General features: G+C 36.5%; 3 protein-coding genes across 7 annotated transcripts; all 3 read right to left on the reverse strand.

Annotated features, from left to right (window-relative positions):
• Positions 1-4,051: 4,051 nt before the first annotated feature.
• LOC149805930 (bone morphogenetic protein 10-like) lies at positions 4,052-30,510 on the reverse strand. The gene is made up of 3 exons (XM_089950714.1): positions 29,579-30,510; positions 17,707-18,389; positions 4,052-8,808 (listed from the first exon to the last, which is right to left on the reverse strand). The coding sequence occupies exons 1-3, from the start codon at positions 30,042-30,044 to the stop codon at positions 8,575-8,577; spliced, it is 1,383 nt and encodes a 460-aa protein (XP_089806840.1). The 5' UTR covers positions 30,045-30,510; the 3' UTR covers positions 4,052-8,574.
• Positions 30,511-58,316: 27,806 nt separating this feature from the next.
• LOC149805931 (methionine aminopeptidase 1-like) lies at positions 58,317-112,796 on the reverse strand. Its single transcript, XM_089950715.1, has 13 exons — positions 112,638-112,796; positions 106,704-106,755; positions 105,821-105,909; positions 104,325-104,385; positions 98,773-98,864; positions 92,562-92,645; positions 88,768-88,835; positions 86,134-86,204; positions 82,366-82,497; positions 81,278-81,383; positions 75,672-75,709; positions 71,820-71,885; positions 58,317-60,769 (listed from the first exon to the last, which is right to left on the reverse strand). Exons 1-13 carry the CDS (start codon positions 112,755-112,757, stop codon positions 60,609-60,611), a joined length of 1,140 nt encoding a protein of 379 aa, XP_089806841.1. The 5' UTR covers positions 112,758-112,796; the 3' UTR covers positions 58,317-60,608.
• A 2,818-nt stretch (positions 112,797-115,614) lies between these two features.
• Positions 115,615-216,376, reverse strand: LOC149805932 (FAD-dependent oxidoreductase domain-containing protein 2-like). 5 transcript variants are annotated; one of them, XM_089950719.1, is made up of 11 exons: positions 216,267-216,328; positions 174,843-175,066; positions 163,524-163,746; positions 159,760-160,090; positions 154,681-154,811; positions 142,636-142,756; positions 137,165-137,404; positions 135,168-135,334; positions 134,399-134,564; positions 132,304-132,542; positions 115,615-126,908 (listed from the first exon to the last, which is right to left on the reverse strand). In XM_089950719.1, exons 3-11 carry the CDS (start codon positions 163,711-163,713, stop codon positions 126,640-126,642), a joined length of 1,854 nt encoding a protein of 617 aa, XP_089806845.1. In that variant the 5' UTR covers positions 163,714-163,746; positions 174,843-175,066; positions 216,267-216,328; the 3' UTR covers positions 115,615-126,639. The 5 variants fall into 5 exon arrangements, with proteins under 5 accessions (XP_089806845.1, XP_089806842.1, XP_089806843.1 ...); XM_089950716.1 differs by lacking the exon at positions 174,843-175,066 and having other exon boundaries at positions 216,267-216,376; XM_089950717.1 differs by lacking the exon at positions 216,267-216,328 and having other exon boundaries at positions 174,843-175,074.
• Between the last annotated feature and the right edge of the window lie 2,343 nt (positions 216,377-218,719).

Genomic DNA, 218,719 nt, shown 5'->3' on the forward strand with positions numbered 1-218,719 from the left:
TTCATTGTGGACAAGGACATAATGAAAAAAAAATTGCAATTGGCACATTTTGAATTTTATACAGCACAAATTAAATAAGGATATTATTTTTATATTTTTGTGAACTGAAAAAATGTACTGCTTCAAAAAGGGCTGCGCGTTTCCAAATGTAGTAAATGAATTTAAGAGTGTCGTTAGATCATTATATCGCTATAAGCTGTGATAAAAAGCAGATGTCCTGCCTTTTGATGAAATTTATCGCGGATTAAGTGCCAGCTAATTACTAAATTTGTGACGAATGACGCGATAAATCACTAGACGTAAATTCATTTTAATCAGAACAAATTAATAACTAAGATCTATCATGAAACGAAATGTAAAAGTTCAGATTTTTATTGAATTTCTTTCACGTGTCTTTCATGTCTACAACTCGTGATATAATAAGTGTATCGCTATATTTGCACCCACAGGAACTAAAGAATCAAAGCAATTTGATTACGTAAATATTTCTCTCGCAGAACACTCCTACAGTATGATGAAGACAACTCTATAATTATTATTTAAAAAAACGCACAACTCTTCTGATAATAACGTGATTATAAGGACTTGTCAGCAAAATTATGTTTGGAGGATGACCATATTGTATACTAATTTTCACTCAAATCTATTCAGCTGACAAAATTCTGTCATACATTGCATCAAGCTTTCAGTCAAAGAGTGCAATAACTCTTGCCAAAATCACGGATAACTCGTGCCAAAATCACGGGAACACAAAGATTTGTCAATATGTGCAGCTTTAAAGATGACCATAGTATGTACCATATTTGACAGCGAAACCACACACACTAGCTACGATGTCGTAGCCTCAACTTGATTTGTTGTGGTTGAGGCTATGAACTGATCCCATATCATGTAATGGAGCAAAAAAAAAAAAATCATCACTGAAGTCAGAAAAACAAACAGTGTAGAGAAATCTACTACATAAGTAGAATTATGCTGTGAAAGAAGTTTGGCTTATTTTGAATTTATTAAGCCCTAACACGATAAAATAAATTGACATGGTTACACTAACCTCACCATGTCCGCCATGACAGATAACGCGAGACTCTCGCCGTGACCCCAATTCTATGTAATGCTTGCCAGATCATATTTGGATATTCTACGCTATGTTATTATCAATCAAGTGGTGAATAATGGCTTCTTGGTGGCATTTCAAAGTTGCCGATAAACCGTATTTACTTTTAATGCGCAGAATTTCTGACTCAAACCACGCCATATTTTTACTACGATTTGTTTACGTTTCCAAATAAGGCCTCAGTGTCCTTATATGGCACACAAACAAACGAGGCTGAGAACGGAAGTAATCATTATTTGAACTAATATGGCGGACGATCTAAACGAAAATATCGGATAAAAAAGGTAAACGAGATTTTACATCTATTTCTACAATGATTTTCGATACTTCCGGTATTAAATAAGAAGACTACTCAATTTATTGGATTATATGCAAGGAATGTGTTCAAATTGTTGATATTAGGCTAAAAGAGCGCCGGGTGTGAATCACACCCGGCTTGCTCCATTGACACGTATATGCTCATGTTAGTACCCTGTCCACGAGGTAGGAGTAAGGGTACTAATATTAGTAGTACATACACACACACACACACACACACACACACACACACACACACAACAGGAACTGCGGACTAGCTGCGCTAATGAGATTGTGTTATTGCCTGAGGTACAAGATACGAAATGGAATAACTTTAGCAAAAAAATTCATAGCTACAAGACACAAAATGCAATAATTATATCAACAGTTTGTCAATCTGTGCATCTTAGATGATAATGTTAACAAAGTTTAACGCGAAACCAAAACTGTTGTACTAGTTGCCATAACAAGACTGGGTCAAACTTACCATCTTGTTACCAAACAAAAAGGGCAATAATTCTAACGTATTTTGGCATATTTCAGACGATGACCATACTATTCACCAAATTTCACGGCAATCAATCAAAATCTGCGGAACAAGTGCTAGGCGGTAGGACAGGCGGATGGACGGACAATAAACACCCAAAGCACAATGTGTTAAAAGTAATTATCGTCATTTCATATATTATACACCGAAAAGGAAAAGGCTTGGTTATTAATCATTCATATTTTAATGAATCTTTGCCTTAGATGAATACTCGCATTGGACAATCGAAAATTGGTACTTATTAGAAAGCAAAACAAGATACTAGGTGTATGTCGATGTTAGCCAACGTTTGCATGCTGGTTACAAGAGTACAGTCATTTACCGTAATATCACACACATGCGTTTCATATTTCTTTCATTTTGATGAAATGTCGTTAGCCAGATTTAACAACATTAATTTATCCTGCATAACGTTACCAATCTCACCAGATATGAAACTATTTTAAATAGATTGTTTAAGACCACGTATATAATTTTATGAACTGCATTTTGTGCCTTATCCATTGAGTATATCGCAATGCTCCAGTTCCATGCGTTAACATTCGAGTTACATGTTTATCAGACATGTCTAATAAATAATTAACCTCAAGATCTGCATATATATAAAGGTATATACTTATAAAACATCATTGTGAGCTTAGCCTGAGAGTCTCTTTGAACTCCAGTAAATGAGTCAATCGATGTAAAATATTTATAATCATGAATGTTTGTTTAGCTCCTTAAAATCAAATAACAACTTACAATTTCGACATATTTTACCACCTTTCCTAAATATCACGGCATGTTTCTTGTAGAGACTTACTAATAGTTTCAATCTCTTACAAGTCAACTTTCAGTACCAAACCCTATTTTCAAAATATTCGCAGTTACATACATCAATAAAAACAAAATTATCATAGCTGCATTCTAATTAAGTTTTACATAATGAAGAAAAAGTTCATCTTCTATATCACTGTAGTATATTGCAAATAAAAAAGGTGAAAGACATGCACCTTGACGTACACTTAATAAGCATGAAAACTCCGCACTAAGTGCATTTTGATGCTTCATCCTAGTTCACTCACTCACATACATACATACATACATACATACATACGCACACGTTCCTTTTTACTGTTTTATCTCGCCAACTGCATGACTACTTTTATACGTGTCTTGCACGTGACTATAACTGGTTCGTAGAATATGAAATCGGACTACCGCAGGAGGAACTTTCAAGCATTTGTTATTATACAAGTTGATGTGGCAAGAATCTGTAAAGGTAAGTCGACTAATTATTGGCTGATAAACGCCACTATACTCATCAGTGCCAATGATTTTTCATTTTTGATGGGAGAAGATGGATCCAAACTGCAGTGGTTTGGATTATTTACAATTTTTTCTTGCTTCATTTGTCTCTGTTTATTATATAGATTACTTCTGTTTCGCACATATATCGTTTATTTGAGGTTTATAAGGCTGGAACTTCCTTTTGAGGCTGGTGGAGACTACCATTCGCATATCACTTTTCACTATAGGGCTTAGTATGTACATTTATATACGGGTACTTTAATTTAGGGATCCCCAAAAAATCTCTTCACCAGTATCGTTCTAGTGTGAATGAACTGTAAATATTCAATTGTATAAACTGAGAGAAACAAATATCCGCATCATGCTGATCTACCGCGTTTTGCTTTCATGATCTGTCAAAAATGAAAACGTCAGCAGCAACATACACAATTAATTACGTTATCTACAATTACCTTTTTGGACAGCTTGCACAAATGTATATATAATCACGTTAACATACAATTACCTTTTTGGACAGCTTGCACAAATATACATGTAACCATGTTACATAAAATAACCTTTTTGGAAAGCTTACATAAATATATATGTAATCACGTTACATACAATTACCTATTTCGACTTCTCGCACACGTATAGATGCAATCACGTTATTTTCAATTACCGTTCTGGACCGTAATCATGTTATTTACAATTACCTTTATGGACTGCTCGCACACATATACATGTAATCGCACAGATATGTAGTCACATTTACAATCACCTTTTATGACAGCTCGCATACATATACATACAAGCAAGAAAAGTTCGAGTAACTATACTTTACTGTTTAGCATATCAATAACAATACAATGTATATACCACAGCATTCAAACAACATTATATTATATTCACGGAGTCAATTTGGGTAGGTGAAAATTAAAATGCACAGCAAAAAATTCACACACACACACACACACACACACACACACACACACGATAGAGAGAGAGAGAGAGAGAGAGAGAGAGAGAGAGAGAGAGAGAGAGAGAGATTAATTTTAATGAAAGGGGTGGATTAATGCGCATTGGGAAGTTTCGAAACCTATCTGGAAAGGCGAGAAACGGCGTACCGTGGAACCCTTGTTTCTTTATGGATTTGAAGTACATGATCAAAACACAGGGATGCGACGGGAAAAAAACTAGTCTAATTTTTATCCTATACTTGACGATACAGTTCACACAGTGCTAACAATTTAGATGCAGTGAGGAAGAAAGTTTACAAGACTGGCATTCGAAATCAAAATTTCTGCATCAAAAACATCGGAATCTGTAAGATAAAAAGAGAAGTGTCTGCAGGCAATGACCTCTCCTATCTAAAATTGGCCAGGAATTCAAATCGTCCAGTATGATTCATTTTTATCCAGGCAAATGTCCAAATTTCCTTCTCCTCACTGATATTAAGAGCGAAACATTTTATTCTATCCCAGACTCTGGTTGTCTCCGATTTCAATAAATTTCGTTCTATCTCAGACTGTATTTGTCCCAGGTTTAACTGAATTTCATTCTATCCCAAGCTGTATTTGATCTCGTTTTTGCTAAATTTTATTCCATTCCAGACGGTATTTGTCCCAGGTCTCACGAAATTTCATTCTATCCCAAGCTGTATTAATCTCCTTTTTGCTAAATTTCATTCCATTTCAGACTGGATTTGTCCTAGGTTTCAATGAATTTTATTCTATCCCATGCTGTATTTGATCTTCTTTTTGCTAAATTTCATTCCATTTCAGACTGGATTTGTCCTAGGTTTCAATGAATTTCATTCTATCCCAAGCTGTATTTGATCTCCTTTTTGCTAAATTTAATTCCCACTCCAGACTGTATTTGATCTCCTTTTTGCTAAATTTCGTTCTATCCCAAGCTGTATTTGATCTCCTTTTTGCTAAATTTCATTCCACTCCAGACTGTATTTAATCTCCTTTTTGCTAAATTTCATTCCATTCCAGACTATTTGTCCTCAGTTTCACCAGATTTCGTAACATTTCTGATCAAATTCAGATATTACATTATCTTGCTTAATAAAACTACTGAAAATACTGTGATTTTTATCTCAGATAGGAATGTTACAAGAATAAAAAATATCTCTACAGTTTTTTAATTTACAGCCAGGTATATTTTGATTATTGAAAATGAGATAAGTAACTTAGTAAAGTTGAAGAAAATCTTCGGTCTGTCCTCAGAATTAAAAGACCAATTTACAATAATTCATGATAGTATGACAATATTTATATCTTCTCGCTCACTGCTAATTCATATTGTAAATGAGACCTTTCTATTCAGTGTAATATTATAAATTATCTCGTTTTCTTATGCTGATTTAGGTGACCTAGTAATCAAAAGAGTTTTCTTATAAGCTAGCTGTTTGTAAATCCCTTTTTTCCGTCATATGTTTCGTATATAGAGTCTATTAATATCCACTTTTCATACATACACATACATACATACATAATACGTACATACGTACATACATACATACATACATACATACATACATACATACATACATGATGCTGTAGTGTTTTACGCCATTTTTCAGCACACGATACATGGCGGCCAGTAATAATGGTGCAGGAAGAACCCAAGAAAACCCCCGGAAAGAACCACCGACCCACGAGAAGTTACTGGCAAGCTTTCTCGCGTATCCACATTGGCCGAACCCGAGACTCGAACCCACGCAGACAGAAGTGAGATGATAGTGATCCGTGACGGAGAGCGCTTTAGACCACTCGGCCACCCGGGGTCCCCCATATACATACATACATACATACATACATACATACATACATACATACACACATACATGTTCAAGTTCAGTTATCATGGTTAAGGTTTTGTGAGGACAATGACTGAATACACTGTTCTTATTTTTCAAGACCAGTTTTTAAGTTGTTGCTGTTTCAATGAAACTGGTCGAATTACTACATAGTTTAAAATTGTGCACGACTGAACTCGTCTCCCATTTTCATTACAAACGTTAGGTATATCGAAGAAAGTTATCAACTTTAAGTCCCCCCCCCCATTCAAACAAAAAGAAAGCAAACAAATAACAAACAAAAACCGTATTTTAAGTATGCCATTCAAATTAAAAACACAAATAAATAACAAAAAGCAAACGAGTCCAGAGTCAACAGATTTAGTATGCTACAATTCAATCAATTCGTAATTTACAGTAAACCTGGTTTTATTATAAAGTAATTATGTGTCTAGACATACATTAGTAAACTTGCCTTAAAACGTTGTTAAAATGGGAACAAGCCACTAATTAATTTATATAAATTTGTTTTGAAGGTATCCTACAACCCAACCCACCCGGACAAACCTCCAACCCCCAACTCAATATAAATTGAATATCGGTATCAGTAAATACGACAAGGCGCCATTAGAGGTTAAGGAAAGTAGAAACTACAGTACCACGCAAAATGATATATACACACACGTCAGTATCCATATATATTTGCATGCTATCACAATTCCACCTTTGCTTTGTCACAAGCAGTACAAAACATGAGCACAGGACTTTGGATGAAGGTACATGATTCATTAGTAGAATTTATGAAAGAGTGGGCAACTTCACGCAAAGTCACTCATATCTGTTGAACATAAAGTAGTTTTGAACTAAAATTATCACTTACAAATCACAAAATGTACACGAAAAGTTATGGCTTCATTCATTATATTACAAGTTAAGTAAATACTACCATAATCTTAAAGGCGAAGTCGTTCACATTGTTATACCCAATCGTGGATATATTTGTTGGGTTTTAGGCTCATTTGTCTAAAATAATTAATATATATATATATATATATATATATATATATATATATATATATATATATATATATATATATATATATATATATATATATATATATATATATACATATAAAGAATGCGCCTCATTTTCCAGTGGGTGTGATATAATTGAATATTCCAACCCAAGCTCAGGCTAGACTTGGAAAGACAGGGTCACTGAAGCACAATGTTTGCCAATATAGTGTGTAGCACCAGCTTTGCGGTGTACGCGTGTACAAAGAAAAATGCTTTGCGGTTGAGTGGTTTGAACAAATTTTTCTCTCCCTCCATGATATGGGAAAGGACCATGAAAGTTCGACAGCAGAGTTAAAATCCACAAGGACTCTCTCTCTCTCTCTCTCACACACACACACACAGAGTGTATTGTAATTGGAAAAGGAGTGCGTTTCGAATGACAAACCACCCCCATCCCCGCCTGAATCCCTGTCTAAATTCGCTATTGCTGGGTGTCAAGAAGTAGTTATGTTCCAGTTTGTACTGTATCTCTCAAATTTTTCATACAATATCGATCCATAGATTACAAGTCTTGTTTTTCCAATAATGTTTTATGCATGGTTCTTTTTTATGATTTAAATTTTGCAAATTAGTGTGCAAAATAAAACGATAGCTTTTTGTACTAAATTTCTTTGCTTATTTGAAAAATAGTTATAATAAAAAGTGTATGAAATTTTTTAGACAATACAGTGTATGTGATTTGACTTCTCTGTAAATACATGTGTAAATATGAATTCTGACAACCATATGCGTTTCAAACAGGAAGCCCTTATACTCGATGCATGGTATTAAAAAAAATCTAGTTACAGCTGTTTTTTTTAGAAATTATATGCTAGTAGAATGAAGAGGAGATTAAATAAATGTACACGTGTCTGATATTGGCTATCGCTACTTTTTGGCTTAACTTTTAAAAGCAGTGCTTAGTCCTCTGTACTTATCGTCCTTTGATAAGAACGCTCGTGGCCACATAACTCTCTTTGGCAAATTTCAGATATATATTATCTTCCATGAGAAAAATAAATAAAAAAATAAATAAACAAATGAACAAATAATAATAATAATAATAATACATAAATAAATAAATAGAACTGTGTGGGAGTGGCAACTGAGTTTTAGCAAGTATTTTTTCCCCAGTGGACCACGATTTAAAGTAGTTTTCCTTTCTTTTATGGCCAATGACCTTCACATCTGTTGAGCGCATAATTGTTCTTATGTATTCCCGCGCATATCAATCTGGTAGCACCTTTGCATCCCTCATCAAAATAAATAAAAAAATAATCTCTTGAAGAATTTCACTGTTTCTGAATCATTAACTTAGATTAGTAATACCATATCAATTTGCCCAGGTGTTGTTTCTGGTCTTGCATCTCTGTTGGCCCTGGGTGATAACCAGTGCTACGTACAGATCTGGGAACGATGCCTTCGAACACCTGGCGAGAAATTACTCCACCCTAAAATATAATTCCTATCTGTTATCAGTTCCGGTCACCGGCAACCACACTCCGCCACTACCATTCCGTCGTATTTGTACTTGTACGTAATAACGCCCTGCTCATCTATATACAGTATGGAAATTGGGTCAAGTTTCGTAGGAACGCAACACGCCCGTGACGTACGTTTAGGAAAAGACGTATGCAGCCTCGTCTGGATTGTAGCGTGTTTTGTGGGCGTCAGGTGGTCATCTAGCGGAAAGTAACACTTTCCTGAGCACTCGTAGGCCTGCAAATAAAAAGTTTTACAAAGTAATAAATTTATTGAAATCATTAGTGAGTATACATGACGTCAGGGGTCATAACAGGAGTTATAATATACAATCTTTGAATATATCATTTCTAAGGATCGATATTCACATCGAAGAATCTTCTACTGGAAACTTTCTATAAACGCAAAACAAATAGGTCTTATTAAAAAAAAAAAAAAAAACGTATCACAAATCACCTACAGTGTGTGCTTTCGGAGTCGCGAATCAGTTGCAGTGTGTGCTTTCGGACTCAAGAATCACCTACAGTCTGTGCTTTTAGGGTGCAAAAAATGCTGTTTACATTTATATTCGTTTTCTCTTTGATAATATTATTTCTGTAAATGATAATTTCATCATTACCGCGACTTTCGTATACAAAGAACATTTCTGGAAATTTATCTTTCTCCCAGAAAACCACTTTGTTTTATTTGCTGGCATTGATGGTCTGATGTATTATACACGATACAGATTATTAGTAAATACCACGTGTGTAGTAGTCAACCTGTGTAATGAAACTATATGACTATAATTACAGGCGGTGCTATATAGAGGGCCATCTAACCGAACGGCCGTAGAAATGACGGATGGGTGGAGGTCAAAGGTTAACAAGACAAACCTGAGTCTGTAGTAAGTATGGTGAATATAGAAAAATAGACCATTATTTTAATCAAGACACATGATTCTGTAGTAAGTATGGCGAATATAGAAAATTAGACCATTATTTTAATCAAGACAAATGAGTCTGTAGTGAGTATGGTGAATATAGAAAATTAGACCATTATTTTAATCAAGACAAATGAGTCTGTAGTGAGTATGGTGAATATAGAAAAATAGACCATTATTTTAATCAAGACACATGATCCTGAATTCTCAACTTTCAGGACTTAAAATATGCATTGGATATCTGCTAAACTGATCCATATATGCATATATATGCTAATTAAGTCACCTACTACGTATGCAGAACAATCAAATGACAAAGAAACAGGACTAAATTAATTCGACCATTACATGCTGGTGGTCTTGACTAGAAGGTGTCACTAATAAAGGCTTGGCCATGAATTAACAGGTGGGACATTTCAGGCGCATTTTCGAATGTTGATATGCATTAGAAGATATAATATTTTGATCTATGGTTTTGTAGTTATACCAAACTGCTTCGAATCAGTAGTTCTGTTCAGATTTGTTTCGCGATTAAAATGCTGATTGTTATAACATAACATTGTGTGTTTATAAACTTCTAACAACATGTACGAGGTAGGTCATTAGAAATATCAACCACATAACCATCTATTTCAGACTACAATATTCGCGTCCATGAATAAAATAAAAATTAAGAAATATAACAAAATGTGGGATGCCTTAAAGGTAAAAGATTACGCAAAAGTAGAGTTATTTATCACATATAACCTCCATTTTCAACTTATTATGGGATAGCCAATACAAATAACTCATAATTTCAATTACACAAATAAATGACCCTTGAATTTGTCTTCATATTCCTATCGATGGAAACTTCTCTCTGATTCCGCGAAGGGGTGACTGGGAAGTGGCTTGAGCGTTTTAACCCGTTTTTATGTTTTGTGGTATATCTTTTTTCTGCTTCGGTCGGATATTAGCTGTCTGGTTTATATCAACAGGCTATGATTGTTATTTATAGCGAGGACTGTTCCGAAAACCCTACAAAATATCGCTTGAAATGAAACAGGAACCGTTTAGAGGAAAAATTTCATTAGATGGGATACACAAAATTGTTTCATGTAATCTTGTGGATGAAAATGATAAATATCTTCAAAGACGTTTTAAGTATCAGATTAATCATTATATTGGGGCTGATGGTCATCTAGTTCGCCTGCATTCTCAGCAAAATAAGGTACATTATAAACACATTAGCAAGCTTAGGTTGTAGGTTAAATAAATGATCGTTTACCATAGGCGACTACAATTTTTTTTTTCTTTTTGAGAGAGAGAGAGAGAGAGAGAGGCATAGTTTTAATTCTTGACTCGTGTATTTATTGGATCGCTATATTGATTGTAGCTGTCGCCTGCATCGGATTTATCTTTATACTGATTGTGGATATCGTACGCATCGGATTTATCCTTATACTTATTGTGGATGTCATCCGCATCGGATTTATCGTTATATTGATTGTGGATGTGGTCCGCATAGAAATTAACGTTATATTGATGGTGGATGTCATCCGCATCGGAATTATCGTTATATTGTATATGGATGTCGTCTGCGTGGATTTATCACTCTACCAATTATGTCTGTCGACCGCAGTTATAGCAAAAAGAAGTAATACAACGACATTTTAAAACAAAGCTTAAGCATAAAATAAATTTTGATTTCTATACCAGACAACATTTACTTACGACATTATTTAAAAAAAATCTTAATTTTATCTTTTCCTTATGAAACACTGAGCAGAGTTAAGATATGTTTTTGCATAACGTAAAATTGACAACGTTTAACGGAGCACTGCCGTTGTCAGATCTTTAGATTCGGAGGCAGGTAGTTTTGCACGTTACTAAGCTCTTCAATTTCGGGGTAATTAAATCTTGCATATAGTCCTCAATCCCACAATTCCCAAATAAAAGAGACGGGGTTTGAAATAACGCCGGAAATTGTTAAGTTCGAACAGATAAATATACCCCTTCCAAGCAATATACATGAAGCATAAATTAATTCATTGTTTAACATGTACCATGGTTTTATTCCAAATTACTTGCAAGATATAATTCATCCTCTTGTTGTTAACAGTGATACCGACACCATTCGATCATCCAGTACAATTCGACTACCTTTGTGCCGAACGACACTTCATACAATATCATTCTGCCTTCCACAATTCAATTGTGGAACACGTTGCCTATTGAAATAATTAGTAACCCGTCCGCTCAAAATTTTAAAACTTACCCGAATCGGAACAAACATAAAATTCCTTCGTATTATTTGTTGGTGATCGGATGGATCAGGTTGAGCATACGCGACTGAGGACCAAATGCAGTAGCTTAAATAATGATGTATTCCTAAATCATGTTTCTAATAACATGCGGACAAGTAGAAACAGCTGAACATTTCCTGTTAGAATGTCAAAAATACACAATTCTGAGACATTGTGTTCCCCTAACATTACCGGCCCGATTTAACAGAAGACATTATTATTCGCAATCTGATATATTCCGATGAAATTAATATGCAAATATTTATGGCAGTGCAGACCTTCATAAATTGTTAAAACGAGTTTAAGTTAACACACAGGTCACAACCACACAAGTGAATTCCATCATTTTTTTAATACCATTTAATGATCTTTTAAACAATTACTTGTGCTAGAACTAATCATGTATACTTTTATATTGATATTTGATTTATCTACTTTAAATTGGTAGACAATTATTGATCGTTACAATTTCTCTGTAATAGTGGAGACAGCTTTCAACAAGGTTCTAGTTTTCTATTGAATCGATATATATATATATATATATATATATATATTGTTATAAACGATACATAAAAATGTTTTCTTGAATAAATGGTGTTCAAACAAACAAAAAGACAGGATGATCTTCTGAATGAATAGAGCCAGTATAATCACAATCATTTGAAATCATTCGGAATCAGTGTTAGTCGGAACCAGTGGAACCAGTGTTAGTCGGAACCAGTGTGAAAAGATATTGCTCTTTAAGGCTGCAACGTGAGCAGAGGGAACTGGAAATACAGAAAATCAACTGTCAGCATCATGTTGTTGCAGTAATGGTGAAATGAGTGTCAACTCTTAGTCTATGTGGCATACAGCTCTGAGATAAAGCCACGTGTGTGTGTGTGTGTGTGTGTGTGTGTGTGTGTGTGTGTGTGAATGTTGGCTTGGCCGCTCGTTACACACATTTGCGATTCTTGGTTCCTTCCACCGGACTGATGCGTGATCCATATTGTGATAAATTTTGTTGCTGTAGGGTTTAACGCCATTTTTCAGCACACGATAGGCTATACATGGGGGCCAGTATTAATGGTGGAGGAAGAACCCGGGAAAACCCCAGAAAGAACAACAGACCCACGAGAAGCTACTGGCAAGCTTTCTCACATATCCACATTGGCTGAATCCGAGACTCGAACCCACGCAGACAGAGGTGAGATGGCAGTGATCCGTAACGGACAGCGCTTTAGACCACTCGGCCAGATAAATTTTGTTTCACTTAAGATAAATGTAGTTAACCCATTCTTGTATTTTGTTCGTATCTAATACATAGATCTTTAAACCAGCTTTTTGTACAGGAATTGTTAATATATTAGTCCTCGAGAGATTTGATTGAAAGTTGAATCACCTCTCTCGCCATAGACGATAGCACATGGGGCAACGGGGGTGGGGTGGGGGTGGGGGATGGAAATCAAGTGCACCTTTCCTTCCAGGATTTTACCTTTTGTTTTACCTACATCCGTAAAAAAAAAACAATAGCTGAACACTACATGTTCCCCCCCCCCCTACAATTTTTTTATTTTTTATTCTGCTGGCGCCCCTGCTACCCGCCCCAAGTGGAAAAAGCATGACCAATATAAAAACGAACAAAACATTCTTTCATTATCAGGGTACTTAAAACCAAGCTATTCAAAGCTTTCTTTGCAGACAAAATGCTTGGTTTCTTGAACGGAAATTTAATACCTATTAAGATACAAAAGAAGTATAGCATGTGCAGAACTTGCATTAAGAAAGAACAGGCACTCGTTTAGGCTTCAGACTTTCGCTTTATCCAAACTGGATTCCGGAAGACGCTGAACTCGGAGCACCAGAGACACTATACAGCTTACTATTAATGGTGGCAAGTAAGGTGAATGAATGATTATTAAATATTGTGCATTTTAACAAACCAAATACATACCGAACAAGTAAACATCGTTATAGGGCAATGATTTCTTATTTCCATGTACATTCTATAATTTGGGGCCTACGATTACGACTATATAAAACATTGCTGATGGGATTGTCTTGTTTTATCTTGGCGTTCAATGTACATAATTGTAAGAGCTATATATTGCTAAACTAGCCTCGAGAAATGTGCAAACAACAAAGTTCCCCACTCCTAGATTTTACGAAAATGCCCATTTTTCTAGTCAGGGGCCCTAGTGACTAGCCACTTAAACATTATGGGGCAAGAAAGCACTAGAATACGAAGTAGGTAACACAGGGATTTCATTTCTTCTCATCTGACAGACTTGTCTTTGTTAAAGGAACAAAGAGATTCTGGACTGTATGTAAAACTAATAACAAAAATATGATCGACAGATAAAAATAAAACAAAACAATAAAAAATCAACAACAAAAACACCCTTTGGAGACAGGCAAACTGTATTCTCTTTTTTTAAAACTAAAATGGCTACTTGTTTAGTAAAAATTTGATTGTTAAAAGCCTAAAATGACAGATTCACTCATTCACCGTACTAGTCGACATAAGCATGGCGCAGTTGATGTGCGACATCACTAATAATGGATTATTATGATAATAAGATTTGAGTATTGAAACTGTGATAAGATCTGAGTACTGTAATTGTCATAACAAGATTTGAGTTCTGTAATTATCATAACAAGATTTGAGTACTGTATTTATGATAAGATCTTAGTACTGTAATTATCATACGATTTAAGTATTGTACTTATGATAAAATCTGGGTACTCTAATTATCATAATAAGATCTGAGCACTGCAATTATGATAAGATATGAATTCTGTAATTGTCATAATAAGATTTGAGTACTATACTTGTCATAAGATTGTCCCAAAAATGTCAAAGTGAAAAAGTTGAGCGAAATAAAAGTTAGATTTTTAAAATTACAAAAATCGCTTCTCTGAAAGCGTACGTTGGACGCCATGGAAAATTTGACATTTCACTACGCCACGTGGTTGTATGACCATGCTAACGAGCTACCTAGAGGGGACATATATGACCAAATCCAAATGGTCCTACTGCATATGCAATCAGGGCATTCAAAATTGTAAATTTTTGTTTTTCTTCCTTGAAAATTCCATAATATCGAAAACCAATCCTTTAAACTCCTTTCCGCCCATAAGGAAATAGCTGTGTAGTTTCATGCCTTGGAATTGTATATCAGGTTAATCGGTGGACGAAGTAATAGTGAGAGAAAAAAATGAGATGAAATATACTTTGCTATTTTAAGTTACAACTCCTTCCTTCAATTCAACTTTCCCGTGACTTACAAAAACTGATGAATGACACATTTTGGGATAAAATTTAAAGTTTCTATTTATCAATCACGCAATCTCGTACATGCACTTCGAGAGAGCTGATAACCCGGACCAGAAAGTAGATAATTCCGCCTTTTGCGGCTAGGTGGAGTTACCGGATTAGAACCTTCATTGAGTCAGCACTGCCTTAGCCTTTGTACCAAAGGATATGATAACTGAGAACAAGTCGACAATAGGAGAAAAATCATCACCATCCTAAACTTATCCACTTAATTCCAAAATTGTCATATCCTGTTTTTAAAAATAGAATAAGATTTTAAGAAGAAAAGAAAAAAAAAAAGAGATCAGATCCTTACATATTATTACAACATGAATTTTAAAGACTAAATATACAAAGTCGAGCACGATAAAGAATCAAGAATCCCAACTTTTTAAACGTGATAATACATGTTATAATATTGCAGAGGTGGAAGTCGTCACCGTAAGAAATAAGCTGATAAAACACGTATAAGTAATCAACATTTTCACACTATACACACTCAGTACAGTTACACACAACGTATGCTACTTGGAAATCTATGCAAGTATTATATGTTGCGAGTTACACAAATTTGTTCTCCTAGCAGCAAATAAATGAATACCGTTTTCTAATCTTACATGTAGGTCACTGGACTAGTTATCTAATATTCAACACTGAATCGTTTATACCGAAATACATAATTATCGGGTGACCCATTCAAATTTATGGTGGCATTTGTGACAAGCAGAGACGATCCTAGAATAATAATGTCATTTTTGTTAAGATGCTATACCCCAGAAAAAACGAAAATAAATTGAACAATATCAAAGTTATATCCACCCAGAATGATATATCATGTGCCTTTTCTAGTTTAGCTAATTTTCTATAATCAGAACTTAATAAAACGGTTACGTCAATCTACAAAACTCAGAGAATTTGTACCAATTTATTTTGGGAAAATCTTACATTTTAATCATACTTCTATGCGAGTTATGCGAATTATTTCTTCAAGTATTTAAGGTAATACAACACTTATTTAATCTGATCGAACTATCAAATCGCACATGAATACACGAGATTTATTACTCATTTCTGACACATATAACCGCTTAACAGATAATACCATTCACACGTTTGAACGATAAACCAATCCTTAATAAATCTTTAAGCTTCTCAGGGAAAAGTAGGTGCGTGAAAAAACTTCTATATATACGGTATTTAATCTCTTAAATTCATAATTTTTACAAACAGGTTTGCGACATGTTTAGGGTAGGTAAACAAATTTGAGTTATTCAGTTTTACACCTAGCTTTGTGTCTGGTTGTATAGCTAAGCATGTTCTCAGTCATTCAAAAAAAAAAAAAAAAAAAAAAAAAAAAAAGAAAGAGTAGAAAATCATGTAAATAAATAAAGTCAAACTTGTTTTCCAAATAATAAGTGTATCCGTATCAATATCTAGCGCTCTTTCTTAATTATATTTGTTACCGAAGCTAACTAAAATTACAATGTTTAACCTTTCCAAAAAGGTGGACGGTTGGGTGCCGCGCCGTTGCCCTCCCACTCCCGAAACAACCCGAACGTATCCTAGAGAAAGTTTTCTTTACAGTTAAATGGTTCAAATCATGCTCTGGAGATGCTTGGGGCTCCGTCCCACAGATTCCTGGCCTACCTTTTGCGGTCCCCCTCCCCAAACGATATTTCTGGTTCTGCCACTGAAGAATGCATACTACTGCATCTATTTCAGTGGGTTGCTGGTGATAAAATGTAAAGTATGCATTCGCGTATGTAAAGCAACAATTAAGCGATCACTGAGTAAGTATTGGTCCTACTTACACCACCCTATAGTATACCATTGAAAGACCTGTGCAACAAACTAGAGTGCTCCTTTTTAAACGCTACTTGTCGACAATAAATGGAACTGGTAATCATCTGAAAATGAGTGGTTTATTATTCTAATTTACCATCTTCTCTGGGAACTGATCTTCTGTAGCGTTCTACAAGTAGGCTGCTGTTCCCGAGCCGAAAGCTATACCCGTCACTAAACACTTTAGCAGGAAAGTTATCAAGGGAAAATGCACAGTTCATCACTTAACGTCATAAAACGTTTTATAACGTTGGTGTGTGGGAGCGATTTTCCCTTGAACATGTATACAGTGGCGGATTAAGAAATTTCGTAAAGGTGGTGGTTGGGGTGTAAGCAAGTAGGCGAAAGATCCTTGAGAATGAACCTCAGTGGGGAGCCACATGAACGAAGTCCCTGGAAGAGCGCGAGAGTTTATCATGCGCTGTACTAAATGCGAGCAAAGCGACACAAAGAACTGATAAAGGGGTATTCTTGCTCCAAAATGTGTTCATAACCTATGCTATTCAAATGCAAATGTCACCAGTACTCATAAAAGCTATGCTAGTCAAGTACATACATCATCGTTACTCAAAGGCTATGCTATTCAAGTGCAAACTCATCGTTGATCATTTCCTTTGCCACCAATAAGCTCTTCGAAAGTAAACAAGAATTTCCCAGACAAGTTACGCATCCAATGCCAAGAGAGGAAGGGCGTATGCGAAAAGAAGAAAACATAAATAAATTACTTAAAATGAAATAACGTGGGCTACAAAGATGACGTCAATGATAAAATTATGGATAACTCTGGTTACCTGATATCCCCTTGGCGCAATAATCCAGGTGTGCCAATCGATATCTTCAAAATTTACGTACAGAGGTTTCCGTCCGCAGGCCTTCTTTGCACCTCTCTTGACCCTTGACCTTTGAACATCAGACCCGTGATAGGAGTTGCTAGAGGAATTAGTACGTACTGCTGTTTTTGAGATTATAGTATTATATTCATGTGTGAGTATTTCATGTCTTTCTCTAGCATGTAAGCTGTCTTTAGATTTATCATCGGAGAAGACCACTAAAAGTGGATCTTTCGCCCTATCTGTTGATACATTGATGTCCATGTCACCTGAATTGTCCCCAGAGAAAATACTATCGATCCTCACTTCTAGTATCTGAACGGATATTGCATTATTTATCCAGCGACGCACAGCAGAAGTGACGTCAAATGTCTCCCATTCACTATTTCTACCATATATATGTTTGGAAGAAATGATCCGTTTAATTATCCTCTTTTCGGTTGGAATTATTTCAAAAACAGACACTTTTCTGTCCACTCCTACATAAGTGTTCCGATCTCGCTCAACGAGAGTAAAAAGTCGAAGTTCTGCGAGAATTATGTCCTCTTCAGGTGCAATGCTAGTGATATTAAAAACTAGACTATGAACTCGTGTTTTGTCTCCAGGTGCTTGTCTTCCCGACGTGTCTGGGAGTAAATGTACATCTGTTGATAGAAAATGTTAGGTAAAAACAAAATAAGCAATACGTTTTCTACAGAAATGCATACAAACGATTCACTTAAAAACTATTGTATCTGTAATTGGTTTTACACTAATTATACACTTTTAAGGTTACACATTCGTAGATGATGTAGATATTATTCTCAATCTTCTGTGCAAATATGTCAAACATACAAAGGACAAAGATATGGAAACAGTTTCGACTAATCCTAAACTTTAACATGCTGGTTTAATATTTTTTCATATGTAATTAATAACCTATGATATGAGAGAACCGGTCGTCATTGAGAATCAATATGGCCCCTTAAGATTCCAGACAATTGTAATAAATACACAATATAGGATAAAGCTCAATCAAAATACATTTGGTGAGGTTGCTTTTTAGTGTGTCTTACTCATTTTTGTATATTTTACGTGAGTACAAATTAAAGAAACGAAAATGAGGAGAAAAGAGCAGGAAAAAAACCCGAAGAATTATGACATCGCATGTAAGACTGATACACAGAAATTTGCATTTATTGCGCGTTTAAACTTAAAAACGAATAGAGCTGAGCTTCCCATTCTGACGTACAATAAACCATTTTCCATCGATTACTGGGAGGGTATTTTATTTCTTCGGTAGAGATGCTATCGCATTAAATAAATAGCAGTTAGCTAAGGACATGTTTCAATATTTTAATATATGAAGTGACGATGACACCAAGCCTTCTTCTCTTCAGATTTCTTTTTACTGTGATTCACATAATGTGAATAAATGTAGAGAATAAAAATTAAAAAAAAACAGTGCTGATTGGTTGAATTTCAAAGTTAAAAATAGGAAAGTTTCTTGTAAATACGATATACGTAGTTGGAAACATAAGACAGCGTGCCGACTGCAGGTGGAAAAAAAAAAGAAAACAGTAGGAACTTCCAGATATAATGGGCAATTTTGCATAATATCACATTAATCACTGAATGAAAAGTAAAATTTATTGCCGATTAACGTCTCATTTGTATGTGTCTGAATGTTTCTTGTGTGCAGTGGCCGATTATCTGCACTAATCGGACAATATGTCGACAATAGATATGCCAGTCATATCAAGAAGGCGAGAATTATGAAAGGCGTTACCAGCAGAACAGCACTTTTTTTTTACAAGATAACTTTCTGTTGAAACTATTAATTTTCAAAAAATACAGACAGAACAGTATTTACAATGCGGTAAGCATAAATTTAATACGTTGCAAATTTTTAAGACATCAATACAAAATTTTCAATTTTCATAAAGCAGCAATGTTCTTAAATGAGATATTCGCTAGCTTAAAATTACGCTTTCTTGGGGTTTGGGGTAAAGAACGTGAAATATATTGTGACTCCAGTTACAAATCATTGTTTTATTCAGTCAAACTTATAAATAACCTTGTTTGCACCTACAACTGACACACTCCTATCACCTCCCGAGGAAGATATGTTAGCCTTTCTGCAAGAGCTTTATGTTTCAAATTAGAGGTTAAATATCCTGCCATATCTTTATTGTACCATATACATATCAAAGCACTACTAACATGCAAGAATTATTGAGCTTAATCAGTAAATTTGACAGATTTAAGAGGACGATATCGGTTCGTTTGATAGGCATCGCATGTAAATTTTACCACACCTTGAGATTGCATAAATTCATTAGGCGAGGTTGTATGGGATTTGCACAATCCATAATAAATCATTATGCCACAACTTGGCTAAAAGAGACTTGTCGACCTGTTTAAGTTTCCATGATAAGGCTATCAGTATCTCATTGAAGTTGTTTGTAATGGGGGGAAAAAGCGTCCTTTAGTGAAAAACAATCTTCACGTATGTCCGCTCATACCGTCCTTTCGTCTACATTTTATTATTGCAAAATGCCCGGATCAGAGTAAACAAAATCCTGCTATCGCTTGTTATGTAGACAACTTGTACAGATAGAGGATCTTATACGCGAGTTCATTTGACGTTAAATTTATAAAACAAGTTGAATAAACGTAAATGCCACGAGTCACTTACTGTACTCGGCCTATTTGTTGTTTTATTTTTAAACTGTACACAATGCAATTGCTATATGACGCTGAAATCGGTTAAGCGATGAGGTCAAGACGCTAATAGACCTGTGGATTATGTGGAGAATAGTTTGCCTCTCTTCAAACTAATGCGTTCTAACCATTAGCCTCATTGACATTATTATATCGGCTATGAGTCAGTCTATGTTAATATTAATTCGCATGTTAACTATATAAATGTGTTTCTTTGGATGGTTATCACATGAAGCGACCGTGGTTGAGTTATCATGAGAGAGTTATATTTTGTACATATACATTGTATTACTAATTTTAATTCTATTGAAGACGACATGTACGATTGGTTTATTGGTTCAGAACCAAATGTCTTATCCTCCGAAAATATAGATAGCAGTAGTAGTAGTAGCGTGAACATCGTATTAATTTCAGTATTTCAAAATATTTCTGCTAGGTAGCTGAAGATGGTACTGTTCTTTCAACAGACATGGAAGTGAGATGATTTAAATCAGGGGTCTCAAACTCAAACCACCCTGAGGGCCGCATGAGGAGATTTTCAATGGCCCAAGGGCCGCACCACCCTTGTTATCTCTCATGACACCTTGTTACGCCAATCGTTTTGCGGGCCACGGGATACGGCTTGGCGGGCCGCGTGTTTGAGATCCCTCCTCTACAGTCTTATAGCGAAACATGCTCTTACCGAATCTTCGTTGCACTGACTAACATTGGTAAAGAAACATCTTTGTTTGCATAATGCCGATTTAAGTTGCATAACTTTATCCTCTCTAATTTTGCCCGCGTAAGCGTCATATTTCTCACGGTGCATTGTTTCATAGTGCCGACGCACGTTATACTTCTTCGGAACAGCTATCGTTTGCTGACAAACGAGACATTGAATTTTATCGCTAACCTCAGTGACAAAATATAAATCCTCCCATTTGACTTGAAAAACTATCTTTTCGTCCGCGAGTTTTCTTTTTTTCGAAACAGAAGACATTTATACGGGCTTTTATGTTTATAAAAATGCAGCAAAATCAACTTTATAATCAACATCCACTCGATCACTTTACTAAAAAACCGGAACCGGAAGTCCACATTAAGGGCGACAATTAATAGAAAGACTACGAATAAATAAGTAAGTCAGAGTTTCTTATGGTTAAAATGGCGCTAACGTTAAAGTTCAAAAGGCGGCGAGAGAAAAAGAAATAAATGAATAGTCAATTTTTTGAAAATCCCAAAATGCGTCGCGGGCCGCACAATATGCCCTTGCGGGCCGCATGCGGCCCGCGGGGCCGCGTGTTTGAGACCCCTTTTTTAAATGGATTGAAGTCGACATTTAAAAGAAATAATTGAATGAGAATTAAGCGTGACTCTGAGGGACTATGTCCTCCTATGGTATCTATAGTTTAACCTTCTGGTTAATCCTTAAATACTTGGCAAATAGTTTCTTGAACGATAGTTAGTCTGTATTCATGTTGCTTTTGACGATGTGAAGGGGACTCCTTCTATTATGATAATATGGCTTTTGATGTTGTTGTAGGGTTGTTGTAGGGTTTAACGCCATTTTTCAGCACATGGCGGCCAGTATTAATGGTGGAGGAAGAACCCAGGAAAACCCCAGAAAGAACCACCGACCTACGAGAAGCTACTGGCAAGCTTTCTCACATACCTACATTAGCCGAATCTGAGACTAGAACCCACGCAGACAGAGGTGAGATGGCAATGATCCGTAACGGAATGCGCTTTAGACCACTCGGCCACTCGGGATCCCAATATGGCTTTTGAAGAACTGGGGAAAATCTATTCATAAATTGAATACGGCCAAGAGTGTAAATTGGCTGTCGTAAAAAGAATGCAAACTTGAAACCCGGTAATACTTTTAATATAAAATTCCGTTGTAAATCGGGTAGATAAACATATTTCGTTGGAAACAATAGCGAAAGTGAAACAATTATTTCGCCCAGATTGCAGTCAGAAATCACCTCAGAACAAATATCGCGGGCGCCACGCGGCTCTTCCTTAGAGACTGCATTTACGCTATTTTTACAAGTTTGGTTTTTAATGAAGAGACTGTAGCTCACAAAACATTACATTCAAAATACTGTCAAGTGAGTCAGCAAGTTTAAATGATTTAAGCCACTCGTTTGTTTCAGCTTGGGCATCGACCATTCGACAACTCCGCCCATAAACACGAAGTTAATCAATCAAATCCATCTCTGCAGTGGAACGTTCCCCTTAACAACCAGGTGACAGTGGACAGGAAGTGGATAGATATTTCTACACACCATTAATGTTGATGAAATAACACGGTTTCATCTCATTTTACATAACCTGTCAGATCGGTCGAGAGATTTTTGGGGTGGGGGTCAGTCATTGTCAGGGAAATGCTTCATTCAATTGGTTAGAACTTAAGCCACTCATATTGGTAAAAATGTGTATCGATTGTATTGATAATACAAACAGTACGCGAAACAAGACGTTTTCTTCATTCGGTTCCAGAACAAAAAGTTCCTTAAAAATAAAGCTGATAACGTCTTGTTGCCGAGTACAATGTCAACGCAACTAAATATAAAAATGTTACAAATGAAATAAATAAATAAATAAATGAATAAATAAATAAATAAAATACACGCATTTCTTCAAAATAAAGCCATGACGATTCTTATAAATTTTGGAGAATATATATAACCTCTTTTTCAATCAGTGGAACTTGTGACAACTACGGTTTTTAGATGCCTGAAAAAGTAACGATTATTTTTTTTAAAATTAAAAATACTGACATTATAGCATGAATTATAGTTACTCTTTTAACCGTACATTTTTTTTCTGGATTAATGAATCTATGAACCGATGGGTGGATAGATAGATGGAAGGATTGTTATAAATGTTAATGGCTTTAAGGAAGAAAATATGCACCCTTACGGTGAATTATTATTCGGTGAACTGAAGTCTTATAGTGTATCCTTTCTTAGGATCCTCTAAACATTATTAAAACCGATTTGTCCAAAATTTATATGGAATAAATGTTAGTCAAACTACGTTTTCTTGTCTTGAGTCAATCGACTCTTCAAATATGCAATTGAATTCAAATAGTGGATCCTGACTGGGTGAAAGCTGGTGATGACGTAATGATGAATGTATTGATTTTTAAACTAATTATCGTATCCGCAACTTCATAATTTACACCAATGCCCCACTTCGTGTCATAGCATTGAGTCAAGGCATTCGTTCCTTAATGTAAATGACTCTAATCAAAGTTTCCGAAATTGAAATAATGAAAAAACCCAAAGAACAATACATCATTATCAATCTCAAAGTCTAAAATTTTTAATATTATGAAAATCCCCCCCACCCCAAAGAATACCTCAAAATAATAAAAATTACTTTTGTTTCTTTCACTGCTTTTTCAGTTGTGTTGACCATGTTGTACCGTTAGTATCGTTGTCATCTGATTTTGATGACCATGATGTACCATTTGTATCGTTGTCATCTGATTTTGATGACCATGATGTACCATTAGTATCGTTGTCATCTGATTTTGATGACCATGATGTACCATTAGTATCGTTGTCATCTGATTTTATTGACTATGATATACCATTTGTATCGCTGTGATCTCATTTTGATGAACATGATGTACCATTAGTATCGCTGTCATCTGATTTTGATGACCATGATGTACCATTAGTATCGTTGTCATCTGATTTTGATGACCATGATGTACCATTAGTATCGTTGTGATCTGATTTTATTGACTATGATATACCATTTGTATCGCTGTGATCTCATTTTGACGGCCATTATGTACCATTGTATCGTTGTTATTTGATGCTGATGACTGGTATGTACCATTTTTATCGTTGTTATCTGATTTTGATGACTAGGATGAATCATTTGTATCGTTTGTTGTCTGATTTTGATGATCGGATGAAACATTAGTATTGTTGTTATCTGATTTTTGATAATCAGAATGTTCCATTAGAATCGCTGCTGTCTGATTTTGTTGTTCTGATTTTCGAGTTCATGCGCACTAAGTTCCAAATTATACATAAAGTACGTATAACTTTTGGATTAGCACGTATTTCCGTTTTTCAGGTCACGAATTTATACTGCAATGGGCAAAGTAGAGAGATTTCTATCGATTTTTGCCTTAACACATGTTTGATATCTCTTATAGCACATATTCCATATGGCGAATATGACACAGGATCTGTCTAATAACAGTTTCATCCACATTGAAAAACATGAGCCAGATATAGACCACCAGAAATAATCTACTGTAACCAGGTTCTTTGTATTGATATAGAATTTCAGCGCTTTTAATAACTTTTCTTTGTGAATCTTTGCTAATATTAATGCTGACTTAATGAAGTCTATAATCGTGTTGGCGATCCTCTTCTAGCGCATGACTTCCTTCCATTCATTTTTTTATATTTAAAAAAAAGAAGCTAACATATAATTTCCTTGTCCATGGACAAGGAAACGTAATAATCTGGGCCTTTTAGTAACAACTGGAATATAATGACATCATTTGTCCCTCTGAAGGCGAGAGAAAAATGGGCGTCTCGTGTTCTTGAAGAAGATTGAGATGGTCCTGGTGAGAAATTGCGGACTAATAGAAAGTCGGTGAAATGTACAAGAGTATTCTGACATTCTGGTGGAAAGTATCGTGTCGATGATTGTGGGATCAACAATTTAAATTGTTCATTAAGTTTTAGATCGTAACAAGGATAATGAGGTTGCTGGGATAAAGAGGTCTGACTAATTGGCCCGTAGAAAACATTATTGATAGATTCATCGATAAATACATGACTAAATAACGGATGGACAACAGGCAACGGAAAGACCTACAGGCATACAGAAAGTGAGATAAATAGATAGACGTAAAAAAATAAATATAAATGCAATAATGCAGAATAGTACACATTCATGTATAGGTAACAAAAATAACAAATCTACATATATGAGATTATGTTGAAGGAGCAGAAGGCAAAGACAATGAAGACGGGATAGTTTCATTCTTTGAAATTTCTTTTTAATATAAATATACTTTATGTTATGTGATCATTGGAAATTTTCAATAGTAATACATGATTCGTTGTGAAGATATCGAAAGCGCACAATGTTCCATCTACGAATTTGCATTATGCGTTTTAAAATAACGATGTATTTTTTTCTTCATTTTAACCATATTCGTTTTCTCTCAGCATCATAGATAAATCAACAATTCTGAGTACAAAATAAACACATTTACAACAATCGAGAATCGTCATATAACGGAAGCTCGTTCTCGAAACTGTCTGATCCACAGGGCGGACAAACGCGGAAATAGAAAGTTGATGTGCGAAGGTGGGAACTGATAGAGATCAGTTTTAGACAACACTTGGCAATAAGCAATGACCGGGAAATAAATGGGAGCAAAATAATGAGTACAGACGGTATTACTTAAAAGAAATAAATCAACATTTTCAAAGACACGAGGAAGAATCTTTATAATAATCATCATGTTATTGCTGTTAAGTCCTAAAGAACAGCACGACGGTTGCTGTTTTGTTTTGTTTTTATTTTTGTTTTTCTTCAAAGGAGTTGGGGCAAGGGATGGATTGAGGCTACATGCGTGATGAAGTTCGAATTGTTGTTACAAGATGGATCAGTAAGCACCATGTCAGTGGCTTACACTCAGGTACACCAAAAGGTACTGTTTCTTTATATACAAGTGTTCAAAATTTGAATTAATTAAAGATGACTGAAGAAGTTTACTGACTTTTACTATCAGTTACCTTGCTTTCTATATTTTCTTATAACGTGTTTAAACAACCATACAATTGAAAGTTACAGTAAGACAATCTTTCAATAAAGAGAAACTACAACCAGAGTTCTAGTCAGTGCTATACCACTGGACATTTTTAAGTCAGCATTTCATAAGGTGAAGAAGAAGAAGAGTCTTTATTCATTTTAGTAGCCTAAACAGAATGTGCGGATACATTTTTTTCCCCAACTAACTGAATTTAATTGAACTGAACGGCGGATAATGCAAAGAAAAAAAAGGTATCATCATCTATAGTGTAAAATATAAAAAGAAACGTGTTAAGAAACGTCTTTATATACGAATGTAGATGCAGATTAATGAAAATGAAATAAGCAGGTTAATTCACAAAAAATATCTCTATTGGGAGAAAGAAATATCTACATTATTAAGGTGAATAATAGGAAGAAAAAATTAGAAGTGGTATATTTTGAATGAATTATTATGCAATGGCAAATCAAACTATTTACACGATATCTGAACGCTATTTTGATGATTAAAAGCTTCATATATTTAAGTGGCGATACTACTCAAAGTTCCAGTATTCTAGGCATTCATAAATTCAATAAATTTAAATACTGTTAGACTTGTTCTAAAATATTGCTGTATATATTTAGCTCTTAGATCTGTATACCCTAAACATTCAAGTACAAAATCATATTCATCTTCAAGGAAGTTATAAATTGAACAAAGTCTACCAAGATTTGGTTTATACAGTCTCGCCCATTAGCATGCTTCAACTTCGTGTCTGTGAGAGAATACTCCAAATTTAGCAACTGCACTTCTACATTTCTAAGAATAAATGCTGTACAATTTGGATTCGAATTTGCAATATTTACATAAACAAATGAGCGACTACAGTTGTTGAGACGATCCATCCAGTTGTGGATAAAACTGCCGATGTCCTTGATTTAAAAACCTGTACAGCAGCGTTACAGACTCCTTGATTAACCCAGTCTGCACAGACTCCTTGATTAACCCAGTCTGCACAGAATAATTGATTAACCCAGTCTGCACAGACTAATTGATTAACCCATTCTGCACAGACTCATTGATTAACCCAGTCTGCACAGACTCCTTGATTATCCCAGTCTGTACATACTCCTTGATTAACCCAGTCTGCACAGACTCATTGATTAACTCAGTCTGCCCAGACTCCTTGATTAACCCAGTCTGCACAGACTCATTGATTAACACAGTCTGTACATACTCATTGATTAACCCAGTCTGCACAGACTCATTGATTAACCCAGTCTACACAGACTCCTAATCCTGACGATAAATCTTAAACTAAATATTCACATTTTACAGTACTAGGCAGAGACTCAACATCTTTCAACATGATTTCGTAAAAGATATATTTTATTCTTTGCGTCGAATATCTTAAACCATCATTTCACAATCTAATAAATCTAGTCGATGTCATTTTTGTACGCACCAACTCTCCATAAATAAAATAATGTCGTGTTGTCTACCTCACTCCTATTATCTTTTTGCAAACATGTAAGTGCACTCTTTCGATGCATTCAGTACGAGTAATATCTTCTAGATTGAAGACACACTGTTTGCATAACTACAGAATAGTAGGAAATATAAATAAAAATTATCTATTCGGTAATACTACACTTTGCTTGTTTACGGTCAATACTATACTTCTGTGTTGCGGTCAATACTATACTTTTGTGTTTACGGTCAATACGATATTTTTGTGTTTACGGTAAATTCTATACTTTTCTTGTTTACGGTAAATACCGCATACTTAAGTTGTTTATGGTAAATATTGTACGTTTGTTGTTTCCTGTAATATGTGTATATATATTACATGTGGCAAAATTGGAACCTGAAATTGGGTTGCGTATATTTATTGCTGCTGTTCCAATTAATCGATTTGGTGGAGTATCTGACACTTTCAGTGTTAGCAAGTAATCAACAACAATTTCTTGATTTATTTTGGTCAAAATATAAATATGTATCGTTCCTGAACATCGGTTCCGCAAAGACATTATATTAAGAGATTAATCGATCTCTAGGCAAACATAGATTGGTATATAGAAAGTGATAATCGATCGCGATATTGTATCCGATTTCCAACATCAATGTTTATTTCATGTGTTGATTCTTTAGAAGAGTTTTTCATGACTCACGTTACTAATTCAGCTCCCATAGCAAACAACATGATATTAAAAATACAATAATTTTAAATTTCTGAATGCTTATGATCAAACCTATATTTATCAGTATAGACACGTCATTGATGACAGCTTCTGCGTAGAAAAAAATGTAAAAGCCGCAGAATTTTCTGGATCTACATGTGTCTGAAACTTGTGTTTTCAAATCCGCAGGAAAGGATCAGGTGATAATTTAGTAATGTGTTTTTCAACTCAAGTCTGTAAATAGATAGAAGTTCCATTCATAAAACAGTGTCTATTTTTTCAGTTATAACTGAAAAATGATATAAGCACTCAAAATATTCCTTTTTTTACTTTCATTATCAACCACCCACGGCAAACCAACCTTATATATATATATATATATATATATATATCCCCTGTTTTATATTCAGCATTTCTATACTGGGTCCAGTTCTTTCATATCATTAGTGCCATGAGTCCTTCACTATCTTAGTGGAACTAGAACTTAACTTGCACAAAGAAAGGTTTAGAACGGTAGGTGATATAAAACAAAGGGAAAAATTTCTTTGCCGCAGTAAAAGGACCTGCTGCAAGTTAGTAGATATACAGAGGCGGCGTTAGGAGTACGCTGGGCCTAGGGCCGACCATGACCGCGCTGGGCCAGAGTATCGGTGTCTCGATTGGTATGCTACTGCAAACACTGATTATGTGAAAATGGCTGCATCTGTGCTGCCACCTGTTAATTGCGTTACAAAGTTGACTAAGTTGTCTTCGCAACTTTGCGTGCATTACGTGCGGCCTGTATCAGCGTTTCCAATTTATCGGAGAATATAGCTTGCCGAACTCATAAGGACGACCTTAGGCCTGAAGCGCAGGGCCCCCTCAAGAGCGGGGCGCTGGTTTTACCTTGAAGGTTAACACCATAACGTTATGCTAGTACATAGATGCAAAAAAAATTGTTATTGTCAATTCCATTCCGCGGTCAGACTGTAAACATCAACTTCTAAATGTTTCCGTCTAGAATGAATATATTAAAATATATATCACCTAACCCCATCACAAAGAAAATACAAATATTAGATTGGGATCTAAATTATAGAGCAATTATAATACCTACCTACCGCCATTAAATATGTTACTTGTTGATGCATATATTTCTTGAAGGCAGATTTTCTTATATTGTATATTAATGGACTTCCCATGAACTTACCTTCTTTATTGATATTCATAAAGCTGCGCACTATACTAGAGGCGGGTGACGATAAATGGTCCTTTGAAAACCGGTTGTACAGCTCTAACATGTATTCTGGAGCTACACTTTCCTCTGGAAGACCAATTAATTTGGCCGCAGTTAAATTTGAATTTAACGATAATCCTGGCGGAAGGAAGATCGTGTCTGCCTTCAAAAGTTTGGATTGGCCCAAATTTACAGTTTGTTGCCCTTTGGGGTCGAAACTGTCCAGATATTCATAATAGTCTTCGTCATTCTCATCTGAACTCGATCCGTAGTCCAAACTGAATGGTCGAGATAAAAGATTCCCCAAGATATCTGAGGAGACAGTCTGTCTGTTGTTTTTAAAAGAGCCATTGTTACGTGGTCGTCCTCTCGCGACCTTAACGCTCACGTCTTGCAGAAGTAAAAGATAAATTAACAGCATAGCCCTAACTTCTGTCATACCCACTCTTTTAAAACATTAGCTGCTTCTGGGTCTCGTTTTCCAACAGTAGATGACAAATGTTCGTTTGGCTCGAGTCTTGCAATGTCTTTTCTATGTAAAATAGATGTCCCAATTGACTGCGACGAAGACACGAAAGGAGCATTGTTGCATCTGTGCAGAGTTATGTGGGTTTGTAAACAGAAAAAGGAGAATAAAATGCCAGACACTACTACGTCACACATACTAGAGTATACGTGAAAGAGAATTCCAACAGATATCAGAAGTTGACCTTTTTATCACGAGCCGGATTAGAAATGCCAGTGATTTGTCAATTTCTTTCAGGAGCCAAGAGTGTATCAGTGGAAGTGCTTCGCTACATCACCACAGCCCATTGGATGTTGCGTGTTCAGCTTATATATAACATTTCTTTGTATTTGCAAACTTGTTTGACCAAACGTATCTTGGGATGCGTTTTATAGTACACGTAGCTCAGTCGTAAGGAGAACAGTAGAAACGAGGGAGCCACGTGTTACATTGCATTTGTCTGTAGAAAACGCGGAGCACCTGTCGTAGCGCTATCTCTAGGTTGATTTATCATAGCTTTCCCGCTCGCACGTTTAGTCATGCTTGACGTATCAGAAACAAATAGCGGAATTAACTTAAAGATAACTCTGTTTTGCAGTTCAGGAAAGCAGACATAAATCTCGCATAAAAAATCAAGCTTTAAAATGCTGTTTTACAACAGCGCAGCATGATATGTGTGAATTTCTGCTCAGTATACTGTTAGGAATGCCGCAATACGGTAGTGTCAGAAAGTACTACGAAACACATTTACAGTAATTATATAAACGCATAACTTAATTGTTATTTGTTTTACTATCGCCTGCAAGACGAAGAATACAAAGATTTCATCTTAATTCTGAGACGAATAAAAATGGCTCTTCAGTATATCTTTAGATTATCATCTAATCCATTAATCCATTTAATCCTGTACATAACTTTGTCAATAGGTCCAGCGACCAAACCTTTTAGGTTCAGAACACTCCCCCCACCCCCACCAACATTCCACCTTTTGGGATACGAACTCAGTAGCTATAAAAATGTCTTGCAAATACTCCAAACTCCTTTATTCCCAAAATATCAGCATGGTTAAAAAACAACACTCGTTTAAAATATGTTATATTTGCCTGTTCAAATAGGCTTTAATTAATCTTCACATTTATATGAGTAAAAGCAATAAAATTCAGAGCCTCCCATTGTGACGACACTTCCCTATATATTTATTCGAAGATGGAGGCAAGATTCGAACTGTTGTTGCAACACGCCATGTCACCATCTCTAACTGATTACTGGATGAAGGCTCCATGTTCATCGCAAAAGCTACAGCCAAGTTAAAATCATTGGATTATATTGAAACCTCTCAAAGAATCAAATTTCATGTTTTTGGTTTCCTTTCTACATTGAAAGATTTGCATAATTTTAAATTTGAATACCCGTCGCATAATGCACCGGCAGATCTGGATCTTTGCAGTTTGATAGGAGTAGAATGAACAACACAGATCGTGATCTGCATGAGCATTATGCTAAGGGAGATCAGGATCTTTGTTGTTTGCAGTTTGACTTGACTTATAAACGAGTATATTAGGTAACTCAAATTGACCTGCTGTCACTGGTTTCCAAAGATTTCATATACTGATCTCAAATACTAAATCGGCATGTTCTATTTACTTGTCAAAACACGTACAATGAAAACATCAAGAACAAGCTTTGGAACATCCATTCGATCACTGGAGAGTGGCATCAGTTAGATAGAACAAATAGCAGGGATCACGGTAGCAATTGTTTTTTAATTATTTTCCATAGACCTTAATGTTAACGTTTGGTGAAATAAATATGTGCCTTGTGTCCTACCTTAGCGTGCATGTCACGCATCTCAAAGAGAGCAATGTTAGATTGTCAGCTTGACAAGGAGAAAATCATTACCATGTGCTCTATTGCACTTAAGAGAGATAACTCTGTTGGAACTAGACAAGGGGTAAAAGTTATCCAGCCACAGATTTTCAGTGATGTGTATCACATTTTAAAAGTATCTCCCCCCCCCCATTCTCTCTCTCCCTCTCTGTATCTCTGTCTCTCCCCCCCCCCCAAAAAAAAAAGGGCTTGCACAAGTGTTCATATTATACCTATCGCGTACAGGAAACCAATACCTGACTCATACATATCACCAGAACTGTGAACTTTGACTAGCGTGAATGCAGCAGGGATGCCACAAATTTGCGCTCGACGAATTGGTGTCCCCTCCCCCAAACAAAAATACCGCAACCACCGCTTAATGGCTGCCAGGCCGTGACCCGTATCGCCAGCTCCGCACGACAGCCCTGCCTGCCAGTGTCCACCATTGACAATCGAACACGTTCTTGCTGAGTGTATGGACTTCCACCGTGCAAGACAGATGTTTTTCTTTAGTTATTTTATTTCATGTGAACTAAATTAATACATTTATGACTAGTAACATCAGATTAAAACTATTTCATTTCAGGGAATCGCTTTATATAACAAATTTATACATCTATTTTAAGGATCTGGTATTTGCTATCTTCATCTGTTGAGCTATATACCACTTACATAATTGTAACATATTTGACTTTTATCTTGTAGAATTTCAAACTGAATTTTATTTGGAAGGGTTTATCTTCCTTTTGTTTATTTTTATGTCGGTTTTTACATTGCTTACCAAATAACGTCATATGCATATCATACAACACCATAGTGTTCATTACGGGAGACTCGACTGAAAAAAATATTTTCCTCATCCAAGAATCTCCACGTTTCTGTTTTTAAGGCATCAACTCACTTTCGAACTGAACTTGTGCAAATACGTCAATAAATGTATGATACTGTTTTCCCACATCATTCCATTGTGCCTAGAGCATTTTACCATCAGTCGGAACGAACTCTGCATTCTCATTTCATGCTAGGAAGAAAGAAAAAAACAATAATCCAAAGAAACCATTTTGTACTGCCCTCAAGACCGTGGTTGCATTGCGTCATAATAATTTCATTGCCATCACGATGTCTATGTCATCACTATCAGCAAACGCAACTAATAACTTCAAACTACTGAAACAAAATTTCTATAATTTATTCATTATAAAGTTGAAGAAATCGAATGCTTATAAATTAAAAGTACTTGCCTTTCAGCGGTTGTTAGAACGCCGTCAAGTACTATTTTCACCACCTATAATTTTTATAAAAATCTGTCTTAGGGAAGAATCTCTAAGATTACCATCTAGTCTCTTTTACAGATCGACGTTATTCGAAAAGAGACATGATATTCCTAATGACTTTAGTATGGTGGTGCTCTATAGTCTGGGATTTTGCGTGGGTAAGATTTTGAAAGAAAACGAATTGCCGCGGATTTCCTCTATAGTTATACTGCTATTTATAAGGAATGTGTATATCTTAGGTATTGTAAAAAGAACGTTTTGTTTCCTTTAATTTGGTGTATGGTTGATGGGTATAATTAGAGATACTAGGCGCACAGCTTAGCATTACTTCAAATATGCATCTATTAAAAAAAACTGCTAGTTCTGCTTGGTTATTTTCACTTCCTGAGCTTCAGAGGCAAACTGTAAAAAAGAGCCAATAACTTTGTGTTTACATTTTATATATGTAATAATTCATTCATTGCATTTTCAGAAGCTGGCATCGTCTAGTCTTGCAAAATTCGCTTTCCCTATTTTAATAAATGCTAAAGATAGTGTACTAAGACTAATTCAGGCTGGTGTTTTAAGCACATGGGATCAGCCATTTTGGTTAGCTGTATGCTCAGATGATGAATCAATATCCACAAGTACAATATCCAAAGAAATTTCAGCTTCAATACATAAAGGTAACACAGAGGTATGCCAACATTCTCTCCACTGTGCAGATTGCAAATCTAAACAACTTTTCTTTACACCTGTCACTCTCTCAGAAGTTCACAATATCTGCAAAGCTCACCTATATGACTGAGTTCTTCGCCATTTTTGTGGTTTCTCTCTTTCTACGCGGTATAACTCCATCAAACTATTTTCTGATATGGAATTTTGTAGAAAAGTCACGAGTTATTCCTACTGTTGGCTGTGATGTAAATAGGTGATTTGTTGAAAACTGAGTCAACCGTTTGGGCCCGTGACAACCGCAGATGACTTCCATGCTCCATTTTTATGAAAGTACAGAACAACTATATTTTGTTTTCAATGTGGTGTCGCTCTACAGTTTCGAATTTTGCAGAGAATTACATTTTTAAAGAAAAGGAGTTTCCCTGCTTTTCCTCACTGGTTATACTAGCTATTTAACAAATACTTTGTATTTCTTAGATCTCGTTGAATTACTTTAAATGTCCTTTTTTTTTTCGGTGTATGACTGATGGGTGTAATATGGGTTATAGAGTATACAGCTTGGCCTTACTTAGATGTGCACTTATACAAAAAAAGTTGCTAGCTCCACTTGGTTATTTTCACTTCCTGGACTTCAGAGGTAAAATGTAAAATTAAAGAGCTGATAACTTTTTTTTTTTTTTACATTTTATATATGTGGTAATTAATTCATTGAAATTTCAGAACCTAGTATTGTCTATTCTGTCAAAAATTCGTTTTCCCTATTTATAGCTCACAGTGGGACAGAATAATTATCAAAGAGGCCTGGTTATATCATAGTTACAGTTAGGCAATGCGAGTAGCCGAAAATACATAACTTCACGTTAAAAAGTCAGGAAAACACATAGCTTCAAGTTAATAGGCTGTTTGTGTATCAGACATGGTTACGAACTGATCATAGCTTAGTTCTGTTGAAATATCATAATACAATATCTGACATAAGAAGGAGTGGGGATAGTGTTTGATCCCAGAGGAAAACAAAACCCTGACACATATTTAGGTTAGATATAGTTTCTTTGAAGGAATAAATAGCTCAATACCTTTACAGCACAGTGGAAAAGAGCGCAGTCTACAACCAAGACGGTTTATGATCAGAAGAGACTAGATGAAGAGAGAAGACCGGAAACAACCAGGTCATGCTGACATGTGAGCAATTGGAGTTTCATGGGTCACTCGATTGCACGATGAATTTGTTTTATCAGTATAACAGAATGGCTAATTGAATTTAGCCTGAATTTTGTGACTGTTTCTAACAGGAAGTAAATCATTCAAATGTCATGTTTGCTCTTATTCAGATCTCTGTTATTCCATATATTAATTTGATATTTTATCTTATTAATTACTGGGCAACAAAACCGTTGTCGATCATCTCCTAGATAACGATAACCTCGAGTATTTATTAAAGAAGGATTAACCGAAGTTGGGTATGCAACGAACTATTTTTTAATTCGTAACTTCTCTGTCGTTTCTTCTGTAAATTAATACGCCCGAGGCTTATTTTTAGTAGGGTGGTACGAAAGTGCTTTCTGGAAACAATTCAGACCACCTCAGCTGTATCTGCCGGACAAAGATTGCTTCGAATGTTTGTTGGCACAGTAATTTGCAGAAAAATCATACATTTTGGTCGCAGGAAATTTCTTCGAAAATAAAAAAGAGAGCAATTCGGACAACATCGGCTATTTTGATAATTAGATTGATCTTAGTATTGGCAGAAAATTTGCGAATGATAAAAACAAACAAACAAATCTATAGTTCGATTCATTCGAACTTATTTGTTAATACATTTTTCGTATAAAAACCCCAAAACATTTTTAAAAAAAGGGAAAAAGAAAAGACTGTGGTCTGAAGAAGTAGCTAATGGCAGATTTCGGCATACATTTGAGGTATAATTCATTGAATTTACATTGCAGTTGCGAACGACTGTTCCACATGTGGCGCTCTCATTTCTTTGGAAACGCAGTCTCATACGATTCTGACCGTTGGTTTCAAACGGCATGTGTAGGCATTCAAAAAATCCTTGTCTTTTTCCGATGCGAGTCGAACTGCCAGAGACTAAGAGGTACTAGCAGTGATACTCGCAGATCGGAATGTAATTGGATGACGGACAACCAAGATTTGCGAAGGACAGATTCTTCTAAAATGATATGAGCTGAAAATAACTTTGGAGGAAGTTTCAATAATCAAAAAGCTACTTGCGCGTTGTATTTTAATGTTATTGCTGCTGGTTTGAAAAAAAATATCTAAGGAATCATTCTGTTTGGATAGCTACAAATAATTATTTACACTGCTGTTATGTCATGTCATGTGGTCATTTTGACGTAAATTGAGTTTTTATGATGAAATAACAACCACAGGCTTAAGGGTAGCTCAAAATTTTAATTACATGCATTTGCATCCGACGTCGTTTGGCCTTTCAAGCATGCGATGGAGAAAAAAAATGCTGATGATGTTCAGATTATGTGTGCAGGCTCTGGCGTGGTTAACAATACATCTGGAGAGCAGTTTGTGCTTACTCATGGAGATCATTCGAATGATCCTCGTCTATGTGCAATGTATGCCGATTTACATTTGGCTTTCCATGCATGCTTTCAGAAAAAGTCCGAAGATAATCCAAATGTCAAAGCATGAGATCCAAAGTTCACAATTTCCGGTGTTTTTCAAAACCGATTGCTTCTATTCAGGCATTATGGGATTGAAGACTACATTCATGTTTTACTTACCTACGAAAATTGGAAAGCTTAACAACGAACAATACTACGCAACTCCACCAATGAAGATTTGACAATGAAAGTGTTCCAATAAGCATGGGCAAATTTACCTTTAGACAACGAAACAACAACACACGTTAACACATTTTGTTCACAGGTGCTCGAAGCGAACTTGATGTTGAGAAGAAGAAAAAAAACAACAATAATCTGAAGGAAAAATAGCGCAGTGATGAAGTCGCAGTGATGAAAACATTCGCTTTGTGCCTCTGAGGTCCCAGATTCAGTTTTATATGTCGCACGTGACGGCCTTTCATCGCATGAAAGGCAGACTTTACCTTCGAGAATTAGTAGAAAACATTTATATTTTAGCCCTTGTGCCAAAACACACACGCATATATATATATATATATATATATATATATATATATATATATATATATATATATATATATATATATATATATATATATATATATATATGTGTGTGTGTGTGTGTGTGTGTGTGTGTGTGTGAGAGAGAGAGAGAGAGAGATCATGTTCCACTGAAATATTCTTTCAATTGACTCTTCACCTTCACCTTTTGGGCGAGGCTTATAATGAAGCATCCCAGTGAGATTTACGATATAACGGATAACCGAATTAAGATGTGCTAAGATTTTGAACTGTTTCAACGAAATACTGGTACACGTACTGCATTAAAAATTGTGTTTAAAGAAGCATAAAAATATTATATCAAAATTGCATCAGAAATGAAACACACGTCATATCTAATTTACCATATAAAATGTTATTTGTTTTTCCACTGATTCGTGTTTTAACATTCCTAAGAAATGATCAAAGCGTCTTTTAATGAGCAAATCAGCAGGTGCCTAAAACCCACTTTAACCTCGTATTTGGCATGCAAGGAAATCGATTCACGTGGCCCAACCAAATACATTTTAAAGAATGAGTTTTGTAAGTGAATTTTAAATTCAAACGATCAGCATGAATATTGTAAAGTTAAAAAAAACAACCTTATTCACCAGCTGGCTGTCGCATCAGACGTAAGGACAGCTTCGGTTGCTTCTGGTCGTAAATCTGCTCACTTTTTACTGCATATTGCCAAATCTGAAACAGTATAATTTCATATGATACTCATTACACCAAACACCTATCCCGGCTCGGACAGCGTCCAAGAGCTTTCAACCCCGACTCCTTTGCATATATGGCGTGTCTTACAGTGCTTGCATATGTAAAGTTTCTCAAAGAATATTTGACAAAGTTACTGCAATTTAAATTTGCATACATTTTATCATTGGCCCCCCACTGAAACCACAGGGGAGGGAGCCACAAATAATGCTCATCTTGAATATGGCTACCACATTGCATAAAAATTGCACACAAAAAATTGGTAACGGACAGGCAAACGGATTGACATACGAAAGGTGTCATGCAATATCCTAATCTTAAACGTGTGAATCAGAAATTCACACCCATCTTTGATTTACGATTTGCATCAGAAATCCCCATCCATCTTTGATTTACGATTTGCATCAGAAATCCCCATCCATCTTTGATTTACGATTTGCTCTGTGTTCAGAGTTTACTAAAATAAAAAATTGCATGAAACTATAAGTTTCTATCACTGGCAATATTCTATTAACTTTGTACAAGAAGATGTACAGTTCTTTTTATTGCTACTGTCATTTACTTCGATTGTGTATAATTCATTGGCTACTTACAATTACGAAGATTATACAGGAGGCATATGGTTTGCTATATCCCATTTACTCTGTACAAGATGGTGTACGGTTCTATCAGTTTCTACTTCCGTTCGCTTTGATTGCACAGTAACTATGTGATTTTATCATTGGCTACTGCCATTTACTTTGTACAGGAGATGTACGGTTCTATCATTTACTTGCTGTATGTTCTGGACTTTTATGCTTGTGGTTGTTTATTAACTGTCTGTTTGGTATAGATGGTTAATCCACTGATGTTGATTGTCCCTTCTACTTTTTCTTGTAATTACTGGCATTTTTGTGTGTGGTGAATGTCCCACTTTTCCACAGTTTTTGCAGTTCCTGTGGTAGTTGCAGCCTTTATTCCACGTCTTTATGAGAAATCAGTGTAAGAAAAAGACTTTCTTTACGGTCTTTATTTTTCTTTGTCAATCTCTAGGATTTTTACTCCGTTTATTGTTGGAAATCCAGGTTGGGTGTCCATTTTTGCCTTCTCATCCTAAGTTTAAAACTTCTTTACAAATTGTTCCACTGTAGCTTCTAGTGTGATTTCTAGGGTTATGTCTGTTATGTGTAGTTCTGCTGTTTCTTTTTAAATCTTTCGCAGGATAGGTGCTGGTTCTTTGATATTGACAGTCTGCCCTCCTATTTCTATCTTCCCATAGGGTATTATCGGTGAGTTTCCAAATGGTCTTAAGATTTATGCCTTGTCTCCCTTTCTGTTCAGCGCCCGGGCTTGTTTGATGAAATCTTTATTTATTATCCCCAAAGCGACCATATTGTCATAGCGGGTCTCTTTTCTACGGGTATTTCCTTCATTCGATTTCCTGTGTTCCTTTTTATAGGAACACTCTAAAAATGACACCTCACTTGTCTCAGTCCTTTTCATATCAAACTGTTTCTCTAGTTCCTAAAGTTATCTGTTTTGTATCATCCTGTTTATCTCGTGCAGCACGTGAGCACATTTCACTTGTTTTCCTGTTCTGGTTAATATATATATATATATATATATATATATATATATATATATATATATATATATATATATATATATATATATAATATTATATAGTGTGTGTATTTTTATCTGACGATAGTCCATGCATATTCGCACAAAGTTCACAAACTTGTATTTTCAGTCCTGTGTTAAAGTCATGTGGACTCTTGTGCCGTTTGTTTCGTTCGTGTCATGGCAAAGGTTTGGGTGAAAAGGCTTTACTTCTCAAGAATGAAGATTTCACCTTTATCAGACTACCATGTAGATAGCAGTTACACAGCAGTTCATATATGGGACAAAATGCTTTCTGAGCATGTGAACAATAGTCCTAACATACATTTATTTATTTTATTTATTTACTGTGCACTTAGAGCAAACCTGCGACAAATTTGCGTCCAGATGGAGTAGACAAATGGTTTATTCGTAAAATGAATTCGGCAAGGTTATCTGAGTTTAGAGCATTAGAAGTGGTTGGGTGTTTTTCGGTACCTTGCTTAAGGTTACGCGACAGTAGCTGTACCAGAATGATCCGATGGTAGGCTTCAGACCCATATTCTTTCAGTCGCGAGTCCTTTTACACTAATCTCGACGGTTTAGAACGACTCTTAATGACTAATCACATTTATTACTCGGCATCAAAACATTTATGCACTAGAACAGCCTGATCGAAGAGTTGTTACACATGGCAGAGTCGTATATTGTACGAACGCACGTGCTTGAAAAACAAATCCGCCTTACTCGTCTTAAAACTTACATTTGGCATTTCCTGTCCAAGCAGAGGTGTTTCTAAACCCTAACACCACCCACTTACTTTTTTCTGATCGTATTTTGTCTTGTTATGATTTCATTTGTAAGTATGATGATATTGGTTTAGTAGAAACATGGTCTGATAATACAACATAATTTGTACAAGATAGTTATAAGCATTTTACTTTGAGGATTAGTAACATTAATACAATACGAAACTAAGGGTGTTTGTGAAGTTTCACTGTGGCATAGGAATATAATAAGAAACCAATGGTATTTGCTGTAGCGAGACTTAGACATTCGAATACAATACGAAACTCAGCGGGTTTACTATAGTGTTTAGGTATTTGGTGCTGTGGGGCTTAACGCCATTTTTCAGCACACGATAGGTTATACATGGCGGCCAGTATTAATGGTGGAGGAAGAACCGGGAAAAGCCCGGAAAGAACCACCGACCCACGAGAAGCTACTGGCAAGCTTTCTCACATACCCACACTGGCTGAATCCGAGACTCGAACCCACGCAGACAAAGGTGAGATGGCAGTGATCCGTAACGGAGAGCGCTTTAGACCACTCGGCCACTCGGGGCCCCCGTGTTTAAGCATACTAAGACAACAGGAAACTCAGAAGTTTTTGCTGTCTTGAGGGATACAAATATTGTCTTGTATTGTATGCTAGTCGACTGGTCGCGTACTGGGTCATCTCCTGGGTCGCAGAATGAGTCGTCGACTGGGTCGCAGACCGAGTCGTGGTCGCGGTTCGGCATTTACTCAAAATCGACTGACACGAACAGGGCAAAATTATGAGAGAAGAGAGATCTTTCAGTTACTATCTGTATTCATGCAAGGTCGTGATAGCAAGATTTCTGTGCTTCTTGGAGGGCATCCATTCTGGTCGCCGAAAGACCCAGTCCATATACTTTTGAGATTCCTCAGGACAACGACGACCAAATGTGCTTGCTCCGGCTCTCTTGTTATACTGCTACATTTGAAAAGGACATCTCCACACCACATCGCATCATACCATACCACCATTGCGACCATAGTTGGTCATTATATATATATATATATATATATATATATATATATATATATATATATATATATATCCAACAGGCGGAATCAAGTGACCAAATACTAAGACGCTAAAAGGTTGATACAACGCCCGCTAGAAGCTAAATTTAAAACAAACTTTAACGAAACGATAATTACGGTTTATGCGTTTTTCTCATTACAATATTAATACAATACGGCACACAAGAGGGCTTGCTGTAATAAAGGATAAGTGTATTCATACAATACGGAACTAAGATGTTCTTTGCTATTGTGATGGATAGGCATATTAATGCAATAGGAGACTAAGGATTTTTGCTGTAGTGAGCGAGAAACGTATTAATGCAATGCGAACCTTAGTAGGTTATACTGTGGTAAGAGAAAAGCATATTAATACAATACGAAACAGAAGTTCTTGTTGTTGTGTTTTGTGTGTGGTGGGGGTGTTTGGCTTTTTTTGTGTTCCTGTAGTGAGGGATAATCATATTAGCATATTAGAAAACTCAAGGTGTTTGGCTGAAGTAAGGCATGATCATATTAATGCAATACGAAACTATAGGGGCTTTGCAATAGTGAGGGATAACCATATTAACATAATAGTAAACTCAAGAGGTTTTGCTGTAGTTATGGATAACCATATTAACATAATAGTAAACTCAAGAGGTTTTGCTGTAGTTATGGATAACCATATTAACATAATAGTAAACTCAATGGGTTTTGCTGTAGTTATGGATAACCATATTAACATAATAGTAAACTCAAGAGGTTTTGCAGTAGTGAGGGATAACCATATTAACATAATAGTAAACTCAAGAGGTTTTGCAGTAGTGAGGGATAACCATATTAACATAATAGTAAACTCAAGAGGTTTTGCAATAGTGAGGGATAACCATATTAACATAATAGTAAACTCAAGAGGTTTTGCAGTAGTGAGGGATAACCATATTAACATAATGGTAAACTCAATGGGTTTTGCTGTAGTTATGGATAACCATATTAACATAATAGTAAACTCAGTGGGTTTTGTTGTAGCCATGGATAAACATATTAACATAATGGTAAACTCAGTGGGTTTTGCTGTAGCTATGGATAAGCATATTAATACGATAAGAAACCTTTTTTTTCTTTCTTAGTGAAGTATATACTTGTAATTACAATACAAAACTCAGGGAGTTTACTTGTATTTGTAGTTAATTATTGGGATATTTATTCAATGTAGAAACTGCTGACATCGTGAGTAGTTCAAAATATAGTATAATTAAATTTTCATTATCAAACATTGGGCTTCAGTTTTATAGAATATTTGGCCTAATATATGTTACACCTGGGAATTTGCCTGTTCGTTAAGAAGAGGGAAACATTCTTGTTGCTGTAATTTAAATTGCCCTCTTGCAGTTACAATATTCAAAATTGTCAGTTTATCATAGGAGTTTATCTAAAGGCATGTACCAGTTCATAACCAGATTTCAGTGAGGTTGATGAATCAGTTGAATTGATAATGTGTATTGCATTCAAAATGTACATCTGCCCAACAGAAATAGCATGGATGAGGTACGTGCTAATGGTAATGTCCAAAAGTTATTGAATATTGGCAAACCTACGAGTTTGAGAATCGTGAATGGCCGTTTGGGTAACGATCAAGGAGTTGGCAACTCTAATATGTATGACGCATAATACGGCAAGCATGACTGACTGTCTTTTGTCAGACTGTCATATTATGAAATTTATATATGTTTTTGATATCACAAACAGATCTTAATCGAAACACCGTCCCAGTCACTAGGCGTGTCCTGGATTTTCACTATTTCTAATATTGATGCTAATGCACATACTCAGGGTAATGATTAATCTGAGTTCTTGGCATATAGATTCATGAGAGCAAAATGCCTATCAGGAATGTTTACATCAGAAATTAGATAAGTTTTTACGTTAGACTCTTTACCATATCACTGAAATACCTAGTTTTGATAATGACCTGAAAACACTAATTTAGAATATTTGAAATTCTGCTGAAAATATTGGCATGAAAAGAAAAAGTACAAGAATGTCTGTCAATAGTATTAAAAACAGCATAATACATCAGTAGGTAAAGGGGCCGGTGTGTGGCCTCTGGGGCTGGCATGGGGCCTACGAAAGTCCACTCTACCACCATCTTGGTTTAACATTGTGGGCTTCTATGGGGCAATGCGGAATTATGGAAATTTAATCCGTGTTGGTCGATATGGGGATCTAACACACTTAATGTTAACCCAACATACATCCTTACTAACAGAATGATATAATATCAGGATGGTGTCCTTTGATTTAGCATTGGGATGTCACGTGGCTTTTAAAATTTAGATGGCGACTGCAATTTTAAAGCTATGGGGGTTTTTGAGCTCACAAAAAATAATATAAAAATATAATTTTAAAAGAATGAATCCTTCCACTATTACTTTTTACAAAAAGTAAATGTAAAAGTCGTTATAAACGTTTTTTAATTTAAAAAGAAATTTAAAAAATGTTTAAAACAAAGCTATTTTTATATATATACATATATGCACACACACACACATATATATATATATATATATATATATATATATATATATATATATATATATATATATATATATATATATATATATATATATATACAAACAAAGATAAATATTGGGGCCCCGAGTGGCCGAGTGTTTTTTTTATATATATATACATATATGCACACACACACATATATATATATATATATATATATATATATATATATATATATATATATATATATATATATATATATATATATATATATATATATATATAAATATTGGGGCCCCGAGTGGCCGAGTGGTCTAAAGCGCTCACCGTTACGGATCACTGCCATCTCACCTCTGTCTGCATGGGTTCGAGTCTCGGATTCAGCCAATGTGGGTATGTGAGAAAGCTTGCCAGTAGCTTCTCGTGGGTCGGTGGTTCTTTCCGGGGTTTTCCCGGGTTCTTTCTCCACCATTAATACTGGCCGCCATGTATAGCCTATCGTGTGCTGAAAAATAGCGTTAAACCCTACAACAACAAAGATAAATATTACTGTTTGGTTGACAATATTGAGTAGTACTGAGTAGTATTCCTATTTCTCGAAACCTAGGTAACCCTGAAAATGGCGTTGGTTAGCCCTGGGAAGGGTAATTTGTTTCATGCCCGCACCTTTTATGCCGGGTTCCACTTCCATAAAATTATATTTCCTATTAGCCACGTGTTTTCAGAGATGGACAGGGTAAAATGACTCGGATTATTCTAACTCTCTGAGTCCTCGACCGTCGTGATTAACAATTCTGGTGGTGAATGCCGTTATTATGTCGCTTTAAGTTCCTCTGTTGGAACAGTTGTCACCATTCCTCGTCGAGTTGTTTTGCTCCCTAGACTGAAATTATTGTTGATGCTGTAATTGTAACTCTGGGATGGTCTCCCAATCACCTCCCTGTTTGATTTTTCTTTTCTTCGTTCATGACACTTTACTAGTTGATTTGATTTTCTAAAATGGATGCCGGTGGACTTCACTTGTCTCGTTTTTCACTTAAGAAGCCCCATTTCATTCACCCGGTTTAAGAAGTGCGTGTTGTGTCTGGTCAACTATGAATTACGAGATGGTGATGAAGATGCGCTTGAATTGCAGTCGTGTTCAGCCATTAAGCCGTGTACAGATATTTAAAATTACGAAAGGGCATATCCAGCAGCATCGGAATCATGAATTGAAAACCCAGTGACGAAGGGGTGGTGAGGGTAAGCAAGTGGCGGATGAGGTGGGGAAGGAGTTCATTTTTAAAACCGCACACATGGGACCCCAGCAGCAACATAAAAAGAGGCCTGTTTAAAAAATAACTCACCTTTTGGGGAATCTCTCAAAAACACACAAGGGCCGGACCATCTCCTTCGCTATCTTGCAGCCTCTTCGTCGTTCAGACAGACGAAAAGTTTATAATTTTCATTACGATTATCGTCCAGAAGAGGATGAGTGGATATGAGTAGACACGCATGATCCGGTGAAGATGATTGAGATTTATCGTGCTATTAATCTTGGATTCTTTACTGGTATTGACAAGCCTTACCATGAAAATAATCACATTTTGGTGGCGTTGGTGTACGATCTCTATTCCGTTCGAAGGCCTGGCCACGATAACCTGGTTTCATAAAAGGATTGTGATCCGACCTGCGTAGTTCAGCGCATGTATGCCAACTTAAGAATGTTTCCAGAAGAAAAGGCCTGACGGAGGCTCGCCGTCAGGAGTTAGCTCTGTCGGAAAGGCAAGTTCACAGTACAAGCGCAACCATGTGTGACGTGTAAGACTAGAAAAATTTCAAACGTGCACAACCTGCCGCTTTTCACTCGGGTCTTGCATCGTTGATACTAAGCAGATAATACAGTACGGGCGGACCGACCTTAGGAGCAACTCAGCCTAACACATATGAGGTAGACTATGGATTTCCGAGGGGAAAACCAACGTCCTCAATTCAAATCCAGTTAAACATATTTATAAAAACTATGTTAATGTTTAGTCTATGCTCATCAACAAAATTAATATGTGGTTTACAAAATGACCCTTATAATCTACAATCATAGACAAAAATTAAACACACAATATAAATATGCTTAACATAAAATAATAACCAATAAATCAATTTGTTTTTCTAAATTAACATTGTTACAATAAGCCCCGCTTAATCAATAATCAACACAGAATGAAGATAGAAGAGTATGGCCCCGCTTAATCAGTAATCAATACACAGTTTGAAAAACAGAAGATTATGGTAATCCATCTTCTTCACATGCACTTTTTTAATTCTCTAACTGAAACAAACTCAACTACAAACATTTAAATATGAACCGGGCTGAAAATGTTGGGAAGTGAGATACAAACACCAATGATATAGGTAAATTTAGTTTTGCCATCGATGGACACTGTGAGGTAATGAAACGAACTAATCATAATCACCACTAAACCATTTTTCTATTTTTTTCTTCATCGTATTTAGGGAAATGAGATTCAAAACAAGACAGCAAATGTTTTACAGGGAATCCAAGACTTCAGTGACGAACAAAATAGATATACACACACAGTATTGTCCACTCACTACTGCATCTGATCATAATAATCTCATATTATTGAACTGAGTTACAAAAAAAAGTATTTCTTCTCCTGAAATATGTGATATTGTCTTCAGTATAGAGTAATTCAGGTGAATCAAAATGTGGACAGCCATCCGATGGATGCCTGGTCGACGAGTTTCACTGACGTTGCTTCAGACTGATAAGGCCCTTGAAATTTATTTGATTCCTGGCTGGCCATCCACCAGGCTTTGTTTCATTTCAATCAAACTGAACATGCAGTTCAAAATTGATGTAACCTTGAAGAGTTTAACTTCAAGTGCTACATATTATCATAAATATAAGTTATGGCCCCTGACTGCCCATCCACCAGACTTTGCTTAAGGAGAACAACTTTATTAAAGAAAATTACATTTCAGACAAAGCAAATGTGTCTTTATATTATGAAACCTTGAATAAATTGGATTTCCAGCATTCCATACCATTTACAAGAATTATGGCCCCTGAATGTGCCAGCGTATCCAAACTTTGGTTTTCCAAAAGAATTGCATCTCTTTAAGGCTTTGCTGGGCAAACTGTATAAAGCACAACCATTTGTGATACATCTAATGCAATTATCTTCTTAAATATTTGCTAAAAGAAAAGAAAACATGCATTCACAATTGAGAGACAATTGCCAAAATAATAGCTTATAAAAACACCATGTAAATAAAAAGTTATTATACATGCAAATTGTGCCTTTGGACTTTTAGATTATATACAGGTAAGAGCAAAAGCCCAAAAAGACAGTTCATCCGACCTTGACCTTTGACCTTTTAGCCCCAAAATTATTGTCTTTCATTATCTTAAATTGAAGCTATCAACACAGTTTAGTCAAGGCATCATCTAGAGAACTTAAGTAGATTTTAAAAATATTGTTTTTCCATCTTTCAGTGCTGGTGATGGTGATGGTGACCTTCACCTTTGATCTTAGAATGAAAAGGTATTCTAATTTATTTTCATAAAGCCATCAACACTATCTGGTAAAAGTAGGTAATAAAGAACTTAAAAAATGTGTGTAAATAATTTCTCACCCAACATACTGTGATCTTTACCTTAAACTCCAAAATCAATAGTTACCCTTTGCTATCTCAGATGCAATCTATTTAAAATGTTTGGTTAAAATATCTGATATGCAAGTCAAGTTATTGTATGGAAACAGGGTTGTTCTTGATAAGTACCATTTGTTTATTGTGGTAATGGTAGTAAATGGAGTATGCAAGTTATTGTGCAGAACCAAAAACAGAAAATACACAGAAACACGATAAACTCTGCTTTAAGGCTGGCATATAAAAATGAATTCACAGTAAATCTCAGGTATGTATCAAACTGAAAAATGAGAAATAAAAATTAAAAATGTTATCAAAATGAATTTTACATGCAAGTCTTATGCAATCCTGCATAAAGATTTTAAATAAAGTAAATGTACTCATAAATGAAGACATTAAGTTTTTGTTGTTCTTTTCGTTCACATAAATAGGGCAATATAATAATTTGTAGTTCCACATAATGTATGGAATTTATAGCTTGCCAGTAGCTTCTCATGGGTCGGTGGTTCTTTCTGGGGTTTTCTGGGTTCTTCCTCCACCATTACTACTGGCCGCCATGTACATGTATAGCCTATTGTGTGCTGAAAAATGCTGTTAAACCCTACAACAACAACAACAACGGAATTTATATTTGTTAGGGATTGAGGAGGCAAGTTTAGCTCTATAAGAGAAAATGCAAAGAATGCCCAAATTAAACATTGCCAATAGTATAGTTATACCAACTACCCTCTTATGAAGGCATCCCATCTGTGATGAAAACATGTACATAGTTTTTTTTGTGCTTTTGTTAGTTTTAACAGAATTTTTAAACACTTTTTGGCTACATCATCCAGAAAAAAATGGGAGTTAAGTTCCTTTCCCATGGAGACACCAATGCAGCCAATCCAGGCTGCTATTGAAATACAGATCCATTGATTATGAGTCTGACACTCTGCCACCTGGGCTACGACTGCTCCACTACTGTCCAATCAGGTTGCCTCTGATGAGGGGGACAAAATAATTCAAATACTTTTGGTGCAGGATATGGTGACCTCTCACAACAGAGGTCCTTAATTAATTTCTGACAATGTGTCAATTTGAGAAACACAAACATTTTGCCCCAAATATTAAGTTATAGTATTTCTGCTGTATCAGCATAGGCAGCATTCATAATATTTAACATAAATACAAAACAAGATTTTTGTTTGTAACACACATATGCCCCCATTGCAAATCAGAAATGGATAAAAAAAAGTTTTTAAAAAGTATAAAAATGTGAAAAATTACTATTATGGCATGAAAATCAAATTTGGTAATCCACATATGCATTCAACAAGGCACACTAAAACAAATATGAATAGTTTTTTATTATTATTTAATCATGCTAACAAGTTTTTAAGGAAAACAAGTTGGACAATGTACTGTGCAAATCAACTGCTTTAATGGTCTGAACATAGAGTAATCTTCATATATGTGAATAACTCGTACAATTCTTTTGGCTAAAAAGTAAAAAAAATAATAACTGCTAATATAGACTGAAAATCTAACCAAGTTAAGTTCTCTACGACAATCAGATTTAATGTCTACCTCAAATGATATTTACTGAATCTAAAGAAAGTTTTTGCCAGGAAAGTTAAAGCCCCAAAAAGTTTTCAAAAATGCATAAAATTTAAAAATGCTGTAACAGCCTGAAAACCCAGCCAGGTCATCTGTTTAGAATCATGCTAAACCATCAGAATATTGTGGCTCTAAGTAATATATTCTGTGTGCTATTGTGCAATAACAGTTTTGTGGAAAACTTATGTTCAGACAGATATAAAACAACATTCCCCTTATTGCAGAGGGGCACAACTACACGAGAGTTGTCTCACAGAATATGAAGCATAGCCAGGTATAAAAGTCAAAAGCCAGTAATTTTCTTATGGATACTAATGGGCAGATTAAAAATCTAAATTCAGTCTATGATGGCAAGATGTGAAAAATACTATAAGATCAAACAAATAAGATTAGCAAGCTTGTATATAAGACAATAGTGAAAAAATTCCTTCAGTAATGAATACTGCATAACCTGGAAGACTATCAATTAGTGCAAGAGATGTAAATGGTATCAAGAAATCGAATAACTACACAGCATCACCCTGTGGCCTCTCTTTCTCAAATTTTTACCCATGGGCAGCTGTCAAACCGAATAACAGTCCCATTTGACCAGACTGTAACACTTATGCAAATATAAAATATACGCTAAAAAAGTACAGTAAAAAGTCTGTTCTTCAGCTGCTGATCATGTACAGTACTGACTCATCATTTCTTATTATTGCAATAGTATCCATGATTTTGTTAATCCATCCTTGTCATTTTTGTTTCTATTTGATCATTGTAATCCTGCTTAGAGATTAAGAAATGAAACTTGGTATATTGATATATAATCATTCCTTTGAAGGGTCTATCTTCATGGTTACTCTCTGTTAAATATTATATTTTCATCATGATTTCCATTTTATTCTACAACTGTACAGCCATTTGGGATAAAGGAATGAAACTTGGTATGCTTATATGGTACATCATCAACAGATGGAGTTAGTGGCGTCACATGGGGAGGTGCAGACCACACCAGGTGACACCGTCAGAGTGGGGGGGGGGACACCAAAATGACTGTCTATAAAATTTTTGAATTTGTGTGCAGGAAGGAGGTCCATGGCAGTGACACCCTGAGTTACTGCACATGACTGTCTATACAAGTTTTGAATTTTTGTGCAGAAAGGAAGTCCATGGGGGTGACACCATGATATACTGCACTGGGTGACACCAACCCTAGTTATGCCACTGGACAGCTTGTCATGTACCACATTTGGGGTCCTATCTTTGAAGTCGATTTCATGGCTCAATATTTTATGTTTCCATTAACCTTTCTCTTCTGCTCCACAACTTTCAGGGTGTTTCAAATTATGGGATTAAACTTGGCATACTTGTCTATCATCACTATGTGTGTTGTGTCAAAAACCGGAGATCTCATCTTCAAGGTCATGATCAAGGTTATTGTTCAATATTTTATATTTTCCTTCACAATTTCGCTTCCACTCGACGACTTTAAAACTGTCTGCAACCAAAGAATAAAACTGTGAGCATTGTAAATCACCACTAGGCGTGTCACGTTTGGAGTCTTATTTTCATGGTCAAGATCATGGTTCAATATTTTCATTTCTTTGTTGTCCTCTACATTTTAATCTGTAACTTGAAAGCCATTTGAAATGAATACATGAACCTTGGTATACTTATAGATCATCCCTAGAAGGTGTGTCATGTACCAATCAGGTTTTTTATCTTCAAGTTAAGACCTTTTTATAAAATCTTTCCTTTTGCTCCACAAGTTTTTAGGTGTTTTAGCATAAATGATCCATCATAGAATACTTAATTATCATCACTAGACGGAGCATCACAGAACACCCATTTTCTAGGAAAAGACCATGGTTCAGTATATTACATTTCCTATTACACTTCTGTTTCTGCTCTATAACTTTAAAGCCATATGTGTTGCCTGCTACACTGTCGTTTCTTTCTTCAAGGTCATGATCATGTGTCAATATTTTACATTTTCTATCCCTTTCCCTTCCACCCTTTTAAGTTGTTTGATATGAAGGTGAATACAACCTGATATAAATGTACATCATCAATACTAGAGATGCCACATACCCCATAGTTTCAAGGTCAAAATCATGGTTCGATAATTTTTGTTTTCTATTACACTTCTGCTTTATAGTTTGCGATCTGCCTGAGACTAAGGAGATGACACTCTGTATACTTGTAAATCAGCACTAGAAAGCATCACATATAGTACTGGAGATCCCATCTTAAGGTCATGGTCATCATTCAATATTAACATTTTCAGCACACTTTTCCTTCTGCTCCATAACTTTAAAGCCATTTAAGATTAATGAAACTTGGTAAACTAGTACATTACTATAATGTGTGTTGCATACAACAATGCGTTCCCTATCTTCAAGGTCAAATTTATAGCTCAACAGTTTTAGTTTTCCACCACCCTTTCCCTTCTGCTCTTCAATTTTATAGCTTTTTCTGAACATACTTGTACATCATCACTTGAAGGTGTTTTGTGTACCACATGGGGGTTGCTACCTTTAAGGTCAAGGCTACAGCTCAATATTTTTAGTTTTCCAGCTTTATCTTTTGCTCTGTATAATTTTACAGCCTTAACATAGCAAGGGGTGATGACCTCACCACTGTGGGCAGAGGAAAGTTTCTCCCCGTTTCCCTATGAAATCAATATTTTATCTGAATTCAGATTTAAGATTAATTCAGTACCTGTAGATAATAAAAACAGCCCTAAGAAAAGTCAGCAATATAGTATACAAATCATCCAATCAGTTCAGTTCACTAAAATAGTCATACTAAAATACTCAAAGGCATCTATATGTATAGTAAGCTCATTCTCCAGATCTTGTTTCGTAAACAATTTATTACTAGTGAATAGTTCAATTCATAAGCATATTTGGAGATGCTAATATTAAAACCACAAGTTAAAATATTCATGAAGTCAGTCTTTGTTAAAGGAACATCTGAAGTGCAACAGGCATCATATTTATTATTCTGTGATTAGTTTCATATGAAGGTTTCATCAGTGTAGATGAATATTATATGCTTACATACTCAAGTTTTAAGTACCATATATACTAGCCTTAAAGTCGAGTCAAACTGCAGACATCCAAGATTCTGATCAGCTGTAGCATGACACACATGCAGATCAGGGTCAATATTGTTTGTTTTACTGATTACTCCTAACAAACTTCACAGACCCATACCTTTTAGTACATTTTGTGATGGCAGATCTGGGTCTGTGCTGTTGGGCACATCGTATGAGCGTATATGGTGGGTCATTCAACTCCATTAATTCAATTAATTATTATGCAGGAATCAATATCTACATCATTGCTTTCTGAATTTCCATGTACTAATTTTTGAAATCTGAAAGTTTTGTTGCATGGTATTTCCAGGGAACACCCACTCGTACATGGCAAAGCCCTAACCGTCACACCTTAAATTTGCTGATATGTACAGATTAACACATGTTGATGATCTTCGAGTTATTTTTGGTGTGTTGATATTGTTGTATTTTCTTAATACAAGAAATTCAAACATGATACGAACTTCAGTTAAAGATCTAAATAAAAACAAATGATGAAATATATTCATAGTTTTTAAAGTGGAGGGGGGACACAGGGACTTTTAAATGTAATGTTTAAGGAGATCTCATCCAACTGTATGGTGACTGGCCATCTTTCATTTAATTAACATAATTTTTCTGTTTCTGAAAGAATGTGTGCTAAAATCAAAGACAACTTTTCTAACTGTCTGTATATGACTTTACGGAGTCAACGTGGTTTTGGCAACAATCCAGTTGGATTCTGTTGACAACAATGTTAAAAAAAATCAGGCACATTAATATGGAAGCCTTTCCTAGTATGACAGTATCCCATGTACCAAATAAAAGTATCCAGTCTAAATATAGTATTAAACATGTTGGCACTAATGGTCTTAATCCAGTCTAAATATAGTAAGATACATGTTGGCACTAATGGTCTTAATCCAGTCTAAGTATACTATCATACATGTCAGCACTAATGGTCTTAATCCAGTCTAAATATAGTAAGATACATGTCAGCACTAATGGTCTTAATCCAGTCTAAATATAGTAAGATACATGTCAGCACTAATGGTCTTAATCTTCAGTTGGGGAAATGTTAAACTCTTATAACAACTCTAATTCAATCAGGTGCTATCACAAATATTAACAGATCAGCCATAATTCCTCATATAGTTGTTGAACAAGTTACTGGTAATAAACTTTAATTGCTTATAAAATTCTGATTTTGCATACTTATTTTGTCTTTTTTATATCAAATAAAGCTATCATAATTAAATACAGTTAAAAAATGGAGGGGGTGTTTACATTTAACTATAGAAGGGACCTGAGTGATAGGCAGGTATAAAAAAAAAAGTAAATACTGTGGCAGAACGTGAACGAGTTTCTCATATTCATAATGAAAGACATTTTGTTCTTACAAATAGGCATGTGAAATCATGTTCAATCCAAGTTTACATCTTCTACACATTAAAAATATTTTGTTTACAGGGTTTAATTTTCCCATTTATTTGCAGCTCTGGATTTCAGTGTTCTTATAAAAATTTCAAAAGGTTACTTTATATTTCTGCTAATGGTATATCACAGAGAATGCATTCTACTCTGGTCTATTTATCATAGCAGGTAGCTGATGTGTTCCATGCTGAAAGACAGGATACAGCTGGAACCTGCATGAATGCCTCAAGTATTTTTACTCAAGGATAGATTTGAAATATGCTTTAAGATTTTATTGCTTAGCAGCAGCTGATGATCTGGATATAATTTTTCTGTTTAAATTTCACATGCATGTAAATGAACCAAAGTTCTGTCACATTCTTTGTGTGTTGACTTAAATATTGATCTCTTCAGTATTTTTTTTTTCTTTCTGCATTGTTGTATCATTGAGTGCTTTCACTTCTTAATTTTTCTTTCTTTATTTCTGGCTTGGGGAACCTTCAGTTTTTTGCCTATTTCTGGGGTCATATTTGGTAGTAACACAGTACAGGTATTGTGTTTTACAGAAAATCCATGTTTCCATGATAGACCTTAATCCTTTTCATGCTGTGTCCATCACAGACAGGACATAGTGGTCATTGTGGAATGTCCACATCATGGCTTGTAGTAGATGCATTAAATTGTATTGCCCCGGTTAGGAGTCACAATAATATAATGTTGTAAACATGGATGTCCACTACATCACATGGAACTTACCAGTCAGCTCAGCTGCAGTATACAGTGCAAAATGCACATTTTTTGTTGTACAGAATACAGTTGAATATTCAAAGACTCTCCAACTAAAACACAATCACATGTTTTGGGAAAGAAGAAAGATTTGGAAGCAAAGAAAGCTGAAATTATTTAGGTGTTTCACAAGATTTACAGTGTATTTATAGTAATTTTAATATGAGAGAGAGTGAGAGATTCTGCTTGGAAACAAACGAAAGGAGCAAAAAATGACTTGCAAGTATTAGCAGGTTTCATTCCAAGTCACTTTTAAACTGTTTGCTTAACATGTTTGCACACAATGAAATATACATATCGCTATCCAGTATGCAACTTTTACTAAAGTATTCACTCACCCACCCATATGTTTGTACCTCCTACTGATTTTAAAAATGAAAAGCATCAAGGATATAAAAAATACACAAAACTTAGTCATTTCATTCATTGATTTTTATAATATCTAACCTGATTGTTACCAAGGAGTCTCCAATTCTGTCAAATGATTGGCATTTCAATACAAATGGAAGCCCCTGTTGTAAACAAGCCAACAGAATGCTCACTGTCCATTTCTGGTTTTAAGAATAGTCTATTTCAGTAAAAACTGTGTTGTCTGCATCCAATATTTGCAATGTCTAATTTTAATATTTCTAACATAAAAAAGAACAAATAAATGGGAATAAATAGGAAGAATTCTTGAATACACGAATTTAAAGATATGTAAATCCATATTGTACAGAATTACTGAGGTATGCAAAGACAGTGAACTACATCACATTTCTTGCTTGAAAACAAAGATTGGCCAAAGCAAATACGGTGTCTCTGTTGCTACAGAATTTCCTATTTCATCTGAAACAGCAACAAGCTGATAGTGTTTGGGACCCAATGGCAACAATCAAGTGAGAACTTATTAATCAATCAATAAAATGACTAAGTTTAGTGCATTTTTTTATATCCTTGATGCCTTCTGTTTTTAAAATTGGTAGGGGTCTACAGACAAACGGGATGGTGTGAGAATACTATGGTCCAGCCTGTTTAGTACTTGCAACCAAAATATACATGTCCATGCAACCCAAATATACATGTCTATGCAACTCATTTTCTCAGGAACTAGACATGTGTTTACTTTTACCACTGACCTACTGTTTTTACAAGGCTCTACAAAACACATGATGCTGCATTCTATAACCAATGAATTGCTGGGTCGGTCATCTGATGAGCTTATGTCTATGTGGATAGATGAAAGTCATGAAAAAGAGTAATCACTTAAATATTTTTGGTAGGAGATAAGCTTGTATTATTTGCAGTAAATGCTGATGAAAATTTGGTACATTACATTTTACATGACAATCACTGCAGTAGCAGTAAATTTCTCGTGGACATCCATCATATCATCATCATTTGCAATTCGATGGAAATGCAACCATTATGCAAACTTAGTTGTGAAATGGGTATCCATGGTAGGTACGATGGTATTTAATGTACAATAAATAGCCTCCAGGTTTGTATGTCTGTTTTTCTAAATTTTATCCATGTGGTATTTCTTCTTGTTCTTACCTCTTTTTCTGCCTTGTTTACCTTTTATTATGCATAAGCCCAACACGATATAAATAATGCCTTGTATATTGCCTGATATGGCTAAAGCATGCGTTTGTCAAGGCTATAAATTCTTTCTCTAACTGCACTGAATTTTATTAATGTGTGTGTTTTTTTTAATGGCTTGTTTACTGTGTACTGGAAATGGAAAATGCTTTGGCTTTAAAGGTTGTAAATCCCTATTATTTCCTGTTTATCTTGAACCATTCCTATTAATTCTAGGGTCACTGTGAATATTACCACAGTAATGTGCTCTCATTTGACTTCATATCAATTAAATTTCTGAAGTATTCACTTTTTGATTGTTAATTATGACCAGATTCAACAATAAAAAATAAGGAAATAAGTAAAGTATACTACTAGTGGGTTAATAACGCAATTTATTATATAAATGTCTCCAGTACATCCATCCATCATATGATCTTTTGCAATTCAGCCAATTATGCAAAATTTTTCATGAAATGGGTATCTGCCATAGATATAATTCTTTTTGTTGCACATAAAAATAGCCTTCAGTTTTGTACATTGGTTTTATTTAACTTTATTTAAACGGAATTTTTTCTTGTTCATACCCCTCTCACCAGTTGTTTAACTTGTACAGTATTGTGCATCCAATGAACACATCATATATATCAATAATGCCTTGTAGATCACCTGAAACAGCTAAAACGCGTGTTTGCCTAGGCTATAAATTCGATCTCTAATTGTACTAATATGTGGCTTTATATCTTTCACAGCATTAGAACTTCATTTACTACTCTGAAGTGGAGGTGCATGAGATATTGGCTTCAAAGGTTGTAAATCCCTGTTATTTCCAGTTTATCCTGGACTGTTGTTATTAATTCTAAGGCTGTAAATCCCTGTTATTTCCAGTTTATCCTGGACTGTTGTTATTAATTCTAAGGTTGTAAATCCCTGTTATTTCCAGTTTATCCTGAACTGTTGCTATTAATTCTAAGGTTCTCATGAATATTGTCAGAGTGTTCACTTTGATTATTGTAGTAAAGTTCACTCATTCAACTGGCAATCTATTAAATTATGGCCAGATTCAATATCATAAGTAAATAAGAAAAGAACACTAATAACAGCTCAACAGCCCAATTATTTATATAAATTTGTGTTAACTACAAAATGAATTGCTCAGCAGCAATTTATACATTTACTTATTCTGAATAAAGAGTGGAATAAAAATTTATTTTTAAATTGTGTCTGAAGAAAAATTTCAAACTGATGATAAATGTAGCACATTAAAAAATGCATACTCTTTAAGTATCGATGCCTTTTTCCATGTTGGCAATACAAAAATATGTGCAACATCGATTTAAAGTTATGGTTCATAATATCTCTCGCGTGTTTACATGTAAAAAAACACATTTTATTTCAAAGAAAGATGCATTCTTTAATTTAAAAAATAAAGATTAATGTGTGTAACAACCTTCGTGTGTGCGTGAGATTTGGATTTTTAACGTAGTTTTAACAATTTTTCAGTCACATTGCTACAATGTCTGCAGTGTGACAGTTTATAGTGATGTCTGGCACTGGGGCATCATGCTGCAGACATGTAGCATGATGGACCACCCAGTCACATTATCCTGACACCAGGCTGACCAGTCCTAACACTAACCTCTTAATGCTGAGTGTTAAGTGAGGGAGCTGTTAGTACCATTTTTATAAGTCTTTGGTATGACTCAGCCAGGGATCGAACCCACGACCTTCCTCATCCGAGGCGGATGCTCTAACCACCAGGCCACCGGAGCGGTCGAAACAAACTTTGTAAACATTCATAGAATTGTGCTGCTGGGATTGACATCTATTGCATGATCTGCATTGAATGATTCAAATATCTCAACTTAACCAAACTATGTTTCTTCATCAATAATACAAGTCAAAAAATCTTTTTCCACAAAGAACAAAAAACATTTCCATTCAGCTTACTGCTTCTTTCTGAAACATCGATGCTAAAATACAACATTGAAGCTCAACACCATCCTGACTGGCCATCGTTAACAAGCATATCGGCTGACTTCAGTGTAAAAATGTCATTCCTGGCTGGTGGGTGAAGACAGATTCACGAAAAAAGTGACAACAAAAGTAACATTTTTCATACAGATCACTTGGTTTATGGCATGAACAGCCATCGACAGTGAAGCCTTGAATATCGTGTAGATGAATTTGGCATATTTAAAATGTATCTTCTATCTTCTTTGTATTAAAACGTCTGAATTTGTGACAATAAATATTTACATTCAACAGTGTTTATTTTGAAACATCAAAGCATGACACTGACCACTAGCTAATATTAACTGCCATATTTCATTTAACATTCTACTCTGCTCACTTATTGCCCAAAGGAGTGAGAAAGGGCTTCGAGACAAAGAGAGACACAGTGGACAGAATATAGTTTGAAACAAATACACTTGTTCCGATTTTAAGAAATGAAAGAACAAAGTCTAGATGTGGATCAAGGCCATTAGACATTTTCTAAACTGAAGTTAACTGCTAAAGATCAGTTGTACACAATACTATGAGAACTTAACATCAAATGCGTTTCTCCATCCAGATTTATTTTTCACAGACTAACATTATATTAGTTCTAAGGTGTGATGTGTTGTGACATTTTCATTCAACAGTTAATGTACATTCTGACACCTCAAAGCGCAACACTGAACAGTAGTTGGTATGTGTAGGAACTGTCCTGACTGGCTTTTGTTAACTCATGGCAGGAAGCTGCAATAAGTGTAACAACTGCCTTCAATGAATGATGCTTCTCAGCCAGTGCTTCTTGATGTATGTACATTCGTTTAAAAAAATGAGGAGAGAAAGAAACTTTTTTTAATTGAAACCACTATGTTCGTGATATGAAAGGCTACTGATAGAGTGCGACAGTAAATTCAGTGTATACAATTCAGTGCATTTAAAAAATTGTCATAGTCTCTCATAAACAATGTTATTTTCAAAGATTATGGATAAAAGTACTAAAACATCCCTTTCTAGCATAGCTCATGTATCTTTTTTAATTTTATGTGATGCCATGTTATTTTTGTAGAATAAATTTTAGAAAGAATTATGATGTGCATGTCATAATTTTCAAGCATTAATATAAACAGTACAATGTTCATCTGTAATCTCTTTTCGAGTTTTATAATATTTCTTTCAATAATTTCTTTAAAACCAGGTCTTGGAAATAGAAAGGAAATAAAAGAGAAACTATGACACATTAATTGATAAATATGGCAATAAATGTCAGTACAGGTAAAGGTATAAAACTGACCCCTTTTAGGGTTGGGTTTATGGTGTCGGGTATCCCCTCCTCGGTTTGTTTAGTGTGTCAACTTGCAGAGTAAATACAATGGAATTGATAAGGGATGTCAGAAAACCAATGATGGCTGCAATAAAATTAGTGGTGGACTTCCACTAAACTGAGTGGATTTCTACTAGTCGAGGGTAGGGGGAATTCGCCAGGCTGTGTGGACTTCCACTATAATGAGTGGATTTCCACTAGTCAAGGGCGGAGGGAATTCGCCAGGTTGTGTAGTCTTCCACTACTCATAGTGGGAACTTAATACCCTGCTTCTCTGTCAGCGTCCACTGGACTGAGTGGGTAATATGTAAAATATGATGTGTGTACTGTACAATGATGTTAGATGCTGTCTGCTGAAATATAACATCAGATAACATGAATAATTTAGTTTTAATAAATTACTGCATTATAATGCCCATACTATTCCACCAACATAATAACTTTAATGGTTCAATGAATGGATTCCTTCTTTTGGCAAGTTTTTATTTCACTGATAAAAGCTATTCATTACACAAAGGGAAAAATTAATTAGAGATTTTGGTCTCTCATGTAACAGTGTAGTGCTGATAGGTTATAACTCTCCAGGCTTATTCAGTTTCACGGGTCAATTTCAGTACACAGTTAACTTTTTCTAAATAATGACTGATGAATATTTATGAATAAAGTTTTACCAACTTCATGTGTTTAATGCTTTCGCCATGTCAGTTAAGATTCAGTGCTTGGTCAATGTTCCTGAGTAAGCTTATACGTGAACTACCCCCCCCCCTCAGAAATATTGATGGAAGCGGTTGCTTTTATATCTTTATGTTATGTGCTACTAAATGCATTATTTTAGCATTATAGAATAATTGGCACTTGTGTCATAGCAACCAATTTTGAGGGTTATATTTGGTATATTATGAAAGATCTATTTAAATTTGCATTTTTTAATACTACAATGTTAGAATCTGCTGAAATATTTTATCAGATGACAAGAATTAAGTTAGTTTATTGTATTGTAGTAAAACTTATATTCCAAAGAATACATTACGTTGAATAAATTTGTTCTTTTCCTTTTTGAACTAAAGTATATTAATATCAAATGTCATGATGGGGTCACTCCATCTCCTATCATACAATTTTCTAATCATTTTTGTTTACTGTTGTAACCATGGTAACATATGGGAGCAAAAACATTATGAATCAAGTCCACCTCTTTGTCAAAAATGTAGTCACTCTGGCTCTTGGTATATAGTCATCTAATCATTTTAGTTTACTTTACTAACCATGGTAACATATAGGAGAACAAGCATTATGAATTCAGTCCACATCGATATCAAATTTGGCAGCCATGTTGCCTCACTACAAAAATTTACTTGATCAAGCACTGAATTAAACTCAGCATTCATCTACCTCAAACATCAGATAGTCACCAAGCAACACCTGCTATCATCAAAGATAATGCTTGAGTTTTGCATTATTTTTCATAATTTATGAAAAATATGTACAAAAATAGACCAATGATAATAGAGCTAGTTAATACATAGAGCACAATCTATATTTTGTCCATGAAATGAGGCTGTCCTGTATTTCTCTGTGTCAGAATCTCACATCCTGTCTCTGTCACCAGCAGTGTATGTTCAAACTGAGCTGATCTCTTTCCATCCTCTGTCACAGCTGTCCAGTTGTCAGGCCAGATATCATCCCGCCATGACCCTATAAAGCACACATATTATTAAAAAAATCTCCAAACATTCATGAGCAAAAATAATCTTCAAGTTAGAGTCATAAGAAAACTGGTGACAATTATAGTGACATTTATAGAAACACAAATATTTACTGAATGACTGGAAATTACTTTAATTTACACAAAAAATTAATGTCACAAAGATGCTCAATTCTATGTATATATTTATGTTTATGTGGATCCAATTTTTATAGATTTCATGGATGTAGCACATCCAGACTTTAACAACACTGAAAATCATAAATACATTTGCATGTGGCACATCTACAAATACAGTACCATTTAAAATACAGAAGAATGTGATTTTGTTGCATAAACACAAAAATGGAAACAAAAATTAATCCACAATATAATGAATTCATAACAAAAATTCCTTGAAGGCAATGATGATCTACCACCATTGAAAAATTTCCAGGAATCCAGGAAGAACCTTTTCTTCTTTTAGCAAATTGAAACCATCTCTGCTATTCATGAACAATACCAAGATTTTCAAGCTGGCCACCACATTGGCATATTAGCTACAGTATGGTCATCATTTTCAATTAGGACTAACTAGGCATCACAAGAAATCTTTTTGGTTATCTTTTGGTGAAATCTCCATATAATATGACATACCATTCAGGAGGCGAAGTGATATGTTCTCAAGATGGCCATCAATGTGGGCATATTAAATGTAATATTGGCACCATTTTCATTCTGAGGCAACTATGTATCATAAAAAGTAATTTGGTGAAAACCTCATGTCAATATGACTTTCCATTCAGAAGGAATAGCGATGGCCTCATTTGATACTAGATAGTACTATTTTCATTTAGGGCCAGTTAGACATTATTAGAGGTCTGCAGGTGAAAATCCCATGTCAATATGACCATCCATCCAGATGGAGTAACAAAAACAAAATTTTCCAGATGGCCATCATGGCAGCCATAACACCAACTTTTGTTTATGAAAGACAGCTGCCATGATGGCCATATTGGATGTTGGATCAGCACCATTTTCACTTAGGTCCAACAAGATATCATCAAAAGTCTTATGGTGAAAGCCACAAGTCAATATGACTTTCCAGACCGGAGGTGTAGTGATAACAAAATTGTCAAGCTGGCTGCCATATTGACTGCAAAATTTGCACCCTAGTATTTTAAAAGGAATACTGATAACAGAATTGTGCTAACTAACTGGATGATGATGGATAATACCCCATTCTATCAGCTTTTCTGGTCTATGATAAGGTTTTCAAGATGCACCAATTTCATTACAACAAACTAGACATTATAAAAAGTCTTTTTGTGAAAACTCTATGTTGATGTGACCATTTATTAAAAAGTTGTGACAACAGGATTTCAAAAATGACAATTATAGTTGTCATACTGAATGTAAGATTGACATGATTTTCATTTAGGACAAACTAAACTTCATAAAAAGTCATTTGTTGTAAGTACCATGTTGATATGGTATCTATCCTAGATTGTTAGCTGTAAGATTTACAAGATGGCTACCATGGTGGCCATACAGATTGGCACCATTTCATTTGTGACCAACCAGGTTTGACAAGGAGTCTTTTGGTGAAAACACCATGACAATATGACCATCTATACAGAAGGTTCAGTGATAAGATTTTCAAGATGGCCCCCATGGTGGTCATATTGGAAATTAAGATGGGCACCATTTTCATTTAGGAACAACTTTTTTTTTTTACAAAGTCTTCTGGTGAAAATCCCATGTTGATATGACTTTACATTCTGAATTAGCAATGACAAGATTTTCAAGATGGCTGCTTGGTGGCCATGTTGGAGGTTAGATTAATTCCATGTTCATTCTGGGCCAACTAGACCTTGGGATAAATGTGTGAGTAAAGTTTAATGGCAATCCTCCATGTAGTGTTAGGAGAAATAGTGACAGCATCTTGTGCAAACAGAATAAATTAAAATATTATGGTCATCATCAGTCAATGTCATAATTAGTTGTTTTTTTTTTTAAATTCAAGAAGAGTCTGTTGCAGAATAAAGTTCAGTATCAATATTGGTCCTACTTACATCCACTTCCAAAAGAATAAATCAAACTCGATTCTGATATATCTTAACTGTTTTTTTTTAATTATATCTACTGCATCTCATATTTGTGAATTAATGAAAGAATAAATAACTTTTTGCCTTTTTTCTAGAATAAAATGATGCATAGGGCTGAAAAGATCCCTAGTATGTTTTTCTAGAACAAGCTGAAAATTTTGCAAGCGAAACAAATTAGTGTACTTTATGACTTGCCCAGCTGTTTCACATCAAATATAACAGAAAAGTCTTTGTTTCATATTTACCAAGGAAAACCTCAATTCCAGGCAAGTGATATTTTTTAAACACTTTTCAGTAAAACTTATTAATAACACAGTTTATCCCGAAATGCTAGTAGTTCTACAGTAGGCTAGTGTTTCATACTCTGTGCTCCATTTATAATTTTTATGTTTTTAAACATAATAACAAAAGACTTCATATTGTTGAAGACAAATATGAACTTTTCCAAAAATTATATTTGGAATGAATGTTTATGTTTACTTAGCTAAACAGTGTGTTAAAAATATGTCTGGGATTGCAAACAGTGGCTATTCTTGTCAAATAAAGTCAATGTTGGTAAAAAAAATTCTACTTTTAGTAATGGCAGTCATTATTTTGTTGCAGAATGGGATCTTTTGTATAATCTGACAGGTGTTCAAGATACAACACTTTCTTTCAAATTTAGACACATTCTGTTAAATAGTTATTTAGAAGAAGTTACTTAAGTTTTTTTTTTCTTTCCAACTTTTTTTGGTGGCAGCCATATTTGTCTCAATGTGTAAAGGATTTCATGCTTACTGTCAAGTTTGGTTAAATTCTATTCAGTAGTTTTGGAGAAGAGGTTTAATACTTTTCCTATTTTTAGTGTGTGTGTGTGCTTTGCAACTATGACATAGCTTTAAGAATCTTCGTCATATTGATACAATGTCTGCAGTAGGAAGTTTATAGTGATGTATAACCTGGAGCATCATGCTGCAGACATGTGGCACTATGTCTCGCCCAGTCACACTATCCTGACACAAGGCTGCCCAGTCCTAACCTCTTAATGCTGAGTACCAAGAAAGGCAGCTGCTTGTACCATTTTAATAAGTCTTTGGTATGACTCAGCCAGGGTTTGAACCCATGGCCTCCCGCATCTGAGGGGGATGCTCTAACCACTTAGGCCAATGGAGTGGTCTCCTATTTTTAGTAACAGTGGCAAATAACTTTGAGCAGTTTGGCATCTTCTGCACAAACTTCAATGGTCTTCATCCATGATTCTGTCATGTTTGGTCCAATTCTTTTTAGTGGTTTTGGAAATGAAGTCATTTAAAGCTTTTTCTATCTTTTAGTAACACTGGCTATATCTGACGGCAGATTTGCATCATTTGAAAAAGCTTGTGAGGTCATAATGCAAGGATGCTTTGTGTCAAGTTTGGTCCAATTCTATTTAATGGTTTTGAGAAGTTTTCTCAAGGTATGTCAATTTATTTTAGTAACGGTGACCATATTTAATGGCAGATCAGTATCATCTGTCCATGCCATGATGCCTTCTATTAAATTTGATTAAATTCTGTTTGGTGGTGTGTTAGAAGTTGTTATTCAAAGGGTTTTTCTATTTTTAGCAACTGTGGCCATATTTGATTGGTATCATCTGAATAAATTTGAAAGGTCTTCATGCCAGGATGATTTCTGCCATGTTTGGTTAAATTTTGTTTAGCAGTTTTGGGAGAAATAGTTTCAAGGTTTTTCTAATTGGTAACAGTGTCAATATTTTGATGGTGATCAGCACTTTTGTAAGGTCCACATGCCAGGATGCTTTCTTTCAAATTTAATCAAATTCTCTTGGGCAGTTTGGAGAAGAAATCATTGAAAAGTTTTCAATTTTTAGTATTGTAGCCACATCTGATAGCAGATCAGGCTGATCAGCATAATTTTGTACAAACTTTAAAGACTTTTATGCCAGGATGCCCTGTGCCAAATTTGGTTGGGAGGATTTATTTGCTTAAGCTGAACATAACTGTTGACAGGTAATGGACAGGTGTTTCTCTTCCTGATAATCATGGCCAAAATTGATGACTGATCAACAGCATTTACACAGACCTGAAAGGTCATCATGCCTGTATGCATCATCAAATTTGATCACATCTGATCTGTTGTTCTGGAGAGGTTGTTTAAGGGCTTTTCTATTTTTTCAACAGAGGCTATATCTGACTGATGTTGAGTGTAATTTATATGAACATACACCTCTATACCAGGATGCTCTAAATCAAATTTGGTTAAAATTGGTCTGGTGGATTTTGATGAGAAGTAGAAAGTTGCATTTGTTGACAGACACTGGTGAGATGCTAGAACCCAAATAAAGGTCACAAAAGTGGTATTTTTGCTTAAAGATTAATCTAAAATGCTTCATTTTTGAGACAAAAAATATAATTAAAAATTTTCATCAGCATTTTAGACTAAAACTAGGAAGCTTGGAATCTAGAGATGCTACTTACTTCACACCATACTGAAATGTCATCTTTTGTTCTTGACTGATGTGCCTATCAATGAAAACTCTGAACGTTCTAATTTTATAAAAATGTATTTTTTCCTGACCCTGACCTTTCTTTAATAGAAATATCTATTCCAAAAACCGCTTTGATATATTCTACAAAATCAAGTTAAACTTGTCTATCTGTAGACAATTAAAATCGCCGATGCAAAAAATAGATTTACAGTATATCTCCCATTTATGGATTCTTAAGCCCACTACCTCCTTAATCAAGCCCTATCAAAAAGACTAAAATTGTCTTTTCTGTCTACTTCATATAAAGGGCAATAACTCTTGACAATTACCTACCCTTCCCACCATAAGGTGTCACCAGTTTTTAAGCTGAGCAATATGGGAACATGGATGCTCGCATGGTTGGGTGGTTGGGAAGGTTTCTAAGTAATATGATTGAGTAAGTAAGATGATAATGAAATCTTGAGCAATGTAAGAACCCAGGACAGATTCTATTTAGGAAATAGAGTGAGTGATTTTGGTCAATGCAAATCAAAATTAACTAAGAAATCTGAGAGGTCTTTATCATGACTGATATCGATTCTGCCATGATGTTTGAATGTTTCAGAGATCATTGAGCAGTAGCCTTTTATAGTAATTGGAGCCAGCTTTTTCTCTTCAAAGAGCTGGATTAATAAATTTGGCTAATTGGGGAATTGGGAAATTGAGGCACTCAGAAGGATGATGTTACTGATATGGTGCCATTCCCAGAACACACACCACTTTCCCTCATAAGCCTTCAGAGTGAGGGCCTTCTTGGTCACAAGATTATCTTCACAACAGAAGGTCTTAATTATTCATTCCACAAGGCTTTCCAGACGAGAGCCATGTGGAGCTAGGGTGGAACACTTGCGACTGTGACTGTTTAAGTAGATTCAGCTATGCCAGAATCTTCCTGGGTATATCAATTGCTAGAATAAGTAGATCTGTGACCCAGGACTTGTCCCATCTGAGAGGGTCTATCATAATCATTTTGCACTTCTGACCCTGTAACATCTGGATTATTTTCAGTACTAAGACCGTCAGATGGTAGGTGAAGGACCAGAACATTTCTCAGCCTGATGACAGTGCATCAACAGCTCAAGTGTCCGGGTCTGGAACTGGAGAGTTGAAGATGGACAATTTGTGTTTCCGCCTTGTCACAAAGAAAGGGCTATCATTAGATACCTCAAAAGTGAGTTAATCGGAAGAAAGACTGACACGTGGCAAGACCATTCAATGTGAATGATCTGCCTGTTCCTGGATAGACAGTCTGTCACTAATATATCTGATTTTTTACATTGATGCTGAGTTCTTCCCACCAAAATAGACATTGCCAAATCAGAACAGACAGGTCAAGTGATTTGGTGCCTCCTTGTTTGAGGAGGTATGTCACTAATACAGAGTTGTCTGATATAATGGGGACCATTTTCTTGAGAGACTATCCTTCCAGAGTTGGAATGTATTGAAGACAGCCTTCATTTTAAGAAGACTGATGTACAGAGACTGATCCCCTGGCTCCCACATGTTGGTGACCATAACAAAGTCTGGCAACAGGTGATCACATCAACCATATGTACCTGGAACATACTGTAATTTCTGCCAGGGGCTTCTCCTGAGGGACCCATAACATCAACCAACCCTGTCTGTGCCACTGATTCAGAAATGATCAGACACCATGCATGGTAATGACTTATTGATCAATGGAACTGGAGAATGAGTGTCACTGAGTTAGTAATGCCATCTGAAAGGGACACATAAAGACAGCCAAGAGGAATCAAATCCGTTGCCACATTGAATAATTTGAGAAATTGCAAGAACTCTCTCACTGAATCTAAGTCCTGTTTGAAATGGAGAGCCATACCCAGTTGCAACTGGTGGGAAATTCCATTCCCAGGTTGCCAAAACAATGGGATTGATGATGACTGGATTCATCCAAGTTCACAAGAACGCCAGGGAATGCAAAAGTGAAAGGTCATTCCTGCTTTGGAGTAGAATCAAACTTACGATATGTTTTGGAGAATGTCTTCCAAGTACAATGCCACTGTTGTAGATGAGGTCAACTGGAACTGGGTAAAAGACTGATATTGAGGCCAAAGGTAGGACTTTGAACTGATAAACTGTGTTACAGTAAGCAAATCTAAGGAATTTTTGTGATGCAAGGTGGCAATGGACATGAAAATATACGTCTGTTAGATTGAGACTAATTGCATAATCATCCGTTCTGATGAAGAGACAAACTGATCTTGCTGTCTCAATCTTGAATATTAGTGGTAGAATGTATTGGTTGATAACTGGTCTCAACTTCCCCTTTGCCTTGTGGATGAGAAAAAGCCTTAAATAAAACCAGAGATTGTGGCTTTTGCACAAAACTCCATAGACTATTTGGCAATGAGCAAATGTATCTTGAGCTGAATAATTTTGTCTTCCTCCCAATCCGATAGCACAACTGTCAGAAGGAGAGAGGAAGAAAGAGGATAAAGTAGGATAAATGAAATCTGACCCCTTCTGAAATGACTTAGATCACCCATTTGTTTATGCCAGAAGGTTGATCCAATGTGATCATAATTTTATGAGTCTGGCTCACCCTCTTCCCCCACAAACAGTCTGTGGGCAGTGGGGCTGGTAAGTCAGTGGCAGGAGGCAGGAGACTTGAGATGGCAAAACTTTGTTTTTTACCGCCTCTGTAAGGGTGTTCTCTAGACTGGTTCAGCTGTTATCTGCTGACACAAGGCTGAGATATGAATAGCACTTTGGACTTAAAAAAGATCCCTTTTCTTTGCTTGTCTACCTTCCATAAGCTGTGGCTGTGTTCTAAAATGAGGACACGGGTGGATTGGCATGTTAGAGGGAAAGTTCTTGAGCTGCCTGCCTCCAAACTTTTTCAAATTTGCCTCCAAACAAGCAATGACAAATCAAAGGCATCCTCAAGGCCAGAGCATGAATCTTTTTGTTAAATAAAGCATCATGGAGTGCAAACACACATCTTAGTGTGTCAGGTTATAATTGGCAGTGGCAACCAATATATTTGACAATGAATGGTGAGCTGCAATTCAGGCAGTTGAGTCTCAGGCTTGTTGGTTAGCCAAGTTTTCTCGCCTGACAGAAAATCTCAGAGAAAGCCAAATCAATCATCGAAGACATGGCAACAATGTTCTGAACTCACTTCAATTTGGCTAGAAACTGCATGGAGTTCAATGTAATTGGTGATGGAATGTTTCAGGATAAACCATCCTTTTGGCAATGATGATGTAACACCATCTTCTCTATATCAATCACGGCCAATACTGTGGATAAGCAGTAAACGAGAAGCAAGTTCTTCTGGATGATTCTGTTGTGCTGGTATGGATGGATGGTTGCAGAGAGTATGTCCAGCACAGTTACTGGCCATGCCATGTGCATGGCTTGATGGATGGATCTATCACTAAAATCCCTATCATAATCTGTTGGATTAGTCTCATGCCAGGCAAGATGGACATATCTATCTATCTCCAAGATCTCAATAATTCTAACTGTATTGAAATTGTAAGCCTGCTTTGCCTGGAGTATGGCCAGCATGGTTACCAGATGTATTGAGGGTTGTCCAGCTGGAGAAGGTACCGACCATACTTTAGGCATGGCTGGAGGGATGGATCTATCATTAAGATCTCTGTAATTGTAGAGATATGAAGCTGTAAATCTAGCGAATTGGATGGATCTATCACTAAGATCCTTGTAATTGTAATGGCATGTAGCCTTAGGTACGTTAGAGCAGAAAAATCTATCAATAAGACCTCAGTAACTGACACGAGATGAAGCTATAGACTTGGTGACATGGATGGATTTTCAGTACGATCCTGATTCAGATGGTATACCAGCTGTTTGACTAGCTGGATGACTAGCTGGATGGCCAACTCAACTGGTTCAGTGATTGTGGCTGGCAGTTAAGGCTAGATCCAATGGACCCATTAAAAACCCATGCACCCAGAAACTAATAGATCCAATGGCCATGCTAAGATATGTGGGGGAAACTTATGCCATCTGGGATGCCTAATAAGGGGATACACTCCCTCACTGTATCATAATTACTTGCAGGAATTTTAAATTTTACATCATCATCATTAATCTATCTGTGCATCCTGCATCAAGCACGCGCAAAAAATGACATGGCCTCATTAGCTGGTCATGTGCATTCCTTTGGACACAAGAAATTTTCAACGAACAATAACATGCTTACTGTGAAATTTGCTTACCAGGGCTTTCTTTTCAATAGGCAAATAGTATCTTTGCAACAGTCAGGTGGTACTGCCTGTAACAGTATACTACTATGGAATGCAAGCAGTTCTCCTCATGCCGCCAGTTAAAATGCCACCAAAGAAGATAATAAAAATTGACTCTACATAAAGGACACATGATATTTTGTTTCATGATTCACATTCCAACAGCATTCAGTTTCTTCATCTGGTATTCAGAATGTAAACGTGTGCTCAGCCTCCAGTGTAATGCATAAAATACCAAAAGTTTGACAGTTTCAGCCAAAGTGGCTAAAAATATATGCATGGCTGCAATATGACAACTGCAGTGCAAATAAAAATGAGGACTTTATGTATTGTGAGATATGTACAGACAATAAAAAGGTAAATGGTATGAATAAGATTGCTCGGAACAGAAATTCAACATTAACCAGAAATGCAAATCTTGTTGACCACAAATTATGTGTAATGCACTGTGTACCTAACCAGGCTACAGGGAAATTAGAACCAATGAAATATCATCAGTAACTATTGATTGATCTTTTCTATTTTAAGGGAAGTAGTTAATGAGAAGCTTGACTGAATGTTATATAGGAGGTTTTAGAGGATCCATGTCTCACATATAAGGAGCTCCATTCAGCAAGGTGGTTGTCTGACTTTGGTGCCCTGACTGATGTATGAAGAACTTTTGATAGCTTACTTAGCAGAAGCCAGTTACAAAGATCACAAACCTGGAGGGATGAAGAAAAAGATGGCTACTGATGGCTACTGAAAGTTTTATTTCAACAAAATATATGATGAAGGATTCTTTATCTGGGAAGACCATCACTGTCCTTCAAAATGCGACACGAGTACTGTGACTGGCACATTTTATGCCTACTAAATGTTTACTGTAAATTAGTGAATATCACGTGTCCCACTCATGTACTGCCTGCACTTTTTCTGTTGTGTGTAAATAATATATTACCCACGGATGTATATAACCTGCAGGTTTTCATAAAGAATAACAAATGACCAAAATCTGTGTCGGCTTTTTTCATTATAAACATATAAAGTACTGGGGAATGGAGAATCATTCTTTTATTTTAACACTGAACCACAACAGAGCCATTTCAACCAGAATGGGTCAATTCATAATTAGTTCCCTCACCTTGAGCCATCTCAAACATTCCACAATGATGCCACATGCTCTCTTTGTTAAATGCATGACTAAAGCTGCGCCTATCCGTTACTGGTAATTTAAAATCAATACAATAGTCACACCCATCAACTACACATCTTCCAGTTTTACAATAAATGATAATTACATTGGCTATTATTTGCAATGGATTCTGGAAATGTGAAATTCTTCTGGAAGTTGACTCATCTATGCTAGCTCTGAAACCAACTACGACAGTGAATCAGACCCATCTGTGGCAGTTGAGAGACTTTAGCAAACAACAACACTACTGCTCTTCATAAATTAGTAACTTATTAAATTGAAGATGCCGATTTTATTATGTTGATCTTATCTTCTTATTATTATATTGCCTTTAGTTTTTTTATAGTTGAAATGTAAAACGTTACTATATAATAAACATTAGAATCATTTACTATTTCGAGCTTTGTGCATTGTTTGAAATAGGAAATGAGTCTTTTAAAATATTACTACAACATGGTAATATGAGTAAAAATCAAACTGTAAAATACACTAACATATATGCCTCACATGGGGGTGGGATGTAGGGAAAAACTTGGATAACCCGCGTACTGTATTTGCTAATTTACGGTAATACTTCTCTATGAAAATAACTGAATTTTTGTACAGAAACAACTTCTTTGTTTCTCAATTACAGTAACCTAGACCTCTGACCTTTTAACCCCAAATCAACTTCTTCACCCCAAGTGTATGTCTTGCATTAAGTTGACTCTGGCCTTTGACAATTTGATAGGAAAATTGACAGGCTTCTTTCTTACCTCATGTGCAAGCAAGTAGTTTGGTCCAGGTATGTAATGTAGTGTTATGGTGCAGGAAACATTTTTATTCCTTTCTGACCACTGACCACTGACCTTTTTACCACGACATCAACAGCACGCTTCCTTACCCAAAGTGCAAGCCATCCACAAAGTTTGGTAATCATATATAATGGAGAACTCAATTTATTCTATGGAAACAATTTTTCTTCTTCTTTTTGCAACCTTGATATCACCTAATATACACATGTTCTTTTTAGTGCAACAATTAGAAAATTTGGCTTACCTTCGTTGATCATAGGTTCTATGGTGAAACAGTGTCCTGGTTTCATAACACCAATAGCTTTATTTTCTGCAAGTAAAAGAAAATGTTTTGACCATTTGCACTGCTAGCAGACTGTCTATAAATCTGATTGAAAACCGCCATTTATATGTCCATTTTTTGGAAAATGTAACTATACAATTACTGAAATAAGCAATCATCCATTTAATAGTATAGCATTTCCCAAACTAATCTGACAGTGGAACACTTTTGTGCTTGAAATATACTGATAGAACCCATAAATGATAAATCCTGGTCCAAGGGTCTGGAATACTCCGGAATAATGGGAATGTCAGGGAAATTTTGGGTGCAAAATAGAGGAAATTAAGCCTACTTTCATACCTCAAAAATATACCCTATACCCGAACACACAATGCTCAAAAGTCTGATTTTGTATTTTGAGTTATAAAAGAAAAAATGAAGTACAAAACCATTCCAAAACATCAATGTAATAGTCGAAAAAAGGACAGTTAGTGTCCCTCCAGTGTAAGACCCTTCCTTAAAACTTTAAAATCATTCTTATAATAATCATAATAATAATAATGAGGACTTCGTATAGCACCTAATCTTTAGAAGCTCTAAGCGCTTTACAACATTAGACAACATCTATAAGATAAAAAACATATAAAGATATGATTACAAAAACAAACACCATGAAATTAGAAAACATTAAAAAAAAACATGCTGAGAATAGTTAAGGTAGGAAACATTATTAGGTCTTTAAGTTTGTTCTTGCAGTCAAAATAAGTGAGTTTTGAGAGCACTCTTGAATGTGATCACTGTGTCTTTGTGTCTAAGTTCAATGGGCAATTCATTCCACATTGCTGGGCCTTGGTATGTGAAAGAACGCTGTCCATATGACTTTGTTTTCATAGTGGGAATAATGAGTATACAATTGTCAGAAGAGGAGCGTAAGTACCTTGCTGGTGTGTACACATGGGTGAGGTCGAATAGGTATGTTGGACTAGAGTCCGACAGTGAAACGTAGCACAGAGAACAAATTTTGTGTTTGATTCTGGATTGAATGGATAACCAGTGTAGGGTACAGAGCAGCGGGGAGGTGTGCTCTGATCATGATACTCTAAGTATGATCCGAGCAGCTGTGTTTTGAACTTTTTGAAGTTTCTGGAGCAGATATTGAGATGAACCAGACAGAATTGAGTTACAATAGTCCAGTCTTGAAAGTACTAATGAACACACAAGTGTTTCAGTGGCATCAACTGAAAGATATCTGCGAATGGAGCTGATGCATCTCAGCTCAAGATATGCAGCCTTGCATATGTTCATGACATGTTGGTACAATGTGAGAATACTGTCCAGAGTAACACCTAGGTTTCATACTGATAGTGTGAATTTAATGTTGGTGTTGCTGATATTTATTGTTTGATGTAAAGGATGAGAATGAGAAAGTCTTTGTGTTGTAATCAGAATGGCCTCAGTTTTATCATCATTCATGTGCAACTTGTTACATGTCATCCACGATATCACATCAGAAATGCATCTCTCTACACCTTGGATGGTAGCATCAACTTCAGTTGGGTGGCTAGATTTGTATATTTGGGTGTCATCAGTGTACAATTGGTGAGACACTGGATGATGATCTATGACACTTGAGAGTGACTGAGTGTACATAATGAAGAGAACAGGTCCAAGAACAGACCCCCATGGAACACCACAACATATATCAACTGGGCTGGAGTGTATTCCATTTGCAGATACAATTTGTGTCCTGTTGACCAAGTAGGACTTGAACCACATTAAGGCTGTATCATGAATGCCAAATACATGCTGGAGATGGTGAAGTAATATATCATGGTCTATTGTGTCGAATGCTGCAGACAAATCAAGGAGGGTGAGGCCTGTAATCTTTCCGCTATCCAACGCAGAGAGAATGTCATTAACTACTTTTAGAAGTGTAGTTTCAGCACTGTGGCAAGGGCAATATGCAGATTGTACATTGCTAAAAAGACTGTTTGAATTTAGCTGAGATACAAGCTGGTATAGAACAACCTTTTCTAAGATTTTTGATATGAATGGGAGATTAGAAACTGAGCGGTAGTTCTTTAAATCATTATGGTCTAGTGTTGGTTTCTTCAGCAGAGGCTTTACAATGGCAGTTTTGAAAAATGATGGGAATTCCCCGGATGAGAGAGAGGTATTAATAACATCAGTTAGTGAAGACAATACTGGATCTAAGCACTCAAGCAGCAGTGATGTTGGAATTGGATCAAGTTCACATGACTTTGGTGCACTCTTCATCATGATTGTACGTACGAAATCCATAGAGACAGGTTCAAATGCTGCTAATGGTTGCCGCTCAAATTCTGTGTCCCAACTGTATGGTGACGATGAGTCAATTAAAATTGTGGTGTCAAGCTTATATAGAAAAATAAACGGAAACCAAGATATGGAAATATGTTTTAATTTTTTGGTTTTTATAAATTTGTTCTTATGACAGAAGCTACTGAAAACTAAAATAAGTAATATAAAAAAACTCAGCCAATTATGTTATTGGAAATACACATTTTGGCATTTTTTAAAATGGGAAGTGTGTTTTTGCATCTTTTGTTTAGAAATCTGCTTAATATGAAGAACGATGTGGGAGAGCTGTATGCTCATATAAGATACAGCATCAAATACGTTTGAAGTTTAGTAGAGACAAGAGAAATGACGGCTAGTATTTTGTTGCACACAACACACTGTACAGTAGAAGCATCTTTACTTCAAATGCATGTAAATCCAAAAGACAAATAATTTTCATCATCTTTTCGTTTCTTACTGCCTGCTGTTGATTTGGTGGATTTAGTCAGGCTTTGGTTCATCTTGGACAGCTCACTTCCTTTCCTGATTTTCTGGTAATGAAAGGCTGTGATTGTCCATCCTCTCTGAGGGGTCCTGATATTTTGCTTGTTTGTTTCAGCCACAGCTGGAGTACTAGAAGAACCCTGCTTTTGTTTAAAAGTTCCTTTTTCTGCCACAAATCCATGGGGATTTAGTCTAGTTATTAAGACAAGCAACTTAAGATAACTCAGTTGCATTATCTTAACACCACATGTGTTGGCCTGTCAGGTATTATAGAGCATCATGTGACCATGTTACATGGTTTCTCTGATAACGACTCGTGCTGAAACAATCTGGATCCATGTCATCTGTATATAACTACAATTATGCATGCATTATAACTAGTATTATACATCAAAATACTGTTCATAAGATTATTTTTTACATGTAAATAACTTCATATTTAATATTTTAAAATTTAGTGGAAAAATAGAGCAAGCATCAAAATTTTCTAACGGAAACCCTATTCACATCAAGCAGAACATCAAGATTTGGGAAATGCTGTATTAGTACATAACTGCATATTGAGGGCAAAGTAATGGTGTAACAGTGTCCACAATTGCTGGAAAATGTTGAAAAAATCTGATTTCAGCATGCAAATGATATAATTTTATGTACTGACTTTTATTTAATGTATTTTAAATTGGTCACCAGATTAAGTTAAATAAATCACATTTTTCAGTTATAAAATGGAAAGCATATTACTGATCAAAAAGAAAATGCTGAAAATGTATTAATTAGCACAACGATATCTTTATATGCTTTTGATATTTACCATTAGTGTTACTGATGGTTATTTACTGTAAATATCCAATAAAACATGTGCATTCAATACTTAAGGCAATTATAGCAAAATCTTCATTTTATTAAGATTTTATAGATAACAGGCACCTCTCCCCTTCCCAATTTCAAATATGTTTGAGCTGACACTGACATATTTTGTTGGAAAATTACTGTAGATCTCTAAATACTTACTAGAATAGTGTGGAATACTTGGTGCTGTGTGGAACAACCTGAAATAATCAAACACCTAATAATTTTCTGTGAACAAAAGTACATGTTACACATGATATGCCCATCTTCACAACAGTCTGAGAATGGATTGGGTGGGGAAATTATTAGATATGGGGTGTATGTATATATTTTTAAGAGGTGGTAAAACCTGTGACACCTGAATGTAATTAGGGGAAGTATACAGTTTAAAAACTCTTTTGCAAATTATGGAGTGTTGTTTGAAAGAGGAACAAAACTGGTCAACAATTAAAGCTTTTAAAGTAGCTCAAGTTTAATTACAGACCTTACAAGGATAAAAGTCATTTAGTTTACCTTCCTGTTAAATAACAATGACTTAGGTGTAGCTAACTCTGACCTTGAGGCAGGGTGCATTGTTGCATTACATGATGCTGCATGTAGTCATAAAATACAAGACTATAATTTTTAAAACATTTTCATAAGTTCAAAGTTTGTGTGTGTGTAATTTCGATTTTTAACGTAGCTTTAACAAATTTTTCAGTCATATCGTTATGATGTCTGCAGTGAGGCAGTTTATAGTGATGTCTAGCACTGGGGCATCATGCTGCAGGTATGCAGTATCATGTCCCACCCAGTCATATTATCCTGACACCAGGCCAACCAGTTCTAGCACTAACCTCTTAATGCTGTTGAGCCTAGCAAGGTGGCTGTAAATACCATTTTTATAAGTTTTTGGTATGACTTGGCCAGGGTTTGAACCTGTGACCTCCTGCATCCAAGGAGGACACTCTAACCACTTAGGCCACAGGAGAGGTGAGGAATGAGTGTAATATGCACCATCAAATCATGACATGTAAGTGGCCGCAATTTTACTTAAGTACTTTCAGGGGATAAACAGTTACACTAAACAAGGATACAAGAATCAAATTTACCTTTTCACTGAACATAACCTTGATCAAAATATTTACCTAGCTTAAGTTTTATTTATAGGTTAGTGCATTTGTATGGGAAAACATGAACAAGTTTTTGGGATGGAAATACTGCACGACCTTGAGAGTGCAGTATATCCATCCGACAAAACAAGTTCATATTTTCCCATACAAATGCAGTAACCTTTTTATTATATGCTAAAATTTTTTATTTACCTAATGCTTGATTATATTAACAAAATACACTACACAAAACAAAGTAACTGAATGTATGTCGCATTCCAAACTAAATACACACGTGCATATTCATCATTACACAACACCAACATTATTACTGCGCACATAACTCCGCCTAGATAAATTTGAACTTAGTCGCACGCTCAACATAACTTTTGAAAGAAAATGGCGTGTCTAGTTAAAACTGAAATTTGGAGTCATACTGTGAATGAAAGCGCATTGCAACAACTTTTCCATTTGATCTGGAATGAATAGATTTTGGAATTTGTTTCGATTCTACGAAATTTCGTGATTATGGACTGGATTTATATGTTGTTGTTGTTGTGGGGTTTAATGCCATTTTTCGGCACACGATAGGCTATATACATGGCGGCCAGTATTAATGGTGGAGAAAGAACCCGGGAAAACCCCAGAAGGAACCACTGACCCACAAGAAGCTACTGGCAGGCTTTCTCACATACCAACATTGGCTGAATCCAAGACTCGAACCCACGCAGACAGTGGTGAGATGGCAGTGATCTGTAACAGACAGCGTGTTAGACCACTTGGCCACTCGGGGCTCTGGATTTATATGTGACAATTCCACATGAAATACATGGGATTGAAGAAGCGAGGGAGAAATGTGTTTCTGTTTCTGTCATTGAATGTTTGAAATCATAATGTGGGAAAAATATTAAGTCTTTCAACTGCAAAAATGATCAAAAAGACGCTATGGAATTTAATGCTTATTTTGTTCTGAGTGCAGTAAGGAGGATGTCATTGTACTTATCATTGAAATTACAGTACAGTTTCGAAATGTGTAATCAAGATTAAGAACCTATGACATGGCTCATGTAATTTGGATTTGCAAAACTAAGAAAGTACATTTTGAGGAAATTCAGGATGTAAAACTGTAAATATATTTTTTTGCATTCTTATCACCAGCTAAAGAAGACAGTATATGACTTGTCACTTGTATGTTAGTTGTAAGGACCCTTCTCTTGTGTCTGTTGTATACTGTAGCCAGCCTAAATCCAAAACACTCTATCAACAAATCAACAAAATTTAACGCGGAATGTGCCAAAGCAGCTGGTATGTGGCAGTCCACAAAACATCTGTTTTAGTTCATTCATAAACAAATTTAAACAACCATAACATGTACATGATTTGTTTACAAATCAAAAGTGCTGGCGTCTGTGTCCAATGTTTGTTTACAACAGAAAGTAATTCCTTTATGCACATTAATGCTATATGTGTATTGGCGTGCGAGTTCAGTATTGGATAATACTGAACGATTCTAACAATGTTAAGTTAATGGAGAAAAAATAAGCATATAATAATAAAATATATTCCACATTTCAGAAGTTTCAGACTGGACAAGGATTTAGGCCACTACCTAGTTTTCTAAATTGCCATGACCTTGACCTTTGACACAAGAACTTGACCACTGTAAGTGACACACAATCCACATGGGCAACATTTCCTCACTATCTCTCCAAGACATGCAAAGGTATGGGCAAGACAAGAAAATATTAATTAACAGATGGACAATATCACACCTAACTTAAAATTGTCAAATAAAATAAAATTTTGATTTATCTCTGACATTTGTTGTATATATGATACTGGCATGATGAAAACGCTTAGATTCTGTGTAATAGTGTATCTATTAAAGGTATAGATCCTTGAACTATAATCAACATAAATTAATTCATTTTCTAAAATGATTTAAATTAAATATCAATAAAAAGTTATGTTTGTACTTGAAATATGAGCTATAAATCCATCTGAGTGCATTTGACCATGTTGTTGACCATATGAGTGCATTTGACCATGTTGTTGACCATATGAGTGCATTTGACCATGTTGTTGACCATATGAGTGCATTTGACCATGTTGTTGACCATCTGAGTGCATTTGACCATGTTGTTGACCATATGAGTGCATTTGACCATGTTGTTGACCATCTGAGTGCATTTGACCATGTTGCTGACCATCTGAGTGCATTTGACCATGTTGTTGACCATCTGAGTGCATTTGACCATGTTGTTGACCATCTGAGTGCATTTGACCATGTTGTTGACCATCTGAGTGCATTTGACCATGTTGTTGACCATCTGAGTGCATTTGACCATGTTGTTGACCATCTGAGTGCATTTGACCATGTTGTTGACCATATGAGTGCATTTGACCATGTTGTTGACCATATGAGTGTATTTGACCATGTTGTTGACCATCTGAGTGCATTTAACCACTGCTGTTTACCATTTTAATTACCATTTTAAAAAATCGGAATCAATCTTCAGCTGCTTTTGTTCAAGAAAATATGAAAAAATTCTTGAAAAGTAATTGGACAATGAAACATTTGAGGATTAGACTGTAACCTTTTCTTGACCAGTTTTAATTTGTTACTGGTAAACTGGGCAACATATCTCAACCTGACAAGCAACGAAGAAATATGACTGGATCATTAAATCTTAAAAATTGCCATCCAAGTTTAAATTATGCAAGTGTTTCTTGTACAATATAAGAAATGTTAACTGCAGAATCACAAACAATTCAACTGATTGATGTATACAGGAAAACATATCTTTTTTATTTAAAAACAACCAAGTGAGAATAGCTATTGTAACTACTGTATTGAAATCTCAGAGGATGGTAGTCACTATCTTAAAAGGCCACCCATTCTGCACTGAAAACATGGTCTTATAAAAGGGTTGTCATTTCAAGCAGGGAACAAAAGGTTAAACATGTACTATTTTTATGTCAAACAAGATGGCAATATTAGGTGGTTTTTCTTGTGAGGAGCCTTTCAGCTGTAGGGTCAACTATAATAGAAAATACAGATGTACAGTTATGCTTCCCTAAATTGGTCTAAACCATTATAATACTCAAATGTCTCTAAACTGGCCATCTCTATAAAATAGCCAAATATTTTATGTCTCAAAAGTAGCTGATTTTGGGCAGCTTAACTCTATTTATATCTTTTTTAACTGAAGTATGGTCACATATACAAAGACAGAAACTAATTTTTTTCTTGTAAAATGTTTCGTTGTGAATACTTATTCAATCATAATACCTTAGAAGCACTACTATTACCTCATAAATCCAGCCCTAATAGATAAAACATTTAGCTAAAAAGAGCTACAAGTTATCTGCCCACCAAGGTGGTACTTGGCAGAGTGATCCCCCTTGATATAAGGCTTGTGGGGAAAACCCATGAATATCTCGGTTACTAATGGAGTGAAAGGCATGCTCTCTATATGGATGTAATTACAGGATAGGCCAGGAGGGCGTATGTGTATTATGATTGGGTAAGTATTTGTGAAGAAACAATTTAATATAAAAAAATTAGTTTCTTCTTTAAATATGTTGCCAAATCATAATACCTTGGATGAGTGGGTAAGAGGTGGAGGGAGGTAGATCTCCTTACCCTGAAGATGTGATCTCTAGTCCCCTAAAGTATGTGAAACAGCTTACAAGACAAACTGACTGATGGAGTCCATGACCAGTCATATATAAAAACAAGACAAAAACTACTGATGGATACCACACACAAACAAGAGAGAAAATAACTGATGGATTCCATGACCTGTCACATATACAAAAAAGACAGAAACTGACATAATGATTGATTCCATTACACATCATACATACAAAAAAGAAGAAGAGAATTTAAGTGAATTACCAGTGGATTCCATGACCAGTCATATATAAAAACAAAACAGAAACTGACTTACTGATTGATTACATGACTAGCCACATATATAAAGAAGATGGAAACTGACTGATGGATTCCATGACCAGTCACATACACAAACAAGACAGAAACTGACTTACTGGTGGATTCCATGACCTGTCACATAGAAAAACTAGACTGAAACTGACTTACTGACAGAATCTATGACCTGTCACATAGAAAAACAAGACAGAAACTGACTTACTGACAGAATCTATGACCTGTCACATAGAAAAACAAGACAGAAACTGACTTACTGACAGAATCTATGACCTGTCACATAGAAAAACAAGACGGAAACTGACTTACTGACAGAATCTATGACCTGTCACATAGAAAAACAAGACAGAAACTGACTTACTGACAGAATCTATGACCTGTCACATAGAAAAACAAGACAGAAACTGACTTACTGACAGAATCTATGACCTGTCACATAGAAAAACAAGACGGAAACTGACTTACTGACAGAATCTATGACCTGTCACATAGAAAAACTAGACTGAAACTGACTTACTGACAGAATCTATGACCTGTCACATAGAAAAACAAGACAGAAACTGACTTACTGACAGAATCTATGACCTGTCACATAGAAAAACAAGACGGAAACTGACTTACTGACAGAATCTATGACCTGTCACATAGAAAAACAAGACGGAAACTGACTTACTGACAGAATCTATGACCTGTCACATAGAAAAACAAGACAGAAACTGACTTACTGGTGGATTCCATGACCACAGTAACTTCTTACAACAGAGAATCCATTTGACTGAGCATGCTTCTGTATAACAGTCCCAACATCTCTGTATCTTGTGCCAGGCTTGACTGCAAAAAGAATGAAAAAGTTAAATAGAAAACACAGCAAAATAAGAGTCCATAACCAGTCGCTGTAACATGTTCTGAACTTTTCCCCGACTTAAATTCAATACAGATGCTATATTCTCCATCAGGATGAATTTATTCCACCTTTCAGTCTTAAATGATACAAACTGACATTAATTTGCTTGATAAACAACACCTGAATAACCCCAATTACAGTACAGTATATATCTGCAAAGTGTGTTATAACAAGGAAGCAGAGTGTCCTGAACAGAACCAATGCAATTTCATCAGTAATGCATGTGAATTATCTTGAAAACATAAATACATGAGGCCCAAGTATGTCCAAGATTACACATCTGTTTAAGAAAACATAAATACATGAGGCCCAAGTATGTCCAAGATTACACATCTGTTTAAGAAAGGTCTACAAGTAAATGCAATCGTTGGCAAATAATCCAGTTTTGCAGTATGCTGTCATTAAAATGTGGTAAATTATATTAAGCAGTTGTGAGAAAGTCTTTAAAAGATTTTATTTTTATTTTTTAGTAGTGGTGGCCATATCTGACGGCAGATTGGCAAAATATGTACAAATATGAAAGGCCTCAATACTTGTTCATACATGCTATGTGGTTTTGGATTAAAAAAGCTCTTTATAAAGATTGTTTGTTCGAAGCAAAAATAGTTATATATGATGGCAGATGAACATCATTTGTCCTGAGCTGCAAAGCCTTCATGCTCAGATCTTTCTAACTAATTGGGTCAATTTTTTTTATGCAGTGTGAGAAAAAGTCTTCACTAATTTTTTTTTGTATTTAGCAGCAGCAGCCATATCTAATGGTCTCCATGCTAGAATAAAAAATCTGTCAAAACATTTGCAATAGTGCCAGTGTTTTTCTCTTCAACCATGATATGGCTAGGGGAGACAAATATATTACTTTTTATTTTATTGGTTACAGATGCCTTAAAATATTATTAACTGAGTTACCTTCTGCCACAGAATTCATAAGACATTCATAGGAAACTCTGACCAGCTTCTTGTATTTCTCATCCACATTGCCGACTAAAAATGTCTCATTTAAATCTCCATGGAAATCATTTTTGTATACTGTTATGTCAACTGTAAAATAAGATACAAAGTACATTAATATCTTTATTAACACATCACTAGAATGGACAAAGTTCCACCTTCGCATCAGTGTAACATTCTTATAAAATGAATGATTTGTCACATGGCTGTTTTCAACAGTTCTTTGTCAGAAGCCAGTAGGTAGCTAAAAAGCCTGCTTCAAAATTACAAGTTAGCTTGCCACAGTTTTTGTTACATTTTGGGCATTTAGAAAGTGTCTAAAACAAAGCGTGATGCAGGTTTTTATCTTTCTGATTTTAGAACTTTCGTGTTGACAATGTGTAGATCATGTATTATTACAACATGTGATACTTTACATGGATAATATTCCGAGGATCAATTCTCATTGGATTGGAAATTATTAAATGAGCTTAGTTACATAATATATGACATGAGGTGTTTCCAATGAGTGACATTTTATCATTCAATGAGTTTAATTACATAGTATATGCCATGAGGTGCTACCAGTGCATCACATTTTATTTTTCAATGAGTTTAATTACATAGTATATGCCATGAGGTGCTTCCAGTGAGTGACATTTTATAATTCAATGAGTTTAATTACATAGTATATGCCACGAGGTGCTTCCAGTGAGTGACATTTTATCATTAAGTTTAATTACATAGTATATGCCAAGAGGTGCTTCCAGTGAGTGACATTTTATCATTCAATGAGTTTAATTACATAGTATATGCCATGAGGTGCTTCCAGTGAGTGACATTTTATTATTCAATGAGTTTAATCACATAGTATATACCACGAGGTGCTTCCAGTGAGTGACATTTTATTGTTCAATGAGTTTAATTACACAGTATATGCCAAGAGGTGTTTCCAATGAGTGACATTTTATTATTCAGTGAGTTTAATTACATAGTATATGCCATGAGGTACTTCCAGTGAATGACATTTTATCATTCAATGAGTTTAATTACATAGTATATGCCACGAGGTGCTTCCAGTGAGTGACATTTTATCATTCAGTGAGTTTAATTACATAGTATATGCCATGAGGTGCTTCCAGTGAGTGACATTTTATTATTCAATGAGTTTAATCACATAGTATATGCCACGAGGTGCTTCCAGGGAGTGACATTTTATTGTTCAATGAGTTTAATTACATAATATATGCCAAGAGGTGTTTCCAATGAGTGACATTTTATTATTCAATGAGTTTAATTACATAGTATATGCCATGAGGTGTTTCCAATGAGTGACATTTTATTATTCAATGAGTTTAATTACATAGTATATGCCACGAGGTGCTTCCAATGAGTGACATTTTATCATTCAATGAATTTAATTACATAGTATATGCCACGAGGTGCTTCCAGTGAGTGACATTTTATTATTCAATGAGTTTAATTACATAGTATATGCCACGAGGTGCTTCCAGTGAGTGACATTTTATCATTCAATGAATTTAATTACATAGTATAGGCTACGAGGTGCTTCCAATGAGTGACATTTTATCATTCAATGAATTTAATTACATAGTATATGCCAAGAGGTGTTTCCAATGAGTCCCATTTTATCATTTAATGAGTTTAATTACATAGTATATGCCAAGAGGTGTTTCCAATGAGTCACATTTTATCATTCAATGAGTTTAATTACATAGTATATGCCACGAGGTGCTTCCTGTGAGTGACATTTTATCATTCAATGAGTTTAATTACATAGTATATGCCAAGAGGTGCTTCCAGTGAGTGACATTTTATCATTCAATGAGTTTAATTACATAGTATATGCCACGAGGTGCTTCCTGTGAGTCACATTTTATCATTCAATGAATTTAATTACATAGTATATGCCACGAGGTGCTTCCAATGAGTGACATTTTATCATTCAATGAGTTTAATTACATAGTATATGCCAAGAGGTGCTTCCAGTGAGTGACATTTTATTATTCAATGAATTTAATTACATAGTATATGCCACGAGGTGCTTCCAGTGAGTGACATTTTATTATTCAATGAGTTTAATTACATAGTATAGGCTACGAGGTGCTTCCAGTGAGTGACATTTTATCAATGAATTTAATTACATAGTACATGCCAAGAAGTGTTTCCAATGAGTCCCATTTTATCATTAAATGAGTTTAATTACATAGTATATGCCAAGAGGTGTTTCCAATGAGTCACATTTTATCATTCAATGAGTTTAATTACATAGTATATGCCACGAGGTGCTTCCTGTGAGTCACATTTTATTATTCAAAGAGTTTATTTACATACTCCATGAGCTGCTTGCAGTGAATCATGTTTTCATACATTGAGTTCAATTACATATTATGCACCAAGAGCTTATTTCAGCAAGTCACATATTTTAATATTTAACAAGATTAAAAAATTTCATGTCAAATTGAAATCAACTTAAGATTACCCAGTAATGTATCACCTTCATGATTTTGTATTATTCAATAAGGTATTACATTCAGGATTTATATTACTCTGTAATATATAACATTCAGGATTTTATATTACTCAATAATGTATAACAATAACAATTTAGTATTGCTCAATAATGTGTAACCTTCTTGATTTTATGTTATTCAATATGGTATAACAGTCAAGATTTAGCATTGCTCAATAATATGTAACATTCTGGATTTTGTATTACTTAATCATATATAACATTCAGGATTTTATATTACTCAATAATGTATAACAATAACAATTTAGTATTGCTCAATAATGTATAACCTTCTTGATTTTATGTTATTCAATATGGTATAACAGTCAAGATTTAGCATTGCTCAATAATATGTAACATTCTGGATTTTGTATTACTTAATCATATATAACATTCAGGATTTTGCATAACTCAGTAATATATAACCTTCAGGATTTTGTAATACTCAGTAGCAGATAACCTTCCTGATTTAACATCATTCAATAAGGTTTAACATTCAGGACTTTGTTTCTATGTGATACTGCCAAATGGTATGATACAGCAAGGCAAGCAATTTTTACAATATGACATTTTACACTCAAAAAGGTAAGAATTATGTCATCAAAATGACTTCTTATGCTAACAGCAAAGAATGCATATGTTTCATAGACTGAAAGAGTATGATGCAGGTCTCTTTTAAAAATTGATATAAAAATACTGCCAGTGTCATATAATTACACTGCCAGAGTGTTATATAAATACACTGCCAGTGTCATATAATTACACTGTCAGAGTGTTATATAAATACACTGTTAGAGTGCCATATAAATACACTGCCAGAGTGCCATGTAAATACAATGCCATAATGTCATATAAAGATACAGCCAGAGTGCCATAAAAAAAACAGCCAGCATGTTATATAAATACATTCTCAATGTGAACTTTAATTAACTTAACTACTGAAATTCTGTTTTACTAGTCAGTGGTGCTATATTCAAGAGTTTAAAATTATGACAACCAGTTTCTGGTTTTTATGTGTAAAAAATAGCTGAATAATCAAATGGGTCTTAAATTCAGGTTGCAAGATAAATCAAATTCTGATGAAACCAAGCTATTAAAAAAAGTGAATTACAATAAATGTTTTTGTTTCTTGTCTAAATGATGTCTTACCAATACAGAAATATTATCCTTTAGCAACTTAAAACAAGTCACCATGTGTAAAGTATGTTACTTACTATTTACAATATCACCATCTGCTAGAGGTCTGGAATCTGGGATTCCATGACAAATAACTTCATTTACAGACCTGAAAAGAAAATGACAACATTTATAATTAGAATAATGTGACAATGGATCAATATATTTATTGTCCTCTCCTTCTGGTCCTGCCAACATCACCTAAAGCAAAGTTCTTTGTGTGTAGATCAACAGTTAATGAAAACTGTTTACATTTACAAAATTGTGTGTGTGTGTGTGTGTGTGTAGAGTTAAATGGCACATCAATACAGTCCTGGCTATATAGTGTTGAGCAAGTTTAGGAAACCCCAAATATATATACAAAACAACAATAAAGTCAAGAAAGGGTAAGCTCGTTAAAACATAAAATCAAATCAAATCTGGTGGTATACTGTGCTTGTTCTGTGCCCTGATATGTGTCTGGTGGTATACTGTGCTTGTTCTATACCCTGATATGTGTCTGGTGGTATACTGTGCTTGTTCTATGCCCTGATATGTGTCTGGTGGTATAATGTGCTTGTTCCATGCCTTGATATGTGTCTGGTGGTATACTGTGCTTGTTCCATGCCCTGATATGTGTCTGGTGGTATACTGTGCTTGTTCTATGCCCTGATATGTGTCTGGTGGTATGCTGTGCTTGTTCTATGCCCTGATATGTGTCTGGTGGTATACTGTGCTTGTTCTATGCCCTGATATGTGTCTGGTGGTATACTGTGCTTGTTCTATGCCCTGATATGTGTCTGGTGGTATACTGCGCTTGTTCTATGCCCTGATATGTGTCTGGTGGTATACTGCGCTTGTGCTATGCCCTGATATGTGTCTGGTGGTATACTGCGCTTGTTCTATGCCCTGATATGTGTCTGGTGGTATACTGCGCTTGTTCTATGCCCTGATATGTGTCTGGTGGTACACTGTGCTTGTTCTATACCCTGATATGTGTCTGGTGGTATACTGTGCTTGTTCTATGCCCTGATATGTGTCTGGTGGTATACTGCGCTTGTACTATGCCCTGATATGTGTCTGGTGGTATACTGCACTTGTGCTATGCCCTGATATGTGTCTGGTGGTATACTGTGCTTGTTCTATGCCCTGATATGTGTCTGGTGGTATACTGTGCTTGTTCTATGCCCTGATATGTGTCTGGTGGTATACTGTGCTTGTTCTATACCCTGATATGTGTCTGGTGGTATACTGTGCTTGTTCTATGCCCTGATATGTGTCTGGTGGTATACTGTGCTTGTTCTATACCCTGATATGTGTCTGGTGGTATACTGTGCCTGATTTCATAATCTTGAGTACAGAACAAATGCTGATGGTTATGGTTACAACAGGTCACACAAGTAGCACTGTATGGGCAATGTTAATGTTTAGCACAGATGCCAGATGGTTATGGTTACAACAGGGCACACAAGTAGTGCAGTATGGGCAATGCAAATATTTAGCACAGTGGTCAGATGGTTATGGTTACAACAGGGCACACAGGTGGTGCAGTATGGGCAGTGTTAATGTTTAGCACAGATGCCAGATGGTTATGGTTACAATAGGGCACACAAGTAGTGCAATATGGGCAATGTAAATGTTTAGCACAGTGGTCAGATGGTTATGGTTACAACAGGGCACACAAGTAGTGCAGTATGGGCAATGCAAATGTTTAGCACAGATGCCAGATGGTTATGGTTACAATAGGGCACACAAGTAGTGCAATATGGGCAATGTAAATGTTTAGCACAGTGGTCAGATGGTTATGGTTACAACAGTGCACACAAGTAGCAGAGTATGGGCAATGCAAATAGTTCTTAGGATTGAGGCCAGATGGTTATGGTTAGAACAGGTCACACAAATAGTGCTGTATGGGCAATGCAAATGATTCCTAGGCGGGATAGTAATGGTTAAAACTGGGAATACAATTAGTGCTGTACAGGCACTGCAAACAGTTCTTAGCATCAAGGATAAACCTGACACAATACAAAGAAAATGAATTTATGCAAAATGAAAAATGAAAACAGATTACACAATGCCTATCCTGAATATAACAAATTGTCAAGTTAATTTCTGGTTTACCAGATAGACTGTACTTAAAGGGTTTGAAATCTATCATTTATTCAGCACTTCAGGAATTTTCTTTGTATTAATTAGATTATTCAATCAATTTGAGAAATGCACAGTTTTTTAATACTTTTAATAATGCTCTTGCATAAGCTGATGAGTCAACCAGTCACAGAAATGGACAGGACATATAACTGTGCACAAATATCAGATATTAATAATTGAAATAGGCCTGTGTATCATACATTAAATTCACCAAAAATCAAGGAAAATTGAGGAGCCATTGATAAATTAAAATTACAATGCTTAGTTAATGCAACAATGCAAATTTTTTCCCCAGTGTCACAAAAGTTGATGGCTGAAATGTTAACATATGTCAACCTGCTGTGTCAGCTAATGAGATGGCTGCACAAGCAGATATGACATATCCTTTCCAGGGTTGAAAAGTGTACTCAAGTGAACCACAAAAAGATAAAAAAAACGATACTTTATGAACCCAACATAACACATGCAGTCAACAGGTAACTGCTAAAAGACATGTATCATGCACATTAACAAGCAAATTAATGTTGACAAGATCCACTTACGTGCAACAGGATTTTGGAAATCCATAATAATTTAAAGGGGAGGGATAACATTCTCTCTCTATACAAGCCTAAAAAAAGATGAAAAACAACTGTTGATCATTATGCAAAAGTTGTCAGCAAGAAAGTGAATGAAATGTAAAAGAAAACCAAAACTGCTATATACAGTGAAATATGTCTTATGAGATCACCCCTTTGGCCAACAAAAAGTAAAATCTGTCTTATGAGATCACCCCTTTGACCAACAAAAGTGAAATCTGTCTTATGAAATCACCCCTTTGGCCAACAAAAAGTAAAATCTGTCTAATGAGATCACCCCTTTGGCCAACAAAAAGTAAAATCTGTCTAATGAGATCACCCCTTTGGCCAACAAAAAGTAAAATATGTCTTATGAGATCACCCCTTAGGCCAACAAAAAGTAAAATCTGTCTTATGACATCACCCCTTTGGCCATAAAAAAAGGGGTCTTTTTAGATAGGTGGTCTTGCATAACAGGTCTGTGCAAGATTAACAAGTTTTTAAGGTCAAATTGCAACAGATTTAAAAAGGAAAATATTCACAACCGATGTAAATGCGTTTTTTTTCATTATTCATAGTAATTGTTCAAAAATGGCAATATTGTAATCTTTAATTAATTCTGTATAACAAAAAGGAAATAATGTATCACAAAACATTTACAATCATATGTGAAAATTACAATTATATTTGAAAATCACAATATCTGATGATTATAATTATATTTAAAGATTAAAATATGAAGATTACAATTTCTATTCAAAGATTACATAATTTACAATCATATTTCACGATTATAATTATATTTGAAGATTACAATGGAAAGATAATTATATTTGAAGATTACAATTTACATTTGAATATTAAAATTATATTTGAAGATTATATCTGAAGAATCACATATACATGTAGGTTAGCACATGAATTACAAAAATTAACTAAGGTAATATTTATTTATCCTGTCCATAAGTTAAATTCACATGTCCACAAATATCAGACCAGCTTCAAAATTTAGCATAACAGCTGCACAGTTATGTATGATAACACTTCCTCATTGTGTGTATGAACTGCACTGTATCAGTTTTGATCAGGCTTTGAGTAAATGTGGAGGAATATTTATCAACAAATGAATGAAAAAAAAAGATAGAACTAGTCTATCCAGAAACAAAATTATCATACTGATAGATAAAAACAAAAACATTTTAATTCACTGATGACAAAGAGATTAACTTGATAAACAAGTGGTGTAACCAGCTGTGTGGGCTTTAATGAAAGTAACTTTTAAAAAAATCAACAAATGACACGAGCCGTTTACAGTACAACTGAACCTGGAAAAACGATAATCACTTATTAAGTCAAAACCTCATTTATTCCAGAGATTATGGATGAATTCCAAAGAATAACAACATACTTAAAACCCATTCAAACGAATTCTACATAATTGGGGCATAATTGGCAATTTCATGATTTTCCACAGAAAGATAAATAAACAATACAAACTTTTGAATTGACCAAGTACATCTGCGAATGCTCCTTTATGAAGAAGAAATGGTTAATATATGTACTTTAGTCTCGTTTATGGGATGTGGCATGAAACAGCTACCCGCATCACCTACATGTTACAGAAAGGAGGTGCCAGACTTAACTGTTGCATTTTTTAAAATAGCACAAACACGAACAGCCATAGTCTCAATGGATGAAATAAAGGTCAGTCATACTTATGTTTTTGCAATGCAGTCATGCATATCAGTGTTGTTTTAGAACAATTAGCACTCTGTCTGCAAATATTCCTTTGTGGTCATGGTTACAATGGAATAAATAAATGTCAGAGATATTCATTTGTTTTTTGTGAAACAGATGCTCAATGCAGTGACAAAATACATTTTGCCAGTTAATCAGGGTTGTTAGTTGCGTTCTGCAGGTGGTCACTCATAAATCGATCTGCACATGATGACTGGTCATAAATGATGGGTGGTTGGTCATTGCAGAGGATGCTCAAGGCAGGTTTTACTATATATCAATATTTCAATCTGACCAATTTGCAACAATTTTAAGCAATAAAACCCTTTAAACATATTATTATGAAACCAACTTTTAGAGTATAATATTTTGCATTGATAATACTAGCTTGATCGTAATACATTAGGAGTAGAACCTCTACCTTGCAAATCCAACCCCCCAAAACTGATTAGAAACAAAAGTGCTAAAAATCAACTGCCAACACAGGTGGCCATCACACAAAAGCAGTCTCTTCATGGGTGGAGGGACTGGTCCTAAGTCCTGTTCTTACATCAGTTACAACTGGAGTAGATGTGCTGTGCATAGTTTATCAGGTTTTAATGTAACTATGAGGAGTCTGGAAGGGTATGCACCTAAACATCACATATGTATTATAGAAGAAATACATTACCTGAAATACATTAGGAAAATAGGAAAGTGGTGGAGGGAGTTACATCCCTTTACTTTGGAGAGGGCTCAATCTCAACATCTCCTAACGTATATAAAGCAGCTTGGACCAAGATAACTTACTAAAAAATCTCCTTTTTCTGTAGAATATACAACCGAATCAGATTAATGTTAGGAGAACTGTTCATATGAGGAAATGCATGAATATATATATCTCTGTTAAATTCCAAACTTTGTGCTTGGAAATGCTTGCATTAAAAACATGGCCAGGGATTTGTCTTCCAAGGCGTGCATGGAGTCACACAGTCTAGCATCAAACACTAACAGGCTTTTTGACTCTTTACTTCTAATTATCCAAAAATGTTTATCATTACATTCTGTTTCATGAAACTTGTGCAAAGATTCTAATGCTTTAAAATACAGAACTTTAATTTGATGTGGAAACAAACATATGATGAAAAGGCACTTTATTCCAATAATGCATGTTAGTTACAAAAAGAATTATTACAATGATGGCTAAATTTATATTATGTTTGACGAATAAACAGAAGAAATTGATTCTCCTACCACTACAATTTAAAAATGAAATTTCTCAACAAAACAAGAACAGAATTATATAACTGCTATTAAATTTGGGTTAATTTTTGTATCTGATGTAAAGGGACATCTCAAATTATGTGATGAGGTTTAGGAGGTCAGAAACCATAAATCTACATCTTAAACCACCCCCCACCCAGGCTTCATGCTAAAAAATATTCCCTGTGTTAGGGATGGGGGCCTCCCAATTTTTTTGTTGAAATCATCCATGCATGTGACTTGACAAAACATGGGTTAGGCCTGCAAAGAGAGCTATGAGTAAGACTGTCAAGAATTTTATTTTCACATTATTGATGCTATTACATGTGGACTGGGCGCCCAGAGTGGCCGAGTGGTCTAAAGCGCTCTCAGTTATCAATCACTGCCATCTCACTTTTGTCTGCGTAGGTTTGAGTCTCAGATTCGGCTAATGTGGGTATGTGAGAAAGCTTGCCAGTAGCTTCTCGTGGGTCGGTGGTTCTTTCCGGGGTTTTCCCAGGTTCTTCCTCCACCTTTAATACTGGCCACCATGTATAGCCTATCGTGTGCTGAAAAATGGCGTTTAACCCTACAACAACAACAACAACAACATGTGGACTAGAGGGACCTACAGCATGTCTCCTGTTATTTAATGCTGGCAAAAATTACAATTTCAGCGAACAATTAGCACAAGCTTTATTATATATCATATGCACACCCATCCTGCTTCTGGCATTAGCAATATTGTATAAAAAAATATTACCCTATATTACAAACATTACGTATAAAATATTACCATATATTACTAATAGGTTTAATACCTCATGTACTATTCTATCAATCTCCTCAGTTGTGACACCAACATCAATGGCACTGGCTGCTATGTCAAGCACTTCTCTCCCTAACTGTTAGTCATGCAAGAGAGAAGAGTATTATATCACATATAAAAATCATTTAAGTGACAGAAAATTTCAAACAGGTCATGTCCACATGTACATAAACATACATTACAAACCATATTTGCCAAGGTTTAATGGTTTTTGTGTAACTGAGCTAACAAAGTTTCATAAACAAAATATAATACCCTGACCCCAATTTTTTTCAAGATCATTCGAATACCTAATAATCGGATCAGGTCATGTATATAAGGGTTGGCCATGCCTACCAAATTTACTTTGTATGGAACAATGCTTTTATTTGCATAGTTGTGTGAACAAGGTGTTGAACTAAAAAGTCAAAGTCCAAAAAGCAAACTAAATGGCACACGTGGGCATGAGATTGCTCAACTGGCTGACATCAACTTAAACACCAGATGCAGATTGCAGTCAGCAAGCAAATAAACGTTAGCTGGAGGCCTTATGAAAAATTTCTCGAAAGTCTTTTAAAAGGTTATGAAATTATTAAAAAAAAATATCTTAGTCATATCTGGTGACAGATCAAAATTGTTCAAACAAATGACAAGTTCTTCAAAAACCAAAATGCTTTCTGTAGAATTTGATCAAATTCTGCTTACCAGTTTTGGAAAACAAGTCATTTAAAAGTTGTTTAAGTTTTAGTAACAAGAATTCCTTCATACAAACATGCTTTTCATTATATTTGAGTAATATTCTTTTAAGAGCTTCTTTTTAATATAGAAAAAGTCATTTAAATGCAATTTTAATAATGGCAGCCAAATCTGATGGCAGCTTTGTATTCCTTGTACAAATTTAAAAGGACTTCATGTCAATATGCTTAGTCTGCTTTGTTTTAATTTTGTTGACCAGTTTTTGATAAAAAGTTGTTTGTTGGTTATTCTGTTTTGGCTACGAGTGTCCATATTTGAAGGCACATTGGCATTATTTGTATAAATCTGAAAGGACATCATAGCAGAATACTTACTGTGAAATAGTCAAATTCTTTCCTTGTTAAGACATTTAAAGAAATTTACAATTTTAGTCAGGATGGCCATACCCGATGGCTGATCAGCATCATTGTACAAACATCAAAGGCCTATATAATAGGATGTTTTTTGTACAAGTGTTTTAAACGTCATTGTACAAACATCAATGGCCTATATAGTAGGATGTTTTCTGTACAAGTGTTTTAAACATCATTGTACAAACATCAAAGGCCTATATAATAGGATGTTTTCTGTACAAGTGTTTTAAACGTCACTGTACAAACACCAAAGGCCTATATAATAGGATGTTTTCTGTACAAGTGTTTTAAACGTCACTGTACAAACATCAAAGGCCTATATTATAGGATGTTTTCTGTACAAGTGTTTTAAAAGTCATTTAAAGCTTTTTCTATTTTTAGTAACAGTGGTTTGTTTCATAACAGATCAGTATAGTTTGTATTAATTTTAAAGATTCTCATACCTAAATACTTTCTATCAAATTAGGTTAAATTCTGTTCAGTGGCTCCTAAAAACTAATTAAAAGGTTTCTATATTTGGTAATAGTGACTGTATCTGATGGTACAGTGGCATTATTTGCACAAGCTTGATTTTTTTTTTTTTTTACCAGCCTGCTTTCAGTAAAAATTGGGGGCCCCCGAGTGGTCGAGTGGTCTAAAGCGCTCTCCGTTACGGATCACTGCCATCTCACCTCTGTCTGTGTGGGTTCGAGTCCAGGATTCGGCCAATGTGGGTATGTGAGAAAGCTTGCCAGTAGCTTCTCGTGGGTCGGTGGTTCTTCTTGGGGTTTCCCCGGGTTCTTCCTCCACCATTAATACTGGCTGCCATGCATAGCCTATCGTGTGCTGAAAAATGGCGTTAAACCCCACAACAACAACTTCAGTAAAAATTGAATAAATTCTGTCAAGCAATTTGGGAAGATGTCATTGAAGGTTTTTCTATATTTAGCAATAGTGACCATATTTGATGGCACCAAGGCACCATTTACACAAGCTTGATGGCTGCTTTGTTTTTCTACCAGGCTGATTTCTGCAAAAAAAAACTGGTTCAATTCCGTCAAGCAATTTGTGCAGAAGTCATTTTAAGGTTTGCTACAGTTAGTAGCAACTGTGAAAATACTTAAATTTGTATTGGCACTGTTAGTACAAAATGGAGATGACTTTTAGGCAAAATGTGCTTTCTATCATTCAAATTCTGATTAGCTTTCTATTTTTTATTTTTAGTAATGGCAGCTATTGTCTAATAAATATAGGAATCATCTGTGAAAAAAATGAAAGGTCTTTATGCCAATATATTTTCTGTCAAATGTCCAATTATATTGAGAGATAATAATGATAATAATAATGAGGACTTTGTATAGAGTCTACTCTTTAGAAGCTCTAAGCGCTTTACAACATTAAACACTTGTAACATAAAAAAAATATAATGATATGATCACAAAAAAACGAACACCATTAAATTAGAAAACATAAAAACATGCTGAAAATATTTAAGGTAGGAAACATTATTAGGTCTTTAAGTTTGTTCTTGCAGTTGAAACAACTGATTTTTAAGAGCACTCTTGAATGGGATCACATTATCTTTGTGTCTAAGTTCAGTGGGCAATTCATTCCACGTTGCTGGGCCCTGGTATGCAAAAGAATGCTGTCCACATGACTTTGTTTTCATACTTGGAATAATGAGTATACGACTGTCAGAAGAGAGCGTAAGTATCTTGCTGGTGTGTACACATGGGTGAGGTCGGATAAGTATATTGGACTGGAGTCTGACACTGAAACGTAGCACAGAGAACAAATTTTGTGTTTTATTCTGGATGGAATGGATAGCCAGTGTAGGGTACAGAGCAGCAGGTAAGTGTGCTCTGATCGTGGTACTCTAAGTATGATCTGAGCAGCTGTGTTTTGAACTTTTTGAAGTTTCTGGAGTAGATATTGAGAAGAACCAGACAGAATTGAGTTACAATAGTCCAGTCTTGAAAGTACTAATGAACACACAAGTGTTTTAGTGGCATCAACTGAAAGATATTTGCGAATGGAACTGATGCATCGCAGCTCAAGATATGCAGCTTTGCACATGTTCATGACATGTTGGTGCAATGTGAGAGTACTGTCCAGAGTAACACCAAGGTTTTGTACTGACTGTGTGAATTTAATGTTGGTGTTGCTGATATTTATTGTTTGAGGTAAAGGATGTGAATGAGAAAGTCTTTGTGTAGTGATCAGAATGGCCTCAGTTTTATCATCATTCATCTGCAGCTTGTTCCATGTCATCCATGATTTCACATCAGAAATGCACCTCTCTACACCCTGGATGGTAGCATCAACTTCAGTTGGGTGGCTAGATTTGTATATTTGGGTGTCATCAGCGTACAATTGGTGAGACACTGGATGATGGTCTATGACACTTGAGAGTGGTTGAGTGTAGAGAATGAAGAGAACAGGTCCAAGAACAGACCCCTGTGGAACACCACAACATTGATTAACTGGGCTGGAGTGTATTCCATTTGCAGACACAATTTGTGTCCTGTTGACCAAGTAGGACTTGAACCACAGCAAGGCTGTATCATGAATGCCAAATACATGCTGGAGACGGTGAAGTAATATATCATGGTCTATTGTGTCAAATGCTGCAGATAAATCAATGAGGGTGAGGACTGAAATCTGTCCGCTATCCAAAGCAGAGAGAATGTCATTAACTACTTTTAGAAGAGTAGTTTCAGTACTGTGGCAAGGGCGATATGCAGATTGTACATTACTAAAAAGACTGTTTGAATTCAGATGAGATACAAGTTGGGATAGAACAACCTTTTCTAAGATTTTTTATATGAATGGGAGATTAGAAACTGGGCAGTAGTTCTTTAAATTGTTATGGTCGAGTGTTGATTTCTTCAGCAGAGGCTTTACGTTGGCAGTTTTAAAAAATGATGGGAATTTCCCGGATGAGAGAGGTATTAATAACATCAGTTAGTGAAGGCAATACTGGCTCTAAGCACTCAAGCAGGAATAATGTTCGAATTGGATTAAGTTTACATGACTTTGGTGCACTCTTCATCACGATTGTACATACAAAATCCATAGAGACAGGTTCAAATGCTGCTAATGGTTGCTGCTGAAATTCTGTATCCCAACTGTATGGTGACGACGAGTCAATTGAAATTGTAATCTGTTAGTAAAATTGCTTCATGTTTTACTTTCAGTAATGGCAGCCAAATCTGATGGCAGCACAGCACTATTTGCACAAAACCAAAACTGGAATGACTTTAGCCAAGAAAATAGAGAAAAAGCATAAAGTATTCAAGCAAAAGCAATACTGAAAATGAATGAAGAAAAAAAAAACAAAAAAAAAACAGTATATAAAAATTAAATATAATAGTTATTCAAATCGATCCTTCATTCAATACATACATGAGAATACATTTCATTTTATCCATGCATTTTTAATCTAAAAGAACAACAATCCTATAAAATACTACAACTATTTCTTAAAACACTATTATTAATGAAACACTATGTATATACACTAATTACAGCAGAACAATAAGCTCACCATTCACAGATTCTTGGATAAGGCCACTGTATCAACATTATGTCAATCAAGTCTCATGGTACTCACAAATGCTTCTTGGGTAAATAATCCATAAGTTGCTGAAATAAACAAGTCCAGTTTTCTCAAAACCACTTATAATTAGGTCCAATCTTTCACTCATTGTTGCGTGAGCTGCAATTATCCATTCAGCGTGAGCTGGCTTGATTAATGAGGTTGCAAGGTTTACTAATAATGTACAGTGATCGTCACCAGTAACATCTTTTTCCTTAATGGCGTCCATGACCTGTCTAGCATACCACTTGTGGAAGTGTGACTTTAATCCTTCTTTGTACTCTTTATTTACTGTAACGTAGCGGTTGTAGTCGATCTGTACAAGAGGCAGGCACAAACAAAGGAGTGATTCCACTGTCTTTCAATTTAGTTAGCAACTTCGCACTTTGGTGGGCTCTAAACACATCAAATATTGCCACTGCTTGCTGATTGCATTGCGCAAGGGGCAGCCGGTCACATGTTTTGTTCACATATGGAATGATGACATTATCCACATAATCACAGATTCTTTGTTACTCCAGTGTGAGTCGGTTTGAGTCACATTCCAGTGATCAGGGAAAACTATACCCTTAGGCAGGCATCTGTCAGTCTTCCCTGCATAAATGACTTGTCGGGGCAGGCGGTCCTGATTTTGCTATTGCGACTGAAATCATAATTTGCCTCTTGTCATCAAGTGTGGAAACTGACACTTGCTTAGATCCATGGGCTTCCATTGTCCAGTCACCACCTGGCACCCGGTCTGATCCGAATTTATTATATGACAGTCTGGAATATTGTGCTGTTTCACTAGAGTGTTAACTTTCTCCAAGAATGTTTTCTTAACGTCTTCAAAATCAAAGGGCAGCTGTTTTACACTTTTCGTTCCTTTCCGCTTAACAAATCCCATATGGTGAAGTAGCGACCTCACCCAATGATTGGTGTGCCAGCTGGCTGCAAGCATGCTTGGTGATCACAGCCTCTGCCCCAGCCATTACAATCCTAATACTGATCACTCCTCCATTAATTCTAACTTTCATGATCCTATCTTGTATCTCCACATCAAGCATGCTTCCTAGCATCAAAGGATTGGTCTGGGGTGATTTGGGTAAATTAAAAAGTTCTTGCCCATCTTGCTTTTTTAACTTTATGTACTGGTCCTGCATACTCCATAGAGTGGTCTCACTGATCGTACAACTCAAATCACTACTGAATTTGCAGGCTGCCTTGGCAACACCGTTATCAATGGAGTATCTGGCTATATTTGCCAGGATTTCCTCATTATAACTCTTATACTCTCCTTGTTTCTTTTCTGGGACAGTGCCTGAAGCAGCAGTTCTATTCAGTCATTAGCTGCCTGGTAAGCAAGTGCCTGCACTGTGTTTGCAGCTTCTGACAGATTAGGAAGTTCAGGAACCGTGTGTCTTGGTTATGAACAGCAGTAAGATGACAGACATAACTTTAGAAAAATTAACTTAAAAATGATTACTGATAGTGCCACTACAGGTAACGTGCTACCTATGTTTTGCTATCTACTGATGCAAGTAAAAGGAAATATATACCCGTCCTGCCACTCTGACCCCCTCCTGCTCCTCATCAGTTAAGGTTTTGATGTTGGTAGACCCACGTAGCTGTCTCTCTGAGGCTGGTTCACCTGTAGCAAATTAACAAAAGATTTTTTCCTCTCATTTTTTTCCCAATTTGTTAAAATATAAGATTTTTATATTTTATATGTAGTGCAGTAACTACTAAACATACGTCACCTTACCTTATAAAAAGTAATGACCAAAACACTGTGCAAATACATGGTACCTGGTTAACATTTTAGTAGATCTGTGAAAACCATGTAAACTTCATTGTCTTACTAATTTATTTATTACATATATTTTATAACTTAATTTAAAACTCACTAATACAGTATGTATAACCTTCTCATATTACTGATCACCATGACGCCAACAAGTATACTGTTAACATCATAATCAAAGAAACCAATTTTTTCAGTAAAATGTTTCTTTGATAATACTTACTCAATAATAATACCTCTGGAGAACTAATACCGGGCATATCTAGCCCTCCCAGAAAAAAATCCTTTTAGCCAAAAATGCTAAAAGTTATCTGCCCACTTAGGTGGCAGTCAGTAAGTGTGATCTCCCCAGGACACAGGGATTGGTGTAAAATCCCATGAATATCTCAGTTCCTATTGGAATGGAAGACACACTCTCTATATGGATGTAACTGTGGGGAGGCTAGGAGGGTGTATGTGTATTATGATTGGATATGTATTGTTGAAGAAACATGTTTTGCAAGAAAAGAAAAAAACATTTCCTTCCCACACACTTGAGGAAGTTGCAAATCTGCAACCTTGAGAAGCTGTCGAATGACCTGGTGACTGTTGTGTTACGACTTTAGGTGCCACCAGATCAAGCTGAACCCTTCAGGATGAAAGATCTCTTAGATAAAAGCTTTAGAATGTGGACTCTTACCTCCATCCCACAGCATGGATAATGTCAGAGAACAGATTCACTCAAATGGTATGCTTGTGGCAAATGTTCTAATTGTGTGAACAAAAAATGTGTAACCAATTCATTTGAATTGGAGTTTTTTCTTGATATGCTCAGTAAATAGCCCACTTTATCCAGAACACAAATGTCTATGCTGATATATTGTCCTGTTCTTTTTTGAGAGGACTGATCTCCCTTGATTCAATAACTCTGTCCTTTGCTGATACCAATTTGGAGCTCACACTGGGAACCTGTAGGTTGCCCTGAGCTGAAGTGTCCAGAGTAGACAGTGACTTCATTACAAGTCTTGGTACTCTTGGACCAGCACCTGTTCTTGGTGATGAAAGTTGGTATTGTCACAAGTGTAACTGATCTTGCCTTGTCAGAACTGTATGTAGTTCCACTAATAGGGCATGTATCTGGCTGATTCCGCCACCTTGTCACAAACAGGTCCAACAAAAACTAAGGTTGATCCCATAAGGCACATATCTGAGTGAAAACCAAGGGATGAAGAGACCATTCTATCTGTATTAGTTGATTGTTCAGGGACAATGAATCTGCTAGTATGTTTAATCAGATTGGAATATGATTAACTTGGACATGGATTTGTTGCTGAAGCTACCACTTTAGAAAATCCCACATCAGGAAACAAGTGCGGGGACTCGGTTCCACCTTGCCGTTTGAGATAAGTCACTATAGTGGAATTTACAGATATAATGAAAACTCCCTTTCTATTTAAGTATTCCTGCCACCAATGAAAGGTTTTCAAAATGGCTTTCATCTCTAGAATACTGATATGTTGATGCCATTCCTTAGGGAGACCACACTCCACTAGCTTGCCAGAAAGATGGGAGTAAGTGTGCTTCCCACACCTCTGTACTTGCATCTGTACAGGCTGTGATTTTTGGTTGTTGTACTTGCTGAGGTAATTCCAGTGTGAGCCAAGTGAGATTACTCCATTCCCAGATATGTGCAGATATTGAGATTTGTCGAGTGGGCAAACTTTCAGCCTCCACTGCCATAATGAATCATTTGTACTAGGTGCATAAAAAGGTGACCTAGTACCGGTAATATGAGGTCTGCTGCCTTCAAATTCTGCTAAATGGTTTTTTCATAATGATAGTGAAACATATCAGTGTCACAAATATTATATTGCCACAGTGGTGAAACCACTTTTATTGCCACAGTGGCAATACCAATTTTCAAAATATATGTACCCTTACGTATGTTATTCAAATCTATATTTCCATATTTAGGCCAATTCATTTTTCTTTCTCTGCTCCTCTCTCCCACACCCGCTTGCTGTCTCTCTTTATCAGGATGATCAGATCTGCATATCCTGTAGTATACATTTTTGTAGTCAATGAAGAGGTGCCATAAAAAAATGACTAAGAAAACCCCCCAAAACAACAAAAAAAACAGGCTTCAAGCATTAACTAGAATGTAAGCTTGAAAAGGTCACACAAAAATTGACGATGTAACGCACAAATAAACAAAACAAAAAAAACCCCCCAAAAAATCCTTACAAGTAAACTCGCAATCATTAAAATGTTTTGATTATAGATGTTTTGTTCTGAAATATGTCAGATATGATTGCTTTGTAACAGTTCGAAAGTACCTCTACCCCAGTAATGTTAATTTTTTTAGCATCATGAAGACATATTTTGTTCAAAGAATCTTATCCAGCATGAAAACTGCACAGTGCCTATATTGCTATAATGAGATCGTCTCACCAACTTTAACTGTAACACAATGGGAACTGCCTTAAATTGCCTGTCTGTGGAATTACTGTACATACTTACCTGTTTGAATGAGGTTTTTGTATTTTTCTCTTTTTAAGTTAATTGTTTCTAGATGACAAAATGTTTACTGAGTCATTGGTTTTTTTTAATAGTCAATTTCTGGAGAATCAGTCATTTTTCTTGTCAACATGCAGAAAATATTTTAAAGTGATCTTTTATTTCTGAATTATAAATGATTGGGATATTTAAGAAACATAAGTGTTTTTAATCTAGACACATATCTGACGTTGTTTTCTGGAAAGGACTAGTGAAATTTCAGCAGGACTAGTAAATTTCTAAATCAAAAATTCCTAATGGCTACAAGGAAACTGTTGTTAAATTCTAGGCCTGAATATTTCCTTATATCTACTCAAAACAATGTAGATATCTTCTACATTTTGTGAGATATTTGATGTCAAATCAGGTTGCTTCTGCACTCTTTGATCAAATTCTGTTCGGGAGTTTTTGAAAAGATGTGAAATAAAGATTTCTTTGTTTTAATAACAGTAGCCATATTAGAAAGCATCATTTGGACAAACTTAATATTGTTTTATACAGTGATGCAGTTTGCCAAATGTAGTCAGATTTTGGTGAGTGTATTTGAGAATTCATTTAAAAGGTTTTCTATTTGAAGTAATAATGGCCGTATTTGAAAGTACAGATCTGCATATTTTGTATAAAATAGAAAGTCCTTCATGCCAAAATCAATTCTTTCAAATTAGGTCAAATTCTGCTGCTCATTTTTAAAGTAGAAGTTGTTTCCAGCTTGTTCCTATTTTTTTTATAGCAATAATGGCCATCCAGCATCATTTGCAAAAATTGTCGAAGATCTTTATGCTAAGATTCATTCTGACAATATGTTAACAGACGACAGATAGATGATGCACTATGCATGCTATTCATAGGACCATATCATACCACTGACTCACTTGGCTTAAATTAAGGCCTGCATGCTACGATCACAATAAAAAAAATGCTGTCAAATAAGTGATTTTCACCCCAAGGTCAAAAGAGTAAACATGTCACAAAATGAACTGTCTAAGTCTCAGAATAATTTACTTGATGTATGAAAAAATCCATCAAGGGGTTTAGGAAATAAAAGCAAATGAAAAACTGTAACCAAACATTACCAAAACAATTTCTTTGGCCTTGAATTTTCCCTCAAGGAATGGGAGTGCATGTTGCAGAATCAACTGTTTCATAACTTATCCCAAAAACTGAGAAAATCCATCAAGGGATTTAGAAAATACAAGCCAAGGAACAAACTTTAACCAAAGCCCTAAGTGAATTTTCTATGACTGTGATCTTGACCTCAAAGTCAAAGTGGTACGCATATATGTCCTTAAATGAACTAAAAGAAAATCCATCAAAGGGTTAGGAAATATGAGCAAAAGAAAGAACTTCAACCAAAACCTTAATGCAACTTTTTTGCAACTGTGACTTTGACAAAGAAGCAAGCATGCATGAAAATGAATTGTCTCAGCTTCATAATGATTCATCCTGCATATGAAAAAAAGCCATCAATGAGTTTAGGAAACAAACAAATAAAAACTTTATTCAAACATTAATGTAAATCTCCTGTCATGACTGTAATCTTGACCCCAAGGTCCAAGGGCTGGCATGTATGTGATTGAATGAACTACCTTGTCTTCAAAATGATCCAACAAAAAGCACGAAAAAATCTATCGAAAGAGTTTGGAAATATAAGCAAATGAAAAACTTGAAAACCTTCATGTAAATGTTAAGATCAAAGAACAATTGTGCATTTCACCAAATGAATTGTTTTAGTTTCATAACGATTCATCCCAAATATGAAGAAAATATATCCAGAAGTTTAGGAAATATTAGCAAATGAACACCTTTAATCAAATTTTCTGACTGTTAACTTGACCAAAAGCTCCAAGAAGCAACCTGCAAGTCATCAAATGGATTGTTTTGGTTTTATAATGATTCATCCCAAGTATGAAAAAATGTTTATGAAATACAAGCAAATAGAAAAACAACCCTAACACAAGTATTCTATGAATGTTACCTGAACCATAGGTCAAAGGGGCAAGCATGTGCATCATCAAATGGATTGTTTTGGTTTCATAATTGTTCAAATTAATCAACTGGTTTAAGAAATTTGAACAAATGAAACAACCATATAGACATTTTCTGACTGACATTGACCCCAAGGTAAAAGAAGCAAGGAACATGTAGAATAAACTGCCTTTTTTCGAAATGATTCATGTCAAGTATGATGAGAATTTATCAAGAACATTAGTAAATTTATGCAAATTAAAAACCTGAACCAAAACCATAACGAAATGTTGATAACATCAGTGGAAAAGTGAGTGCAGTGTCCAGCTTTCCACTATGATGCCAGTTTCAAAAATGATCTACATGACTGTGTACAATCCTTTCCATGAACTAAAGTACTATATAAGATTATTTTGTATCCTAAAACAGAGTCAGAACACTAATAATTCATCCAATAAATAACCAAAGAAACTGAGAGAGAGAGAGAGAGAGAGAGAGAGTTGTTGTTGTGGGGTTTAACGCCATTTTGCAGCACACAATAGGCTATACATGGCAGCCAGTATTAACGGTGGAGGAAGAACCCGGGAAATCCCCGGAAAGAACCACCGACCCACAAGAAGCTACTGGCAAGCTTTCTCACATACCAACATTGGCCAAATCCAAGACTCTAACCCATGCAGACAGAGGTGAGACGGCAGTGATCCGTAACAGAGCGCGCTTTAGACCACTCGGCCACTCGGGGCCCCAGAGAGAGAGGGAGAGAGAGAAATCATCCCTGAATAGATTTAAAGTTAAGGCAGCCTTTACCTTCTGGATGGGTGGCATAGTCTGGTCTAGGTATGTGATCTGGCACTGTTCTTTTAGGACTCTGAAATTAATGTTATAAAATCATCATTAAACTGTGCCTGACAAATAAATTGCAGATATGCTGTTTGCACAAATTTCATACCTTTCCAAAATTCAATTTAAGCCTATTTGCTGACTTGCTTTAGTTGAAAGAAGGGAAGTTTTTAACTGAGTAAAATCTAGGTAATATATCTGATGTGGGTTATTTCAGATCAAAGTTATAACATTTTCAACTATACCAAAGAACAGAAAGTAATATCAAGTTGTAACAGACTGTCTAGAAATAGTAAGTTGTAATACTAACTGAATCAATGGATATTCAAAGTCTGAATGAGAGTTGGAACACAGCAATAATGCACGTGGATTGTATGTGTGTGGGTGTAAAAAGTCGTACTGCATAATTACATCAATGATGTAAACAGAAGGTGGGAAGGCTGACAGAAATGATGATACACTACAGTGGCCCCCCACTGTGTTATTGGATGTAATTAAGTCTTACATTCACCCCAAAAAAACAATATTACTCACTTGTTGGACACCTTATATTAAGTATCTTTATCACAATGTGCCCTTGTATCCGATTAAAATCTAAATATATATACTCCATTTTAAGTTGAGTCCAACTGCAAAACTGCACAGACCCAGATCTGCCACCACATAATGGGCCAGCAGATCTGGGTCTTTGCTGTTTGTAAAGAGTAATCAGTATTATTGGGCAGCAGAATGGGGACTATGTTGTTTGCAGTTGCATCTGACTTGTAAGCAAGAATATCTGTCACTGAAAAACAGCTTTAACTACACAAGCATTTTTCCAATAGTTTTTCCTCTTAGCATTAGTATTTTTTAAATATATTATTATATCAGTATAATTTTCAGATTTTTTCCCTTAAGAAACCATGTTAACATGATAAACTGATAAAATTTTGTATCATTACAGAATATTTGTTCAGCAAGGAAATATCTAACAGCTTCGCCACAGACTATCAAGTCAAAGATTGAGTTAAATTTTTATGAATTTATATGATAGCGGTATAATACAATCTTGCAGTGCAATTTTTCTATCCATTTGTTTAACACTACTGTAAAGTCATACATGAGTCATTTAAATTCAGTTTGAATGCCTCTAATTTATATGTATTATCATTTAAAATTGCTTGTCTGACTCACAATGGCACTGATTAACCACATTCAATCCCATCAGGCAATGCACCAAATAGAATTTGGTTACACATATGACACCATTAGGATATAAGGTAATTAGAATCTTACAGAGAAAAGGTGTGTACATGACTGCAAAAGATAATTAAGTGGTGCCAGGTGTTATGGTTAACTGATGATCAAAGAACCTAATTAGTGCTTTGGTTTTGTTGACATCAATTTCAGTCCATCTTTCTTTAAATGCTTAAATATACATAGACTTAAAGTATTACATATTCAGCATGACTGCCATTTCTTACAACTTTGCCTGGTCTTAAATCCCCTGTAAATCGGAATCCTGCAAAAAGATTCTGAAGTTCCCTGATTTCATCCTGTACTTTTTCTGCTTCTGAAAACAAAAATACCAAACATTACACCATAATGGAACGGTCTCATAATTATTAGCTATCACTTGATAGCATTTCTTATTCAATGAAGAAAGTTTATCAACATGTAAGTACTGTAACATTTGTAATGGTACATACTTGCTAATGTTTTGTACACCGTTAATCCATACAAAAAAAAAAACCGTTTTCATCCTCTAATTTTTTTGTATGCCATTAACCCATGCAAACAATCAGTTTTTGTCCTGAAATGTTTAGTGCACCATAAATATGCACATGACAATTAAGTTTTTTCCTCTGATATATTTTACACCATTATTCCATAAACATTAGTTTGTTTTTTTCGTCTAATTTTTCAACAAAGAACCATTTTCCAATATTTTCAAGATGGCTGCTATGCCATATTGGATGTCCAGGTGGAGCCGTTTTTATTTAGGACCAACTAGATATGCAAATTAGTCTTCTGCTGAAATCCCATGTTGATATGTCATTCACAATAATACAATATCCTCTATAAAAGAAGATGGAACCCAAACAAATATCTGTATAGGCAGGAAGACTGGTTCTGTCAATCCCCAATTTTCTCAAGTTTCACTATATAATAACAAACTTCAACTTTCAAATTAATATTTTCTTTTCTGAAATTTATAAACTTACAGAAATGTAAGCAATTTATATCTTTTTTATTTGTTTCAGAAAAGCAGATGGCATTGTCTCTGAAACCATATTTAACACTATGAACTTAACTGAAGGTTTTGACTAGGAAGCATACTGATTAAATGAAGAAAAAAAAACTTACTTGCTTTCTTGTGAATTTTTTTATGCTCCTCCCAAAAGCCTTTGAAGCAGGCCTGAAATTTAAAGAAATGAATATTATTGTAATTTTTAAATGTGATCGCTTGACAAACTACGATACATAAAGTCAGGCCTAAACTAAAACACCATGCTGTGTTAGCTTATGAGGCAGAGCATCTGATTTGTAACTCAAAAGATGTGTTTCAAGCAGGTTGCCTTGGTGTGTTTTGGGGAAAGGCACTGTTTCTAGCAAACAATGTGTTAAAACTGCCATCAAATCAACAAAACTAAACCTAGCTAAAATATGAAAAACTAAATGTGTGTTTCTAAAACATGAATGCCCAGACTATAAACCACAAAAGTCCCCAACAATTCAAAACTGTAAAACAATTTGAAACTTCTATAATGACATAAAAAATTACTTACTTAGATCATCCACTGATGCACATGCATATCATATTTCAGTTTGTCTACCTCACATGACTTTTACTAAATTGTGCTCACAATGGTTTTGCTTAAAACAAAGTTTATAATAATGTGAACATCACATTATATATCTGCCCCATATTTAATAGTTCTCTTTGTGGGAACTAGTAGAGTGAGTCTGATTAATGATTCATGGGTCTCAACATGGATGTTTGGTCAAGGTATGTGCTCCTGAACTAAAGTTCTTGTGCAGAAACTGTTAGACTTACCAAGACCTCTGACCTCAAGAATCTATTGGTTGCTTTATTATCCTTAGTGCAAGCCATTAACAAAGTTTGGTCAAGGAATACGAAAAAAAGTGTATATATATATATATATATATATATATATATATATATATATATATATATATATATATATATATATATATATTGCAAGGTAGCTCATCCAGGCTGGCATGTGTTGTTACTGAAACTGGGACCTCTTGCTTAGGAGTCTGTTGTTCAACCAACCAAGCTAGTACAACTCTCCATGAATGTACAAAAATGTAAAGGAACTAGTTCTCGGGACTATTACAATTTCATGGAGCTTGCCTGGGTAATGATTTTCTGAACATGCACTAGTCCCTTGGGCTAATGAACAAATTGGGCAGACAATGATCCCTGACTTAACAATGTGATAAATTAAATCAGTGCATCAACCAGAGCACCCTTATACTGCCTTGAATTGCAAAATCAGCAGCTTCATACAAACATCAGTTTTGATATACCTTTTAATTAAACTGGTTGTTTAATTGTTTTTCAACCTCAAATAACTTGGTCAATTGATTGCAAAAAATACTATACTAGAATTTAACACCAAGTGGCATTGAACTGTTGCAAGTAATCCTGCTTAGAAGAACCTTTCTCATTTTAATTCACAAACCCAAAGATGACTTGAATTGTTCTATCTGCCACATTAAGGAATAAGACACAATGCATAACTATTCCTAGTGTAGGCCATTTTTTTTAAATTTTAGAAACACTCCAATGCAGTTTTAACCTTACAATGTCATAACAGTTTTTCCTGGTATTACACCTAAGATCCTGGCTTGAAAATTACAAAAGTTTGAAATTACTGCCATTCAAAATGTCCCAGAAAGAATAATTTTTTCACTTAATTTCTTTGCTAATCATCAATGCCTGCCATATACCTGATACAGGACCCATGGTAAGCCATGTTTTGGAGTGGAATGAATAATTAATGATGGTCTGTGAATGTACTGGTGAGCACAACAGAAAATAATGCATCAAAACTATAAAAAGTGACAGAACCACAGCCATTGATATTACATCAGCTACTGTGAACATGGAGTTAAAATATATGCATCATGAAGTAGAATGGCATGTCACTTGCACCACCAAACTGAACTTTCTGTGTAATGCTAATGTATGTTATAATATTGTACAACTTTTCAGAGTCTGTTATTAATAAAAATGGTGCTGCAAAAACATACTTTTTATGTCAAGAAACAGCCATACTAATCTATTTCATTTTTGCAGTGAAGTACTGAGGTAGACCTTGTGCTATTAAATCCTCCACTTGTACATTTCATACATTAACAAGTGTTACAAGAACATAGTAAGAACAGTGCCTAGAGTACATTCAGGACGGTCACTAGGTTGACACTTTCTTTATCTGGCTTGGGTCTGTTACCTCATCTGCTATGTACAAGCACTATTTGATCTAGCCAGCTTTTCTAAATTTATCATATACATAATATATAAAGAGATGTACTGAGAGCAATATCTGAAGAATTCTACAAACAAATTGTATAATTCACAAAGATATCTTAATTGCAAATAAATCATTTAAGAAGAAAAAAAGTTCAATACACCCTACCCAGAGCTCAAAGAAACATTTTTTTAGACACAGGCCCAGGGCTGGGTGACTTAAAAAATATCACAAGCCCCGACTCCAATTTCCATATGTCCAAAATTATAAACAAAATCTTATTAAACTGACTTGTGTGATTATTTGGATCACAAGAAATTTCATGCAATATTTTTCTCCAGATCCCAAGGTTAACATTAATCTTCTTTCCTCTAAAAATGCCCTTTTTACTCAGTAGATCTTCATTAGCAAAGGAAGCATGTCTTGATTTATACAGATTCTGTTTATACTTTTAGCGTTCATACGTTCCGCATAATTTGTTTAACCAATATTTCATTACTCAAGAGTAAGCGTGCGCATGGAGCAGATGAATTATTATTCAATCAACTTAACTTCAAACACCTAGAACAACAGAACAGCAACTAAACAAGAACATTTAAAAAAAAAAAATACTCAGTCAATGCAAGCATTTTTGCTGATCTCAACAATGCCAAAAGTTGGCCGATTTTTTATAATCAAAGACAAGAGCCAACACGACCACAACTGCTCCATTTATTACTTATAATACCTCATAATGGCTGCTCTCTAGAATACAATAAGAGATCTTGGAAACGCTTAATTATGTGTATTTGGATGCCAATTTTTGATCTGGGTAGCAGAAAATGACTGAGGCGGGAGTCCTCCGTACGCATGTAATAGGTGTGCCGCAAAATTTAAAGACTTGCCAGTCCTGCTTCAGCCACCTGCTTTGTGGGAAAATGTGTCGATCAATTAGCTGTACTGATATTTACAATGACAGAATTCAGTGACTGAATGACCCCTTGATGTACATACATGTAGCCATTATAATGTACATCAAAAAGAACATGATGCAATAGCTGGCTGGCAAGTTCAAAGGCTTTGAATTGCAGCGAGGTGGGAAAATGTACTGATATTTACAGTGATGGAATTCAGAGTCAGAAAGACCCAGAGATGTACATGTGGTCATTTATAAAAGTACATCAAATAAACAACTTTAGCTTTCGTTATTGTGTTACTGTGTTCATTTCCGAATGTATTGGAATAAGTAGTGCACGAGAATCAAGACATGTTGAAACTTAGACAAAATGCCATTCGTAAATTTGGATAAGTATTTTGGGGTCAAATAGCAAACTCACGAAGATTGTAACGAGATTCAGAAGAGTCCTAAAGCTGCTAGAATTGATAGTTTGGATAGGACAGTACCTAAGTGTAAGAAAGTGTGTGATGCCTAGCTTAGTGTTTGGAATATGTTCTTACTTGGATTGACAAAATTCTGTATCACTCTAAATGGACGAACAAGAGCTATTTAAGAGGTACATCGACTGACCATACTTTTTTTTAAATGCCCCTCGCCCTAGCCCGGTTAGTTCTAGTGTTGTAGTTAAATGTATTCATCAATATATCAGTAGCTAGGCCTAGTTTTGATATCAATTGCGTTAACAAACAAGCTGTTGCCCATTCACAAGCATATGTTTTGAAAGCTGACTGACCATTAACCCTTTCCGAGTAAGGTATCAACTATCAATTTCCTGCATGATATCCTTTTATGATAAAATATACAAACATGTGTTTTAAGATCAGAATCAGTGATGTGGATATATATTAACTGCCTCTTGTACACTGTTTCGCCATAAAATTAGTTTGAAACTATAAGTGAACCAGTAGGCCTAACGGGAAATAATGGCAGACTTCACTAAGTCTGGGATGTACCAGTTTATTCGATTGTCTGTTTTCTTAAATCATCAGGCAAATATTTTCAGAAAAATACACAAATCATTGAAAGCAAAGCAAAGGTATTATTTTATTAAAGATTTAACTTTAAAATGCAAATTATGTAGGTCAGAAACGTATGGGACAATGCTATGTTGTGGAATTCGAGAGATGTGCTTTAAGGTCTAAGCTGTTTTTCGACTTGACACGTATTTGTGAAAATACGGGGACAAAAAACCAGCAAATCAGATACTATTTAACCATTGCCTAAAATTACTACAAGGACACAGACGAATAAATAAACCATAAATTTGCAATCCTGTCAATGGACTGTTGTAATGAAGCTATATTAAAGTGATGATTACATTAAGAAAACCTCTCCATCTAAAATCAGATGCACTCACGTCTGTGTTAATTCTGTAGGAAAGAAAGGACTGCAATTTTTGACGGTGGGACTCCTATTTTTACCAAAATGGGAGTCCTGGACTCCTAGTTTTAAAATCCTAGCAAGACCTCTGACAACAATCAAGTAATCAGTTAACAACTTGTCATGTATAACCACTAGCCTTAAATCCCATTAGGCAGCCATACATCACTACACTGGTTGCAACAATTGATGGGACAGTTCTGGTACCCACTACACTATTGTGGATGGTTTCTGGTACATACATGTCCAAAACGGTATTTTAAAATCACATGTACATGTATGTTAAAGCCATGTAAGCACTAGATAAAATAACCCAGGCAATCTGTTTCCAATTCATAGGTTATATGCTTTGCTTTGTACACGAAGTTTAGAGCTTTTGATAGAAGTATGATAAGTAGAGATCTTCATAAAGGTAAGGGACATACATGGGGATAAATATTAATAATTTACTAGTCTTCAAATATCCTGTAAATAAATTAACACTTTTCATCAATGTGATCTAAGTTTCTCAAGTAAATTAGATTTTTTTAGCACTGCTACCACCACCCAAACAATGGGAGTTTATAGTCTTACAGAACTGGTTTTGTCATATAGGATAATTTATAATGAAGCATTGATGTTTTTATTAAACCACCACACAAACAGTAACTGGTGGTGACAGAAATTTATTTAGAGATATACTCTTCCTTTGTTCCTTAATAAGTGTTATTATTTTATTCATAATTATTGTTCATATGTATATTGTTGATGATTCCTACAACACAGAACACCTCCCCTGACGTGTTTTTTTAGGACACCCTACAATACACAAATCAGCAGAGGCATCTTACAATGTGGGACTAATTGCTGACATGCTATTCTTCAATGATAATGATTACAATATAATCTTAAATATATAAATGTAAGTTCTCGGCTTTAAAAAAATGAATGTCTGTCCATGTTGTTAAATTTGAATTTTTTCATTATGAAATTATACATAGGATGATGACTTTGAGACTGATGACAAAGGCCCATTCTCACAGTCTCAAGAAAGTGCCGTTACTCCTATACTTGTAAGAAATTTCTGACTGGAACACAGTACATTAATGGGAAGTGCATTAAAAAACAACATCGCAACAAAGTTTCTGGCAAGGATGCTTGGATCACAAGCACTTGATTCCGGGGTAAACTAATGTGTACACTCACCAATTAATAGTTTACCCTGGAATCAAGTACATGTGGCTTGGATGCTGAGATTAACAGATCATTAACAGTTTATATATCTTTTCTTGTGTATATTTCTTCCATGCGCAGACAATCTCAAGTCCGAAGTATGAGTAAATCTTCGATGAAGTTGACGCGATCCAGCATTATCGCCGTGTTAGGCCTATCGAAGAAAGAGAGAACACCAAACAGCCGAAGAACGAACGGCAGGAGCATAACAGTAATATAATAAGGATCTCCGTGATATGGCAGATATGCAATATTGTGTCGATTTATAACCTGAGAACAAAAGTACGATCCCTGGATTCCGAGCTTGATACACGTTGGACATTGTAGTTTTGCGCTGTTTTGGCAACCTATTGTTTCACATAGTTGTGCTGCCAGTCCCTCAGCGGCCATTTTGTAGGTAGACAGAGTTGCCTCTCTTTATCATGAAAGAGAACAAATAGAATCGCGCAACTCACCCACGCCTACGTATCAGGTGTGCGTTGTTTCTTTCTAAAACATTTATACAACAAAACCAAAGAAAGAAAGAAAGAAATTAAGTGTGAAAGAAAGATAAAAAAGGAAAGAACAGAAACTGTCTTAACTTGGTACAATTTGTCTCAACATTTTTCATGCACGAGATAAGAATAATGGTGTAAGGAGGAAAAGATGTGAGCGGATTTGTATTGCTTTCATCCTATAAAGTATACATATATACTACGAACATAAATTGTTACACTGGCGAGATGAAAGGAAGGAAATGAGATAGATTAAGAAGAAATGAGTGGAAAATGGAAAAAGGAAATGAAAAGGAAGAGATTTTGTATTTGCAATGTTTTCACAGAAGAAATGAAAATGAAAATCAACTGAAGAATGGAGAGGCGAGGGAATGAGAGGATTGGTGAATATTTTCCCTCACTCATACAAATATTTTTCATGTAAATAATGGTCAGATAAACACTGATTTGAGTCAGAAAAATGAGAGAATTGTGGTGAAAGGAAAGGGAAGATATAGGATTCTGAAATATTACCATCATTTGTTCAAAATTTCTTCACAAAAGAAAAATGAACAAATGGGAAATTTAATAAAGTATATCTTTAATTTCTTTTTTTCTTCTAATTTTTGTTCCCAATAGACGGAGAAGACTGTTTATAGTCCGTATGAATGCCTGTGTCTCTTTCTTAATTTTCTTGTGCAGGCAATCTTCATACACCTGAGTATAGACATATCCTTGGTCCTCATTTACAGTCTTCTTCGTTCAATAAACAGCTGGGTAATGGATGATGTCTCAATTCAGAAGCGAGCCATTTTTAAGTATGCTTGGGTTGATCACATAGTTGAATACTCCCTTTATCCCATAAGTGAGTATCTCAAAAAAGAATAAAAAAAATTACAGAAACAATATAAAATCCTTCAGGCTTGGCCACTTAGAACCAGTTTAAAAAGCCAACTGACATAGCAGTATCTCTTTCCACCATTGCAGTCAGAGATTTGATGCCTATAGCTGATGCGCAGAAGCATCACATAAAAAAGATTCATTATCCTTACAGGTTGAATTTCACATACCTCTTTACAGTCAATCCTTTTATTGTATTATCAAAGTGCATTTATTATCATTGTTACATTTATGTCTTCTAAAAAATAAAGAAATCTTGTTTAACGAGTGTCATGTAATTATTTTGCATTGAAGATTGCCATTGTATTATTAAAGTACTTGGTTACTAAGCCTCTTTTGTGAGCAAGTAGGAAAAAGTTGGAGCAGTTTTCCTGATGGAATGTTTGTTTAACATTCACGATAAATTCAAAACACAATGTGTCCAACATGAAATGAATTGTTAAGAGAATATTAAAAACAAATTATATACCTTGAATTTTGAAGCAAAGGAGATATATAAATCTATTGTGCTTTCACAATGGACAAAGAATTGTTGGTTTTTATTGATGTCAGAGTTTAAAATTTTAAGGAGCTAGGAGAAGGGAGAGGGCTGAGAAAAGATGACTAACAAGCATAAAAATCTGTTTAAAAGGCATATGTACAATTATGAGATTTGCTGCCAGCTGGTGGCAAAGATGTTGATGATTGGCGAGATTTTTCTCCATCTTTCTTTCATACAAAATAGCAGTACTTCTGTGGATGTTGCAAGATCATGGGCAACTCCATGCAAAGGGGGACTGACAAATACTCAAAAAAGAGTGAAATTAGTCATGAATCTATTATATTGTTGAAATATTAATCCTTTGCATTGAAATATTATGACAGCAAACAGATCCTGGCATTCTGGTGATAAGGAATTAATCTCTGATGTCCATTATTAGCATTAATATTATTATCTTTCTGGGATAAAGGGCCATAACTCACTTAAGTGATGGAAACAAAGAGAGACAACCCCCAAAATAAAAATTTACATTGAGTTTATGTACATGCTAGAACATTACTATATACTGAACAGTACAGAGATAAACTGTTTATATGCAAATACCAAAATGAAATCCATGATTTGTTAAAATGGCAAAAACCAAACTAAAACTGGAGGATAGGCTATCAAATCCACTAAAGGCAAATGTTCACAGGAAAGGCAGCTTAAATATTAAATGGCATGAACATCATGACAACTAGCTGCTGGGTTACATGGGTTCTAATGTGAGATGGACAGGCTTGTTGAAGTGGATGGACAGACAGAGAAATGGACAGATAGAAAAGGTAGCTTCCATGGGGTTCCTGCATCTTGAATTGCAAGTGTAACTAATAGAGGCTGTGTGAGTTCTGTAAGAATGTTGTTGTCCCCATGATCCTTTTTTACATCCTCAGGGCATTTAAATTTTTTAATTTAAATATATTAATGACAAATGGCCAGAGGAACTAGTAGACACAAAGACGCAGTTATCACATTCAAGAGGGCTCTCAAAACTCACTTATTTCGACTGCAAGAACAAACTTAAAGACCTAATAATGTTTCCTACCTTAAATATTCTCAGCATGTTTTTTAACGTTTTCTAATTTCATGGTGTTTGTTTTTGTAATCATATCATTATATGTTTTTTATCTTATAGGTGTTGTCTAATGTTGTAAATCGCTTAGAGCTTCTAAAGATTAGGCGCTATATAAAGTTCTCATTATTATTATCTATATTTTAATTTGAAAAATATTGGACACATGCATTTGATAGGTAATAGTCTGTGTTGTAATCATTTGTCTTTACTGTGATAGGGAGAAAGAGTGCATCCCTTACAAAAATAATTTCTGTACCCAAAAAAATATGAAGACTTCAATAAAATGAATATGCATCTTTATTACAAAATATATTTATACATGTGTTTCATATACCAAGACAATACTGAAAAACAATTAGATACCAAATCACTAACAGATTTCAAAGCTCAGCAAAAAATAGATTAACATAAAGTTTAAGGGGGTCATGGTTGTGTATATTTTTGTTTTTAGTACATATGCTGTTTAAGTAACTAACAAAATGCCTTCAGTCTCAGATGAAATGAAACTAGAGTATGTTGTTAATGTCAAACAACAGTCATTATCCTCATAAGCTTCTTATGGTAACAGTACAGATACAATTATAATATAAACCCTGTACAAATATCCATTTGTGATTTAAGAAACTGACAATTTAGTCAGCTATCGCTAACAAAGTAAATACAACATAATATAGTTGCAATGCTGCCACTATGACCCAGTGAATTTCACTATAACAAATAATGAACCACAGAATGTAGAATTATTTGTTTTACAACTGACTGCAACTTTCTTTTGCAAAATAATTCTTTCAGTAAAAATAAGATAATTATGCACATTGTCTAGTTCACAATCTAATGGAAACAACATGGCTGCTATAACACAGCATATTGACTGACATACATCAGCACCTAAATGTGACCAACATAGACACTGACCATTACACAATGTCTCAGCATATCAAAATCTACTGTCTGCTTGAAGTATTGGTATGCAAGAACAGTGGAGACCCTGATATGCCAGCACATAATGCATATGTGGATCCAAGTCTATTAAGTACAAGTAGATCTGGGTCTGTGCTGCTGTAGTTGAAGAGTATTAAGGTCATGAATATGAATTACCTGGGGCATAATAACTGCAATTCTCGAATATTTACGAAAAGCAAGTTTTACAAATTTTAGTGAAATATTGGCAATAACTTTGTACACATGCAAAACTGAGTATGTAAATTAATTCAGTTTGGTGAACTTGAAGCAAAGAAACAAGAAAGACATTTTCTATGTATCAACTGCAACAGTATAAAGAATATAAACAGTTGTCTGAAGAATCTATTATATGGTCTTGTCAGTTGTGACATCATACGTGAGAAGTGATCCAGCCTTATTGTAGGACAAAGGCCACATACCTCTGACAATAATTATCTTGCTTTTGTTGGAAAACCTGTACCAATCCAAAATGTACAAAATAATGTAGGCTTTATTCCTTTGCTATTTGCATTGTCACCCAGCCATATTTGTCAAACTTATAGGGATTTTAAAGGGAAACTATAAGCGAATATACAGAAAAGAGAATTGTGTTTTTTTTATAGAGATTGATATTGAATGCAATGATGGTTTGGAGGCTGCTTAATATAATACATCAATGACCTTAAATGATACCCTCGCTGTGACATCCATGACTTGAAATGGCACCTTTCTTGTCAAAGATACTCTCACTGTGACATGCTTGACCTTAAATGATGCCAGTAGTATAACATGCATGACCTTAAATGACACCCACACTGACATGCTTGACCTTAAATGATACCCTCACTGTCACATTCTTGACCTCACACGATGCCCTCAATGTGACATGCATGGTGTTAAATGACACCCTTATTATTGTACATGACCTGCTTAATGCAAAGTGAAAAACATTTTTTCTACAATTACAAGCAGAAACCTGACCCAAGCATTAGTGAGTGAGTGAGTGTGAGTGATATGGATATTTAACATAGCTTTAAATTTTTTTATAGTAATATCGCTAAGATGTCTGCAATGTGGCAGTTTATAGTGATGTCTAGCACTGGGGCATCATGTCGCAGACATGTAGCATAATGTCCCACCCAGTCACATTATCCTGACACCAGGCTGACCAGTCCTAACACTAACCTCTTACTGCTGAGTGCCAAGCAAGGCAGCTGTTAGTACCATTTTTGTAAGTCTTTGGTATGACTTGGCTGGGGATCAAACCAATGACCTCCCACATCCGAGGCGGACGATCTAACCACTAGACCACAGGAGCAGTTCCCAAGCATTACTGTATTTCTTATTCCCAAAACTATGTAACAAATAAAGTGAAATAGGTCATCACTTAGCATTCAATATAAACATATTCTATTATATAATGTTTTAGACTGGACTTCATTGGTCCTTGACACAGTAAATAAAAGAAAAAGCAGAAATAAGGAAAAAAAGAGAATCCCCATGTCAATGAAGTTTGATAAATAGACAAGAATCAATGTTTGAAAATATGACAGTTTTGTAATTTAAATTTTACTCTGTAAAATTACAAAATGAAAAAGAAAATATGTTTGATTACTGATTCTATATCTCCAAAGTTTAACTGCACTCTTTACAAATACCTAAATGAAAAAGCAGAGTTTTGATACCTGAATCAATGTTCCCTTTTGATACCTGAATCATTGCTCCATTTTGATACCTGAATCAATATTCCCTTTTGATACCTGAATCAATGTTCCCTTTTGATACCTGAATCAATATTCCCTTTTGATACCTGAATCAATGTTCCTTTTGATACCTGAATCATTGCTCCATTTTGATATCTGAATCAATGCTCCATTTTGATGCCTGAATCAATGTTCCCTTTTGATGCCTGAATCATTGTTCCATTTTGATGCCTGAATCATTGCTCCCTTTTGATACCTGAATCAATGTTCCATTTTGATACCTGAATCAATGTTCCCTTTTGATACCTGAATCAATGTTCTCTTTTGATACCTGAATCAATGTTCTCTTTTGATACCTGAATCAATGTTCCCTTTTGATACCTGAATCAATGTCCCCTTTTGATACCTGAATCATTGCTCCATTTTGATACCTGAATCAATGCTCCATTTTGATGCCTGAATCAATGCTCCCTTTTGATGCCTGAATCATTGTTCCATTTTGATACCTGAATCATTGCTCCCTTTTGATACCTGAATCAATGCTCCATTTTGATGCCTGAATCAATGTTCCCTTTTGATACCTGAATCAGTGTTCCATTTTGATACCTGAATCATTGCTCCCTTTTGATACCTGAATCAATATTCCCTTTTGATACCTGAATCATTGCTCCCTTTTGATACCTGAATCATTGCTCCCTTTTGATACCTGAATCATTGCTCCCTTTTGATACCTGAATCATTGCTCCATTTTGATACCTGAATCAGTGTTCCCTTTTGATACCTGAATCAATGTTCCCTTTTGATACCTGAATCAATGTTCCCTTTTGATACCTGAATCATTGCTCCATTTTGATACCTGAATCATTGCTCCATTTTGATACCTGAATCAATGTTCCCTTTTGATACCTGAATCATTGCTCCATTTTGATACCTGAATCAATATTCCCTTTTGATACCTGAATCATTGCTCCATTTTGATACCTGAATCAATGCTCCATTTTGATGCCTGAATCAATGTTCCCTTTTGATGCCTGAATCAATGTTCTCTTTTGATACCTGAATCAATGTTCCCTTTTGATACCTGAATCATTGCTCCATTTTGATACCTGAATCATTGCTCCATTTTGATACCTGAATCAATGTTCCCTTTTGATACCTGAATCATTGCTCCATTTTGATACCTGAATCATTGCTCCATTTTGATACCTGAATCAATGTTCCCTTTTGATACCTGAATCAATGTTCTCTTTTGATACCTGAATCATTGCTCCATTTTGATACCTGAATCAATGCTCCATTTTGATACCTGAATCAATGTTCCCTTTTGATGCCTGAATCATTGCTCCATTTTGATACCTGAATCATTGCTCCCTTTTGATACCTGAATCATTGCTCCATTTTGATACCTGAATCAATGTTCCCTTTTGATACCTGAATCAATATTCCCTTTTGATACCTGAATCAATGTTCCCTTTTGATACCTGAATCATTGCTCCATTTTGATACCTGAATCAATGTTCCCTTTTGATACCTGAATCAATGTTCCCTTTTGATACCTAAATCAATGTTCTCTTTTGATACCTGAATCAATATTCCCTTTTGATACCTGAATCAATGTTCCCTTTTGATACCTGAATCAATGTCCTTTTGATACCTGAATCAATGTTCCCTTTTGATACCTGAATCAATGTTCTCTTTTGATACCTGAATCATTGGTCCATTTTGATACCCGAATCATTGCTCCATTTTGATACCTGAATCATTGCTCCATTTTGATACCTGAATCAATGTTCCCTTTTGATACCTGAATCAATGTTCCCTTTTGATACCTGAATCAATGTTCCCTTTTGATACCTCAATCAATGTTCTCTTTTGATACCTGAATCACTGCTCCATTTTGATACCTGAATCAATGCTCCATTTTGATGCCTGAATCAATGTTCCCTTTTGATGCCTGAATCATTGCTCCCTTTTGATACCTGAATCATTGCTCCATTTTGATACCTGAATCAATGTTCTCTTTTGATACCTGAATCAATGTTCCCTTTTGATACTTGAATCAATGTTCCCTTTTGATACCAGAGTCAATGTTCCCTTTTGATACCAGTCAATGCTCCCTTTTGATACCTGAATCAATGTTCCCTTTTGATACCTGAATCAATGTTCCCTTTTGATACCAATGTTCCCTTTTGATACCTGAATCAATGTTCCCTTTTGATACCTGAGTCAATGTTCCCTTTTGATACCTGAATCATGATACCTGAATCAATGTTCCTTTTTGATACCTATATCAATGTTCCCTTTTGATACTTGCATCAACATTTCCTGCATGTTAACTTTCTAATAATAAAGTTAATCCAAAAGAAAGTGTATTAAAACAATAGAATAATGGTTTTAGTGTTTTCTAAATCAAAGTTCAAACTCTGTGCTAAGAAAGTTTTCATTAAATAGATCAGGAGGCTTTACAACACATATAGATACAAAAGTAAATAAATTATACAATCCTTTAAAACATAGCAATAAGTGCAGATGATAATAAAACAACAAATATGAAAACAACCAGACAACCATGGTACAATTGGCATCATGGGATTGTTAAAACCATGATCTATTTCCATACATGACAAATATGAGGAGTTTTATGTATGCTAACCAAAGAAAATAAAAAACGGAAATATTTTTTTTTAAATAACCGTACCAGCAGATACTTATGTATAGTGTTATAATAATGTAAATTCACTTTCGTTTATTGAAGGTCAACTTTGTGAATTTCATGACTGCAAAAAACCTTTAAATCAAAGAGGATTTACTATAAAGCTTGGTACCACAAAAAGGCATTTAGCTATAAAGCTTGGAACCACAAAGAGGTCATAGCTTTAAAGCTTGGTACCACAAAAAGGCATTAGATATAAAGCTTGGAACCACAAAAAGGCATTTACTATAAAGCCTGGAACCACAGGGAGGCATTAGCTATAAAGCTTGGAACCACAAAGAAGTAGGAGCAATAATGCTTGGTACCACATAGGCATAACTATAAAGCTTCATATCATAATGAAGCATTAGCTATAAAGCTTTTTACAATGGTACAGGCCTCCTTAGCTGAACTTTGTTTTTAAGTAACTAGTCCTTATAACTAAAGACAATTTAATGAATTTGATTTGATTATTAGCCAGTCCACACAAAACCACAAGGATAACAAACAATACATTATAGCACACACATATAACATACATCAGACACCACAGATTCCTGGCAAGGATCACTTTCTATAAGTAATGCTCCGAAACCAGCAAGGGCTGAAGAGCTATTATTACATTAGAGTAGGATGCTGTACAAAACCCTAATCAAAATTAATAAAATATTTCTCAAAATTCTGTTTACATATTTTACAAGCACAATATGCACCATGGGGGAAACATGTATACTTGAAAAACCTTGAAAACTTTTGGCACTAGGGGGTCCTCTCTATGATGGAGCCTGAGAGGGACCACACCAATAATCTATAAAGCTTGGTACCACAAAGAGGCATTAGCTATAAAAATTGGTACCACCAAGAGACATGAACCATAAAGATTGGTACCATGAAGAGGCATTAGCTAAAAATCTTTTTACCATAAATATACATGAGCTATAAAGCTTGGTACTACAAAGACATTTTGGATTGTATCATTCATCATCATCATCATCAATCTTATAACCCAAGAGGTTATTGTGGCACCACAGATGACTTCATAACCAATTCTCTCTATCTTTCCCTGTTCTATACTGCCCTTTGAAAATATCCAAACCCCATGCCTGTCCACTCTTTAATGTTATCTTCCCACCTCTTTTTTTCTGACTACCTCTGCTTCTGCACCCCTGCAATGTGCCTTGCAAGATTGTTTTTGCCAGTCCAGATGATACTGAGACATGACTGTACCACTTCAGTTTGAATTTTGTCACAGTGATCAAAAGGTCTTCATAGGGTACAATGGCTAGTTGGATCCTGTTTTGGACCTCTTTGTTGGTTACATGGTCAATGTATGAGATGCCCAAGATCTTGCAGTAGCATCTCATTTAGAGGTGTGAATCCAGCTGTGTAGATCTTACGTGAGCATCTATGTTTCACAAGCATACAGAAAAATGGATATGTCATTCGAGCGCATCAGCTTTATTTTGGAACCAAGAGCAATGTTGGTGTCCTTCCATATTGATGTCAACCTTGTTGATTTCCACTGTTGTCTGGGCAATCCTGCAATGTATTCTGGCTTGGAGTCTCATGTCATAATTGATCCCAAGTACTTGAAGCTTGTGACTGTTTCCAATTTCTGCCCACTGACCTTTATTTCTGCACTGAAGCCATCTTTTCAAAATTTCAATACACATTTTGTATCTCGTGTCTATTACCCAAGCCACCTTCCAAATTTCAACAGACATTTTGTATCTTGTGCCTATTACCTAAGCTATCTTCCAAATTTCAATAGACATTTTGTATCTTGTGCCTATTAGAAAAGGTTCTTTATTTTCAATCCCACATCGTAGCTCATACCTGTAGTAAATAAAGCCCAATATGGAATGTAATGATTCATATGAGCTACGATGTGGAATCGGAAGTAAAAAAACCTTTAGTATTATACACAAGATACAATCTGTCCATAGAAATTCAGACAAATACTTAGCTGACTAAAAAAGGCAATTTTGAAAACTGTTTATGCTGGATTACAATAACAGCTGTCTGAAAGTGAAGATGGATGCTCAGGTTGACCAAGTATATAATATTTTTCTTCCCTAAGGTATGTAAGCCCTTAAAATCAGTCCCACCATTTAAAGAATGTTGGCAAACACTTCCTTGCACATGATTTATATGCATCAGTCTGTCGTGGAAAATGGAATGTAACGACAAAATAAAAGAGTCTATTGGGGAGACCAATGCCCTCGTGTCCAAAAACAATTATCCCAGAATTAGATATAATCCATTTTCTTGTTTTCATCTGCCGAGTATTGAAATCATCTAATATTTTTGAAAGGAAATCAGCCATAACTGTAGAAGCCATATTTGATGCATAATCAGCACCATTTTTTGTTCAGGACAAACTAGATACCGTTGGATGACTTTAGGTGAAAACCACCAAGTCCATATGGGCATGCATTCAGAAGAATCATTGACAAGATTTTCAATATGTTCATTGTGGTAGCCATATCTGAGGTTAGATTGGCACTATTTTCATTCAGGGTGAACGAGATATCATAATTCGTCTTCTGGTGAAAACTCCATGCCAATATAACTTTCTGCTCAGGAGCAGGAGCAATAGAAAGATTTTCAAGATGGCTTTCATGGCAGCCCTATTGGACATAAGATTGGCACCATTTTCATTTATGACCAACTAGACATCAACAAGAAATCTTTCAATGACAACTGAATTTTAATATGACCATCTATTCAAGAGGAGTGGCAATAAGATGATTTTCAAGAAGGCTCCTTTTGTGGCCATACTGGTTATCCAAGTGGAACCATATCATTTCTGGACCAACTAGACATCATACGAAGTCTTCTGGTGAAAACCCCATGTCAATACAACTTTCTGTTCAGGAGGAAAGACAATACAATTTACAAGATGGATGCCCTGACAGAATTATTGGACATTGGATTGGCAACATTTTCATTTGGTACCAACTAGATATCTTAAGAAGTCTTTTAGTGAAAACCCCATGTTGATACAGCCATCTATTGGAAGGATTTGTACTAATATGATTTTCAGGATGACTGCTGCTGTGGCCATAATGGATGTCCAAGCAGCACCATTTTCATTTAGGACTGACCAGACTTAGAGATGAACGTGTTTGTAAAGTTTCATGGCACTCCTTCTGGTAGTTTCAGAGTAGCAATAATAAATTTGTGGTGATGGACAACAGGCCATCCCATAAACTCTCCTGGTCTATGACCAGTAAAGCTAATAGAAAGCTATTTCCAAGACAGAAGATTCTTGGTGCTGATGTTACTGGTGAAACAAACATATAGCTAAAATACAAAATGTTACTCAAGAATGATCATTAGGTCAGTGTGACCTACTCTTAGTATGGTTGAGTTAATCTCCATTAAGAGTCAAAATAGCTAAAATACAGAAGAAAAAATTAGGTAACAGTGTCCTAAGTTTGGCATCGGTGAGTTAATCATGACAATTTATTGATATACCAATATTCATGAGTGTTGGTGAAATATATACGATACTGAGGATATATTAAATGGACGACTGAAAAAACAAGTTATTCAAATATGAAAACTGGGTCACAATGATCTAGTTTTAATGTGGTTCAGTTACTCTGAGATGCAGTAACATACCATGTTTTATCAGTATAGGTGAAAGTGTCCAAGACAGTGAGGACATAACCAAAGGAATGAATGAATACAAAATATACTGGCACAATGACATAACACACCAACCACCCACTTTGCTGGTGAGAGGATACAAATTAACTGTAAAAAAGAAACTTTCATGGGTTAAGTATCATTCTCTCATAAACATATGCATAAAGTATTAGTACTTAGACCAGCTTGATTTATTTCAAAGTAGCATAAATTAAACAAAATAAAAGTAAAATCCGTGTACAAGATTAATCATGATAATATATCTGTAAGAAAGTAAATAAAGCACTATATTTACAGGAAATTACTGTGACAAAAGAATGAAATTCAGGAAGGATATTCAGATGAGCTTGAGACACAGTGATGATGAAAAGACAGCAAAAAGTGAAAATAATAAAATCCATTTACTAACAACACCTCTAAAACTATATCCACTAAGGATTATGAATTTTATGATAATTAAGTAAATGACTAATTATATAGGGTAAATACTTATTTGTGATTTTTACACTGAAGCATGCCAGTAACAGTTATATAGCATTTGATGGAGTCAGTATATATGGATCACATTTAACAATCAATCTTAACTGGGTGGTTTTGTGACTTAGTTGCATGTAACAATACTCAGTTGAATATAGATAGCATAGCATTCACCAAAAGCAATACATTAAGTACCCTCTACAATGTTCATAGAATGCAGAAAGTCCATATTGTTATTTATATCATAAAGTATACCACACTTAAACATATCATTTAGTGATTAAATTACATTATTGGCATTATTATTAACACATTCATTTTTTAACATTCTGAAGGATAAAAATTCAAAATCAACAAGCATATCAATTAATTTTTTTAAAAGGACACATTATGGAATCAGTTTCTTTTCACACTGCCATCTTTTTTTAACATTTAAATTTTTGAAATCTTTTTTAATTAATAGTATTCTTTCCTCCATTTGTTAAATCTGTGCTCTTGGAAACAGAAGTACCACCATGTTGGCCGATTCTGTGCATCGGGTAATTCTGAACAATGATACGTCATTTCTGTAAACATTGGATCTCGTGTTATTTTGGGTCAAGAATCCATTATGTATCAAGAAAGAACGATCATACTTTAATTAAAAGTGATAGTCATAAAGTGTACAAAAATATCCCACATTTCAACTCAAAATGCATATGAAAATGTGATTTCTGAATGTCAACATGAAGTTCCACTCCATGACCTTCTTGAACCTGTAACCCAGAAAATCTTATTTACTATGTATCATTTAGAATCATACAAATAAATACATTAATTAAGAGATGGAAATGTTTACCTTAAAAAAATTCTGAATCTTAATCCAAGATTCCAATTTTGCAAGGAGTTGTCCCACACATACAAAATTGTTTGCAACCCAACGTGTCAACTTGTCGCTAGAATGGGAGTCTCAAGAAATTCTCCATCATATTGTGTTTCTGAATTCTTTAGTAACTTTTCTCCATAAACATAACGTTGCAAACACATTACATCCTATTCATTGTTGTTTCTCTTCCGCATAATAGCTAATTTGACTAATTTTTTTACAAGATCAGTTTAGTATGCTTAAAATCTCTTGCCATTTACTGGCATTGTTATGTTGAATTTTGTAAAACTAGCTATAAACCTGACCTAATTACTTAACTAAACTGCTGACAGAAACAGTCCAAAGTAATTTATTTCATTTCCATAGCCCAATGGATAAACAATACATCTTTTTAAAGCTGGGCACAGAATATGCCAACATATCGCGAGTCATGAAAACACGGGGAGTGGTATCCTGTGCATCCAAAATTAATATTATTCTGAACAGAATATTCTGGTAACAATTGTATGTTTTCAAATGGTAACAAATGCAATGTTTTGTTTTCATCAATTGGTCAAATTCGGTACAAGTTTTGCTTTGTTATTGGTGACGAAACCTTAGGTGCACAGAAATGTCCAACAGCACTGTATATATGTAATCAGTTTTAGGTTATGTCACTAATATACATCTTCAAACCATATCTTAACAAGATTTATCTCCCTTGTGATATCCAATGTATTCTGATAGTGGATGGGGAAGATTTTATTACAGCTGCTTCTTAGTCCATCAATCTGTCTGTCTGTACAAGTCTGACATATCTACTTTTCATCACAAAATATTATGTATTTATGTTTTAGCTTAAAGATTTATCCAGAACATGCCAAGCTAACGATAAACATAACAATGGACTGTTACAGATACTTTACAATTATTTAAAACTCGTATTTTCCAAGTGCAGAAATCCATTTTTCACAGGCTAATTTGTTTATATTTTAGCCAAGTTTTGAACCCATCCCATGTCCTTTCAGAAAGAACTCTTGACAAGTTAATGGCACAGTGGTGCGAGTCAAGGCATACTCCATACAAGTTTCCCAGTGGAAATTCCTCATGTCGGTGTCAAATATATTTTCCAGGAAACGCCGGAGTGGCAGGATGTGACTGTTAGGTGCATCCCAGGTTGTGAGGAAATCTTCCATAATGTGATGCATGGCCTTAGGAGTAGGAAGATGTTTCTTCTTTCCTTTGTATTTCATGTCTTCCTCTGAAAGAATAAAATGTGAATGGTAAGGACTTTTGGGCCAGAAGGTCAAGGTTTAGAGTCCCACCAAGGTCAATGCTATTGTGTTCTAATACTTAACATCCACTGCCCTCATGGCAATGTGTGGCAGCTCTCAATTAACTCTTGTACAAAAGACATTCCAATGGTTTATTTGCATATCTGATGGGTGTGAATAGCTACGTAATCACATCTAACTGGACTTGTTTCATGGCCAGACGTGATTCGAGTCAGACAGTTGTGTAGTTTTCATTATTTATCACAACTTACATTTCTTAGCATCGCTATGTCATACATAGCATAATGAAAAAAATCAATGATACTGATGTTTCTTTTAAAGGAGAACAGTGGAAAGAAGGGAGGATATTATTTAATATTTATAAGAATATAGCAGCATATCAAATCTGGTTTAAATCAAACAAATCTCAGTACAATTATGCTGTGAAAGCCAAGTCAGATGGGTATAAGCCATGATGCTGAAAATAAAACTATTACAAAGATTCATTAATATTAATCTGCATGCTAAATAAGGATGAAATCCAACAGATCTGAAATTAATAACCAAACATTCAAATCTCAATACTCAAACAAAAAATCAAAGCCAATATTCAAACAAAAAATCAATATTCATATTTGTTTATCTAGTGAAAAGCAAGTAATCAAATGACATAAGTCCTAAAAAATGTGCTTCCTACTGCACTTGTTTTAAAATTAGGGTAGGTACTAGGTAGGGAAAAAAAGTGCAAGGGACAGCAACAAAAAAACCCAGGGATAGTTGGCTGACCAGAAATATATATTTGTTTTTGGCTTCATAGGTTTGCATTTTCTCCTAGTACTACCAACTCTTTGACCTGCTAGCACATTCATTTTTGTATCAAAAGTTTTCTTAAATTCAGCTGAGTCATCATCTTGAGAAAAAAAAACTTACATGTCATACCACCATTATGTAAATAGCGCTGAAGGCCAGCAATTACCTTTGTATTTGGAGGGTAGGGGCTCCCTTCTTTCTAATGTATTTTCACAAACAAATCTTTGAAATCAGAAATTTAACCATTAATTATTCAAATGGGAATTATGCTCTGAAATCAAGAGAATATCTTCTTGTCAAGCATTTAATGTCTATGTTGAGACTTTCAAGCTATTCACTTGGAGTTTTTTTTTGGTATGCTCTGCTTCTGTTGCCTGTTAATGTCTGCAGCTGACAATGGGGATGCAAGAAAGTAATTTACTACAATATTCTGGGAGTCCAGATCCTGTAAGTGAATGTATAAAATTTGTGCCAGACAAACAATATAATTCAGAAAGTCAACTTCTGCAATCGAGACTGTAATTCAGTGTCCTTATTATTATGATCAAAATACAAAATTCTCAACAACAAAGGATTAGGAGATAAAACAAGGCCAATGACAGCAAAACAGACTTTTTATTGAAATAAAGCTTCTATCTTTCCTATATATTAACAGTTCTGTTGAAGCTGAGGTTTAATCTCTCAACTGTCACACAAACTTGCTGACATAAAGGTCGAAGATCAGGGTACTTGAAGTAAAATCTCCTGTCTGATCATAAGAAGTCTTCTGTTGACTGGATTATCATGAACTCTACACATGACTCACTGCCCCTCAATGTGAACAGAAGGTGGTGACATTCTTTGATGTTTACAAAGCACATCTCAGGGAGAAGCTGATAGTTCATCAAAAGAAAATGGCATGATACCTATGTGCCAGCCAAATGCAAGAAACTCCCAGATTTATTAGTAAACAAATTCTACTGAATGATGCTTTTGTAAGTGATATCCAGTTCAGATGACTGCTCAGTTAAATGAATGGGAAATGTATTATCAAATATGGTTTTTACTGACCTAAAAACACATATCCATATCCATATAACAATTAATGCAAATGGGAATATCCCCACACAAGACAAAGTATCACCTAGAACATACTTGGTTAAAATTGGACTGATCTGATAATTGTTAATTCAGCGTTTAATTATATACATGTATTAGAAATGTAATAATAAAAATGTACACTTTTTGTTCAATTTGCTCAATGGAATAATACCCAGTACATGTGATCAACAAAATGAAGGATGTAGTTAAAGTCTTTCTTATTTATGAAATGACTGATATCTGAATCATACTTGGTAACGGCTTTCACATTCATCTACCTATTCAGTATGGAACAGTGTAAAACAAAAAAGATAATGCAGAGCCTTCGTCATCAATTCATTACACTGGATATTTTCATGGACAAATAGCACTAATGCTACTAATTTTATTCAAAGATATGTGTTTCAGAAAAGGCACACGCTGACTGACATATTGTTTTTCTTTACTGCTTTCAAGTTCTCAGATGTTTCCAAATTACCTTGTACTGCATCAAGTTTTATTCAATATTCATGATTACAAATGGATATAATATATGCTCTTTGAAGAGAAGGAAACAAATCATCAGAAATTTTGCATTTATTATTATTACATCAGATTGCCATTACATTTATATAGAGTTCTGACTAGGGTAACATGGTCATATTCCAACCAGTAGGGCAATTCTGACTGGGATGTATGCCCTGCTGTTTACAACAAAAGATATGCAAATTACTTGCTGTGTTCTTTGTTTTTATTTGTGCACATGCACATATGCAAATTAGTAAATATGTTTCCAGGTGACTAGGGCATCGCATGACAAAATGAAGTAATTGCCTCATTATTCTCTTGTCCATGCAAGGTAAGAAGCGGCATTCATAAGTTTTTTTATTCGGGACCCTAGTGAGGCATCAATCATCCAAGATTTGTACAGCTTTCAAAAACATAATATAGATGTTATCACAGCTTTAAAATAATGCTTTGTCTTGCTAAAAAATTAAAAATTGCACAGTTTTATGACAAATAACAATTGTATGCAATGTTCTGTATAGTGATGGATTTACCCCAGGTTATTTTTCATAAGAGGGCAATTCTGACCAAGAACACAAGCTTATAGAAAATATAGAATTTTGATTAGTTTGTACTGAACTTTGAAGAAAAAAACCCAGGAATAAATATGTAATTAAAAAAAAACATTAAAAAAAATTAAAGGTATAAATCTAAATAAAAATAAAATATTAATTCTCTCTACAATTATCTCTATAACATTGTCTACAATCATCTATATAGCAATATTGCTTTCTATCTGCTATCTCTCTGAAACAAACAACAATCAAAAGCTTTTAAATCTGTCAAGATAAACAAAATCTTTGCATTTTACAGATGAAACTTGTATATGTACGGTCCATATACGGTGGTCGGAATAAGCCACAACAAGGTCGGATTTACCCCCTGCGTATATAGTCATAATAAAATCATTTTTCAGTAAGAAGAACTCAAATTGTAGTTGTCAATTTCATCTAAACGACCTCAGTGGTTGGAATATGACCAGATTACCCATAGCTTTCTACAGCTAGCTCAACTGCCAGAAGGCGATGCTACTTAGAGTTACCTGGTTAAATGGGGAGAGGGGTAAAGATGGGCAACTTAATCCTTTAGTGAACAACAGTGCAGTACATTTCATGGCTCAGCTTCTCTGTAAAGATTTTTGATTGGTATTCTAAAGGCTTTGTTTTAATTGGTAAGCTTATACATACATAAATTATTATGATTAGTCCTAATTTTACTGCTTTTGAGAGACCACTATTCACAATGTCAAAGCATAGGGATAATAATGATAAAATCTGTAACCCTTAGCTGGTGTTTGCAGAGAGTATTTGCTGAACATTACCATGAAGCAATATACTGAAGACTATTTGACATTGCTGGAAGCTGAGTACAAAATGAAGAAGGAGTGGAGGATTCTCAAGTATATCGTGTACAACAATTATAGAGGACTCAAAAGATAATTACTAACAAAACTAGTTTTAATGAAAGGACAACACAAAAATGATAGAAATTTAAGGATCCCTGATACTACATGAATTTAATGTGGTTCATGGTACAAAATGAAATTAACAGGGAGAAACATGGAGGCAAAATATGGATGTGTCTTTCAAAAATGTACCTCCTGGCCAATTATGAACTGCTGTTTAGTACCTGACTTGCTGCACATTGCCACTGAAATACTTTGTAAACAAATATTACAAAAAATGACAATGCATAGCAATGGATTTGAAAGTGAATCCAAATCTGACACTAACCTGACACCAAACACAAGTACCCAATCTTAAGTTAATGGCATTAAACCCCATAGCAACAAAACGCATCTATTTTGCAGCCAGACCTAGGGGTTAATAGGCATCACTTGGACAAATTTCATGCACTTCAAGCGAAAGAGCTTTCTGTCAAATTAGGTCAAATTCTTCTAAGCTGTTCTTTAAAATAAGTAAATTAAAGTTTTCTACTCTCCACTTTTAGTAATAGCAGCCATATTTTATGGTTGATTGGTATCATTTACATTTGGACTTAAAACTCCTTAATATCATGATGCTTACTGTCAAATTGGGTAAAATTCTGATCAACAGTTAGATGACGTTTTATTTCTATTTTTAATATATACATGCAGTTTTTATGACATCATCTCTCTAAACATGACAGCTATTTATGCCAAATGCTTTCTCTTCAATTAGGCCTAATTCTGTGGAGAAACTATTAAAGTTAAGTTCCTTAAGTTCTGATCTCAGGCTGGTGTTTTTTGTCAAATTTAGTATAATTCTGCAGAGTGGTTTCTGATCAAATTCTTTATGATATTTTTGTATTTTTAATAATAGTGCCTGTATTTGAAGGCAGATAAGCATCATTTTGTATAAACTGGGGATGCCCATCCCAAGATGACGCCTGTGAAATTTGGTTGAATTCTTTTGTACAGTTTTGGAGGAAAAGATGAAAGTATTGGTAGATGATGCATAAAACATGAAGGACAAAGGAGTATAATGTAAGCTCACTTTACCTTAACAACCAGAGAAGTTAAAAACAGGAATGTGTTACTGGGAAAGATTTCCACATACCCATAGCCAAGCTGGCAGTACAAAGTACATTGTATATATTGAGGTTAACTGTAGTAGTTAACTGCAATCCATTTTAGAATGAGGCTAAAATGGGGATTCTGGGTTTATTTTCAGATCATTTACAGATGGTGGGCTTGTGTTGTGATGGCCTCAAATGAATCCATCCATCCAGTCATCCCCTAGTGCATCCATTTTAAGTGTTATCAACACGTGAAAAATTATGAAATATTTGTCCAATAATGCCTCCATACTGCAAAATAATTGGCAGGTATTGTCAAGAATTTTTAGATGGCAGTCAGCTGGTACTGCCACATTATTTTCACTCTGCAAGAAAGGCCCTGACTGCATGTGCCATTTTATTATCATTATTATTAATAACACTGTAAAACTGATAATAAATGGTTACCTGTTGGAAGCCTGTCAAAGTAATACAAACATGGATGAAGGAAGTTGGAATTATGGGCATCTGAAGAATCTAAACTTGGTTTGTAAAATGTGAAGATGTCACTGCCAGGGATAGAAAAATCTTCCCCATATTGCATGTTGATCACAAGGACATTCTCTGCCTCATGACCAGTCTTTTCAGGCAACTCATGTAGAAGGTTTATGGGAAATTCCTCAAGGTAATCAAACTCTGTATTGTTTCTGTAGGGGAAACAAAGAAAGATCTAATAATATATTCAAGTCAAGTCTATTATCTGAAAAGGTTCTTATGGTAGTATTAAGGAATTATCAATGTTATGAAAATTTAAAAAAAACTCATTTTGCTACAAATGTCTTACAGATTTATGTTGGTAACTTTAACACAGCATCACGACTTTCTGTTGGTAAATTTAACACAGCTTATGACTTCCTGTTGGTAACTTTAACATGGCCTAATGGCTATCTGGTGGTAACTTTAACACAGCTTATGACTTCCTGTTGGTAACTTTAACACGGCCTAATAGCTTTCTGTTGGTAACTTTAACACAGCTTACGACTTCCTGTTGGTAACTTTAACATGGCCTAATGGCTATCTGGTGGTAACTTTAACACAGCTTATGACTTCCTGTTGGTAACTTTAACACGGCCTAATGGCTTTCTGATGGTAACTTTAACACAGCTGAAAGACCTTCTGCAGGTAACTTTAAGTGACTAACCCTTTTTATGCCAAATATATTGTGTCACGAAAACATACAATGGTTTACAGGTATGGGGATTTCAATGGTTTCCATCTTAAGACACCAGTTACTGTGCCCAAGAGGGGTAAAGACTGACTCAGAAATGTATACTAAATACATATATAAATTCTCCATTCATGCCAAGTGCATTCATCTATACTTTAGGGGTGGCTTTATGAAAAGTTTTTAAGTTATAATCCTCAAAAGCCAGAGTCCAATGTAAGATAAGGACAGACAGAATCATGACCAAAGAATAATGTTGGTTATAGTTCAAAACATGGTTTTCTGTCGACTTACGCAATATTCCAAAAAATAAATCTAAAGATAAATGCATACATTATTGAAAATTAGTATTGATGTACAAATTTGGAGTGAACTTTGACATTCCTGACCCACCCACTACCCTTAGTTGGGCAGGATTCATTTGGATGAAAACAAATTTAATCTCCACTCCCCAAACAGTATGGGCAACAAGGTTCATCAAATTTCTATCATTAGTTTTAAAGTTATGGACTTGGAAACAATCAATCTCCACTCTAAACAGTAAGGGTAACAAATTAGTTTTAGAGTCAAAGACTTAAGCAAACAAATTCAATCCAAAGGGTAACAAGCTTTCATCAATTCCCACTCCCTAAACAGTAATGGTAACAAGTCTCATGAATCCCCATTCCCTAAATGGTACAGATAATTTTCATCAAATTCTAAAGAGTTATGGAATGGAAGAAAAAAACCTTTAACACTGAGTTGATGTAGACAAGAACACCAATGATGCTGATGAAAACAATGACTATGACATCTGCATTAGGACGACTCACATTTTTTTTCAAAAAGGCAAGAAACAGGAACATGGCTCAGGGACACTTTTGGATTTGGTTCAAAACAAAGTTAGCTGTATACTTAAGCAACATTTCACAGATAAATGCAAATAAGCATTGATTTCTTTCATAATATGTAGAAATTAGGAATGACCTTTTACCTTCCCACCCCTTCGTAAGTGGAGTAGAATTCACTTTGAAGAAAAAAATCAAACCCCAACTTCCTAAAAAGTATGTGAAGGGAGTTTCACCTAATTCTCATTGATAGTTTTAGTGTTATGAATTTTAAGAAAAAACTTAAACACTGAGTTCATGCTGACAACAACATTAATAATGCTGATGACAACACACACTGTAGATTGATATAGTATTTAAAAGTAACTATATTTAATCAGGTAGGCAAAATGTGCAGCACTCGTTCATATGTTTACACAAAAATGAAAAGCGGAGACATTGAGTACTGTAGTCAGCAAGGACTGAATATGCATATTCTCTTGCTATTGCAAAGATCTAGGCACAAACATACTTTTTAAATATGACAACGTCAGCAACCACAGACACCATCTGATAGATCCCGGAGGCTTCATTCAGTCTCTTTAATATGACACTTAGTAAATTTGTAACTGGCTGCGTGGTGATGGGCCAAGGGACCTGGTGATACCTCCACTCCAGCAAACGATGCAAGGCACGAGCTGAAACGTTCATTTGATATATTGTACCACCAGTAAATGAATACACTACATAATAAACAGCTGTGAAATACAACTTACTGTACATGCAATTTGGAAAATTTCAATTATTTTATTCTGGATTGACATAAAATCAATAAAAATAAGGAATTAGTTTCATATATCCTTTTACCTACATGTAAAGTTTCATTGGTATCAGGGTGCTTAATACAGTATGTAATTTTCGAGTCTTGATTGTGAATTTCAAATTTCAACAGGATCTTGGCTAAAAGGCAGGATTTCTCAATATGGCAATATCTAATTTGTATTTGTTAGTTTTATTCTAATTTATAAAAAAACAAAAAAACAAACAAGAACATATAAATAAGAGAACACATAAATGAATAATTAAAAACAGAAAGGAATACCTCACTATATCCTATAAGAACCACACAAACATACCAAAAAGTAAAGAAATTATGAAGATAAATCTGTTATTTCCAATAGTAATTACATGGTAATTAGATTCAGATATGTACATGTAATTATTAATTAGTAATATAATCCATTTACACCAAGCCTAGACATAATTACTATAAATTACCATAATATATGTACAATACTGACCTGTGTATCTAAAGCCATGAATAAAACCTCCAGCAGATTTGCGGAAGTCAAGGGAGTGGCTGGCAGATCCTGCAACAAACACCCCTTTTGCACTGACAGACTCGTAATCATATCCGATGTTTGGGTATTTCTTTCCTCTTCCGCCGCCCATTTTAAATGAGGAAGACCTAAATTAAAATGTGGAATTTGTAAATATCCAATTACTTGCTATATGTTTTGATAAAATATTAGCAATTTAAGGTTCACACTTTTATAAAGTTTTACAAACATTTTTCTATAACCTGTTACTTTCTATGGGTTGATATACATTTGTCCAATACAGAAATACCTCACACAAGTTAATTATACCAAAGTAAAAGTGAACTTTTGTATTCATGTCACCAGACACTGGTTTCAATGAAGCAAAACTGGATACCTATAAATGCATAAGAGTTTCATGCATTAAAATACTGCATAATATAATTTTTTCCCAACAAATAATAGTCCACAACTTGGATATATCCATAAAGTATGTTTATTAGAAATGAAATGTATGCACCACATATTAAAACTATTATCGATTAATTTGAATTATTATTATCGTTGTTGGTTGCTTTTACAATCTGAGCATAAACAGCTGTCAAAATTAGTGACAACCACCCTGGATCTTAAACATGTTTACCAGATAAACTGATGGGCCCAACCTGCATTTACATTCTGATTTCAATATGGTAAAGAAAAACTTCTCATTCAAAAAGTGATCATAACCCTTTACTTCATAGAGCATAGTGACAAAGTTTAGCGTGCTATAAATAGAACACCTGTTACCTAGTCGACAGCATATGCATAGGCCTGCCTCTGAACTGTTAAGCAATGTAGTGTATGTTACGTTTAACAGCAATTTTAACCATTTTACATTTGTGTGACCAACCGTAGCTGCCATTTCCCATACTCGAAATTTACATGTTTTTTGTCTGCGTCTATATCACTAAGTCATCTGAATTTGATAATTTATAAAAACTAATTGCTGCTTACATCAATATCAGAGCCTCTACCTAGGTTACTGAATCTTTCATAGTTGTGATTCTAATCATGAAAAAGTCGTAAGTACTGAATGAAATTTGCGACCGCCATTTTGGAGAGTGGAGATTATGACCCAGTTACTTTAAATAGCAGATATCAACCAGTGCATAAACAGGGACCACGTGATCTGACGTAATTGTCATTCGCAGAAATGAATGTAGTATCTAATATGGAGATTTCCCCCCGAAGGTAGCGCTATGAAAACCAGCTTAAAATGGCTGATGTTTACAGCAGGCATTAAAAGGCACTTCCATACGAATGGAGTAGAAGCGTCAAAAGGTGCTTCCATGTGAATGGAGTAATGGCATCTAAAGATGCTTGCATGTGGTAAAGGGTTAACTGAATAAAAGTTTTGACAAAAAGAGATAAAAATCGAACATGAAGAAAGTCTTTTTAACATCAAGACTCATTCCCAATTTGGTTTCAAGCCATTAAATCCTATAAAAGTTATTAAACAGTAATGAAATTTCTGACATGTATATATGGTCTTGGTTAACATTATATACCCACTGCATAGAATATGATGGAGGATAAAAACAACACAAGGCTTTGCAATTAAAGCTGCTTTAGTTCCACAGTTAGGTATCATACTGTTTTGCTGGCTATCATATCTTTGGCCAAGGCATCACATAATTTTGTCACAGGATTTCATTTAGTCCTAAAATATCTTACTGTCCACAAAATGCTATTATTACTCTCAAAGGAAAACAACTACAGGCAGTATACAAACATTTTATTTTCTTACAAATGAAAAATTCAAATATGAAGCTAAAGCAGCGTGTAACAAGCCATTTAGCATATCACTTTGTCCAACAGTTCTCTCACACATAACTTTACAAATAAATGTCGAAAATTTCAGCAAATGTGCCCTTGTATAAAATTTCCTTATTTTTATGATCACAAGCAAAACATCAATATACATCTTGTCAACTTACAAGTTAAAGATGTCACTATCAAACTTGAATCCAAGACAACGTATGATTTTGTCATAGGGTTCCCTCAGGGGAAAGTTATCATACATTTGATCCATTGATTTTCCTGATCCTTTCATATTACTGACTTGCAGCTGGAATTTGTTTCCCTTCTTCACTATTTTCATCTCATCCAATCCCACCTGCAGAATTCCATCCAGAGACTTGAGCTGGTATGTATCTAGGAGGGCATTATTTACTGCTCTGTAAAATATAAAATACAGCTGTGTTCGAAGATGTTTATCACAACAGTTTCACTTCTATGACTTTTAATGCAATCAAGTTCCAACAAATTAATCTTTTTATCAAAACCACAAGCATAAATTTACATATGGGGGAAACAACATTTACATATGGAGGCTAAGATAGTGCTCTTGTACTGACTTTGCATACTTTGGGTCCAAGGTTTGATTTCTTATTCTAGGATATGTGTTACTTCTTGTACAACTGATCAAAAATAAACCTGGAATTAGATGTAGGAAATGTTTCAATAAAGTGTAGTAATGGGATATACAATTCACTGGAAGAATAGCTATTGGATTGGCCTGTAAAAAACAGCATTAAATTGGAGTTTTACAGTCAGTACCATATATGCATGAATATAAGTAGAGTCCAAAACTGCAAAAAACACAGACCCTGATCAACCTGTGCAATATTCAACAGCAGATCGGGGTCTGTTATATTTGGTTTGCTGATTACTCCTGCCAAACTATACAGACCAAGATCTGACAATGCATTATGTGATGGCAGAGCTGGGTCAATGTAGTTCAGTTAATATAGATGGTATTCTTATTTACAGCCAATGCCATATGGATCACAATGACAGAAGCAATGACTTACAGTATTTACCTGAAAATGAAAGGGATAATTTATCACTTTTTAACACGATTATTTTTTCTACCATTTAAACATGACTTTCTTTTAACATTTTCTTCTTCATTACATAATACAAAGGAGGTGACCACAAAGTTTGGCACAATCCTTAGGATGGAAGTGAAACATCTGTGTAAATATTCTTATGATACATTTTTATTTGGCAGTAGCTTTTTAAATGATGGACCACAAAAGTATAAATGAAAATGTTTGTTCCAAACAGCAATTACCTTGTACTTTGCCAATATTTAACAATGATCCCATCATACATATTGCAAAATGATAATCCTGATTATAAAGAATTTCAAACTGAAAGCAATCTTAAAAATGTTAAACTGGAAGCAATTTTGCAACCTTGGTGGACAAAGGCCAAGAAATTAGAGTAGTATTTTGTGATAATAGTAAGGACTTTGACAAAGTCTAGGACAATGTCCCAATTCATGAAACTAAGAAATATTGGAAAACTGGTGATGGATTTTGAAATGGTAAAAAATTATGTCTCAAACAGGATGTAAATAGTTGGTATAAATGGTTGTACGTGTACTTCAAACCAACCAATATGCCCCAGGAATCTATACTTGTAATGATGTTATTTTTAATTTACTATAATACTGTCACTGGTATTTGGTCCAGTGAGTGAAACTGATGATGATACATCATTGTCAATTATTGTTAAGGACCCAACCCTGGCTGCTGGTGTTTTGAATGAAAACCTACTTAATAATCAATTTCTGCAGTAATTGATGGTTAGTTGATTTTAATCCATACAAAACTGAATCAATGACCATATCATGAAAATCTCAAAGGGAACAACATCCACAACTTTTAATGAATGACAATCGTTATTCTAATAAACACTGTGGTCTAATGTTATATGAATTCCATTCAAGGCATATACATATACATGAAATAACTACAAAAGCATGGAAACAGATATAATACAAAGTTTAAAATTCAAACTTGATAGAAAATCATTATAACTTCTTTATTTCACCTTTATGAAACCTATTTTACAGTATAGGGCCAAAATCTGGGATAAGTGCACCTAGTATAAAAAAAGATGAAATAGAAAATACAAGATGAACCAGGTAGAATCACTTGTCAGGCAACAAAATCGACATCATATGCTTCAGTTTGGAGGAGATAAAAGGGGAAGGTCTTTCAACAAGTTACTACAAACACAGAATAGTAACTTTTAAAAATAAGCAACAATGCATGCTCCAGGATGGGCTTTGGCTATGCCTAGTGTCAAGCAGGTAAGTAATAGACAACTTCCTGAAACCTCCAAATACCCTTCACTAGAACTAATCATTACTAAAATTAATTTTTACCAAAGTCTGTTGCACAATGGAATCTTCTCATGGAAAATTTGAAAGAACCATTCATTATGCTTTTTTTAAATCACACTGAAATATGAATCTAGAAATGGTCCCAATCTATCAGTGCGAAAAAATAGGACAAATTAAGCACACAAGACTTTAACATGGTTGTAATTTATTAAATGACGATCATTTGTCATGAAGCAATATCTGTTCATGCAGTAAACCAGAATCCACAAAACATTTTCTCTTAGACTGCAAAATGTTACCCTCAGAAACTGATCAATAAGAATATTGCCCCATATTACAGATACAACTTTCTTATTAATGGACAACCCCTTGCAATTGGTTAAGGTCAATGAGATCTTCAACGTGGTCCAAAAGTACGTAATTAAAACCATGAGATTTGCTTTTGAACAATACTTACTGGTGTGTCTTCACTCTAAGCTTTTTTATCTCAGGTACGTACTTTGTTATTACAAATATATACCACCTGAACTGAAGGTAATAGTTCCTAAAGATGCCAACAGTACTCAGGTGCTTGCCTGTTAATAATAACTCAGATAATAAAATGAACAACTGGGTACCAGTAAAAAAAAATGTATTCCAATTTCAGATCGAAACAGAATAACAATTACAGTTCAAGGCTTGTGTCATGTGCGCATTTATTCATCATCACGGGGCTTTTATGGTTCCTTACAATTTACCTATTTAACAACCAATGCTGATATTGAAAGCGTGACCATCCTAACTTCGTGCCTGTCCATGGTTCATGTGCCATTTTTTTCGTGACTTAAACACGTTTGTTTTGAGATCCTGATGACATTAACTAGGTCCATACCTTTCATCGACAGCAATAGTAAGTACTGATTAAGAAATATTTGATGAAATAAAATTTAAATGCATACTACAATTCAAATAAAAGAAAGCACAATATAAATATCCAGTTTAACTAATGCCAATTTTGCCTCAAGTTTGTGGCCCTGGAGTGAGTGTTAGCTGTTCATGTCAGGGCTGATATTCACATGTTTGTTTATTAGACTCTATTTTATTAGTGGGAAATCGAAGACACATATTTTTGTCATGGCAAAGGCAACACAAAAACTTGGTTACCATAACATGCACTTCTTATACCATGTTAAAAATGAATGAAATGGACAACTATACAGAATAAAGTTTTTCACTGAAATATTTAAACACAAAGGAAATCTTTGTTATTTAATAATACTGAATTTTGTTAAAATAAAAACTGACCATGTGTGTAAATATGGTAATTTATGCATTAATTTTTCATGAAACAGTTCCAAGAAAACAGATGGGATTCTTGAATGTGATACCACTTGTCATAGATTGATTCATTCTATTTTGATACTACATTAGTAGCGAATCGGTGTAAATTGAAAATAAATGGTGCCAGATTTCATTAAAAAAAATATGGGCTGTATCAATGTAGCTGTTGGAACTTATATGACAGAGAAATATTTGAGGAGAGGAATTTTGTTCAACTTAAAAACACGTTGCACCAGACCGTCATTAAGGAATGAACCATGGCAGGTCAGGGATACTACAACAGTCATCATTTGTACACTTAATGATGGTACTAATATTAGTACGCCTACTACTACCTTGTGGACAGCAAATCAAGTTAAGGCTACGATATCGTAGATAGACTTTACAACTATTTGCAAAAGTTACTGTAGACATAATCAATGCGAGTTTATGCATAAATAATTTATCAATTTCTTTTGTGTCTATACTCTTGTATTAACTACTAATCGACATGGATTTAGCTGATTTGTGAAAAAAATGTTAACTGCAGATTAAGGTAAGTAGCAAAAATAAATGTACATTAAATAAAATAAATATGCAAATTTTTAATACAGTTTTCTGTATTTATGGCATGTAATGCATAGATTGCTTTTTTATGCTCAGATTACGCTTTTTGCCACTTATATTAGTAATAAATTAATTTTACACCTCTCTTGGGGGTTGCTATGTGTGAACCTACAACAAAGCAGTTCAGGTTCACATTTAATAAAATTTCCCTTTGAGTGGGTACCCGGGTAACCGTTAGGATTGACAGGTACCCGGTAGAAATTTCCCAAAATTCTGAGGAGACATAATTACTTGAGTTTATTTTCCTCTTTACAAAATTTCAATAAAATCTGATAGGCCAAACATTTTTTATTTTACCTAAAATTTATAAACACATTTTTGCTATTTAAAACCAGGCATGCACTCTGAATGCACATTTTTCATTTAAACCATGTGGTAATTATACAGAGGTAGATATCCATTGCATCAAGTACATTTCAGAACTGATTCACAGCAAAGTAATCATTTTTGGAATTTACTTTAAATAACAACTAATTCCATTGTTCAAATATCAGGATTCACTTTTCATTTACAACTTCACCAATGTACAAAACATGTAACCACACAGTGGAACCTCAGTGGCAAGACAGAAACAGCAATAACTCTAACAAATATTGCCACAGGAGGGTAATATATTGTCATTTGTCGACATGCGCATCTTATGCTAGTGACCATATAACACTTCCCAAAATTTCATTTCATTTCTGATTTTATCACACGCTGCATTCAACTACAAGATCGAGCAATAAAAAAAAAATTTGGGAGCAAAGTCTGATTTGTTGATATGTGAATATTCAAATGATGGCCTTAATATTTACCAAGTTTCCATGACAAATCTGGGACTAGTTGCATTCAAAAGTTTATGTGACAGGATAAGTGGCTGGATAGATGGAAAGGAGAATTCCTATATGTCCATTTCTCTATAGATATTGGGGTATAATAAATACTCTCTTTGAAATGAACTGCTTCGGCCATGGCTACAAAACTAATACTGTCAAACTGATAGTGCAGCTAAATATCACTGACTGATTGATTGATTCATCTCTCCAATCTACTATAAAATGAAAGTCTTTCTATTTGGACACCTCACAATACTGTATTTACCTTTGTTTACATCTACAAAAACATTTATTACAATTTCCCTGAACAAATGCAAATTTATATATACACAGTCAAATTGGAACATAGCCACCATTCTGGGGACCATACAGAAGTGACCTTTATGAGTAGGTAGTATTTATTTGCAGGTAAATTTGTACTGGGACCTTTTGAAAGCTTACCTTTATGAACAGGTAGTCCCTAATATGGATGGCTGTTAATGTAGGCTTGATTATCATTATGGCGCTGTAGGAGAAGTAAACGTTTTACCTTAAATCGCCGACATAGTGAGTTTCCCATGCCAGTCGTACTCTTGATCTTCCCACCATATGGATTAAATTGGATGAACCATATATTGAACTAGCTACTTCAAATGCAGAATTTCCTCTCCCTGAAATTATAAAAAGATGGAAAAATCTGTTGGCATGTTTCCTGGGTCATATTTTCTTCGTCAAAGCAGATACACAAAATTTTGTAAAAGAATTCTCTACCTGATAAGAACTAGTTGGTTATTTTGCTTCTGCCATTTGATAAATTCAGTAAATTGTTATATTTATCTCTGACTTGAAGACCACTGTTTTAGGAGACACCTATCATTAATGACCAGATTCAAAATGTAATTTAGTTATACAATGTCATGACCTGTATTCACAGACCGACTGTTATGTAAGACCAAATTTATTTGCAGAAGGGTTGGTCTCTTGATACAGGTTTTCTTGTACATATCTGATAATAAATTACTTGCTATCAACTAAGGGTGTAGAGCAGGCGTTGTGTGATGGGACCTGAGGTAAGAGCGTACAGTGAGTATAGAGGAGTTAAGGATGGCCATTAAACAAATGAACTGTGGCAGTTGGTCATGCACTGGATGTTGGGGTATTTGGTCAAGAGCAGATTGGCTGACCGATGAGAGTAGGCTTAGGAGCTGACTAAAGTGTTGTTTCCATCTGTCCTTAATGACAGCCTTGTTCTTTATTAGTGTACTGCCATCTGCAGCAAGCAAGGGGGCAGAGCCAGACTTTGAAGGGATGAAGATTGACCTGATGGCATTGTAGAACTCTTTAGAGTTGTTAGTGTTGGCATAGTGTTGTACTTCAGTAGCTTTCCTTTCCCACCACTGGTCATGCATCTTGTAGATTTCTCTCTGAGCCTCAGCCTGATAGGACCTGAAATGGTCTTTTTTGGGGTATGAGTTTGTGTCATTCTGCAAGCCTATGAATGCTTTGTTCTTTCTGGCAAGCAGATCTTCAATGGCACTGTTGTTCTCAATGAACCAGTCTTGATGGGTTCACTTCTTGGGGTCCAGAGTCGCCATAGCTGTTTCTATTATCATGTCCCTGAGCTTGTTCCATTTCTTGGAGGTATTTCCTCATATAGGTCCAATGGTGGGCAGCTTGTCATCTAGGCTTTTCTGGAAATTGAGTTGGTGGAAGGCTGCTGGAGTTTGACAACGTTGAAGGCTGTGAGCACAAGATTAGGATGCTTGGGTGATGTGGGACAGTGCACAGCTTTAGGGTAGTTCAGACAAGTCTGTGGTCTGTCCAGGATGCCGCTCCTCACATGGCCTTGGTGATGAGGACATCCTGGGCATCACGCTGGCGGACTATTACATAGTTGATTAAATCCCATTGGTGAGATCTGGGGTGTATCCAGGCGTTCTTGTGTTTGTTTGCCATTCTGAACATTGAGTTAGTGATTAGGCGGTCAAATTCTGTGCAATTGCTGAGTAGGAGCTGGCCGATTTTGTTCATTTCGCCAACACTGTGAGTTCCAAGCACACCTTTCCATCGACCATAATTGCAGCCAACACAGGTGCTGAAGTCCCCCAGTAGTATGATCTTGTCATCAGCTGGAACTGATTTAAGTACAGAGCTGAGGTCTGTATGGAACTGCTCAGTGGTTTCCGCTGGGCTTGAGAGGGTAGGGGCATAGGCGCTGATGATTGTTGCATGGCGTTTGTGGCTGATAGGTAGTCTCAGTTTCATCAGCCTCTCACTGATACTAACAGGCAGGTCTGGAAGCTGCTTCAGAAGACTTGATTTGATAGCCAGGCCAACTCCGTGGATCCTGTCCTGATTTTGGGCTTTTCCTTTCCAGAAGAAGGTGTAGCTGCTTGCTAGCTCAGTCAGAGAACCCTCCTTTGCAAACCTGGTTTCACTCTAGGCTGCTCAGTGTCGATATTGTAGTGTGAAAGCTCCTTAGCGAGCTAGGTTATTCTCCTGTGAGGTCTTGCTATGTTCTCTTTGTCCATGAGAGTACGGATGTTCCATGCTCCAGTAAGAAGTATTTTTCTTTGATAGTTTCAACCGCAGATATGGATGATCCTGCCAGCCGCGGCAAGCTGGCCAGATTTTCAAGGGCAAGCTAGTTTTTAGGCCACCTTTTCTAGGCCCTTCTCTATGCAGGGTGAGCAGCACTGTCCTGAAAAGGTCTGCTCAGCCGCCCTGGATGCTGCCGAACTGTTCTGCTGCCCTTGGTACAGAGAAGAGTAACCACTTGTCCAAGGGCTGCCTATGTGCAGGTCTCTGACTACAACTCCCAGTGGTCATCTCCACCTGTTGCGCCACCAGTCGCCCATCAGTGTAGGACTTTGGTAGGTGCAGGTAAGGAATGATGAGTATGATGATGATGAATCATAGGTGCACAGCCTCACTCTCTTGGCCTTGGTAGTTGGAACTCAGTGGTATGAAGATTCATCATTGATGGAGACTACTTCGGCTGCATTGGATGGCCATGACGTCTTCAGTGCCTTGTCATGCCCTATGCTCTCCACAAAGCATTTGCAGATTCGCCTTCGTGGCCACTGGATCACTCAGTTGATCTCTTCCGCCCAGTCTGCCGAAGCTGGCTTTGCATGCAAGGATAGGCAAGCTTGTCAATTATTTTCTTTTTTTATTCCTAATTTCAATAATTTTACCTATTTCTCTCTCTCCTTCTTATAAAAAGTAGGTTCATCTTAATACCAGAAATTAAAATTTCAGGTCCTTAAAAATATGTTCAGAGAAATTAGAAAAATAATCTTAGGTCACAACAGCCTACATACAAGATTTTATTGAGGGTGTTGGTAACAAATAAGTGTATTTCAACTTAAATGTCAAGATTTGAATGTGAGTGAAAACCTAAGTTTTGAAGATATTAAGCAAGTGAAATCAAAAACATATTCTCTGCAAGAATTTTGATGAAACAAGTGAACTATGGAACCAAATGTCTCATCTCCATCTGTGTGACGATGTATCCCCATTCTTCATCTGATCTGCAAATGAACACATCAGTGCTGTCAAATGAGTGAGATCTATGTCTCACAATGCTTACACATGTGAGACAGTAAGCTATATATAGAGAAAATGAAAACTGTCTTATTTAAGCTTGCAATGGGCACAGCCCCAAGCCAGGTTAAATACAATAATTTGAGTCAGTGTTCTCATTATGATGTGCAATATTGTTCAGTATTTTTCCAGACAACTCCCACCTTATCCATGTAACATGTCAATTAGTAGCCCATACTATGGGCCTAAGTCTAATTCAAGTTCCACTAATTAGCTTCTTTTATGTCTACCTATGCAAGTTTTCATGAAACTAGAAGCATTCATGCCACTGTCATCGGCCAGTGTCCTTTGTGTGAAACTTGTACCATGTACTGAACGACTTTTCCATACGTTATCAGTTGGTATCTTATCTTTGGCAATGGAAAGTGCCCCCGCCAACAAAAATATATAACTGTCACAAGTAGCAAAAAATAATGGAAAATTAATAGCCAATGTTGAAGAACATAATATGCTATCCCAGACAGCTAAGCAAATACTGACTTGTTGCAAGCTGTTAAGGACTCGAAGAATTCCCCAACAGTTGAAATAAATTTCAATTTTGGATTTGATGTTTAGGAAACCTGAGCTATTTTACTGGTAAATGAAGACAAGCCATTGCTATGAAAAAGCCATTTGATCCCGTATTCATCTCTAGCCATAACACAATGCATGTCCAATGTTCTGGGGCCCATATCCTGTCTAGAAATTCATTAAATTGGAGGTGGAGGATACTGGACTGAATTTATGCTATAAAGATTTATATGTATGAAGCCCTCAAGGATTTGAGAAACTTTAGTCCAACTTCACAGAACTGTACATTCAACTTTAGTCCAACTTCACAGAACTGTACATTCAACTTTAGCCTATTAATCTTTTGTATTAAATGAAACAATGATTTTATTAATCAAGAGTATTAAAGATAGGAATTTATGTTTATTTCAAATGATTTAAGGTTAATTTTCATGTTATTACAATAATAATAATAATAATAATAATAATAATTTTTATGTAGACTTGCAGAATCAGCAAAGAACACAAGTAGTAATACACATACAAATCAAATTACATTGACACAGTTATGTACCTACATACATAATAAACAGCTGTAATATTAACATAGAAATACAAAATCCACCAAGGATGACACATAAAAGTTGATAAAAACGTATTTCCAATGGGGTCTTGAGGGATCAAGATTTTGTGGCAGTGTACATCTTGCGAATTAAAATTATATATTCAAATAAACCAAGAAATTACATTTAAGTGATAAAAACTTAAAACTTGTTTTAGAAAATAGCACAAAAAAATCCTCATTTGCTTTGTTTTAAAGGTATGACATAACAGCAGATTTAAAATGTATCATGAATATTTGAAATGTTCTTGTTAAAATTGGTTATTATACCAGACATTGGAGAAGTCAGGTCGGATTCACAGCATTTCCACCCCACCCCCACACTTTGCTCAGGTTCATAATAATGCCTACATGCTATTACATACTTAAGTTTATTCCAGCTGAAAAAAATGCAAAGTTTTACCAATCTCAGTATTCTCTAATCCATCAAGACATAATAGGCCACCATTTTAAATACAGCATCTGATTTGATGAGCATGACAACAAGAGAGAAAAAGTTCCATGTCATATAGATGCTCATTCCTTATAAGAGACATACTGTTTGGCAACTTGGACTGTAATTTTGTTGTTTCATGAACATACAGGATAAATTCACAGCTTGAACTGAACGTACTGATTTAACAAGGGTCTTAAATGTCTTGATGTGCCATAATGATATAATCCAGAATGTCTTGGAATGCTCAATAATTCCAAAGTAGTGTTTAAGTCCAAAAAGTCAATGAGCACTTCGTAATTTTAATAAATGATTTAAATCAGTAATTCCTCTCAAATTATGTCTGAACACAACTGAAAACTCTTATCATAGATTCTCAAAGACTGATATTAACTCTTTCCTGCACATCATTCTGGAGGTTTAACATCCTGATTTGCACAGGATTTATCCATTAATTCAGCATCCTTTTTGAATTTACTTCTTGTGTAATGATAATTTTCTTTATAGTGGGAAATTTGTTGTGGACACTGGATGGGTATTGGGCATACATTATTTCAGCATGCAGGGGATGATATGATTGGTTGCCATGGCAACCAAATCCAGCCTAGAATGTGTACAAATTATGACAAAAGTACATAGCTTTAGTATTCATTTATATTAAGCTCTCTACTCTCTTGCCCAATCAGATGCTTTTAATTTTTTTAATTTACGATTGAGAAAAGCGAGATTTTCTAATGATACTGCATGGATTGTTCAAGTTCCACCAAATATAGCTACAAAAGGGGTTTTGTTTTCAGTGAAGTGTTAAGATTGAAAAATTAAAATCACATAAGTTTTGGCTGGATATACTGTGCTTATATTTTTGCAGGATGTACTCACATTGTCTTAAACATTTCAAATACAAAAATGTATTTTGGTCTAACAGTTAATTTGTTGAATTTATGCCAAATAGCTTGGTTACTATGGTAACAAAACAAAAATGCAGTGATATTATTATGATGAGATGATTTTATACCAAATCTCCCTAATAGCAATGCCTGTGTTCAAATTCAAACAAGTTGAAAGAAAGATGATGGATGACAAATAATTCATGAAAAGCATGAAGGTAAAAGTAATATAATCATTTATATTCATATTTATTAATATAGATCCATGCATATTATGTACCTATGTACTGCATTATACTGAAAAAGGAATATACCACGATGACTACTGATGATGAACCATTCTCTTATATCCTAAGATAACAATTTTCTCAAAAAAATCTGAGATCAGCTTTCAAATGTGTTACAAAATTTTCCTGTTGATACAAATTTGAGATAAGTGGGAATTACTATATATATCATGCATTTATTTTGCATCATAGAAGCATGCAGAATTTATGATGAAAGCCTTAAGTTTTGTAATGTGTTGAATTTTGAGTAAGTATTGAACATTAAAATTGAATACATTGTACATAAAATTTTTATTACAGTCAAGCCAGCAAGGTTTATGTGAAGGGTTACTTCTGCCTTTTCCCATTCAGTTTGTTAAATTTCATGGGAAAGGGAGAGGCCAGCATCTACGGCTAATTTAGAAATGACCTGGGCATTGCTGTCCTGGGAAAGTAAACATTACGATGCTGACCATACCTGCTTAATGGGAATGCAATGTCGAATAGTCATTTAACAAAAGGATGCTCATTTGTGTCGTATTTCTTAGATTCTAGGCTGTCAAAATTTGATGGAAGAAATAATTATCTTAGGGAAATTGTTTTAGGAATGGCTCATTACGATTGGTCAGTTTGAATTAAGGCATACACCCTGGAATAAATGATGAATTTAAAGTAATGACTTTGGGCGAATTTCCTCAGTCTGAGGTTTTCCTGGATGAGGAGCAAGACTCGTACAACTCCGGGGAAAAATGAAAGAGAAGTTCTTTTCTCATTAAGACAAGTAAGGGACCAGGTGGCTGTCTTGAAGGCAAAGACAGGTCTTTTGTGCTAGGATGCATATTGTCTTGAAAAGAACAGCAATTTTAATTTTTTCATGCAATTTTCTGTTTTGTTTGCTTTGTTTTATGCAAATGTGTTTGATATGACTAGGATCCATAATATGCATTGTTTATTCTATGTCATGGAAATCTGTTGATATGCTAGAGTTGCTTATGCCACTTATTTCTTTAATTTTATAGTTACTAGTTCATAGATAGAACTGACTGATTGCATGAGATCCAAATTTATCAGATGTGTAGGATTTCAAAGGGTTATATGAATTAATTTCTTTTGTCTGTTAGGATGATACTGATTATCGTGAGTTAACGATAATTGCATTTTTATATTTGATTTTTTTACATGAATAAAGAATCTTGTAGGTTAGGGATTGCTGTGAGCTAGAAGTTAGTTGTTGTTGTTGTGGGGTTTAATGCCATTTTTCAGCACACAATAGACTATACATGGCGGCCAGTATTAATGGTGGAGGAAGAACCAGAGAAAAGCCCGGAAAGAAGCACTGACCCACAAGAAGCTACTGGCAAGCTTTCTCACATACCCACATTGGCTGAATCCGAGACTTGAACTGGCGCAGGCAGAGGTGAGATGGCAGTGATCCGTAACGGAAAGCATTTTATACCACTCGGCCACTCGGGGCCCCTGAGCTAGAAGTTAGTGAATCTTATGTAATAGTAATCGACAGCATGCATCTTATTGAGTAAAACACTAAGTTGGATGCCTAAGGAGTTATGTGGTAGCGTATGCTCTGAGATACGGGAATGTGTGTTTATATGCACTGCTCACTTGTTAATTTATGGTCAGTTGCTGTGAAGTGAGGGTGATGACCTACTGAATTAGGTCAGACTTAGATGTACATTACAGAGGTCATTTGTAACTAGAGATAATGATTGTACCTTACTCAAAATACAATCTAAATTTGTAAAGACCATTAACCATTAAGGTCACTTTATGTCAGAATTTGTGTGGTGTTTGGATAGCTAGTTTATGCTTTCTGAGTAACGAAAGTTAGAGAATTTTATATACATACTGAAGGTGGTACAAATAGAGACTAAGTGATAATCTTGTCATTCAGGAACAGCTCTTTGGAACAATCCAAAAGATGGAAGCTCGGATAAGAGATCAAGCAGTTAAGATAGAAGGATTTAAATGTATACAGGTGAAGGTGGGAAGATGTGGGATACACGGAGACAAAGTCAGGAAGCAATGCTCGGTGATGCAAATCAGGTGTGGACATTGTGCTCATTTTACCATTCTTGTTATCATGATGAAATAAATCAATAATAGAACACTGCTATTGAAATTCATTAAACGTAAATTTGTTTGAATTGAAGTTGGCACTATTACTTTCTGTCATTAATTTATTATTCTCTTGTCTAAGGGGACTCGTATTGTACTATTTCTTCTCAACAGTTATACTGAGTTCTCTGTTGATGCTCTATCTATCCACTCACACCGGGGAATAAAATCGAGGGAGGTCATTCTCCAGATAATGATAGCCAAATCTAATTAACCAGCACACTTTAAGTATACCATTCCATTATATTTTTCTGTTTTGTATGCAGTATTTTACAAGCTGCTGTCTAGTAACAAATTTTTTTAATGTAAAAACCATGTAAATCGATATGTACTCAAAATGTCAGAAAGCAGTTCAAACCAAATTTGAAAGTCCTATCATCAATACTATTGATTAACAGAGCATAGATGTGTATAAATTGGCAGATATAAAGTAATGCGAATAAAGAGTGAAATTAAAAGTTATGTTTTGGGTATAATTTACACTAACTTTGTAAAATTACAGTACATGTACTTATTGGTAATGAGAATCAACTGCGAATGAGTTATTAATAATATTGTATCTTTTGCAAAGAATATCGTAGGAAATATAATCTGTAGTTTGTTTGTAAGCAAATGATTTTTATATTCGTGTTTTGGTGATCATAATTTTAAAAAAATATGTGCGTAATCTTTTGACTTTAGAATAAAATTAAGCCACCCAAAACAGACCGTTGTCAAAACAAAAAAAAAGAACATGGCTTGTATCAGTTGCTGAAATAAATATTTGCATTTCAAGAGATGATATCAGTTTCAATATACCCAGTGTGTGTGTGTGTGTGTATTATGACATGGGCAATGGAAATAAGTCTTTTTAAAGCTATCTTATTTAAACCTGCAGACATAAGTCTTATAAAAGTAAAATTGTGTGAAAATCAGTCATCTATTACAAAGGTGGTACAATTTTGGACAAAGGGTTAAGTTTTTAAACATAACAAAAAGGGCATACTGGTACAAGTATTCTTCAGTTAAAAGGTAATAATGGTATAAGCCAGTTAAAGGCAATACTAAGTCACAAAGCTTATGATGTCCTTTTGGAAATACATAATGAACAAACAAACTTTCACTCATTTAAGTATTTTATACTGAATACAACATTAATTTATGAGGATTAATAGAATGTAAGACAGTTTTAAGTATGTAAGACAGTTTTAAGTATGTAACACAGCTTTAAGAATGTAACATAGTTTTAAGTATGTAAGACAGTTTTAAGTATGTAACACAGTTTTAAGTATGAGTGATCTGGTAAAAGTTATGGGGATGCTACAAAGGTCAGAGGGGAGGGCAATAGAGACACGTATAGTAGGAATATCCCTTTATTTATATCTTATTTCATTACTTTTTGCTAAAATTTAACTTCTGTATACAAAATTAATTTTAGAAATTGTCTTCATAAACCATGAGATAGTTCAGATCAACTTCTGAGTCATACTACCCAGAAGTTATGAGAGGAACAAAGATGGTACATTCATCGTTGAGTTCAGTGTCACTATGTGGATTAAGAAGAAAACTAACATATGTAGTTATCATATTATTAATCAGGCATACAAGATGTTTTGCTTTCTGGGAATTGATGACCATTTTATTATGAGAAAATAATAAAAAGGATGAATTTTATCAATACTGACACATGGATAAACATCAGTAAATAATTTTCAATCAGATGAACAGTAATTAAGATAAAGACCTTAAATGCTGACCATAAATCTTGGCAGAACATATGTCTCTGAAATCTTGAGAGCCAAAAAGGTATGGAACATATTTTACTAATATAATAGCCATATGAAACACATTCAGTTTATAATCATGCCGTTAATTTTGTTAACTTGTCCCATCAATGAAAAGGATGACAAAAACAGCATGACTGGATGACATGAAACAAGTATTTCATTAAATGTGCAATATTTCCCCCAAAACATTACATTTCACAGGAAGCAGGCTTCATAGGTAAAAAGTATTGTAAATTCTGCAAAGTGAAACTTGAATAAATAGGACAAAATAACAATACATGTATCTTGAAATACATAGCAACAATAACTTCATAAAATGAAGCCAAATAATGGGTGGATAAATTATTGGAATTGGATCACTCTGTATAAATGAATACATGGTTGTATGTGCCCGTTACCATCTGTGACAGATAGAAAAACATTAATCTTTCACCTTTCACAAAAAGTTAGATTTACTGACCACATTATGTTATGCCTGCTGCTGAAACAATATCTTTTGACTTCACAAACAAGCCTTGTGCCTTTTTCAATTCTCAAGCTTCCCTAACTGGATTGTTTAAAATTATATTCTGTTTGATGCATTTTATTATAATGAATGCACTGTATTTTGTAAATCTAAAACCAGACAAAATCATGAAACTGAAACTTGAGTGTTGTATCATATATACATCACAATATTTTTTACTTCCATGTACTATGATCATTGTTGGTGTGGAATAAGTTACTTAGAGACCTAAAGAAATTAATTTATCCCATCCCTGTATCCTTTAATAATGAAAAAATGAAAAAGTATGTTGTTAGCTTAGTTGTATACTTCTGTGAATTTTCTATTACAAAATTTTCTAAATTGTAAAACCCACCTATCTACCGTTGTGTTCACAGAAGCAACTAAAAATGTGTTCTTGGGAGCAATAATTAAATTACTGCTGAATAAAAAAGTTTTTTTTTTTAAACATGGTGGATTTAAGGGTTGGTGGCAATCAAGCATGAAATCAGTACTGATGTGCAATATTTAGTAAATTTAACGATCATAATGGTTTTCGATAAACAAAGTGCACAATTCACTCATGTCATGATTGAGCGACTTGCTACCGTGTATCAACTTTGTGAAATTGAAAATAAAAAATTAACTATAGTGATTTGAAATTGATATGTAACATTAAATAAAGATTTAAAAGCAATAAAACCCTTTTCTTTACAAGTAAATCTTAAATCTTAATAAATAAACACTGTCAAGTACTGGTGTTAATCAGAATTTGCCGTGCCATGTGACTAATGGTTTTTCCTTTTTTCTAAAAATAGACGAATATTAGAGGAGTTAATTTGTATATTTTTTGGTGTTGACTATAATTACAATTGGCAAGTGAATGCTATTTAAATATAGAAAATCCATAATTTTGCTGAAATGACGGTTTATAAGCTTCAGAAGTGAACACATAGCAGTAAGTTATTTATAATGTATAGCCTCATTCCAAACTTTGGAGTTTGTTCTAATAATCTTCTTTTTTGGTAAAAACTTTATAACAATAATCTGGACTTGTTAAAAGAATTCCACATTCCTCTGTTTATTATCAAAAATCTTTGAATGTACTACTCAAAATTTCAAAGGACTTCATATCAAAACCATGGGATGCAGAGTACATGTTTACAAATGGTGGACATGCTGTTACATACATCTGTCAAGTGTAGATTTAACTGCACAGCTGCTTTAATCTTGCAAATAAACTAATGATTTGGTTCATACTTATTTTCTCGATTCATTTTCGAAGCCGTGTAAGTGATAATTATGCATACACAGGCTTCATTTTGGTAGTGCTGGGTATCTTAATGGAATTTGTCATGAAATGCGTCAAAAGGCGTCATCATGCAGTAAAGGGGTTGGCATCAAAAGGAGTCATCATGCAGTAATGGGGTTGGCATCAAAAGGCATCATCATGCAGTTAAGGGGTTGGCATCAAAAGGTGTCATCATGCAGTAAAGGGGTTGGCATCAAAAGGTGTCATCATGCAGTAAAGGGGTTGGCATCAAAAGGTGTCATCATGCAGTAAAGGGGTTGGCATCAAAAGGCGTCATCATGCAGTTAAGAGTTAACATGAATAAATAATTTGTAACCAAATCCTTTGTATACATATTTCACTTGACCTGTGTGACCTGGAAAATCCAATTTTCCTAATGGAAAATTACACTCAACTGTAAACAAGTTCGCTTCCATGACCCTCTAAGCCTGTAAACAAGGTTGGGCCTTGAACTCAAATTTGAGTAAATATCTTGTTTATCTCTGAGAATCATGATGACCAACGGGTAGGCAAAAACTCAATTTTCACAACTGTCAATCATGGACATGATAAATTCAAAGACACAATATAAACAATAATATACATAACACTACTTACCAAGAATGAGAACTGTTTTTCCCTCATAATCATCAGGATCAGTGGATATAGACTCGTACCCTTCTGTGTACTCAATCCCAGGAACATCAGGAATATTGGGCATGGATACCCCTGTTGCTACTATGAGTTTCCTTTAAAATAAACAAAAGTCACGTGGTTTAAAAAAGCAAGTTATATGGCTTTGAACTGACTCACACCCCTTAAATAACAAAGTACAATCAAGGAAACAAGAAATGAGTTGGAAGAAGACAGCAACACTCACCTGCACATATTTATTCAGACATAAGAGTTTTGTATTTGTCAATACCCAACGTGATGAATACTGAGTTTTGATGGAGACAAATCACATGATTGTATTAGGTCACAGTTAATTTTTTTATACGGTGATGCTGTCCTTCTCAAGAGATATGTTTAAATCCAGTTTGTCAGCTGTACAAGCAACAGAGTCAAACAGAATCACCTAAACATCAAAACGTGTATAGTCAATGCAGTGCAAAAAGTAGTTATGATGATGTACTTTTTTTATGCCAAAGTAGTACTTCTTAGGATCCATGCACATCAGGTATGATGACTGTATGAACAAAAGTGTCTGAGAAACTCCTTGAGACATGATGGGTGTACATGATCACTGGATCATGAAATGTAGGTCACAGTGACCTGATTTAGGATGGAGGTGTAATACTCCCCAGGATCCATGCACTGATCTATATTTCTGACAAAAGCAGAAATGTCCAAAAAAATGACCTAAACATAAGAGCGTATATGACACTTGCACATGGAAAGCATATAAGCAAACCTACTTTTAGTATGTACTATTCAGGATGCATGCACAATCAACTTGTATGAGCTAACATTATCTGTAATACTGAGAGGCATCCATCGACCATGACACCAAGGGTATAGCACAGCCACACCTGCACTATGTGCAGGCAAGATGAAAATACAGACACTATCAAAAGAATTTTTAAAAGTAATGCATACATAATTCATTTATTTCTTCATTGATAATATAAAGAAAATAATAATCCTATATGGTTTGCCAAGTTTAAACATTTTCGAGAGCTGAATACAAGAAAATCCTGGAATGCTGCAGTACAAACGTTTTCTTCAAAAGTGCTCCACTAAAACATGTACAATTTCCCTGTATTATTGCAAATTCTCAACACAAAACTCAAGCTCAAGCTTAAAGATGGAGAGTTTCTGACATTCTGTAAATAAAAATAATAAGAATAACAGAATCTTCAAAAAATCCTGAATGGTGTCTCAACATGGTTGCCTAATATTAATGACAATGATGCACTCAATGTTACCCCATCTAATCTTGGGTTTTGAGGTTGGCATAAAGTTTTCATGCCTGCAAATTTAGATATTATGAGCTCTGATCTGACACCATATTTATAATGGAATCCCAACACCCACTGTCCTTAGCAGGTAAAGTAAAACTGCCAGATGACCAAATGTTTCCCAACAGCCTCTCTTTCAGCAGGTCAAGTGAATCTGAAGTTACACTTGTCCTAACCATATCATTCAGGCCTCAGCTGGAATTCTGCAATTGTCCAATCAGACATGCATGTGGTAAAAATCACTTGTCAACCTCACCTGTACTTGTAAGTACAAGATGAAGATTGTAAAATATTTAGGTTTGGTGGCATCATATTATATATATATATAGATATATATAACTGTTGGAGACAGTGCAATTTCAGGATGACTGCATACTCATATAGATACTGTCTGTCTTTGCATCTGCCAAGATTTCTAGTTTTACTTGTGCTGGCACCAATAGTCCAATTTTGGATGAGAACACCTTTAGCTGATTATTCATACAAAACGATGAGAAAAGTTTAAATCAGAGCCTCATTCTGTGTATGTGTGTGTGTGTGTGTGCATGTGTGTTTAAATCAGAGCCTCATTTGGTGTGTGTGTGTATGTGTGTTAGTGTGTGTGTATGCATGTGTGTTTAAATCAGAGCCTCATTCGGTGTGTATGTGTGCATGTGTGTTTTAATCAGAGCCTCAATCGGTGTGTGTATGTGTGTTAGTGTGTGTGTGTGTGCATATGTGTTTAAATCACAGCCTCATTCGGTGTGTGTGTGTATGTGTGTTTGTGTGTGTGCATGTGTGTTTAAATCAGAGCCTCATTCGGTGTGTGTGTGTATGTGTGTTAGTGTGTGTGTGTGCATGTGTGTTTAGATCAGAGCCTCATTCGGTCAGTTTGTTTGGAATAAGTCAGTATGTTGAGCATGAGTCTCTGATATATGTGCCTCACTCAACCTGAGTGCTCCTTTTAGTCTTAGCCCAATATTTATGCATGTTTCAATTATGGCCACAATTTCTCACTCTCCCCTACATCTGTGACCACTTTCATAGCAATCTGAAATTGTATTCAAAACATTGTCTGTTCTTTTGGCTATCCAGGATTATGAGAACTATGGGTTCTTTTTCTTCCTGTTTGTGAGAATCTTGGACTCTATTTATCTAATGATGAGAAAAGAAACACATTGTCATGGGGAATTTGAACACACAAACATTTAGTTGAACTGGTCAACCCTCAAGACCTTTATGCTACAGGTACTAGGACTTCACAGAGTGGAAGACTTTGGTACTGTTAGCATGGTAGCTGCACAAATTGTATGTATTTAGTACTTATTTAAAATCATTGCATAATGAAATGATGGAAAAAGATGTGTTTACATTGCAGATTTGTTTTTGGGTTTTTTTATTTCAAAAAAGCAGTTGTTCTGCGTTAAGGTATCTTCCTATTTGTTTAAATAAATAATGAAATGTGTTTCATATTAATTATGCATCTATATGTTTCATACAATTTTAATCAAGAAGGCAAGAAAAATAATCCAAGACAAGGTACATTACTTATGAAATCATAGCAAATGCTGCCTTTGTAATCATGCCTTTTCATATCCTCAAAACAAACTTTGATCATCGTGTAACAATTTTTGAAAGCTGTCTCTTCATTAGCACTTATAAATTCCTGAGAGACAATAAATTAATAAATGTATTTACTGTATGTGTTGGGACACTGTAAAAGCTATGACACCCTCAATTACTTGTAAAACTAGTTTTCAATGTCCTGTAAGTTTCTGAATATATCAGTTTAATATTTTTTATAACAAAAATTTTCAGATACTTGCAATAAACTCATCTTCTTTCATGTGCTGATTTGTTTCCTTAACTAGCATGATTCGTTATTTAACCCCTTTTATGATTCCTAATTACACATCAGGTTGACTGACTAATGCAAGGAGGAGGCTGAAAATCTCTTCTTACCAGTAAACAGTTGGGTTTCCCTTTCAGCTCAACGTAGTTCTAAGACACGAACATAGCAAACATTTATAACCAAACTACACCAACTATTTTAGTCAAAAATGTGATTGCATTTCATCACCCTTAGAGAGAAAATAAGCCAGGAAAATGATCAATTCATTGTATGTGTACTGTATATAGACAAATCTGCCAACACCAATAAAAATGGCTAATTACAAAGACAATGACTACCATGGCAGGAACAGAATGGTGATGTTTGCATAGGTAAGAGTAAGACCCACATTCTCTTAGATCTTTTCTTTTTGATAATTTTTTGGAGGACAAAATATTTTTACTGTTCCAATATTTGGTAATTACTGTAAGGTTTGCTTGATTCTAAGATCTAGGATTTGTCTAGTAGCAAATGTGGGATTTCTACATGCATCAGAGTCTTGCTGGACTAGATACTTTTATTCCTTAACCATATATGACACAGATAAGTTGAAATGGCATCATAAATAACTACAATGTTTCTAAATTTTAAAACTTTGCACTTAATCAATGTTAACTGATTACATTTATGAGACCTTCATATATTAAAACTAGTGAATTAAAATGGCAATACAGTTATTGGCTATACAGTTAGTATCTCAGTCAATTAGCCACAGGCTAAGCATACTACCATATGTACTTCCTTATAGGTCAGGTCCAACTTCAAACTGCATAGATCAAGATCTAACATCACATCATGCACCAGCAGATCTGAATCTGTGCAGTTTGTTAGTTAGTAGAACAAATAACATAGATCCTGGTCTGCAGGTGCATTAAGCTATGGCAGAGTAGGAGCTTTGTTGTTACAGTTTGACTCGACTAATAAGCAAGTATATGCAGTAAGTATCATCCATAACTGCTGTATTCCAATACCAGAACACACTGCCACAAATGCAAACAGAAATTTGGATGGAATGAAGAAGTTCAGGTAATCTGTATACATGCCTACAAATACAATTATGTGCAATTATTTCCAACTGAAAACTTTCATTGTGTTTCATTACACACTTTCCTGTATTAAGGTTCACTTGTGTTATGTATATTTAATTTATATCATGTGCTTGATCTTTGTCCATGATTGAGGATAGAGTTTTTGCGTGTACCTGATTTTTGTAAGTTATAAATAAGTTGTTTATTGATATCTGAATTCAAAGTCTAACCTTATGAACAAACTTAAAATATTCTGAAAGAGAACTTGTGACCTACATCCTAGTCATTTTTTTGTGTCTTAAATTTTTAGATAAGGTTGTGGTAAACAAAATTATTCATTCCTATTTGAATACTTTACAGTCCATGAAATCCCTTTTATCTGTGTTCAGATATAATTTGAGAGGAATCATTTATTTAAATTATTTATTGGAATTACAAAGAGCTCACTGACTTTTTTTTAACTAAAACACTACTTTTGGGATTCAGAGGTCTCAATAAAAGACACAAAGTCTATTGGTACATCAGCATATTCAAGATTATTGGATTTCTTATTGGAACATTCTATACTTTTGAACTTGTGATGGAACATTTAGAATTATTTGTGAATTTATAGACACTACTGCAAGTTCCTGTTCAATTTCCACTTTTGTAACTTAGAATATGAATTATTTGCTGATTTTAACAAACTTGATGGTTTTGCTTCTTCTGTAACTTAGTTTAAGACCATACAGTCATAACATTTTAAATACGCCACACACACATAGACACACACACACATGGTCTAAGAAACCTGAGTTAAAAAGCAGAGACAATCATGAAGATAAAATCAGCCACTCACCCACATTTATAGGAGTTGCCATACTGATCACTCATAGTGAAAACATGACCATCTGCTGCTGCCTCACAAGGCATCATCTGGATATTGTGAATATAGGTGTTAAACTGGACACTAAGACCTAGTTTTGTCTGGTAGTCATGAAGGTATTGTACTAAGTCATCAGAGCTGGGGAACATTTCTTTGGAATAGTATCGGAAGAGTAAACTCTCGTCATCACTGAGGAGGGAATTCCAGTCATGTCGCAGATTGAACTCTTTGTTTGTTTTTCCTGTATTTCTTTTATTGATGCTAATCAATGTTTTATGACGGGGATAGAGTGTGAAAAAATCACCTGAAACATAGAAGAGAAAGGATATTATGCTTATTTTTATAAGATAATTGTTAAACCAATCATAGCTTATCATTATACTGAGAGAACATAACTGATGTTTCCTGTGTTGTACATTTTACTATCCCATGACTGAGGCATGTTATAAGTTTATATGCTATAGACGCATGTTACCAAGTGTCAGATTGATTAATGATGTCCAATGATATCTGCAGTCTCTATCTGAATAGATATAGTCTGCAATGTGAGAGATAAATGTTTGAAAATCAATTAACTTTGTGAATAAACTGAAGCAGAAGACACTGAAAATTGCTTGTATTTATCATACCATCCTGTAAATGAACAATGAGAGAAAACATTGCATTTGAGAAGAAAAAAAAGAAGGAAGAAAATAATCAGGTAACAATGAGAGAGACTGAGAGTTATTGTTGATTTGGGTTAAACACCATTTCTAAAAGCAAGATAGGCATACATGGTGGCCAGTATAATTGGTGGAGGAAGAGCCCTTAAAAACCAAGGTAAAAAAGCCAACTGACAAATGGGAAGCTACTGGCCAGCTTTCTCACATACCCAGCTTGGTTTATTTACTGTGTCATCATGTACATGCATGATGAAAGAAAACATCAAACTGAATAAACATATTCATGAATAAATAAAAGAAAATAAACAAGACTTACCTTCTTTAATAATCATTCCTCCATTAACAATATAGCCATCTGTGTAAAGTTTGACTTATTTTGGCAATATTTTGCAAGTACAAGTTCTGCAAAACTATTTCGTTTGAACAAACTATGAATTTATCCCAGAAAATAATGTAATATAAGATTTCCAGGTACATTTTAGGTTGAACAAGTTGAATGTTTTGCATTTTCAAAACACCTTTCCTTCAGCAGATGAAAAATAGCAGTTTTCATTCAGCAGTGGATGCAGTCAAATTTACATAACCGTCTAATTTACATGTCATGCAGTCAAATTTACATGTCATATAGCAAAATTTACTATAATTCATAGTCAACTTTACATGTCATGCAAATATACATGTCAAACTCCCCAAAATTCATCCTCAATGGACTTCATTTTTTTAAAAAAAGCCACTTCACTTCCAGCTCTCCTTCAAAATAGTCCAAAATGTGTGGTAAAATGATGCAGGCTCAGCTTGTTAAAAGAATCACAGCACTGTCCAATGTGTACAAATGATGATGTTAAGATAGAGTTTCCACTACCTACTATTAGCGAAGCAGAAATAAGCTTTCGCAAGTAATGCTATCTGTGATAGATTGATGACAAATTTAAAACTCAAAGAGTTCTATGATTCCCAGGCCAGATGTAAAGTTGTTATTGTGCCACCAGATGTAAGGTTGTTATTGTGCCACCAGATGTAAAGCTGTTATTGTGCCATCAGATGTAAAGTTGTTATTGTGCCATCAGATGTAAAGTTGTTATTGTGCCACCTGATGTAAAGTTGTCATTGTGCCATCAGATGTAAAGTTGTTATTGTGCCATCAGATGTAAAGTTGTTATTGTGCCACTATCCTGGTCTACATGGCTTATTTGAAATCATAGATACACAGCAGTACAGCCTTCCCACTTATTGTATGGATATGGTCATGGATACCATCAGACTGGTTACATTTTAGTGGAATACTACTACTTACTTAATTTCACTTAATTTTATTTACTGGCTTATAAACATCATTCATAATATAGTTTTACATGATTAAATATAATACTTTCATGTTTTTAAGGCACTACTTTGACAAAGACCTGTTGGTTTGGTATGGTGTTTTATAGCACAGCAACATATGTAGATTATTTCATGCCACTGCAATGAGAGTAATGTCTTGTCCAAAGATACACTATAGTAGCTGATCAGGGATGATCCAACTGTAGGATTTGAACCCAAACCATTTTGGATGAGGGTTTGGCATGGCAACCACTGAGTCACCACAGCTCCCAGACCTGGTGGACCTTTCTTTAGTATCAGTTGGCTCTAAGTGAGCCACCACGGCTCCCAGACCTGTTGGACCTTGTCTCAGTATGAGGTGGCCTCACTGTGTCACCACAGCTCTGATCTTGCCTCAGTATAAGGTGGCCTCACTGAGCCACCACAACTCTGATCTTGCCTCATTATCAGGTGGCCTCACTGAGCCACAACTCTGATCTTGCCTCAGTATGAGGTGGCCTCATTTATAATGCAGGTCATTGTTATGTCTCCTAAGATAAGAATTACAAAGAGGAAATACTGTACATTTAGAACAAATACCAAAACATGATTTGCAAGGCATGTGACAGCAGATCTTAATCTATGCTGTTGTGCAAAAAAATGAGATTTTCTTCAGTGTATATATTTATGAATTGGGTAAGGTAGGCTTTACTGTCTTCACAGATACCATAAATATTGATGTATAAGTTGGGTCCAACTGCAGACTGTATAGATCCAGAATTACCACCCTGTAATGCACCAGCAGATCTGAGTTGATGCAGTTTGTTAGGGGTAATCAGTAGAACAAATAACATAGACCCTGAGCTGTCAGAATATTATGTGATGGCAGATGAGGGGCCATGTTGTTTGCAGTTGGACCCAACTTAAAAGTGAGTCTATATGGTACATACAAAGTACATATCCTTTAGATAGAAACATAAATAGGACTTGGAAGAATAAGCTAGTAAACCTCGTTAATAAATCATTACCATTAATGGGTTCATTCAATTCTGTTTTATTTTGTGGCATTACATCAAATCATAAATATTATATGCCACAATTGGCATAAAACTTGATATTGTAGCCAATACTCAACACATCTGACAAGGCCACTGACCCATTAAAATCTGAGTATCAATATGATAAATCTTTGAATAATTTAATTTACCATGAAATTTATTAAACTCATCAAATAATAAACATGCATCTGAACAAAAGCAGACCAGCAAAAGTATTCAACTAACTTCATTGAATTTTTAATCTAACAAGGAATCATCTATAATCAGGCTGCTCATTTTTATTATAGTGTACAATTGTGAGAGGTTCCAAATGTTGGTTCAAAATTGATTGTATTTACTCATTTCTAATGTACGTGAACTGCAAACAAAAAAACTGCTGCGTTGTTCTTAAGTCTAAAGTACAATGTACACTCTATCTTAGTCAACATTGTTTGCATTTAGGTTAGTGTTATACATGGTGTTACTTAGTGTTTGGGTGTTTTATGGCACAGCAACACAAGTAGGTTATTTGGTGCCAAGGCAACTGGAGTAAAGTACCTTGCCCAAGGACACACCACAGTAGCAGATCTTGGACGATTCAATGATAGGATTCAAACACACACCCTTTGGCTTAAAATTCTGCATGCTAACCCCTGAGCCACATGGTTCCTGTTATATGGTATATTTTCATTCATAAGATGGTTAAACTAAGCTCTTTACACAAATTCATGTATACCTGAAACATTTGATTTTTCAAAAATAATGTAGTCCCTGCCACTTTTTTTGAAAAAGTAGCCCATCTGCAAGCCGGATGGACCAGCACCAATAATGCAGTAGTCATGGTAACATGAGGCTAAGGTCAAGGTTAGGAGTATCACAAGGACATGGAAGATGGGAGTTCTAGTACTTGGTTGGCAGCAGTTCATTTTGGAAAATGACACTCAGCTCTTGTCATTTATCTGTAAAAAGAAACACTGTAAATCTTTTATCTGTCATAAAAGATTCAAAGCACATGAGATAAAATGATAAAAGTGCATGATGATATTTTTAAGTACAATGGAACAGGTATTATGAATTATTATGTCCTCTGATATCAGATAAACTGTTTCACTTTCAGCTAAAGTCAGGAAAGTTGTCTCCACTGGAGTCCAATTAGGTTTCATCCAACTGGCAAACCACTTGTCTGACCGACTAGAATAAGTCAGAGAAAATTTTACATGTCAAGTAAATGTTATTAATATCTCTTGCCCATAAATGAAGGTACAATTTTATAGAGCCTATCATATCCTCTGTACTTTTTATGAAAAACTTGCTTATATACCAGGACACTTAAATCAGGTCACATATAGTGATATAACTCAAGTATTCTAACAAAAGTTTCAGCTAGCCATCCCCAGGTTAAGAAATGTACAAGTTTTCCACCAAACATTCTCTTATGTGAGACATTATCGATGAGTCATTCTGCTGATTTAAGATTAACAGCCCTAAACTACATGATACATCTGTAAAACACAACCCCTATTTTAACCAACATCAATATTAATATTAATATATTTAACTGAGCTGGAAAGGCCAAAGACAATAATTATGAAAAAGCACAGATCCATGGTGTTCTCTGTAAATCTTTTTGTTTACTTAACAAATCTGTACCATATACTTAATGCCAACTGTATGTGAATTTGCACTGACAACCTTAAATGTTTGTCAATATAGTCCTCATTACATACAGAACAATGACATGTGATGCATGCATCTAAAATGAGGTAAACACATGCAGAGACTTAACAGTTGTTACACAGATATCGTTATCTCTTTGTGATTACAGACACAGAATATCCAGAGCGTGGATTACAGACATATAATACCCAGAACAAAAAATCTCCGAAGACTTGTGCTTCTTCTGTCAATAATGAAATGCATTTATCAGAAATGCTGTGTTTGCTTTGACAGAGATAAAAAGTGTTGTTGTAAGAGTTTAGACTTTTCGCAGTATAAATTATTACACGTTCCAAGATCCTACTTCATCATACAGAAAATATCAAAGTGCAGAACTGCTCTGCTTCCACCTCAACTTTATGGCACAAGAAGCACAATGAAGTTGACAAGTTTTATTTATGACCATCCTGACACCACATGAAGTCTGCAAATAAACCTTGTGTTCCACGCTGTAACTCCATCAAGTAAAAATGGGTTTTGTTAGCTCTGAAATAAGCTTGCATGTACTTGCTGTGACATGACACATGTAATTATTATTAGCGAATAAAAGTGCACACATTTTTGTTTTAAAGAAGAGTGCACACATTATTGTTTGAAAGAATACTGCACACATTATTGTTCTACATACCAACAGAAGAGATACTGGTACCAGCAGAACTTAATTTTCTGGTCAAAATTAATAATTTTCCCATGAACAGCATGGACAATTATCAACAAAAATTACCATAACATTTAAATATTTTATTTGGTCTGGTACAGGTGCAAAACACAATAACTTCAATAAATACAAATGTACATTCCAAATGAATATGGCATAAATTAAGTAACAAAGTCATAATGGGTAACGAACACATCATTCCATATCTGTTGTCCATAAGAACTTACACCTTTGCAAGAAATATTTATTTTTTCAAAAACCTGAAAACTTCTAAATTTTACAACATTACAAAGTGGATCTCTCAGGTGTTACTCCTGCAATTTCAGACTACAAGTTCAAGTTGGTCTGTTAAATATAAAAATATATACTGCATCTATAATTTGTATTTATTTCTGTTGACATCTGAATCTGTAAGGAAGACGGCTGGTATAGAAGAATACGAACGATGTAAAACACACCAAATTTTGTTGTCATTTATACGTATCATTTTGAACAGCACTTTCTTAGAGGACAAAAGTCATAAAGGTATAATTTTGCAGTGACACAATTTTATTTATCTGAATATATATATATATATATATATATATATATATATATATATATATATATTGTTTTTCCAACTATCGATTATGATTGATCATCGGTTGCTTGAGCAAACCAATAAGATAACAATTTTGAAAGTCCATAATTGACTTCGTCGAAAGGGTGACTACTTGTTTTTAGATGCATTCAAATCAGAAAAGTTAGTAAAACTCCTGTGTAAATGGCAAACTATATAAGACTTCCAATCCCCAATCTGAATTATTTATTTCCTTCACATCTTCAAATACAAAACCATACCATACTCTGCAAGTGCCAACTTTCGTAATTAATTGCTGTTAAATTCTTGAGTTAATAAACTGAAAGAATTCTGATGATTTGTTTCATTTAAATGTAAAATCCATTCATAGCATAAAGACAAAACAAGAAAATCATATCCTTCTATACTTTAACTAACAGACACAGGAGGTGGGGTAACTTTAATGTGTAGGGAACATTTCATTTAGAAACAAAGAAACATAACTAGCTAGTATTGTTGCGAACTGCTCTGGTGGCCAAGTGGCTAGAGCATCCGCCTCGGAAGTGGGAGGTCGTGGGTTCAAAACAATGGCTGAGTCATACCGAAGACTTACAAAAAATGTTACTAACAGCTGCCTCGCTTGGCACTCAGCATTAAGAGGTCAGTTTTAGGACTGCTCGGCCTGGTGTCAGGATAATGTGACTGGGTGGGACATCATGCTACATGTCTGTGGGATGATGCCCCAGTGCTAGACATCACTATAAACTGCCACACTGCAGACATCGTAGTGATATGACTTAAAAATCGTTCAAGCTACGTTAAAAGTCCTATTCACACACATAGCATTGTTGCATTAAGCGAGATTTGTAGTTTCTGTCAATCTTAAGAATAGCTGATTCTCTTGGGAACGTATGAGATTAAATTATTCAGATATAATGTTTTGTATTTTTTAAGATTTTTTAAAAATGCGATAAATATCCTTGAAAATGTATCATGTGACTGGATAACTCTTACCCGTTTAGTTCCAGTAGAGTTTAAATGCAATCCAGTACCTGGTACTGTCCTTGTCAAATTGACAATCTAATCGTGCTCTCTATGACAGTGTGAGACATGGATGCTAAAGTAGGGTTGAAAGTAAACTTATTTCAGCAAATGTTAGCAATGAAGTCTATGGAAAGACAATTTGTACCATGATAGTTGATTTCTATATGGGAAAAAAGTCTCAGTGTATATCGATAGAAATGCATACATGTTGATGTCATTTAAAACTTGTACTGGTTTGATGTAGTAAAATAAATGGACACTGTGTATCTTTGGTTAAATAATGATAAGTTTTTAAAAATAAAATGTATGAAACTTCAAAAAATAACTTGTCGGCTTTGGAGTAGGCTTTTGATAGATATAGCTATGGCAGACATATGTGTAGGACTTGATGGCTGGATATAAGATATAGCTATGGCAGACAGATGTGTATGACTTGATGGTTTGATATCAGATGTAGCTATGGCAGACAGATGTATATGACTCGATGGCTGGATATCAGATATAGCTATGGCAGACAGATGTGTATGACTTGATGGCTGGATATTATTAGTGACATACATACAACAAACTAAGTTATGTAATCACGCTACGGATGATTTGGCCAAATATTAACTATTGCATCTCATAATGTATCATGTATAAAGAATAGCTATTTAGTTCCTCTAAGGCATGTCATAAACCAGTTAACAAAATAAAGGAAGGTATTTAGTTGCTCTTGATTACTTTGTAACATACAATATTCTGGTATGAGTAATTTTAGGTAATTTATTATAGGGATGGTGTACTTTGTCACTTTTCTTTTATTTTCATATTAAATTGCCAAATGTACACATTCTTGCCTTCCATTTTTTAGAAGAAGCAAGATTACCATCAGGCAAGATGAAGTCAGAATGTCACATTGACACTTGCTTAGGCCCATTTATAATCTTCCAATGACTTTTAATTCATCCTATTTATTTCTGTCCAAACGTATCTTTTGGAATTTCCTCATATACGGCCAAAAATTTCTGAGTTGTAACCATATTAGTCATATACTGTCAATTCTTTTCATGTCCATACTATTCTTAAAACTTTGCATCCCATCACAAGAATCCAAAGTAGCATGGGATCCATATTGCATGTTTACGGAAGGCTGCATTTCACATTCTAGCTCTTTGATGATCTTAGAGAACAAAATTAAATCACTCAGTCTCCATTACATAATGAAACTGAATTTTAGGTTCTAACTTTAACAATACTTTATTATTAGATAATTAAATTGCATGCAAGTTAATACATGTTTTTATGAACTAATTTATATTACATGGATAATGTATTCGAGGATATGTAAATACCACGCATTACCAATTTCATTCAGTTATCTCCCTTACACCATACATGGCATTTCAAGGAATAAAAAGTTTCAGCGCTTGTTTATTAAAAATAAACACACACAAAACCAAGAAGACAATTCAAAGAGAAAAATTATATTAGACCTCTGTCTATGTGCAAATGTTAAGTACAACAGATTTACTAATTTTTCACATCAAAGTTTAAAAGGTTTATTAATTGATACAATGATTTCTTCTGTGCTTTTGTGTCCAATTTAAGCCCATTGTTGTTAATTCCATGTTAGGACCATTATAAATTATATGTTACTAAACGACCTTATTATTCACCCTTTTTTTCAGATGGCAATGCACAAAGCTTCCAATAAGTTTTGATGTTTGTAAAGGACGTAACAGTGTACGTTCCTTCGGCTGTCCTTAGACCCACGGAGCACTGCCTCACATATTCAAAGGCAAAGTGATAAAACATCCTCATCTCATTGTTCTCAATAGTACTGTTGTTTCTTTAGATTCCTTTATTATAAGCTACATGTCCCTCTGTGATGCACACTTCCTCCTAAATGTTTGCCAAAAATTTGGCTTCGTAAGGTAAATATATGATACTCCGAACTACCAAACATTTGGATAAATTTGGCAGCGTAAGACCAAATAAATTTATGGTTATTACCTCGTCTTAGTATACTGAAATCAAAATTCAGAATTTTCCAGTTCTTGTAGAAACAAAAACTGTATTTTCAATCCACCAGTCGCTTAATGCCGTACATGTGTCTGGATGTCTATTCTGTCGGGTTCCAACACATGGTTTCCAAAATGTACAGAGTTATACCCCGAAAACACTGTTCTGAAACCTACGCGACCCAAGCGACAATGGAAATCGACAAGCCAGAAACAGTTATGTCCCCTGACAAACCTACATCTGCTGAACGTACTGCACTTTCAACAGGTAAATCGGTCGAGAGTTTGTTTATTGAAGTGAACGTGGGTGCTAATCGACCGAGATTTTGACTCAAATACATATCTCTTGCCGTATCATTGAAAACACGCACCCCCCACAACAAAGACACTGCGGGAAAGAAAAAAAAAAAAAGAAGCAAAACACACACACACACACACACACACACACACACGAAAGCATCAACAAATAGTTTCTGTTGAGTTGTAAAAGTTCTACTAATTGTAGTTAAAACTAAGTTCTAGTCCTATGACACTCACAATCATTCTTACACTCATGAAAACAAATACATGGTGACAGGGACATCATTTCAACTTTTTTCGGTGGGGTGGGGGAGCAAAACTTGGGGGGGGGGGACAAAACTTGACAGGCTTGTTAATTTTCGTATATCGGCAACAGCATTTTACACTGACGCCCCTGCATGTTGATATATTGGCATTGCCACTAAAACCTAAAGTTCTTTTTTTCTTCAATCTAGTTGTTATCACTGCATATAAACTGATGTGATATAACAGATGTATTATTATGCCCTTAAACACTTCCAGTTTCTAATATACACAAGACACAATTTTCGTAATTGACAAAAATTATCGAGTTCACATAACAAAATCTTTGCATCTTGCAGGCTTTTTTGTATTAGACGTCCACATCTTGTTCGAATCTCTCCTGTCCGGTTGGGCTCACTGATGACTAATGGCGTCTTGTCATTCAGTTAGTGATCTCCTTGTTAGTATCTTCGTATGTATCATATATCTCTGGTAATGTCTCTTTTGTTTGTAAAGATGTCTTCGGTTTCTCCTGTATATAGCACCATCCTGGGTTTTCACATCATACGACCTTGGGGTGCTTCTTTTTCTGACGACTACAGCTGGTCCCCAAAGATCTTATCTTCTGATTCCAACTCTGTCTCCAGAAGCCAAATTTGGAAGCTCTTTAGCTGTTCTGTCATACTGTTTCTTTTGCTGATTTTTCTTTTCAAGCAGTTTCCACTTTAGGTTTCTCTCTTTTATAACTTGATGTAGCTGTATATTGGTAGTAGGTAAAGTCGATCAAAGTCTTTGATTCATCAGCATTTGTGCCGGAGATCCTACATCATCAATTGGTGTATTTCGATACTCCAATATCGATAAATATGGATCTTTTCCATCTCTCTTTGCCCTATTGAGAATTCCTTTGACAGCTTGAATGTTTTTTTCTTCTTCCTGCTAGACCATTAGAATGTGGATACTTGGGACTTGAAGTAGTGTGTTTGAATTCCCAGGTTTTTGCACTGTGCTTGCTTGTGTATTTCTAACTTGGCAACTTCAAAAAATCTGGAGCAATAGTTTACTATCAAGACATAGTTGTAATTATTCCACATAAATCTGTTCCAACCATTTCCTATGGTGCAGTAGGTTGTGTAGACAATACTGGTTCTTTTTTATTTGACTTTATGTATTCCTGGCAAGTAGAACAATTCGATAATGTGTCTGCAATCTATGCGTTCATGCTAGTCCAATACATAATGTCTCTTGCTCTTTGCTTTGTTTTCTCAATACCCATATGACTTTTGTGCATCTCTTTTAACATTTCTTTTTGAAGAGCATCTGCTACTGCAATCTTCTCTCTTTTTAGAACTAATCCGTCCATTACTGAAAGTTCATCTCTGCAGTACGAGATGTTTATCATTTGGCCAGGCCTTTTGAATCATTTCTCGTAATTTGGTCATTTTATTATCACGTTTAGTTCCATTCTTTATTGCGTCTAACTGTGTATCTGCAATCTGTATATTTGACATGATCAGGTGTACATAGAACTCAATTTCACTATCCATATTTATCTCAGATGTGTTCGTCTGTCTGTATGCTCTCGACAATGTATCTGCTACAAATAACTCTTTTCCCGGGCAATACGTTAAGTCAAAACTGTACTTCTGCTGTCTTAAAAGCATTATCTGAAGTCTAGGCGGTGCGGCAGATAGAGGTTTCTTGAGGATTGATCCCAGAGGTTTACGATCCGATTCAACTTGTACTTGACGACCCTAAGTATACTGATTAAATCTTTCAAGACCAAATAACACAGCAACCATTTCTTTTTCGATCTGTGCATACCTTGTTTCTGCATCTATCAAAGACCTTGATGCAAATGTTATGGGTTTGCTTGACTGCATTAACACTGCTCCAAGTCCTTCTTTTGATGCATCACAACTAACAAAGGCAGGCTTTTCAAAAGTGCTCTGATTGGCTCTGTCACTGTAGACATATTTGGGACAACTTTCGCTATGTAGTTGACTATACCAAATAATCTTTCAATTACTTTCTTGTATGTCGGAGCGGGCATTTCTGTGATTGCTATCCTTTTTCTGGGTCGGGTTTAATACCTAATGATGTCAACATGTGTCCCACGCAGCAAGCTTCTTTTAGTCCAAATTGGCATTTTGTAAATTCAGTGTCAGATTTATTTCCTGGCATCTCTTTAAAACATTTTACAGTTTTCCACCATCATCTTCCTTTGAAATTCCCCAAACAATTATGTCATATATATATCAGTCTCCACCCCAGGCAGGTCCTGAAAACACTGTGCCATGTGTTTCTGGAACACTTCTTGAGCAGATTTAATACCAAAAGGCATTCTCAGGAGCAATATCTACTAAACGGGGTGTTAAATGTCGTCAATAACTGACTTTCTTCATCCAGGTGTATTTGCCAGTAACCATGATTGGTATCTAGTTTGGTCAAAACCTTAGCTCCAGCCATCCTTGTGGTTATATCGTCAATGATAGAAAGTTGACAATGCTCTCGCTTGATAGCATGATTCAAATTTCTCGGATCGAGACGGATTCGTAGTTTTCCCGACTTGGGTTTTTCAACAACTACTAATGGTTCATCTACTTTCCGTGTTACATTTTTTCCGTTCCATCTCTTCCAAAGTTGATTTAAGTGTTTCTCGTAAAGCTGTAGGAACCTTCCGTGGTGGATTGATAACAGGTTTCACATTTTTGTCAATTGCAATATGATATTTTTGTTTCAGGCATCCTAGACCTTTGAACACACCGGCGAATTCTTTCACGATATGATTGTCCTTATTCCTGTGAACATTGCAAACAACTTGTATTAATTGCAAATCTTGAGATGTTTTTAACCCAAGAATAGGCGGTTGGTTTGTTTTTGTGACATAAAAATAAAGTTCTTGATTCATGCAGTTTAATTTGCATTTGCCTATGACAATTAGTGCGTCACCTGAGTAGCTTGTGAGACAGGTCTTGGTTGGTTTTACTTCAACGTTTTCAATGTTCATTGTTTCAAAAAATGTGATTTGGAATGATGTGTAATTGCGAGCCAGTATCAATTTTAAATTTGACATCAGTACCATGAAGAGTCAGAGTGACAAATTCTTTGCCACTGATTTCAGTGTTTGCTTTTGTCACTGTTCCTACAAAAGATGTTTCTTCCTCTTCACTAGAGTATTCTTTCATGCTATGCACCCGTTTTGTCTTGCATTCCTTCAGAAAATGATGCTGTTTTCGATACCTGTAGCAAGTTTTACCAAAGGCTGGACACCTACATTTTGCATGTAATTGAATAATAGGGAATCTGAGTTCATGTATGTCGTTTCCGCTTTCTTTGGTTGTGCCATTTTCTTTTCTATTTTCTTCATTTTCACATCATGAACTTCTGGTGCTGCTGCTTCATTTTGCATACTTTGAATCTGCTTTTTGGATTATTCGTCTGCTCTGCAGATGGCCAGTGCTTTTTGTAATATCAGTTGATCTTCTCGTTAAAGTCTTTCTTTTACTTTTTCAGAATTAGTCCTACAGACAATTCTATCTCTAGTCATTTCATCCTGTAGATTTTCCAATTTGTAGTTCTTTGCAATCAATTCAAATTCAGTTACATACTGGTCAATGGTTTCATTCTTTTGTTGGATTCTTATATTGAATCTGTGCCTCTCAACTGTAATGTTCTGCTTCGGACTGCAATAATAGTCAAACTTTTTGATCGGTGGATCGATATTTTTTTTGGGCTTCATTGGCCTCAAATGTAAATGTGTTGTAAATGTCTCTACCATCCTGACCAATAGTATATAGGAAAGCACTGAACTTTTCTTTGTCTTCTTTATCTGCAAGCGCAACATCTAAGTAAAACTGTATAGTCTGCGACCACCTCCTCCAAGTTTCTGCTAGATGGTGTCAATTAAAGTCCATTTCAGGAGGCTGATTGATTTTATCCGCGATGTCACAATTAACACATACACTCGTGCATCCAAATTTCAGTATTCTTATGGAGATATAGTTCTTAATGGTATAAATCCAACTTATTCCAAAAATTTCATTTCCGACACCATGTTATGTTTTGCTAAATAACACAAAACACGGTTTGGTCTAATTACTTTAACGGCTAGGTTCAGCTGACCTAAGCGAGCTAAGCGACAATATAAATCGGGAAGCCAGAAACAGTTATGTCCCCTGACAAACCAACATCTGCTGAGTACTTTCGTACGACTGTCCTTTCAACAGGTAAATCGGTCAAGAGTTTGTTTACTGAAGTGAACGTGGGCACTAATCGACCGAAATTTTGACCCAAATGTATCTCTCTTGCCGTATAATAGAACACCCTTCAAACCAACCAAAAAACCCCAAACTGCAAAAATAAAAAAATAAAATAATAAAAAAAAAAAACAACACACACACACACACACACACACACACACACACACACACACGAAAGCAACAACAAAACATGCACTACCCCGGGGCTTCCAGTTTTGTGTGTAACCACAGGGGCTCGTATCGTTGTATACAATTGAACAACTCGTCATACATGTACTATATAATCCTACGAGGGATGACACATCTCTCTTCTGGAGCGACCTATATCGACATTCAAGCCACACAGTCAGCTTGTTTGTTGTTTTTAATATCCGGTACAGGTGCAAAATGTGAGGTAATATGAACAAAATCAAATGTATATTTAAATGAACATGGCTTAAGCTAAGTAACAAGGTCATGTAGGATAAGCAACAGCATCATAACATTTATTCTTTCGATAAGAGCACACACCTCTGTAAGAGACGTTAAAGTTTACAAAAATCTTAGAACGTTTATATCTTACAACATTACTAATTTTAAAGCAGAGAAAATAAACTTTAAATGAGATATTTTGTAGATCTGTCAACTCAAGGACGTATTAAACCAGATTGGTCGATCTTTCCACAGAATGTACTGTCCTATGTGTGCAAGCGTTGTTGTGTGTGTGTATATATATATATATATATATATATATATATATATATATATATATATATATATATATATATATATATTTATTGTAGCGGTGCTACTGGTGATGGTGTTGTGAGGTTGTACTTCCTTACAAGGTGTCCGCTTTATTTGGCTATCGTTATCAAAAGGGTGATCGCCCTAGGTATTGATGATCGGATCAAGTAAATATTAAAATAAAGTGTTAAATTATAGATGGAATAAATAAAGATCTGAGCATATATATGAATATATATATATATATATATATATATATATATATATATATATATATATATATATATATATATATATATATATATATATAGAACAGAATGACACAAGCCCCCGTACATAAAAAAAATAATTTCAATCAAGTACATAAACAACTGTGAGAATACATTATACTAGGAAGATACACTTCTCTTTTGAAATAAATCATTCAGCGAATTTCAAACACAAATATATTTATATCAATAGCCGATCTGTTTTAAATGATATAATTGTTTCATCATAGAATCGAATTAACAATCAAAGTCATTGCCTTGTACAACTTCATAACCTGCTTATTCCCCGTTCACTCCAACTTCGCTGTGGCTGTTTTTCTCGGTCTTTTCTCTTTTTTCCTTCTCCGACCTCCCTACTGTATCGCCTCTTTTCGGCCCTCAAACTTTGTGTGGGTACGTGGATACGTAAGTAAGTAGATACGTAGATACATGGTTAAGTAGGTACATGGATACGTCAGTAGATACTTCAGGGGAAACGCCAGTGGATACTTCAGTTGAGCTGTTTGCCCATTCAAAATAAACAGAGAAGCAACCTAAATCTTCTGTCAGTTGTCCTACTGGGAATAGATCATTACCCTCCTCTCGTTACGTCAGATATCGTTCTGTCGGAATTCAAACAGATATCAAATGCTATCTTGTCAAGCTAAACGTTCCATACCATAAACAAACCTAGTTTCATAAGATTAATGTACTTCCTAATGGTTATTTTATACTGACTAAACATTAACATCACACGAGACGTAACAGTTCCGTTCTCGTCTCAATTACACAAATGAACGAATGAAATTCATTACATGGTTATTACGTTATTTTCAGCCAGTAGTGTCTATTGTCATTTTGTCATTCGAGTCTTTAGCATACATGAAATCATCTAAGATCGGTGAATTCAAACGGATTCTCGAAACTCAAATCAACTAAAGTAATGCATTACATTCTTAGATTCCTTTAACAGTCAAGACGACAAATTCAAACAATTCGTCAAACTTATATAAAGAAGATCATTGTACGAATTCAGATAGATGAACTCAATGCAGTTACACTCATATCAAGATAACTGATCGACGGATTTGAACAAATAAATTCAAGCAAATATCAACAATTAAAATCAAGCAAATAAATATACTGGTATCAACGAATTACATGAGATTGACGCAAATACCTTGTGCTTTCAAGCTTTGTTCGCTTCTACCGCGAGAATTGTGTCCGTCGACTTTCCAGACATCCGGTCCCTGTGACAAATGTTTTACGAGAGAATTTCTTCCAAATTCAATTTCGGTGTCTCCTGTATTTTCACTCTTGCAGGAAAATTGCAGACTGACTATATTTTTCAATGAGGGCAATTGTAAAGCTAGGAAATTACGTGTGGGAAACACACTCCTTATTAAGCGTAACCAATCAAGACTAAATATATCTACCGCCTTTTATGACTAGACTCCAAAATTGCGGCCAGCCTGACTGCTAGATTTCTAAATATCAGATCTGGAAAAACTCAGCTTCTGACAGTTCCGATATAAAATCGAAGTTAACGTTCCCTTTTCTAGCCGTCTAACGGTTAAGTAAACGAAGGCTTAATTAAGAATCACTTCCTCTCCCGCCACAGACATTAGAAATCATTACAGTATAGCGATTTAACAACCACATGTCTCCATAAATAAAATTAATTGTTCTCTGGCCCAAAGTAATGTGTTCTTCATAGATCGACATAAATTTGCATCCTTACATATAGCCCCCCACCCCAGAAAAATCAGGGATTTTTACTCTCCAAATTTCGGAGATTTAACCTGATTCATTTACACGTCCTTGGGCGAACCCTTCACCTTAGACGTCCTTGTCTACTTAATCAGTCAGCCCCTACATTCTCGTTGCCCTTAATATACCGTACCTGGACGTGGTACTGCTGTAGAAATAATGACCATCTCATTAATCGTCCATTTGTTAACTTAGCTAGAGCTAAATAGGCGAGTGGTTGTTGGTCAGTTTCTAAAATAAAATTTCATCCATACAGGTAACGTTGGAATTTAGATATCCTAAAGATAATTTCCAGGCATTCTTTCTCAGAGACCGAATAATTGCATTCTGAAGTTGACAATATCCTGCTACTGTATGCAACTGGGAATACGTTTCCGTCATGCTCTTTTAATAGCGCTGCCCCTAATCCTCTATCACAAGCGTCAGTACGTAAGACAAAATCTCGTGTCACATCGGGCAATTTCACTACTGCGTCTGACGACAGTCTGTCCTTCAACGTCTGAAATGCTCGTTCACATGCGTCTGTCCATAAACTTTCGTCGGAGCCTTTTTCCGAGTCAAGTCAATCAATGGGCTAGCAACAGCGCTGGAGTTATCAACATATCGACAATAATGCCCTGCCAGTCACAAGAAAGATCGAACTTCCGTCTTAGTGGCCGGTCATACTGTATTCCTAAGTTGGTTGACCTTTGAACTATCTGGGGTTAGCGTGTCTTCGCTGAGGGTATGACCTAGGTAGGTTAGTTTCTTAAACCCTACATGGCACATAGATGGTCGTGCGGTCAGTCACGTTTGTCGAAGTCGCTCTAAAATGTTTTTCAGCAAAATGATATGATCGTCCCAAGTAGCTGTCGATAAGAGTAAATCGTCCATGAAGTTTGAAACTCCAGTCCCCCTTAACGGTTCAAGTAATTTTCGCATCAGAAGCGTGAAGATACTCGGCGCAATCTGGACCCCGAATGGCATAATTACCTACTGGTAGGTCCCATCTGGAGTTGCGAAGGCAAGTTTTGCTCTGTCTTGATTTCGACCTGGAATTTGCCAGTATCCCACTGACAGATCGATTTTCGAAAAATACTTCGCGTTGGTCACCCCGTCAAATATTGATTCAGGATCAGGTAACAGTTCTACCTGGAATTCAGTGATTCTGTTCAACTTCCTGTAATCGACGCAAAATCTGTGTGTACCGCCTTTCTTCTATATCAACGCAACAGGATTCATAGCTTGGATCTCATCTTGGAAAGTTTCTTATTTCGCATAGGAAAGCGGATATGGTTTCAATTTCACTGGCTTCTCATTCAGTAACCTCAGGGTGAACTCTTCCATCTCCGTCTTGCCAGGTCGATCTGTCAAGACGCTTGAGAAGTCTTGGAGTAACAACTTCACTTTCTTACGCTGCTCTGACGTTAACGTCCCGTCAAGGACAACGTCGAGTTAGGTTTCTTCCCTCGTCAATGGACAACCAGGGAGTACTTTAGCTTCTTCTCCGTTGTCGTCTGATTCTTCAATCACAGCTGTAGCAACCACGAATTCTGTGGGTGTCTCTCAGTAGTGAAGGGGGCCACTATAGGGACAATGGGAATTAGCATTACAGATCCCCCCCTGGGCCACTATAGGGACTATGTAAATTTAACATGGAGAAAAACCCTGGGCCAGTATAGGGACAATGGAATTTAACATGGGAATAGATTTTGGGCTTGTTTAGGGACAAGGGGAATTTAACATGGGAATAGATTTTGGGTTTGTTTAGGGACAAGGGGAATTTAACATGGGAAATAGATTTTGGGCTTGTTTAGGGACAAGGGGAATTTAACATGGGAAATAGATTTTGGGCTTGTTTAGAAACAAGGGGAATTTAACATGGGAGAAAAAAACTACTTTAGGGACAAGGGGAATTTAACATGGGATTTTTTTTAAAAAAAAAGAGGGGTAGGCAATGGAAAGTCATTCTCTTTTCGAGACCTATGAGTGGCCCTGAAAAGGGCATTTGGGTTTATGTTAATGTATCCATTAACATAAAGGGCACCGCATTGGTCTTCTTCTTGTCCTTAGGCTGCGCCTCACTATAGGACCGTAAATCAGCACTCTCTTGAGGCATCCTTGTCTTTCTACGTAGATCCTACGTATCCATAGACTGGTGTCTGTCCTGTGGACAACGGTCCACTTGGATCGGACATACATTAGCATGTCCGTCCTAAACATCATTGAAGACACAAGGGTGGATGATTCAACTGTGGTCCACATCTTGAGGTGACGAGAACAGGTGAATCAATGCAGTGAACAGCGCTTATTTATAGGTAGAGGAAGGATTGAAACGGATTGAGTTCATTCACCAATCCAAACACGCGTTACAAAATTCAGTCAGCCCGCATCCAATCCGAAGAGAGCAGTCTGTGACGTCACGTGGTCTATATAGATTTGCTAGCGCCTGTGTGCAGTCAATCTATGCGACAGTGATTCAACATGACGGAAACTCAGAAAACGATCCACTGGGGTGCACCAGCAGTGGAGACCGCCCAAGGGAACCCGGACTTACTTTCAGAAGAGGTAAATTGGGATTTTGTGGATTTTCTTACCTCGCAAGAATTTGTTGCGGAACCTTCGTCACCTTCTTCATTACCGCAAGTGGAGAATTTTAGACAGAGACAGAAAGAAGAATTGGAGAAATTTATACAACGACAAAAGGAAGCGGAACAAGCTTTTCTCCTACAGCAACAGCAGCAAGAAGAAGAGGTAAGAAAAAAACAACAACAAGAAGTAGCAGCAAAGAAACAAGAGGGTGAAAATCAAACGGTCACGGTACTGTTAGACATTTTAGCGGAGTTAAGAAGTCTGAAACAAATGTATCAGACTTCTTTAACACGACCGAAGAGAATACGACCTTCCCGAGCTACACACGTCAACCCTGTGACTAAGCCGGTCGTACCACCCTTAGTGATTTCAACCAAATCATCATCATCATCAACATTACGCAGTCCAGAAGTAGGCCTTGGCCGTGGCAAAGGCTTAAGGCAGTTAAAGTTGATTGCTTAAACTCACCCCTACACCAAAAAAAGGCCCTTTTCAGGGCCACCCACGTCTCTCGAAAAGAGATACACTTTCAACTGCCAATAACTCAAAAACCCCATTTTACCCCTATAGTACGTGTATATGAGTGCGTGAGTGTAGCTTCTTATTTTAAAATCAAAACTCAAAGACACTTACCTTATATAATTAATGTATTCTTTTCTCAATAGTTACAATCCAATTCACAATTCACAACAGAACACTTTAAAAAGTTCATAGACTTCTTCTATCTCATTGTTTACTCTCTCTGTTTTTTCAATTTCTTCACCGTCACAGTCTTTTCCTCTTCTTCCTCCTCACTTTCTTGCCTTCTTCTTTTCTTCTCCTGTTTCTTTTTCTTCACCTGTCTGCTTTCTTCATCTGAAGAATCCCTCTCTTCTTCTGAAGAATCCCTCTCTTCTTCTGACTCCTCTTGTTTCTTTTTTGGGCAATCTGGAGACCAATGTCCTTTTTCTTGACAATAATAACAGGTATCTTGACTTTTGTCTTTTCTAGCCCCTGTTTTTCTTTTTTGATGGTCTGGACACTCTGAAGACCAATGCCCTTTCTTCTGACAGATATAGCAAGTATCTTGACTTTTATCTCGAAAGGAAGGAGAGTAGTCCGTCGGCTGGTCTGAAGAGAATTTTCTAATGACCCCTCGCAAAGCGCTGATGAAACGTTCGATTTGGCTAGTCTCTTCCATCGTTGTGCTCGGTTAGAGAGTGAAATGAATAGTGAAAGGACAAGACACACACCCTTTTATATATGCTGGTCTGCCATGACTATAAATTAGTCCATGGTGTTTAAACTTGAGTCATTTGACGTTTTTCACTCAAGATAAAACGATCCTAAAGAATAAGAAAGTAAGAGGCAGAAACGTGATCTATCGCCTCGTACTAGGGCTGAAGTCTTGGCACAAATTCATGCCAGTGATTTTGAAGAGGACATGAGTGAACCAGAATCCGAACGCTCTAAACAAAGTTCACCACCCTTAGTCAACCCTGAAAAGTACTATTCCATTCGAGAGACGGAAAAGCGCTCCTCTAGAAAATTTAGAACCACGGCTTACAAATACACAGTGAAGTTTAAAGATTTCAAGGCTGAAGTACCGTTAGAGAAAGCAGAAGGGTTCATCACTGGGGTGTGGGATTCTTTGCTCACCACACTCAAGCGACAATGTCAACCCAAAGAAGACGATCGCTTGAGACTTTCCATACAACACGACGGTTTGAAATCCCCTGTTTGGATCGAGTTTAGCACCCCTGCAGAATTGACTGCTTCCAAAGTCATGGACAAGATTCAACACGTGCAACAATCTAATGACCAGTTTGACATCACCGATGGAAAAGCCACACTGGACATGACCCACGTCTCTCCTCCTCAAGGGACTGGACGCAAAAAGATGTTATTGGTGAACGAGCTTCGCAGCATTAAGCGTAGCCTCGTCCAAATTTACAACCCTCAAGACCAGATGTGTTTAGTCAGGGCTATCGTGGTGGGACGAACCTATGCCAACAAAAACGACACGGCAGAATGGAAAAGAGCCTGGGAGAATATTCGAAAATCAGACCGAGCCAAACAACGAAATGAAGCAGAACTCCTGTTGCAACAAGCCGGACTGTCCAAAGACACACCCTGTGGCATTCCTGAGATGCAAAAATTGCAAGATGTCCTAGCTCCACGATACACCTTGAAAGTGCACCCTCAAGAAGTGCGTGGGCCTCTGTTGTTTCGAGGGAAAGACTTTAAGGATGGAAAATACATTCATGTCTATTATCACGATGACCATTTCGATACCATTACCAGTATCACCGGATTCCTGGGATACAGATATTACTGTGAGAAATGTGACCATGGTTATAATAATCGAGAGCAACACAAGCATTGCGGATTGAAATGCTCAGGATGTTTGGCCTCTCCACCCTGTCTGAGCGAAGGACCAGTGCATTGTTCAACTTGTCTGCGCAGGTTTGTCCGTCCTACCTGTTACCAACAACATTTGAAGACGCAAGGTTCACAGCAAAAATGTGCTTGTCAACTGCTGAGATTGTGCCCCACGTGTGGACAAGGCCTACGTACCAATAATGCCAAGGCACACGTATGTTCAGGAAAGAAAAAATGTCACATTTGTCACCACATCGTGGACTTGGAACACGAATGCTACGTGCAAAAATACCAACCCACACCAGAGAAAGAGGATGGACACAAGAAGAAAGGCAATTTCATCTTTTTCGATTTCGAATGCATGCAAGAGACCGGCATTCACATTCCTAATTTCTGCGTGGCTCATCGAGCGTGCGAGAAGTGCATTCAAGAACCTATCTTCAGTCATTGCCCTCACTGCAGCAAGATTCCTGGAGGACGTGAAAAAATCTTTCGGGGACCGAACACGCTAGCCGATTTCGCCCAATGGGTCTTAGACCCCATCGACAAGACGTGGAGCCAAGAGGACATCGAACGTTACGGAGATTGTCATCGTCATGCCACGGTGATGGCTCACAATTTCTCCGGATACGATGGACAGTTTCTTTTGAGATACTATACGGGACAAGGCACCGAGCGTCCTAAAGTGACTTTGAACGGAGCCAAAATCATTTTCATGCAAGTGGGACAAGTACAGTTTAAAGATTCGATGAGCTATTTGGCCATACCTTTGAGTCGAATGCCTAAAACGTTTGGAATGACAGAAATGGCTAAAGGGTACTTTCCACACTTTTTCAATACGGAAGCCAATCAACACGTCGTTCTACCCCATTTGCCTGAGGCTCACTATTACGACCCTGACAACATGCGTACCGAACAAGGAGAAGCTTTCTACGCTTGGTACCAGGCTCACACCTCGGACCCTTTCGACTTTCAGGAAGAAATGTTAAAGTATTGTCGTTCCGACGTGGACATTTTACGACGTTGCTGTGGAAAATTTCGAGAACTGTTCATGGAACACGGAGGGGTCGATCCTTTGAAAGAAGCTTGCACCATTGCCAAAGCGTGTTCCTTAGTGTACCGGCAACGATTCATGCCTGAATACACCGTGGCTGTCATCAGTCCTCAAACGACCCACTATGTCAAACGTCAATACTCGGTCAAAGCCCTACGTTGGTTACATTACTTGTGCAACAAGGAAGACAAATGGATTCAGCATGCCCGCAACGGAGGAGGCGAAAAGACCATCGGAACGTATTCGGTCGATGGCTGTGACTTAGAAAACCCCAAGATCGTGTACGAGTTTAACGGTTGCTTATTTCACGGATGTCCCGTCTGTTACCCTGACCGTGGCACTAAAAATCAGTTTTTACAACGAACCATGGAAGACTTGTACCAGGCCACTTGTCAGCGACGCCTAAAGTTAGAACAGGAAGGATACCAAGTGGTGGAAATGTGGGAACACGAGTACGATCATCGTTTGAAAACCGATCCCGAGTTTAAACGCCTCGTGGAAAGTTACCAGTTCATGGACCCGCTGAACCCGAGGGATAGTTTGTACCGAGGAAGGACCAATGCCACCTGTTTGCTGTACCAAGCCGACGAAGAGAAAGGAGAAGAAATCAGATACTTGAACGTGTGTTCGCTGTATCCCTACGTGTGCAAATATTGTCGCTTTCCTGCAGGGCACCCACAATTGTTCACGGAACACATCGACCTGAAAAACATTCGACAATATGAAGGCTTGATCAAGTGCAAAGTTTTGCATCCCACGAACCTATACCATCCCGTCTTACCTCACCATTGCCAAGGCAAACTGATGTTTCCTTTGTGCCGAAACGTGCAACCAAGATCAGCCTTGTCAGCACACCCAGGAAGAACGTGCTTTGACGAGAACCTGGGTCAGGGTAGAATTGTTCAAAGCTCTGGACATGGGATACCAACTGTTAGAAGTGTACGAAATTTGCCACTTTCCCAAGACACAACAATACCACAAGGGTGACCCCACTCAGAAAGGCATTTTCGCCGACTACGTGGATGCCTTTTTGAAACTAAAGCAAGAAGCCAGCGGCTATCCTTCCTGGTGTCACACTCCCGAAGACCAAAAGACATTCGAAGAGAAATACTATGAACAAGAAGGCATCACTTTAGATCACATCGAGAAAAACGAAGGCAGGCGTTAGTTTGCCAAAGTGATGTTAAATTGATTGTGGGGAAAAATGGCACAACGTCTGTGTTTACCCAAGACGGAATATTTGACCGAACCTTCCCGCTACTTTCAGATGATTCACGACAAAACCAAATTCATGAAACACGTGGACGTCGTTCGCGAGGATTTGATCTTGGTCAATTACGAAGAAGATCTGGACTTTGTACAAGACGACCCCTTTGGAAATGTCATCATTGCGGCTTACGTGACAGCCCATGCTCGCTTAAAATTGTACGAAGCTTTAGAACTGTTAGGGGAACGCGTCCTGTACTTTGACACGGACAGTTGCATTTACATCCATCACCCGAGTCAACAGCACCCTGACATCGAAGGAGACCGTTTAGAAGCCTGGACAGACGAGCATCCTGACAACAAGATTCTAAGTTTCGTCAGTGGCGGTCCCAAACATTACGGCTACGAATACCGGGACAAACAAGGAGAAGTGCACACGAAGTGCAAAGTGAAAGGACTGACTCTGAATTATCGTACCAGTCGTGTGGTCAACTTTGGGGTACTGAAAGAAGCCTTACACTCTGGAAAAGATCAACACTTTAAAGTGACTACCTATCAACCCAACAAGATTGTACGTTTACCCACTCACCACATCGTCAGTCGGCCCTTGGAAAAAGTCTATCAAATCGTGTACCAGAAGCGAGTGCGACTTCCCAATCATTTCACCTTACCGTATGGACACGTCGGTATTGGTCTGTATATAAAAAGGAACCCTAGGCAAGATCGATAGTTCATTGTGACTACCAAGACCAAGCGAACAAGATGAATACTTTCAGAGAAACACAAAACAAGTTTAGAAAGGCACAATTCAAGTGTGGGGCTTCTGAAGTGGAATGCGATTGTGAGCCTTGCGATGGGTACGATGCTGTACGTTGTGACCTTAGCGATGCCGTAAAGCATCATGGGAACTTTGTTCTCACTACCCCTATCATGGAACGTGATGCTGTGCGTGTCAAACCTGAGGGATGCGAAAGCGATGCCGCTCGTCCTCTTGGACATTTTACTGGGTTTCGTTTTAAAGGGGAATGTTCACCTTTACGTCTACCCCCCTACGGATGTCATCCAGCCCTGAGCAAACTCCTGTCCATGTCACCCAACCCTCATCGAAACGAACCTGTGAAAGACGAATATTCGTTTCCTGTGCGTTTGTCGGAATACTGCGACTTTGAAAATCGTCTTCAATCGTTCAAAGGAAAATGGCCTAAGTATCTGCGAGGACCGACCCCCGAACAATTAGCCAGAGCCGGATTTTTCTACTTGGGCGAAGGAGATAAAGTCAAGTGCTTCAGTTGCGGTGTGTCACTTCACCACTGGGAACCGCAAGATTTGGCCTACGTAGAACATGCTCGATGGTCACCGAATTGTCATTACTTACCCTTAGTGGGACCGAGACATTAAAGTAACTTACCATGTCGTTGACGAAGAAGAAACCAGTTTGGCTAGGAGTCAAATGTTGGACATCACCGAGACCAGTATTTAAACTTCATTTCAAAAACGATATTGAATCATTACATAAAGAACTACAAGAAAAGATTTACAAGGAAGTTCGGCAGGGGTTTGCCAGAGTGAAATCTCAATGAGTCACTGTAGAACTTTTGTGCCGAGAAATTCACAAGAGGAAAGTGAAAAAAGTCAACCAGTGTGTTCGATTTCTTTGGGTCAAGTGTGTATTCGTCCTATTGTATTACTCTAGACCGTTTACATCAAAAGAGTTCAGTGACATTCTTGGACGTTACCCTGAATGGCAGTGGCCAGAAATTACTCACTATGTGGATTACTTTTGCTCTAGGAGAAGACTGTGAACTGTACGGACTGACCTATTCATGGATACTTTACAAAAGAACATTCGTGCTTTGCCTGTGGAGTTGAGAGAAAGGATTTACCGAGAGGTGGTCAAAATACAAGTCAAACGTAAAGAACAGTTGCATCCGTTACGTCACCGGTGTTTGAACCACTGGTACCTGAATGCTATACAAGGACTGATTCAGTTGAAAGTGTTCCATTGGACAGACATTGATCAACGATCACCTAGTTTTAAAAGGGATTCGTTTGCTATTGATGATTCTATCTACTACATTGTAAACTTATTGCATCGAATTCCAGAGGAAGAGTTAACGAATTACCGACATCTTGTACTCAATGTCAACTTAGTGAAAGAGGAAACTGCTGAACGAATTGTAATGTGTAAATTAGTGACTAAACGATTTAAATTCGACACTGAAGTAAAACCATGTCTGTGCAAACGGTACATTTCTTGTGTCAGAAAGAGGATTTAGTATGACCTATTCATGGATACTTTACAAGAGAACATTCATGCTTTGCCTGTGGAGTTGAGAGAATGCATTTACCGAGAGCTGGTCAAAATATAAGTCAAACGTAAAGAACAGTTGTATCCGTTACGTCACCAGATCTTTAACCACTGGTACCTGAATGGTATAAGAGAATGATTCGTCAGAAATTGTTTCAGTGGTCAGACCTTTTTCAATACTTCCATGACCCCGATGATCCACGTGTTGATTATTTTGGTTACTTCGAGATTCACCTACAGCAATACATTGAGGAAGATAAGGTAAAGGATTACCGACATATTTTACGTGGAATCTACTAAGCGGAAGAGGAAACTTCTAAACGATCTCTGACGTTTCGGTTACAGTATGCAACATTTAAATTCCCCACTGGAAAACGAAGATCTCTGGCTTGAAAGTACGTGTATTCTTTTCGAAACAAAGAGACTATAAAAACAGGCTGCCATGCCACGACTTTTATCACATGTAATCCAACAGATTCCGTGGAAGGAACTCAATGACCATATTCAAACCGTGGATCATTACCATCGATTATTACAAGAACTGTATCCATTCAATTTGGGTCGACAAGTGGTGTGTGTCTTAGTGACTTGTTTTCTGGGATTTCGTTTACCAGCCGATTCCTTGTGGACTCTTTACGAACAGTACTTACCACCCATTCAACATGAAAGTGGTACCTTTAAATGTTCACGAGAGACTCCTTTTGCTCAAAGCCGTACGTTTTCATCTGGATACTTCTCGACCTCTACGGGAAAAAAAGATTCGTCAACTTTTAGCTACCGAAGACGTGTATGACGATGTGTGTGTAGCTTGTGACTTACACCCCCATTGGACAGATGTCAGTGCCTGGAAAAAGAGGGGTTTTGAGGCTTGGACCCAAGAAGTGGCCCAGTATGCACGAGAGTTGTGATCCTTCCTTTCAACGTCCAAAGAAAAAAGTTACTTTTCAACCTGTGTTAGTGACGATGCCAGAAGAACCCGTCACCCAGGACAGGACTGTCGTGGACAGACCTGAAAGACCCTTTCGGGAGGACACTTGTGTGACCTTACCCCCTATAGAACTGGTCAGAACTTTACCCAAAACATGTTGTACAGACACTTGTTTCTATTCCACGTTGATGGTTATCATGTGCCTTTTATCGTTGTACTTAAGCCTTTGGCTTTTATGTACTTTTGTCTTTCGTATTCATGTTTAAAACATTCAATAAACGTGTTCTGAAAAAAGTATATAAACTCTCGTCTTGTCTGTTTTCGTGTCACAAGTGACATTCCTGACACTATGGCTACTTCTGCTGTCTCTGCTCCCTCTTCCTCCACTGTCAAAGTCATCGACGAACACTTAGATCGTGCCAGTTGGGAGACTTTGTATCTTCGCCATCCCTTTAACATTCTCATTGCCGGACCTAGCGGTTCAGGCAAAACCGAATTCGTCAAACGTTTGATCGAACATAAACATCATTTGATCGATCGACCACCTCAGCGGATAGTGTGGTGTTACAAAGAGTGGCAATCGGCGTACAGCCTCTTGCGAGAAAGTCAAGGCGATTCCATCGTGTTTGTGGAAGGCATTCCTAAAGAAGACGACGGCATCGTCTCTGACTCCCGTCAAACCCATTTGGTCATTTTCGACGACATGTTAGGAGAAGACGAAGAAGAAATTAAACTGTGGTTCACGCGCAAAGGGCATCACCGTAATGCCAGTGTCGTTTACATCACTCAAAATTTGTTTCAACAAAGTAAAGCCCATCGCACCATCAGTCTCAATGCCCATTACGTGGTCTTGTTTAAAAGCCCTCGAGATAAATCGCAAGTGCAAGTCTTAGCCAAACAGTTAGGGACGCCTTGGCTGACTCGGGCGTACGACGATGCCACTCAAACGCCACACGCCTATTTACTCGTTGATTTGAAACCTACGACACCCGATGATTTGCGATTTCGTACCCACTTATTTTACCACTGGTGCCAAGACGGAGGGCCTGTCCTGTACACGTCTCCGTCCTCGACTTAATTTCACTCCACAAAAAAATCTATAAAAACCTCAGACCCTTTTCGTCTGTCTCACACACATTTTGAACATGACGTCCCTTCAGTCGCATCTTCCCGTCAAATTGATTCGTGCCTTGTATGGCATCAGTCGAGAAAAAAATCCACAAATACGAGCTCGTGTCTTAGAAGCTAGTCTCAAAGAAGTCTTACGATGGTTCACGGTCACGGCACGTCAATTACTCCAAGGAATCATTCAGATTCCTCATCAAACCAAACGCTTTTTTGATCGAAACAAAGTCGCTTTGACTCAACTGGCCGATCCCCGCATCGACATTCAAACCAAAAAACAAATCATTTTGAAACCTGGAGGGAGCGGTACTCTAGGAGGGGTTATCATTCGCTCTCTCTTAAGATGGGATCCTAATGCCCCCAAACTTCTCCCCAAGAAAAAAGTCCAACGAAGCTCCAAGAAGAAGAAAAAGACCAGGTCCCCAAGGAGAACTTCTCCAGTGGCGGGACCCTCCTCTTACCAGACACCACCCCGCAAAAAGAAAAGAAGCTCCCAGAAAAAGAAACAGAGAAAAAGTCCCCAGAAAAAGAAAAGTCCACAGAAGAAAACTAGTCGCAAGAGAGGCACTTCAGCCAGGACGCAACCTTACAGTCGCAAACCACGACCTGCAACGGCGGTGACCGCGTCTCCGGCAGCCTCACGTTCATCCACTTCTCCGTTGATGACACCAAGAACTGAAGAGTACTTGGAGACGTTGATCACACCAAGAACTTCTCCGTTGATGACCCCAAGAACTTCCCTAGTGGCAGGACCCTCCAATTTAGTGGCAGTGGCTGCTGCTCACAAAGTACCTTCTCCCAAAATCAAAGTCCAAGAAAGATCGGGCATGTTACAAAGTTTACTGGATTTGTCCAAGCATGAACTGGCTCGATTTAGTCCGTTGCGTACCCCTGCACGACGTGTCATGCCTGTCCTGAAGTTGATACGGCGTAAAGACAATCAGTGGCGACGCGTTCCAGTATAAAAAAGGCCTGTAACCAAGTAGGGTATCAGTGTTTTGGTGCTCCTGAAGATGTCACCCTCCAGAAAACATCCCTCTTCTAAACAACCCCAAGGAAAGAAAAGGAAAGGACTGCCTCCTCGTTTAGTCAAACATGGGGACATGTTATCTGTCCTGTCCAAATCTTCTCCGCCCCTATGAAAAAAAACTCATTCAATCAGCCTCCAAAGAGGTCATCGATACCGTGTGCGAATGCTGTTTGAACGTCTTGAAAGGCACGATCCCTTTGTCCAAATACCAGAAACAATGCTTAGGCAAACATCGTCACGTTCTTCGCCAAATGGTTCAAAAGAAAATTCCCATTCGTCAAAAGAAGAAGATGTTGGTCCAACGTGGAGGTATTTTACCCCTCTTGTTAGGCCCCTTACTGAAAGGAGTCTTGGGAACCATGTTGGGAGGACTGGTGGGAGCAAGATAAAAAGGCCCTCTGAAGTCCCAAGATCTCAGAATCGACCCCTGACAACCTCATGGAAGGACGAAAACTAGCTTTAGTGCCTTACAAACGATGGATGGATGCACTGTTGAGTCCAGAATTTCGACGTCAAAAGTGTTTTGAGTTTCAGTGATGTTTTTAATTTGTGTTGGGTAAATAATGTTGACCGTGTCCAAATACGACTTGCTGACAGGCAAATAATGTCAGCGAGGACATGGTTTAGGAGATATGTTAAAATCCGCCTTTCGTTCGGTGGCCCCGGTGTTGAAACCGATGGTGACACGCGGATTGCACGCCTTGAAAGATGCGGCACTGACACAAGGCAAAGAATTTCTCCAAAATGTCATCATCGACAAACAAAACCCTAAAGAAGCCTTCATGAGGGCAGGCAAAAATGTCTTGCTGCAAACGGGTAGAGACCTTTTGGGCCGACGAGAAACACCTATAAATGCTCTGCACGCTACCGAGTCAGGCATTCAGCAAGGACAAGGCAGAAAGAGACGACGAAGAAAACACCCTTTCACCAGACTTCACACTTCTAAAGCTAGAAAGACAAAGAAAAGAAGAACCTTTCGAGACCTAGACGTTTTCGATTATTGAGAAATAGAAAAAATGATTCACCGAGAGTCTTGCGCCTGTTCCAAGTCGGAACTGGATCTGTTTGCCATGCCACCTACCATGATGACGATGCAAGAATCCCAATGGGTGGAATTTCACCCTGTCTCCTCATTGACCGATTCCGCTCCCATCGAGTTTGAAATCAAGGGACAGCCCGAAGATTACATCGATCTGAAGAGCAGTTACTTGTACTTGAAAGTCAAAGTTCTAGATAAGAATGGAGGTGGTATAGACGGTGACGAGAAAGTAGCTCCCGTCAACAATTTCATGCATTCCTTGTTCAGCTCAGTGGACTTGTACTTGAATAACAAACTGGTCAGCAGCAGCATGGATACTTACCCTTACCGTGTCTACCTGGAAAATCTTTTGACGTACGGAATAGACGCCAAGAATACTCATCTCAATGCCTGCGTACTATGGGAACATGACGATGCGGGCTAGTTTAACGAATTCGAACCGGATGCATCCAAAACACCACACAATGAGGGATTTGTAGAACGAAGAGACAAAATATTAAATGGACAGAGTCTAGAACTGATGGATCGTTTGCATTTGGACATGTGGTTGCAAGAGAAATATTTGCTGAACGGTGTAAATGTCCGCTTGAGACTGAATCGTAGCAGTACCGCTTTCCATTTGTTGGCTGATAGTGCTGGCGTCAATCCCAAAAGCAAAATCGAGGAGGTCAAACTCTACGTACGACGCGTGGAAGTGTTACCTAAAGTGGGTAACGACATCAGTCAAACGTTGAGCAGAACGGCCGCCAAGTATCCCATACGACGTGTGGAAGTGAAAACGTTCACCATTCCCGCTAGCCATCATTCCATGATCGAAGATCATCTGTTTCAAGGACAGTTACCCAAGCGTTTAATCCTTGGTATGGTCGAGAATTCAGCCTTCAACGGAGCCTTCACTGAAAATCCTTTCCACTTTCAACACTTCGACGTGAAGAAAATCGAAGTCAGTCGCGATGGCAAGACCTTGTGTACCAGACCTTTCGAACCTGACTTTACCAAGAAGAATTACTTGAGATCGTACTTGTCCCTGTACGAAGCCACCGGACAATTAGGGACCAACACCAGTCACGGTATTACGTACGAGGATTACGCAGGAGGCTATGCTTTGTGGGCCTTCGATTTCACTCCTGACCAAGGCAGCGACGAGGGACATTTCCACCCTATAAAATCTGGCCAGATTCGTGTGGAACTTCAGTTTGCAAATCCTCTGCCAGAGACAGTGAACGTCATCCTGTATGCAGAATTCGATAATACCATAGAAATCAACAGTTTGAGAGAAGTCATTCTAGACTATTAGAAGCTATGGAAGACTGTTATCCCTCTTTACCTAGTGGAGAAACTTTGGAGATGGAATGTGAGGAGACCGTGGAAGAAGAAGAATCCCAAGACGACGAAGTTATGATGAAGTCAAGATGGCCAGAAGAAGAAGCGCATTTAGTCTCCTGTTTTGCCAAACACTTGGTCGAAAAAATGACGGAATTGATCAAAAAAGAGTGCTATGGATGTCAAAACGATCATCCCAGTCAAATTCAACACGATAAATGCCTGATGCTAAGTCAAGAAGAAAAATTGGACGAGTATCTGGACGAAGCTTGGAGTCTCATCTCGGACGAAGTCGTGTTGCATCAGTGGTATAAAGACTTGCGTGAACATTCTTGTCCACCATTAACCACTCAAGAGATCCATCGTATCGAAGCTCTCCTGAATCAGAGTGAGGAGACGAAACGAAGAAACGGTTATTTGTCAGACATTTTCAAGCAAAAAGTCAGGATCGAATTGATGACTTATGATTACCTGTGAAGAAGAAAAAAACAAAACATGGATACCTGGGAACTTTATTACCTTTTGAACCACAGTTCGTATACGTCTTCTTGGAATCCTGTCGTCTGTGCTAAAGATGAACTCCCTCATCGCAAACCTCAAGACCATCTAGCTTATGTGATCAACACGGACGACAGTCATCTCCCAGGAACCCACTGGGTAGCCGTCTACTTTCCTCAAGAAGGATGTGTGGAATATTTTGATTCGTACGGATTGCCCCCTTTGGAAGACGATAGCATCGACTTTACGAGAAGAAATGCTCAGACCACCCGATTCAATAATGTGAAATTACAAGGCACATATTCCTTGGTGTGTGGACAGTACTGTGTGTATTTTCTGCATCATCGCAGCCTGGGCTATTCCTTAGAACATTTAGTGACTCATTTTGATCCTCGTTCTTCTTCTAGAAACGATGTGAAAGTAGATCAATGGTTTTGTGACCATTATGCTTATCTTTTGTCTCAAGCTAGGAAACGTAGTGTCCATCAATGGCCTAATCACAATTTCATTCACAACGTTGTCAGCCCTGTTTAAAGTAGTGTTAATTGAAAAAAAATGTTTGTCATTTGAAAAAAATGTTTGATGTTATATTGTTGGATTATTGTTAAAAAATGTTAGAGTTGTTGTTGGTTAGTGTTAAGTGATTTTGAATAAAAAATGTTGTGTTTTGAAAAAAAATGCCTTTGTGGTTTGTTTGGCTATAAAGAATTTTGATTCATGCTCTTTGAGTTCTTACTATCCCTCTCATGACACTCATTGAACGTTCCGGCTCAAAAACCGTAGAGGGATGTTTTCCTTCACGTCCGCGCTTTGACTTTAGGAACCTGGGCAGTTTCCAGTCTAACCATCCATTGTCGACTCATCCTCCTACGAAGATGTGCTCCAAACTAGCTAAGCTAAACGAAGCCTACGTGAATTTGCATAGGGTCAGACACAGTCTGATACCGAAAGCTGAAGAGACAGAGAATGTGAGAATGTTAAAAGTCACTGAAGACCTGATAGAAGAGCTCTTCAGAGAAGAAGTGAACAGGGAGAAAGAAGAATGGACAGAGAAGTACAGACTTCAGAGACAGCAGCAACAGCAACAACAACAACAGCAGCAGCAGCAGGAACCTGAACCTGACAGAGGCTTTGTCGATTGTCGTATCGACACCAAAGAGTTCTTCTTCTCTTTCCGAAGAAGCAGACCTATCGTCAGAAAGTCTATCCTCAGAGGACGTCGCATTCTTAGAAACTAAAAGATTGCCATAGCAAACAAAAAAACAGCCCTTTTCAGGGCTACCCAATACTCTAGAAAAGAAATAACAATCGATTTGCCAATGTGTGTAGGTAGAGTAGTGTGAATATAAACACTGACTCTTTTTTTAAAGTGTGAGTGTATGTGTTTGTGTATAGGATTGTGTGTTTGTAAGTGCTCACGTACATTGGTGTGGATAGTAGATTAAGATCATGTTTTTGGCTGTTTGAGGTGTGGGGAGAGTAGATTTGGGGTTTGATTGGATTGCTTTGCGTATGTGAATAGTATATTGAAGTGATTAATGACATTTTTTTTAGAATAGTGATGGGCAGTATAAAAAAGTGAGTGAGTGTTTGTTTTAGGTCCGCGCGTTTGTTAGGTTATGATCTAGGTAAGATCAATTTTGTTTTAGGGGGATGTTTTCCATCACGTCCGCGCTTTTAGTATAAATTGAAACTCGTTCGGCAGTCTAGCTACCCTTGTTGACTGATCAAGAGAATGAACACCAGACTAGCAAAACTGCTTGAACTTCATGTACACCTGGAATATGCCAGGCGTATAGTGAATGAGCTGGCTGCAGAGGCCCTAGTAGAAGAGGGAAGGATGAAAGAGGAGGAGAGAAGAAACAAAGAAGAGGAGGAGAGAAGAAACAAAGAAGAGGAGAGAGGAAATTTCAGAATCCCAGAGACAGAAAATTGGGATTCTGAAGCCACTTATCCCGCCTCTGCTCTTCCCCCCAAAAAAGTGAAAAGAGACTGGGGAAGAAGATGTGTGTGTGGTGCCAGGCCTGGAAGGTGCCAGCATTAACCAGGTGTCATGGAGTTAAAAAAAAACCCAAAAACAAACAGCCCTTTTCAGGGCTACCCAAACCTTTAGAAAAGAAATAACAATCGATTTGCCAATGTGTGTAGGTAGAGTAGTGTGAATATAAACACTGACTCTTTTTTTTATAGTGTTTGTGTTTGTGTTTGTAAGCGCTGACGTAGGTTTGTGTGGATAGTAGATTGGGGCTTCATTTTAATGCTTCGCGTGTGTAAATAGTAGATTAGGGGTTTGTTTATTGATGCTTCACGTATGTGGATAGTAGATCATATGAAATGAGAAAAGTAGGGATGTTTTCCTTCACGTCCGCGCGTTTTAAGTGATGATCTAGGTAATATCAATTTTGTTTTGGGGGATGTTTTCCATCACGTCCGCGCTTTAACTATAAAGCTAACAGTGTTAGCCATTAGAACCCATTCCACGGAATAAGCAAACAAGAAGATGCCAGCAGCTTCAGCTTTGTATAACAATCTTATGGGAAGTTGGTATTGGATGGTGGATGGATTGAATGTAGCAGAAAGGCTTGAACAGGAATGGAGGCATGCAGTGACAAAAGACTTCGTCTCAAGACAAGTAACCAGCCTCCGCTTAGCAATCGATATTGTGAAAGAAATGATAGAGGATGAGGAGAAGAGAATCAGAGGTTTCATTAACCCACCGTATGTGAAAGTGGGCAAGTTGAAAGAAGCCATAGTTTATGTGACGAGTGTAAGGTGTTTTTTAGAAGACATTGTAGAATGGACAGATTGGTCTTTTGTGAAGTGGGGCTTAGACAAGCTTAAGAAAGCGGAAGAAGTAATGAGGAATGTGATGACCGAAGAGGTCAAGAAGATCAAAGAAAAGTGGTCAAAGGAAAGAAAAGAAGAAGAAAATAGAAAGAAAAAGGAAGAACTAGAGAAACTAAACGCTAACTGGATGAAAATCCAACAGAAGTTCCGAGCCATGGGTCACCCGGACTGGATACCGGAAACAGAAAAGAAGAAGAAAGGAATGATGGAAAAATAAGAGGATGGATAAAGAAGTTAAGGAGTTAGAAGAAGAAGAAGAAGAAGAAGAAGAAGAAACCCAAAGGCCCTTTTCAAGGCCACTCATAGGTCTCGAAAAGAGAATGACTTTCCATTGCCTACCCCCTTTTTTTTAAAATTTAAAAAAAAAATAAAAAAAATCCCATGTTAAATTCCCCTTGTCCCTAAAGTAGTTTTTTTTCTCCCATGTTAAATTCCCCTTGTCCCTAAACAAGCCCAAAATCTATTTCCCATGTTAAATTCCCCTTGTCCCTAAACAAGCCCCAAATCTATTTCCCATGTTAAATTCCCCTTGTCCCTAAACAAGCCCAAAATCTATTCCCATGTTAAATTCCATTGTCCCTATAGTGGCCCAGGGTTTTTCTCCATGTTAAATGTACATAGTCCCTATAGTGGCCGAGGGGGGGGGGGTCTGTAATGCTAATTCCCATTGTCCCTATAGTGGCCCCCTTCACTACTTCTCTCTTTCACGGTAACGTTTCAGAAGATTTGCTTGGTACAGCTTTTCCTTGTCTCCTACCTGGATACGGTAGTTCTGACCACCCTTTTTTCTCCGGAACCACGAATGGTCCCCTCCATGAGACTTGAAATTTGTTGTGCTCTATCAGTGTTCAGTAAAAGCCAGCACCTTATACCATTTGACTACATGAGGTCCCCAACAGGGGCGCCCAAATAATTATTTTGGAGGGGGGACAAACATGTAGTAGTCAGCTACCAATTTTTGCCAGGATACCAGGACTGTATAACAGTATACATTTCTTCATCCAAATCTGACCATTAGCTAGATACAGTAGCTGCGATACAACGATTGTGGCACACTACCTCATAAACTTAGTCAAATCAGTGAAACTGAATTAGGCCTATCTATGACCGAGACTAACACAGACCTGCCAGAATTAGCTTCACTTGCTTGTATCACTGACCAGATTAGCTCAGACAGAAAAAAAACAACATGAGAGGCGACCTGTCGAACGACATCGTCTTAAAGAGGTAAAAAAACTGAGATAAAATGTGGAACGATAGTAACCGTTTTACGGCAAAAATTAACTGATTGTGATTTTACCCATCAATTAGTTTTGCTTTATTACAACAAAATGGTTATTTATTACCCTCTGACGTCATTATTGTATATTGTTGTGAGTTGATGTTGCCCAGCTCGGCCAACACAGTGGCTCATTCATTTGGGTCAGAGTGGAGTCATCAATGGCTTTCGAATACAACTTTGTAAACCTACATAATCTACTTTCCGCCGCTGCATGATCGCGCGATGACGTCGCATGTTTGTATGAAGTCTCGTTGATACCAATTTCCACCAGCACTAACTGCTCCAGCGATAACAGATATAGCGGCAGCGACCATTCCAACATGGACCCCCCTCCCCCTTTCAATGTGGTGCTTATTCAGTTACACCAAGGTCCGCCATGGCCGCGGATGCTATATCACATGCGACGGCAATGATTCCACTGGCGCGTTTATATCGCTGTAGTATTCGTTAGCGTTTGTCGATTTCCTTTCGTAAATGCATTTCTGCGACATTGATTTTATTAGTCCGGAACGCTGGATTATCGCGGTAATTAATGTTTTTATCGGTACATATTAAAACTGTTTTGCTATTGCTGCTTACTTATATTTTGTAACGTTTCAATGGCTTTCTCTTTTTCTTTTTGATAGAAAATCTTTGTCAATCGAAGCTCGTAAATGTAAATAAAACAGCATATGGTGGCTGACCCAGATTAACGTACCATGGGTGAACAACTCTATAGTATCACGGTATTTGCCTAATTTTCCTAATTTACCTTTGGTAGCACGCAGGTATTATATAATAAACATAAAATACAACTTACACACGAGAAGAAATGTCCACGCTTGTACTAGCATATTTCCGCAATAAACGAAAGGATCCAATGATAAAATCGAACACACAAATGTAATTCAATAGTAAATTCACGAATAACAACATCAAAAATTAAAAGTAATTATTATTTAACTTTATATGAATTTTAAATGCAATGTGGGCAAAGAAATTTAAATATATAACACCTATAATTAATATAATTTTTGAAATATTACTGATTTCAAGAAAGTTGAACTGTTATTATATTCTTATTTACGTACGAGAAGTATGATCATTAGCAACATTTTGTAAATTTTGGTCCATATTGGCTACCATGAAATGAAATTGCAACCTTAACCTTGTAAGGACACGTATGTCACCATCACTATATGTACCATAATCATCAAACATCAGACGATACACTGAATATATTTAGTAATCAAATCCAATGCATGTATAGCAAGTTCGACTAGATTTTTTTAAATATGATGATCATAAATGCATGCTTTTGACAAAAAGTGATGTTCATTCTATTTCATTGTAAACTTATAAAAATGTTGACACTTTTGAGGAAATCGTTCTGTAAGATATTTACGTCCTTACTGGCTACAGCTTTACATCTTTAAGCAACCGCTAGACGGCGCTTGTCCAAAATTAATCGGAAAATCCCGTTTACAGCGATAATACAGCGTTGGAGCATACGTCTATACTGCCGAGGCTCCATTATATTCTTACGCTTAAGTTCTAACGTTCTCATTACTCAGGACCGGCATTTGGGGGTGGCAAGTGGGGCGACCGCACCAGGCCCCGCTCTTGAGGGGGCCCCGCGCTTCAGGCATAAGGTCGTCCTTATGAGTTTGTCAAGCTATATTCTCCGGCAAATTGGAAACGCTGATACAGGGCGTACGTAATGCACGCAGATCGCGAAAGTTGATCTAGTCTAGACATAATCAGTGTTTGCAGTAGCATACCAATCGAGATACCGATCCTCTGGCCCGCGCGGTCATGGTCAGCCCTAGGCCCCGCGTACTCCTAACGCCTCCTCTGTCACTGCTGATGTAGTCTGAGAGCCAAGGCAATCACGTGATTATGTATAAAAGTTCAATACAGTAAACATAGTCTGCTTGAGGTCGAGTTTGGTCATCCGGGACTAATTTCATATCCAGAGGTCTTTTCCAGTTTTATTAACCATCCGCTTGACTTAAAGCAGTGTTTGCGGCCCGGACGTGGTGGCGTTGGACACTAACGATGAATTTTGTCTCGCCGTGTAATGTAACTCGATAAACGCCATTGCGTTCAGGTAAAAAGCGAAAATACTAGTTTCGTCTTATTTCCCTCTCACGTCCCCGCTCCAGATGGAGGAAGTCGCTGATAAAAGTATGTTCTTAGATTATTAATTATCTCAACGGCCGACAGTATGCCGCCACTTAAATCGTTCATCGTGCTTATTATGGCCGATTCGAGTCGTGTCTCCAGCGCAGCATTTGATGAGTCAGTGGGTTGCCACTAACCCCACTATCAGATATATTAACATAATAAACATTTGGGCTTGCATACACCCCAACACAGAGGGCGTTGTCTGCGTTATCTCTCTGTTTTTCCAAAATCTTCTCTTGAAAACTCACGAGGGCAGAGTTCACCAACTTCATCCCAAACTTTAATGATTTCATACCTAATTAGACCTTCAGGATCATATTGTAAAGATTTAATACAATTCTGCAGCTGCCATGTTTTCATTTCTTCCAGCAAGTTTTTTTTCTGTTGTTGTGGCAATATCAGCAAGTTTCAATGTAATTTCACTGGAGTGTTAACAAAATTCATTGTTGGATTTACTGTCGTCGCAGAAATCATTGATTGATTTATCGATGACACCCAGCTTGGTTTGTGTGTGTTGGTACCGATCCTGTCAATTCCCAGTTCAAAGTACAGCGTTTAACATTACCCTCTGTTGTTTCCAGCGCGATTACGTTCGTGTCATTATCAACAAGTTTTGTTGTAACTACATTGGGCTCCCCCCTCAAAAAAAAAGAATAAATAATCATCGATGGTTTTAAAGTCGTACTGGATGACATTTTTTTACGTAAACGGTTAAATGTCTTTACATGTTCATCGAGTTCAACTTTTTTTTTGTAGCCGCGTCTTGATTAAGTTATGGGTCGCACACAGCGGACAGTTTTGTTGTCGTTCATGACGAGTCCGCCGTATATTCTATCTCCGGAAACACGACTTCATATTTCATCTGCAATAAACACACGGGTCATCCAAGAATCTCTAATTTTACATACCTCGTTGTTTTCGGCGAATTTGCCGGCAACCGACCCTGGTATTTTAGTAACAATTTCAGTCACTTTAACGTTGCTAGTTTTTATCAGGCCAAATTGATTTTGAAACACGAACAAGTTCGTCCTTGTCTTCGCTGGTGTAGTCCACTAATGCGGCTAAATGGTCTTTTATGTCAAATTCTGATGTGTCCACGAACGCAGTTTGTTTGCAGTTTCTCCGCGCGTTTCATCGTCCATAAATATCTTTGGCACATTGTTATTTCAATTACAATTTGCTTTAATTACCTGGGTTGGTGGTACATTCTAAAAATTGCTGCCTCAAGTGTATATATATATATATATATATATATATATGCAACGCGTTCACCGTATTGGCCTTCACATAGGAGGATTGATCAAGGTTTGTGTTGGCAGTGTTGATACCGAGAGCGGTTTATCGCTCCCATTCGAGAAGTCTGAGTGGCGCCTGACCATAATAATCAGAATATATAACGTTCCGTGGAATGATGTATTACGCTGCTCAGTGAGCACCGGGACCTTCATGCGAATGTAGATTAAATGTTCGTGTTTCACGAGTCCGATGCGCATCTTGTAATTTATTCCGCATAAAAACCTGTCCAATACTTGATTCATTTTCCCCGCGCCATTTCAAGTAGATCAAAAGTTGACAACGACGCTACCGGGTCAGTCTTATCTATTTGTTTGACTCTGGGTTAATCTTATTCCCCGGCCTCTTGTTTTGCCCCGGGCCAGTTAGCCCACCTGTTATTTTTGTGCTATTTTAGTGTCAGCATATCGTGCAGTGCAAAAGCGAGGCTGTTTTTGGACAGCGGGTTCAACAGCAATGACGGTGTCTTTTTATTTCAGCGGCCATCAACAGCGGTACTGCTGAGAGAAAGGCAATATCCTTTCGGATTCGGACATTAGGTTGATCGCAGCGGTGCATAGCACTATTTCCATTCCATGACCTGCTTTGCGTGCCTCGTTGAAATGAATCATCTGTACCTCGGTTAGCGCCAGTCTATTGACCCCCACCCATCCGGTCAGCTGTGTGTTTGATAATCACATTGTTGCTTCGAGGTTGCTTTTGGCGGCCGATCTTAGTTTTGTAATTTGATCTTGACTCAGTTAAAGATCAACGTGGTCGTATGTGCTGTTAGGCATGTTTAAATAACACGCGTAAGATCAATTAGAATGTTAGCATTCCACTTTATGTTTGTCACTAGGTGTCAAAGACCTTCAATCGTCCTCCAAACCCTTCAATACGTAGTGTTTTGTCCGACAATATGACATCAATACATCTATACGCGACAACACCACTCGGCAAAGCTCCCAGCGAGCTCGAAAATGTATATCCACGACGGATTGTCTGAATAATTCATCTGTTCCAGTCAAAAGTAATCAATTGGGTACAACGTTGTGAAATTCTTCTGCGAGTCCTATGTCAACGTTCCGGTCGCGTCCCATGAAATTCATTAGTATGTGGTACGGTCGTGCGACATGGTTCTGCTGAAAATACTTCTTCGGATGGTTCTTGATGCCTGTTTTATCACAGCAATAATTTAGACACGTTAAGTTGGTCTAGCGTCATTTGGTTTCGCATCTGCGAGTTCAGCCGTCGAATATCTTGAAACGCTATAAAAATATGTAGCGGCACAGAAACACCATGCTGAAGTGCGATCTGCGAAGTGAACAAACCTGCTGATGCACCTTAAACAGCGTCTGTCGTCATTCTTAGCCTTCTCAGCGTAGAATGACTGTCGCTCTGAATAAAAGTAAGTAGTCGTTCTTCTTCAGTCTACTGTGATGTCACCGTGGGCATCTACAGCGACAATTTTGTTGGATTAACCCGGCCATGCAATGCTGAAGTTACACCTTCACCATGCCAAATGGCTTCGTTGTCAGTACCGTGTCGTGTTAGCACAACTGTGGATTTAGCCTTCAAACTAACGTTTTGAACACTCCTGTAAATTCCGTAAATTAGCGACAGTGGAATTGCACAACTAAATTGACCATGTGCGTTGATTTATGATCGACGTGCTGAGAATCCCGAGATGAATGTGGCATGAGCGCCATGGACTACAGCCCAGACATCTGTATCGGCATTGTTGGCATTATTTCTGGGTCTTCGAATATTATACGTGCGATCATCAGCATTATCTCTGATATCATTGGCTAACATCACTGAGGACTCTGCACTGCGAAAATAATGATCGTATTATCGTGCGAGTTCAAATATTGTCGTTGCCACGTTAACATTGTCAATGCATGCTTCGATTTCCTTGTCATCTATGATGTAACGTGCGCTAATAAAAAGAGCCATGGATCCGTTGATAACAAAATCACCACGTTCCCCATCGGCGTATGGAATGTCGTCGATTTTCACGAGAGTTCCTTCGAATCTCGATAAACGCTTCAGCGGGCACGAAACAACTGCTTTTATCCTAAACCTGTAATTTTATTCGGCCCCGTTCATTTGGCACACAAGCATCATGAGAATAATATTGGTAATCAAGCACGGATTTATCAATCAACATTTCAAATGAGAGATCTGATACACGTTTGGACATTTTATATTACAGCGGATGATCAGTTGGTTGTTCACGCCCCGCTGCCCTGAACCAGATTCTCCCTTATGGTAATGTTTGTCATTACCAAATTATTTAGTCGTGCTGCTGTTGCGTTACTGATTATTTTACTGATCTTGGCGGACATATCTTCGGTACTTGGCAGAGGCAGCACCGCCATGGAACACAAGCGTTCTCCTGGAAAACTATTAATGGTCCGCGGAGATTTTCTCGCTGCAGTGGTTATACTGGAAACCAATCTAGCCAGCTGATTACTGATCACCTTGGCGACATTATCCCGGACAGCTCCAACGGCCTTCTCATCGATTCTTCTTTTGCCAGTGAAATTCCATGTTCGCGAGCCACTGGGGAAATTCTGCTAAATAGCCCCTGAAAAACATCGTCAAGTTCATCTCCGTAATAATCTTGATACATAGGTGAGCCTGAATCTAGTATCCTTTTGGGGGTTCTTGATCCCCGGGTTGCTGCATAAGTTTGTAAGATCGTCGTTAATTGTCGCGAAACAATACACTGCCTTGTCGCTAATATACGAACTAATGACAAGTGTTTTCTTCACGTAAATCAAGCAAATGTCCATTTTGATCTGCTAATGTATTTCTCACGTGGGAAAGAATCTTTTTGTGACAGCGCAGAAACATCGGCTGCGATGGCACCATCATGATTAAGTTGACCGGAGACACATTCGGGTAAACACTACACAAAATACAACCTTGTTTGGCAATATCGCCGCCCCTGATACAAAACTTTCATCGATGGCGTTGCACATGAGATTTACTTCGATAAGTTGATGCAATACCAGATACGTTAATGACGTTCATCGCGATCAAGAGAATTATGCAAGTTTAGTGTCACAGTCTCATCAGCTAGCCACCCGGGCACAGTTTTGATGAAGATACTCTACGTCGACTGGGTACCCCGAAGATTTAGTCTCGATGACCGAATTGAGTATCGGCTTGTAAACGGTAATTGCGAGTTTAGAATATCGTCTTGTTGTCGCGCTTATACACCACTGAAAATCAGCAGTGATAGCCTTGATTTCGTAAGCGCCATCGGGAACTAGTACGGCGTGCCATTCAGATGCAGATCGCCGCCAGTTCGCATTTTCCATGAAAAAAAAGAAGTGTGTTATTGGTTGATAGCCCACCAAATGGCGCGATTCAATGTTGGGTCCACTGTAAAACGCAGTTGAGCCAATGCTGTCTCAAGTGTGCTACCGGGCGGCGCCATAATTTATTCTATCAAGTCATGAAATTACTCCGTTGTGAGTCATCGTGGATTCCATTATTTATATCGCTAACACATGCAATTGTGGATATTTATACCACTAGCACATATAATTGTGGCGATTAATCACTGTCGCTGTATGCGTCGTCGCTGATATGTGACCTCGCTGACCAGCGCAGAGTACACACACCGATCTATGACCCCGTTCGTGTACAGCTGGTGACAGAATTGCCGTTGCTTCGTTGATGACATCCTGGGAATTACTGCCCACATGTAAACTTCCCACAAGGGTTTCTAATCGATCAACTTATGTCATAATATTATCGGGACACCACTGTGTCACTATGTTGCACGCCGCTGTTTTTATGGGAGCGGCCTTGTTCTTTATATATATATTTTTTAATTTTATATTTTAAAAAAAATATTTTAATCGATTTTTCAGGTGGAGGTTAGGTAGAATCTTCAGCTGCAGGTTTAGCCGATTTTCTTTTCAGCTGCAGGTTCACTTGATTTTAATATTCAGATATGACAAACCCTGCTTTCCGTGCAAATTCTATCCAACTGGGATCATTGTCATTTATCTTACTGAGATCGCTAGCCCTTCGATAAGCCCATCTGAACCAGTCTGTGATTTTTTCGCTTCGGTAAATATTTATCTCTGTGGTCATACTCACTCGAAGTAAACTTGGCGGCGTTATCAAAAAAATTCTTCCGGTCATGTTCGTTACAAAATTGTACCACTGTTTCTAATTCTGATTCATACTCTGGCACTTTCTCATACTTTCGCAAACTTCTCAGCGATATCACCGACCTTTTTACGTGCCTCCTTGGCGGAGATTTATGTGCGTTTTGCTGCTTTAGTTTCCCGCAGACGACTTAATTAACGGGGAAAATGTTTATTCGAATCCCGCAGTGAGATCATTCCTCGTCGACAAAAGAGATTGTAATTAATCTCGCACAACATCACGCACCAGTAAAAATCGTTGTAGTGTTGCCAGGCGCTCCTGCACTAGTCGTTATGTTCTATTCATTATATTGCATGTACATACTTAAGTCTATGTGAAAAATCATACGTACATTTTTTTAATGCCAATTCAGTACAACACTGGCGTTGACATCGAAATGGTAACAAACCCGCGTGGGGTTGCTTGTGCAAGTGAAAAACATTTTTGAAACGGCTTTTGAAATCTATGTCTCCGGAACACCATGTGACAAGAATATTTCTAAGCGTGTGTGAGTCTACCATGTTGAACACAAATAACATATTGGTGTTGACCCGGATGACTTTGGGAACATGCGTGTATAGCTGTGTGATATAGATAACGTCAGTATTTGTTATGTGTACCCTTGGAAGATATCGCTGCTGAATTAGATTGTTCTCAAACATAACGTCGTCGTACACTAAGAAACTGTTAATACCACCATCTCTGACGTCCATGGCAGGTGCGTTTTCGATGTTGTTGATGTATTCAGCAACATTGTCTCATTCAATGTTCTTGGCGGCCTCGTTTAAGTCTCGCATGATGTTATAACACACCTGGTCATCTGCGGTTGACACAACCAGATGAAACTTATCCCATCGTAGCATTCTCATAACGAGGTTTAGCAAATGAGTCTTACAAAAACCAGACGGTCTTATGATTATCGCATGTACATTATTGGGTAGGGCCTCGCTGAGTTTTACGTGCTGTTTTATTTTTGCTTAAAAGTTAACTATATGAAACCCGTTGGGAGAGAATGAATTGTTCGTGGATAGCAGACGTTCTTTGTCTTTGATCAATGAATTGTCTGCAGTCGTCATGAACTGACCGCTGCAATTGAAATATAAAATACCCAACGTTTATATTGTCTGCGATACAAAGGTTTCACTGGCCCAGTAGATGCAAGTTTAGTCACCACCAAAAAATAAACGGTCCACAACCACGGGGGTGTGTGCACGATGTGGCACGAAAAATATAAATTTATGTCTGGCGAGCAAAGTCGCAGACCGTTAACGGTACATGGTGTCGATATCGCATCGTCATTGGTGAAGGCGTCTCTATCGCCGCCATAGGCGAAATACACAGGAAAGAAACATTTAACGGGGTATAATTACTGTGGTCCTGGAACTAGAATGAATATCGGACTAGATCCACGCGACGTTCCTCTCGATAGTGAGAATCCAATCAATGGGATAGACCGCATATGTTACCGAAACGATCTTGCATACCTTAATCGTGATTTAACTCAGCGACACATAGCTGATCGTGAGTTAAATGACACGTTAAATAACATTGTTTCACCAACAGCGCGACAACGTTTTGCACAATGGTTAATAAAAACCGCAATGACGGCAAGGTTAGCGCTGAGACAATGAACTGTCCCAAGGTAATTAATTAGGGTGTTAATAAATATTGGTGGTTAACACTGAAATGATAGTATTTGAGGTCCTTGTAATCTAATAATGGAATCAAGTTATTACAATCCCAGTGGTTATTGGAAAGGCACCACAACGATCAGCAATTAGCGAATGCCGCTCGCGTTGATAAAAGTGTTACCGCTGATTGGTTGGCGCGACAAGCATTATGACTGATTTAGTTACCGACTTAAAAACGTTATTTTGACGTCAAAACACCAAACAAAATTCACCTGATATTTTGTTTCTGCCACACGACGGCAAATACAAATACGTTTGACCGTTTTCGATTTAGCCAGTCGAAACAAGGAAGCTGTGCCGTTCATACTGAAAACAGCCACAGAGGTCGCAGGCGCATTCGGACGCATATACGCTTGTGGACAATTAAGTTTGCCAAGTCTACTGCAGGTTGATCCAGGCCGAGAATTTCACAAAGTAGCCCCGTTGATGAAACGTAACGGAATTAAAATTCGCCAGGGACATATTGGCATTCATGGCGATCAAGCTATTCTTGAACGATATAACTTTACACTTGCGGAACAATTATTTGGACATAAATTTGCGGAGGAAATGTTGATGCAACAAAACGCATAATCAAGAGAATGGGCAGCAAGACTGCCTTCAGTGGTATCCGCGTTGAAAAATAAAGTTACGCGCGCGATCGCGACAGAGTCCGTCATGGAATAAAAAATATAGTAACACCAGTATGGCGAGTTAGTGCACAGGGCACTGCCGCTAAACTTGAACCAAGATTGGGAGGCGCCAGGTTGGGAGGCTATAGAGCGATATCTATACGCACCTGGATAAACTAGAAAGTGGAACAAGAAGAGTTGGATCAAACTCACATCGAAGAAGCCACATAGACACAGGATTGTTCTGGACAACCTTTGCAATTGCATCGTAAACATCACCAGACTAAAATTTAATAACGCGGTTTGATGGAAATTGTAAATTAGCCGACCACGCATGTGTGTCATGCTCGATAAATTAAATGACTAACATGCTGTTCTCAGGTTATCTTTGTGATAATTGGTGTCTTGAGTGACGTTTCAGGGCAGTAACATCACTGAGTTTAGCACCTATTTTTCTGACATCATTTTCCCACTGAGATATTTTCGCAGGTCGTTGCTCAGTAAGACCAAATCCGCGTTGAGAATTTGTGAAATACTTCCACACAGATAATCTCAGTGGTTTTCATAGGGACAAGTAAATTCTCGCTGTGGTGTTTCATGAAATAAAATTCATATATCACAGCGGTAAACGGATATGTATTATTGCAATAGATACTATCATTACCGGTCAGAACCCAAGGGGGAGTCTGAGCTGTTATGTTGACAACAGACGCATCGTGACGTCGTTCCACCCGTATTGGATCCATGTTGTCTCTGATAACCCATTCGTCGTTCTTTCCGCTACTGTTAGTTTTACTCTGAGAAAGTGCTTTTTATCATGGTGAGTACATGATAAATAGATGCATCACACGCGTCATTCACTGGACCATCACATACTCGCCTACGTCTCTGAGTATCAAAATACCATGTGGAATACACGTGTACGGCATCGTCAAAGGCGAATTCCTCATAGGTATAAAAAATATACTGATGCAATTCTGAAATTTCTTTGGGTGGTATGACACTGTGACGTACACGACGATCAAGATCAAATAATGGCCCTGCACGTGCAGGTTCAACCCCTTATAAGCTTTGAAAGTCTTTTTCAGTATAAAATTTGGCAACTTTCTGATCACTGAGAATCTTACCAAGCACTGCATAAAGGTCATTGATTTGTGATGTTTGGTGTGACTATGGACAGATCATTCACATTATACAACCACATAATGAAAACTGAAGCAAAACTGAGCACTCGAAACAACTTACTCCGCAAACTGGCTGGCTCAACCTGGGGCACTAGTGCTCAGACAGACACTCAAGACATCAGGACTGGCACTCTGTTAATTAACAGCAGAGTACTGCGCTCCAGTATGGGCCCGATCATCCCATATCAATCTAATTGACATCCAGCTCAACACAACAATGCGCATAATCTCTGAAACACTACGTTCTACTCCTTTACCATGGCCGCCGGTACTCAGCAACGTTCTTCCTCTACATCTCCGTCGCCAGGAAGCAACCATTTAACTGCTGGCTAAGGCATATGCAAATGAGAAATATCCACTGTTCATGGACATCACTTCACATCCAGCAGTCTACCTGGCTTCGTGATGTCCAATATGGATAGGTCAGGTTGCCGGAGGATATGACAGATATTTCGGCAGGTTATGCATCTTGCTGCTGCTGCTGATGTTGTTAAATGGCTGGGAATGCACCGCACACGATACCCCCCCCCCCCAACAAACAAACTGATTTGTGAAGTTAAACGTGACCATGAAAGTTTATAACCAGGTAAACTCAAAATACATATTTCGTGCCCAAAAGTTTCTTCATTTCTTCACTGACGAACTGACATGTTCATGATATATATATATATATATATATATATATATATATATATATATATATATATATATATATATATATATACATATACACACACACACACACACACACACACATATATATATATATATATATATATATATATATATATATATATATATATATATATATATATATATATATATATATACACACACACACACACACACACACATACCTACATAGGAATTTTTGGAAAACAATACAAGCGGGTCATATGCCCGAGCGTAATGAAGGTTTTGTGGCGAAAGTATGACAAAAATCTCACGTTGTTGTCGTCAGTTAATTGCGCCATCAGCCACAGGTATTCCAAACTGTCTTTTGCACTGTGACCGAACCGCGAGTTTACCTTACTTCGCATATCTTTTTGACGTCCGGCGATGATTTATAACCATGTATTATTGCATTGTCTAATGTGGAGAAAAAAAAGATCAAGACGGGATTGTCTCTCATCGGGATTGGCGCACAGATCTACAAGTTACACATAATTAAGTAAACTAAAACCTTGAGGGATATATGAACTGATGCAATCAAGAAGATAGTATTTTCGAAATGAAGATCATCCATGCTTACGTAACGTATTCCAGGAATGATCATTTCCTAGTCTTTATTATTCATTCTAATATCGTAGAGTACTGTGCAGATACATTTGCGTCGTAGCCGATGCATCTTCGAAGGCGACATAATATATATATATATATATATATATATATATATATATATATATATATATATATATATATATATATATATATATATATATATATATATATAATCTAAATAACATGAATTTTTGCAGGCGTCATAATAGTGTTTTCCCGTTCACCAACGTGACATAATTCACACAGAATAGGGAAGTTTCCAAAATACGTTTTTATGTTTTCTGACAAACATGGCCCCACGTAATTTTATGAAAATGGATAGTCTATAACTCTTGAAAGCGCTAAAAAGCGTTTATGGTTTCAGTTTTAATTATGACAGAAAATGAAAACCATAGTAATTGCTATATTTATTGTAATAAATTGCTTAATGAAATACAATTTTCAGAAATATATTTACTAACTCTCTAATGAGGGGTTGGCCACTTATCGCCCCTCTCCCCGCCACTCAAAATACTGTTATGTTGGTCTATCATACAGATGTATGACGTAATAAATTAACCTAAATATATTTTGTACATACTGCAGTTTCAACAGGTAAGTCGGTCAAGTGTGTAATGCTTGTGTACTGAAGTGACTGTTGACGTCAATCGGCTGAAATTGTGACCCAAACAAATCTCTCTTGCAGTGAGTTTAATACAAAACACAAAGCCCGTCAAGAACTTTTAGCATCTTAGATTATTTTTTTTCAAAAATGGGTTTTCGAGTTTTTAGTGTACCGAGTAGTGACATTACAAGTCCTCTATGAGCAGCACGATATGAAAGTTGAATTGCTCAGTATGGGTACAGGGTCGGATAGGTGGGGTCGGTGGGATGGGGTTTGCAGGGTTTCCGAAAACTCTCTCCCAGTTAAAAAACAAAAACAAAAAACGAACACATACAAACGTACAGTAATTTGTGGCTTTAAGTTTGACCATCGTTTTATTCTTGCGCACGTTTTTTTCGTACTATACACGTTCTGAGTAAATAGACACAAAGACTTTTGTTTTGGTGCGATTTTGAGGAAAGTCTGGGCCCTTTTGAAAATTTGGACCCCCACTTGACCTGATCCTGCGGGTATGCACCTCTAACCTGCCTCCGTGGTGTCATGGCAAGGAGATTTGGTGCAAGAAAATCCTTAATGTTTTAAGGTCCTGAAATAGAACTGCCTTTAATACGCAGCCGGCACGCTCGCCTAGAGTCTCAACATGTGTACCTTCTGTTCGCAGGGCTTGTGATTGTTTTTCCCCCCTTCCGATCAGAGAAATATGACAGAAACTTTTTGTAAAAATATAATTCTTTTTTTTCTGACAAGATGAGAGATAGAGGGCGTTACATATCCAGAAGGAAAGGTCAATGGGGAAAGCGCTTCACCAAAATAACCCTCAAACTTTGTAGCAGCGATCTCGCCTGCAGCCCACCGAGGACAATACTTTTGGGTTTTGTTTCAACAGTGAAATCACAATTACTCCTTTTTCCTGTCGATGTTAAGCACTAGATTTTGCGAGCTGGGTCAATACTCCTTCGTTGTCCACTAACGTGGGATCGTCAGGCGGTACTAATAGTTTACGTTCTATGTCTGGTTACTAACCCATCACTTCATGATTTTTAACTTATCACCAAGAACAGGCCCAATATGGTTAGAATAACGGAGAATCTCGTCGGCTCTGCGTTGACGTTATGACCCATGTACCTAGCTGCATGACTATATTGTGATGCGTTATCCGCAACGGCAGCGCGGGCATTATATGACATTAAGTTCACATATACACGGATTGAAAGGGACGCCCACGTTCCGCCACTGAAACTACCGAGGAGGAGAATGAGGTAAATATCCACGTTCCGCAACTGCAGCTATTGAGGAGAATGAAGTAAGTATCAGAACATGGGATTCTGATAGTCTCGTCATCGTTATTGAGTGCACGCCTACCAACGTTTCGAAAGTCTTGCGTTAAATCCTAGCGTAACCTTACAAATTGACATGATTCTGATGGCCGTTTAATATACAACATCCTTCTGTTGTAAAGAAAGAGGAAGAGCAGGCTTCAGAAGGCCGCCAGCTCGTCCCGTGTCACATACCTGATGAGGTTGGGCGTCCGCCTCAATGTCCATAGGGCAAGTGTCGCCATTAACTAAAAGTGATGACCCTAAGATGATTTCAGGGCCGCCACCAAAGAAATCAGGGCCACGCAGACTCAACGTGTGCTGGCGGATCGCCTCCTTGTACTTAATTTCAAGGGCGATAGTGCACCGCTGAATATTAACTGGTGTTTTGTTTCATGTAAAATACGTATCGAGAGCTACTGAACGCTACATTCACCTAATCTGTGTCAGTACGGTTTCCCGTAGAACTAACTACCCACAGGAACAGCTTGTTGCAGGTGACTGTTGTAACCATCATTAATTATGTCGGTTGTGTTTATTTGATTGAGATGGACATAAGGCCGCAGGATGATGATCAATTACGGGAGTTTCTTGCTGCTTTTGTTATTTGTATGACTCTCGGGAAAACCGTAATATCACCGAACCCAAAAATGAAAGCTATCGGCATGTCAAGACGTAGTGCATAGTCTTGGTCAGAAGCCGTGATGCTGACTCGCCCGGTTGCATCGTTATAGTCCACACTCAATTCAGGAACGGCAGGATAAATTACTTTTCGAACGTATTTGTGATCTAATACCCATCCAGAATGGCGATGGTATTAACTGAGAGGTTGTTGTAACTTTCCGCAGCATCGGGCAGTGGTATTCTTTTCGATAAAATGGAAACAATACAAAAGGTTTTATTACCAATCGCAATCTTGAATTTCTGGTCCATACGAATTCTTAATGAGCGCTACACGCGAAGTTGAGTAGGCGGATTATCAGTTGCTCTTGAGCCCAGCTAGAGGATTGGTCAATACGACACACACAGCCAGAAGCTGATGTTTCGCGGTTATGCAAGCACTAGTGGTAAGCGATTCTATTGCCTCAAGTACTTCGCTTTAAAATGGAAGCGTAATATGGCACAGGAGAGAGAGAGAGAGAGAGAGAGAGAGAGAGAGAGAGAGAGAGAGAGAGCGTGTGTGTGTGCAGGTCTATGAACTGTTGCTCAGCCTCAAACAAGCATGTGCGAAATAGAGCTTCAGACAAGGATTATCGACGGATTCGATAAATATGCACTACCTTTCGTTTCCTACGAAGATATTGTCAAAAGAATGGAGCGCTGGGCATTCAAATGAGGTGTTGACAAACACCAGATAATCTCTGGCGTTAGAAACACCAACGACTGTAGTGTTAGCGTTCGTGACCACCTGTTTCCAGCAGAACAGCCAGTGATGGAAGAAGCTTCCACTCGTTTTAAGTGCTGCTCTGTACCCTACACTGGCTATCCATTCGATCCAGAATCAAACACAAAATTTGTTCTCTGTGCTACGTTTCACTGACGGACTCTAGTCCAACATACCTATCCGATCTCACCCATGTGTACACACCAGCAAGATACTTACGCTCCTCTTCTGACAATCGTATACTCATTATTCCCACTATGAAAACAAAGTCATATGGACAGCGTTCTTTTGCATACCAAGGCCCAGCAACGTGGAATGAATTGCCCACTGAACATAGACACAATGACACAGTGATCACATTCAAGAGGGATCTCAAAACTCACTTATTTCGACTGCAAGAACAAACTTAAAGACCTAATAATGTTTCCTACCTGAAATATTCTCAGCATGTTTTTTATTTTTTTAATGTTTTTCTAATTTCATGGTGTTTGTTTTTGTAATAATATTATTATATGTTTTTTATCTTATAGGTGTTGTCTAATGCTGCAAAGCGCTTAGAGCTTCTAAAGATTAGGCGCTATACAAAGTCCTCATTATTATTATTATTATTATTATTATTACCAGACAAATAAAATTATCATCAAAGATGCAGTGTCCTCTTCAGGATGAGCAACACTGAAACGTACTCGAAAACAATACCAACGACTTTTCCTACGAACGCCTATGCAAAAACAAACTCCACCATTCCGCTTTTTCCGCGCGATTGATGTGACCAACAACTCAATATACAGGACCAAGGGGGCTGCCAGGAATGAGGAGGTTCTCAATGAATCCTTTGACAAACTGGCAGGAGCGGGCCATGTGTAGGCTCTTTACTTTTCGACGAGTGCTGTGGAACAGGAAATACAGTGGTCGTCGAGTATATATATATATATATATATATATATATATATATATATATATATATATATATATATATACGTGTGTGTGTGTGTGTAGCAAATTCGAGTAAATTGTAATTCAGCATCACTATGTGTGGGACAATGTAGCTGAATATCGCTCTACGAGTGACAATCGATGATAAATTCATCATAGTCGTTGATAAACCATACGCTGTTGTTCATCTCTCTCTCTCTCTCTCTCTCTCTCTCTCTCTCTCTCTCTCTCTCTCTCTATATATATATATATATATATATATATATATATATATATATATATATATAGAGAGAGAGAGAGAGAGAGAGATCATATTTGTTTATAAATGCTATACATTCATCATCTCTGGCGATAGGCCCATACATCAATCATACGTGTTTTATTAGCTCTATACAATTGTTCTCGTTTGATAACTAGTTGTGATTTATTCTATTCAAGAACGATTTCATTTTATTATATCCGTGCCTGACTCGGTGCCCATCATTCTGTTAAATGCTTTGTTGGACTTGACAAGCACGAGTATGGTGTCAAAATCATTAATCGTTCAATGTCATCATAAATAAATATTCATTCACAAAACTGTGTTCAGTATCTTCACTCGATCCAATACCAACCCGTTTTCATTCTGATACAAGCTATAAAAGGTGAAGGCAATTGACATACACTTCGAGGACACTACAGAAAACCATGTTTTCCAACGCGACACTGACGATCGAAGGCGTTCTAAACCAGGCGTATCAGCGTGAAGCGGCCTTCAAAATAACGTGAAGGGAATTTATCAAGGACACGGAATCTGCATTCGATAGACATTGGTAAATTTCACCAAAACAACCTTGTTCTAGACTTCGACATGAGGTTACGAAAGATTACACTCTCTACGGGTCAGACAGATCGAAAACGCGAAAGAACTCAACAAAAAAATTCGGCACAGGCGCCACGCCTGTTGAACCCGTGGATATACATCATGATTGACAATCACTTCATCATACAAAATAACTAGTCTATGTCAGCCATGCGGTAACCTGACTTTCCGCTAGTTCTTTGATAACTTTCAGCTCCCAGATCGTTGGCCTCCGCAGCTGTGTCAAGAGCGTGTTTGCATGAGAACTGCTCGAATTGGCATTTACGTTTACATCGTCATGACATGCCCGACCCTACGCCTCAACAAAACGTACGGTAGGCCTGGTGTCCTCGACTTAAAAGACGCGAGAGTATTTCTCCTAAACCCTAATTGTCTGATCCGGACGCCATGCTTTCTGCACTTTCTAGAAAGTTTAAGGAAACTACCACGTTTTTTTCTACTTGACGTTGCTACGGAATGAATGAAGAAGATGACCAAGTGGAAGATTTACCTACCCGTGCCGAGGAAAATTCCTAGCCGCGGTTTGATATTTCAGCCCCTAGCGAGGTGCATCAGGCTGACCTCCTGTTTTGCTGTATGACAGCGATAAATATGGATTGTGATAAGTATGCGCTGACCGTTGTTCTTGTTGCCAGTCGTTACAAGAAGTCTAAGCCCTTGGGCACTAAGGAGAATACCAAAATGGTCGACATGTTAACACGTATCTACAAGAGGGGCCCAAACTGCTGAGGACTGACCCCTTACAGGAGTTTATGGGTGCTGAGTTTGCAGCTCTTGGCCAAACACAACTGGCACGTGAGGAGGGAAGAGGCTGTCGTTCACGTGCCGATTGACTATTTAGGTATCCGTATACCAAGGAGATGTTGTTGCCGAGACGGCGAGCTCAGCACTGAGTGGCTCCCTGATTTTGTGGCCGCTCTGAAAGGTAACCAACTCAGACTAAGGGAAAGAGACGTATTAGTGCCATTCGTGAAAGAGCCGAACGATTAGGGCCAGCTGTGAGGGCTGCGCCTACAGCCAGAAAGAAAACGATGCGCACAAGTTTCGTTGGCGAGGAAATGCATTTTGTGCATGAATACACCCAGGTACACCCACCCGCTTGTTCTTACTCATCACATTGGTGGATGCAGCTAAATAGCGTCTAGGGCGATTCATTTATTAGTGTCCGTTGTTCTTAGACGCGTCATTTTATTGGTAGACCCTCGTCTTACGCTGGTCGCTGCGTATGCCAATCATGGACTACAAAACCTCTTTTTTTTGTCAGGGACACTCCATGTAGAGGCGGTGGCGAAGGTGGGTTTTTACTACCGTCCGCAAAATGCATTTCGCATCGCGGACCTTTGCTTGCTTCGAAAGCAAAATGCTACACACCCACTAGTTCATGTTAATATATTTATGTAAATACTTTTGACAAATGAATTAGTGGTCTACACATCGCGAATCATTTGTACTTTAGTACAGTGCTGTTAGTTGCACTAAACTATTCATTCAAGTCATGCATGGGGCCAACTCCTTCTCAGCTCATTTCTGACTGACCTGGGCTGTTTAATTTATTCGCGTTTCATTCAACGAGGCTCCTACTGCATGCAATTTCTTACGGACAATGATTTTACTTAACTCTTGATGCAAGTCATACATATGACAAGCTTTTTCCCAGCGCCTTTCTGGCTGACCCGTGCTGATTCATTTGTACAAACTGGGCTTTTCTTTGTTTATGTCAAAATACTCGTGTGACTTTTACGTTGCACTTATCTAATTAAATTAAAAGACTTTAGTCTGAGTGCGAGCTCGAACACGCAGTATGTTGTAAGCTCGGACGCCTTTACCATCACAGCTAAGCCCACTTATATCGTCAATATGTATTATTTTTTAATACAAGCTATCTGCCTACATCATCCGTCAATATAATCTTTAAAATAGCTTCATATTGTTATATTAAACATAACCTATGATAATCATTTTTCATTGATGTTATGTCCTATCAACGCACTCATTTACAGGCATGTGCCTGCTGAACCTCAACTATGTGCACAAGTACACCGAGATTCATGTTAAATTGAGTGCATTATAGCACACATGTATGATAGACCCAAGAACAGTACTTTTGATAGGACCATCCCATCCCCAGTGGGGATGATGGCATGTAGCTAACACTTTATTAGAGGGTGGGTAAGAGTCTAAATTCAGCCTCCCACATCTGCTGTCTTAAATACTGAAAACACCCCACCCCCCGACCACCACATGAATAGCAGTTTGCATCAAGTGTAACATATAAAAGGAATTCTTTCCAGCCTTAAAACAATTGTCACACGGCTTATTATTGGTTTTCGTGTTATCTGTTGTCCATGGTATCATCACATGGGATCGTATCGTTACACACACACACACACACACACACACACACACACACACATATATATATATATATATATATATATATATATATATATATATATATATATATATAATGGCAAGCAACGATACGAGACCTGTGGGTATCTCTTCGCCGAAGTCATTAAGTCACCATGCCCTCTTCACCCATGGTTTGTCTGGCTTGATCAAGATGACAACTGGACTTAATGGTTGAAACTGACAACTCTATTATAAATCTTTGTGTAATATAGTCCCGACTTAATTTTAAAATAAGGACAGCATTAAAATAAAACCGTACTAAATGATTAATCACTTTCTAAAACTCTACATACACTCAAGCCAATCTACTCAACAACAATACACACGAGTGATACATTTTAAAAATACTTTCATCGTAATAAGATATGTAACTGTCGCAAGGCAATATTGTTCCAATTTGTCCAATTGCTATCTACTCTAATATTCTTCTTTTCTATTGTTTTAGTAGCTGAATGTTATGATACATTGGTGACACTTTACGGTACTTACCTTACTCAACGTTAAATACTGTCAACATTCACGAACTAAATACCGTGAGGCAGTTATAACGGTACCAATTGTACAACCCCTATGTGGGCGGAGCTTAAGCTGCATTCACTATTCACATTGTATTCAAAAATAAACGACAAAAACTAGCTGTGATTGGTATATTATGTAAAAGTTTTAATTTCTGTCAGGCTTTAAAAAAGTTGAGTCTCTTTGCAACATGTGAGATTATGTTATTTCATATCTAGGTCATATTTTGTATTTTTTTAAATTGTGATACACATCATTGTAACCGGATAACTCTTACCACCGTTTAGTTCAAGCAGAGTTATCTCTCTTAAATGCAACGGAATTCCTAGTTCTGTCCTTGCCAAATTGACAATCTAGCATTGCTCTCTATGACAGTGTGTGACATGCTTGCTGAGGTAAGCTAGAAAGTGTATTCATTTCACAAAACATTAGCAAAGAGGTCTATGGAAAATCAATCGGTACCGTGATAACAGCACCTTTAGCACGACCGGAAGTTTACTTTTCTCAAGCTGATGCGCAAACTACCGTCAAGGGAGGTGACTTCTAACTTGAAGCGCGCAGATTGTTTATTAATCTCTGACAGGTTGTTACCCTTTATCAGAGTTACGCCATTTTAAGGCAACTAAAAAGCATTATGTAAGAAGTGCCCAGTAAGTCTGAGGAAGTTCAACGATACACGCATATATTTAAATACTTTCATTATAGTGGCAACCCTCCCCCCATTTTCTTTTCTTTTTATTTATAAATCTCTTCTTTTACATCTGTATCATTTTCTGCTTTATCCAAAGTTCTTCAGAAATAATTATTCGAAAGCTTATGCTTTTCTTAAATATCCAATATTTTTCATTCTGTCGCGGCAGATACCTTCCCTCTTCCACAAATCCCATAGGCTTCCGATGCTTTGTGACTAACACTTTTTTGTATTAAATATAAACGGGAAGTATACGTTTTGTCGGCTTCGCTGAGTAAAATACTCTTGTATTATTTACCTCTTGCTAGCCCGAACATGGATGCAAAAGAAATAGTTTACCGCGGTTGGGTTAAGTTTAAACATATGATATTGCTTCAAGGACGGCAGGTTAAAAGGAATTTTTTCGTGATAATGGTGTGGAACTCCATCACACACTAAATGGCAATGGAAAATCGCCACATACTCTGTGTGTGTGTGTGATAAAGATCATGCTGCTGGTCTGGAAAATATTAATATGTTTAAAAGTAAAACTGACCAACAACAGTGAAACACTGATGTGAAATCAGCTCAAGCGCTTTCGGAACCTACCGATTAAATTCCCTATGGGCATAAAGCCACACTGAAACATTTAAGCAAATGAACCTGAACCAAACACAAAGCAACGTTACTCTACCGAATCTAAATAATGTGTGACTGTATATATTTATTTAAAATAAACTAAAGAATAAAAAGTGAATACAATGAGCAAGGTTTGTACGGAACTTGCGAGACCTTTTTAAGATGCAGATGCATTACAAGGATGCATTCGCAATCAACTCGACACTAAACTCACCAACCGTTACAACTCAGACAAACATTATGTCGAATCCCTTGAGACGCTGCCAGTACACTTCAATCCGAGATGGACCGAACCAGAGCGCGTACATCAGGAAAAAACACGGGAGTAAGTCTCTAAAACAAAATAGGAATTTGAACCCAGGGATAAAATCAACCCTGTTCATGGCAGTTTCCTATTGTCACAAAATATATTTTAAACCTCATTGTACAATAAGTTTGTATCTATGTTCCAAATCAGAACAATTCGTTACAAACTACTACCCTTTTGTCATATTTTTACTCCTAGTTCTATTATTATTATTATAATTCCTTTCAGATCATCATCTTATTTATTCCTTGATCTTCGAGGCTCCACATCCGATGTCCTTCCATCAATAACTCCCAGAGATTGCAGCCTTTGCGGCTTGTGATGCTTCTTTAAGTGTCATTCCCATCCATTTCCGTGATGTTATCAAGCAAGTTCTTGTCATCACATACTTTTTTGTTTTGTTTTGCCATATGCGGTGCCTTGTATGATGGTAATGGCCATTCCTGATGATGGCGTGACGTGACCAAATCAGGACACAGTTATCTTTTTTATAATTGTTGGAAGGTCATCATGGTTACCAGTTGACTTGATGGTGTTGCGCACTTCCTCGTTAGTTTTGGTCGATACTGGGAATTCCTAAGATTTATCTATGTTTAATCGCATTTCAAGAGCTCTTATCATTCTTCACCGTCGTTGTTTTAAGTCCATGTTTCACAGCCGTATTGACAAACTGACAGTTAGCGCCCGTGGTAGTCTAACTTGGATCGTGTTGATGATTTTGTCTTTCCACACCTTTTTCAGGTTGAAGAGGGCAGCTACAGCCAGGGCGATTCTGGACCCTACATTCGCAATGGTTGATACAAATCCAAG

Source organism: Sinohyriopsis cumingii, chromosome 2 (genome assembly GCF_028554795.1).
Source record: "Sinohyriopsis cumingii isolate HCF-2022 chromosome 2, ASM2855479v2, whole genome shotgun sequence".
In the NCBI taxonomy this organism is placed as follows: domain Eukaryota; kingdom Metazoa; phylum Mollusca; class Bivalvia; order Unionida; family Unionidae; genus Sinohyriopsis; species Sinohyriopsis cumingii.

What these genes read in the sequence shown, in the direction of transcription:
- LOC149805930 (XM_089950714.1), bottom strand. Translation starts at nt 30,044, where the DNA reads ATGACAGAAGTTAGGGCTATGCTGTTAATTTATCTTTTACTTCTGCAA. An exon ending in TATGAATATCAATAAAGAAG is followed by an intron (nt 18,390 to 29,578) that starts GTAAGTTCATGG and finishes TTCTATCAACAG; the next exon opens with ATGTACATTTACTCCCAGAC. An exon ending in TTGCGCCAAGGGGATATCAG is followed by an intron (nt 8,809 to 17,706) that starts GTAACCAGAGTT and finishes TTTTATTTGCAG; the next exon opens with GCCTACGAGTGCTCAGGAAA.
- LOC149805931 (XM_089950715.1), bottom strand. Translation starts at nt 112,757, where the DNA reads ATGGCCGCTGAGGGACTGGCAGCACAACTATGTGAAACAATAGGTTGC. An exon ending in AAAAATTCACAAGAAAGCAA is followed by an intron (nt 105,910 to 106,703) that starts GTAAGTTTTTTT and finishes TTTTGTTTTCAG; the next exon opens with AAGCAGAAAAAGTACAGGAT. An exon ending in TGTGGTCATGGAATCCACCA is followed by an intron (nt 75,710 to 81,277) that starts GTAAGTCAGTTT and finishes TGATTATTTCAG; the next exon opens with GTTGTTCCACACAGCACCAA.
- LOC149805932 (XM_089950716.1), bottom strand. Translation starts at nt 163,713, where the DNA reads ATGAACTGCTGCCAACCAAGTACTAGAACTCCCATCTTCCATGTCCTT. An exon ending in TCATGGCTTTAGATACACAG is followed by an intron (nt 134,565 to 135,167) that starts GTCAGTATTGTA and finishes TGAACGTTTCAG; the next exon opens with CTCGTGCCTTGCATCGTTTG. An exon ending in CTTTGACAGGCTTCCAACAG is followed by an intron (nt 126,909 to 132,303) that starts GTAACCATTTAT and finishes TTATTCTTTCAG; the next exon opens with AGGAAGACATGAAATACAAA.